The sequence below is a fragment of the Lampetra planeri genome, chromosome 32 (genome assembly GCF_965212315.1).
Source record: "Lampetra planeri chromosome 32, kcLamPlan1.2.h2, whole genome shotgun sequence".
Classification (NCBI taxonomy): domain Eukaryota; kingdom Metazoa; phylum Chordata; class Hyperoartia; order Petromyzontiformes; family Petromyzontidae; genus Lampetra; species Lampetra planeri.
This window is the reverse complement of record NC_136138.1, coordinates 6315899-6567787: the sequence shown is the minus strand read 5'-3', so window position 1 is coordinate 6567787 and position 251889 is coordinate 6315899. Positions and strand designations below refer to the sequence as shown.

The 251889-nt window shown below is 50.7% G+C and overlaps 1 protein-coding gene across 1 annotated transcript; it reads left to right on the top strand.

Moving 5' to 3' along the window:
* Nucleotides 1-75954: 75954 nt before the first annotated feature.
* LOC144729503 (plexin-A1-like) lies at nt 75955-232074 on the top strand. The gene is made up of 10 exons (XM_078609839.1): nt 75955-76097; nt 79065-79461; nt 79720-80104; nt 83154-83434; nt 86313-86498; nt 172462-172596; nt 219400-219500; nt 227174-227255; nt 231802-231955; nt 232043-232074. Exons 1-10 carry the CDS (start codon nt 75955-75957, stop codon nt 232072-232074), a joined length of 1896 nt encoding a protein of 631 aa, XP_078465965.1.
* Nucleotides 232075-251889: the final 19815 nt, after the last annotated feature.

Genomic DNA, 251889 nt, shown 5'->3' with positions numbered 1-251889 from the left:
CCTTCCCCACCCTCCCCTCCCCACCCAGCCCCTCCCTCCCCACCCAGCTCCTTCCTGCACGACGGACACAATAATTCCCTGTGGGCTGGTGTAACCAGGAGGTTCCTACCAGTAAAACATCTCCATAGCACAGCCCTAAATCATCCATCCTCTCCTCATCCTCCTGACATCTCCTCTACTCCCCATTCATCTCTTCAGGAATGTGGCTAAATCGTGGCGGGAGGGGTGAGGCGGGGGTGGTGGTGATAAGGGAGGTGTAGAGAGCGGTGGCGCAGCGGTTAGCACGCTGCGCTACGAACTCGGTGACCCATGTTCGATTTCCACTTACGGCCAACACCGGTGACGATTATCTGAACCGGTCCTGGGTCTCGCTTCGGTCGACTCAAATGAGTACCTGGTGCGGTGTGTAAACATCGCCACTGGGGAGACAAAGACGGTCTGGCGGGCGTGGTGCTGGCCACCCACCCCCTCGCGTGCCGTGCCGGCCTTCATTAGTGCTCGCTAACAGCACTTGCCCCAAAAGTCTGGTAAGGCTATACGGGGGATCTTTGTTTTTATCTTTGTAGGGAGGGGGCAACGTTCAAGCGAACCTGATTCATGCGGCCCATCGCAGACAGCAACGCGAGGGAAGTTTAGGTTTTGAAAATCCCGTGTCGGGTATTGCCTGGCGCTGGAGCCCACCGCGTTCAGGATCTGGGATATTTCACCTTGTCTCGAGAATGCCCTCCTGCCGAAGAGAGCCATCGGGCTGTGCGTTGACATTCTTGAGGATGTCCCGTGTGTCCGTCCCGTGTGTTCACCCGTGTGTCCATACGTGTGTCCATCTGTGTGCCCATCGGCGTGTCCATTCGTGTGTCCATCCGTGTGTCCGTCCAGTGTGTCCATCCGTCCATCGGTCCGATGATTCATCCGACAACACTTCGCATGTTTTCATGAACATATTCCGAAGCCCTGCGCTACGGAATTCTCCAACTCGGCTTTGCCAACGCCATGCCCCCAGCTGCCTGTGTCGTCATGGAACAAGATTGGCAATGGAAACTGACAAACGAGCGTTTTAATTTACAACGAAAGTATGCCGATGCGTAGCTCTCCGATGCGTTTCAGGTCCGTGTCCGACGTTCCGATCTGCGTGCGTGGAGCTTTTTTATTTATTTTAGTTTCGCTCCACGTGATGGCAGCCTCTTTATCGAATTCGACTGAGAGGATATTTGGTCAACTCTTTCACGCTGGCAAGACGCCTTGGAAAAGGTGGGGGAGTATCCACACTTGACCCCACCAAACGTGACCTGCGATCGGCTAACGGTGGTGCACCCGTCGATACCATTAGGTAGACAGGGGCGGCAGTGGGAGATTTAAGAAACGTGTACCGATGTATCACCTACCGTGACAGGAGATCGCACCGTTGCCCTACGTGTTACGAGTCCACTGTGCTAACCATTCCACCGCCGTAACATCCAATGTGATGTTTTCTAGTGAAAAGAATTACTTAAGAGTCAAAGGCCGCCAAGGGAAAAGGAAAACAAAGGAAAAGTCTCGAGCCTGGGTCTTCAACCGGGGGGCAGCGTGTCGACAGCACGGATGGCTGGGGTGAAGGGAGTTCCAGACTGACGTACACAGAGATACGCAGAGACCCAGAGAGATACATTAGAGACAAGCCTCAGCAGTGCGACTGTCGTCATGCAACGCAAACTATGGGCCCATATCGTAAACCCACTACAGTCTGAGGTCCATCAACGGAGGAGGGAGGAGGATCAGTAAAACGGCACGAACTCTCTCTCTCTGCTGAAGCCCTCTCGTCGTGGCCGGCAGACCTCGACGTTGGGCATCGAGCTCCTTGAACAACTCCATTCGTAAGCGTGGGATTCACGTTCAAAATGAGTTTCGTCGGTTGTGCTATACTTCTAGATTTGAAGTTTTCGTGAGTGCAAGGATCCATACTCTTTGGTTCGTTTGGTAAAGTCACGTAGGTGAAAGATACAATAAAAATGAAAACAACTGAATTTAGTTGAGTATGTGCTATACTTCTCGATATTTGTGATGTCACGTGGTCATCCCTTGTCGCCCCCTCTAAACTGGTTGCCACCTGTTACCACCCTTATGGGCACGTTGTCTCCATACAGGAATACAGCGGCCACTTGCTGTGATTGCACGTGTATCATCCGCTGTCAGCCATCGCACGTAGAATCATTTAATTTTGACGAAGGGCCATCGCCCGAAACGTCACCTGTTTATATATATTTTTTTCTTTTAAGACCACACTTTGCCCTTTGATTTGTTTTTGCTCTGCTCACGCACCACGGATGTCCCGTGTAAAAAAAGTAGCCGGGCAACTGACTAAAAGGGGATCATCCGTGTAACAATTAAAATAAACTTTAACGCCTGTTGACGGAAGTGTTGAAATCTGTTGCTGTTTATTTTTTTTAAATAAAATATATATTTTCATTCCACATCCTCACTCACGTCATACATTGCAACATCCTGACGCTCGAGACGGCATTCTCCAAGGGGCATCGACGATACAAGGCAAATCGGGATTGATCAGAGCAGGCTTTAAGATCTGTTGCTCTTCATCGTGCTTCTTTGCCACTGCAAACGCAGCTGCAACAATAGCAGTTCTCCTGCCGCGTTTGTCTCACCTGATGACGGTTGCTTGTGTTGCGATCGAAACGTCGTGATCTATTATTATTTTTACCTACGTGACTTTACCGAAAGGACCAAAGAGTTTGGATTCCTGCGCTCACGAAAGCTTCAAATCAAGATTAAGATGTAAATTGTTTCAATAAAGTCCTTCTGACTGCGTGTTGCACATTCTCGGTACGGTCCGATTCCAATTTGTAGCAATCGTATTGGGAATCCCTGACAACGTCGGACCTTGCAAAAATGCCCTCCCCCCACGCCCTGTCCTTATCTCTCCGATAAGTTTCGAATGCCCGACATTCTTCTGATAAAAGAAGACGGCCTGAGAGCTTGGCGGCGTGCGATACGGCCACAAGCCCCAAGATTCCACGGTTGCAACTTGATCCGTGCATATATCTTGGGCCTCGTTTTGGCCCGTCTCATTTGAAATTCGCTCTTGTTATAAATAAAGATTCTGACCGCGATGGTGCATCAACGAGCGCTCCCCACACTGTTCCGAGTTTCAGGGGTTATGGGCCGGTTGGTTTATGGTTTGAGGGTTTCGAGGTGAGGACTTGAGGTATGAGGGGACTGCTGTCTGTGGGCTTGTTGGAGACGGCGCGTTACGTTACACCGCCTCGGTTGGCGACGTACGGTGCGAAAGAAGTTCAACATACGTGACTTCAGAGGCAGCAGCAGCAGAAGCCTCGGGCCTTAATTAAATCTGAGGCTCGCACCATCTTTCAATAGTTGGCCCGCTCAGACACGGGTCTACTCCCTCGTATAAACACGTGCACCTACCCACCAGCCTTCTGACACCTCCCTCGGCAAAAATGTTATTTTCCTTAACGCATCCCCTCCTCCCTCACCCCGCCACTGCCATCCCCCCCACCATTCCTCCCCATCACCCCCCCCCCCATCACTCTCGTCCTTCCCCTACCTCAACTCGAGGGAGGCTCATAACCCTCGCTCACAGTTCGTGACCCTTCCTGTCAAGTGGCCCAAGACAGAGACGAACTGGGTCCCTTTAAAAATGGTCTCCGTGCGTGAGAGCCTTGTCAGTGGAGAGTGGACAACTGAACCTGTCCATGGGTATCACCGTGGGTCGACTCAGCCTTAAACGAGTACCTGTGGCGCGGTTGTGTTTAAACGTCAGCGATGGAGAGGGGACAGAGGTGCGGTTGTAGGCAGACACCCACTCCCGCATGAGCACGTGGCAGCCTTAATAGGTGCTCGCTAACAGGGCTCGCCCCAACAGTCTTGCGCGAACTTCTACATCAGTGAACGAGTGGCGGTTTGACCACCTGTGTAGGCTCTACCCCTCGGTTTAACACGACATCAGCTTTCGCCACCAATGTTATTCATGACAAAAGGTTGCTGGGTTTGGTCGCGTACGTATGCATGTGTCGTAATCCTCCACCACCCGACACAGCCGGTAATGTTCGTCACGTTAACGTGCCAATTCGTTGCCCCCCCCCCCGGTCGACTCATCTTGTGAGTGAGTACCTGGTGCGGTGTGTAAACATCATCAGCGGCTTTCTTTTTTTTTTGGCTGCCCATCGAACAAAGGCGGTGGTCACCGCGTCGCTCGCTTTCAGATGCGCTTCTGCGGCCTGTCCGGAACGCTCTTCCTGCCGATGTTAGGAAGCCGCTGGAGCTATGCACCGTTTAAATCTCGGTTGGAAATACATTTCTTTAGAATAACGTTTTTGTGTTCAGTTTGCTGTTTCCAACCCCTCCCCCCACCCCCTCACCTTCGATTAGCACACGGTTGGCTACGTACGGGGCGAAATAAGTTCAACACACGTACATACGTCCGAATTTGAAAGACAAATGCGGCCGTTTTGTGTTCTAGACAAACAGAGATACAATTTCTCAAAATGTATGCATTGATGAGGCACGGGAGGATGTGGAGCTGAGTGGACCTTTCTGACGACTCAAGTACCAGCGGCGTGCGCGTGCGGGCGAGACTGGCGATGGAATGGCATCCGAAGCGAAGACGACCGTCGTCCGTGGAGGTTGAGTGACGAGAGATCGATGCACGTGCAGGTTGGAGACGGATTGGGGCATTGCGGGACTGACTGCGAGAGATGGCGACAAGCACGTGGCGATGATCATCACCCAGTGGACAGACGGTGGTTAACGATGAGGATGACGACGACGATGATGATGACGAAACGCAGTTCATCACAATGTCTACACATTGTTCGAAATATTGAACAAAAGCTTCGCTGAGTGTAGAATCTTTTTTTTTATTGAAGCTCCTTCATTGGGATATTTGGGGACAATTTAATCCTGTTGGGAATGAATTTTTTTGAGAATCGAATGCAAAATAAATAAATATAAATGGCCATCTACCCCCTCGTGTGCCGTGCCGGCCTTCATAGGTGCTCGCGAACAGCACTTGCCTCAACAGTCCATTAAGGCTATACGGGGGATGTTTACTTTTGGTGTCCCGCGGAATCCGCTGATCTCGGGTGTGTTAACACGACGACGCTTAACGCTAAGTGATTGTACAATCCGAAATTGTATTTAAACATCTTCCCCTCCCAAAAAAAATATGATCTAAATGTATTTAAATCCGAGAGCCATGGCCGAGTGGAGACAGAATGGCGTTCTAATGTTGTTTAATCATTTCGTGGTCGCATAAGCGAGTTATTTTATTGCTTCCTGTCCTAGTAGAAGGTCGTTCTCCAAACACGATGCTCTATTATTCTCCCTTCCTGATCTTTATGTTTTCCCCCCACCATCGGCAAACAATAAAGAATAAAACTCGGCTCCGAGGCTACAGAGGCTCGAGACGTAGAGAGAGAGAGCATCGCGGGGCCATACGCGAATAGCAAGGGCGATGGCTGGGTTCATGCAGAGGCAACAGAAATAATTACGGGGTGGGTGAGCGTATGAGTGAGTAACTTTATGAGTTGTTGGATGAGTGGGTGGGTGATTGTGTGGCTTTTATTGGTTTACAAGGTGAGTGAGTGGATGTGTGGGTGAGTGGAAGGGAGAGGAGGTGAGTATGTGACTGAGTGAGTGGGTAGGTGAGTGGATTTTGTCGGTGAGTAAGTTCATGTGTGGGTGAATGTGTGTGAGTTTTTTGGGTTCATATGTGAGTGTGTGGGTGAGTCGGTAAGTTAGTAGGTGATTGGGTGGGTGAGGGGGTGAGTGGATGTGTGGGTGAGTGAGTGGATGTGTGCGTGAGTTGGGGGTTGTGTGGGCGAGTGGGTGGATGAGGAGGTGAATATGTGACTGAGTGAGTGGGTTGGTGAGTGGATATGTGGGTGAGTAAGTTAATGTGTGGGTGAATGTGCGTGACTTTTTTCGGTTAATAGGTGAGTGTGTGGGTGAGTCCGTAAGCCAGTGGGTGATTGGGTGGGTGATTTGGTGGGTGAGTGGATGTGTGGGTGGGTGAGTGAGTGGTGAGGTGAGTGGGTGAGTGGATGAGTGGATGTACATGTGAGTGAGTATGTTGGTGAGTATGTGAGTGACTTATGGGTTGTTGGGTGAGTGGGATGAGAGAGTGAGTCGGTAAATGAGTGGGTGGCTGAGAGGGTGATTGGGTGAGTGAGTGTATGCATGAGTAGGTGAGTGAGTGGATGTGTTGGTAGGTGAGTGAGTAGGTAGTGAGTGTGAGTGAGTGAGTGGACAAATGGGTAACAGTGAGTTCATGAGTGTGTTGTTGGGTGGCTGAGTGGGTGGGTGAGTGCGTGAGTGAGTGGGTGGATGTGGGATGTGTTGGTAGGCGAGTGAGTAGGTAGTGAGTACTCTTAATCTAGAATTAGGTAGTGAGTGTGTGAGTGAGTGGACAAATGGGTGACAGTGAGTTCATGAGTGTGTTGTTGGGTGGCTGAGTGGGTGGGTGTCTGAGTGGGTGGGTGGGTGAGTCGGTGAGTGAGTCGGTGAGTGATACAGCGTCCCAAGACTTCAATGGCTTGTAAAGGGTGGTAGTTCGGTTTATGAGTAGCTGATTGAGGGTGTGTGACTGATGCCAGTTCTAATCATGCTCCGGATGGGCTAGAGAAAGGAAAGTTGTTTTTCTTCATATGACCGCATTTGGAGCGGCTAATAAAAAATACATACAACTTGAGGATTGGCTTCGTGTTTCAGGGAGCTCATAATGGCCATGTCAGTGACACTGAGCTGGTACCGCTGATAACCTGGGTTCGTATCCAGGTTTCAGCCACCCCTAATAAAGCCAGATTTTCCGGTGTATGACCTGAACAAAGACCCGTAGACTCACACACGTATCGACTGACTTACACAGAGAGTCATCGACTCACATAGAGATTTACTGATTTACATTACACAGAAACTCACAGACTCCCACTGAGATGCGCAGACTCGCATAGCGATGCATTGACTCACACAGGCGAAGTGATGATTGAAGTGTACCGAGGAGGTGGTCTCAGCCCGTTCACCAGTGAATTATTTCGGTACATCCTGGTTATGAAAAAAATTAAATATTTTTTTAATGTGCATATGTAAGGCGTGGCCCTCATGTGGACAAGGGGTCGATTGAAGTGGCGGTCAGAATTAGTTACGAATGGAAATGTCTTTGTCTCTTGACACGCCACTGACAACACAATTGGAATAAAATTGTGGGGGGGTGGGGGAGTTAAAATAAGAATATAAGAATAATTAAATAATCAGAAGCAAACAATTATTAAATAGCTGAGCAAAAAATAGTAAGCAAATAATTAAATAAACGTTATATGCGCGCAATTAATTAAAGAACAAATATTTACACAATTTAATAATTAACTATTGAGATATAAGAATAATTGAACAACACACGCTCTCATAATCATACATCAGCACACACGGGTTAAAGACAAAGATCCCCCGAGTACCCTAACGAGCCTGTTGGGGCAAGTGCTGTTAGCGAGCGCCTATGAAGGCTGGCACGGCACACGAGGGCGGAGAAGCCATTACCACGTCCGGCCGCCTTTGTCTCCCTTGTGGCGATGTTTACACATCGCACCAGGTACTCATTTGAGTCGACCTAGGGGAGGCCCAGGACCGGTTCAGATAATCGTCACCGGTGTTGGCCGTGAGCGGGAACCGAACTCGGATCGCCGGGTTCGTAGCGCGGCGCGCTAACGTCCGTTGAACTTCTTTCGCACCATACGTAGCCAACCGTGCACTACCGCCCAGACACACACACCCACACACGTACACCTTCACGCACACACACCCTCGACCATGCACACAAACCCAGGCACACCCACCCAAACTCTCGCTCACAAACACCCCCCCCACGCATACGCTCAATGACATACTCACTCACCCACACACTCACACCCACGCACACACCCACGCACATACACCGTCGCACACGATCATCACAAAGACAAAGACAACAATCCCCCGTATAGCCTTTACATACTCTTTGGGGCAAGTGCTGTTAGCGAGCACCTATGAAGGCCAGAACGGCACACGAGGGTGTGGGTGGTCTGCACCACGCCCGGCCGCCTTTGTCTCCCTATTGGCGATGTTTTTACGCGCCGTAACAGGTACTCATTTGAGGCTGAGTCGACCTTGGGGAGGCCCAGGGCCGGTTCAGATAATCGTCACCGGTGTTGGCCGTGAGCGGGAATCAAACCCGGCATGGCCCAGATTCGTGGGCGCAGCGTAGCGCTAACCGCGACGCTACCGCGCACACGCGCACACAGGCACACCCACCCACAAACCGCTCGCTCACACACACACGCACATGCACCCTCGCTCACACACACGCACATGCACTCACGCTCACACACACGCACATGCACTCTCGCTCATACACACGCACATGCACTCACGCACACACACATGCACATGCACTCACGCACACACACACGCACATGCACGCACGCACACACACACATGCACTCACGCACACACACACACGCACATGCACTCACGCACACACACACACGCACATGCACTCACACACGCACACGCACTCACGCGCACACACACACGCACTCACGCACACACACACACGCACACACACACACACGCACTCACGCACACACACACACGCACGCACACACACACGCACTCACGCTCACACACACGCACATACACTCACGCACACACACACACGCACATACACTCACGCACACACACATGCACATGCACTCACGCACACACACACGCACTCACGCTCACACACACGCACATACACCTTCGCTCACACACACTCACGCACACACATGCACACACACACGCACATGCACTCACGCACACACACACGCACATGCACCCTCGCTCACACACACGCACATGCACTCACGCACACACACACACGCACATGCACTCACACACGCACACGCACTCACGCGCACACACACACGCACTCACGCACACACACACACACGCACTCACGCACACACACACACGCACGCACACACACACGCACTCACGCTCACACACACGCACATACACTCACGCACACACACATGCACATGCACTCACGCACACACACACGCACATGCACTCACGCACACACACACGCACTCACGCTCACACACACGCACATACACCTTCGCTCACACACACTCACGCACACACATGCACACACACACGCACATGCACTCACGCACACACACACGCACATGCACTCACGCTCACACACACGCACACACGCTTCCTCTCGCGCGCCGAGAGTCTGGCCGCTGTCCCAGTGTGTCCCCTGCAGCTTCGCGATTCCAAAGCCGGACACACCTGGGCCCCCCTCCCGCCCAGCTCCGCACAATCACCGCTCCCCCAGCGCCACCAACATACCCCAACCCCACCCCACCCTCCCCCCACCCCTCCCCCCGACTGGTAGCAAAGTAATATGAATCTCACGCAGGATACAGCTTAATCGTGGCATTCATGCGTTGATATTTATAATAATAAGAATGTTTATTATATTATTTTGTGAACTCCCCTCCCCACCCCCCCCACTGCATTAAATGTTCCATTTACGTTTCTAGCAGTCCAATAAGAGATGTTTCTACTTTCTTCCCCAACTTTTTTGCGTGTTTTTCTTCTTCCCAATCGGAATGATGGCAATTGTTATTTTTAAGTACGTAATTACAATTGTGCTACCGGAGTCAGCATGGTCGCATGACGAGACGTATGCACTTTGCACGCGGGATGACTCGACGTTTAAAAGCATTTACATTTACTATTGCGGAGGCAATTTTTAATGCGTCGTTTTCTTGCAGATTTTCTCAACATTCACTTTGTGCAACGTACGAGCCCAATGATGTAGCTGCTCAAACCGAGCTATGAATGATTTTGATACGAGCATTGGATTCGCGTTTCTCGCCTTCTGGCGCTGTTCTCGGGTTTAGCACCGGCGCAGAGTCATGGCCATTCAGGAGGCTGTAGCTCTGCTGGAGTCCAATCTGTTACAAAGACAATGCACACTTAATTATTATCGTCAGAGCATGTTTGTTGGCATGTGTGGTTAATACAGACTTGATGCCTTGCAATAAGTGGGTATATTTGGTGTTTAAACATCTTAACGAGTCCTGTATTATTGCCGAAAATTATTTATCCTTTATTTTTTCATGACCCTGTGTTGTTTTTATCATCATCATCATGATTATTGTCGTACTTATTTTATGCCGCGTTCCTAGGATAATATAGCAGGGTTCGTGCAATTCCAGATGTCACATTGATTGAAACAGCTCTCTGTAGCAACAACAAAAAGTATAACTCTCATGAGTGAGACACGGGGAGACACGGAGACAGCAGAGAGACACGGAGATACACGGAGAGACACGGGGAGACAGCAGAGAGACACGGAGAGACACGGGGAGACAGCAGATAGACACGGAGAGACACGGGGAGACACGGAGAGACACGGGGACGCACGGGGAGACACGGGGAGACACGGAGAGACACGGGGACGCACGGGGAGACACGGGGAGACAGCAGAAAGACACGGAGTGACACGGGGAGACAGCAGAGAGACACGGAGAGACACGGGGACGCACGGGGAGACACGGGGAGACAGCAGAGTGACACGGAGAGACAGCAGAGACACACGGAGTGACACGGAGAGACAGCAGAGACACATGGAGTGACACGGGGAGACAGCAGAGAGACACGGAGTGACACGGGGAGACAGCAGAGAGACACGGAGAGACACGCGGAGACAGCAGATAGACACGGAGAGACACGGGGAGACACGGAGAGACACGGAGTGACACGGGGAGACAGCAGAGAGACACGGAGAGACACGGGGAGACAGCAGATAGACACGGAGAGACACGGGGAGACACGGAGAGACACGGGGACGCACGGGGAGACACGGGGAGACACGGAGAGACACGGGGACGCACGGGGAGACACGGGGAGACAGCAGAAAGACACGGAGTGACACGGGGAGACAGCAGAGAGACACGGAGAGACACGGGGACGCACGGGGAGACACGGGGAGACAGCAGAGTGACACGGAGAGACAGCAGAGACACACGGAGTGACACGGAGAGACAGCAGAGACACATGGAGTGACACGGGGAGACAGCAGAGAGACACGGAGTGACACGGGGAGACAGCAGAGAGACACGGAGAGACACGCGGAGACAGCAGAGAGACACGGAGAGACACGCGGAGACAGCAGAGAGACACGGGGACGCACGGGGAGACAGCAGAGAGACACGGAGAGACACGCGGAGACAGCAGAGAGACACGGAGAGACACGGAGAGACAGCAGAGAGACACGGGGACGCACGTGGAGACAACAGAGAGACACGGAGAGACACGCGGAGACAGCAGAGAGACACGGGGAGACACGGGGACGCACGACGAGACAAAAAAGATAGGGGAGACACGGGGCAAACAAGAGAGAGAGACACGGGGAAACTAGAGAGAGACACAGAGACACGCGGGGAGACACGGGGAGACAGCAGAGAGACGGGGAGACACGGAGAGACACGGGGACGCACGGCGAGACACGGCCAGACAAAACTTGAGGGACAGAGGTGAGGGGTCAAGTCGAGAGATAAGGGGTAAGGAAGGGTAAGTGGTGGGGTGAGAGATAAGGTGACGGCGAGTATGCAGCTTAATGCTAAGGAGCACACTCCTGCAAATGGCTTGCATGTAGTGATGCATGTGTGTTGAACTTCTTTCGTACCGTACGTCGACAACCGTGCTAATCGGAGGTGCGGGGAAAGAACAACAAACCAGACACAAAAGGGCAGTTTCAAATAGATTAATTATCAATATAGAATGTCTGCCTGTACGTACCTCTAATTGATATTCTCCCCAACGAGTTTCGCATCGCTACATCCAAGCTGCGCGTCGCTCTACAATTTTACGTCGAATTAGAACGCCCGGTATCGTAAAGGTTGGGGGGGGGAGAGAGCCTGCAAGATCGGGCAGTTCGTCAGCGTTGATTCGAGCACAGCGCTGACACTGCTGCTGCTGATGAGACACGGCGCGTCGAAACCGATGCGGAGTTTTCTGCTGTTGTTGTTGTTTGCTCGTCACGAATCAACGAAAGAAGTCGATATTACGCACTTCCCAGAAGGCCGAGCGCCTGATGCGTTGTGGAAGAAAAGAATGTTTCGTGTTTAAGGTCTCCGGAGAGACGGGAATGCACGAAGGAGGCGGATGGTGCCCGGTTATATCCATTGTGCTCTTAATACTCTCGACACGACGACGCCGAAATGTTCACCTCGAGATTTCACTCCGCTGCCGACTGCTGGCAGGAACCGAGCACCCGAATCATGCGCAGTTCCACAGTCAGTTGTCAACTATTGCCGCTGTTTAATTGTTTTAATGTAAAATTTTATACATAGCGTCGTTATTTCACGCAAATTGCATCTCACTATCACAGACAAGCGAGAACGCAACAGCCGGGCGGTGAGCAGGCACTACCAACAATTGTCCAAGCTCTTAAAGCTTTCGTGACTGCAGGGATTCATCTTCTTGGTTCTTTCGGTAAAGTCACGTAGAAGGGAAATAATGAAATAATGAAAATAAAACATTTAATATTTCGATTTAAAGCTTTCGTGACTGCAGGGATTCATCTTCTTGGTTCTTTCGGTAAAGTCACGTAGAAGGGAAATAATAAAATAATAAAAATAAAACATAATAAAATTATTTTAAAGCTTTCGTGACTGCAGGGATTAATCTTCTTGGTTCTTTCGGTAAAGTCACGTAGAAGGGAAATAATAAAATAAATATATTTTTTATTATATTATTATTTTACATAATAATAATATTTTATTATGTTTTATTTTTATTATTTTATTATTTCCCTTCTACGTGACTTTACCGAAAGAACCAAGAAGAGTGGAGCTCGTTTAGGTTTTCTTTTTTTTCTTTCATCGATTCCACGTGAACGATGTGCCAGCTCATAATGAATCTGCTGCCCACTCACGGCCATCGGCACGCCGGAGTGCCCATCGACGTGGGTTGGCAGCCGCCGTCAAACGGGGCTCCGTAGAGGCGACTCCAGTGGTGCTCAACATTCTATCGTTGCTCTTTGCCAATCGCGACGGCGTCTGCGCCCGTTTCGTTCACCACCGTCGTCGAATCGCCCCGTCAGCGACAGTTCGTGGCAATGACAGTCGCTCCGCGCTTTTTCGACGCGACGAGTTCCTGGAAACGCCGTCGTAAACCGAAGCTTTTTTTTTTCCCCCATAGACAATCGAAACAGTAGACACATAATTTACCGATGTGTGTGTGTGTGGTTTTTAAAATTATTTTTATGGGCGGTATTTAGCGGGGTTAAAAAGGTAAAAAAATCCCCGGAAAAGAAATAATAACGTGAAAATCACGGTCGCTCCACGTCAAGTCACGTCGCAAACCGGACCGACTCTGTTCAAATGTGTTCCGAGTCGTGTCGGAATATCGCGTCGTAAATCGATCCGCGGTGGCACACTCCAATTAGCAGGGTTGGCTACGTACGGTGCGAAGGAAGTTCAACAGACATACGTATATGCAAATGTGGGGCGTCGTAAACCAGACCCCCGTAAACCGGAGACCACCTGTATTCCTTCAAAGAACCCGCCACCACCCGACACAGCCAACTAGTAGGAGTTGTCACGTCAACAGAACGTGGCCAATTCGTCACTAGTACAGCACACCGGTTGTGTGCTGGAGAGCCAAGCCACAACATTTACAATCTGAATACTTGGCTTGGCTCTCCAACACACCGGTGTTGCTGTACTAGTGACGAATTGGCCACGTTCTGTTTACGTGACAACCCTTACTAGTTGGCAGTGTCGGGTGGTGGCGGGTTCTAACGACACATTTATATATTTATGGATGATATTGGTCGCGAAAGCCTCCTACTACGTGTTAAACCGTTGTACATGTAGTCCCCGAGTTACGACTTACGATATTTCGATGTTAAGATAGCGATACGACAAAATTGCCATCAACAACCTAACATCGTTCAAGTATGCAGACGACGGACAGCATCTTGGTGAGTAGAGTACAATATGAGACGTCACGATACGTTCAATGCATGTATGATACGTAGCTTTAGCGATTTCATTTTCAGGCTACCACGATACGATACGTTCAATGCATGTTAACACATTTTTTTTTTATAGCAGATGGGATTGTTTCCTGAAAAAAACTTTCTATTAAATTGCAGTTCATATAGGTAGGCTAAGAATTTACCCTGTTATTTTTTACTTTACATTTTACCGTGCAATACAGTATTGTAATGAATACATACGTACAGTATATAGTTTATACAGTACGGTACTGTAAATTGCTCTGTTTTGCTAAATTATCACCATTCTTTAAGACTCCTGGGTGGGCTAGGCCATCTTCGACTTACGATATTTTCGACTTACGATAGGGACGTCGTAACGCATCTCCATCGTAAGTAGAGGACTACCTGTAATTGTTATTTTTTTTTCTTCTTGGTTCTTTCGGTAAAGTCACGTAGAAGGGAAATAATAAAATAATAAAAATAGAACATAATCAAATATTAAATTTCGATTTAAAGTTTTCGTGACTGCAGGGATTCATCTTCTTGGTTCTTTCGGTAAAGTCACGTAGAAGGGAAATAATAAAATAATAAAAATAGAACATAATAAAATAATTCTCACGACGTGTCGGCCACAACGCAAGCAGCCGTCATCAGGTGAAGAACAGGTTTGTCGGAAAGACAGCAGCAACACCATCATTCAAACGCTGTCTTTCCGACAGACCTGTTCTTCATCTGAGGACGGCTGCTTGCGTTGTGGCCGAAATGTCGTGAGAATTGTATTATTATGTTTTATTTGTATTATTTTATTATTTCCCTTCTACGTGACTTTACCGAAAGAACCAAGAAGTTGAATCCTTGCAGTCACGAAAGTTTTAAATCGAAATGTTTTTTTGTTGTTGCGCCCGCCGTGCTCACGCAGCACCACGGATCTCCCGTGCGAATGTAGGACTCATAGGCGATTTCACCCCGAATAAGTAATATATATAAAAAAACTTTTTCAAAAACACGCTTTAATAAAATGTACCCTACTCGTAATGGCAGAACTCCACGACTCCAGGAGTGGCCCCGAAGCTTGCCATAACGTAAGTGGCCATGGGCAATTACAGCCAACGTGAGTTGAGCGTCGACAATTAGACCCAAGCCGAAACATAACATCTAAAAATGAATGTTTAAATAAACTTAAAAAAATGTTTGATATAATATAGTATTGTCATCAGTATGACATAAGTATACCAAGTTTGCAGTCGATACCACATTGGGGAGTGGGTTAAAATTGAGTTACAATATTTGAAGATACGACAACAACAACAGAGTGAGTAAAATAAAAGCGTGTAATAATAATAAAAAAATACAACCTCCTTTGGTCGCGACACCTCCCTACTAACCACGTGTTCAATTCTTCCTTCAACGTATCCTCTGAGTTATTCTGCCCGATCGCTAGATGGCGATACGCCTCCACGATTGGTTGTGGACTTTTCGGCGTTCCATGACGATTCATTCACCCGCGCGGTTTTAACGACTTAAATTGCCTGCTTATTTATTCATGTTGTCACTTGTATTATTCACACGTTTGTGCTTATATTAGAATGTTTTGCATTCACGTTCGCATCGACCCAGCGACCGCATGTTAAACAGAGCGCGAGAGTCATTGCCAATGCGACAACAACTGGCAGGTCACCAAGCATTGATTCCTCAAGCAGGCCGGACTGCCGATGAGACACTGCACGTCGAAACCGGTCCGGAGTTTGTTCTTGGATTTGAATCAACGCTGCGTTACCGGAATTATCCAATCGCCCAAGGCCACGAGGGAACGATGTGGCGTGTAAGAATACTTTTTTTTTTGCATGGTGTAGAGAGACGTGCGTGTGTACATGTGTGTGCGTGTGTGCATGTGTGTGCGTGTGTTCATGCGTGTGCATGTGTGTGCGTGTGTGTATGTGTATTGAACTTATTTATGTTTAAATCGTAGTTTCGTGGTAATGTGGAGGAGGCTCGCGAAGGACGCTACTGGGCAGTTAGAGGCAGTCGCCCTCCAGCAACAACGGAGGGCGGAGGAGCGACGCTCACAACAACGAGCGGAGCGCCGGGTGGCTAAAGCACAGCAAGTTGGCACAGTAGGGGGCACAGGTGGTGCATCAGCCAGTCATCTCGGTCATCTCAGTCAGTCGACCCGTGGCACCTGGGTCTGCACCGTGACCTCCTGCCAGCGGGCGTTCGACACTTCACGTGGCCTCAAGGTGCACATGGCCTGGCACAAGCGTCGTGGTGACGTCAACGCCACTTAGTGGCGAATGGCGGTTGTTGTTGTTGAACTTATTTCGCACCGTACGTAGCCAACCGTGCACTTCGGCCCAGGCACACCCACCCACCCACCCTCGCGGCAGACGGATATATGATGGAGCCTTGCCTGTTCGTCTCCATCATGTTCATTGAATGAGTTAAAGATAACGAATTGATGAGCGCTGTCTCGCGTTTGTTCTGCTTTGTCTGTATTGTCTTATTTGTTGCACCGCCCCGTTCGTGAATATTGCCCCCAAAACGCGAGCGTGCCATTTAACGTGTTATCTACCGTGCCACCTACCGTGCCACCTACCGTGTTATCTACCGTGCCATCTACCGTGCCATCTACCGTGCCATCTACCGTGCCATCTACCGTGCCACCTACCGTGTTATCTACCGTGCCACCTACCGTGCCATCTACCGTGCCATCTACCGTGTTATCTACCGTGCCACCTACCGTGCCATCTACCGTGTTATCTACCGTGCCACCTACCGTGCCATCTACCGTGCCATCTACCGTGCCATCTACCGTGCCACCTACCGTGCCATCTACCGTGCCATCTACCGTGCCATCTACCGTGCCATCTACCGTGTTATCTACCGTGCCACCTACCGTGCCATCTACCGTGCCATCTACCGTGCCATCTACCGTGCCACCTACCGTGTTATCTACCGTGCCACCTACCGTGCCATCTACCGTGTTATCTACCGTGCCACCTACCGTGCCATCTACCGTGTTATCTACCGTGCCATCTACCGTGCCATCTACCGTGTTATCTACCGTGCCACCTACCGTGTTATCTACCGTGCCACCTACCGTGCCATCTACCGTGTTATCTACCGTGCCACCTACCGTGCCACCTACCGTGCCATCTACCGTGCCACCTACCGTGCCACCTACCGTGCCATCTACCGTGCCATCTACCGTGTTATCTACCGTGCCACCTACCGTGCCATCTACCGTGCCATCTACCGTGCCACCTACCGTGCCATCTACCGTGTTATCTACCGTGCCATCTACCGTGCCACCTACCGTGCCATCTACCGTGTTATCTACCGTGCCACCTACCGTGCCATCTACCGTGCCATCTACCGTGCCACCTACCGTGCCACCTACCGTGTTATCTACCGTGCCATCTACCGTGTTATCTACCGTGCCATCTACCGTGCCATCTACCGTGCCATCTACCGTGCCACCTACCGTGCCACCTACCGTGTTATCTACCGTGCCATCTACCGTGTTATCTACCGTGCCATCTACCGTGCCACCTACCGTGCCATCTACCGTGTTATCTACCGTGCCACCTACCGTGCCATCTACCGTGTTATCTACCGTGCCACCTACCGTGCCATCTACCGTGCCATCTACCGTGCCATCTACCGTGCCATCTACCGTGCCATCTACCGTGCCATCTACCGTGCCATCTACCGTGTTATCTACCGTGCCACCTACCGTGCCATCTACCGTGTTATCTACCGTGCCACCTACCGTGCCATCTACCGTGCCATCTACCGTGCCACCTACCGTGCCATCTACCGTGTTATCTACCGTGCCACCTACCGTGCCATCTACCGTGTTATCTACCGTGCCACCTACCGTGTTATCTACCGTGCCATCTACCGTGTTATCTACCATGCCATCTACCGTGCCATCTACCGTGTTATCTACCGTGCCACCTACCGTGTTATCTACCGTGCCACCTACCGTGCCATCTACCGTGCCATCTACCGTGTTATCTACCGTGCCACCTACCGTGCCATCTACCGTGTTATCTACCATGCCATCTACCGTGCCATCTACCGTGCCATCTACCGTGCCATCTACCGTGCCATCTACCGTGCCATCTACCGTGCCACCTACCGTGCCATCTACCGTGTTATCTACCGTGCCACCTACCGTGCCATCTACCGTGTTATCTACCGTGCCACCTACCGTGTTATCTACCGTGCCATCTACCGTGTTATCTACCATGCCATCTACCGTGCCATCTACCGTGTTATCTACCGTGCCACCTACCGTGTTATCTACCGTGCCATCTACCGTGTTATCTACCATGCCATCTACCGTGCCATCTACCGTGTTATCTACCGTGCCATCTACCGTGTTATCTACCATGCCATCTACCGTGCCATCTACCGTGTTATCTACCGTGCCATCTACCGTGTTATCTACCATGCCATCTACCGTGCCATCTACCGTGTTATCTACCGTGCCATCTACCGTGTTATCTACCGTGCCACCTACCGTGTTATCTACAGTGCCACCTACCGTGCCATCTACCGTGTTATCTACCGTGCCATCTACCGTGTTATCTACCGTGCCACCTACCGTGCCATCTACCGTGTTATCTACAGTGCCACCTACCGTGCCATCTACCGTGTTATCTACCGTGCCATCTACCGTGTTATCTACCGTGCCACCTACCGTGCCATCTACCGTGTTATCTACAGTGCCACCTACCGTGCCATCTACCGTGTTATCTACCGTGCCATCTACCGTGTTATCTACCGTGCCACCTACCGTGCCACCTACCGTGTTATCTACCGTGCCATCTACCGTGCCATCTACCGTGTTATCTACCGTGCCACCTACCGTGCCACCTACCGTGTTATCTACCGTGCCATCTACCGTGTTATCTACCGTGCCACCTACCGTGCCACCTACCGTGCCATCTACCGTGCCATCTACCGTGCCATCTACCGTGTTATCTACCGTGCCACCTACCGTGCCATCTACCGTGCCATCTACCGTGTTATCTACCGTGTTATCTACCGTGTTATCTACCGTGTTATCTACCGTGTTATCTACCGTGTTATCTACCGTGTTATTTACCGTGCCATCTACCGTGTTATCTACCGTGCCATCTACCGTGCCATCTACCGTGTTATCTACCGTGTTATCTACCGTGCCATCTACCGTGCCATCTACCGTGTTATCTACCGTGTTATCTACCGTGTTATCTACCGTGTTATCTACCGTGTTATCTACCGTGTTATCTACCGTGTTATTTACCGTGCCATCTACCGTGTTATCTACCGTGCCATCTACCGTGCCATCTACCGTGTTATCTACCGTGTTATCTACCGTGCCATCTACCGTGCCATCTACCGTGTTATCTACCGTGTTATTTACCGTGCCATCTACCGTGTTATCTACCGTGCCACCTACCGTGCCATCTACCGTGCCATATACCGTGATATCTACCGTGCCACCTACCGTGTTATCTACCGTGCCATCTACCGTGCCATCTACCGTGTTATCTACCGTGCCATCTACCGTGCCATCTACCGTGCCACCTACCGTGTTATCTACCGTGTTATCTACCGTGCCATCTACCGTGCCATCTACCGTGATATCTACAGTGCCACCTACCGTGCCATCTACCGTGTTATCTACCGTGTCATCTACCGTGTTATCTACCGTGCCATCTACCGTGTTATCTACCGTGTTTTCAGTCTGCCCGTCTGGGCTCGAATGCCCGCAGCCACGGCTCACATCAGTGGCGAGTGGCATTTGAGCCAAGTCCCGATACTCCTAAACCTCGCGACCCATTTTTCCCCGGTGGCAAGATGTTAACTACCTCGCCTGGTATACAGGAGGTCGTGGGTTCGAACCCGAACCTGACGCTTGCTGCTGTATATTTGGAGTTTGCGTGTTCTCACCGTGGTCGCGTGGATTTTCCCCGGGTCCTCCGGTTTTTTTCCTCCACATTTAGAGAACATGCGAGTATTTGGCTGCTATACATTTCCACGTGATAAGCCACTTCGCTGAGCTATCGTTTGTGGCCAGGTCGCTTCTGAAAGCGACCTGGCCACTATATAGCTCAGTGGGCCTTATCTGATAAACATGTATTTATAGTTTACAATTCGTTTTTATAACCCGCACTGACCAAACGTGATGAAGTATGGTCAAACAATCCCATGACAGCCACTGTGGCGTGGGGAGGAGGTATTCATCCAGTATTGGATACCTACAATTTTGCACGTAAATTACAGCCACTAATCCTGATACAACTCTTGCTCAGTAATTCCCGTGGTTTTATATATATAGATAGACATTTTTTTCTCTACCCGATGTCTGACTTTCGCCGGAGACGCTTGTATTATTATTTTATATATCTTTAAATTTATCGCCGTAATTCGTGAATAAGAATTTACGGGCACCCTACTACCACCTCTCCCCGCAGGCAGTGCCCGTGCCGCCACGCGGAATATTAAAGCCCTTAAATCTCCAGCCGGCGAGCACAGCAGCAGCGGTTAGCGCACTGCGAGACAAATCCCATCCCTGCGTTCGCTTCTCGACCACGGCGAACAATGCCTGCCCCGAACCCTCACCCCCCCCCGACCATGTCCCCATCACCACCACCACCACCCCACCATCATCACCACCCGACCATCTCCCCACCATCACCCCACCATCATCACCACCCGGCCACTGCCCCCCACCACCACCACCCCACCACCACTTCCCCACCACCCCATCACCACCCTACCATGACCACCCTCCCCACCACCTGCCCACATCCACCACCTCCCCACCACTACCCCATCCACCCCCCCCCCCCCGCCGACCATCTCCCCGCCACCACGCCACCACCAATCCACCGTCATCACCCCACCACTACCTGCCACCACCACTCTACCACGACCTCCCCACCAACTGCCCACCCCCAACACCTCCTCACCACTACCGCATCCACCACCACCACCCCTACTACCCCCCCACCACCACCTCCACACCACCAGCCCCCACCATCATCTCCCCACTAGCCTCAAATGAGTGCCTGGTGCAGTGTGTAAACGTCGCCCCTTAGGAGACAAAGTCGGCCGGGCGTGGTGCTGGCCACCCACGCCATCGCTGTGCCGTGCCGGCCTTCATGAACGCTTGCTAACAGCGCTTGCCCCAACAGTCTATTCAGGCTATACGGGAGATATGTGGTTTTGTGTGTGCGCGTGCGTGCGCGTGCGTGTGTGTGTGTCATACAGGGGGAGGGAGAACCAAAAATCGATAACATAACTTCACACGGGATATTGATCACACCCTGTCAAGAACATGTCCCGTGGTTATAACGTTATCAAACGCTTCCGACCACGTGCATTCGGGATGGGGGGTCGGGGACTGTCGAGTTCGGAATACCCGATTCTTCAAAGTTCCATCCCAGGTGGCAATGTTCCAGATTTGTATTTCGTTTTGTTTTACACGTAGCTATAATCCAAACATCATCAGCCATGACCTATCTATCTATTTTGTACCAGATGAAAGGGTAAAAACCTATTACTATTTTTTGCCACTGGTAAAGGAGGTCTCATAGTGTAAATGCTTGCCCCGAGCTCTCAATACTCTGATAGTGCACTGTTTTTGAGTTGTACGCCTTTTGGCGTCATCTGGTCCAACACCAATGGAGACTAGGCTCTAAGAAAAGCTGTCTCGGGTGTGGACCAATCAACTTCAAGGACAGTGCATATCATTATCATCATCAGAGTGGTTTCTTTTTGTTTGCATTTTGACTGCTTGTGTTGTGGTTATTGCAAACACGATGCCTTGTATAAAGGTGTAGTGTTGTACAGACGGACTCTTCAACGTCTTTTGTAGCACACACTTTTATTTGTCTTATGAACACAGTCCCTATGCACTGAGGGGTATACGGTCCCCTCACCCGTTACACTCAGAACGTACAAGCCTCCGCACCCTACAGGCTACTTAATATCCCGCTCTTTCAATGTCCTCTGACTGGACCTAGGGAGATGTCTCCCCGACCACTGGTTACTCTGAACCCTAGCCCTTATAAGGGCTGGAGGGCTTGGTCCAGGGTCCTAGGCTTCTTCCGCCGTCTTGGGTCTTCGTGTAGTCGAACTCCCCGAGAGCTCTGAGCGCTCTGGCTTTATACTTGTTCGTGGCCGGGTTGTCCAATCCCCGGCCACCTTGTGGAACCCTGTGATTGGTCGTTCCCAATCTGCTTTTCGATCCCAATTCACCCTATCTGACCCTGACCGTTTGGTCGCGCGGGAAAACCTTGTTTACGGTCAGCTCTCACAGCTTGTGAGACCCTGACCGTTAGTTTGAGCGGGAAAACCTTGTTAACGATTTGCTCTCCCAGTTTGTGAACATCGAGTAGTTAACTCTACTACAAAGGTGTCAGTTTTTGTACCAGTTGAAAGGGTAAAACCCTATTACTATATCATCAGCCATGATCTATCTTATGCTGAATAAAGCCCCCCCCACCCCAGCCCACGCCGTCACCATCTCTCACGATCTCACGAAGTCACAAACCTCTCTCCGTGCCATCTTCCTGCCCACGGGGCCCACGTGCTTGGCAGCCATCACGGCGGTCGCGTAACGATCAGCGCACTCACCTCGCCGTCAGAGCCGTCCCTCGGGGTATGGCGAATCGGGGCGATCGCCCCGGGCCCCCCGCTTGGTGGGGGGGGTGGGCAGCGCTTTGACGTCACAGTGTTAGATGTAATAAATTTCGATTTAAAGCTTTCGTGACTGCAGGGATTCATCTTCTTGGTTCTTTCGGTAAAGTCACGTCGGTAAAGTCACGTAGAAGGGAAGTAATACAATAATAAAAATAAAACATAATAAAATTAATTTTATTATGTTTTTATTTTATTATGTTTTATTTTTATTATTTTATTACTTCCCTTCTACGTGATAATAAAATTAATTTTATTATGTTTTATTTTTGTTATTTTATTACTTTCCTTCTACGTGACTTTACCGAAAGAACCAAGAAGATTAGATGTAATACTTCCGGTTTAGTTTGAAGGCGTAGTCCCCCCACACACCCCCAAGCCCTATGGACGGCACTGCTTGCAATGTTTAGAGGTCGTCGGTTCAATTCGACGATTCGATCTCGGGGCAGATTTCTCAAACACCTCCACCACATCCTCTGTCCACCCAGCTAGCCTACCGGCTGGTCATGTACGTTGGGGGTAAAGTGTGGGTAGGGCTTAGCTCTTCCCGACACGTTTGGTCAACGTGGAAGAGCAGGCCAAGTACCCTTGAGAGTTACAATGGCAGCGGAGGTCCCTTCCTCCCAGCAGTGGCGTGAGCAAGACGTTGCAGGGCTGCGCCTTTTACGGCGGGGTTGCTGAGAGCCGCCTGCAAGGGCTCCGTTGTACCCGTCAGACATCCTCCGTTGTTGCACTCTGCGTCTGTGCTTCCACGTCTTGACCAATCCGCCAGACTGATCATCGTGGTGAAGTATGGTGAAAATAAAAGATTACGACCGAGCGCGCAGTGAGGCGCGAGGCGAGGGTCTCGCTGACCACACCTGACCACGCCACTTACGACAACCCTGGCAAAGAGGGGCAACTGAGATGCCCTCATCCAGCAGTGGATTGGACCACAGAGGGTGCTGCACGTGACAACAGCGCGTACGGTGGCGAGATTTTAACTACCTCGCACAGTATGCAAGGAGGTCGCGGGTTCGATCTCGACCTTCACGCCTGCTGTATATTTGGAGTTTGCGTGTCTCTCTTCCCGTGATCGCGTGGATTTTTCTCCGGGCCCTCCAGTGTTTCTCCCCTCCAAAGTTCAGAATCGACATCACGCGTTTCGAATATTTGGCCGCCAGTTTTCCACGTGATAAGCCACTTCGTTGAGCTTTAATTTGTGGGCAGGTGGCGTCTGAACAAGAGCTGCATAGCTCAGCTAACCTGGTAAAATAAATCAATAAATAACCGTTTCGTTTAAATAGTTTTCGTCCGCATAACAGTCACGTCGGCACGAGACTGCATCCGTGTTGCCCGTTCTACGCTTGCGAGGAAGTCACGGGCGGTAATTCTGCAACAACATTTTTTTTTTCCCCCGCGCAACTGTAATTACCAACAGCCAATTACCCCCTGGCAAGCGAGGATTACGGTGCCTCGATACGTGCTCGCCAATATTAATGAAGGAATGGTCACGGAAGACATTGATGAATAGACGCGCGTGTTCTCTCCCCTCCCTCTCCCCTCTCTCGCTCTCTCTCTCTCACTCCATCTCTCGTAGTGATATTTTTCGCTGCGCAATTATTTCCTTCACCACTTACAGCTGGAAAAAAACACTTAACACATTCGTCAATTGCACTCCGTTGGCTTTTTGTGTGTGGCCATGCAACCCAAAACTATGCGCCCGCGTATTCATCCACTGCAGTCTGCACTCCTTTAACGCAAAAGCGAAATTACACCAACTCCTAAAGCCCTTTTGTCGTGGCTAGCAGACCTCGACATTGGCATCTAGCTTCTGAGCAACATATTGCTTCCATCATACGCAAGAGTAGAATAGAACTGTGGCCTTAGATAAAAAAAATCATATTTAATAGGCGACGTTTCGGGTCACGGCTCTTCTCGAGAGCACATAATACATAGAATGTCCGGAGAGATTGGTTGGATAATAATAGATAGAGAATGCACTTAACATCACCATCGGGGCTGCTGAGAATTGAAATGTAAAAATGCGTTCTGATGACCATCTTTTGTTAACCATATCGCTCACCATGCAGTAAACTAACAGACACGACCATTGCCGACCGCGCAAAGGGAAATCGCCCGGGCTTCGATCTGACCGGGAAAACACTGGGACCAAAAACACGAACAGCACACGAGGACATCCCACGGGTCCTGTGTCATCGACATCCCACGCACACGTGGGGTACGCAAACGAGAGGCCGCAGCGCCACGCCGCTAAACCTCAGGATCAGACTCGACGAAGAAGCTCTTTTTTACACAGGTGTCCAAAGCTCTGAACCACGTTGCCCCACTCAGTCTGACTCCCAGAGACGTGCACCACCCGTACGACCGCCCTCACGAGGTATCTTACATCTGTGGATGTAAATCTTCCCTGCGAGCCCAGGCCATTGGGACTTTGCTCGATGGGCAATTCAACTTTTTGACCGTGCCCCCCCCCCCCCCGCTCCCTCCACACTCTGGAACTCTCTCTTCCAGGAAATCTCAGGATCTCACTGGGTCTGTGCACATTTTTCAAACACGTTCTAAAACGTATTTATACTCTTCCGTATTTATTTATTTCAACTATTAGCATGTATTTATTATTTTTATTCTTTGTTTTAATGAGTTATTTTAACGCGGAGTGTTTGCATGCTGTGTCTTGTACATTGCTTTGAGATCCTCGATGAAAGCCCAACAAAGATCGCTCAACGGAGGATCAGAGGAGACACGCCCCGCCTCCACAACCCCATCAGTTGGCTCCATGAATTTTGTCACTCAATGTCTCAATCGCTGTTTAGGTTTCTTGATAGGTTCGGCCACGCGCCAGTAATGGTAAGACGTTAACTTCTTCATTTTTCACCAACCTGCAGATTCTGTTAAAACAACCCCCGTCTCTTCTCCCCGAGCCCAGCATCGTCAAGCTACTGCGACTCCCTGCCCCCCGCCCCCAGCTATGACCAGGACTACCCCAACCCCTATCACTACCCCAACCCCTATCACTACCCCAACCCCTATCACTACCCCTAACACTACCCCTATCACTACCCCAACCCCTATCACTACCCCAACCCCTATCACTACCCCAACCCCTATCACTACCCCAACCCCTATCACTACCCCAACTCCTATCACTACCCCTAACACTACCCCTATCACTACCCAACCCCTATCACTACCCCAACCCCTATCACTACCCCTATCACTACCCCAACCCCTATCACTACCCCAACCCCTATCATTACCCCTAACACTACCCCTATCACTACCCCAACCCCTATCACTACCCCAAATCCTATCACTACCCGAACCCCTATCACTACCCCAACCCCTATCACTACCCCAACCCCTATCACTACCCCAACCCCTATCACTACCCCAACCCCTATCATTACCCCTATCACTACCCCTATCACTACCCCTATCACTACCCCAACCCCTATCATTACCCCTATCACTACCAATTTCACTACCCCAACCCCTATCACTACCCCAACTCCTATCACTACCCCGACCCCTATCATTACCCCAACCCCTATCACTACCCCAACCCCTATCACTACCCCAACCCCTATCACTACCCCAACCTCTATCACTACCCCAACCCCTATCACTACCCCAACCCCTATCACTACCCCAACCCCTATCACTACCCCAACCCCTATCACTACCCCGACCCCTATCACTACCCCGACCCCTATCACTACCCCAACCCCTATCACTACCCCAACCCCTATCACTACCCCAACCCCTATCACTACCCCAACCCCTATCACTACCCCAACCCCTGTTACTACCCCAACCCCTATCACTACCCGAACCCCTATCACTACCCCAACCCCTATCACTACCCCAACCCCGATCACTATTGCTAACCCTATCACTGCCCCTATCACTGCCCCAATGACTACGCCGACTAATACTCCCTGACCTGGACCCCAGCTACGACCAGGCATACACTAACCCCTATCATTACCCCTATCACTTTCATGCTGAGTCGACCTAGGGGAGGTCCAGGACTATTTCCGATAATCGTCACAGATTCGATTCCCGCTCACGACCAACACCTTTGTTGAATATTTGAAACGGTCCTGGACACCCCCTAGGTTGATTCAGCCATAAATGATTAATTGTCGTGGTGTGTAAACATCAACAATGGAGGTGCAAAGGCGGCGGGCCCGTGCGCGGTTCTCAGCCAAACCATTCCCTCGTGTGCCACGTTGGCCATCATCGACGCACGCTCGAAAGCCCTTGCCTCAGACCATTGAGGATATCCGGGGGATCTTTGTCTTTGCTCGTACATATGACGGACACTCACATCGACCAATCAACCCCAGAGACAGCCGGTACACACGCTGCAAGGTCGGCTAATTTAGCAACCATTTACAAGACACGCAACGACACCAATAACCACCGCTCATTTTCACGTAAAAATCAGCGTCGCCACAAAGAAAACAAAAAGCATAAATCGATACATCCTTCAATAGAGGTTGTGCGCGGGAATTTAATTACATTCGCCCATAGATCTTTCTGAGCGGGCCAAGTTTTTATTCATTCGCTGAGCATGCTCTGCATTTTGGCATGCACCGGCGCACGCCTGCTGCTGTTCGTGCTGATTGTGACAATCACCATCACGCGTTGGTTTGGCCGCTCTCGGTAAATATTAGGCAACAGAGAACCTCGTGTTAAATATTCGGGGGTGGGCTGTGTGTCAATCAGGATCATCATTTACATCATCATGGTTAATCCACTGCTGGATGAAGGCCTCCTCCGACTCACCACCCCCCCCCCGTCACCATCTCTCAGAATCTATGGACGTAATATCTCACCAAGCACCTGAACACTTAAAAAAGTTGAATCGCTCCATCTCCCTCGGCCGATTTCCATTCCTTTTGGCTGTCACTGCGCGGGCTATCTATTTATTTGTTCGCTTAATTATTTATCTCACCGTCTTCCATCATCCCGTCCGTCCATGACGCATCGGGCTCACGGCCCGCTAAACTTTATTCCAAAGATTTGGGACGATCTCGTTACTTTTACGCGCGTTCCACATTCGTGTGTGCGATGGGGGATTAATGCACTTGCTGTATCGGCACACCCTGCATACTGCCGGCTACACCAGGACGTGTGCAGCGATTTGTAGGAATTTCTAAGATTGCCCGATTCGGGGGCATGGGTCTCGGTCAAAATCTCAAATCACCACCATCTCTCAACTCACCCTTTCGCGGCCACGCGGAGTGGCTCAGCAGTAATTGGGATTTATAGCTCCGCAAGATTTGTCCCTTGAAAATGAAAAAAATGAAACTGACAGAGAGGGTGAAGTTGAGCATGGGGGGGGGGGGGGGGGTGGTTGAGCAGGGGGTGACGGAGGTGAGGGGAGAGTGCTATTTCTGAAGCAACGATGACTGATCACTCGGAACGAGCCCGACCTTGTCAGAGATGGGAAGCTAAGCAGATTCATTGGTTCTTTCGGTAAAGTATAAAATAATAATACAAATAAAGTTAATAAAAATACTCACATTTTAAAAAATATTGAAAAAAACAAAAACATTAATGTCGGCTGTGGCCTGGTTCTTAATCGGAGTGAGTGTACTGACAGTCTATAATGTAGACTGTAACTGGTTATTAAGTTTTGGTGAGTGTACTGGAAGTCTATAATGTAGACTGTAGCCTGGTTCTTAACCTTGGTGAGCGTACTGGCAGTCTATAATGTAGACTGTAGCCTGGTTTTTAAGCTGGTGAGCGTATTGCCAGTCGATTATGTAGACTGTAGCAACGGTTATTAAACTGAGTGAGCATACTGGCAGTCTATAATGTAGACTGTAGCCTGATTATTAACCTGAGTGAGCGTACTGGCAGTCTATAATGTAGACTTATTCTGGTTCGTATCGTAAATTAAAGACATCTCACTGTCCCAAGGTGATTTGCTCGTTAGTTTCGATGTATTTTCTTTGTTCACCAAAGTTCCTCTGCCCGATACCACTGCAATCATTGAAGATTTGGTCCAACAAGGATTGAATGCTGATGTACCGGCCCTGGTGAGACACTGCCTCACCAATACATACTTCACCTGGAATGGAACATTCTACAAACAAACTGAAGGCACCCCAATGGGTTCTCCCTTATCTCCGGTTGTAGACAATATTTTCACGGAAAATTTTGAGACGGACGCCATCCAGGTATCCACTCTATGCCCGTTCTTGTGGAAGAGGTAAATGGATGACACGCTTGTCATCTGGCCACATGGCCGACCGGCTCTGAACCAATTCCTCAACCACATCAATTACATACACCCAGCCATCAAATTCACCATGGAGGTAGAAAAGGATGGCATGCTACCTTTCTTGGATATCCTAATCAAAAAAGACCAGATGGCTCAATGAGCCATTCTGTGATACAGGAAATTAACCCATACTGACGCCTACCTAAAACCTGATTCCCACCACCGTCCATCCCAGAAGAATTCCCTCGTCAAAACGCTACACCATAGAGCTCAATGTATCTCCGACCATGAACCACCTAACCAGTGAACTCAAACACGTACACCAAGCTCTCAAGGCGAATGGATATTCTGACTACACAATCCGCAAAACCATCACCCTGCCATACATAGCAGGGCTAGCCAAAAATATTTTCCAAATCATGAACAAACACAAGATCCAGGTCCGATTTAGCACAGTACATACAATTCGTGCTCTGTATTCCTAACATGCAACTAAGCTGTATCTGCGGCAGCAGTTACATTGGGGAAACTAAACGACATGTCTCGGACCGTATTCGTGAGCATAAGGCAGATTTGAAACACGGTAGGACCAATACTTCTGCCGTGGCTGATCATTATTTTAATGCGGCTGGCTCACACGAAATAGATTTCTCTAAGACGCAGGTACTTTTCAAACCCACTGGCTATCAACAAAGATTAGTTCATGAAGCCATCCATATATACAGACACAGACACAATTTCAACTGTGAGGATGGTTATAAACTCAGCAATCATTGGAAAGATGTCATCAACCACTTTGGGTCATGACTTGATTTTATTTTTTAAAACGTCCATCGTCAGCAGTTTGGGTATGTGGAGCGAGGTGCAATGATTGCCTGGCGGCCCTTTGATTGGTGTAGACTCGCTGTGTTGGCGTTGCTTCCTCCTACATTAAAATTAGCTGCCCCGCCTATGCTGCTGACACACTTGGGCTACGCCCATCTCGAAACCTTTATACACATTTTGCCTTTCGAGGCTTACCCCCCTTTTCCTGATGACGACAATTGTGTTGCGATTGAAACGTCGTGGTTTTTATTTTTTATTTTATTTTAATCACTGAAATAACCAAAATAAGTCTACATTATACACTGCCAGCACGCTCACTCAGATTAATAACCAGGCTACAGTCTTCATTATAGACTGCCAATACACTCACTCCAATAAAGAACCAGGCTACAGTCTACATTAGTGTTTTTTTATTATTATTTTTATTTTATTTTTATTCACTTTATTTTTTTCAAATTTTTCCATCTACGTGACTTTACCTAAAGAAGCAAAGAATATTAATTCCTGCAGTCACGAAAGTTTTAAGTCAAAATTTAAGCTAAGCAGAGTTGGGCCTGCACTGTGTAATTTCAGCAGTTGGTCCAGCTATTAATATCAAACTAAACTACAAGAACAAACTAGTTTTATTTTAACCAAGTAAAGCCCACGAAGCCATATCGCTGTTGTTCAGAAGCGACCTGGCCACAAATGATGGATCAAGTAGCTTATCATCACGTGGAAATTTATAGCAGCCAAATAATCCAAACGCATGTTTCGAAATGTGGAGGGAAAAACCGTAGGAGCCGGAGAAAATCTACGCGACCCTCGGGAAAAACACGCAAACTTCAAATATACAGCAGCAGGCGTCAGGGTCGGGATCGAACCCACGACCTCCTGCATACCAGGCAAGGGAAATAACATCTCGCCATCGCGTCAATATACAGGATACATGAGGTTATTATATTTATTTTAATAACATACCACAAGGTTATTTTGATACATTTTCATAAATGTAAAATCTGACTTCCATTAACATTCACGCATGCATGCATGCATTTCATTTTGAAATAAATTTGGTACTTTGTTTTTACATTCATCAAATATGTTTCGTCACAATTCATTCACAGGGTTCTTCGTCGAGATTTGTAAACAACGGAAATTGAGTTGACCCCACAGGAAGAGTATAAGTAGATGTTAATAATGATAATAAATAAAAGATTCACCTAAAGAATTAGCAATGAAAATATTTCAATGGCAGTGTTACGAATAAATCTAATACAGTAACCCTTATGCGTCCCGCCTTTTGAGCCACCCCGCATGTACACAGCACGAGGAGCGGTGGCGCAGTGGTTGACGCACTAAGCTAGGAACCAGGCGACTACCAGAATTCGATTCCCGTCTAAGGATAACATTAAACATAACTCTAAAGACAAAGATCCTTCGTATAGCGTGCATATACTACTACAAGACCACTCCACCCCCAGCATAAAGACAAAGATCCCCCGTAGAGCCATAACCAGACTGTAGGGGCAAGTGCTGTTAGCGAGCACCTATGAAGGCCGGCACGGCACACGAGGGAGTGGGTGACCAGCACCACGCCCGACCGCCTTTGTCTCCCCAGTGGTGTTGTTTTTACACACCGCATCAGATACTTTTTTGAGGCTGAGTCGAGCTAGGGGAGGTGCAGGACGGGTTCAGACAATCGTCACTGGTGTTGGGAACTGTGAACGGGAATCGAACACGGGTCGCCGGGTTCGTAGCGCAGCGCGCTAACCGCTACACACAAACAATGACCCCACACACAGACGGACAGAATTGCCCTGTAAACATTGTGGATGCATGCAAACACACAGAGACGGAAACAAATCAATGATTTAAACCATAGCCCCCATATGATATCATCAATTAAGCGTCAAGGGGAAGCACTCTGCGATAAATTGAAAGCACTGCACACTAAGTGTAGAATAAAGTTAATCGGAAAAAAACAATTATATAGTCTAAACATTCACATACGTTGCGTGTGCACGCCCGCATTAATGTATTGTCATGGTGTGTGCGTGTGTGCGTGTGTGTATGTGTGTATCTGAACCGGTCCTGGGCCTCCCCTAGGTCGACTCATCCTCAAATGAGTACCTGGTGCGGTGTAGTAAACATCGCCACTGGGTGAGACAAAGGCGGCCGGGCGTGGTGCTGGCCACCCACTCCCCTAGTGTGCCGTGCTGGCCGTCATAGGCGCTCGCTAACAGCTCTTTCCCCAACAGTCTATTCAGGCTATAGGGGGATCTTTGTCTTTGTTTTGTATGGGGGAGCGGTGGTGTAGCAGTTAGTGCGTTGCGCTACGAATCCGCGACCCGGGTTCGATTCCCGCTCACGGCCAACACCGGTGACGATTATCTGAACCGTTCCTGGGCCTCCCCTAGGTCGACTCAGCCTCAAATGAGTACCTGGTGCGGTGTGTAAACGTTGCCACTGGGAAGACAAAGGCGGCCGGGCGTGGTCCTGGCCACACCGCCCTTGCGCCCTCATCTGCCTTCTTGCCCCAACGGTCTGGAATGGCTTTGGCTATAATGGGATCTTTCTGTTTATATGGCATGCGTATATATGGTGTCTTTACGCTGCATATGATGAACAATTATTATAGCTTCTATAGCGCCTTTCATAAAACATTAAGACGCTTCGTACGTGCCTGTGTGTGTTTTATGTATGTGTATGGGCATGCTGTGTGTGTACAGATGCAAACAAAGCGAAGCGCCACACCGGGCCACATTTCTCTTCTTTGATAGTGGAAGGTGTGCGGGGTGTGATGGTGCGAACAGAGCTTTGTTGGAGGCATGGAGAGAGGGATGGAGAGAGGGTGGGTAGGAGTAGGAGTGGTAATGGTGCAGGTGATGCGGAAGGAGATATTGAGTGATGATGGGAGAGCAAGTGTTGATGGGGAAAGACTAAAGGTGGAGGAGGTTATCATATTGCGACACAGTGACAGGCACGTGTACGTATACGTGTTGGACTTCTTTCACACCGTACGTAGCCAACCGTGCTAATCGGAGGTGCGGTGGAAGGGGCTGTGAGGGTGGGCACAGATGGAGGCAGTGGGACGTGGCGGGGGGAGATAATGGAGATTATGCAGATGTGCCGACGGGAGCTGAGCTAGGGAGTGGTGGGTTGTGGTGGTGGGTTGTGGTGGTGGGTTGTGGTGGTGGGTTGTGTGGTGGGTTGTGGTGGTGGGTTGTGGTGGTGGGTTGTGGTGGTGGGTTGTGGTGGTGGGTTGTGTGGTGGGTTGTGGTGGTGGGTTGTGGTGGTGGGTTGTGGTGGTGGGTTGTGGTGGTGGGTTGTGGGTTGTGGTGGTGGGTTGTGGTGGTGGGTTGTGGTGGTGGGTTGTGGTGGTGGGTTGTGGTGTTGGGTTGTGGTGGTGGGTTGTGTGGTGGGTTGTGGTGGTGGGTTGTGGTGGTGGGTTGTGGTGGTGGGTTGTGGTGGTGGGTTGTGGGTTGTGGTGGTGGGTTGTGGTGGTGGGTTGTGGTGGTGGGTTGTGGTGGTGGGTTGTGGTGGTGGGTTGTGGTGGTGGGTTGTGGTGGTGGGTTGTGGTGGTGGGTTGTGTGGTAGGTTGTGGTGGTGGATGCAGAGGGATTCGTATGGAGTTGATCGAGGTGATGGTGGGAGCAGGAAGAGGGGGAGGGAGTGGTAGTGGTGGTGGTGATGTGTACAGCAGGAGGCGTAAGGAGTGGTGGTAACGGTAGCGGCAGCATTGGGAGCGAGTGGACGGTATGGCGAGCAGAGAGGGTGGTGGTGTTGGGGAAGCAGAGGGGGAGGGAGGTGCGCTCGGGCAGGAGAAGGGCGCGCAAACAGAAGGCGAGAAATGAAAGACACACACACATCACACACACACATCACACACACATCACACATCACACGCGCGCGTCCCGTGGCCGTGTCCTTGTGTCAACCCGGAGGAGAGGCCGCGCGTGGTGCGGCGTTGGGATCTCTGCTCCCAAACCACGCGAACAAAGAGGGGGGGGGGGTGTGAGGAAGGGATAGGGGGGAGGTGTTGACTGAGACGGGGATTTAATCGAGGGGATGGGGACGGATGGGTGAAAGTAGGGAGGGGAGGGGGGGGCGGATGAGCCGCAACTGAGTTGTGCCGAATTATCTTTGCATATCTCGGAATCAAGAGCTGTGCGCGCGCGTGTGCGTGTGTTCGTAGGTCGATTTCACCAATAAATAAATAGGTAGACTCAGCCTCAAATGAGTACCTGGTGCGGTGTGTGAACGTCGCCACTAGGGAGACAAAGGCGGCCCGGCGTGTTGCTGGCTACCCGCCCCCTCGTGTGCCGTAGCAGACTTCTTGGGTGTTATTCGCAAACAGCACTTGCTCTTACGGTCTGTTAAGGCTATATGGGAGATCTTTGTCTTTGTAGACGCGTGTGTGTTTGTGTGGAAGGCAAGAAGCGGCGACGTAGGGACGAGCGCGCTACGCGACTAACCCACGTGGCTGTGTGCGCGCGTGTGGCTGTAGGTCGATTTCACCCGTAAATAAATACCTGGTGCGGTGTGTAAACATCGTTATTGGGAAGACAAAGACGACCGGGCGTGGTGCTGGCCACCCACCCCCTCGTGTGCCGTGTCGGTCTTCATAGGTGCTCGCTAACAGTACTTGCTCCACAAGTCTGCGTAGGCTATACGGGGGATCTTTGTCTTTAGTGGTAACAGAAACGATGGCAATCGGAATATTTGTTTAAACTGCAGGAGGAATCCGATGAGCTATGAAGCTTTTTTCTCCCCCAAAGATGTCCAGTAGGGGCGAGTCAGCAACAAGCAAGGCTATAAAAGATGCAAGAGCGAGATTGATGCACGTTGAGCAAGTCACTAAAACCAAATTATTTAATACCGCGTGAATAAACCAAGTGAGTGCAAATTGGACTCGTACATAAATTCCGAGTGCAAGCCTGGGAAAGGCAGCAAAACAACAACAAAAACAACAACAAAAATCCCATGCCACACCAAGACGACAACACAGTGTTCCCTCCGATTAGGATGTGGGGGGGGGCTGATGCAGCTGCTGACGAAGGCCGAGATGAGGGAGCTGCGGTGCAGGAAGATCCAGGGGTTCGGAGCGCTACGTTCTCTGTACCCAATGTGACTAGCACTTGGGGCCAACGTTTGTTTTCACTGCGCGCCACTGGGTATCCACCTTAACATTTCCAGACTCTGCAGGCGGCCAGGGGTTAGGGTAAGCGGCGGCACGGGGGGGGGGGGGGTATTATAGGGGAGCCAAAGGGGGGTTAGTGGGGGGTGGGGCGGGAGACACAAGGGAGGGCAGACGGACTCCATAACCAATTTGCAAAGCTGCGGAGATGTATAATTCACTGCTTAAATGTCAATGGAAGCGCTAGCGCTCTGAGACGGATGCCCCCGTGATTTCGGGTCCGTGAGGTGAGGAGGAGGGAGAGGGTGGGGGAAGGTGGAGCGGGGCGGGGGGCTTCCGATTGAGCAGGGTTAGCTACGTACGGTGCGAAGGAAGTTCAACGTACATAGAACATAGATTCCACGAACACCACAAGCCGCTGTGGATATCGCTCGCCGCGGACGTGAGCCACGGCCGGGCGTATTCGAACTCAGATCGCCGGGTTCATTCACAGAGAAGCGCGCTAACCATTGCACCACCGCTACACCCCGCCCAACCACCCCGAACCCACCAATACTATGATTGTAATGCTGCATCGATGATGTGATGTTTGGAGAGTATGCGTGAGCACATGTACAGAGATTAGCTGCAATTTCCAGCGTGTACGTGGCGGTGGCGTGGGGGGAGGGGTGCATCGAAGTAGAGTACAACAGTTGATTTAATTTCACTTCTCTCCGCTGCCCACCGCCACACGCAGTCTCCTGTGCAACCTATAGCACCCCGGTACGCATTCTGGTCACCCATTTTGGCAATAGGCAGGCTCAAAATCTGCTCAGCTTCCGACAATCTGACCGATTCTACTGGGCGTGTGTGAGGAAAGAGCTTCATAGCTCATCGGATTCCTCCAGGATAAATCGAGATTCTGACTTCGCGGTGACGAGGTGGACGGGCAGCTTGTAGCCCGTGCCCGCCTCTCTCAAGACATCCGCGGTGATACCGGGCGCCTCCTCTTGAGTCCGTGAGACTCAATCGAGGCTCTTGAAACGACGTTTCTCTCCCCCGAGGTGATTTGCAAATCGCGAAAGAGTTTGCCTTTCAACCGTCACTAGGGGAGGGGAGAGTGCGCGCGCGAGAGAAAAAAATATATAGAGGGAAGGGGTAAGAAGGAGGAGAGCAGAGCGTTAAATCCTTTGTGAAATCTTTCATTTAAAAAAGGGGGGGAGGCACATAAGGCAAAGCATTGGGAAAAAAACAAAGAAAAACGAAGCAAAGTGCCGACTACACCGAGCATTTTCTTGTTTCCTCTGATCGTAAAAAAAGAGCGAGAAAAAAGAGAGAGATGGGGAGAGAGGCAGGGAGAGACTTTTAAACAACTTTTATTGCCGCCAGCAGCAACAGCACTGGAGGCGATTCCGATATGAAATACACAAAGTCACCAGCAAACAAATGGAAATAAACGCTACAAATCCACGCGCTGTGGCGCTAAAAGCACCGCGCACAACACGAAAGAAAAGTCACGTGGTGGTGGTGTCATCGCGCACGCCACGGTGACGAGCGAGCGCTTCAGAAGGTGAACACGAGGGTGCCGTCCACGCTGGTACAGAGAGGGGCTTGTCCGGCTCCCCAGCGTTCGAAGAAGACGTGCACATCACCGGCATGTGTGTGGTACGCGTGCTCCAGCCGGAGCCGCGCCTTGAGCAGGCCTCTGAACACTGGAAGCACAGAGCAGCCGTCAGTGTCACCCTCCAGCATCTTTTTCCTCGTTCTGTACACCGAGGGAGGGGAGAGAGAAGGGGAGAGAAAGGCAGGGAGAGAGGGAGGGGGAGAGAGAGATGCATAGTGGGAGGCAGAAAGAGAAGGGAGAGGGGGGGGAAGATAGGGGGGGGATAGAGAAAGATAGGGAGAGAGAGAGGGATAGAGAGAGAGAGACAGGGAGAGGGGGGAGGGGCAAGGTGGGGGAGAGAAAGTGCCGACGCGTAATAAATTAAAATAAATAAAACCGCACGTCTCTCGCTAAGGGTCACCGGGCCCAGAGTGACATTTGCAGTGACTATCTCTGCGTGACCCCCTGCCTGGTACGATGAGGTGGGGGCGGGGGCGGGGGATGGTGCGTGTGTGCGTGACTGTGTTGCTGTATATGTGGATGTACGGATTGGGGTGTGTATGCGTGTGTGTATGTGCGCTGGTGTGTATCAGGGGAGCGGTGGGGTGGCGGTTAGCGCGCTGCGTTACGAAAACGGCGACCCGAGTTCGACTCTCGCTCACGGTTAACACCAGTAACGATTATCTGAACCGTTCCTGGGCCTCCCGTAGGTCGACTCAGCCTCAAATAAGTATCTGGTGTGTAAACATCGCCACTGGGGAAACAAAGGCGGTCGGGCGTGGCGCTGGCCACCCACCCCCTCGCGTACCGTTCCGGCCTTCATAGGTGCTCGCTAGCAATACTTGCCCCTCCAGTCTGTTAAGGCTATACGGGTGATCTTTGTCTTTGTATGTACGAGGGCAGCGGTGGTGCAGCGGTTAGCGCGTCGCGCTGCGAACCTGGCGACACCATCGAGTTCAATTTGAAACCGGCGCTGGGCCTCACCTAGGACGACTCAGCCTTAAATCAGTTTCACGGGGCGATGCGGCGACCGGGCAGAGGAAGGTGCCGGTCGCCCACTCCCCGTCACGTGCCTTGCCGCCCTTCGTTCACAGCAGTCGCGACAAAAAGCCTAGACGGGGGACCTTTGCCTTTGTACAGGGGGAGCGGTGGTGGGATCAGCGTCACACCCCTGATCCCCTAATCCTCGAGCCGCGCTTCTTACTGGCAGCCTGGGGGAGCCGTGCGGGGGGGGGGGTGAATGAGGGGGGGGGGCAGAGGGGGGGCAGAGGGGGGGGGGCAGAGGGAAGGGCAGAGGGGGGGGGCAGAGGAGGGCAGAGGGGGGGGGGCAGAGGGGGGGGGCAGAGGGGGGAGGGTGGCTCCGTGCCATTAACTCGGGTCGATACACTGTGGGGTGGGAGACGCGGAGGGGTGGGAAATGTAGAGGAGGTGGAGTGGTGGGAGATGCAGGGGGGGGCGAGAGGTGGGAGACGCGGAAGGGGTGAGGGGCAGCAGACGCAGTTATGAGCTACACGTCGGAGGCCGTCGGACTGCGAGAAGGGCTGCGGGGCAGAACAAGAGTGACCGAGAGAGTGAGCGAGAGGTGTGGGTTTACATAAAGCAAAGTTATTATTTTAAAAAAAAATAATTACGAATTGATGATCGAAGCAAAGTGCCGACTACACCGAGCATCTTCTTGTTTCCACTGATGGTAAAAAAAAGACGCAGAGAGGGTGAGCGGTGAAAGATGTCGAGGAGGTGAGGAGCGGTGGGACACGGCGAGGAGCGGCCATCAAAGCCCACCAGTGTGCGGCGCCATTACTCCATCACCATCACGGCGCCTCTCAGCGCCTCCAGTGTATGGGGTGCGAGTGGATTGTGTGAGTGTGTGAGTGTGTGTGAGTGTGTGTGTCAGTGTGTGTGTCACTGTGTGTCAGTGTGGAGTGTGAGTGTGTCAGTGTGTGTCAGTGTGTGTGTGTGGAGTGTGAGTGTCAGTGTGTGGAGTGTGAGTGTGTGTGTCAGTGTGTGTGTGGAGTGTGAGTGTGTGTGTCAGTGTGTGTGAGTGTGTGTGTCAGTGTGTGTGTCAGTGTGTGTCAGTGTGGAGTGTGAGTGTGTCAGTGTGTGTCAGTGTGTGTGTGTGTGTGAGTGTGTGTCAGTGTGTGTCAGTGTGGAGTGTGAGTGTGTGTGTGTCAGTGTGTGTCAGTGTGTGTGTGTGTGGAGTGTGAGTGTGTGTGTCAGTGTGTGTGTGTGTGGAGTGTGAGTGGATTGTGAGTGTGTGTCAGTGTGTGTGTGCCAGTGTGGGTGTGAGTGGATTGTGAGTGTGTGTGTCAGTGTTGGGTGTGAATGGATTGTGAGTGTGTGTGTGTCAGTGTGGGGTGTGCGTGGATTGTGTGCGGAACGTGACACCGTGACGATGATCTCAACCGATACTGGGCCTCTTCTAGGTCAACTCAGCCTCAAACGAATACCTGGTGCGATGTGTAAACATCGCCACGCAGGAGACAAAGGCGGCTGGGTGTGGTACTGGCCACCCACCCACTCGTGTGCCGCGCCGGCCTTCAAAAGTGCTGCTCGCTAACAGCACTTGCCCCAACGGTCTGCCAAGGCTATATGGGGGATATTTGCAATGTGTACGTGTGACTGAGTGGGGTGTGTGCGTGTGCTTGTCGGTGTGAGGAGTGTCGCCTGTTGTTTGACCATACTTCACCACCCTGGAGCATAGACTGAGATAACCCACCACGCATACGAGGCGGGGGGTAACACGCAAAGCTCCGCACAGATGGATTCAAGAATCCGGTACTGTAGTACCATATCCTGGCCACTTCGCAGCCCATCATCATTTCCATCTCATCATCTTATCCATCATATCATCATCATCATCTCCATCCTTTTTATTATAATCATCATATCATATCATCATATACTCATCATTATCATCTCTATCATGATCATATCATCATCTCCATCATATAATCATAATTTCCATCATATAATCATCATATTTGTCTCGTCATATCCTTGATATAATCTGCATACTATATCATTATCTTAATCCTATCTTCATATCATCGTTGATTTTCATCATCATCACATCATTATTATCATCGCCACCATATCATCATCATCTCCATCACTTCTACATAAAGCACGACCATCCATCCATCTTTAGCACGCATTGCAGTGTGCGGGTGTGTGGCCCGGAGTGGTGGCACATTGAAATGACAAGTCGAGTGACTTAGCTACAGAAACTCTACTCAACGCACCGCGTGGTGCATAATAATAATAATGATGCTAAATAATATAACGCATCGCCGGGTGAGTGAGCGAGGCATGCCGGCGTGAGTCTGCCAATGAGCCAGGCTTGCGTGTGTGGCCACCGGCGGTGGGCAGCTCGCTGAGCTGTGCTCTGGCGTCTCGAGTTCAGGTGCCTGGTGCCCTTCTGGGGACAGGGCCAAAGCCCTCGGAGTGAGCTCATTCGGCCTCGGGGCAACGCCACCGTCACAAAAACAACATCACAAAACACTCACAACAACACCCTCACAACACCTCACAACACCCTCACAACAACACCCTCACAACAATACCCTCACAACATCCTTACAACAACACCCTCAAAGCAACACCCTCACAACACCCTCACAACACCCTCACAACAACACGCTCACAACACCACCCTCACAACAACACCCTCACAACACCCTCACAACAACACCCTCACAACAACACCCTCGCAACACCCTCGCAACATCCTTACAACAGCACACTCACAACAACATCCTTACAACAACACCCTCACAACAACACACTCACAACAACATCCTTACAACAACACCCTCACAACAACACCCTCACAACAACACCCTCACAACACACTCACAACACCCTCACAACATCCTCGCAACACCCTCACAACAACACCCTCACAACAACACCCTCACACCACCCTCACAACAACACCCTCACAACAACACCCTCACAACACCCTGACAACACCCTCACACCACCCTCTCAACAACACCCTCTCAACAACACCCTCACAACACCCTCACATCACCCTCACAACAACACCCTCACAACACCCTCACAACACCACCCTCACAACAACACCCTCACAACACCACCCTCACAACAACACCCTCACAACAACACCCTCACAACAACATCCTCACAACAACACGCTCACAACACCCTCACAACACCCTCACAACACCCTCACAACAACACCCTCACAACAACACCCTCACAACACCCTCACAACAACACCCTCACAACAACACCCTCACAACACCCTCACAACAACACCCTCACAACACCCTCACAACAACACCCTCACAACAACACCCTCACGACACCCTCACAACAACACCCTCACAACACACTCACAACAACAACACCCTCACAACACCCTCACAGCACCCTCACAACACCCTCACAACAACACCCTCACAACAACACCCTCACAACACCCTCACAACACCACCCACACAACACTCTCACAACACCCTCACAACACCACCCGCACAACACTCTCACAACACCCTCACAACACCCTCACAACAACATCCTCACAACACCACCCACACAACACCCTCACAACACCCTCACAACACCCTCACAACACCCTCACAACGCCACCGTCGGGGATGTCTGTTGATTCTGCTCATTGTTATCTTCATCACGAGTCATCATTGTGTACGAATAGCATCAACATCCTGAATCATCACGGCCCTCGATGATCCTGAATGATCATCATTACGATCGTCAATCATAATGATACTCAATAATAATCAATAATAATCATGATTATCATCCTGACCATGAATCAACATACTGATTGTCAACCAGAATTATCGTCATCAATAGTCGTTATCATAATAGATGATCAATGATGATAATACTAATTTATCATCATAATAGTAGGTTTTTACCCTTTTAACTGGTACAAAACTGACACCTTTATTCAAGGCATCATGTTTGCAATGACCACAACACAAGTAGTCAAAAAAGCAAACGAAAAGAAGCAACTCTGATAAGGATGATAATATGCACTGTCCTTGAAGTTGATTGGCCCACACCCGAGACGGCTTTCTTTAGAGCCTAGTCCCCATTGGTGTAGGGCCAGATGACACCAGAAGGCGTACAACTCGAACACAGTGCAATATCAGAGTATTGAGAGCTCGGGGTAAGCATTTACACTATGAGATCTCTTTTACCAGTGGCAAAATATAATAGTAGGTTTTTACCCTTTTAACTGGTACAAAACTGACACCTTTATTCAAGGCATCATGTTTGCAATGACCACAACACAAGTAGTCAAAAAAGCAAACGAAAAGAAGCAACTCTGATAAGGATGATAATATGCACTGTCCTTGAAGTTGATTGGCCCACACCCGAGACGGCTTTCTTTAGAGCCTAGTCCCCATTGGTGTAGGGCCAGATGACACCAGAAGGCGTACAACTCTAACACAGTGCAATATCAGAGTATTGAGAGCTCGGGGTAAGCATTTACACTATGAGATCTCTTTTACCAGTGGCAAAATATAATAGTAGGTTTTTACCCTTTTAACTGGTACAAAACTGACACCTTTATTCAAGGCATCATGTTTGCAATGACCACAACACAAGTAGTCAAAAAAGCAAACGAAAAGAAGCAACTCTGATAAGGATGACAATATGCACTGTCCTTGAAGTTGATTGGCCCACACCCGAGACGGCTTTCTTTAGAGCCTAGTCCCCATTGGTGTAGGGCCAGATGACACCAGAAGGCGTACAACTCTAACACAGTGCAATATCAGAGTATTGAGAGCTCGGGGTAAGCATTTACACTATGAGATCTCTTTTACCAGTGGCAAAATATAATAGTAGGTTTTTACCCTTTTAACTGGTACAAAACTGACACCTTTATTCAAGGCATCATGTTTGCAATGACCACAACACAAGTAGTCAAAAAAGCAAACGAAAAGAAGCAACTCTGATAAGGATGATAATATGCACTGTCCTTGAAGTTGATTGGCCCACACCCGAGACGGCTTTCTTTAGAGCCTAGTCCCCATTGGTGTAGGGCCAGATGACACCAGAAGGCGTACAACTCTAACACAGTGCAATATCAGAGTATTGAGAGCTCGGGGTAAGCATTTACACTATGAGATCTCTTTTACCAGTGGCAAAATATAATAGTAGGTTTTTACCCTTTTAACTGGGACATAACTGACACCTTTATTCAAGGCATCATGTTTGCAATGACCACAACACACGTAGTCAAAAAAGCAAACGAAAAGAAGCAACTCTGATAAGGATGATAATATGCACTGTCCTTGAAGTTGATTGGCCCACACCCGAGACGGCTTTCTTTAGAGCCTAGTCCCCATTGGTGTAGGGCCAGATGACACCAGAAGGCGTACAACTCTAACACAGTGCAATATCAGAGTATTGAGAGCTCGGGGTAAGCATTTACACTATGAGATCTCTTTTACCAGTGGCAAAATATAATAGTAGGTTTTTACCCTTTTAAGAGATCTCATAGTGTAAATGCTTACCCCGAGCTCTCAATACTCTGATATTGCACTGTGTTAGAGTTGTACGCCTTCTGGTGTCATCTGGCCCTACACCAATGGGGACTAGGCTCTAAAGAAAGCCGTCTCGGGTGTGGGCCAATCAACTTCAAGGACAGTGCATATTATCATCCTTATCAGAGTTGCTTCTTTTCGTTTGCTTTTTTGACTACTTGTGTTGTGGTCATTGCAAACATGATGCCTTGAATAAAGGTGTCAGTTTTGTACCAGTTAAAAGGGTAAAAACCTACTATTATATTTTGCCACTGGTAAAAGAGATCTCATAGTGTAAATAATTTATCATCCTCAACTATATTCACATATTTTGAATCATGATGATCATCATCATCAATAGTCATATCTTCATGATATTTGTCCATTATCATAATTTATTATTATTATTTTTATCGTAATCGCCATCTTCATGACGATTGTCAATCTTGATGATGACCATTATGATGAATCATCATTAGTAATCATCAGAATAATCACAGTCATCGTTATTATCGTCACAACCGATCTGAAATCGATCGAATTACTTCTCCGGAGCAAATTGAACATCGTTCAAAAAGGACAAAAAAATATAGCAAAAATTATAATAACACCAATTGGATTCATATAGTCATGCAATTCATTTAAAACGCTCAACAACACATCCCGCATTAACATCGACAATGCTCGCAAAAACACACCACAGATACACGACGCGACCACGATCCCGGGTGCGGAGATGAACACAACACACGAGCCAGAGAGAAGCAACGCAGACACACCCCGCCAGCCAGGCAGGGCGACAGTAAACACTTAAAACTCCTGACATCGGAGAGAGTCCGGTGAATAATGATAACACCAACAACAAGAGTGCGAACAAAGTTGTGCTGTGTTGTTCTTCTTTGGACGTTCACACTCTGGCCAGGTCATTGTTATGATCTGTGTGTGCTGTGTGTTGTGTGTGCTGTGTGTTTATCGCCGCATGAATGCACGCGTCCGTCCATCGTCCCTCGACCGGTGCGTGACATTTTATCCCTCGTTCGCTTTTCACTTTTGTGATCACAGAGCCTCACTTAATGAGTTCTCCAGGGATCGTCAGTGTCACTCCTTGTAACTGCCCCGCGATCTCTCACCTCATCATCGTCGTCGTTACCAGCCGTGGTCAATCCACTGCTGGATGAAGGCCCTCTCCCAAGCCACCGTCGCCGCTACCCTCTAACGCTCCTTCGATGCATCTCATTCTCTCGCGTTATCTACGACATTGGACGCTTCGAAACTCTCTCGGGGCCAAACTGCCGCAAGACAAGGCTTGCCACGTCCGGGGAATTGTTGCTTGTTGATTGACTTGTTAATAACACTGTGCCCTTAAAAGAAAAAAAATCTATATATATAATATGCGACGTTTCGGGCAACGGACCTTTTTCTTGTCCAAATATTTCCCGTTATAAGGAAACAGTGTTAACGACGAATGTGTTGTTTTTGTTGTTGTCGTTAGTTGTGCTTTGTGCGCCACCGCCAACGCAGCAGCAGCGCCACCACTTAATTTGTTCAAATTGTCGATGTGAGATTGTTGAGTAAGTGGGGGGGGGGGGGGGGAGTGGTGGCGCAGTGGTTAGTGCGCTGCACTGGCGACCAGAGTTCAATTGACCGGACACTGATAAACGTCGGTCGCAAGTGATACCAGAACAAGTCCCGTCCTTATCAACTCGCACGGATCACCGCGGTGGAGCCTGGTTAAACAATTCCCCGACACGGCGTGTGGGAGAGAGGGCTTTTGTCCATTGGTGGGATTGAGAACAGAAGCAATTCATTTTTCATTCATTTGTACGTAAGTATACCTAATTGCACTCTGTTTCCAAAAATACACTAAAATAACAACCCAAAATCTTGTTCAACATTGACCGACCCTTTCACGTCGCATCGTCCCACGTGACGAAACTATTTTAAATAAACGGTAACATTTTGCGAAAATTGCATCAGGGAACGAAAAGCGCTAGACGAAATCTAACTGCTAATTAAAAGAACACGACGAACCCACTCTAAATCACGCTGCGTCTGTAAAAAATGCACTCCTTGTGTTTACGTACCCCATTGAAAATTTTAATTACGTAAAAACAACAACAACAACAACAACAACAACCGTTTTCTACAATCGTCAGCGTATTTTATCACTCCAATCAATGCCTTGCCGGTCATGGAGGCAGACGGCGGTTGCGAGAGAAGGGGGTGTTTTGACCATACTTCACCACACTTCTCACTGCCAGTTGGTGGTGGTGGTGGTGGAGGAGGAGGGACGTTACCCAACAAGGCTTCAAATATCACTCCTCGCCACTGATGTTTTCATACGTACCATGTTTTTATATCATTATTATTCATATGATATTTATAGTCGGTCGTGAGCGTGACTGATGGATGCAAATTCTAATATTATTCGAGAGCTAGAGAGATGAAATGTGGTGTGTATATATATATTGAGTATGTATCATACAGGCTATGCGGACAACGTGAGTTAATCCAAAAACCTAACATCATCTGAATTTGGGCCGCACCAAAAATTATAAGATCAATTTTTTTTCATCCAACCAAATTATGCGAAATGTGGCATCTGGAGATTATTATAATATAATGTTTAATATGGTGCTGAATCCAAAATCAATATGAATAGCGGGGCGAGTGGGTGGGGGGGGAGTTAATATGTTCAACTTTTTGTTGTTGGAACCTAGCCCTGTGACATTTTTTTTAAATAGATCTGGTTGATTTGAAAGGAGCTCAATTGAAATACTCTGCCATCTCCTGCGAAGATTTCCTGGCTTGCGACTGTGGTCTGCGATGTGTAGACACCTCATGGACTCATTTGCTTTGTTGTGATCACTGTGCTGTTGTTGCTTGCGTTCTTTCATTTTGGGGCAATTTGTTTATTCATTTATGATTTTACTCGGCAGTAGGGTTTTCATTATGAGACCTCCTTTGCCAGTAGCAAGATATAGTAATAGGTTTTTACCCTTTTATCTGGCACCAAAAACTGACACCTTTATACAAGGGATCATGTTTGCAATAACCACAACACAAGCAGTCAAAATGCAAACAAAAAGAGACAACTCTGATAATGATATGCACTGTCCTTGAAATTGATTGGTCCACACCCGAGACGGCTTTTCTTAGAGCCCAGTCTCGACTGGTGTTGGACTAGATGACGCCAAAAGGCGTACAATTCAAAAACAGCGCACTGTCAGAGTATTGAGAGCTCATGGTAAGCATTTACATTATGAGACCTCCTTTGCCAGTAGCAAGATATAGTAATAGGTTTTTACCCTTTTATCTGGCACCAAAAACTCACACTTGGTATGTGTGTGTGTGTGTTGGGCTTCTTTCGAGCCGTGCGTAGCCAACCGTGTATATGGGGATTTGGTCCTCATATACATCATGGTGGGATGCTGTTGGCATGAATGACGCTGTATAAAATGAAATTTTTCTCACAATTGGGTATTCGATACTTTGTACTTTATTTTAGTAGATGTGACCCAAAACGAGTGTTTACAATCAGCGTGTTCTACCCCTGCCATGACGCACACAACAACAACAACAACACTCGCCATTCGCCACTAAGTGGCGGCAACGTCACCGCAACGCTTGGTGCCAGGCTACGTGCACTTCGATTCCACGTGAAGTGTCGAGGGCTCGCTGGCAGGAGGTCGCGGCACAGACTCCACGAGAATGGAAGCAGCAACTGAGAGGTGAGCAAGGGCTGGTGCGGAGAGACGCGTGCTTTCGCTTGGCCATTACAATTATTGCAAATCGCCTGATGAAGCTGGTTTTAATCACCAGCGAAACGCTCCACTTCAACCGTAAACGTTATGGGTTTACTCTCCAACACACCGGTGTGCTGAAGTTGTAATGAATTTCCACGTTTTGTTTAACGTGACAAACCTTACTAATTGGCTGTGTCGGGTGGCGTCGGGTAAACGACACATTTATATTTACGCGATCTAACCCAACAAAAAAACCTTTTTTACGGACACTATTGCTCGCGACAGCCTGCGTGTCAAATCGGCATGACTGGTCATTGATAGACACCCCGAGAAACGCATGCATTAGTGAACTTAGCGTGACTCAAAGACATAATTTGGACTCCGAAAAAGATTAAGTTGGCTAGGTACGGGCAGGATGAGTCGCTAAGAAGGCGCGATGGCCGGATGGTGAAGATTAACACTCGCAGTGGCGACCAAGGAAAGGAACTCACCGCAATCCCATGGGACGCCTCCCCCCCCACTACCGAGCGGGAGATGGAGCGAAAAATCCAGTTAATAAATGTGTCGTTAAAACCCGCCACCACCCGACACAGCTAACTAGCAAGGGTCGTCACGTAAACAGAAACATGCCAATTCGTCACTGGTACAGCACGCCAGTGTGTTGGAGAGCCAAGCCACAACATTTACAATCTGAGTACTTGGCTTGGCTCTCCAACACACCGGTGTGTTGGAGAGCCAAGCCACAACATTTACAATCTGAGTACTTGGCTTGGCTCCCCAACACACCGGTGTGTTGGAGAGCCAAGCAACAACATTTACAATCTGAGAACAAACCCAGCCCGCGTTGTAGCGGCTGCTCGGCGGAGGCATTCGTCGCGGGATTGTGCGAGATATGCGGCTTCAGCTTGGGGAGGCGTTGACCCAGCAGTAGTTTGAGCATGGCAGCAGCCGCTGCTCCTGGTGATGACGACGATGGTGATGATCGTCTTGGTTCTTTCGGTAAAGTCACGTGGAAAGGAAATAATAAAATAATAAAAATAAAACATAATAAAATAATTCTCACGACGTTTCGGCCACAACGCAAGCAGCCGTCATTAGGTGAAGAGCAGGTCTGTCGGGGAGACAGCGTCTGAATGAAACACCACCACGCTTGAAGCGTCTATTTAAGCTGCGTTGGAAGGGGGGAAGGGCGCCTTGACAAATTAATTTGCATATCAAGAGGAATTTAGCATATTTATGGGAAATGCAGGTATGTGATTAGTACTACTTGTGAAATGCGTAGGAGATGGGAAGGGGGTTTCAAAGTCATATTATGCCCGTGCATTATGCAGGATTAGCAGCATCAAAGGGAGGGGATAGGGGTAGTATTAATAAAGGGAAGGAATGTTAATAGTATGTAGCTACAGTAACTAAACAACCACGTAAAAAAACGAAAGAATAAACTACATAGTATCATCAGTATGCTAAATATACTCTCCAATAAGCTGAGATGGTGATGATGTCCCAACGGCTAACCAGCGAGTAGGTAGGCCGACCAGGAATGACTGAGATGCCCAATGTGTGACGTGGGATTATTTACATCGCTCCAGATTGCTTTATGGTGTAAAGGGCAGGTTCAAGTGCCGATGTGGACAAGACGCTGTCTTTATTATCTTAAGCGCACGCCATGTCCTTTCAACCCAGACGCAATTCATAAACAACACAGACGCACGTAAAAAATGCCCCTCACTCTCTTTCGCTCTCTCTCTCACACAAACATTACACACGACAGATATATACCCCCATGTGGCCGGTATAGGCCGGTGGTGGTCCATGTCTGTGTTAGCGAGCACCTATTTAGGTATTTGTCTCCCTTGTGCTGATGGTTTTCGCCACCGAACCGTGTAATAATTTGAGACCGAGTCGACCTAGTGGCGGTACAAGACCGGTTCAGATAATTTCCGGTCATGTTAACGGCAGCCTGGACACCGGATTCGTAGCGCAGTGCGCTAACAGCTGCGCCACAGCTCCCCCGATACAAAGACAATGATCCCCCGTATAACCTTCACATGATTTTGGGGCAAGTGTTGTTGGCGAGTACCTATGAAGGCCGGCACGGCACACGAGGGGGTGGGTGGCCAGCTCCACGCTCGGCCACCTTTGTATTCCACAGTGCCGATGTTTTATACACAACGCACCATGAAACTGATTTAAGGCTGAGTCGACCCAGGGGAGGCACAACACGGGTTCAGATAATCGTCACTGGTGTTGGCCGTGAGCGGGAAGATAACTCGGCCTCTCACAGACACGCACACACGCATAATTAAATCACACACGGGAGCGTTAGTGCGCACACACACACACACCACTCATTTGTTTCAGAGGCGTCTGTGATTTAATATTTCTGTCGCGTGCTAAGAGACACGCGTCCTATGCACGATCCCATTATAAGACGTCTCAGCCGCTTACAAGGTCGACATTATTTCATCTCGAAATTCGTGCGTATACATACACAATTAGGTTTCATGTTCTGTATGCATGCACACAAAACGAACATCGCCCGTATAGGCTACGCACCCTGTTTGGGACATGTACTCTTAGCGAACACCTATGAAGGCCAGAACAACGCCTTACACCACACACACCAGACCACCAGAGGCACGGACCACGCATAGACTACACACCACACACACCACCACAACCACACACCACACCACCACACCACTACACTACCACACACTACCACACCACACACCACCACACCACACACCACCACACACCAGCACACCACCACATCACACACCACCACACCACCACACCACACCACACACCACACACCACCACACCACAAACCACCACACACCAGCACACCACCACATCACACACCACCACACCACCACACCACCACTCCACACCACCACACCACACATCACACACCACAAACCAGCACACCACCACATCACACATCACACACCACCACACCACACACCACCACACCACACACACCAAACATCACCACACCACACACAACCACACCACACACACCACACACCACCACACCACACACCACCACACACCACCACACACCACCACACCACACACCACCACACCACACACACCACACCACACACACCACACACCACCACACCCCACCACACCACACACACCACACACCACCACACCACACACCACCACACCACACACCACCACACCACACCACACACACCACACACACCACACACACCACACCACACTACACACCACCACACCACACACCACCACACACCACCACACCACACACCACCACACCACACACACCACACACCACCACGCCACACACCACCACACCACACACCACCACACACCACCACACGACCACACCACACACAGCACACACCACCACACCACACACCACACACACCACCACACCACCACACCACCACACCACACACACCACACACCACCACACCACCACACCACACACACCACACACCACACCACCACACACCATCACACCACACACCACCACACCACACACCAACACTCCACACACACCCCACCACACACCACACACCACCACACCACACACCACCACACCACACACCACCACACACCACCACACCACACACACCACACACCACCACACCACACACCACCACACGACCACACCACACACACCACACACCACCACACCACACACACCACACACCCACACCATCACACCACACCACACACACCACCACACCACCACACCACACACACCACACACCACCACACCACCACACCACACACACCACACACCACACACCACCACACCATCACATCGCACACCACCACACCACACACACCACACACCACCACACCACACACACCACCACACGACCACACCACACACACCACACACCACCACACCACACACCACCACACCACACACACCACACACCACACCACCACACACCCACACCATCACACCACACCACACACACCACCACACCACCACACCACACACACCACACACCACCACACCACCACACTACACACACCACACACCACACACCACCACACCATCACATCGCACACCACCACACCACACACACCACACACCACCACACCACACACCACCACACCACACACACCACACACCACACCACCACACACCCACACCATCACACCACACACACCACCACACCACCACACCACCACACCACACACCCACACCATCACATCGCACACCACCACACCACACACCAACACTGCACACACACCCCACCACACACCACACACCAACACACCACACACCACCACACCACACACACCACACCACACACCACAGCACACACACCACACCACACACCAATACACCACACACCACCACACACCACCACACACCACCACACACACCACCACACACACCACCACACCACACACCACCACACCACACCACCACACCACCTCCACACCACCACCACACCATCACACACCAGCACACCACACACCACACTACACACTACACACCACACACCACCACACCACCACACCACACACACCACACACCACACCACACACCAATACACCACACACCACCACACACCACCACACAAACCACACACCACCACACACCACCACCACACACCACCACACACACAACACACCACCACACCACCACCACACACCACCACACAAACCACACACCATCACCCACAAAGAGACAAAGACGCCTCCCCCGCCGTCTGAGCAGCTGCTGTTAGCGGGAAACTATGAAGTGATCGCTTTTGTCTCCACATTGCTGACACCGGTCCCCAGGTACTTATTTTCTGAACACCAAAGACAAAGATACCCCCGTTGAAGCCTTTAACAGACTGTTGGGGCAAGTGCTGTGAGCGAGCAGCACCTATGAAGGCCGGAACGGCACACGAGGGGGTGGGTGGCCAACACCACTCCTGGCCGCCTTTGTCACCTCGGTGGCGATGCTTACACACCGCATCAGTTTGCTCATTTGAGGCTGAGTCGACCTAGGGGAGGCTCACGAGCGGGGATCGAACCCGGGTCGCTGCTACTCCACCGCCCCTCCCCTCCCCTCTCTCTCTCGAACTATTCCTTCACGATCGTGCGCAGCACGCTACGAACCCGGCGACCACACACGTACACACACACATACACACACACACATACACACACACGTACACACACACACACACACGTACACACACACACGTACACACACACACACGTACACACACACACACGTACACACGTACACACACACACACGTACACACACACACGTACACACACACACACGTACACACACACACGTACACACACACACACGTACACACACACACGTACACACACACACGTACACACGTACACACACACACACGTACACACACACACACGTACACACGTACACACACACACACACACGTACACACACACACACACGTACACACACACACACACGTACACACGTACACACACACACATACACACGTACACACACGTACACACACGTACACACACACACGTACACACACACACACACGTACACACACGTACACACGTACACACACACACGTACACACACACACACACGTACACACGTACACACACACATACACACACACACACGTACACACGTACACACGTACACACGTACACACACACACACGTACACACACACACACGTACACACACACGTACACACGTACACACACACACACGTACACACACGTACACACACACACACACGTACACACACACACGTACACACACGTACACACACACACACACACGTACACACACACACACGTACACACACACACACACGTACACACACACACACACACGTACACACACACACACGTACACACACACACACACACGTACACACACACACACACGCACACGTACACACACACACACGTACACACACACACACGTACACACATACACACACACGTACACACACACACACGTACACACACACACACGTACACACGTACACACGTACACACACACATACACACACACACGTACACACGTACATACACACACACACGTACACACGTACACACGTACACACACACACACGTACACACACGTACACACACACACACACACGTACACACACACACGTACACACGTACACACACACATACACACACACACACGTACACACGTACACACGTACACACGTACACACACACACACGTACACACACACACACGTACACACACACGTACACACGTACACACACACACACGTACACACACGTACACACACACACACACACGTACACACACACACGTACACACACGTACACACACACACACACACGTACACACACACACACGTACACACACACACACACGTACACACACACACACACACACGTACACACACACACACGTACACACACACACACACACGTACACACACACACACACGCACACGTACACACACACACACGTACACACACACACACGTACACACATACACACACACGTACACACACACACACGTACACACACACACACGTACACACGTACACACGTACACACACACATACACACACACACGTACACACGTACATACACACACACACGTACACACGTACACACGTACACACACACACACGTACACACACGTACACACACACACACACACGTACACACACACGTACACACACACACACGTACACACACACACACACACACGTACACACACACACACACACATACACACACACGTACACACACACACACGTACACACACACACACACACATACACACACACGTACACACACACACACACACATACACACACACGTACACACACACACACACGTACACACGTACACACACGTACACACGTACACACACGTACACACACACGTACACACGTACACACACACACACACGTACACACACGTACACACACACGTACACACACACACACACGTACACACACACGTACACACACGTACACACACACATACACACACACACACGTACACACACACGTACACACACACACACACGTACACACACACGTACACACACGTACACACACACATACACACACACACACGTACACACACACGTACACACACGTACACACACACACACACGTACACACACACATACACACACACACACACACATACACACACACGTACACACACACACACACACGTACACACACACGCACACACGTACACACGCACACACACGCACACACACACACACACACACGTACACACACACGCACACACGTACACACACACACACGTACACACACACACACGTACACACGTACACACACACACACGTACACACGTACACACACACGTACACACACACGCACACACGTACACACGCACACACACGCACACACACACACACACGTACACACACACGCACACACGTACACACACACACACGTACACACGTACACACACACACACGTACACACACACACACGTACACACACACACGTACACACACACACACGTACACACACACACACACACGTACACACACACACGTACACACACACACGTACACACACACGTACACACACACACACGTACACACGTACACACACACACGTACACACATACACACGTACACACGTACACACACACACACGTACACACACACACACACGTACACACACACACACGTACACACGTACACACACACACACGTACACACACACACACACGTACACACATACACACGTACACACGTACACACACACACACGTACACACACACACACACACGTACACACACACACACGTACACACACGTACACACACACACACGTACACACACACACACGTACACACACACGTACACACGTACACACACACATACACACACACACACACACGTACACACACACACACACACGTACACACGTACACACACACGCACACACGTACACACGCACACACACGCACACACACACGTACACACGTACACACACACACGTACACACGTACACACGTACACACACACGTACACACGTACACACACACACGTACACACGTACACACACGTACACACACACACACACACGTACACACGTACACACACACGCACACACGTACACACACACACGTACACACGTACACACACGTACACACACACACACACACGTACACACGCACACACACGCACACACACACGTACACACGTACACACACACACGTACACACGTACACACGTACACACACACGTACACACGTACACACACACACGTACACACGTACACACACACACGTACACACGTACACACACGTACACACGTACACACATACACACGTACACACACGCACACACACACGTACACACACACACACGTACACACGTACACACGTACACACACGCACACACACACGTACACACGTACACACACACACACACGTACACACGTACACACACGCACACACGTACACACGTACACACACACACGTACACACGTACACACATACACACACACGTACACACACACACACACGTACACACGTACACACACGCACACACACACACGTACACACACACACACGAGACGCACACACCTGAACCCTCCACCCATAGGCGCACAGGGGGGCGTCGTTTGCCAACTCTGAACACAAGCGCGGCAGTTGTGGTGACCTCAGCTGTTCCTGGACAGTTGAACAATCGCGCGCAGCCCGTGTGTGTGTCCCCTGTGTGTGTCCCGTGTGTGTCCCCTGTGTGTGTCTCCCGTGTGTGTCCCGTGTGTGTGTCCCGTGTGTGTGTCTCGTGTGTGTGTCCCGTGTGTGTGTCCCGTGTGTGTCTCCCGTGTGTGTCCCGTGTGTGTCTCCTGTGTGTGTGTCCCGTGTGTGTCCCCTGTGTGTGTCTCCCGTGTGTGTCCCGTGTGTGTCTCCTGTGTGTGTGTCTCCTGTGTGTGTCTCCTGTGTGTGTCCCGTGTGTGTGTCTCGTGTGTGTGTCCCGTGTGTGTGTCTCCTGTGTGTGTCCCGTGTGTGTGTCCCGTGTGTGTGTCTCGTGTGTGTGTCCCGTGTGTGTGTCCCGTGTGTGTCTCCTGTGTGTGTGTCTCCTGTGTGTGTCTCGTGTGTGTGTCCCGTGTGTGTGTCTCCTGTGTGTCTCCTGTGTGTGTCTCCTGTGTGTGTCTCGTGTGTGTGTGTCCCCTGTGTGTGTCTCCTGTGTGTGTCCCGTGTGTGTGTCCCGTGTGTGTCTCCTGTGTGTGTGTCTCCTGTGTGTGTCTCCTGTGTGTGTGTCCCGTGTGTGTGTCTCCTGTGTGTCTCCTGTGTGTGTCTCCTGTGTGTGTCTCGTGTGTGTGTGTCCCCTGTGTGTGTCTCCTGTGTGTGTCCCCTGTCCCATGTGTGTCCAGTGTGTGTACGTTGAGTGGAGCGTGTTGGCACATTGGTTTGCACTCGCCGCACGCGGCAGCGCTGAGGCTATAAACACCGCCATGGGTTATCTGAACCGGCCCGGGACGGTGCAGATAACCGTCACCGGGTGTTGGTGACCGTCAGCCGGGAATCGAATTCGTGTCGTCGGCCGGTTTTCGTCGCGCTAACCGCTGCGCCACCGCTCCCCACAGACACACCAGACAACAACACAACCATCGCTCGCATAGGCTTGCCAATACTTTGGGGGCAAGTGCTGTTAGCGAGCACCTATGAAGGCCGGCACGGCACACGAGGGGGTGGGTGGCCAGCACCAAGCCCGTCCGATTTTGTCTCCCTCGTGACAATGTTCACACACCGTACGAGGCAATCATTTGAGGCTGAGTCCACAAAGACAATACCGTCACAAGCGTGTGTTCTGTTTGTGCACTTACATACGACAGTCCCGACACTGTCTCACCGCAGCGCGGCAACTAACGCCACCACCGCTATGATCAAGAGTGGAGCGGTGGCGCAGTGGTTAGCGCACCGCAATGCCAATTCCGTCTTCCTGAGCGCGATTCCCGGCCGCGGCTGTAAGTTCAGCGACGAGTGATGTCACACCCAGTTCTGCCACTCCACCTTCCCCGTCGCCATCCTTCATCAACCCGTATTATTATTATTATCATTAACCAGCGTGGTGAAATATAGTCAAGAAACCACCCCCCCTCTCTCTCCACCCTGATCACTGAAATACCTTAATCCATCCAGCAGTTGATTCACATAGACGGTTGTACACAGACGCAGCTATTATTACACCACCACATCACATTTACTATTATCAGCAACAGCAGCGGACTCACTACGTTGCAGAATACGGTCTTGACACATTTTGATCGCATTTTTGCTTTCGTCTGACTAAGCACGTGCAACGAATACCACCTCCTCCCTCTACCACCACCACCACCCTCCCTCCCTCCACAGCCTCCCTCCTCCCTCCACAACCACCACTGCCCTCCTCCCTCCACTCTCCTCCCTCCCTCCTCTACCACCACCACCCTGCTCCACCACCACCTCCCTCCTCCATCACCACCACCTCCCTCTATCACCACCACCACCTCCCTCCATGACCACCACCACCACCTCCCTCCATGACCACCACCACCTCCCTCCATCACCACCACCACCACCCAAACCGCCTCTCCGGCCAATGGCGAGGCGTCGGATAAGAAAGCTCCACCCAGCTGCCTGGCCGCGCGTCGCTTTCGTTGTCCGTGCATTGGGGCTGTCGGCGTCAAACGGCAAAGGCGACAAGGAGGAGGAGGAGGAGGCAGAAGGCTGCCGGTGCGTGCCAGGCACGTGTGTGTGTGCGTGTGCATAGTAGCGGTAGCTCGACACACGCGTGGTGGCATACACACAAAGCACTGATAACGCGCGCGCACGAAGACGCACACGTGGTGCCTTCATTCATTCTCTCTTGCGGCACACGTGTGTGCGTGTCTGGGCGGGACGGCGCTGTGGATATCGTAGGAGGTGGGTACACAGGGTATGTATGTGCGCACGTACATACGGACATATACACACGCTGTACGCACACACACACACACACGTGGTGGATATCCATTCATTCATTTGTACTGCGTGTGATTTTAGAGGGGGCAGTATGATGTTGGCACACGTGCATATGGACGCACACACACTGACACACACTGACACGCACGCGCGGGTATTCGTTTGTTTAGCCAAGTAAGAACGCAAGGGATCAGGATGAGTCTCATTTGCACGGGTGACACGGGGCATTAGTCTGCCGGTAAGGGGCGATGATTGGCGCGTTATAATCTCAATTGAGTCATTTTCATTCACACATACACACACCTACGTCCGTATAGGTGCGTGATTGAGTAGGGGCTATAGCTGACAGCGAGAGGGGAAAGTATAGCAGCTTGACACGCATAACATACACACATACCCACACGCAGTTATATACATACACGTACAGCAGCACAAAGACAAAGATCCCCCGTATAACCTTAACAGACTGTCGAGGCAAGTGCTATTAGCGAGCACCTATGAAAGCCGGAACGGTACACGAGGGGGTGGGTGGCCAGCACCACGCCCGACCGCCTTTGTCTCCCCAGTGGCGATGTTTACAGATCGCACCAGGCACCTGGCCCAGGACCGGTTCTGATAATCGTCACTGATGTTGACCGTGAGCGGGAATAGAACCCGGGTCACCGGGTTCATAGCGCAGCGCGCTAACCGCTACACTACCGCTCCCCACTAAAACAGCACACGCACACACACACGTGTGTATTATGAGTGTGTGTGCGTTACAATATATATGTAGAGAGAGAGAGTAAGCGAGACAGGGAGACAGACACCAAGAGAGAAATTGCACCGGGCAATTTGTAGGTTGTCGTTTTCACACATTATCTGATCCCGGGGGCGATGAATGGCTCCCGTTGAGTGAATTCTGGAGTCAAATTCTAAGCGGCTGAACGAAAGTGATAACGCGGGCCAGACACGGGCATTGTGCGCTTCGCTCCCTAAGTGCGAGCTCACAACGAGCTTGCTGCTGCCGCCGCCGCTGATATTCACTGCCAAGGTTTCTCGGTCATCTCCATCTCATCCTCCTCCTCCTCCTCCCCCCGTCGCGTCTCTCTCGCAAGTACGTGTCGCTAGTAGCGGCCGCTGTCTTGGGTCACTGGGTGCTTCCACACACGCGTACGCATACCCAGACGGACTTGTGTGTGCGTATTCGTACATGTGCTATTAGTACCGACACATGCTGGTTGGTATAACCACACTAGCAGACACGCCAGCATACGTTAGTGCACACACATACTGTTGTATACGCCAGTACATACACTCGCACATGCACGTAGTAGTACCATACACAGATAGCCCGTGCATACGCTAGCACATGCACATACTCATATACACGTACGAGTGCACACACTGACACATATATTTGGCACATACACAAAGTAGCATACACATACGTTAGCACACACACACACACGAGTACACGTGAGTGCACACACGCTAGAACAGGCAGGCTCGTGCACAAACATCGTCCTCCGTGTGGAGGAGGATCTTTGTGCACTGTTGGGGCGGTACTGTTACCAGACTGTTGGGGGCAAGCGTTGTTAGCGATCACCTCTGAAAGCCAGCACGGCACACGAGGAGTTGGGTGGCTAACACCACGCCCGGCCGCCTTTGTCTCCCCCCCCCCCAAGTGGCGATGCTTTACGTGAGCGGGAATCGAACTCTAGACGCCGGGTTCGAAGCGTAACGCGCTAACCAGCGCGCCACCGCTCCCCCATGCACGCACCGCTGCCGCCGATCACAGACCACGCAGCGCGTACGCGGATACCTGGGGGAGCGGTAGCGCAGTGGTGAGAGCGCTCAGCTACGAAAACCCCAAGTTCGATTCCCGCTCACGGTCAACCAACGCCAGTGCCGATTGCGTGAACCGGTTCTGAGCCTCGCCTAGGTCGACCCAGCCTCAAATTAGTTTCTTCGGTTTGATGTGTAAAGCATCGCCACTGGGGAGACAAAGGCGGTCGGGCGTAGTGCTGGTTATCCACCCCCCCCCCTCTTGTGCCGTGCCGGCCTTCACAGGTGCTCGCTCAAGGCATTTCCCCCAACAGTTTGTTTGGCTATACGTGGGGGATCTTTGTATTTTTACGAAGCTATCAATCGCCGTGTGAACATCAGTACACACTAGTACACACACGAATACACTTAGAACAGTCCACAGACACACATCGGTATGATACATACAGCTAATCTGTTACACACCAGTAACACAGACTAAGACAAAGACACGCGATCCTGTTCTTTATCTCATGAACAGACTGTTCTTAAGCGACCACCTACACACCACACAACACATTCGACTGTGATACGGGCGTGTTTGTGTGTCCATGGAAGCGTATGTTTGGAGCAGTAGTGTAGTGGTTAGCGCGCTGCGTTACGAACCCGGCGACCCGAGTTCGATTACTGGCCTCGGTCGGTGGGGGGGGGGGAGAGACAAAGACGGCCGGGCTTGGTGCTGCTTGACTACACCATCGCCTTCGTGCGCTGTGCCGGCTTTTAATAGGTGCTCGCCAACACCGCTTTGCCCAGAGAGCGCGTTTAAAAAAAAAAACCGCATCTACACGGGGAATATTTGCCTTCGTTGCGTGCGCGTGTGCTCTTCGTGATGAGCGTGAATAGCAATGATGCGTGCTATGAATTGATGAGAGACAACGCCGAGCGGATATTGCGACGACGACTCGCGGGAGATCAATCGCCGTTAACTGCGCCTTCATAGCGAGCGGGCAGTGTGTAATTCTTCACGGCTGGATGATAACGACGAAGCGTTCTACAAAAGCTGCCCCCCGCTGCGCCCGCCTCTGACGCTTCACCCAGGACAGGCACGCGAACTCGTTCCATCGCTCCATCTCCTCGGCGGACGTATCACCCCTTCCATTTGGCTGCCACTCTGTTATGCGCCTCGACCGTCGGCTCTCGTTCCCGACTCCTCTTAGCCGTGACGAGTTCTTTTGCCCATGCACCCCGCCACTGACTCTTCTTAACAATTTTAATGATGATGGTGATGATGTAATTCTTAACTCGCAATTCCACGTGTTCCTCTTTATGCATCTCTCTCGATGACAATGGCAAGCGTGCGTACATCATTGCAATATTTGTTCACGTTTATCACCCCGAGTGAACGATGCTTTTAAAAAGTAATTTCTATTTGATTGTCCATAACTACCCCTTATGAGCAGCGTACCAACACTACTCCTGTACCACACGCTTGCTGTCCTTCCCCGGTACCCCCGATAAGCGCGGTTTGCCTACGTAGGGTGCGAAAAAAGTTCAACACGCGTGCGTACGTGGGTAGGCTGTGGGCGGCCAAGTGTTGTGAGTCGAGCACCTATTGAGGCCAGAACAGCATGACAGGAAGGCGGGCGTTGGATGATTTTCCTGACCATCGCTTAGCATTGCGAGCGAGCTCATGGATCGCATTGGCACACTTGCGAGAGACTTGCGGGGCATACGTCTGTTGGAGACAGATCGTGAAGTATAACGTGGGTGGGGAGGGGAGGGTGTTACATCAGTAGAAAGTCAACGGGGTTTAGTTTTCTGCCAAGTCAGCTTTCCCACGTGGGTATGTGTGAGAGATTAGTGTACGGGAGAGAGAGAGAGATCAGTGTGTGTGTGTGGTATGAGATTAGTGCGTGTGTGCGTTGTGAGGAGCGGTAGTGCAGCGGTTAGCGCGCTGCGCTGCGAACCCGGCGATCTGAGTTCGATACCGGCTCACGGCCAAAACCGGTCCTGGGCCTCCCCTAGGTCGACTCAACCTCAAATGTGTATGTGGTGCTGATGGTGGTGTGTAAACATCGTCACTGGGGAGACAAAGGCTGCCGGCGCTTGGAGCTTGCCACCCATCCCCTCGTTTGCCGCTCCGGCCTTCATAGGTGCTCGCTAAGGGAACTTGACCCGACAGTCTGTTCAAGGCTACACGGGGGAAATTTGTCTTTGGTTTGGTGCACGTGTGATACGTTGTCGTACACCTATAGCGGGGAGCGATGGTGTAGTGGTGAGCGCGCTGGGGGTGCGACCGCGGCGACCCCGAGTGACTAATATTTGAACCGGTCCCGGGGCCTGAACCTCGGTCGACTCAGCCTCAAACGCATACCCAGTGCGTGCAGTAAACATCCAGCGCTGGGGAGACAAAGGCGGTCGGTCGGGCGTGATGTTGACCACGCCACTCTCTATCATGTGCAGTGCAGGCCTTCGTAGGAGCTCGCGAACAGCACTTGCCCCATCAGTCCGTGAGAGGCTATTCGGGGGATCTTTGTCTTTTGTTGTGTGTGTGGTCGCTCTTCTCCAATCTCAGTCGCCTTATTCATTTGTGTAAAAGGCGTGAAAGAGTTATTTGTTCCTCCCTTGTCTTCAGATAGTCTCTTCTCTCTCTCTGTTCTCTGTCTCTCTCTCTCTTCACCCCCACCCCCGCCTCTCTCTTCTCTCTCAGTCGTAACGCATTTAATTAAAAGCGCAGCAGTCATAAAGCATGTTTAAGACACGAGCACATTCACTCAAGGCCCGCCGGCACAGCTCACCACAGAGACGATCTCGACATTCACTGCGTCGATGTCTCTTGCGAGCGCTGCCCAACATGTTCGATCTCCTGGCGCGGCAGTTGAAGCTGTATACGTTTTATATTTTACCAGGTAAGGCGCACTGAGCTGTGTAGCTCTTTTTCAGGAGCGACCTGGCCACAAATGATAGCTCAACGAAGCGGCTGATCATCATCATCATCGCGTGGAAATTTGCAGCAGCCACATGCTCTCATCGCTTGATGTCGATTCGAAATGTGGAGGGGAAAATCCCGGAGGACCCCGGAGAAAAATCCACGCGACCACGGGGAGACACACGCAGACTCCAACTACACGGGCGTCGGGGTCGGGATCGAACCCACGACCTCCTGTACACCAGGCGAGGTAGTTAACATATCCTAGCCACCGTGATGATGATGAGAGAGAGACACGCAAACTCCAAATATACAGCAGCAGGCGTTCGGGGTCTGGATCGAACCCACGACCTCCTGTACACCAGGCGAGGTAGTTAACATCTCCTAGCCACCGTGATGATGATGAGAGAGAGACACGCAAACTCCAAATATACAGCAGCAGGCGTTCGGGGTCTGGATCGAACCCACGACCTCCTGTACACCAGGCGAGGTAGTTAACATCTCGCCACTGCGGCGCCCCTAAGGGGTCGCGTGCCGGGGGTGGGGGGGGCTTCAAATACCCCCCCCCCCCCGCCTCTGTCCACCCAACACAAGTGGCGGTCCACCGTGGGTGGAGAAGATCGGCAGGCGGCGCGTGGCTCTCACCTCCTCCACAGCGTCTTGACGACCATACGGGCTGCGGTTGGCGACGGGAACGAGGGAAGACATAGACGGCGACGAAAGTTTCGATTTAAAGCTTTCGTGACTGCAGGGATTCATCTTCTTGGTTCTTTCGGTAAAGTCACGTAGAATGGAAGTAATAAAATAATACAAATAAAACATTTTTATGTTTCGATTTAAAGCTTTCGTGACTGCAGGGATTCATCTTCTTGGTTCTTTCGGTAAAGTCACGTAGAATGGAAATAATACAATAATAAAAATTAAACATTGTAAAATAATTCTCACGACGTTTCGGCCACAACGCAAGCAGCCGTCCTCCGGTGAAGAACAAGTCTGTCTTCTCGACAGACCTGTTCTCGACAGACCTGTTTTTCACCTGAGGACGGCTGCTTGCGTTGTGGCCGAAACGTCGTAAGAATTATTGTATTATGTTTTATTTTTATTATTTTATTATTTCCATTCTACGTGACTTTACCGAAAGAACCAAGAAGGCGATGAAAGTGTCGAGGTAGGGGCATAGTGACGACGGTTAACGCTGCTTTGCCCCTCCCCCACACTCTGCTACTCCTCCCACAACCTAAAACCTTCGCAGCTGCGCGTGTCAGCTCTTTGCTATGCACGGCACTCGCTCATGGTCCAGCACTCTCTCACGTGCAGGCTCAACGCTCGCTGAGCTTGCGAGGACCTGGTGCCATGGGACGCCTTTCCATGCAGTGTTGGGCATCGGCCCGCGCCCAACCCGACTACTGGAACGTCTGCGGAAAAAAAAAAGAGAAAGAGCTTTATAGCTCATCTGATTCCTCCGGTGCGGATCAATACTCTATGAGTCTGTAAATGACAGTCACGCATCGACACGATGAGACGCGTCCTCTTGCCTCGGGCAGCGAACTGGCTGGTCTTTGATAAACACTTAGGTAAATATATATAGCATCTGTTTAACACGTAGGCTTTCGCGACCAATATTATTCATAATCAACGTTTTTGGGCTAGATCGCGTTATTTATAAATGTGTCGTAACCCTCCACCACCCGACACGGCCAATCAGCAAAAAAAGTGTCACGTTGACAAAAGACAAATAGTTCACTGCTTTAGCCCACCGGTGTGTTGAAGCGTGAAACCACAACATTGAATTTTTTTTTGTAAATGTAAATGTTGTGATTTCACGCTTCAACACACCGGTGGGCTAAAGCAGAGAACTATTTGTCTTTTGTCAACGTGACACTTTTTTGCTGATTGGCCGTGTCGGGTGGTGGAGTGTTACGACACATTTATAAATAACGCGATCTAACCCAAAAACGTTGATTATGAATATATCGCATCCACCATTTATCTACTTGCTGGATGACAAAGCTCTCCGCATAAACCTTCACCCACAGCCCACGCTTGTGCGATGCACCTTTGAAATCTGGCCCATTCATACAGGAGTCGATTTCTATAGCTCCATCTCCGCGGTGTGACGTTCTGCAGGCCGTGTTCTCCCCCCTCCTTTGGCTGCCTGCCTGCCACTCCGTGCTTAGTCTCGACCATCGGCCATCATTGCGTCTAGCTATAACAACAACAATAACAGCAAGACTCAGCACATCCGCCAACAACAACATCATCATCATCTTATATAAAATAAAATAATAAAAATATTAAACAATATTTTTATTATTTTATTTTTTTCCCTTCTACGTGACTTTACCGAAAGAATCAAGAATATGAATCCCTGCAGTCACGAAAGCTTTAAATCGAAATCATCATCATCACGATCCATGAGCAAATAGCCCCCGTAAGTGTCCACTGCACATTTCGTCATTTGTGTTCCACTTTCCCTCTCTGCCTTGTGCCAATACGCTCAAGTCGTGTGCCACGTCTCTCTCTGGCACCACTCTCTGATGACGTCGCCAAGCCAAACTCTGTTTGGTCGTCCTCTCTTTCCCGGGGCTGTCCATGTTTCTACCAGCACACTTTTAACGTCCCTGTTGGTGTCCACCCTACATATGTGTCCAAACAGTGCCAGTTTCCTTCTCATCACAACACTGCGGCCTTCAATGGAACGATTGCACAATAGGCGACGTTTCGGGAAGTGAGCCATCTTCACGGAACCTTCTGGCTTCATGAATGTGTCTTCCCCAAGAACACGTGTGTGTGTGTGTGTGATTTAAGTCATCCGTAACGTTCCCTCATGTGCGTTTGTTCTCCCCTTGCGCGTGTTCCTGTCTCGTCACGTAATTCCCAGCTCTGTAACAGCTATATTTATATACGAGAGAGTATATTCGAAGACATTTTAAATGTCATTTACCTCGCCGATCTTGTCAAGGAGCGTAAACGGCCACGCGAACTGCGTTCATCTTCACAGCAGCGGCCGCTTTTGGCTGCTAGCCATCGAACAAAGGCAGCGGTGGTCACCGCATCGCGCAGCGCTTTCAGATGCGCTTCTGTGGCCGTGTGGAATGTTCTTCCTTCCGATGTTAGGCAGCCACTGGGAGCTATGGAACTTTTAAATCCAGATTGCAAACTGCCTCTTGTCTTTAGTTTATTGTCCTTCCCCAACGCACCGCCGATTATCCGTGGTTGGCTACGTACGGTGCGAAAGAAGTTCAACATACATATGAACGAACATCAACGGATTCGTCAATGACACTGAAAGTCACATGCCAGCTGGACGGTTCGAGCAATGGCTCTTTTTCGTAGCACATAGAGAGGCCAGAACAGGCGAGTGATCAGGGAGGTAGAATGACTGGAAATTGACTCAAGCGAGTTCTGCATCGAGATGTTTGGCACAGTTATCAATTAAGATAATGATGAGAGTGGTGCTGTTTAGTGTTGCGGGGGGGGGGGGGCGATCGCCCTAGCCTGAGAACACCCACCACGCACAGCAAATGGGATAGTGCTCAAAGGTCCACACAGATTAGTTCACGAACCCACTGGCTTGTACTGCCATCTCCTGACCACTGCCCTGTCACCCAGCCGAGTTTTGGATCGTTTCACAAATCTCCGCGTGATCCACCAACCCAGTCGCGTAATTAGCGCGGGGGTTGGGAGGGAAGTGGGGGGGCAGGGGGTGCCTTGCCCCCCCCCCTCTGCTCTGGTGGCCAAAGCGACGAGTTGCCCACCCCCCCCCCCCCCCTCTTAACAGTCACCACGATGAGATGTTTTCAACAGCGGCAGTGTAAAAAGAATAAAAGCTTCTTTAAAACGCGGTTAACATTTAATTTTGCGAAAGTGCTTTCACTTACGCCCCACGTCCCAGTTTTGATTTAATTAGAGCGGTAACTTCCGGCTTCCGCAAATCGCGCAAATCAAATATTGGGGGGGCCCGACCTGACCGATTGCCGAACCCCCCCCCCCCCCCACAATTAGGTGATAATTTCGTCACCAAACCACTGCACCAACCCATTGCTTCCAAAGCGTGCCCCCCAAGGATAGACTGGTCCCTGCCATGGTGATGTGGAATTACCGCTACCAGGTTTTGTGTGGCCAATCGAGTTAATAGTCGTTTCCCATCGTCTCCTGAGCAGTCTTTGAACCGATAGAATCATTGGCTTTGATTTTTTTTTTATTCGTTACACGTGCACAATCTTTAAAAACAAAAAAAATGTATCCGTTCGCAATCATCATCAATGATTGCGACAGTGCAATAAGCGTCACTTGCAATCCGAGCCACGTTTATAGTCAGCTCTTGCCTGTAGCATCGGTCATCATCATCGTCATCAGCCGTGGTCGATCGGCTGCTTGATAAATGCCTTCCCAAGCAATCTACGTACCTAGTTTAACCACGTGAGAATCAGAGAAAACTCTCCTGGACTGGATGGGTTGCTTTTTCAGGAGTGTGACCTGGGTGACCGAAACAATGAGAGCGCAGACGAAGAAATAATAAAGTCACAGCAAGGAGGCGAAGAGAAATCGGTACAAAAACAACCGCATCGCGCGGGAAAAAAGGAAATATTGCACAAAGCATGAATCAACGTTGAATCATTACATGTCCTGTAACGTAAGGTTGGCTCATGCGCTTGATACATCCACATTGAAGTTGCATCGCTCCAATATCGCTCCATCATCATTCAATCATTGCTCCATCACCACTCCACCATCACTCCACCATCACTCCGCCATCACTCCATCACCACTCCACCATCACTCCACCACCACTCCACCACCACTCCACCACCACTCCACTATCACTCCATCATCACTCCACCATCACTCCATCATCACTCCACCATCACACCACCATCACTCCACCATAACTCCATCACCACTCCACCACCACTTCACCATCACTCCACCATAACTCCATCACCACTCCACCACCACTCAACCATCACTCCACCATCACTCCACCACCACTCCACCACCACTCCACCATCACTCCACCATCACTCCATCATCACTCCACAATCACTCCACCATCACTCCACCACCACTCCACCATCACTCCACCATCACTCCATCATCACTCCATCATCACTCCACCCACGTGCCGTGTGAATTCACCTCCCCTTTGTCCCCATGGATTGAATGCGCGCGCGAAAATCATTTGGGCTGTTGGCAGACAAAGAGAAAGACCCCCCGTATAGCCTTAACAGACTGTTCGGGCAAGTGCTGTTAGCGAGCAGCACCTATGAAGACCGACACGGTAAATGAGCGGGTGGGTGGCCAGCACCACACCCGATCGCCTTTGTCTCCCCAGTGGCGATGTTTACACGGGTACTTATTTGAGGCTGAGTCAACCTAGGGGAGGCTCAGTACTGAATCAGATAATCGTCACTGGTGTTGGCCGTGAGCATGGGCTGTAGGCACACATACACACACACGCGCGCTTTCACGCTGACAGTCCCTCAGCGTTTTCCCCAACACTTACTGCTCATTAAAAAGTAATGCAATGCTTACACCACGAAATTGAACCCACAGATTTAAAGAAAACAAAAAAACGCAAAGCCACGCGAACAAACGAAGATGACCGTAGTAGGCAAATTATTTACACGCAATGCCGCTGCAATTGCTGCGTTGGCAGCGGTGCACAAGCACAACTAATAACAAGAACAGCACTCAACGCAGTGATCAAGCAGACTTTGGCCTGAATTGTTTTATTTCCATAATAATGGGCGACTCTTCGGGCAATATCACATATCTCTGCACTTGCTGTGAAGGGCGCGCGGAGATTCCCCGTCTAGCCTGTTGATGGTGTCACTGTTTGTGGGCAAGTGCTCTGTCACACCCGACCGCCTTTGTCTCCCCGGCGTCGATGCGATGTTTACACACTGCGCCAGGAAGTCACTTGAGGTTGCGTCAACCTCCTAGGGGGTTGTCTAGGAACAGGTTCGGATATCCACGACCGCTGTAATCCCTGAGTGGGAGTCAAACGCTGATGGGTCGAGCGCAGTTCTAACCACGACGCTACCGCCCGCCACGCGAACAAATAAAACAAAGATCCCCCTCATAGCCTTAGCAGACTTGTTGGGGCAAGTGCTGTTAGCGAGCACCTGTGAAGGCCGGCACGGCACGGCACACGAAGGGATGGATGGCCAACACCAGGCCCGGCCGCCTTTGTCTCCCTAGTGGCAACGTTTACACACCGCACCAGGTACTCATTTTGAGGCTGAGTCGACCTAGGACCGGTGCAGATAATCGTCACCGGTGTTGGCCGTGAGCGGGAATAGAAATCGGGTGGCCGGGTTTCGTAGCGCTAACCGCGACACTACACTACACACTACACTACACACACACAGACGCACGCACGCACACACCCACGCATGTTTTCCCCGTCCGCGTTTAATCAATTAGAAAGTAATTTCCCTCAAACCCGCCGCTATGAATGAGTCTTGACAAGTTGATAACTAGGTCAAAAAACTACGGAGGCCTCGACAACACTCTGTTAGCCCTTAATTGGATTAATCCTCGTCCGGGCGAGTCGGAGATTTGTCCAGCAAGGGACTTGCGGCCGCGCGAGACACCGCGACGGGCAACGAGCGCGGATCACACAGCCGAGAGCCCCGTGGCTCGCGCGCAGGCTGCGGCATGGACACCGTGCAGGTGGAGTTCCGAATGTGCCCCGGGAGAGGAGGGGGGAGCGGGATAGGGGGAGGGGTTCTGTTTGTACAAAGTCACTTTAAGATGTTTTCTTGTTCATGTTTTTTGTTTTTTGTTTGTTGCGGTTGCACCCGATTCAAGAGCCGAATGGCTCACAGGGCTATACATAATCAATGAACTTGAACTAAATGAATGAACTTGGGTGAAACGTCGGCGCGGCGTCGCGGCGAGAGAGGCACGGTGCGCAACGCGACGAACGAGTGTTGAGTGCTCGCAAAGGTGGGTGACCGGCGCGGTGAAGTATGGTCAAATAAACCTCGGACGACTCGCACGGCGTAGGAATGGCGTTCATCCAGCAGTGGATTGACAGGAGGGCTGCACACGTATGCATGTGTGTACGTATGTGTGCATGTGTGTGTGTATGTATGTGTGTGTGGGGAGCGGTAGTGTAGCAGTTAGCGCGCTGCGCTACGAACCTGGCGACCCGGGTTCGATTCCCGATCACGGCCAACACCGGTGACGATTATTTGAACCGGTCCTGGGCCTCCCCTAGGTCGACTCAGCCTCAAATAAGTACCTGATCCGGTGTGTAAAAACATCGCCACTGGGGAGAAAAAGGCGATCGGGCGTAGTGTTGGCCACCCACCCCCTCGTGTGCCGTGCCGGCCTTCATAGGTGCTCGCTAACAGCACTTGCCCCTACAGTCTGTTAAGGCTATACGGGGGATCTTTGTCTTTGTGTCTGTGTGGGGGGAGCGGTGGCGTAGCGTTTTAGCGCGCTGCGCTACGAACCGGGCGTCCCGAGTTCGATTCCCGCTCAGGGCCAACACCAGTCACGATTATCCGAATCGGTTGTTGGCCCACCCTTAGGTCGACTCAGCCTCAAATTAATATCTGGTGCGGTTTATAAACATCGCCAGTAGAGAGACAAAGGTGGTCGTGCGTGGGGCCTGTCACCCAGCCTCTCGCGTACTGTGCCGGCCTTCATAGGCGTTCGCTCACAGCACTTGCCCCAAAAGGCTGTTAAGGCTACACGGGGAATCTTTGTCTTCGCGTACGCGTGCAACATCGCACATCTCACCGTGAAAAGTTGGACGTCTTGAAGATGGGATTCAATGCTCCTCCCATCTTCTCACCGCCCCAAGCCGCCCCGCCGACTGTGAAAAGAACGGTGTGTGCTGCTGTTTGTCCTCATTCGCTCCCTCTCTTCGTCCTCCCCTCCATCTCTCTCGCCTCTTCTTTTTGCTCTCCCTGGCTCTCCCCGTTCTCTTTCTCTCTCTCGTCTGGTATTCTGTCCCACTCTCTCTATTAGCTCTCTCCGTCTCGCTGTCGCCTGTTCTTCTTGCCCTAGGTCTCTCTCTCTCTCTCGCTCGCCTGGTCTTCTCGCTCTTTGCCTCTCTCTCTCTGTGTGTGTCTCGCTGTGCGCTGTGTAACCGTCTCTGTGGGTTACTGCCCTCCGCTCGTTGGGAAGGGTGAGATGATGATGATGAATTAACTCGGCGCTGTTCCAAATGATCGTCCTCGGTATTGTAATCTGCAACCCCATCGGCGATGTCATTATCATCATCAGCAGCAGCAGCAGCATTGTTGTTACTGTCGGGATCATTATCCCATCAATATTATCATCATTAATTTGATCATCATCAATGAATTAATCACTAAACCCACCGTCGATGAAATAATTATCAATGCCATTTTCATTATAAGACTTCACGTACGTAAGCATTATTATCATCAATTCAATTATGATTAAATTCATCATCATCCTTATCATCTGAACCGAAATCAATGATGTCGCGATCATCAATATCATCATCACAACCATCTTTAACCATCATCATCACGAACTCCCGGTGTGAATGTCATTAGCACCTTCACACTCTATCCACAGGCTGCATGTGCATGATGTCGATGCTAACAGCGACAGCCTGTGTCTCCTCTAGGTCGACCCAGCCTCAAATGAACACCGTGTCCAGTGTAGCGACAGGACCAGAACGCTAAAATATAACACACCACACTCACCATAACACCCACACCACACTCATCATAACACACACACACACCACACTCACCATCATAGATACACCACACTCACCATAACACACACACCACACTCACCATCATAACACACACACCACACTCACCATAACACACTCACCACACTCACCATAACACACACACCACACTCACCATAACACACACACCCACACTCACCATAACACACACACACACACCACACTCACCATATGACACACACTCCAGCCTGCTGGCCTTAGCTTCAGAGAGCACTCGACGCTAATTGTTAGCCGTGGCCAGGAATTGAACTCAGATGACCGGTTTTGTAGCGCAGAATCACAGCCCTCCCTCCACACACAAAACAAAGATTACTCGTGTAGCCTTTAATAATCTGTAGGGGCAAGTGCTGTTAGCGAGCATCTGTGAAGGCCTGCAGGGCACACGAGGTGATGGGTGGCCAACACCACGCCCGACCGCCTTGCTCTCCCCAGTGGCGATGTTCACACATCGCACAAGCTATTCATTCGAGGCTGAGTCGACCCAGGGGAGACCCAGGACTGGTTCAGATAATCGCAACTGGTGTTGGTCGTGAGCGGGAATTGAACTCGGCTGGTGGTGTTCGTAGCGTAGTGCACTAACATCTGCACCACCGCTCCCCGTATACAAATGCACGTATACACACACACACCTCTGCCCAATGGTTCTCCATTGATCTCTATTCTCAACTGGATCATGATTTTACGGTTCCTTTTTAGGATTTGCAGGATTCATATTGGTCAGTGCCCGAGGCTCACCCAGCCAGAATAAGGCACTTTTAGGGTGAATACGATTCATACGTGTGTGGCAAGCGCGCGCGTGTGTGTGCACACATAGGGTAAGATGTGCATGTCCGTTTCTGCACACACACCGTGTATTGTAGTGGTTAGTTTGTTTGGCTACGTGCGGTGCGAAATAAGTTCAAACATGGACACATCGGTTAGCACCCTGCGCTACGAACCCGGTGACCCGAATTAGATTCACGGTCACTGCCACCGGTGACGATTATCTTAAACGGTCCTGGGCTTTCCACGAGTTCGACATGTTCTCACATGAGTCCCTGGTGCTGATGGTGGTGTGGAAACATCGCCACTAGGGAGACAAAGGCGGCCGTGCGTGGTGCTGGCCACGCAATGCCTCGTGTGCCGTGCCGGCCTTCATAGGTGCTCGCTAACAGCACTTGCCCCAGCAGTCTGTTAAGGCTACACGGCACGGGGGATGTTTGTCTTGTGTGTATACATACAGTACACATGCGTGCCTGTATTTGTGTGCACGCGTGTGTGTGTGTACACTTGTGTGCGTGTGCACGCGTGTGTGTGAGCTCACGTGTGTGTGTGTATACGTGTGTGTGTGTATACGTGTGTGTGTGTGGCAAAACAACCCCCTACCTCCTCGCGATGCCGGACGGGCAACACTGTCGTGGACAGTGCTGTGGGGGGGGCAATGCCTCATTGGCCTCTCCCCTCATGGCATCTGTGACCACCACAGTGGCTAAACGGGGGCTCTGGACGGGTGCGAGGGGCTGGTAACCCCTCCACCTTCAATTAATTACCACGAAACTACGAATTAAACATAAACCTGTAACAAATAAGCTTGTGCCATAGGCCCCGGGGGGACAGGCGTCTATGACGTCTCCTGGCCAAACCCCAATTGGCGGAGCCAGGAGATTGAATCTTCACCCTCGGGGCTCCTCCAGAAACAACGAAAAGCCATTACGGATGGCCACGTGGAATGTTCGAAAGCTCACTGCGGAGGAGAGGCTGCCACTCCTTTGTCGGGAGCTGGACCGGTACCGCCTGGATCTCTGTGGCATTCAGGAGGTCCGGTGGACCGGTTCTGGCTCCTGCCACCACGAGGGGTGGACAATCCTCTACTCGGGGCAGGAGACTGCCAAACAACAGGGTGTGGCTCTTCTTTTGAACAAAAGAATGAAGGGGGCGTGGGAGCGTGGCGGTGAGGTGTGGGAAGCTGTACGCCCCAGGATACTTTGGGCTCGCCTTCCCATCAACCGGAGGCGAGGAGTGGTGGTCGTGGTTACTTATGCCCCCACCGAAGACGAACATCCGTGGAGGGATGCAGGCAAAGCCGATGAGTCAGATGCCTTCTATGACCTCCTGTCACAGGTGCTGGCTAAAGTTGCCACTCGGGACAAAGTCATCTTGTTGGGTGACTTCAATGCCCGAGTTGGTCATGATGCTGGCACCTAGTCTGGAGTGATTGGAAGGCATGGGCCAGATCAGCTCAATAACAACAGTAGGAGGCTGCTAGATTTTTGTGCAGCCCATGGGCTTGTAATTACCAACACGCAACATCATGGACGCATGCCGGGTCCAAGCAAGAACATCTGCTGGACTACATAGTGACGGACCAGCGGATGCGAGCCCATGTTCTTGACACCAGGACCTACCGTGGAGCTGATCTGCCCTCTGACCATCGACTAGTCATCAGTAAGATGCGCCTGCCATTCTTCCACTCCAGTGGTGGGTGTACACCCAGGACCCCATTCCTACCTAAAGTGGCCTGGTCTCAGTTAGCTGATGAAAGTTGCAAGCGAGAATTTCATCATCGCTTGCAGCTGGGGTTGGCATCGTCCCCCACTCCTCCTGATGTCGAGGGTAAATGGGCGAGGTTTAGGACTGTGACTCATGCAGCGGCAATGGCTGCTTTGGGTACGCGGTCCAGACCTCCCCAGAAACCCTGGCTGACAGAGGAGGTGTTCAGGTTAGTTTAGAAAAAGCGACAGGCCCACTCTCATCGGCTACAGCATCTCACGTCAGAGAATGAGGAGGCTTACCGCAGCCTTCGCTCGGAGGTTCGGAGAGCCGTAAGGCGCTGCAAGAATGGGTGGTGGTCGCGGGTTGCTGATGAGATAGAGTCTGCCTCAGTGGCCCGCGATCACAAATCACTGTTTAATTCCATAAAAAAAGTAACCTGCAGCGCCACACCTATTACCATCATTAGGGTAAAAAACGGTGATCCAATCTCCGACCCCCAGGAATAGGTTTGCAGATTTGATGAGCATTTCTGTGAGGTCCTGGGGGAGGGGAAATCCCCCAGCCAGGAAAACATCATGACACAAAGTGGGGATAACCTTGCTGAGGCTGCGGTGCCTCAAATATTGGAAGAGGTCACCCCCTGTGAGTGGCTGGCTGAGGTGCCATCTGTTGAGGAAATACTGAAGGCGATCCGGAGTCTGAGACTAGGAAAGGCACCGGGCAGAGATTATCTCTCAACCGAAATGCTCAGGGAGGGTGGCGTTTGTGCACAGACTGCCCTACATGACATCATAACAACAGTCTGGACCACTGGACAGGTTCCGCAAGATTGGAAGGATGCCCTGGTGGTCCCCCTCTTTAAGAAGGGGGACCGCACAGACTGTAACAACTACAGGGGCATCTCACTCCTCAGTGTGCCGGGAAAGGTCCTGGCAAGGATTATTCAACATCGCCTTGCTAGGCACGCTGAGGACGGTCCTGCACAGATGCCATATTTTCTGTCCGTCTGCTACAGCAGAGATGTAGGGAATTCCAACAAGACCTACATCTCTGCTTTATTGACCTGGTCAAGACCTATGATACCATCAGTAAGCCTGGGCTCTGGGTTGTTCTTCGTGCTTTTGGAGTCCCTGACCCTCTGCTCACGATCATTAAGGACCTTCATGATGGTGAGCGGGCCCGGGTAAAACTACGTGGCCGGGAGTCGGAGCCTTTACCTGTACACCTTGGGGTGCGGCAGAGATGTCCTCCACCTCCCACATTATTTAACATCTATTTTTACCGCGTAGTTCGTGAAGCCTTCAATTGCTGTACCGGGGGAATTTCCATTTGGTACAGATATAATGGGAGGCTGATCGATGCCCGGGTGCGATCAAGGGATGGCTCCCTATTGGTCAACCACGTTATGTATGCTGATGATTTGGTAATAGCTGCTCATTCAGAGGAGGAGTTGGAGACGCTGCTGCTGAGACTGGAGCGTGCCACTAAGAGGTGGGGCCTTACCATCAGCCCCACCAAAACTAAGCACCTGCCTGGGTATTTTGTCCCATCGGACACTCCACCCCCACAACTCCCAATCGGTGATGGGGCAGTAGTGGAGAGAGGCAGTGTGCTTATGACCGGCTCCAGTTTAACAGCAGAGGTCTCACTCCGAATCAGTCGAGCGGCAATATCTTTTCATCGGTTGCGTAACGCTGTGTGGAAGCTACCTGGTCTGTCGCTCCGCACGACGCTTCAGGTCTTCTCGGCCACAGTCATTCCATCCCTTCTCTACGCTTGCGAAACGTGGACCCCCCTAATGGAGCATCTTCGCAGGTTGGAAACATTTAGGCTGGCCTGCCTACGATCCATCCTGGGTTTAACTAGGCTGGATTGTGTGAGGAGCTCACAAATCCTTGAAAGATCTGGGCAAAGTCCCATCGGTGAGCTCCTCCGGCAGGCAAGGCTGCGTTGGCTGGGTCATGTAGCCCGCATGCCCAGCGTGTGTGTATTCACGTGTGTGTGTTCACGTGTGTGTGTCTACACGTGTGTGCGTGTGTCTACACGTGTGTGCGTGTGTGTGTTCACGTGTGTGTGTTCACGTGTGCGTGTGTCTAAACGTGTGTGCGTGTGTGTGTTCACGTGTGTGTGTGTCTAAACGTGTGTGCGTGTGTGCGTGTGTCACTGATGGATTGTTCGGCGCTCTCTTCCCCGCCGCTCCGTGCTTCCTTGAATCCTAATCAGCTGAGCTCGGGTTTTTTTTTTTTTTGCATCCTCGACACCACGTTTTCTCGTTCGCAGCAGCTTTATTCGATTCCTTGTATTTATTTATAATACAACTACTATTCTTATATTCTTATAATAAAAGGATGCGGTGGAGAACGCGACAGCAGCAGCAGCAGCGTCACCGATGGACAACGAAGGCGGCAGTGAGCGGAGGTCGCCTGACCGGAGCGGCCCTCGCCGTGCTCGCTTGTCTCGTGAGCGTACACGCCGAGCGACACATCCACAGGTGAGAGATCCCCACCCAGCCACCCAGCCACCCACCCAGCCACCCAGCCAGCCACCCAGCCACCCAGCCAACCACTCACCCATCCAACCAGCTACCCAGTCACCCACCCACCCAACCAGCCACCCACCCAGCCTCCCACCCACCTAACTAGCCACCCACTCACCCACCCAACCAACCACCAACCCAGCCACCCAGTCACCCACCCACCCACCCAACTAGCCACCCACCTACCTAATCAGCCACCCAGCCTCCCACCCACCCACCCAACGAAATTGCAACGCCGCATTGCGTGGACGCCCGTGCACGGTGCGTTCGTGCCACCACCATCAAAGATCCCCCCCCCCTCCGTGTAGCCTTCACAGGCTGTTGGGGCAAGTGCGGTTAGCGTGCGCCTATGAGGGCGGCACAGCACACGTGGGGGTGGGTGGCCAGCACTACGCCCGGCCGCCTTTGTCTCCCCAGTGGCGTTGTTTACACACTGCACCAGGCACTCATTTCAGTCTGAGTTGACCTAGGGGAGGCCCAGGACCTGTTCAAATAATCGCTTCTCGTGTTGACCATGAGCGGGAAATCGAACTCGGGTGGCCGAGTTCGCAGTGCAGTGCACTAAGCGCTACACTACCACTCCCACCACCACCACCACAATCATCATCATCATCAATCATCGGCTTTTTTTGTTATCGCGTGTTTCAAAGCGAATCTCTCAAATCGCCCACACACATCACAGCTCCACCGGTGCAGAAATAACTGCACGTGTGTCAACTCGAAGAGGGAAAAAAAAGAACCGCGTCATTACGGACGAACGCTAAACCGAGAATGGAATTTTTGTCACGGCCTCTCCGTGCGGCGAGATTGGCGAGAGACACTGCGACGCTTCGAGAAGGGAGCGAGGGGAGAGCGACGAGAGCGACGGACCCTTGACGTCGGAGCAACCGCTGTTAAAACTACGCAACTTCATCTTCTTGGTTCTTTCGGTAAAGTCACGTAGAAGGGAAGTAATAAAATTATAAAAATAAAACGTAATAAAATAATTCTCACGACGTTTCGGCCACAACGCAAGCAGCCGTCCTCAGGTGAGGCAGATAATAAAACATAATAAAATAAGTCTCACGACGCTGAGGACGGCTGCTTGCGTTGTGGCCGAAACGTCGTGCGAATTATTTTATTATGTTTTATTTTTATTATTTTATTACTTCCCTTCTACGTGACTTTACCGAAAGAACCAAGAAGATGAATCCCTGCAGTCACGAAAGCTTTAAATCGAAACTCCACAACTTCCCAAAAGCTTTTTTTTTTTTACAAATCTGCCAATCTCGCTCGCTCGCTCGCGTTGCGGAGACCGTCAGCTTTGCTCGCTGTTAAGTGCGCGCGGAAGCTCGCGGGTAACGCCGGGCTTTGAAACGTCGCCGACACAGCCGACACCGCGCAGACGTGCGTCGCGAACACAGCGGCGTCGCGTTCGATCAGTGACGAGTCGTCTACGTACCCCCCCCCCCCCACCCCTGGAATGTGTAAAGGTTCGAGCGCGTGATTGTGTGCCGGAGACGCGGGGCGATCTTGCCACTCCTCTCGGTCGGCCGATTCAACGATGTGATCGTGACCCGCGGTTTTGCGGTGTCGAATCAACGAACGAAATTTGTTTTGTTTGTTTTCAAGCGTCGCTGTGGCACGCGGTCATGATGGGGGGGGGGGGGGGTGGGAGGAGGAGGCCTCGGTCCGGCAGTAGATGGACCATGGCTGCTGACATGGATGACGATTCAAACAATGACGGAGAAATGTACAACCGTCGGTTTCATCCGCTGAAATGGACGAAGGCCCCCATCCAACCGCGCAGCGTTGGTCACGGGGCTTTGTCTGGCCATACTTCGCCACGTGGGTCCAGCGCGCGTCGGTGGAGTCAGGGCTTGCGCTGCGTCGTTCACGGGCGGCTCATTGACAACACTTTGTCGCCGTGGGCGGCGACAAGACTCGGTCACCGGGTTCAAAGCGCAGCGCGCTAACCGCTGCGCCACCGCTCCAACCCCCACCGCGGCATTTTAACCCAGATCGAATTAAGGGGGGGGGGGTAATTTTGGAAAAAAGTGATCGTGCGACAATCTACTCCGTGATCCTGAGTAACGTTCACCGTTCTATACGATGACCACTTCGTCTTGGCTATCGTGTCGTTGCACCCGTTCGTGCCCCATCTCGTTCTGTCTCGCGTGGTACGTTAACCGGTAGGTGACATTTGCATAACTTCTGCATGCGATTAACATGCATTGCAAACAATTCTCGCTCGCGCGCGCCTCCAAGCGCGTAATGTGAGTGGAGAGTGGCCGCGGGCCTCAGAGGTCACAGCGGAGCAGAGATCCAGGATCCGAGTTCCTGGTTGTTGCGTCCACCCAAAGACAAAGATTCCCCGTGGAGCCTACACAGGCTGTTGGGGGCAAGTTCTGTTTAGCGAGCAGCTATGAACGGCGACAAGGTGGCTGAGTGGGGTGGTGTGGCCAACACCACGCCCGAACGCCTTTGTCACCCCAGTGGCGATGATGTTTACACTCTGCAGTGGAGATACTCATTTTAGCAGCAGCCCCCAGCGGCAACAGTTCAGTCGCGCTGAGCGCGCTGTGACCCGATTTCGACCCCCACTCACAGCCACCAACACCAGTGACGATTATCTGAACTCGTCCTGGGGCTCCCCAAGATCAAATCACGCAAACCAAAGACAAAGATCCCCCGTATAGCCTCAACAGACCGTTGGGGCAAGTGCTGTTTGCGAGAACCTATGAAGGCCGGCACGGCACAACGAGGGGGTGGGTGGCAAACACTGACGCCCGGCCGCCTTTCTCTCCCCCAGTGGCGATGTTTACACACACATACATACACCGCACCAGCCATTCATTTGAAGCTGAGTCGACCTCGGGGAGGTAGGGCCCATGAGCGATCCGCACACTCGCCACGCTGACTCTCTCGCCTCGCGCCCGACAGATTCCCGTCGGAAAACCCCGCGTGGCCTCTCAACCACCTCGCGGTGCACGAGCGCACGGGCGCCGTGTACGTGGGCGGCGTGAACCGCGTGTACCGCCTGGCGGGCGACCTACGGCTGGGCCGCGCGCACGAGACGGGCCCCGCGCGCGACAACCGCGACTGCTACCCGCCGCCGATGGTGGAGGCGTGCAGACGCGAGCCGGCGCCCACCGACAACGTCAACAAGCTACTGCTCCTCGACTACGCGGGCGACCGGCTGCTGGCGTGCGGCAGCGTCTACCAGGGCGTGTGCCAGCTGCTCAAGCCCGACGACCTCTTCAAGCTCGGCGAGCCCATGCACCGCTCCGAGCACTACCTCTCGAGCGTCAACGACAGCGCCACGATGTTCGGCTTCGTCGTGCCGCGGCGCGGCGGTGGCGGCGGCGGTGCTGGAGGAGGAGGCGGAGGAGGGGTGCGGACGGTGGGCGAGGATGGTGGTGGTGCGGTGCCGGATGATCGCGCGGCGGCTGCGGCAGCGGCGGCGGCATCGGAGGACGATTCGACGCGCGCGACGCCGCGGCCGCCGTTTCCGTCGGACGAGTCAAACGTCGGATCGACGACGGTCGCCCAGCAGCAGCAGCAGCAGGAGGAGGGGTCGGAGCGGCGGCCACGGCAGGACGAGTCGAGCGGCGAGAGCGTGCTGTTCGTGGGCACCCCCGTGGGCGGCAAGGTGGACTACTTCCCGACGCTGTCGAGCCGCACGCTGAAGAGGGACGCGGAGGACGCGGACATGTTCGGCTACGTCTACCACGACGAGTTCGTGTCGTCGCAGCTCAAGATCCCGTCGGACACGCTGTCGTCGTTCCCGGGCTTCGATATCTACTACGTCTACGGCTTCCAGAGCGGCGGCTTCGTCTACTTCCTCACGGTGCAGCCCGACACGAGGAAGCTGTCGAGCGACGCCGAGCGGAGGTCGCACTTCGCCTCCAAGATCGTGCGTCTGTGCGAGGGCGACACTCACTTCTACTCCTACGTGGAGCTGCCCATCGCCTGCGTCAAGGGTAACGTTCCCTCGTTCGTTCATTCATTCATTTCGTCCGCCACGCGAGAGTCCGCGGAACAAACGTGTAACGTCTCGACGACAGCGTTCGCGTAAACTGATCTTGCTGCCATGCTGCAGTGTCGATCGTTTGAGGGTCGCGGTCTGCTTCGAACGTCGAACGCCGACTGAAGTGCCCGGGTTTTTTGCTGGAGTTTGCGCATCAAAGACGGGGGGGGGGGCGACGCGTCCAAAAGAGTGACACCGCCGTCTCCGTCGAGCTGGGCTCCCGCTCGCTGGGAGACCACTCGCAGACGAAGTCGAGCCGTCGGACGCCAAAGAAGGCGTCTTTGGGATCGCATGTGGATGGGTAACTCTGCGTAAAAAAACGTTGTTTTATGTTACCAGGTAAGGCCCACTGACCTATATAGGTCTTTTTCAGAAGCGACCTGCCCTCAAATGATAGCTCAGCAAAGTGCCTTATCACGTGGAAATGTATAGCAGCCAAATACTTCAAACGCTGTGATGTTGATTATAAATGTGGAGGGGAAAACCGGAGGACCCGGAGAAAAATCCACGCGATCTTGGGAAGAAAGACACGCAAACTTCACATATACAGGCGTCAGGGTCGGGGTCGAGCCCACGACCTCCCGCTGCGTTCACAATTCCCATCCCCTGCCCGTTGCGAACGAAGGCAGTGATACATGGCGAGAAGGAGCGCCGCGGTGGCGAGATGGTTTTCTCCCTCGGCCTGGTATGCAGGAGGTCGTGAGTTAGATCCTGACCCTGACGCCTGCTGTGTATTTGGAGTTTGCGTGTCTCTCTCTCATCATCATCACGGTGGCTATGAGATGTTAACCACCTCGCCTGGTATACAGGAAGTCGTGCGTTCGATGCCGACCCTGACGCCTGTTAAATATTTGTAGTTTCCGTGTTCTCTCCCCGTGGTCGCGTGGATATGTCTTCAACGTGCGTTTTTTAAAAATCTTTGGCTGCTATAAATTTCCACGTGATAAGCCACTTCGCTGAGTTATAATTTGTTGGCCGGGTCACTTCTGAAAATAACTATATATATAGCTGGTAAAATAAAACAAAATAGTTTAGTTCGAGTTAAGTCTACTTGCCGGGAGGTGAATGCCGATGTCGAGGCCCATGCTGCCACTGCTGCTATTGGCCACGACGATAGGGCTTCAGCAGAGAGAGTTCACGTCTTCTTGCTATTCCTCCTTCTCCTCCTCCGTCGAAGGAGCGCAGACCACAGTGGTCTACGATATGCGCCATCGTTTGAAGCGCGATTTACACTGCATGCGTGCATATTTCGCGAATCGGACGCAATGTTCGATTGACGACTCGGACGCACGGAGCCAAATTTTGAAGTCCCCCTCCCCAGCCTGGAGAGATGAGGGCCTGAACGGGCGAGAGCCTTGGCGGGTGACAGCATGGAGCTACTACTTGAAGATGAATTTTCTCGGTGGCAGCTGTTATTGCTACTGCTGCTGCTACTGCTGCTGCTATTGCTACTGCTGCTGCTACTGCTACCGCTGCTGCTGCTATTGCTACTGCTGCTGCTGCTGCTACCGCTGCTGCTGCTATTGCTACTGCTGCTACCGCTGTTGCTACTGCTGCTGCTGCCGCTGCTGCCGCTACTGCTGCTACTGCTGCGTGTGCGTGCACTGGGCTAGAGGGTTCCAGACGCGCTGCTGCCGGTGCAGCTGCAGAGAAAAACGCCTGCTCGGCCTGGACGGTGTCGCTTCGTGGGGCGGTGGGCAGGTTGTTAGACGAAGCTCCTTAGGACGCGGTGGCGGTGTGCCGTGGTCGGTGGAGCGAGAAGGGAAGGGGAGCTTTGGGCGCGGGACCTTGGAAGAGAGATGGAACTCGATGGCACAAGATAACGATTTTGCACTGTTGCCTGAGTTTGATGGGAATTCGTTTTTTTTCTTATTCTTGCTTTTGGTTCTCAAGCTGACTGGCAGCTCTACCCGATAACATGCTCCCATGTCAGATATATAATTTAGTATCGGCATACCAATGCGCAGTTAAAGAAATGGCTCCACTTTCTTGAATCCACCCCTCCACCCACCCGAGGCCTCTGCCCACTCCAACCTCTGCCCACCCCGACCTCTGTAGTGGAAGCACATTGACGAGAGCGAGCAATTGCAGGGCTGCGCCTTTATCTGTTGTTCAAAAATACTAAATGCAGGAGTCTCGCTCGGAATGTGCCGATCTCATCAGTTCTCCGAGGCTTTCACTGTGCCTTGCAATTAAGATTTCACGATTTAACGGAACGGCAAATCCTGTAGTAACAAGGCCATGCAATCTCTTGTCGGAGACAGACATTCGTTTTTTTTTTAAAGCAACGGCCACTTGTTATTTAAATTAGAAGCAGACGCGGACTGGACTTCCTGACATCTCGGGACCCCCTGGGATGTTTTTTTTCTTCCTGAGCTGAGCATCTGTGCGATGTGTGATACGATGGCTGCTGCTACTACTGGTGCTACTACTGCAGATACTCCTGCTGTCACTGCTGCTGTCACTGCTGCTGCTGCTCTTACGACTACTGCTGCTACTATTGCTGCTGCTATCACTTGCTGCTACGTGTTAAGCTACTGTTGCCACGGCTCCTGCTACTGCTGCTACTATTGCTGCTGTCATTACTGCTCCTACTACTGGTGCTACTGCTTCTGCCACGACTTCTTCCTGCCACTATTGCTGCTCCTGCTACCATTGCTGCTGCTGCTACTACTGCTGTTACTCTTGCTGCCTAGAATTCTTGCTGCTACTACTGTTACTGTTCCTACAACTGCTACTACTGACCCTGCTACTACTGCTACTACTCCTGCTGCCACGACTTCTTGCTGCCACTGCTGCTACTGCTCCTAATACTGCAACTACTGACCCTGCTACTGATCGTGCTACTACTGCTGCAACTACTCATGCCACGACTTCTCGCTGCCACTACCGCTGCTGCTGCTGCTTCCTACTTACCGCCGCTGCCACCTTCACTCAACCACGTGCTGCCCTTCCACGATTCCCCTCTCCTGCATACCACCCCGCCCCCCCCCCCTGCACAGACGGTGTGGAGTACACCTTGCTGGAGGCGGCCTTCACTGCGCCGCAGGGGGCCGGCCTTGCGGCGTCGCTGGGCCTCGACGTGACCGAGGACGTGACGCTCGCCGTGTTCTCGCGTGACCGGCGAGACCGTTCGAGTCCGCCGGGCGACACGGCGCTCTGCGCCTTCCCGCTACGCGACGTCAACCGCAGGATCCGCGAGCGCATCCGGGACTGCTACCTGGGGCAGGGTCGCCTCGAGCTGGGCTGGCACATCAAGAAGGACATACCTTGCTGGTACGCGGTAAGTCTTGCCGCGTGGCACGCGCTGGTGGTGGTGGTGGTGGTTGCCGTGGTGGTGTTTTGTTGGCCAAGGTGGCGAGATATTAACTGCCTCGACTGGTATGCAGGAGGTCGTGGGTTCGATCCGGACCCTGACGCCTGCTGCTGTATATTTGGAGTGTTTTTCTCCCCGTGGTCGCGTAGATTTTTCTCCGGGTCCTGCGGTTTTTCCCTCCACATTTAGAAACACACGTTTAGAGTATTTGGCTGCAATACATTTCCACGTGATAAGCCACTTCATTCGACCATCATTTATGACCAGGTCGCTTCTGAAATAGAACTATACAACTCAGTGGGCATTATCTGGTAAAATAAAAAGTCTATATTTTAAATAGATTATAGTTTGAGCGGTGTTACCGCTGTACGTATATATGTTGAACTTCTTTCGCACCATACGTGGCCAACCACGCTAATCGGAGGTGTGGGGGAAGGGCAACAAACTAAACACACAAATCAGTTTTAAAGAAATACGTTTTCAATCTGGATGATAATTTAAAAGTGCCTAGCTCCAGTGGCTTCCTAATATTGGAAGGAAGAGCGTTCCAGACGGCCGCAGAAGCGCATCTGAAAGCACGATGCAGTGTCCGATGGGTAGCCAAACAGCCGCTGCGAGGATGAGCAGAGATCGCGTGATGTTTTACTGCTTCTACTTCTCTCGTTTACTCTCCTGGATGTTAAAGCACCCGGTGGCGTTATTAGGCAAAGTGTAAAGGACACGGTCCCAATTTGCCTATTCATGAAAATGACTCGCAAATTACTTAATTATGTCGGGGAAACACATGCTCGAGTATCATCTTACCCATACTAGCAGTCTAATGCCCATCTGGCTAGATTTAACAACGCGAAAATATGCGAATTGCATATGCAAAACATTTAAATGTATTTGTTTTCCATCCTGTACGAATGTTTACGAATATTTCTGTTGCGAGCCCTCGACATTTACAGACTTGAATTATTATTGCCCATTTGGTTTCAAGATCAACTCGGGCAAACGGCGAAGCTTCCTGGGTAGTGGGCGGGGCTACCTGGGTAATTAGGGGGCTAGTACCTGAATGGTGGGCGGGGCTACCTAGGTAGTGGGCGGGGCTAGTACCTGAATGGTGGGCGGGGCTACCTGGGTAGTGGGCGGGGCTTCCTGGGTAGTGGGCGGGGCTAGTACCTGAATAGTGGGCGGGGCTAGTACCTGAATAGTGGGCGGGGCTACCTGGGTAGTGGGCGGGGCTATTACATGAATGGTGGGCGGGGCTAGTACCTGAATGGTGGGCGGGGTTACCCGGGCAGTGGGCGGGGCTATCATAGCAGTGGACGGGGTTACCTGAGCAGTAGGGGTGGCTACCTTTCCATCTCTGACAGACTTGCTCAATTCAAGAAACACATTAAACTCGTATCAAGAGTTCTGATTGTTGCTGGCCGCTTTGCGTTTTGGGCCAATGGGCCAACTGTGCCGAGCAAACGTGATTTAGAAGTTAAACGAGGCCACGAGCTGCTGCCATCAATATTTCCCCTGACTTGAGCATTGGTCGTAAGAGGTTGGCAGGTGGAGGCATCAATCAATCGATCGATCTTTGTTTTAGGTTCCAATATCGCCCTCAATAAAGTAGTGCATCGGTGCACATTCCAGCGTAAGAAAAGGTAAGTAGTAAATACAAATACAAATTAAAAAGTAAAGAGACGGTTTTTGTTAATTTTAATTTCAGTCAATCAATTGATGACACGGGGAGGGGTGGAGGGAGGGATGAGTCCGAGGGAATGGTGCAGCTGATCCGGGCAAGGTCTCCGTGTGTTGCACAATCGAGCTGAGAGGTCCACTCAGGCACGCGCTCCGGTGGTGCTGGTGGTGGTGGCGGTGGGGAGTTGGTGGGTCACGAGCAGATGTGTGAACCATCACAGGGCCGCGAGGTTTTGGCTTAACAGCAAGTGGGATTGTCGAGTGGCGTGTGTATCTCCCTGTGTGTGTGTGGTGGATTTTCTCCAGGCGAGCATCCCAATGTAGCGGGACCCTTATGACAAAAAGTAATCCTGAAACTCAGTGAGGCTTCCCTGTGTAAATGAATAAACTGTGTACGCTGCCAGGAGAATGTTTACCATTTCCGAGGCAATGAAATGAAGAATTGTTCAAAGCTGGAGGAATAAATTAACGGATGTTAATTAAAAATGTGTGGACATTAATCGCCATCTAGCATGCTGCACTCATTTATCTTTACGTGTAATTTAACAAAATAAAAAATACAAATTTTTTGAATTAATTACTTCGCTGCTATTACGAGCCAAAAGGCAGCTTGGCTGGTGATTAATGTTGACCACTCACAGTGTAGATTATCACGTGCTGAAACATTTCTGTAAGTTTTATCCTCCGTGTCCCTTGTCCAATCTGCTCCCTTGTTCCTTGTCCGCTCAACCACAACCACCACGACCAACATCACCACTGCCAACAACAATACCACCACCACTACCTACCACTGCTACCACTGCCACAAATACCACCACTAACACTAACATCTCCACCGTGATCATCACAACCACCACTGCGACCACTACCACCACCACCATTACCACCAACATGGCCAACATCATTTCCACCACCACCATCACAACCACCACCACCACAAAATTTCCCATCACCTCCACCACCCATTTCACCATCAACATCGTAACCTCTAACACCACCAACATCTCCACAACCTGTACACCCACAACCACCACCACCACTACTTGCACCATCTTCACCCCAAAAACCACCACCACCATTTGTACCATAACCACCACTATCTCTGACACCACCTCCACCACCACCACCACCAACAACCACCACCACCACCACCAACCACGCTCATCCACAGCCGGTGAAGATCGAGGAGGACTTCTGTGGCCTGGACACGAACCAGCCCCTGGGGGGTCTCTCGCGCATCGAGGGGGTCCCACTCCTCGCGGCCGAGCCCGGCGACGGCATGACGTCGGTCATCTCCTACGTGCACGGCAACCACACAGTGGTGTTCGCCGGTACGGCCGGGGGCAGCCTCAAGAAGGTGAGCGACTCGTGGCCGCGTTGACCCGAACACACCGCGTCATTGTGTCGCCATCTTGGCAACGTGGCCTCGTTGGCAACGTCGCCACCGGAACCGTGGCACGGTGTCACCACGTCTCGATATCTCGGTCACCACTTTGACGCGTCGCCGCGTGACCACGTTAGCACGTTACCATGGCGCCACGGCACCATGTCATCACGTTACCATGGCACCGCGTCACCGTGCCACTGTGTCACCACATTACCACGTCACTGGATCACCACGTCACTGGATCACCACGTAACCATGGCACCACGTCACCGCTTCACCACGTCACCGTGCCACTGTTTCACCACGCCACCACATCGCCACGTCACCACGTTACCATGTCGCCATAGGCCGTGAGAAACAATCAAAGGACGGCAAATCAATCACAGCCGTTCCGTCAAAAAAGCACAAAACCAAAACACCACCACCAGCTGCGAGCCAGCGAGCGAGCGAGCGAGCGACAGATGGTTGACCACAAATGCTCCTCCTCCCGTATTCAACGCGAAATCACCGAGCGCCGCGTGCCCCGCAAAAGCGAGCGCAACTTCTTCATCGCGAATCTTCAACTTCATCGCGCAACTTCTTCATCGCGAATCTTCAACTTCATCGCGCAAGTTCTTCATCGCGAATCGCCGCCACTCGCGGGCGGGTGGCCGGCCTCTCCTCCCCCCTGTCGCTGGTGCTGCGGAGAGACCGGGCGGAATTAGCAGCTCGGAGCGATGGGCGACGTTCCGCCAAGACAGGGGCAAGAGAGAGAGAGAGAGAGAAAATAAAAAAGAAATAAAATAAGCAATAAAACCGCAAAACAAAAAGAAACGAGCGCACGCACACTAGCTCTCACACCATCGTACCAGCTTTGAGGCTTGCGGGTGACCTATTTGCGCCGACTTGCCCTTAAAACCTGCCAATTTGTGTCGGAGTGAGGCTGCAGACAGCAAATTCAAATCCCAAGCATGCGTGAAAGGGATTTTTTTTTTGCTGTTGTTTTGTTCGAACCACGTGGCCGAGGCCACAGCCTTCATTTCTTACACGGCCTCGCGCCGCTGGTTAACTCTTTGCCTTGCGCCTTCAAAAAAGAACCTCAAGGATGAAAGGCGACAACTGAGAACTTTTTTTTTACATCCTTTAAAATCACTATTATTATTACTACGCGTCGTTATGGACTTTGCAAGATCCGACCATGTCCGACCAGTGCTTGCTGAGCTGCATTGGCTTCCAGTTGCTGAACGAATACGGTATGAGGTCACACTCACGACACACAAAGTGCTTGCCACAAATGAACCACAATACCTCGCTGATCTCGTCACGGAGCATGAACCATCCTCGCAGGCCGCAACAGCAGCTTTTGTCAAATCCATCGAACAAAGACGGGCGCAGCGTCGCACGGTGCTTTCAGATGCGCTTCTGCGGCCGTCTGGAATGCTCTCTTCCTTCCGATATTAGGAAGCCACTGGAGCTGTGCACTTTTAAATCATCTCGATTGAAAACGAATTTCTTTAGGGCGGCTTTTTTGTGTTTAGTTATCTGTCCTATCTCCTGCACCTCCGATTAGCGCGGTTGGTTACGTACGGTGTGAAAGAAGTTCAACATACACACATTCTTATTGCAGACGTGGCTGTAAAAGTGATGACTAGGAGATGGCGGACCGGCTTGAAATCTGTCCTACGCCAGAAGTGAATTATTTATTTATCCAGGAGAGCGGCACTGAGTCACGGGACTCTTTCCAGGAGGGTCCTGCCACTGCACTGGGGCGATACGGTGGCGAGATGTTAACTATCTCGCGCGGTATACAGGAGGTCGTGGGTTCGATCCCGACCTTGACGCCTCGATATTTGGAGTTTGCGTGTCTCTCTGACGTGGTCATGTGGATTTTTCTCCGGGTCCTCCAGTTTTTCCCACCACATTTAGAATCAGCATGTGTTTGGATGCGATCTGTTCCCACATAAGCCACTTCTTCGCGCTATTATTTGTGACCAGGTCGCGTCTGAAAAAAATAGCTATACTAGCTCTTTGGGCCTTAATTAGTAAAATAAAAAATAGTATAATAGGTACGAAGTGGCGAATCGCTATGAGCAGGCTTTGATCTGCCGCGCTAGCTGCAATTATTTACGAAAAATGTAAAAGCAAAATGGAAATCGATAGGAAATCTTTGTAGCCACCGTCTTCCACTCGAGCACGGGTAAGAGGTGCGTGGGAAACACGACGACTCGTGGTGACCGCTGACGCTCTCAACGAGCATATAACGAAAACAACCCTCCCAACCCCCCCGCAGTATGAGATATTTAACCTTTATCTTTTCTAAGCTGGCGACATACAAATTCGGAACTTCCGCGTCGCAGTTCCGTATGCACGCGTTGGCTATCATCATCATCGTCGTCATCGTTATCATCATAATCATCGTCATCATTGTCAACATCATTATCTTTTGGTAAAGTCATGTAGGCATAAAATAAAATGAATCACGACGTTTCGGGCGCAACACAAGCGTCCGTCATCAGGTGGGAAAGCATGGTGACCACCTGGTGTTGCGCCCGAAACGTCGTGATTTATTTTATTTTCTACCTACGTGACTTTACCGAAAGAACCAAAGAGTATGGAATCCTGCAGTCACGAAAGCTTCAAATCAAAATTGAACATCATTATCGTCGTCGTCATCACCATTGTCATTATCATCAACATCATCATCGTCGTCGTCGTTATCGTCATCGTCGTCATCATCATTGTCATCGTCGTCGTCATCGTCGTCATCATCAGCTGTATTCTTTTGGTTAAGCGCTTTTTGCTCGATCCATGCCACTGTTTCCCCGTCATCATAATTCGTAAAATGTGAACGGCACGCGGCATTTGCTGGGCTTGGCGTTCGGATGAGCTCGCAAGACACGTGCCACCTCTAATGGGAAATTACACGCTCCGGGTTCATCGCCGATTCGCTCGTTACACCGCGCGGTTTGTCCTCCCTCCTCGAGCCGCGACGGACAGCGGGGCTTGGATTCGCGAAGGCGTCCACATTTCCGCCGCGTCTCCAACACGCAACGGCTGCTTGACCGTGGAGTGGTAGCGCGGTGGTTAGCGCTGCGCTGCTGCCTACGAACACAGGCAGATCGCAGTTCGTCTCCCTGCCACGGCTAACGCCAGTGGCAGTTTATGTTCGGGTGCCCCTGGCCGCCAAAGCCCCATTGACTAGCGCGGTGAAGTATGGTCAATAAAGCCCCCAACGATTGACGTGGAGCGGCAGAGGCACTCACAGCGGCGGCGGATTGATTAAGGGCTGTGAATTGTTATCCGCGATGGGTGCTGTCGAAGGGACGTGGATGTGAGAAGCGATCTAAAATCATCTGCTTGTTCATTGCGATTTCGCTGCGGTCTAATGGTGAGCAGCACACACCGCGAGCTTGCAATCCAGAGGGTTACCGGTTCGACGCCCTCTCCCGGCTCCGGCGGGTCGCGTGCGGTGGGGTACAGAGTGGGTAACTTCCACGTCTTCCAAGACGTCCGTCCGCGCGTGGAAGAGTAGGCCAAATACCCCACTTGCGCCGGCAGTGTCGCGAGTAAACGATTGCAGGGCTGCCCCCTTTACATTTCCCGTTCACTCATTCGTCCATCACCATCGTCGTTGTCGCCGTTATTTTGATGGTGCTATCCCCCGCACCCAACCCGCATCGGAGCTCACGACGTAAACGAAAACTCCCCGAGGCAATCAGCCGCGGGGAGCTTTGAAATCACCACGAGGCTGGCACGGCGCTGGCCTTTCCGCTGTGTCAGTTTATTTCTTGATTTACACGTTGTTCCCTGTCGCTCGCGAGGAGCGAACAAGTCGATAGTACCCTTCCAGCCGGACCGCTGGAGCGTCTTGTCTCAGCTCCTCCGCGCTAAATTGCTGTGGCATTGAGTGCGCCGCTTTTAGCCACGGGCTACTGGGCTCGAACAAGGCGGTTCCGACCGCGGAGGAGGGCAGACGGGTGGATGGGTGTGTGGATGGGCAGGCGGGTGGATGGGTGTGTGGATGGGCAGGCGGGTGGATGAGTGTGTGGGTGGGCAGGCGGGTGGATGGGTGTGTGGATGGGCAGGCGGGTAGATGGGTGTGTGAGTGGGCAGGCGGGTGGAGGAGTGTGTGGGTGGGCAGGCGGGTGGATGGATGTGTGGGTGGGCAGGCGGGTGGATGGGTGTGTGGGTGGGCAGGCGGGTAGATGGGTGTGTAGATGGGCAGGCGGGTGGATGAGTGTGGGGTGGGCAGGCGGGTGGATGGGTGTGTGGGTGGGCAGGCGGGTGGATGGATGTGTGGATGGATGGGCAGGCGGGTGGATGGGTGTGTGGGTGGGCAGGCGGGTGGATGGGTGTGTGGGTGGGCAGACGGGTGGATTGGTGTGGGTGGGCAGGCGGGTGGATGGATGTGTGGGTGGGCAGGCGGGTGGATGGGTGTGTGGGTGGGCAGGCGGGTAGATGGGTGTGTGGATGGGCAGGCGGGTGGATGAGTGTGTGGGTGGGCAGGCGGGTGGATGGGTGTGTGGGTGGGCAGGCGGGTGGATGGGTGTGTGGATGGATGGGCAGGCGGGTGGATGGGTGTGTGGGTGGGCAGGAAGGTGGATGGGTGTGTGGGTGGGCAGGCGGGTGGATGGGTGTGTGGGTGGGCAGGCGGGTGGATGGGTGTGTGGGTGGGCAGGTGGGTGGATGGGTGTGTGGGTGGGCAGGCGGGTAGATGGGTGTGTGAGTGGGCAGGCGGGTGGATGAGTGTGTGGGTGGGCAGGCGGGTGGATGGGTGTGTGGATGGGCAGGCGGGTGGATGGGTGTGTGGATGGGCAGGCGGGTGGATGGGTGTGTGGGTAAGGAAAGGCGTGTGGATGGATGTGTGGGTGGGCAGGCGGGTGGATGGGTGTGTGGATGGGCAGGCGGGTGGATGGGTGTGTGGGTAAGGAAAGGCGTGTGGATGGATGTGTGGGTGGGCAGGCGGGTGGATGGGTGTGTGGGTGGGCAGGCGGGTAGATGGGTGTGTGGATGGGCAGGCGGGTGGATGAGTGTGTGGGTGGGCAGGCGGGTGGATGGGTGTGTGGGTGGGCAGGCGGGTGGATGGGTGTGTGGATGGATGGGCAGGCGGGTGGATGGGTGTGTGGGTGGGCAGGCGGGTAGATGGGTGTGTGGATGGGCAGGCGGGTGGATGAGTGTGTGGGTGGGCAGGCCGGTGGATGGGTGTGTGGGTGGGCAGGCGGGTGGATGGGTGTGTGGATGGAAGGGCAGGCAGGTGGATGGGTGTGTGGGTGGGCAGGCGGGTGGATGGGTGTGTGGGTGGGCAGACGGGTGGATGGGTGTGGGTGGGCAGGCGGGTCGATGGGTGTGTGGGTGGGCAGGCGGGTTGATGGGTGTGTGGGTGGGCAGGCGGGTGGATGGGTGTGTGGGTGGGCAGGTGGGTGGATGGGTGTGTGGGTGGGCAGGCGGGTGGATGGGTGTGTGGGTGGGCAGGCGGGTGGATGGGTGTGTGGGTGGGCAGGCGGGTGGATGGGTGTGTGGATGGGCAGGCGGGTGGATGGGTGTGTGGGTGGGCAGGCGGGTGGATGGGTGTGTGGATGGGCAGGCGGGTGGATGGGTGTGTGGGCAGGCGGGTGGATGGGTGTGTGGATGGGCAGGCGGATGGATGGGTGGATGGGTGGGTGGATGTGCGTGTGGATGGGTGGGTGGGCAGGCGAGTGGGTGGATGGGAGGGTGTGTGGTCAGACGGGCAGCCCCCGGAGCGTCTGGATGTTGCTGGAATGCACGGAACCTCGCTTACTTCTCGTGGCTCTGTAAACCCCCCCCCCGTGCCCGTCCCTCCTTTTATACATTCTAATATAAGCGATTTTTTGCTCAATATATTCTCAAACTTTGTTGCAGTTTAGACAGTTGTTATGCGCTTTGTCTTTGTTGTTGTTGGTAAAATAAAAGCTGCACGCATCTCAACATTTCAAGTGTCGGGTGGACGGTCATGCGTGGCGCGAGTGGTGTGTGACCCAGAGATTCCAACACCGGCACACATCGTGTGAAAACAAACAAAAAACCCAGAGAATGATATCCTGCTCCCAGATGGGTGTTGGAGCATTTGGTGGTCATCTCCTGTTTGCAGGCCTGAGCCAGTGCGGGGAATTACGCGTTCCCGTGGCAGGGATGAGTCTCCTACCCCCCCGCCCCCCCCGCCCCCCCCAATAGTACAGCCGCTGTTGGTTTTCTCACACAACGGTGCTTATTCTTTTGTTGTCGACCCCTGGAGGAAGGGATGATGGGCTGAGTCAACGACTCACCAATCGGGATGCGAACTCGCAACCTTCGGATTTGCGAGCCGCTCGCTCTACCCCGCGCGGTCACCTGGCCGGTTGGCTTCTCAAAGTCGAGTCTGAACAAGTGTCGGTCCAGTGTTCGGTGACGACGTTGCTCCAAACGTTCATAGCCGGCCCGAGATGAATGCGCGACAGACGACGGCGGATTGGCGTTGTTACATTGACTCCATTGTCATCCTCCACCCCCTCACCACCAGAGTTGATGTGTGGCCCCTCCCTCTCCCTCCCCCTTTAAACAAGGCCACGGCGTCGGGTTAGAGACGGGGGGATCTTTGTTGTGTGCGGTGTGGAAATATCGCCACCGGGGAGACAAAGGCGGCCTGGGCGTGGTGTTGGCCACCCTTCATGCTCACAGCACTTGCCCCAAAAGTCTGTTCAGGCTTTACGGGGGGGGTTTGCTTTTGGTGGCGGTGTGGGGAGCGGTGGCGCAGTGGTTAGTGCACCGCCCTACCAACTCATTGTTGACCCGAGTTCGATTCGCTTTCACGGCCAGTATACAGTGGTGAATTTATGAACCGGTTCTGGGCCTACTCTAAGTCGACTCAGCCTTTAACGAGTACTTTATGCGCTGTGTAAACAGCAGCATTGGGGGAGACAAAGGTGTCCGTGTCGTCCTTCCCCACGCACCTCCGATGTGCACGGTTGGCTACGTACGGTGTGAAAGACGTTCAATACACATACTTACATGGAATCGTGTGACGATCCGCCACCACACGTCTGGGAGTTGTGGCTGGTGTGCGTCAGATGGACTCGTCACCTGCTCGGAACCGGGGTTGCCACCTCTCCTGGTTTTCCCGGGAGCTTGTCCGCCTTTTTTTGAGGAGGCAGCTGCTTGCTTTGGGAATAATCTTTCGCTCTTCCCGGGGAGATGTTCACTACCTTTGCCTGGTATACAGGATTTTGTCGGGTTTGATCCCGACCCTGACACCTGTATATTTGGAGTTCGCGTGTTCTTTCCGTGGTCGCGTGGATTTTCATAATAGGACCCTACGGGTTTCCCTCCACATTTAGAATCAACGTGCGTTTAGAGTATTTGGCCGCTACATATTTACACATGATAAGCCACTACCGTTGGGCTATCAATTGTGATAGCCAGGTCGTTTCTGAAAAAGAGCTATGTAGTTCAGTTTATACGGTAGTTAAAAAGAAATATATATCTCACCTGATGAAGATTGCTTTTGTTGCGATCGAAACGTCGTGATATTGTGATGATTTCTCTATCTACGTGGCTTTACCGAAAGACCCAAAGAATAAACATATTTATAGAAAAATACCGCTGAGATATCCATCCGTTGCTTCTTCTGCCCGAGAACAGAAGTGGCAATCCTACACTCCTAATCGCCCACACCCATCACCCACACCCATCACCCACCCACCCTGGACTTGCAACGATGGTGAGAGACGCAACGGTTTTAACAGAGCACAGAAGCACGGAGGCAACAGCATCATCAACCGCATCATCAACAACGACCGCAGCAACAACAACAACAACAGCAGCAGCAGCAGCAGCCGCGCGGCCGAGTTGTGAATAGATTGACAAACGAGGCCGCGGGTCGTCATCAGGGTGCCTGAATCAGTCTCAATCACCCGCGCCACCCCCGTCACATTGGGAAGATCGCCGCTCCATCAATAGGCGCCGAATAGAATTCGCCCGCAGTCATTCGCCGTCATGAATTGGCCGTGCGGCAAAATTCTTCATTGCCTCGGCCACCCCGGCTGACAGATAAAGGCTGGTTCAGGGGTGGGGGCGGGGGTGAGGAGCGGGGGGGGGCCTGGGGCGTTGGGGGGTGGCAGAAATGTTATATCTAATTCGGGTGCACTCGTGTGTGTGTGCGTGTGTCTGCATCGGTGTTCATGTGTTGGTGTGTGTGTGTATAGGTCTTCATAGGTGCTCGCTAACGGCACTTAAAACAGCCTTGGAAGGGCTACGGCGGGGGAATGTTGTCTCTGTCTTTGCATATTGGTGAGCGTGTGGTTAGCAGACTGCTTGTACTATGAAGCCAGGCCATGACCGGCCAATATCGGTGGCAAACATCTGAGCCGGTTTCGAGCCTACCCTCGATCGGCTCAGCCTCAAATTAGTACAAGGTGCGGTGTGCATCGACATCACCACTGGTTAGACAAAGGCGGCCGGGCGTGGTGCTTGACTACCCGCCGCGTCCGTCGTGTGCTGTTCCGGCCTTAATAGGTGCTCGCTAACAGCACTGGGGCGCCACGGTGGCGAGATGTTATCTACCTCGCCTGGTATACAGGAGATCGTGGGTTCGACCCTAACCCTGGTCGCGTGGATTTTTCTCCGGCTCCTCCGGTTTTTCATTCCGCATTTAGAATCATGTGTTGAGAGTATTTGGCTGCTATACATTTCCACGTGATAAAAAAGCCACTCGGTTGAGCGATCAGTTGTGGCCAGGTCGCTTCTGAAAAATAGATACATAGCTCAGTGGGACTAACCTGCTAAAATAAAAAAAATAGTTAATAGTTAACTAGTTAGCACGTGCCCCAACTGCCTGTTAAAGGCTACATGGGGATCTTTGCGAGAGTACATTGGGCTGTCTTCTTGTGGCCGTGGTGTTCGTAGCAGCAGCTGTCACCGCTGTGTCTCATTTAGCTCATAAATTGGTGGGCAATTTGAAGCGCCGTCATTTCCCTCTGTCAAGTTTGGAGGCATTATTGTTTGTTTTTTTTCTCTGGAAATGCCACGGTCGATATTCATTTGGCGTTCTTGTTTGCAGACCCGTGTTGACGCTTCGCTCGAGAATTAATAATCATAATTTTAAAAAGTAATATTCCTAACGAATATTTAGATTGCTGCGATCGGATCTCGCACCGCTCTGCGAGACATCAGAACGGATTCTTTATCTCGTGACGCGACGCTGATGCCAACAATCGGGAGAGAAATTTGTTGAGAATTTTTATTTTGACAAAATTTTGCTTTCACGTTAAAGCCAACGGCCCACACGTCCTTCGGGTGTAACCGTCCGTCCCACCCTGCCACCGGACGTGACGTTCTGCCAGCCAGCCAGCAAAACTTTTTTCTCACGCAGTATAATTTTCACGGCTATTACACAAGTGACGAGCGTGTTTAGAACAGCCGTCATTCTCTTTGACCAGAAAAGCAAAATAAACATTCCTGTAAATGGAAAATTAAATAGAGATACGCGTTTATTTACGGAACTAAATTGTGACATCGCAGAGGAGGGATGATGACCCCGTGGTTTTAGACCAAACGCTGGACCGGCAGGCGATTGAGTAAAATGCGCCCGAGGCTACGTCCGTCGCGGATGTGGAGCGGGGAAATCGGCTCGCGCGTAGGCCCCGGGTGGAATGTTACATTGCGGCAGCACGAGAGGTCGCGTGGGGAGGCCTCCATCCAGAGGTGGACAGATCGCGGCCGACGCCGACCACACGGTAACAATTTTGAATTTACGTGCTGGCCGATGCCAAAGTGGATAACAAATACGAACATCGGCTCTAAACTAAAATACCCCGAAAAAATATATCAGAGATTGTAATTTTGAACATAGTACGGTGTTGTTCTTTGTTCACGATTCAGCGTACTTTACAATGCAGAAGGCTAAAAACATTTCGAATGATGATGGGACAAATATTTTCCATTTTTCAAAATAATTTAATCCATCTCTGACTGCGTGAAGGCGAGCTGTCATCTCAAGTCTGCAGGGAATGGTATTGGGGTCTATAAGAAATCCCACTGGCCCCCAAAAAAACCCATTAAAAATACAGCATTTTTTTTAGCTAGCCATAGACCATTGACATGGTTGACAGGACATTTATTGCAAAATGTGGCTGCGAAAATAAATAAATATACGTATTAAACCCGCGATAACAATTTCCACACTGGGGCTTGTGTCGTATTTTCAAGAACACAGCGCTGCCTAATTGCACGTGCCGCCAATTCGCGTTAAACTGCAAAAGCAAAATGCGGCCACGACCGCTAAGTAGAAACGAAAATAATTTTTCGCCTCCCTGACGCTGGTTTCTAGCCGTCTGAAGGTGCAAGATTCTCACCACCGCTGCCTTAATGACTCACAATCTTTCCCCCCTAACCCCCAACCCCGCCCTATAAAAGATGTGACTTCAATGCAGTTAGAGCGTGGAAATACAATGATGATCTTTTTTGAGCTAAAAATTCTAAAACCATTATCGCTTTTCGGTTGCTTGGCAGGTTGGTAAGTTGTAATTTAAAAAAAAAAATTGCTTCGGTCTTTGGGCCTCATTCATCTTAATTGAGCTCGCCATTCATCTGCAAAGTAAGTCCTCGTTTAACGCGGTAGATGTCCCCATAAATAATGTCACGATAAAGCCTGGCAAGATACGATGTACTACACACACCGCGCAGTGAGATGGCGGGACAGATTTTATTTGGGTACTCCGGCGCGTTGCTGTATCACTCCGCGTTCTGTATCAATGCACTGCTCAGCCGCGCAGCTCAAGAAAGTAGTTCGTCGCCGACCGTTCAGAAAGCGCGTTGTAACAGGCACGTTCCACGCTATAGCGGGGTGCGCGTTCTGCGTTGCGCGAACAATCTTTCCGAATGGAAGAAGCCAAGTCGTAGCGAAAACGCGCGTTCCAGTGTGAACAGTGCGCATTAAGCGAGGACTTTTTTTTCGGAGTTTCCTTTTGGTACGGTGGTCAAAAGAAGCATCCTGGAGTGGTAGCTGAGTGTGGAGTCCACTTCTTCCGCCAGACGACGCGTGTTGCATTGCGGATGGAATGCATCTCACTGGAAAATTTTGTTACACCCAAAAAAAACCGCGCCGGCATTATTTTAAAATAATATATAGAAATGAGTTTATTTTGGAGTAACACATGTTTGTGATTCTTGAAAGGGTTGTCAGCTACTCACTGGCTATAAAACAAAGTGTTCATCAGCAGACGTTAAGAAAAAAGTAATATCTTTAATACTCGTCAGGCCCCCATGCTGCAAACAAGTGCAATGCATCTTCTTGGTTCTTTCGGTAAAGTCACGTAGAAGGAAAATAATAAAATAATAATACAAACATAAAAAATATATATTATTATATTATTCTTTTTATATTATTTTATTATGTTTTATTTTTATTATTTTATTATTTCCCTTCTACGTGACTTTACCGAAAGAACCAAGAAGATGAATCCCTGCAGTCACGAAAGCTTTAAATCGAAAAGTGCAATGCAACTGTTATCACCCACTCTGTCTCTCTGGCATCTCTATGTAAGTGCTCTGAAGAAGGGCCGTTGCCTAAAACGTTGCAAATTATATATTTTCCCTCTCACGGCCACAGTGTTATTGACGAATGCGTTGAGGATGTTTTGTTGTTGTGGTGGTTGCAAGGACTTATTATTATATATATAAAAATATATACAAAATTTTACATCGGAATTAAGTGGCGGTTGATATCTGAACCGGTCCCGGTGCTTCTCACCCTTTCCCCATCCTGCACTGACAAGAATGGTGAAGTATGGTCATATAACCCCCCAACTTCCCGCATGCTGTCAGAACACCATCATCCAGCAGTGGATTGATAAAGGGCTGTAAATTATTATGAAATGGCATTGCGTTTTAATTTATTGTTTACTATTCACCTTTGTTTTAAACGTGAACAAAATTTGCTTGGTGGTGGTGGTGATGATGGTGATGATGCGCAAATGGAAAATTAAAAACTCTCTCCGGCAGTGTGCGGTGACTGTGATCAACACCCAGAAGTGACCCACGGGCGCGTAACGCAGACTCGGTGCCCCGATTCACAAATACGAAGGGAGGAGGCATCACCACCACCACCACGTCACCACTGTCACAGCGATGCTGCACCACTCCGCTAGTCCTGTATGTATGGATGTTGAACCTCTTTCGCACCGTACGTAGCCAGCCGTGATAATCGGACTTGTGCGGGAGGAAGGACAGCAAACTAACGCGCAAAAAGCAGTTCTCAAGAAATGACTTTTTAATCGAGATGATGTCAAAGTGCGTAGCTTCCAGTGGCTTCCTAACATCGGAAGGAAAAGTGTTCGTGGTTTATGTCGTGGAGGGCAGGTGCTTTCGGAGCCCATGACCCTCTGCTCATGATCATGAAGGACCTTCATGATGGTGACCTCAAGGTGGACATAGCCTGGCACAAGCGTCGTGGTGACGTCACCGCCACTTAGTGGCGAATGGCGGTTGTTGTTGTTGTTGTTGGAGGGCAGGTGATGTGGTCAGTGTCTTTGTTCAACCTTTAGTCACCTTGATCGGCCGTGTCTCTGGCTCGGCTGATAAAAAAAAAACAACCCACAACCATTGATTTGTCCGTTACTTAAAACCACGACGGGGAGCCCATCACGATGCCCGATCTCGAGTGACTGACGTCCTCTGTGTGACTCCGTTAGATTGCCGTGTCGTGATTCGATTTAAATGAATCGATTCCATCGGTAAAACGTTTGAGTTTGTTTTCTCTCACAACACTGCGTGGGATATAGCGGCCGCTCGTGGCTGGAAGACAGGCCACGCGGAAGCCATTCGAGGACATCCACGACAAAAAAAAAAAAAACGAATTCGTACATTCTCTTTTTCACATCATCCATTCTTACGCACGCGTGCATTTGATGCGTGCACTGTATTACGTTTGAGAGACGGAGAGATGAACACGTGGATTAGAGGACAGACGCGGGTTAAATACCTCAAATTAACTATCTTTTTTATTTTACCAGGTAAGGCCCGCTAAGCTATATAGTTATTTTCAGAAGCGACCCGGCCACAAATGATAGCCCAACAAAGTGGCGTTTGCTGTGGAAATCTATAGCAGCCAAATACTTTAAACGCATGATGTTGATTTTAAATGTGGAGGGAAAACCCGGAGGACCCGGAGAAAAAATCCATGCGACCAGGGGGAGATAAAACACCGCAAACTACAAATATACAGCAGCAGGCGTCAAGGTCAGTATCGCCCCCACGACCTCCTGCGTACCAGGCGAGGGAAATAACATTTGTCCACCGTGGCGCCCTCTGATGATGATATTGTCCCGTGGTTGAGACTAAGGGCGGAGTGGCAGCCAGCGGAGTAATATGCATTCAAGAGAACGCCCGCCGCGTAGGTGAGGCATTGCAATCACCTCGTGGGCTAACAGCGCTCACCCCCACCATTCTGCTCAGGCTCGCGACGTGGGAGCTTTGCCGTTGCCCGTGCGTGTGCGCGCACATCGTGCAAGTCACGGCCGGGAGGTTCTGGGGCGCACCACCTCGCTGCGTCGTAGTTATCCGTGGGATTTAGGTGGGGGGCACAATCCGTAATCCCCCTTGCACCCAAATCCCAGACCCCCCCCCCCCGCTCCCTCTATGCCCACCAAACCCAACGCACCCTAATCTTCAGCACCCGATGGATCAGTCAATTGTATCTCCCCCACCTCCTGCCCCCTCTCAATCGCCCCCGGCCATCAGCCCCCGCCTTCAATGAGACCAACGATCCAATTCTCCCGCCGCTCGCTGCACTTTGCATGCAAATCGCGATCGTGCGACGGCGGGACGCATCGATTGTCGCGTGGTTTAACGCGGGAACTGCGGGGGAGGTGGAGAGGTGGGGTAAGCAGGGGGGGCGAGGGGAGGCTAGGGATACAGTAGTGTAGGAGACAGAGATTGGGGAGCGCAAGCCAGAGACCGGCGTAGTGAAGGTGCACGTGGAGAGAGAGGAACGCGCGCGCAGAGAGAGAGAGATAATTATTAATGAAGAGGCACGCGGCGGAGGGAGACACGCGGAGACACCCAAAGGGGGAGATACACGGGTAGAGAACCAGACGCAGGAGAGACTGCGTTGGAAAGCCGCTTGAGATGCAGGGGCATCAACTGCGAGCGCACGCGTTTCACTTTGGCGAGGGGAACATCCTGCGCACACTCCCCGCTCTTCCCCACCCACACGGACCAAGCTCCCCCTTGTAGACTCAACAGACTGTTGGGGCAAGTGCTGTCAGCGAGCACCTATGAAGGTCGGTGCGGCACACGAGGGAGTGTGTGGCGAGCAACACGCACGGCCGCCTTTGTCTCCCCTAGTGGCGACTTTTTCACACCGCACCAAGTACACATTTAACGCTGAGTCGACCTAGGGTAGGCCCAGAACCGGATCAGACAATCGTCACCGGTTTCGAACCCGGTCCGCTGAGTTCGTAGGACAGCACGCTAACCGCTACACCACCGCTCCCCTCCCCAGATCATCTATCCAGGGGTCCCCAATCCCCGGGTCGCGGACCGGTACAGGTCCGTGGCCTGTTGGAACTGGGCCGCACAGCAGCAGGAGGTGAGAGCGGTGAGACCGAGCGTGGCCAGCCCGTTATTTTATTTACCACTTCCGTCCGCGCCTCTTCCCCGCACTGCGCACTTGTCTCAGTCACATTGTTGGTGAGCCCACAAGCTGCTAACCCCTAGTAGCCACAATGAGTCAAAAAACAAACGCCGCTGGAGAGCGTCTGTGAAAAGGGGGAAAGACCCAATGATGAAACCCCCCCCCCCCCCAGTCCATGAAAAAATAGTCTTCCACGAAACCGATCCCTGGTGCCAAAAACGTTGGAGACCGCTGATTCTATCCCACCTAAACGATCGCCCCGCGCCCCACCGCCGCTCCCCTCTGTACAACCCACGCTGTCGACCACCCTCGCTCGCTTCAACAAAGCGCCGGCGTTTTGAAGTCTCGCCCTAAACTTTTGGAGACAGCTCGGATAGGTCAGCTTCTCTTCCTCCCCCCCCTCGCCTTGTCTCGAAGCCAGGTCCCGATTGATTTCCGTTGAGATGGTGTCCCACGTCTGTCCGTCAGTCCGTCCGTCCGCGTGTCTCTCTCCGCGCGCATACGGGCAGCGGTGGCGTGAGATTTCCCAAACATCGGAGACGAGTGATTCTGAACCGGGTTTGTGGGTCGACTCAGCCTCAATTGGGGGTGCCTGGTGCGGGTTGATAGTAAAACGTCGCCACTCAGGGGAGACAAAGGCGGCCGGGCGTGAGGCTGGCCTCGTCTCGTGTGATAGGTTGCTACTCGCGAACAGCACTCGCCCCAAAAGTCTGTTAAAGGCTGTACGGGGGATTGCTGTTGTTGTTGTTGTTGTCTGTGTGTATACGTGCATGCGTGCACACTGGGTGTCGATGTGCCGACTGGGTAGAGGCTTTTGGATTTCAGGCCCAGGGCCGGATTAAGGCACGGGGGCTTTTGGGGCTGCAGCTCACGAGCCTCCGCCAGCTGGAGGACTTCCAGAGATTTAAGTGAAAAGTTATTTCACTTGTGAATGGTGAATTTTATTTGTCGCTAGCCTTGCAAAAACTACATTTAATTTTTCTTCAACTTTGTTTTCCTTTTGAGAAGATTACCGGGGGTGCCTCGCAGTACCTGTGACCCAGGGGACCTACGAAATCTTAATCCGCCCCTGTTTAGGCCCAGCGTGTTTAACGCGCTCCACCTCAGGGCCAACAGCGGTGCATGTAACGATGCCCAGACGAGCGAAACTTTGTCGTGCCAAGTTGCGTCGCTGCGAGCGAACACCGTGAACATTGATGGGGAATTCTAGATTTGAAGCTTTCGTGACTGCAAAGGATACATATACTCTTAGTTCTTTCGGTAAAGTCACGTAGGACGGAGACTTGTGTTGCCTCCGAAACGTCGTGATTTTATTGTTTTATTGTTTATAATTTTCATTTCATTTTTTACCTACGTGACTTTACCGAAAGAACTAAGAGTATTGATGGGGAAGATTTCGCACAGCGTTAAGATGTCGCTCTGAACTGCGAGGAGAGTGCTGGCAATGCGATTGTGATATTTTTATGAAGATTCGAGAACAGTGCTTCTTAACCTTCACGGCAACCTTGCACCCCTTTGATTCTCATTCGTTAAAATTTTTAACAATGTTGATAAATGCATTGTGTGTGATTTTAACAAAGTAATCGTACTCACGTGCCAGTGCTTAATTTGTGTTTCCTTCTAAAAAAAAGATCTGGCCACGTCTGGCACCTCCAGAAGGGGCATCTCGTGATGATGATGATAACACGCTCAACGATGAGCGTTAATAGTTATACATTCAGTCGATTAACGACGGCTCACAGTAACGAAAGGAGTACAGTTGATCAGCGCGATGATACGTAATCATAACTACAACGATCAGCGGTCAACAGCAGTTATGGTGATATCTTAATCCTTATCAGGCATTGGCCAATCAACTGATGGATGAAGGCCTCCAATAAGCGCACCCGATGTTCGTGGTGGCTGTTAGACCGGGATTCGAACTCAGGTAGCCGGGTTCAAAGCTGCAGTACACTAAGCAAAAAAGCCACCGTGACAATGACGAAGATAATATCAACATCATCATCATCATCATCACCCGAAGCATTGGCATCGTGGTGAATCTGAGGCAGCATCTTAAATCAGACTTGAGTCCTCAACTCCTCTTACTCCGGGCCCGGTAGACTTGACTCGCAGTCAAAGCCAGCTGCGAGTGGACAGATTCACAAGACATCTGCAGAATGTGGGACAACGTGCTCAGCCTCGTCTTTCACCACCAGCACCACCCATCACCACACGAACTGTTCTCCTCTCCCTCCTCACTACACCACCACCACCACACTCATTGTTCTCCTCTCTCTCTATTCTCACTGCATCCCCACCCAACTTTGGTTGCCGGCTTCTTAGCGCCGCGCGCTTACCATTACACTGCCGCTCCAACTGACAAAGAGAGATCCACACACTGACACGCACATCCACACGCTGACACACACGTGCACACAATGACACACACATCCATATACTGACACGCACTGACACACACATCCACACGCTGACACACATCCACACACTGACACACACATCCATACACTGACACGCACTGACACACACATCCACACGCTAACACACATCCACACACTGACACACACATCTACACACTGACACACACATCCACACACTAACACACACATCCACACGCTGACACGCACATTCACACACTGACACACACATCCACACACTGACACGCACATCCACACACTGACACACACATCCACACACTGACACACACATCCACACACTGACACACACATCCACACGCTGACACACACATCCACACACTGACACACACGTGCACACGCTGACACACACATCCACACACTGACACACACATCCACACACTGACACACACTGACACACACATCCACACACTGACACACACATCCACACGCTGACACACACATCCACACACTGACACACACGTGCACACGCTGACACACACATCCACACACTGACACACACATCCACACACTGACACACACTGACACACACATCCACACACTGACACGCACATCCACACACTGACACACACTGACACACACATCCACACATTGACACGCACTGACACACACATCCACACACTGACACACACGTGCACACACTGACACACACATCCACACACTGACACGCGCTGACACACACATCCACACACTGACACACGTGCACACACTGACACACACATCCACACACACACACACATCCACACACTGACACACACATCTACACACAAGCACACATCCACACGCTGACACACACATCCACACGCTGACACACACGTGCACACGCTGACACACACGTGCATACAATGACACACACATCCACAAAGACACACACACACATCCACACGCTGACACACACGTGCACGCAAAGACACACACATCCACACGCTGACACACACGTGCACACAATGACACACACACACATATACACAATGACACACACACATCCACACGCTGACACACACGTGCACACAATGACACACACACATCCACACGCTGACACACACACGGGGGACAACAATCCCCCAGCTGTCTCCGCGTGGCTCGTGCCTCGCGGCTGTGAACCTCGGGCTCGGCACGTGGCGCCTCATGGCGAGATCCGCTATGCAAAGACAAATCCCCCTGTAAAGCCTTAACAGGCTGTTGGGGCAAGTGCTGTTAGCGAGCACCTATACGCCACGAACACACACACAGAGACACGCACGTGGGCATGAACCACCCACTCGCTGGCACGGCACATGAGGGCGTGGGTGACTAGCACCAGCCAGGCCACCTTTGTTTCCCTAGTGGCGACGTTCACGCACCGCACCAGGTGCTCATTTGAGGCTGGGTCGACCGAGGGTAGTCCCGGGACCGGTTCAGAGAATCGTCACCGGGTGTTGGTGACCGTGAGCAAAAATCGAACTCGGGTTTGCCGGCCGGGTTCGCTGTGTGCTAACCGCAGCGCCACCGCTCCGCACAGACACACAAGACAAGACGAAGATTTATGAACAGACTTTGGGGGCAAGTGCTGTTAGCGAGCACCTATGAAGACTGGCACGGCACACGAGGGGGTGGGTGGCCAGCACCACGCTAGGCCACCTTTGTCTCCCTAGTGTCGATGTTAACACATCGCAAGAGGTGCTCATTTGAGGCTGAGTCGACCTAGGGGAGGCACACGACCAGTTCACATAATCGTCACCGGTGTTGACCATGAATTGAGAATGGAACTCGGGTCACCGGGTTTTCGCAGCGCAGCGCGCTAACTGCTGCACCGCCGCTCACCGCGTTCGCCTGCTTGTGGCTGAAGACTTTTCACGACCGAACTCCACAATGGACCTGCGATCCACGAGGCCGCCGGTTCGCCGGTTCGATTCGATCTCACGGCGCGGCGGCCGACAACAGCGGGGCACGTTTCTGAAACGTCGATCGGCAGGGTCGCCCGTGCGGTGGGGATCGCAACGTTCGTACTTTCGTACGTACGTATGTCGAAACTTCTTCTTTGCACCGTACGTATCCGACCGTGCGAATCGGAGGTGCGGTGGTTGGGGGGGGAGAACAATAACTTTAAACCTCCTCCAAGAAATCTGGCCAGCGATGGAAGAGTAGGCCAAAAAGGTGGGGCTCTCTAGAGCTCCCTCCAGCGGAGGCCCTTTTGGCCAGCAGTTGTGTGAGCGAGCACTTGCGGGGGCTGCGCGTTTAGCTGTACAGCATCAACATAATTAAGTAAAATATATATATATTACGCGCATCCACTGCTGGATGAAGGCCTGCCCACCCTGGGTCGGTTATGGGCAGTTGTTTGACCATACTTCACCACCGCTGGATCACTGAGGGTTGGTGAAGTGGCAACGGAGGGTGGTGGGACGGCGGGGCAGTACCGGTTCAGATACCACTCGACACTGATGTCAGCCGTGATCGTGAATCAAACCCGGACCCGCCGAGGTGGATCATCGCGCAGTGCACTAACCGCTGCGCCACCGCTCCCGCTCCGCCCCGCCCCGCACCCCTCCCACAGGATTTTGTTTCAAAAGCGATGAGTTCCTTCATAGAGACATTTTTTTAATACATACAATGATTATACAAACAAAGGTAAAGTAATGAAATTAGACGAATATCAACTCGACGGCAAACGCGCGGGCGTTTCTCAAAGTAATTTTTTTTCCAAACGCTCGCACGCACGTGTGTGTACGTGTGTGTGTGGGTGTGTGTGTGCGTATGTGGTGCGGTGTATAAACATCGCCACTAGGGAGACAAAGGCGGTCGGGCGTGGTGCTGGCCACCCACCCCCTCGTGTACCGTTCCGGCCTTCATAGGTGCTCGCTAACAGCACTTGCCCCCTACAGTCTGTTAAGGCTATATGGGGGATCTTTGTCTTTGTATGTGTGAGCGTGTGTGGGTCCGTCAGGTACGCGCCTGAGTCCTGGAGAAGCAGTGGGGATGTTCCTGGGTAAATGAAGTAAAATAAACAATATCTGCAGGCAAAATCGACTTAACTGCTAAGCCGATTAATTATACACGCACCCCAAAGCAAGCCACGGCGCAACTGCAGCGCTTAATCCTCGCGCGACGTCCTCCCACGGCTGACGGATTCACATTGGAACAAATAAAAAACATGCAAAGTGCGCCAAGAGCCGCACGCTCGGAATTACGCAACAACAACAACAAACGGAAAGGAATTCGGGAGCTAACGCGGGTTAGGTACGTCGCATTGGAGGCGATCTACGAGACGAGCGCGTTTGGGCAGGACACTTTCGGGCCTCGTAGGGATGATCGTGATGATGATGATGGCCGAGACTAACGGCGGATTGGCAGCCAAACGACGGGCACACGGCTGAGAGAGGGCGTCTGGCCGAGGGGAGATGGAACGATGAAATCACGGGAACGCTGCGTTGTGCCACCGTGCCGGATGTCGACGGCATGGGGGAGGCCTTCGCCCAGCAGTGGACAGATCATGACTGGTGATGATGACTTTCTTTCTCTGGCCCGAGCCACGAGTCAACACATTCTTGCCATCGTCTCTCGCAGCACTGGTGCGGATAAGAGGAAGTGAAGGCGAATCAATAATTTATAATTTTTGCGGAATTATGAATTGTGTGTTAGCGGGCACCTCTCGGAAGGTGGTGGGTGGCCAACGTACCACGCCTTGCTGTAGCCTTAACAGACTGTAGGGGCAAGTGCTGTTAGCGAGCACCTAAGAAGGCCGGCACAGCATACTATAGGAAAGGTGGCCAACGCCACGCCCGGCCGCCTTTGTCTCCCCAGTGGCGATGTTTACACACCGCACTGGGTACTCATTTGAGGATGAGTGAAATCCGCGGATGGACGCGGAGAATAGGATGCCCCTCAGAGAGACCCTTTACATCATATCGGATTTTATAGGATTTCCGTTGTGTACGAGTATAGTATCACGCAGTTATATTACCAAAGCACCAGTAATGCGTCCGATATCGTCGAATCTCGGAAGCTCAGCAGGTACGCGCATGGACGTCTGCTTATAGGCAGCTACAGGCTTTGTGTTGTCAGCAGAGTGCAATGCAGCGAGATCAAGAGTTGTACTGGTCTTTCGATGCACCCCACTTCTACCTTCACCATTCCGGTTGTGTTGGTGGCGGTGGCGGTGCACGTGGCTTCTAGTCCAGCACGATGGAGGTGACGGTTGGTGGATCACCGCACAGATGTCGTGAAACTTCCTTCCCGTGGGCGCCGTGGTGGTGCCATGCACTGGCTCACCAGGGGAAGGCAGTACAGCAAGTGGACTAATCGCCATCTGTTTCCATACGTACGGGATCGCGTGTTGCGCCCTCGCGCGCGTCGGTCTCTTCTCGGGTGCTCTGGTTTCCTCCCCACTTGTATGAACAACTCATCGATTGCCTGAAAACATCTTAAAATGAAACTCCAATGTACCATGACCCTCCAGAATAAATGGGTACATTTACCATCCCGCAGTTAGCGGCGTGACATTATCAGTAGCATCGTCGTGGAGAATACGAATTACACGATCAATGAGAAGACAATACACCTCCCGACGCGAAATTGTGACTCCACGTAAACGAAAAAAAAAATGTAATATATTCTTGGTTATTTCGGTAAAGTCACGTGGAAGGGAAGTAATAAAATAATAAAAATAAAACATAATAAAATTATTCTCACGACGTTTCGGCCACAACGCAAGCAGCCGTCCTCAGGTGAAAACCAGGTCCGTCGAGGCGACTCTGTCGAAACGTCGTGAGAATAATTTTATTATGTTTTATTTTTATTATTTTATTACTTCCCTTCTACGTGAATTTACCGAAAGAACCAAGAAGATGAATCCCTGCAGTCACGAAAGCTTTAAATCAAAAAATGTAATAATACAGAGTCATTTTGGCACAGATCTCAAGAGTCACACGAGCTTCGGGGAGCACAGTGGTTTTCAGCAGTTCATAATAAAAGGTTGCATGGGTTAGATCGCATAAACATAAATGCGTCGTTAACCCACCACCACCAGACACGGCCAATTAGTAAGGTTAAGTCATTGGTGGCAACACAACTGTATATTTGTCACGTCAACAAAACGTGCCGATTCGTTACTACTTTAGCACACCGGTGTGTTGGAGAGCACACAATTGTAATTTACATTTGTGAATGTCGTGGGTATTCCCGCTAACACACACCAGTGTGCTGAATTCGTAACTAATTGGATGGTGGTTGGTTCACGACACGCATATATATGTTTAAAACCACAATTATGAATAATATTCGTCGCGACAGCCTACGTGTTAAACCAGTGTTGGTTCAACACAAGCGGATGAAAACTCCGGACCGTTTTATTTTTCCTTCTTCCATTCAGCGTCTCGTCGGCAGAGGTAGAGCCACGATCACACCACAGCCCCCCTTGAACCGTGCACGTGTGGAGCGAGCCCTCACCGGGCCAGCAAGTGGCTTGAGATGATGGATCGTTCGCGTTGCTCTTTACAAAGCGATGACCCCCTTCATTGGATCGGGCGGCGCTTCGTGTGGCTTTAGCGAGCTGAAGTATAGCTGAGCGCGGGTGAGTTGTCGAGGATTGCTCGGGTTTTTTGCGTGCGTGGGAGGGGAGTGGGGGGGACATACAACAGCGTATTCATGGGGGCATGACACCATCTATGTTCAACAAACGTTGATGCCACTGATGCTGTCAGCAATGCTATTCGCCACAGCCAGGAATGTAACTCGGGTTCCCACTCACGTTATGTTTGACTCTGCCGTTACCACCACGAACACCACCACCACGACGAACACCACCACCACGAACACCACCACCACGAACACCACCACCACGAACACCACCACCATCACCATGAACACCACCACCGCCACCACCACCACTCAGAGTCGCACACAAACAGAGATAGATAAAGATCCCGTGCTAATGATGAACAAACTTGAACGTCTTGCCGCAGTGGCGAGACGTTCACTACCTCGCTTTGTATGCAGGAGGTCGTGGGTTCGATCCCGCTCGTGTCGCCCGTGTATTTGGATTTTGCTTGTCTTTCTCCCAGTGTGTCGAGTGGATTTATTTCTCCAGGTCCTCCGGTTTTCCCCTCCACATTTAGAAACATGACGTGTTTAGGGCGTGTGTCTGCTGTACATTTCCCCACGATAAGCCACTCGATTCAGCTACCATTTGTGGCCAGGTGGCTTCTGAACAAAAATAGCTATAGAGCTCAGTGGGCTTTACCTGGTAATATCTAAAAAATATTTTGTTTAGTTTAAGTTTAAACGTTAAGCGAAGAGCAAAGTGGAGCACCGGTGCTATTTGCCGGTGTCTATCGTGCATCGTGTTCGCGGCTGCGTTGTGCCTGGAGCACCCCCCCCCGCCCCCTCCCGGAGCTATGGGGCTGTGGGTGACGATAGGTGTCAGAGGGAACACGTAGGCACTTGGAGGGGTGTGGGTCCCTCATCTCACCACAGCGTGTGGTGGTGTCGTTGGGGTGGCTCTTCTAGGGTGGATTTGACATGGAGGTGGTGGTGGTGTTGTGTGGTCGAGTAGCGGTGTGGGTTTGAGGAGTGGCGAGTCAAGTGGTGAGCTTACGAGGTGGTGAGGCAGTGAGGTGATGGGGTGGTGGGTTATTGAATTGTTGAGGTGGTGGGGTGGTGGGATGTTAAGGTATTGAGGTAGTCAGGTGGTAAGGTGCTAGGGTCGTGATGTGGGTTTGATCAAGATTGTGAACTCATTTTTTCGTGTTTAGTTTGTTGTCTTTCCTCCGGGGTGGTCATGTGGTGAGGTAGTCAGGTGGTAGGTCGGTGATGTGGGTTTGAGAAGTGGTGAGGTGGTGGGGTGGTGAGGTGGTACACGAATACGAAACAAAAACACATCACGTAAATGTATTCGCGACTTATGAATCACAACAGTTCATTGAAATTCCCGCGGACTGCGGGAGAGTGAAACGATTGATGCTGAGGACGAGTTCCCAGCGGCCGCAGTGAGATCCCAGCACGGCGCTCGGCCGTCTTGGGCTCGTGGGGACGATGGGCGGTGGGTCGAGACGTCGTGAGAGAGTCCACAGCCCGCGGAGAGGCGGACATCCGGCACAAGAGACGGAGCCACGAGGTGAGCGCACGTGCTGCGGATCACTGACCGTGGTCGGGATTGCGAACAAACTCCAAACCCGCGTTTTTTTTTAGTTATGACCATCACCGGCGTCGGCCGTGCCTCCAAACGCCAACGCAGGCCCCTTACACCACCACCACCACGAGCACCGCACGGTGACTCACAACCCGGAGGGAAAGGTCAATTACATTGGCCGTGGGCGACACGAACGAAGAAATAAATAGATTCTCTTTTCGTGCGTGCTTGAGCGCACAAGCGCTCGTGTGTGTGTATGCGCGTGCGTGTGCATATATGCAGCGGGGAGCGGTGGCGCAGCGGTTAGCGCACTGCGCTGTGAACCCGGCGTACCCGAGTTTAACTCGGCCTGAAGTGAGTACCTGCTACGGTGTTTAAACATCGCCACAGGGGAGACAAAGGCGGTCGGGCGTGGTGGTGGTGGCCGCCCACGTCTTCGTGTGCCGTGCCTGGCCTTCATAGGTGCTCGCTAACAGCACTTTGCCTTAACAATCTGTAAAGACTAGACCGGGATGGAGATCTTTGTTTGCGTGTTGCGCGCGCGTGCGGGTACACGGGCATGTATGTGTGTGTGTGCGTGTGTCTGCACGTGCTCTCCGAACACCAACAAACAATTACGCTGCGACTTTCGCACCCGTAACCGAGCTAATGTGCAGAGTAGCCCCAATGCCACGCGGCGACATATTGCAACACACGCACACACACACGCACGCACACACGCACACACACACACGCACACACACACGCACACGCACGCACGCACACACACACGCACACACGCGCACGCGCGTTTCTCTAATGCGCGTGTCACGCGCTCTAACCCTCGCCGCCGCGTTATTCCGGCTGCATATTTACGATTGTTTATTTATTTGCTCTTATTATTGTCACGCTTGCGCCACGCTGTTAAACACGCGTAGAATCAGCGGCAAACCGGATGAACGATACCAAAAACATGCATCCAAAGGATTTCGGATTTGGCAGGCAATGCCCTGGCATGCGCGTGACACGAGATTGCCTTGTAGAGGCATAAGCGGGGCTGTGGTTGTTGTTATTATTGGGGTATTATTGAGCTTTGCAGGCGCCACGTGATCATATCACTCAGAGTGGTGTTGGCTAAGCGCGTGGCCTGTAATCCAGCACTGTGGATGCTGCGAGGGGTTGGTGGACCACCGCACAGATTGGCTGTGAAACTCCCTTCTCCGTAGGCGTCGAGGAGAAGCCATTCTCTGGCTCGCCAGGAGAAGGTGGCACAACGAAAATGTTGTCTTCCATCTGCATGGGATCGAGTGTTTCCCCCTCGCATGCGTAAGGTTTCCTCCGGGAGCTCCCGTTTTTATCCCACGCGTAAACACCCAGGAAATCTGCTGATAACACCTTCATATATAGAGGACAACAGAGCTTGGGAAATTGTTGGTGCCGTTCCATCGCGTGGCTGCTGCCTTCCTGCTTATCTGTGGTTGCTTCTCGAGCCTCTGAGGCGTTCTCTGTCCACGAGAGTGAGCGAATACTGTGCACGCTGCCTTACAAGTTGGAGTTATTACAATATAATGTGCCAAATAGCGTCGGATCCCAGAAGCTAAGCAGGTTTGAGCCTGGATAGTGCGTGGATGGGGGGGGGGCAACGTGGTAAGGGATCCACGGCTACTTGGTGGGCAGTGCATCAAAATCAATTGTTGTGCTGTGCTTCTATGCTTCCGGCGGCGGTTGTAGTTGTTGTAACAGTCAAGGTTGCTGCAGTGGTGAAGATGATATCCAGGTCCGGCACACACTCGATATTTCACCCAACACGATGCATCATTCATTTTTATAAGAAGCATCCGGACCATTCATTTATAACAAAGAAAAAGACAGCCCTTGTCAGCAGAAACCTTGACATTCGCTTTCTCACAGCTTAAGCGGTATTATTATTATTTACACACACACACACATATAATATGCGCCCATCGCTCACTCAATATCCTTCACATTTAAATAATAATGGAATTACGGCGGGGTTAAGGCCGCTATTTTCCAAAGCAAACAGCCCCCCTACTGCAGAAGAAGAAGCAGCAGCAGCCTCCGCACGACGCGCGAGACAACAATGGTCAATTGAGCGCCTAATCCTGCCGAGCGCACACGGGTCGAGGCACCGGGCGCGCTCGCCAAAAACAACGCCGTGGGGCCCCACGGCTTCTCAACGCGACATCTGCTCAAGTCCGGGCTGCCAGCCCCCATGGCATCCCCAAGTGGCGCTCCCGGTGTCAGCCTCGGAGTTCCCCGCCCGCCCGCCCGCCCGTCTTGCCGGCTCATTAATTTATCCCCTGCAATTATCGCGTTATTCCTCGGGTCGCACTGCCTTTGGCTTTGTGGTGCCGGGGAGCGGTAGCGACGAACCCCGCCGACCCCAGTTCGATTTCCGCTCACCACCGATAACAGTGGCGGATATTTCAACCGGCCCTGGGCCTCCCCTAGGTCGACTCAGCCTCAAATGTGTACTTGGTGCGATGTGTAAAAAGATCGCAAATGGGGAGAGAAAGGCGAACGGGCGTGGTGTTGGCCACCCAACCCCTTGTGTGCCGCGCCAGCCTTCATAGGTGCTCGAGAACAGCACTTACCCCAACAGCCTCTCAAGGCTATACGGGGGATCTTTGTCTTAGACTGTGTGTCTGTGGGGAGCGGTGGCTCAGCAGTTAGCACACTGCGCTACGAACCCGGCCGGCGACTCGAGTTCGATTCCCGCTCACAGTCACCAACACCAGGGACGATTATCCAAACCGGTCCCGGGCCTCCCCTAGGTCTACTCGGCCTCAAATGGGTACTTGGTGCGGTGCGTAAACGTCGCCACTAGGTAGACAAAGGCGGCGTGGTGCCGGCTACCCAGCACCATCGTGTGCCGTGCCAGTGTTCATAGGCGCTCGCCAAGAGCACTTGCCCCAACAAGCTGATAAGGCTACGCGGGGGAGCTTTGTCTTTGTATTTCCCTCTCTGTTAGTCACTCGATGGTTCTTGGACGCTGGGCAGCCGGGCGCGCTGGCACGCCGCGTCTCCTCCAGGATGTGTGTGCCTCGTCCCCTTGAAGTGTCGCGCAGTTTGCATTTTATTTTAATGCTTTCCAAAAAAAACAACTAAAGGTCGAGCTTGTTTTTGGGGGAGCTCCACGCAGTTTGGCCTTCCGTGTGTCTCTCTTATCTGCCCGTCTGTATATATGTCTGTCTGTCTGTCTAAAATGAGCAGAACTTCAGTGCAAAGTTACGTTGCTGTTAGGGACGTAACCGAACATTTTCATGACAGTGTTGCCCGAATACTCTTCAAGGCAAATCAAGCTCTCCCCACTTTGGTGTCACAACCTTGCCGGCCGAGGCGCACCCTCCTGGGCAGAGGCCGCTATCCGAGAGCCGTGGTCTCATCGCGGCCTACGGACGTACTGTCTCCTGCTCATTATTAAACATATCCGAGGACAAACGTGCCTTTGAAAGTGTTACAGAATTCATGCGCACGCGTGGGTTTTCTCCATTTGTTGTTATTTAATCTTTGATTTTAAAAGACATTTGCTGCTGGGTGACTCGGCTGTTTGAGCTGGGACCTCAAGAGAAACATGGGTTCAACTCCAGGTTTTAGACGCCCGTGATAAAAAAAAACCTCGGGTTCTTAAAATGGTTATGAGTTGAGACAATCAGAATTGTCCCACAGACATAGTCGCTTTCCACGGGGCATCTCCCCCCTGGCTCTGGGTAGCGGTGCCACTACTCACTTTGACGTTTCCACGTGGACGTTTCTTAAGGTTTGAGTCCCAATGGGGAGCTGTGACACTGGGCGTATGAAATCAAGTTTTTCTCCGGGTCTTCCGATAGTTCCCTGCACATTTTAGAAACTTGCTTTGAGATTATTCGGATTATTAAGCTGCTGTAAATGTCCACATGATAAGCCACTTTGTTGAGCTGTCATTTGTGGCCCGGTCGCTTCTGATAAATACGTTAATACCTCAATGGGCTTTAGTTTATTTATATTTTTATATATATTTTAAGTTAATTGTTTAACTTTTATACACTTTGCACTCCTATCGGCGTTTCGTACTGTTTGTTGTCGTAACGTTCTTAGCCGCCCCTACTGAACATCTGTGAAGAAGAGCTTCATAGCTCGGCGGATGCCTCCAGTATTCATAAATATTGTGATTACAATTCTGAACTGTGCGTATGTTCTCGTTTTAACCATACGCCCCCACATACGTTTCACCTCCTCTCTCTGCCCTTTCAGAAAATGGGAAACGGGCTTCTGACTGCAAGGGGCAACGTTTGCCCCCCTAATGTTCAAAGTCCTCAGCTCCCCTCGCCTCTAATATGTGTATATACCCGAGCCATTACGCGCTACATTGGACACTCAATATCGTCGCATATATACGCGCAGGCACTTACGCACACTTAATATACCGCGCAATCTATATATGGGGCGTATGAAAATGCATAGGCGCATGTGGTAGCATACAAATTCGCCTGTTTGGGATTCTGGCCGCGTGCCGCTTTCGCCAGCGGCGGTTGTCCTTCAAGGGGAGGGTTGAATGCCCCTCGACGGGAAGATGCTCCATGTCATAGGCATGTGGAATTTCCATCACTAGGAGCCGTTCGCCCCCCCCCAACCCCCCTCCCACCGTCGCTCGGTCGAGCGGGCAGACGCTGTGGATGCTTTTTGTTGCTGCCTTTTGTCATGCCGCATCGGAGGCCACATGACCAATTAATTGATTGCGTTATTCAATTAACATCTGTTAATTAGATGGCTTTGGAGCCGTGCGCTTGATACTAATTGCTTTCTCGACCAAAGCACGTGTATTGCATCTTCACGAGGTTGGGAACGGGCGCGGCGGCGCAGCGGTGGTCGCTCGCCGCGATTAATGAAAGCGGTGACCTGGCACACCAAAGTTCGACTCCCGGCCACGGCTAAACAGCGGGTGACAAGTTTAAATCGGAACTTGGTCTAGGACCCACCCCCGCCTTCTCCCCCCCCCCAACTTAAACTTCACCAAACTCATCCTGACCAAGCGTGGTGCAGTATGGTCACATCCTCTTTCGTATGGCTGCTGATGTAGATGCAGACCAACGACTACAATTTCACAATCACGTGGTCAAGCCCGGTCTACAGCGTCAGGAGCAGCTGAGTGGTATCGCTGTGACGTCTCAGAATTTGTGGATAGGGCATTGCGTCGTCACGCGTTGTGCGGCGTCTGTTCTGCATGGCCACAGTCGCACGCTGGAGGGGTTGAAATGTTCCATGTGTGCGTCAGGTATCCGCATCTGCCATGGTTTTCTACGGATGCGATTTAGGGTGGATCATGAGCTTCGTGGAAGATCAAAACCGGAGATTTGCTACGTTGGGTCGTTCATCCAAATAACCCCCCGTGACTGACGTTACCTGGGGAGAGGCCTTCATCCAGCAGTGGATTTACAGGGAACTATACATTCGTTTTTTTTATCTGCACGCCAGTTGTGTGCTTTCTGCTCCTGCTGATGGCAGTTAGATCATAAATGGATAAAGTGTGCCGCGCAATGACTTGCCCAGTTCGTGGCAGTACATCTAATGGGGTGGTGACCTATCTGTATGGATGTTTGAGTGTTATCACCCCGTGCATGGGGGGTTTCTTGGTTCTCCAGCTTGCACACAAATGCTTGCATGAGATCCATTTTTTGGGGAAGATAAAAATAAGAATTGCCTGCACCTCCCAAGACGGACGCTCCTGAGAGATGCCTTCTGTACCTACACATGTACAGACAACGCTTTTGTCAATCCACTGCTGGATGAGTGCCCTCTCCCCACATCCACCACTAACCAGGAAGCCCCCTCAACACCTGTTGTGCAGTGTGGTCACCACATCTATTGCGCATCCAGGCTCAAATTCTGAGATTTGTATGTGTGTCGAACTTCTTTCGCGCCGTACGTAGTCCAACCGTGCTCATCGGAGGTGTGGGGGAAGGACAACAAACTGAACACAAAAAAGCAGTCATAGATAAATGATGAGATCGGGTGCACGCGGGGAGATTTGGTCACGGAACTTTTGACCACAGGGCATATAATATATCACAAATATCGTATTAATATTTTGGGTCGATGATGGCCACCCAAATTGAAACTGTTAAGAAAAATAAGTGGGCTGGACGAGAGAAGAGATGACGGCCGATGGGTCAGGAATATTGACGGAGCGGTGGCCGAGGGACGGAAAAGCAATCGGAGAGAGTACATCCTCCGGGGAGAGATGGAGCGATGGAATAGAGTCGAGCGCGGCCCGTACCGGGTGGATTGTCGCGTCGTGAGATGGCGTTGTGCCTTAGGGGAGGCCTTAAATCCAGCAGTAGATCGATTGCGGTTGCTGGTGGCGGCGACGTTGCTGATGATTACTATTGCATAAAACCCAATGCTGTTGGCTGAGTGGGCCGGCGATAAGGAATCTGCGGTGGATGTATTGTGAAGGCTAATCTTCGCATCATCTCCCAATGTGGCCAAGGCTGCACAATTGCGGAGCCACCGCGTTTTAACAAAGACTCTGCCGCACTTAGGCTTCTGATCACGTCCACACATCTAATACAATCTGCCGGAGCGGCGGAGCGGCGCTGGGAGGTGAAGAGAGGGGTCCTCTGCGAGCGTGCACACACGCGTGTGTGTGTGTGTGTGCGTGTGTGTGTGCGTGTGCGTGTGTGCGTGTGTGTGTGTGCGAGCACCGGTGGCGCAGTGGTTAGGGCGCTGCGCTGTGAACCCGCGCGACCCGGGTTCGATTGCCGATCACGGTGATGCACATCTGCATCGGTCCGAACATCAGCATTTGGGAGACGGAGGCGGCCTGGCGTGGTGCTGGCCACACAACCCCATCATGCGCCGTGCCGGCTTTGACATATGTTCGCTAACAGTCCTTAGCCCACCAGTCTATGTAGCCTCTATCGGGGCTCTTTGTCTTCGGCGAGCGGGGGTGCAATGGTTAGTGCACAGCGCTATTAATCCGAGGAACCTGAGTACTGGCCCTAGCCACGGCTAATATCAGTGGCGAGCGATATTCGAACCGGTCCTGGGCTTTGCCTAGATCAACTCTGTCTTGGTGTGTGGTGTGAAGAAAAAATCAGAGGTGAGGAGACAAATGCGGACAGGGCGTGCTACTGGCAACACGACCGCGTCGTGCATAGTGGTGGCCTAAATAGGTGCTCACTAACCGCATTTTCCCCGACAGTCTGTATCGGCTGCACCGGGGTGGGGGGGGGGGTTAATGTGGGGGATCTTTGTCTTTACGCGTGAGTTCCGGAGCAACCCCAGAGGCCAGAATTTGAATTCCGTTTTCCAAGGCAACAATCCATGAAAATAAAAACACTACGGAAGCAATTTGGTATTCAAGCCCTTCCCAAGCCAGAGCGGTCAATAAGCGAGCAGTAGAATCAATGCGTCCCCACCTGGTATTACACGCTTTTAATGGCTTTCAGAGGCCCAATTGTTCAAGTTGATCACAACAACAACGACAAAAAGTATATTGAATATTGATAATTATTCATAATTGTGAGCCCTTTGCAAGTCCACCGCTGGAATGACTCGCGTGTAATTACTGAGATGGGATTATGAGCGGGCCCCCGTCGCTCCCACCCCCCCCCGCCTCACCCATCCACCCCCCACCTACTGCGAGCACCTGGGCCACCACCCTCCTGAAAAGGAGCCATGAGACTCGGGCTTTGCTCGGTAAACGACGGATATTTATAACATTAATAGCGCATTGCATTAAGGCCTCTCCATGCCGTGTTGGTCCTCGCGGATTTCTGGCCATACTTCGCCAAGCTGGTCAGTGTGGGTCAATGAATGGAGGGAGGGGGGGGACCCGTTCAGATATAATCACTGGACATGTGTGTTAAAAGAGCTTTATAGCTCATAGGATTCCACCGGTGTAAATAAAGATTTTTAATTCTGACTTCCCACTGATGTTAGCCGTGGTCGGGAATTGGCCGGTTCATAATTCCGTGCGATAACCACTGCACCACCGCTCCTCCCAAATAATGTAATTACAATTATGACAATAAATAATGCTAATATTTAACATACGGATGATAAGACGATGATCAAGTTTAAAAACGGAGTGGCAGCCCAAGCGACGGAACGCATCCGTCGGGGATCAAGTCCACGGAGGAGATGGAGCGTCAACATCGGGGTGCAGGTGCCGGGTGGATTGTTACATCGCAGGATCATGAGGAGGGGTGGCAGCGTGGAGAGGGGAAGGGCGGTGGAGGCGGCTTGGTGACGCCTTGATCCAGCAGTAAATTGACAATGACTGTTGACGATGACGCGTATTCGTTCGTGTCCGACCGTCCACTGGACCTGCGATCTCAGTGGGCGGGCGTTCCCAATCAACGGGCCGCATCAGGGCAACGAACTGCGAATGTAATGCAGGGCCCTCTTCGTAGTTGACACTATCCCTAAATGAGTATCGTTGGTGAGCGCCCGCACAGGGTGCACAAAGACAGCCAGTCGCTAAGCGAAGACGGGAGATCTCAATGGTGCTCTTCGCCCGGTTACGTGAAAAGGACTTTCGATTTATCGATCAGGTTATTGCCCCGGGGTATATGCGACCATCTATCGCGAGGAAAATGTAAAAATGCGACCCGAGCACGGTCAAGAGTGGCCTCTGTCATCTCTGTCAAAGCAACGGTTAATCATCTGAAGAAAAAAAAATAGATTACAGATTACGATGACACCGTGCCGTTTCAGAGGTCAGAAACGCTGAGCTGCCAACCCATTCCAGGCCTTCAGCCGCCTGTGATTTAATCAGGTTTCCTAATAAGTGTAGCGGCGAGTTGATGGTCTTGGTTCAGTCACCAATGACTGCACACAAAGACAACAACAAAATAACCCATCATGCAAAATGTGGTCATTTGCTTCATTTGGTTAAATTCCGGTTCTTGAGTTGAACATCGCTTTGACGGTCACGCGACCAATATTGCTCTCGTGTGCAAACAGCGGGTGGGAAAGTGTTGCCATCTGCTTTGTGTGCACCAGAGATTGTTTGAAGGGATTCAGACGTAACTCTGCTATGTCTGCTTCTGCGGGCCATTTTCTCAACACAAATGGTTTCGAGACGACGCGTTTTCCCATAGCACAGTCGGCATAAAAAATGGGAAAAACCCCCAATAAAAATGAAACGTATAATTTGTTTACGTAAAAAAAATATCTAAGATTATATATTAATATTTCGAAGGTGTCCAAGAGGACATCCACATTGGAGATGGAGCGACGAAATCAGTGCAAGTTCAGGTGCGGTGTGGATATGTTCCATCGCGAGATCGTGAGTGACGGTGACGGCTTGTGGAGGCCTTCACCCAGCAGTGGATTTCTCATTGCTCTCGATGACGATGGCAATAAAAAAAGAGGCCGTGACACACACACAAGCGCGCGCCCGAGCAATTTAAAATCGCGCGGCGAACAGCGTCCGCCTTGACACGCGTCACTCATCGGCAGCGTGCTGTCAGTACCTCCCCGTCGATCGCTCCCCGCGACGTTCGCGCGACGTTAGCGCGACGGCGGCGTCCTATTGGCGTCTCGAATTTGAATCCGAGCGCATTAACGAGGCTGTCCCCACCCCCCGCCCTCCCGGCTTGTCAGCGCGTTCGGAGCGATTTCCACCGAAACAGCCATCGTCGGCGCGCCGCTAAGCGGACGCTATTGTGTGGCCTTCCTCGTCTGCCAGCCATCTCCACCGTCTCGTCCTCCGCGTGCGTTGTTGCTCGCCGTCCGTGTGGCTGGCGCTCCCATCTCACAATGCCTCTCTCGTTCTCTCGTTCTCTCTCTCTCGCGCGCGCTCTCTCTCTCTCTTTGCATTGTGAGACCGAGTGACTTTAATCCACGTGTTGTGTGGGTTGTGAAAGGGGTTCTTTGAGGAATTGAGATGTCGAGGCCGGTCTTTGTGACGATGACTCGATGATGACAATGTGATCTTTTGTTTTATTTTATATTTCCCCGCGTATTTTTTTTTTTTGGGTGGGGGGGGGGGGGTTAGCGCACTGCGCTACGAACCCCGGCAGCGACCTGGGTTCAATTCCCACGCGCAGCTCACAGATCGTGTTATGTCCAAACCAGCCCTGGGCACCCAATTCACTAACCCGCACGAACCCTGCATGGTGAAGTATGGTAAAACACCCCCCCCCCCCCACTGCGCTAGGAACCCATGACCGACATGGCATGGGCCAGCCCTTATCCAGAAGTCAACTATCAATCAATTTTTCTAATGAGTATTCGTTATTATGTTAGCTGTGATTAATGTTAACATGGGCACATTAAGGTGACCGGGCGTGGTGTTGGCCACCCGCTCCCCCCCCCCCCCCGGGCTGTACGGGGTATATTTATCTTCGCGATTTTTGAGAGGTGGCCGTCTGGTTCAGGGGTCAGAGACACTGTGTCGGCACCGCTGAGATGTTGGGCTTGAATTCGGGTTTCAGCCGCCCTCGAATAAACCGAATTCTCAAGCGTAGCGCGTTGATGTTCCAAGCCCTGTCACCAATGACATAATTACGGTTACATACCGAATAACACAGAGACTCAAATAATTACATCGACCCATCGGTTTGCGTAGAGTGCGTGACGTCGGGGGCGTGGGCCCTCCGTTGCGAACGACTTCAAGTGGCGTCGCGCGCGGCTATTTTTCTGCGTGAATAATGCGTGGCGGGGGTGTTTTTCCCTTAACGAGATTAGGGCTCTGGGTGGAGGCGCCCTGGCCAAACAAAGCACAACGTGTGGCGGAGCGGCGGGCACTGCACTATTAACCGCCGAGCGCACGCTGAGCCCGGCGGTGGAGAGAGATGGAGAGGCAGAGAGAGGGAGAGGGGGGGTGGGGAGAGAGGCCGGGAAACGCGCGTGGAATTTTTCCACTCGCTCACTCTCGCCGCCGCCGCCGCTGCTGCTATCGCGTTTCTCTCCCCGCAGGCAAGAGGACGATATTGAATGAAAAGCCATCATTTGTGAAGTTTGAATGTTCAAAGTGGCGGTTTTTAAACGTCGACAATTAGCATCGCGCCGCGTGTCAAAATCCTCGCGCCGGCGACCCGAGCTGAGCGCATCGCGTAATTTAATTCCAAGGATACAAAAACAAAACCCACCACCACCGCACCGCCGCAGCGAAAATGTAATAACATCGCTTTCGTTTGCCCACATATTGCAACAATGCTGTTTCGAAATCAATAAAACCCACAAATTGGCTGAATCAATCAAAGCGTAGCTGCCGAGAGCTTGCCAGCGGAGCCTCCCCGGAGGTTCTGCCTCTCGCCGGGTTTCTGAGACGCACGCCACGGGAAAAGTTGCCTGACTGAAGGATAAAGCTGCTGCCGTTGCCAGAGGCGCGGCTTTTTCTTTTTTTTCAAGGTGCACACCCCCACACCCCCCACAGTTCCCCACTACCCCCCACCACCCCCTCCAAAACAACAGAAACCGTGGGCATGGGGGAGAAGCGGAAGGCCGAGGTCCCGCCTACAGCCAGGTCATCTAGCGCAGGACTGGGTGCACGGCCGAGATACTTTTTTGCTTGTTTCCCCAAGGGCTTCTGCCCAGGTGTTTGGCGGTTAGGGGGCGACGATTCGCTACGCGCAATCCAAATTGAGTCTTATTTTTAGTGGAACATTTTTTTTTTACAAAATTTGTCAAAATTGAGACCATGAAGACGGCATCCTCGTGCACATTTCGTAAACCGCTCGCACACATATTTTGCACGTGATGAGCGACACAAAGGCAAAGCTCCCCTGTATAGCCTCAAACAGACTTGTCGAGGCAAGTGCTGTTAGCGAGGACACACCGAAGGGCGGGGTGGGTGGCCAACACCACACCGGGCCGCGTTTGTCTCCCCAGTGCCGATGTGTCTACATACCGCAGCAGCTTACTCACTTGAAGCTGAATTTACCTCGGGGGAGGCCTGGGACAGGTTAAGATATTCGCCGATTGTTAATTGGTCGTGAGCGGGAATCGATCTCGGGTCGTCGGGATTCGAAGCGCAGTGGCCCCGACCAATGCATCGCCGCTCCCCCACAAAGTGATGTGGTCTGCTGTGTGTGTGTTGTGTGTGTGTTGTGTGTGTGCTGTGTGTGGGGGTTGTGTGCGTGTTGTGTGCGTGAGCGTTGTGTTGTGTGTGTGTTGCGTGTGTTGTGTGTGTGTTGCGTGTGTTGTGTTGTGTGTGTGTTGTGTGTGTTGTGTGTGTTGTGTTTGTGTTGTGTGTGTGTTGTGTATGTTGTGTGTGTGTGTGTTGTGTGTGTTGTGTTTGTGTTGTGTGTGTGTTGTGTATGTTGTGTGTGTGTGTGTTGTGTATGTTGTGTGTGTGACAACTGCGGTAGTGTATCGGTTAGTGCGCTGCGCTATGAACCTGGCGACCAGGGTTCGATTCCTGCTCACGGCCAACACCGGAGACGATTATCTGAACTGGTCCTGGTCCTCTCCTGGGTCGACTCAGCCTCAAATGAGTACCTGGAGCGATGCGTAAACATTGCCACTAGGGAGACAAAGGCGGCCGGGCGTGGTGTTGGCCACCCACCTCGTGTGCCGTTCCGGCCTTTATAGGTGCTCGCTAACAGCACTTGCCACTACGGTCTGTTAAGGATATACGGGGGATCTTTGCCGTTGTGTTTGTGACAATTGCAAAGACAAAGATCCCCCCAATAGCCTTAACATACTTTTGGGGCGAGTGCTGTTAGCGAGCCACCTATGAAGGCCGGCACGGCACAGGACGGGGTGGGTGGCCAGCACCATACCGAGCTGATGTTGTCTCCCGAGTGGCGATGATTCACACACACACACGCACACACACGCGCGCTACTAATTGTGTAACGCGTAATTCACACGCACGGTGTCACAACGCTCCCCCACTTGCTGTGTCCGCGCGCGCGTGCGTGCGCGCGTGTGTTTATATATTTCAAACGTGTTGTGACATTTCCGCGAAATAAAAACGCGTCTGATTTAATATTCGCCAATGAATCGCGGCGGTGACGGGGATCACGGAGCGGCCTCCGTCGTGTTCTCAATTGGCCGGTCGCGTCCGCGACGAGGTGACGCGCCGTGGCAGCGCGAGACGCCTCCTCGGCCTCCTCCTCTCAAGGACGTTCGAGTGTGGCTCATGCCCAGGACGAGTCTCGTCTCGGCTCTCACGAATCGGCGCTTCTTCGTCGTCATCACCTCAGCCATCTTCTTCTTCTTCTTCGTCATCATCTTCGTCATCTTCGTCGTCATCATCTTCGTCAGCTTCGTCGTCATCATCTTCGTCATCTTCGTCGTCATCATCTTCGTCATATTCTTCGTCATCATCTTCGTCAGCTTCGTCGTCATCATCTTCGTCATCATCGTCGTCATCATCTTCATCATCATCGTCGTCATCATCTTCGTCATCTTCGTCGTCATCATCTTCGTCATCTTCGTCGTCATCATCTTCGTCAGCTTCGTCGTCATCATCTTCGTCAGCTTCGTCGTCATCATCTTCGTCAGCTTCGTCGTCATCATCTTCGTCAGCTTCGTCGTCATCATCTTCGTCAGCTTCGTCGTCATCATCTTCGTCAGCTTCGTCGCTCCATCGTTCGTTTTTCACCATCCGTCATCGTCCCTCCCCAAGCCCACTTCACTTCTCTCAACTACGATTCCACTCACCTGCATTTATTTTCAGATCCACGCGTGCTCCTCTCTCTGTCTCGCAGTGTAAATCGACATCGCACGATTATTGAAAAATAATAACCCGTAACTCGAATTTCCTGGCTGGCTGCTGACTGGGCTCCTCTCCGCCCCATCAGGGATTCTGTTGTTCGTGGCTTTGGGCCATTGCCACCGAAACTAGCTGGGTAACTGGCTACGCGGGATTTTTCACGCAGCTAATAAACATTGAATTCAAACGGTGGAAGAATAATTTAGGAAAAGTTTAATGATAATAATTATTATAGATTGCGACACCGCAGAAGTGGAAGTAAGGAATACAGAAAACTGACCACGGTCTATTTAAAACTGCTCGAACTTTTCAGTGTGTACTCCTCTTAGATTAATTATTTCCGCAGAATATATGTAAATCCTGGAAAATATATAAAAACAAAACCTCACAGGACATTTTATCTTGGCATTTTATTATGACATAAAAAAAGCAGATTACTTTTCGTGCTCCGAGTTACAGGAGAATTGTGAGAAAAGTATGCAAATTACCGCCGTCTCTTATATATTCCGCTGCCGAGCAAAATGTTGTTAACTGGTAAAAAAAAAAAAACCCAAAACAAAGAAACTGTAAATAACATTTACACCCATCGGCCTATGAGCCTGCAGATCCAATATTTTCCCAGCAGCATTTCGTTTAAGCAGCTTAACCCTGGACGCCTCTGCTCGCCACGTTTTCGACGGGGCCATCTCAAACATCCATCAATCACTGCCCTCCTCTGCGCGCGAAGGGAGTTCGTGGGCCGGCATTAATGAGCATTACGCCCGGTGAGAGGTTGGGTACGATGGGGACAATGCAGCGTGGTCGGTGTGCGTGTGTATGTTGAACTTCTTTCGCACCGCACGTAGCCAACCGTGCTGATCGGAGGTTCTTGGGGAAAGCACAGTAAATTAAACACGAACATCAATACTAAAGAAACGAGTTTTCAATCTCGACTTAAAAGTGCATAGCTCCAGTGGCTTCCTGATAACGGAAGGAAGAGCGTTCCAGACGGCCGCAGAAGCGTGTTGCGACGTAGGAACAACGTAGGAACGCTCCTGCGTTGCCTGTCTCCGCACAGTTGACGAGAGACCCCAGCCGTCAGCGCGTGCGTGTTCAGCGTCTTTGTCTCACGGCGGGGGAGTTGATGGGCGACGCGTTCTTTGCTCGTGCCGAGGTGTGCGGGCGAACCAGTGGGAGGCAGGATTAGAACGTATATTCATATTGGAGGCATCCGATGGGCTATAAAGCAATTTTTCACAGATGTCCAGTAGGGGTAGGTCAGACAGTTATAACAACAAACGACACAGAAACACGACAGGATTGCAAAATATTGGAATGGTGAACCAATCACTTAAAAAAATAGAAATTTAACGAAGCTATTTCTATTTTACCAGGCAAGGCCCACTGAGCTATTAGCTTCTGTTTCAGAAGCGACCTGGCCACAAATCATAGCTGAATGAAGTTGCTTACCAGGAATCATGGTAAAATACATCTTAAACGCTGCTGGCGAATGCTTGAAGCGAGCTGTGGTGATCCTATGTGGCCCATGGTTCGAGATACATACGCATACACAAACTTACGCGGGATGCCAAAATATCCACACACAGACCCATAGATAGACTTTGATTGACGCAGACTTGCATAGAGACGCATGGGAGTCACGCGGAGAGTTTCGTAGACGTATGGCTTCAGGACCCATCTCTCTGACTGCTGCGGGCGAATGGTGGAAGAGGGTGGTGGCGTTTCCGCGTGAGACTGGGGAGCTTAAGTCGCACCACTGTGGACCCTTCTTAATCGTCCGTCGTTGTCGGAGGAGGAAGAGGAGGAGGAAGAGGAGGAGGAGGAAGAGGCAGCCGCGTCTCCTGTGCGACGTTCTGATGCCGCGGTTCAACGTGGACCCCGTTCAAACTAGATTCGAAGCTTTCGTGACCGCAGGAAAATTTCTCTTTGGTTATTTCGGTAAAGTCACGCAGAAAGAAATTAAATAATAATATAATACGACGTTTCGATTGCAACACAAGCAACCATCATCAGGTACAAATGAAGGTGAAAACAAACAGCACCTGATGATGGTTGCTTGTGTTCCAATCGAAACGTCGTATTCTATTATTATTTAATTTATTCACACGTGACTTTACCGAAATAATCAGAGTATGGACCCCGTTCTTCGGCGGGGTGAATTGGAACCAAGGAGATTCTGTTGGGAGGGGGCCGGCTTATTGAAGGGTCCGTTCGGGGACAACGATTAGCTCGACAAAGGACGCTGTGGCGGCCGGCACACACCGGACGAGGCCGCAGGTTCGGTTCAACCTCCCGGCGCGGCAGCTGGAACAATGGTGCACGTTTCTCAAACAAAGACAAAGACCACCCGTGTATCCTGAACATACCGTAGGGGCAAGTGCTGTTAGCGAGCACCTATGAAGGGCAGCACGTCACACGAGGGGGGGTGGGTGGCCAGCACCACGCCAGGCCGTCTTTGCCCCCTTTAGTGGCCATGTCTACACACCGCACCAGGTGCTGATTTAAGGCTGAGTCGACCTAGGAATCGGCCCAGGACCGGTTCAGATAATCGTCACTGGTGTTGGTCGTGAGCGGGGAATTGAACACGGGTTGGCGGGTTCGTAGCGCAGCGCCCTACCCTCTGCACTAACCCCCTTCCGCACCTCTCACACACCCTGTCCACCCAGCGCCATGAATGTGTTCAGCACCACAGGGTGGAGGGAAACGTGGGGATGCTCCTACCGCTCCCAAGGCATTGGCCGGCGTGGAAGGAGTATGCCCAAAAAGAAACCTCTAGAAAGCTGTCTGTTTCCCTATGGGAGGCCCTTTCTGCCCATGAGCGTGTGTGTGTGTGCCGTGAGCCAGGCAATTGCTGGGGCTGCACCTCTATCCCCGAGGCTGAAACACGGCCGCACACGCTGACGAAGCGGGGAGCTGAGCTGGATGCGCGCAACGGCTGAGAATTTTATTTCGGCCGAAATTACGCGCTCAGTATATTCCGACCTCTGACCCCCCCCCCCCCCCCACGTAACCCAGAGGCAATTGAATTTGCGCCGCGTGTTTTGTGCCGTCGCCTTGACCGGTCAACAATTGGGTCGGCTCTGGGCGGGGTGGCTTGCCGGGGGGGGGGGGGGTGGCGTGGGGGGGGTGTTGGAGAGTGGAGTAGAGACCAGCGCTGGATGAACGTGGGGGCTTTAGGGGGCTGCAGTCCAGGGCCTCGGCTTTTGAGTGGCCTCCCGTTAAAATGATATATAGTAGATATACTGTTTATATATAGTATATGCACTGTTTATATATATAGTATATATATAACTGCTTTTTTACAGCTAGCAATTGGAAGGTTGTGAGTTAAATTCCCGTTTGGTGAGGTAGTGTGTGTGTGGGGGGGGGGGTTGAGCTCATCCATCCCTGTGCAGTCGATAAAATGTTTACTCCTTCGTGAGGTTGTCCTATGGAGTAACTCGCCCCTGCCATACGAAATAGGTGTTTTTCCCACCACTGGCTCGAAGTTCTTGCAATGAGAAGATGAGACGATGATGATGATGATGATGGACGAAAAATGATTTTATATCTTTCTGATGCGATATTAACAAGAGCAAACCGTTCCGGCAGCGGTGTAAACAAACCCACGATTGGGGCCGTTTCGGATCGATTTAAGAGGGCGCCAGAATTGGTTGGGACTCTCAATTAACTTGGGGAAATTGTTTAAAATGTTGGTCGTATCAGAACTCCCACTCGGCATGGCAGGGTGGCGTTCATAAGTAATCACATATTGAATTGGCGGGACACCTATGGGGATTGGCAGCTTTTTAGGCCAAATTTAATTTCCGTGACGGCGGCGATGCCATATTCTCCACACGGCAAGACTTTCTGGAGAGTCAGACGCACGCCGCCAATAACGCGACGCAAATCCTGTCTCAAAAAGACAAAAATGCAAAGATCACCACGTAAAGCCTTTAACGGACTGTTTGGGTCAAGTGCTGTTTTGAAGCACCTTCAAAGGGCAACGCGGAACACGAGGGGGTGCGGCGCCAGTTCCACACCTGTCTCCCAGGTATTCTTTTGTGTCTGAGTCGACCTAGGGGAGGCCCAGGACGGATTCAAATGATTGTCCCTTGTGTCGGTGGCCGTGAGCGGGAATCGAACTCGGGTAGTCGCGTTTGTAGCGCAGCGTTAATCACTAAACTACCGCTTTGGAAGGAAGGCATGTCATGTGACCACCGCATTGCGTGTGCAATGCCCTCAGCCTTGTCTCGACCACCAACTCAAGAGCTTTAACAGCACTCGAAGGTGCGCGGCTCAGAGACAGCAGGAAGGCACGAATTTCCACCCGACATGCCTCGCGTTCATGTCATTACTCCCAACCTTGTCGAGAGCACCAACTCAAGAGAACTGACAGTGTGGCTATCCCACGTTTTCTTGTGAGCATAATGGAAAGGGAAGCACGTCGCATTCCGTGTTTGTTTTTGTCAACGAAAGAAAGGAAATACTTCCAATTACGAAGCACTGAGTAGAAATATGTGCTAATTGCGTCGCCGCGCAAGATCTATATGAATATTATTTAATTCAAAGAGGGGGACTGTGTAATACTCTAATTAGTTACTCATTACACGGGGGGGAGGGGGGGGGGGCTGCGGGAAGCATTCCCCATCAGAAAGGAAGAAGAGAAAGACAAAAAAAACGTGTGCACGTGTACGTCACGCTTTCAAATCTCTCTAATAGCGAGTGGCACTGCGCGTGGCACTTCGCGTCGCGTGGCACTCCGCGTGGCACGGAGGCTGCATGTAAAACATTTTGCGTCTGAAGGGCGCGCCAGCCGGACGGTCCTGTGGGTGATTGGGGATTCTGCGGCCGTGCAGCTCCCAAACTTTGGAACAACTCTTTGTCGTCGTTGCTAATGAGGCAATCAAAGTTAGATTTGTTTAAGTTTTGTCTTGCAAACTGATCGTTATAAACTGGTCTTTATCCCGCCGCCTCTGTTCTGCCCATTTACACGAGAGGTTCTCTCATTTCCTGCTCTCCATACACGGCGCGCATTTGGCTCTACGGATATAAACGCGCCTTACAAATGTCAATGATTGGTATCCCCAACCCGACAGGAGCGCCTCCCATCATCGAGCAAGCTCCCTCCGACAGCTCTCGACACCCCAATCCCGCGCTCTCTCCCTCCCCGCGGAGAAAAACTGGCGAGAGCGAAATTAAATTTGCAAAAAATAAAACCACAGGCACGCACACGCACGCGCACCGCACATCATCCACCACGCCTTCCAGCCGTTTGGAATAAAAGCTTTTTTTTGTTTTGGTTTAAACCACCAGCGCACGTAGCATATTATACGGGACGCCCTCTAAATTTAATTGCCCGCTGCTCCTCCTCCTCCCCCTCCCTCCTCCCTCCTCCGCACCAAAATAAACGCACGTAAACGATACCGGGTGCCCCACAGGGCTGGAGCTCGCAATTAGACAGGTGCCTGCGAGTGCCCGCCGAGCTCTGGGCGGGATTCTCTTTATTTGTTTTTTGTTTATTAAGAGGTGGGGGGAGGGGGGCTTAGATGTTTATTAATGATTCTCGGCGCCAGCCCCCCCCCCCCTACCCCCCCTCCCCCCCCGAGGGAGAGTCGACCCTGGCCTAGCGGGCGGATCGAGAGCCGTCGTCGTCGTCGTCATCGCCACTTCTGTCGCGAGACGTTCGCGGTTCGAATCTAGCGGCTATCCCACCCCCCCCCCCCCGGATAATATCTCGCCACGGTGGCTAGTAGATGTTAACTACCTCGCTTGGTATGCAGGAGTTCGTGCGTTCATTCCCGACCCTGACGCCTACTGCTGTATATTTGGAGTTTGCGTGCGTATTTTTCTCACCGTGGTTGAGTAGTTTTTGCCTGTGGGTCCTCGGGTTTCCGCCCCCCCCCCCACATACATTTAGAATCGACACGTGTTTCAGAGTATTTGGCTGCGATAAATTGCCACGTGATAAGCCACTTCGTTGAGCTAGCATTTGTGATAGCCTGGTTGCGTCTGAAAAATAGATAAAAAGACCCTTTTTTATTTTAGCAGGTAAGGCCCACTGACCTCTGTAGCTCTTTTACAGAAGTGACCTGGCCACAAATGATAGCTCAACGGAGTGGCTTACCACGTGGACATTTATAGTAGCAGCCAAATGCTTTGAACGGACATCGATTCTAAATGTGGAGGGAAAAACCGGAGGACCCGGAAAAAAAAATCCACGCGATTACGGAGAGAGAGATATGATAACACACGAACTCCAAGCATAAAGCAGTCGTCAGGGTCGATGTCGAACTCACTACCTCCTGCATACAGGGCGAAGTAGTTAACATCTCGCGCACTCTATGATTAGTATCCCCAACCCAGCGGCAATTATTGCCCTCCGGCTGGCAGGCCGATGCCCCCAGGTCACACTTGCAAATGAGGCTCTATCCTGGCCCTCTCGAGCGTTCGCTTGGCTCAACACCAAATAATACATGAAACTCGAACGTCTGGCACCACGGTGTTTCACGGACACTTCTCCACCGTCAAATAATTTCCCTATGGATCGCGGAGTGTTTTGGAGTTCACTAGCATCCAATGCCCAAGGGAAGAGCCAACGCCGGATTATTCACGAATTTTTAAAGGTTGGTGACATTTTCGGACCGCTCCAAGGAGGCAGATGTAAAATACACGTAATGAAAGGCTTTCATTTTTCTGGCAATCAAACAGGTATCAAGATGTTCAAGCACCAAATATACACCTATTGCAATGCATCAAGTCTGCATTAATCGTACGTAGTGGCAAAGATATACATACAAACAAACATACCTGTGATGCTTGTGAAAAGGTTTCAGATATAAAATACACGTGTCCACCAGCCTGTGTACCTGCTAGAACAACAACCATCAAAATAACGTCAAATTTTCTTTATTTGCCAAAGAAAGCCTCACTGGGCCTCGAGACTCTTTTGCACGAGGGTCACGCTACATTGGGATGTTTGGCCAAATCCATTACCTGGAGTTGCGCTTCGTGTGGGAGGAAAGTGGAGGACGTCGAGAAAACCCACGCTCAAAACTCCGCACAGACAAATCCAATGATCCACTCGTGTACCGCCATCAACCGGCCTCTGCAATTATCGAGGCACAAGAGGTGGAACTAAAGAGGCGAGCGACAGCAGGGGCGGAGTGCTCTCGGAAGGGTCAATTGGCGATGGGAGAAACGCAGCGAGCAATGCGCTCCGGAGAGGGATGCGTTGAGGCAGCGAGTATCGCCTGCCCGTGACACGTGGATCAGAGGCGCAGGCGTTGACAGGAAACAGAACGAAAGCTGAAAAAGCGGTCGATGAAGTGTGGAGACGAGCACGCTCGGAATGACCCTGACAGACAGGAAGAGGAACATGTGGATGAGAGAACGCGGCGGCTGTTAGGACATCACCAGTGACCGTAAAGAGAAGCAAGTGGGCGTAGGAAGGACGCGCCACCAAATCTAAACTAAACTATAAAATCCTAATTTTGGAGCTTTCGTGACTGCAGGAATTATTCTTTGGTTCTTTCGGTTAAGTCACGTCTAAAGATAAAATAATAAATTAAATAATAGCATATTACGACGTTTCGAATGCAACACAAGCAATCATCATTAGGCATAAAAGAAATGGCAACAAAAATCTAACTAGAAAACTATAGACAGACATACAAGCAGACAGACATCTCTCTCTGTGTGTCCTTGTGATGTCTGTCTGCTTGTATGTCTGTCTATAGTTTTCTAGTTAGATTTTTGTTGCTATTTATTTTATGCCTGATGATGATTGCTTGTGTTGCAATCGAAACGTCGTAATATGCTATTATTTAATTTATTATTTTATCTTTAGACGTGACTTAACCGAAAGAACCAAAGAATAAACTATAAAATATTTTACTTTTATTTTAACCAGGTAAGGCCCACTGAGCTATGCAGCTCTTTTTCAGAAGCGACCTGGCCACAAATGATTGCTCAACGAAGTGGCTTATCACGTAGAAAATGTAAGCAGCCAAATACTCTGAGCACGTGTTGATTGTAAATGTGGAGCACTCGGAGAAAAATACACGGTGCCACGGGGAAAGAGACGTGCACACTCCAAATATGTATACAGGCATCAGAGTCGGGATCGAACCCACGACCTCCTGTATACCAGACGAGGTAATTAACATTTCGCCACTGTGGCGCCTTACAGGGGGTGTAGGACGCTCCCAAGAGGGGCCATCCACCACGGAGATGGAGCGACGAAATCGGCTAGTGCGCAAGTAAGAGCTTGATGGATTGTCGCATCGGCAGGATCATGCGAGACAGCGGCGGTGGTGGCTTCGGGAGGCACTCATCCAGCAGTGGATGAATCATGGGTGAAGGTAGTGGTGGTAGTGCAGCATTCGTGGCTTCTCGGTTTACGACCAGCGCTGCCTCTCAATCCGTCGCGTTCAATTCGATTGTTGCACTTAGATTGGCTAAATTCCAGCGCTGAGAATTTGTAAATATCGGGTTGGCCGCCGTGCCACGATCCTCGCCCTCGTGTGGCAGAGCGGGTGGGAAAGTGCCGCCCTTGATTGTGTGTGTGTGGACACGAGGTCAATAAAAGAAGTGATCTCAGTGGTAGCTCTGTGATATCCGCTTCCGTGGGCCGTTGTTCGCCCCTCCTCAACACGCAGGGTCGGGAGTTCCAAACGGTAGCGTCGCATCGCGATTTCTACTCCCATAGTGCAGTCGGGGAAAGACAACAAAAATTGGGAGCGAGACATTTACCCCCAGAAAATAAAATAAGAAAAATTCTGGCGCGGCCCGTTGATCAGAACGCTTTCCCACCACCACCACCACCACCACCACCCCATCCCGTGGTCCCTAGCTCGCTTAAAACTCGCGGCGCCAGGGCTCACCACGAATCCGTGGGACTCCCAACGCCACCGATGACCTTGGCAGGGCTCAGACAAAAGCACACGTCAGCTGCGAGACATATTAGATTAAGCAGTTTGCAGGTCACCGAATGACTATAGACAAGGGGTCACAATTTTTAATTACTTAGCAGTTGAGCGAACAAATTGGATTTTTTTTCAAGTTATTTTTTTTTTCTTCCGATAGCGAGAGAGGGTGGCTTTCGCGTCGCTCGGCATGGCTTCGGCGGTGGATTTGCCGCGACGCTTACAATTCAATTAAGATACCAGAAGTGCTTATAATGCCATCTCTGGCTTGACAGTCAACCATCCAGCTCTCGTGTGTACGGGGCCGCTGGGATATTCACGGCGACGGCGGATGCCACTGCGTTCTGTCCGTCGCTCGGCCGGCCCTTTTTAAACGCGGCGTAGAAAAATATCCAACCATTATCCCCCCCCCCCCCACCCTGTGCGATATAGTGATTTTAAAAAATATATTAACAATTTTAAAACAATATTCTTTGGATCGTTCGGTAAAGTCACGTAGATAGAACAATAAAAGAGTACAAATGAAAATAAGGCGAATTAAAGAAATATCACGGTCATGGTTCTTTTTTCTATTTTAATAACTTTCTTTTTATTTGTATTCTTTTTTTGTCGACGTGGCTTTTCCGAAAGACCCAAAGAATATGAATTCCTGCAGTCACGAAAGCTTTAAGTCAAATTTTTAAATCCCCCCCCCCCCCCCATCTTATATTCCCTCCAGGACAGCAAATGCTTTCAAGCAAAACAGCGGTAATTTGGTTTGCCTCGCTTATGGTTATTAGGTTAACGGCGGTGATAAGGGTGCTCGCTCTTCCCAAGGGTTGTGCAAGAACGAGTGGCCCAACTCAATTGCGCCTGCGGCACATGCACACCGTTTGTAAGAGCCCCCATACCCTCCCCTCACTTTGCCCCAACTCCCTAACTCCCTACGCAACCCCAAATCTCCCTTCTCCCAGCCTTGCAGGCAATTGTGGAGTCAGGTTCTCTTAGCTCGGAGCAGGAGCTTGAGATGCTTGTGAGGTTGCGGGACCGAGGCATGAATGCCCGCGGGAGTTTTCAAACGAGCCCTCACTTCGACTGCACCTGAGATATATATATATGCCTCTATATTTCTCGTTATTTATTTTTTATGTCTTTTTCTTCCTGCACAAGTTCGTTCCGGTTGCGCTATCGGCATCGTGTCAGGGGACGAAGGGCCAATCTGGAGCTCTCACAGAGGGGTGCGCGCCTCCCCACCCCTCACCACATGTAAGGGAACGGTCCGTAGAAATGGACTGCATAGAACTGCTTCGGAGCTCCCTGCGAGTGGCCTCACCCACGGAGCCGTGCTGTCTAGGATTGTTCGCCGCGTGGAAGTCACACCGCTGTTTTCAATTCTCAGAGTTGGAATTTTAAATCAATGAGACCGTCAACTCACTGTAGTCGAAAACCCGGGCCTTACCTGGTAAAATGAAACCAAAATTGCTTAAATTTTGACTTAAACTTTCGTGACTGCAGGACTTCATATGCTATGGCTCTTTCGGTTACAGTCACGTAGATAGAAAAAAGAATAATAAAATAATAAAAATATAGTGGATGAAAATATCACGACGTTTCGATCGCTTGTGTTGCGATCGAAATTGCTTAGTTTCGGTTAAATTACGGGCAGTGGCTGAAACCTGAAATCAAACCCAGCATCTCAGCGGCGCTGGCTCAGAGTTTTTGACTCCTGAGCCATTAAGCTGTCACCCGTTCTTGCATCGGCAAGTCGCCCCGTGTCATAACGGAATCCCCAAAGCGAGCACGAATAAAAACTACGCGCAATAATCCCTGCGACGAGTGAGTGGCTTCATGAAACAGAGTTTAAAAAAATAAAATTTCACCGAGACGCTTTAATAATGAGAGCGAAAGTAATTTCATTAACCGGGAGCCTTTGCGCATGTATTAATTCCATCTCACCCGGGGCTCTGAGATTCATTTTGGTGAAAACGTGTGTTCTCCTTGGGCAATATTTTGTCTTTAAGTCTTAAAACTGCCGGCACTCTTTCGCACAAAAGGAGCTCGCGGCGCTACGGAAGAGTGAACGTGAGCACAGCTGCGTAAGGGTGTTGTATCACCAGCGTGGTGTAATATGCAACCCCTGCTGCTACAACTCGAGAGAGAGAGAGCGAGGGAGAGGGAGAGAAAAGTGGGTTTTTGGAATAGGAGCGATTGTGCACACTGCAACAACAACAACAACGACAGACGCAGTTCGCCACTAAGTGACGGCGACGTCAGAATCAGAGTATGTATTTATACTGGAGGAATCCGATGAGATATATAGTTTTTCACAGATGGTCAGAAAAAAAAACACGCTCGGAGTGTAAAGTATTGGAAAGGTAAACAAATCGCTTCAATTTTTTTTTATAAATAAAACAATTATTTTTGTATCCTTACCAGATACTGTAAAGCCCACCGAGCGTGCCAGACTAGGTGCGCTTTCAAGGCGGTCACGTGAAATGTGGAAGGCTTGCTCCGCTCGTAGGTGGGTCACGTGACAGACCCAGGTGTTACGGGCTCATTGACTCAGACGGCTGTCAGGTGCGCCACCTTTGCCCCCCACTGCGCTCCAGCTCGCCGCGATTGCAGCCGCCGGGGCTTGCTCAGGTGCCGGCGGAGTCGCCCGTGTTAGCGGTCTGGGGGTTTAAACCCAGCCACCTCGGCTCGATTTCCAGGCCACGGCTGACATCGGCGGCGAGCGATGTCTGAACCGGGTCCAAGCCACCCCCCGCCCTCACCCACACCACCTCTCCCCGCCCAAAACCTCCAGCCACCCAATTCGACCGACGCGGGCAGTCCCGGAATTGGCGTGTCCGTGTTCTGGCGGTGGGAATGTGTTCATCTACCGGGACGCGGCGGTTATTTTGTTTGAATTTATTGCAGGATGCCACGCAGGTTTAATAGACCAAGTGCGGGCTGGGAAGCGTGTCCTGGGTTTGGTTCACGGTGGAAAAAGTTGGCGACCCCTATGCTCCGGATGTTGCATGGTGTTTGATCAAACCACTCCCTTGGTGTGCCCTGCCCACCTTAATATGTGCTCACTCACAGCACTAATGAGCAAGGTGGATTGCCAATATATATAACAGTTGCTGTGTATGTGCGTGTGTGTGCGGGGGCAGGGGGGGGCGCAGTGGTTAGCGCGCTACGCTGCAAGCCTGGCGGACTGAGTTAAATTCCCGCTCGCGGCCAACATATCTGAACCGGTCCTGTGCCTCCCCTAGGTCGACTCAGCCTCAAATTAGTACCTGGTGCGATGTGTAAACGCCGCCACTGGGGACACACAGGCGGCCGGGCGTGGTGCTGGCCACCCATCCCCCTCGTGTGCCGTGCCGGCCTTCATAGGTGCTACTCGCTAACAGCACTTGCCACAAAAACAGTTTTGTGTGCGCGTGTGCGCAGGGAAGCCTTTGACAGGCACCGAGATGCATTCGAACCTCTGTCATGCCTTTGGGTGCGTTGTCCATGTTTGCTTCTGGGCAGTCACTGAGACAGATGTACGATTGTGAAACTACAAATGTCTATACCCTGTTAAATATACACAGTGCTGCCTCTGCCGAATGTTTCATCATCATCATCATCAGCAGCAGCCATTGTCTATCCACTGCTGGACGAAGGCTTCCCACAATCCGTCGCCATCTCTGGCGGTTGTTTTTGCGATTCCGCAATCCGTCTCGGCACGTGCACGCGAGCCGTCGTCGCTTGCTCCGTCTCCTGCGATGGCCGTCCTTCTCGACGAACTTCGCTGCCTTTAGCTGCCGTTCCGTTGTCAGTTTCGTGCCCCAGATCTAAGTACGTAGTACGCACGCATGCTGAACTTCTTTCGCACCGTACGTAGCCAGCCGCGCTAACGGGGCCCACTCTCCCTCCCCCTCTCTCTCTCACGTTGCGTGTGCTATAACCATTCGTTTTGTGCCTCTATCCATAATGTATACAGACGTGTTAATATTTTATGGATACATGTAGTCACGATTTGTTAGACATTGACACACCTGCACTCATGTCATGTTTAGATTGATCTGTTGGAAATGTTTATAAAGGACAAAGTTAAGAGTAATTAGTAGAGTCATACTTTTTCTTCAACACTTTTGTCGGAAACTTTGATTCACGTGGTGGGGGGGGGGGGCAGGCGTTGTGGGGGCAAGGGTGGCGTAGTGGTTTAGCGCACCGTAGTTGTGGACATTTCATCGACCCAGGTTCAAATCTCCGACAACGGGCGAGATTAACATCAGCGTCGAGTGACATCAGAACCGTTCACCGAGCTTCTGCTCGTCCCCAACCCTGCACTGAAGCAGCGTGTTCTTGGTTCTTTCGGTAAAGCCACGTAAAATGGAAATAATAAAATAATAAAAATAAAACATAATAAACATTCTTTTAGAATGTTTTATTTTTATTATTTTATTATTTTTATTATTTTATTATTTTCATTTTACGTGACTTTACCGAAAGAACCAAGAAGATGAATCCTGCAGTCACGAAAGCTTTAAATCGAAAAATTGAAGCAGCGTGAAGTATGCTCGAATCACAACCACGCCCCCACCCTCACAACGGCGTGGGGAGGCCTTCAGCCAGCAGTGGATCGATGACACGCTCTCAGTTATCATCGTGTAAGGAAGTGTAGCACACGCGGGCCAAGTCTTCACCACGTCGTTTGCAGCATTCTCTATTTGGTGTTTTAACATCTTTCAAGTTTCAAGTTTCATTTATTAGGTATAGTTCCGTGAGCCATGCGGCTCTTGAGTCGGGTGCAACCGCCACAATATGAACGGAGAACATCTTAAAGCGACGACGTGCAACAGAAACATCCTGGGATAAACCAGGAAATCTTCCAGAAAAAAAACCCCCACCGTATTACAACGCTGTGTGCAAAAATCCCAATGTGATGCAAGTCAAACAATAACAACCATAAGACAATTGGTTGTTATTGTTTGACTCTTGTTTGACTATTAACACGTCCTGGTTTTGTTTTGCCTGAAAGGGTAAACCTCTTCTTATTTTTTTATATTTTGACACGAGCGAAAAAGAACCCATGAAATAGCCACTCACCCCGAGCTATAAATGCTCTGCTACGTTGTACGGTTCTCACCTTTTGGCGTTCTCTGGTCTGACATTGGTGAGACTAGGACATAAACAAGGCTGGTGGAGGGCCAATCAGTTTCAAAGATGATGCAAGTTTATTATCAGAGCCATGTGTTGTTTGCATGTTCACCACAAGTACGTGTATTGCCAGAAAGGGTATGAAACCGATTATGATTGGCAGCGTAGGTAAAAAATAAAAAAAAATCACGACGTTTCGGAGGCAACACAAGCTTCCGTCTTCAGGTGGAACCGTCACAGCACGATTGCTGCAAAAGCTTGTGTTGCCTCCGAAACGTCGTGATTTTTTTTTATTTTATTTTACTTTTATAAATTTTAATTTTATTTTTACCTACGTGACTTTACCGAATAAACCTAAGAATATGAATCATTGCAGTCACGAAAGCTTAAAATCTAGAATGATTTGCAGCGTTCCCTCGTTACTCACGATGGAACGCGTTCCCGGAGATGCTCATGAGAAGCACATTTCCCAGATAAGGATATTTGCCTACGAATAACCAATGTTTTTGTTTAAATGCGTTATCTTAAACAAATACGCAAACGAGCTGTTGATGAATACGTGAAAATTATCATGACAACACGCAAACAAATTAAAATTGGTGATGATGAACATCAAAGGCGATTGGTTGATTCAACTCTCGGTCATTAAATGGTTCATGTGAACGCACAATTGCACCCAACCCCAACAGCATTTCGATTAACTCAGTAAACAAAAAAACATATTTTATTAAATATAATTTACATATACAATACAGGTTGGCCCAAAAGTCAGGACACAGGGTTATTATATTTATTTAAAAAAATCCTCATTGCGTTATTTCATTTATTTAAACAAACGTTAGAACTGATTTCCATTAACATTATTGTGCGTACATGAATTCGCCTTTGAAATTAATTTACAGCTCTTTGTAAAAGATTGCAGCTACCTTTTTTCGCGAACATGAAAGCTATTTTGAACTCTTTCAAATGTTTTTTTAACGTCATTTGAAAAGGCAGAATGAAAAATAGACGTATGATAATAGATAAAATATTAATTTAAAATAATGAACAATTAAACTTTTCAATACCAGTGTTAAAATAAATGAAATAACCCCTTTATGTCCTGAATTTTGAGCCACCCTTAATAATAAACCCCCTTTGTGTGCTGACTTTTAGGAGACACAGTATAGCAACCCCGTTATGCATCCTAACTTTTAGGCCAACCTATATACAGTGAAGGAAAAAAGTATTTGATCCCCTGCTGATTTTGTACGTTTGCCAACTGACGAAGAAATGATCAGTCTATAATTTGAATGGTAGGTTTATTTTAACAGTGAGAGACAGAATAACAACAAAAAAATTCAGAAAAACGCATATCAAAAATGTTATAAATTGATTTGCATTTTAATGAGGGAAATAGTATTTGACCCCCTCTCAATCAGAAAGATTTATGGCTCCCAGGTGTCTTTTATACAGGTAACAAGCTGAGATTAGGAGCACACTCTTAATGGGAGTGCTCCTAATCTCAGCTTGTTACCTGTATAAAAGACACCTGTTCACAGAAGCAATCAATCAATCAGATTCCAAACTCTCCACCATGGCCAAGACTAAAGAGCTCTCCAAGGATGTCAGGGACAAGATTGTAGACCTACACAAGGCTGGAATGGGCTACAAGACCATCGCCAAACAGCTTGGTGAGAAGGTGACAACAGTTGGTGCGATTATTCGCAAATAGATGAAACACAAAAGAACTGTCAATCTCTTTCGGCCTGGGGCTCCATGCAAGATCTCACCTCGTGGAGTTGCAATGATCATGAGAACGGTGAGGAATTAGCCCAGAACTACACGGGAGGATCTTGTCAATGATCTCAAGGCAGCTGGGACCATAGTCACCAAGAAAACAGTTGGTAACACACTACGCCGTGAAGGACTGAAATCCTGCAGCGCCCGCAAGGTCCCCCTGCTCAAGAAAGCACATATACATGCCCGTTTGAAGTTTGCCAATGATTCAGAGGACAACTGGATGAAAGTGTTGTGGTCAGATGAGACCAAAATGGAGCTCTTTGGCATCAACTCAACTCACCATGTTTGGAGGAGGAATGCTGCCTATGACCCCAAGAACACCATCTCCACCGTCAAACATGGAGGTGGAAACATTATGCTTTGAGGGTGTTTTTCTGCTAAGGGGACAGGACAAATTCACCGCATCAAAGGGACGATGAACGGGGCCATGTACCGTCAAATCTTGGGTGAGAACCTCCTTCCCTCAGCCAGGGCATTGATAATGGGTCGTGGATGGCTGTTATAGCATGACAATGACCCAAAACACACGGCCAAGGCAACAAAGGAGTGGCTCAAGAAGAAGCACATGAAGGTCCAGGAGTGGCCTAGCCAGTCTCCAGACCTTAATCCCATAGAAAATATGTGGAGGGAGCTGAAGGTTCGAGTTGCAAAACGTCAGCCTCGAAACCTTCATGACTTGGAGAAGATTTGCAAAAAAGAGTGGGACAAAATCCCTCCTGAGATGTGTGCAACCTGGTGGCCAACTACAAGAAACGTCTGACCTCTGTGATTGCCAACAAGGGTTTTGCCACCAAGTACCAAGTCATGTTTTGCAGAGGGGTCAAATACTTATTTCCCTCATTGAAATGCAAATCTATTTATAACATTTTTGGCATGCGTTTTTATGGATTTTGTTGTTGTTTTTCTGTCTCTCACTGTTCAAATAAACCTACCATCAAAATTATAGACTGATCATTTCTTTGTCAGTGGGCAAACGTACAAAATCAGCAGGGGATCAAATACTTTTTTCCCTCAATGTAGTTTCCCCCTATGTGTCCTGACTTTTTGGGCTACCCTATATAGTAACCCTTCTTACTTATATAGTAACCCCCTGAATAACCTGACTTTTGACCCACCCTGTATAATAACACCCTATATGTCCTGGCTTTTGGGCCACCCCGTATGCTGACATTTAAGCCACCCTATACAGTAATCCCATATGTGTTCTGGCTTTCAGGCCATCCTGTAAAATAGCCCCACAACATGTCCTGACTTTTAGGCCACCCTGTACAGTCAATTACCGTGTTTTGACGCTCCTCAATACGCTGTTGTCTTATCTCTGTCTCTAATAAACCTTATGAAATCATCTTAGTCCGAGTCGTTTTCATCCAGACTCGCTAATTTCTTCTCGTCATAGCCAGGCACTCTTTTCTCTCGGGTGGGGAGTTGTCGTATTCATCACCGTGCCTGATACGTTTTATCCGCTCAGTATTCTCGTTGTATGATAAAAAAATATATACATATTTTTTTCATTTTACTGAAGAATATTTTCGCCAGTGATTTCGCTCGCAAGATTCACACTGAATCCTGTATCTTACCCCAGGCTGTCTCACTCATTGTTTTGCGGCTGGGGTGGGGGGGGGCGAGGTGGCGGTTTCAGCCATTGCGAGATGTATACTTGTTGTGGTGTGCCGGGTGCAGAAACACGTTCACGGTCGCCAATAGCCACAGCCAGACATGGTTATAGGGCTGTGACTACTCCTATAGTTTTTTTGTTGTCACTCATTTTATTAATACCGGCCAGGTGTCTCTGCGATTGCAATCAGAAGGCCGAAACTTAAAATACTGGTTGGTGGGTTTACTCAGCCTATCATGCCTCCAGGGCCGATACAACGAGTACCACTTTCGGTGAATGTCAACAGTGGTTGGCCGACGGATCGACTCACCCACACCATAGGAATGTGGAATTTCCACGACTAGCTCAGGGCTTTAAAGAGTGGATGAGCACCATTTGAAAACTAATTTCTATAGAACGTCTTGTGGTGTTTAGTTTGTTGTCCTTACCCCGCCACTCTGAATTAGCACGGTTGGCTACGTACGGTGCTAAAGAAGTTTAACCTACATACAATGTCGCAATGCTCATTTGAAGCAGCAGGGAATCGCTTTCAAAGTTCGCCCGCTGTGACTCGTGGATTTTCCTGCAGGATGTCTCACCTGGGGTTGTTTCTCTCTCTCTCACGGAGACGGCTTCCAGACTTTTCTCTTGGGATTATGTTGCACCTCCAGACACGTCGGTAATGACACGTCATTACCGAGGTGGCAAGGAAATAAAATATGTATTGAAAAATATATATTTTTTTAAACATATGAAACAGTCCACTGCCCACCAAAACAAAATTCGCTGTCTGTTATTTAAGGCCGGGCGGAGTGGTTCGGTGCGATAGTTTCGCGCAACTCGGCTATGAACCCCGAGTGACCTTGTTTGATTCCAGGTCACTGTTCGCGTCAGTGGCAAGTGATATCCCAACAGGCCCCTTCCCACTTCACCAACCCGCACTGACCCTCACGGTGATGTACGGTCAAATAACAAACCTTTTGACTGACCAGACATGAGTAGGCCTTCATCCAGCAGTCGACTGACAGAGAGCTGTTCATTATTGTCATTGTGTCACTATGGCTAAGAAACCAAACGGATGAAAAGCCTTTTGTGCAAGGGATGCATTCCGGCTCCTGCTGATTTCGAACCTTGCACCAATATGACGGCTCTCCTCAAGAAAGCCGATTTGGAACGACCCATCCAGTCTCGGCTTCAACACAAATCTCACTTGGACACAAGAATGGGAGTCACTGAACCTAGCAAACAAGTACCTCGTTAATTCTAGATTTGAAGCTTTCGTGACTGCAAGGATTCATACTCTTTGGTTGTTTCGGTAAAGTCACGTAGGTAAAACGAAAACAAATACAATAAATCACGACGTTTCGGAGGCAACACAAGCTTCCGTCTTCAGGTGGAACCGTCACAGCAAAATTGCTGTTTTCTTTTAACCTACGTGACTTTACCGAAACAATCAAAGAGTATATGTACCTCGTTACCACACCCACACAACAGCAGCCCCCCCTGGTTTCAACCTCCCCAGGGAGGAGTGGGTCTACCCTCAATAGGTTCAGAACTTTTAGATTTGAAGTTTTCGTGACTGCAAGTATTAAAATTCTTAGATTTTTTCGGTAAAGTCACGTAGGTAAAAAAAAAATCAAAATTACAGCAAGCGTACTGTGACGGTTCCACCTGAAGACGGAAGCTTGTGTTGCCTCCGAAACGTCGTGATTTTTTTTTTTACCTACGCTGCAAATCATAATCGGTTTCATACCCTTTCTGGCAATACACGTACTTGTGGTGAACATGCAAACAACACATGGCTCTGATAATAAACTTGCATCGTCTTTGAAACTGATTAATTTGGATTTTTTTTACCTACGTGACTTTACCGAAAAAACCTAAGAATAGGTTCAGAACTGCTCACGGCCCATGCCTTGCCAACCTCCGCCGATGGGACATAAGAGCGAGCCTCCTATGTGCCTGTGTGGTGGAGCAAACCATGCAACCACATCCATGAAGTCTGCCCAAATCACAAACTCAGCGGAGACCGTCTCAATCCTCGGCGCAGCCTGACTGGAAGCCACCGCTTGGCTTCGGGACTTTGCAGTCGCTTAATAAATAAACCAAGGGCAGGGACGCATGGAGAGAGTCGTCGAGTCTCGAAAAGCATAAAACCACGGCGACCGACGGCTACGAATTCCAGCGACAGCGCAACGAGCCCAATTAGCGTCAAATGCTGCCACTGCTCTTGCCCTGACTTGTGCTCATTAGCAGCTACTGCGTTATTAATAGACGTTAAGAGACGACAACGCCACTTATCCAGAGCAGCGGTGGCGTAAGTTTTTTTTTTCTTCTCTTCTCTAACCAGCGGTGGAAGCGAACGCGACGAACGCGCGCGGGCGCGTTGTGTGTGGCCGGCTGCGTGACGGAGTGCTTTCGGAAAGGCGCGAGGGGCCGTGCACGAAAAATACGGAGCGGAAACTGAAAAGCTGATTGCAAAGAAGCACGTTTGGGGGTGTCGGGCGGGGGGGGGGGGTGGGGGGGGCGTGCACGCTGTGAATTACATTGAGAGGGGAGTTGGGGATGGTTGTCGGATGGTAGCAGAAGCAGTTGCTCAACATAGTCCCCCCCCCCCCCCAAAAAAAAATAGGCCAACACGACAAATGGCCAACAACAAACAGCCTTGGTTAGACACCCACCGAACAAAGAGTCCTGACACTCGATGAGGCTTATCCTCACGGATTAACAAGCGTCATAATGATGATAAGAATATCAACACAACAGTTGTGGCATGGAGGGAGCGTGGCGGAGGACGTGGTTGCCACGGCAGTGTAATTGGAGGCAAGGGGCGCGCGTACGCGAGTGCGTGAGTTGTGTATCGCACGTGGCGCTCGTTGCTGGGATTCGGAGGTGGCCCGCGTCTCCCTTCGGGTGTAATGGGCCCATTAGCGTGGCGCCGTTTAACCGTGAACCCGCCAGCGCCGCCGCCGCCGCCGCCGCCACCGCAGTGCCATGAATCACTGAGACACCGAACGATGCAACCTCGTCTGTCGCGAGTCGAAGACGACGCTCGTTAGCGCCGGGATGATGGACGAAAGCACTGGTGCTATAAACGGGCCTCGCGCGATGGCCGCGCGAGTCTAGCGGACTTCTGTAAAACAAACAAACAAAAAGAAAAATAATAAAATAATAAAAATAAAACAAAATAAAATAATTCTCACGACGTTTCGGCCACAACGCAAGCAGCCGTCCTCAGGTGAAGAACAGGTCTGTCGGAAAGACAGTGTCTGAATGAACACCACCAGGATTGGCAGCGGATTGGGTTGGAGGGGGAAGAGCGCCTTGACAAAGTAATTTGCATATCAAGAGGAATTTAGCAACCCAGCTTAAATATACGCTGCCAAGCCTGGTGGTGTTCATTCAGACGCTGTCTTTCCAACAGACCTGTTCTTCACCTGAGGACGGCTGCTTGCGTTGTGGCCGAAACGTTGTGAGAATTATTTTATTATGTTTTATTTTTATTATTTTATTATTTCCCTTCTACGTGACTTTACCGAAAGAACCAAGAAGATGAATCCCTGCAGTCACGAAAGCTTTAAATCGAAATTTTAACAGAAAGAAGCTTCATAGCTCAACGGATTTCTCCAGGATAAATAAAGATTCTGAGCCTGCGCGTCGCTCGACCACAAATTGCGACGGTGGGTTCCAGCCGCGCGCGCGTTGCGATCGCGCAGCCCCTTCGGCGCCGTCGCGTCAAGGACACCCGCGTGGGCAGAGAACGGCCCGTGGAAGGAGATGTCACGGAGCTACTGCTGAGAGGTTCACGAACGTAAATAAATAAATAATGGTATGTATTTTATTGTTCCCCCACGAGAAGCTTAGTTTTCACAAGCGTCCAGCCCAAGCCCATTCAGCATTGGCGCGACATTGTTTAACTCCGCACTGAACCAGCATGGTGAAGTATGGTCAGATGTTCCCCCATTGCCCACACGCAGTGGATTGACAAAAGGGCAGAAAATTCAAATGAATGTTGTATCCACACACTGACCATCTGCTGCTCAACCCGAGAGCACCTGCTCATCTCAGGTGGTTACCCATCAACCCGAGCACTCTCCAGGCTCCAAACTGCTTCGCTTTTTGAGATCTCGTGAGACCGGGCGCATTTCGGGTAAATTAGCCGTGGGGGTAGTGGCAACACTTTTGCCTCACCGCAAGAAGCACATGGGTTCGACTGCCCGCTCGTGTAACCTTTCTGCGTGGAGTTTGTATGTTCACCTCCCATTCTGCATTGGTTTCCTCCGGGTTATCCAGCATTCCTCCCGTAGCTCAAACAAACAAACAAAAACCTCGTATCAGTCAAATATCCCGATGCTGGACAAAAAAAAATCCCCGCAGGTTGTACTCAATCGGGATCACACACAGCAGCAGCAGCATTGTCCACCCGGCCCTACTGAGAAAACCTTGAGACGGGTCGTGGGCATTTGGCCGGTGTTCTCCATTGCAAAGTCGGCGGGCCACTGGTGGCTTTTGTTGACCTTTAGTGCGGCCCCTGACGTGCAGACCCCGATAAATGCACAATTTGTGAAAACAAACCCCACCGTGCTGTCAGACCCCGCAATTGTTTCAAATGTGTGGCGGCCCTCACAGTGATGTCTTATCGGCATGAGTTCTCCCCACCCCCCCCACCCCCCACCCCCGTTCCCCTCTGAAAACGAGTGGGGAAAACGGCATTAAGCCATTCGTTTATCATGTGGTTTATAAGGAAGGGGAATATATTTATCAGTCTACCTACAAGAAACGCCGCTGGGGAAGTTATACGCTGAGAAGGATTCGGCGTAACAATGCGATGGATGAAATGTTGCCCTCTGTGATTTAAATGAACCTCGCCTCGCCACTTATTTATTTTTATCGCGGCAACGGGACGCGCAATGCAGTCGATTATCTGCGTTCTTAATGGGAAACAAACTCTCAACACTGTGCGTCGCGCACTTAAGCGAGTTACCATCTGCTCGCTTTACGTATTTATCCCAAGGCAAACATTAAAAAACAACGTGTGTGTGTGTGTATATACACGAAACGAAGACAAAGATCCCCCGTATAGCCTCAACATACGTTTAGGGCAAGTGCTGTGAGTGAGCAACGTGTGAAGGCCGGCACGGCACGCGAGGGGATGGGTGGGCAGCACCATGCTCGGCCGCCTTTATCTCCCTCGTGGCGATGTTTACACACCACACTGGGAGCTCATTTGAGGGGAGGCCCCTGACCGGTTTAAATATTTGTCACTGCTGTTGGTGGCCCTGAGTGGAAATCGAACTCGAGTCGGCCGCGTTCGTAGGCGCAGCGCGCTAACTGCTGCACTACCGCTCCCCACGCACAAATTCACAAACGCCGACTATACAGAACATCACAAACGTGTCCACAGCTCTGTTTACATTTTCGTAAAAAAACAACAACAGCAACAGAAGCAGCCCAGTAGTGCTGGACCTTATCGATTTCAAAGCAGCCGTTTGATTTCTGTAAAAATCAAGCGGCCGGGACTCTTTGTCCTGTGCACCAGTCCCAAACAGAAGCGGTTCAATTATTCAGAGCAGCACACACCTGAGCCGGTGTCCGGCCTCAAAGGCGAGAGGTTTGAAGTGGGCACTGGGGTCGGCGTCTTTCATCCCCTCCATCCACCTCTCCCTCTCGCGCGCTCACGCGCGTGCGAGTGTGTCCGTGTGTCCGTGGAGCTGAGTGGACTTGCCAATGTCCGTTTCAAGATTGGCCTCTGTGGAGGAGGAGGGTCGGAAGGACGCTGATGGGGAGTTGGAGGCAGTCGCACTCCATCAACAACGGAGGGCAGAGGAGCGCTCTCAACAACGAGCGGAGAGCCTGGCGGATACAATGCAGCAAGTTGGCACAGTAGGGGCTACAGCTGGTGCATCTGTTAGTCATCTAAGTCCGTCACCCCATGGCACCTGGGTCTGTCGCTTGACCTGCCAGCGGGAGTTCGACACTTCACGTGGCCTTAAAGTGCACACACGAGCGCCGTGGTTGACGTCACCGCTACTTCGTGGCGAATAGCGGTGGTTGTTGTTGTGTATTCGCGTGTGCGTGCGTGTGCGTGTGTGCCCGCGGCTCTGAGGTTCTATACCCAGTATAGGAAGACGCATCTTCATCAGGAAGCCACTGGACATTAGAAACTACTCGGGCCATGTCCCGTGCCTCCGATTAACACGGTTGACTACGTACGGTGCGAAAGAAGTTCAACAAACGTACGAACGTCTACCGGCGTCTCCAAGACACGGACGTTGCACGACCGTTTGCATGGTCCCAACTCTCGCACCGGGACCCAGCGCAAAGTCCAGTTCAAAGTCGCAGTACTCGCACCTATGGCAAAGACAACCGGTCAACCAACCTACCCCAGACCGATGCCATCCACCCATAGGTACCGACACGACACCTACGTGTCGGCACCTATGGATGACGATCGCTTGTGTTGTGATCGAAACGTCGTAGTTTTTATTTTATTTACTTTTATTATTATTTTTTCTTCTACCTACGTGACTTTACCTGAAAGAACCAAGGGATACGATGCCTACGGCCGTCTGGTAGGGGAGCTGTCGCTGTGTGTGTGTGAGATCCACTCGGCTCGGGAGAGCAGAGCGGAGTCGTTCATCCTCGCACCTCCGATGAGCACCGTTGGCTACGTACGGTGCGACAGAAGTTCAACACACAAACACACGAACAGATGCAGCCCACCCCGTGGTCTAGAACAGTCTATGCCGACTGAAGCCCGCTCAGAAGTGACAATCAGGTGCTTTTAAGACCGGACTAAAATAATGTTTGTTTTTCTCTTCCACCGAGTTCAACGTAGTTGCGTGTTTCTTCTCTATACCGTCCGCCCCTCCGTCGCAGTTTTCTCTGCTGATTCTTGCAGCGCGTTACGAATCTCGTATTGATCGATCGATGGGATTTTTTGTTTTGTTTTCGCGGCGAAACATTTTTTCTGCTCACTTAATTATCGCGCTCCACGGCGCTGACCTACCAGGCCAGTCGAGAAAAATGCCACCAAAAAATGCATGTATTAAAACGCCCACTAAACGACACGTGACGCTGCAGTGGTGATGGATGACACAGCGGTGCGGTGGGTACAGCCCAACTTCCCCTTGTAAAAGAATGGGCGGCTCGCCTCGGTGAGCCAGATCCGTGACGGGTGCGGCTAAACCAGTGGTTCTCAACGTTCACAGCAGCGTGAGTCCCCTCGTGTGCATGGCGGGTTGTCTCCGGGTTCTCCGCTTTTCTCCCTCTCATCAATGGAAATGGCCAAACATCCCCAAAATGTAGCAGGGCCCAAACATGAGTCTCGAAATTCAGTGAGGTTTCCCAGCATAAACCGTTCAGCTATGTTCCAACCACCCGCTATCCGCGTCGTCTCAAGAGATGAGACGATACTATCCGGCATCTGCTGGACATCTGTAAAAAAAAAAATGAAAAAAGCTTTACACAGCTCATTGGATTCCTCTAGTGTAAATAAATCTGTGATGAAGACATCCGCGCTGTGGAACTCTTGCAGCTGAGAGTGCATCACGCGGCTGAGTCAGGAAACAAGCCAGGAAGGTGACGTCACACAACCAATCGTTAATTCACTTCAGCACAACACAATTAGAGCTCCCACCAGCTCTCCACTCTTTTTAAGACTGTGGGGGAGGTGAGGGGTGGGGGTCACGTGGAGTTTCTTCGAATGCCAATCTCGCATAGCTGGAATCTGCCGAATTAACGGGCCGTCCATAAATGACGTCACGCACCTAGGGGGGTGGGGGGGGGTCAGACATTTGTGACGATGTGTGACGAGGGGGGGGGGGGGTTGAGAAATGTGACGTCACATCAAAATGCGCAACTTTAAATAAATGTAGACAACACGTTCTACTTAATTAAATAGACTTTTAAATAAATGTTTTCTCCTACAACAGCAAATAGATGACTGTTGCAAGGTATCAAGTCTGCATTAACCACACGTCCTTGTGGAACAAAAACATGCAAACAGACAGACTCTGATGTATGCATTGTCTTTGAAACTGATTGGCCAACACCAGAGACAGCTTGTTTTATGGCCTTGACTCACTACCAGTGTCAGAGCTGAGAACGCCAAAAGGCGAACAGTCCAAGACCCAGGCTATAATGAAGGTTGTCTCTAGTGGAGGCCAGTCTCTCCATAATCAACGATTTTTGGGTTTAGATCGCGTTATTTATAAATGTGTCGTAACCCTCCACCACCCGACACGGCCAATCAGTAAAAAAAAGTGTCACGTTGACAAAAGACAAATAGTTCACTGCTTTAGCCCACCGGTGTGTTGAAGCGTGAAACCACAACATTTACAATTTGAGTACGACGTTTCGCTGGTAATTGCATCCAGCATCATCCAGCATCATCGGGCAATTCGCCAGAATGGTGAGGCTCTGCTGTGTCGCGACCAATATTGATTATGAACAATATTGGTCGCGAAAGCCTACGTGTTAAACAGTCTCTCCATGTTTATTTTCGACTGTTTCTGTATTGTGAGTTTGCATGTTCTCCCCGTGGTCGCGTGTATTTATCTCCGCGTTTTCCATCCACGTTTCGAGTCAACATTCATTTCGAGTATTTGGCTGCTACTATCAATAAAGTCACGTGGGTATAAAATAAAATAAATTAAATCACGACGTTTCGATTGCAACACAAGCAATGATCATCAGGTGGGAAACCACAGTAAGACATTTTTTTGCTGAAGTAATTTTCTTGCCGTGGTTTTCCCACTTGATGATGATTGCTTGCATTACAATCGAAACGTCGTGATTTAATTTATTTTATTTTATACCCACGTGACTTCACCGAAAGAATCAAAGAATATGGATCCCTGCAGTCACGAAAACTTCAAATCTAGATTGCTACGATCAACTTCCACGTGATAAGCCACTTGGTTGAGCTATCATTTGTGGCCAGGAAACTTCTGAAAAAGAGCTACACAACTCAGTGGGCTTTACCTGGTAAAATAAAAAATAAAGTTTAGTTCTCAAAAAAATAGTTTTAGGCCACCAATCCATTTTTACCACTCCAGCAACCCAGATGATCGGACGCTCAAAAAAAAATCTACACGGACGGGTTCACGATCTCGCTCGCCACCCCATTGCGTTCTCCCCGGCTCTCAGACAGAAACATCTTGATGTCGAGACAAAGAAAACATCCGGAGCGTTTCACTCCGTACCCACGGAGAACATCTATCACGCAAACCGGGAGAGCGGTGCGGATTCATATATGAGACAGTGAGAGTGAGAAAAAGGAGGAGAGAGGGGAGCGCAAAAAAAAGAAAGTACACGTTTATAATTAAAAACCACAAATTTGCTGGGCTCGGGGAGTAACACCTTTTAATATCGCTCCTGCGGACCATGTAATGTGCTTGCGTCGCCCAGAGGCTTGCTTGGTGGAGGGAGGAAGGATTATGGCCATCGCTAAACTAATTATCGGGTCGGCTGGCGGTGTTGACACGGCCGTGACTTCGTTAGGATTCCGCGCGGGAGAGAAAGTTGGAGTCAGCGGGATTCATTTTTTTTGGGAGGGGGAGGGAGGGGGGGGTCAAGCACCCTCCGGTCACCCCTGGTGTAGGACGATGCTCGGGCCCAGCGGCGTAAAGCGAAAGAGTAGCCCGCTAACGGGGCCTCGGATTCAAGAAAGGTGATTGAATAAAGATTTGTGCACCAAATATCAGCGTGAATTCATCATGATAATAATTACGGGCATTGTTATAATGATGTTGATCAGCCAGCCAGCCTTGGTCAATCCACTGCTAGATGAAGGCCTCCCTTCCCAGAAAGCCTCTAGCACGTCTCACGATCCTGCGATGCAACAAAGACAAAGATCCCCCGTATAGCCTTAACAGACTGTAGGGGCAAGTTCTGTTAGCGAGCACCTATGAAGGCTGCAACGGCACACGAGGGGGTGGGTGGCCAGCACCACGCCCGACCGCCTTTGTCTCCCCAGTGGCGATGTTTACACACCACACCAGGTACTCATTTCAGGCTGAGTCGACCTAGGGGAGGCCGAGGATCGGTTCAGATAATCGTCACTGGTGTTGGCCGTGAGCGGGAATCGAACCCGGGTCGCTAGGTTCATAGCGCAGCGCGCTAACCGCTACACTACTGCTCCCTACTAGCACCTGCATACCAACTGATATCATCGTCCCATTTCCTCGGCGGACACTCTCTCTCTCAGACGCATCCCATTCCTTGGCTGCCACTCCATGATGACTGTTGCCCACCGACATTCGTCTCTTCTGGCCCTGACGCATCGTAGTGCCCGAGACCACTTTACTCTTTCTTAACAGTTTCATTTGATGCCATTAACCTGCACGGGGTCTCAGATTCACGTCTTCCTCTTCATGTCCCTCAATCGAATTCCAAGCGCGTATCTATCCATGTTTCTTTCTTGTCACACCTTTAAGTCTTCTGTATTTTGCGTTGGTTACCCACGGTTTTTTTGTTGCATACGGCACTGATTGAAAACGTCCATCTTCAGCCCACATTGGTACGTCGCTTTTCATAATCACGTTCCAGTCTAACAACACGACAAAGTTTTCTAAGAATTGTAATTGGTCTACTAGCGTCCAGCATATAGAGTTTTTGTAGTCACGCGATTTCCCGGCAGGACCGGGAATGAGACACTGCGAAGAACAGAGCTTGAGATAATTTTGAGGAAATCGAGTCAATGCGATGTTATTGTTTGTTTATGTGGGTGGTGACGCGGCCAATCTGCCAGTGCATCTGCCACTTGTTTCAGAGGTTCGCTGTTCAATCCCCACGACTGCCCAACAAATTACTGCGGGCGCATTAATTAACCCTTTTCCATTCCGATGACATACGCGCACGTACGTCATCGGAACGGAATTGGAAGAAAAGCTAAAAAAAAATAACTCTATTGGTACCGATGCTCCCACAAGGCCATGCGGGAGGGCGTGTGGCACAGTTTGGCGCCAGCTATCATAGAGTGTGGTCGTGTCGCTATAGTTCTCTGTGGTGTCTTTAAAAAAAACAAGTGCGCTATGACTCTCTAAATAAAGTTAAGGCTGGACCGCTCACGCGTTCCGAGATTCAGCAGTGAACTGGACCCACTCTGCAACTTGAGAGACGTCTCGGCACGGGAAGGGATTAATGGCATAAATACGCCGCCATCTGCTTTACAGTGGACGAGTGAAGATCCCGGCTCTGTAATTAGAAACGTGCCGTCACGGCTTACAAATTTGGTAGATAAAAAAAAATGCTTGCAAATTACAAAATTGGGAAACAGGTAGCATTATAACTCCCCCAACCCGCCAATAGAAGCAGACTAATGTCCACTTGCAGGCCGGTGCAGTGCTACCAAACTCAATAAAATACTATTTTTTATTTTACCAGCTAAGGCCCACTGAGCTGTATAGCTCTTTTTCAGAAGCGACCTGGCCACAAATGATAGCTCAACGAAGTGGCTTATCACGTGGAAATGTATAGTAGCCAGATACTGCAAACGCGTGTTGATTCTAAATGTGGAGGGTAAAACCCAGGGGACCCAAAGAAAATTCCACGCGACCAAAGGGAGAAGAACATGCAATCTCCAAACATACAGACGTCGGGTTCGAACCCACGCCTTCCTGTGTACCAGGCGAGGGAGTCAAAATCTTGCCACAGTAGCTTGTGCTGCACAGCGGCAACTGTCAGCAGAGGGTCCCCTAGGATGAACATTTTACATAAACACATCAGCTGGGGATTGGATTGCTTGAGCACGAGATGTTGCGTACAAATAACGACGATTTGTTTTTGAGATCGCGGGCCCTCCTACACGCTCCTCAGAGCGATTTGCATCAACCCATCTCATCTCAAGAAATCTGAAAGGGCACCACCTCCCCCCCCACCTCCCCCCGGCACAAGTTGACTCAGCACTTGGCCTGTGAATGGGCATTAGTCCGCCAGTAGGCGGTGACGATCGCTGCTGCGTGTAATCCAAAATTCAATCGATTTTCGGTGTTAACGTTTAAAATCCGGCAAATTTGGACATTGACGCCGGTAACAAAATGGCCTACCTCACCTGGGAATGACGTCACGGTGGTCTTCGACGTACACGAAGAAACAGAGGGCACGTGTTTTTTATTTAATGTTTTTTGTGTTATTTTTTTATCACCATGGTCAATACTTTACACGCAGAGCTGCGATAACCAGGGCTGCCCTACCGGATTCGAACCGCGCAAACCTCTCGCACAACAAGCAACACACGCGCGCTTACTTACCGCTAGAACCACGTCACCACCGCCATGAGAACGCCCGAGCGGGAGTGGGGGGGGGGCATTTAAGCAAGCGCCACGATAAATGCAACTCCTTATCGTTATTTTAGTTAACAATCGAGGTGGGGGGGGAGGGGTGTTTGTTTTGCTTGCTGGCCCAGAGTTCAAACGCGCCGCCGCGACGTACCAAGTTCCCTCTTGAAAGGGGGTTCTCGCCTGGGAACTGTTGTTGTTGTTGTGGTGGTGGTGGTGGTGCGCGCGGAGTTTTTTTTTCTCTTTCGCTTTTTGTCCGTTTGTATAGAATTGAGACAAAAGCATCGCGGTAATTTAATTTGAAGTGTGCGCCCAGGAGACAGAGATAGAGAGAGAGGCTCGCACACAGAGAGAGAAAGAGAGAAGGAGAGGGATCTTCAAGATTCCCTTTCGCTTCGCGAGGTTGCTCCCTATGGAACCCAGTGCCACAGCCGCTCCGGGCTTTTGTTTGTGGCTCTCATGCAGGAGCGCATATGGGAAAGGAAAGTTTTAAAATGATGGTGGTGTTGGGGGGGGGTGACGTCACCGCCGCGTTCGTGCCAGGCTAGGTGCGCTTTAAGCCCACGTGAAGTGTCGAAGGCTCGCTTGCTGGAAGGAAGGTCACGGGAGAGAAGGCGGCCCAGCGAATTGGATCCCCACTTGGTCCCATCTGTATGGGATAGAGTGTTGCTCCCTCGCACGAGCGGGATTTCTCCAGTTGCTCCGGTTTCCTCCCAATTCTACAAACACGCATTTCATCCCACTTCTACAAACACTCACCTTTATATATAGATGACCGCAGAGCTTGATGAATGGGGGGGGGGGGTGGCGGTGGAAATCTAGCACCGGCCACCGACTGCCTGGGCCACGTTTCCTACTCGTCTGTGGTTCCTCCTCGCACCTCTGAGTCGTTCTCGCTCTCTAATTATACCAAAATGTTTTTATTGTTAACATCGTGTGGGTAACTCCCACCCCGTCCCCCGTGAGACCTTTTACCGCCACCGCACCCACGGCGAACGCACGCCCGGCAACGCCGCAAAGGCGTGTGAACCTGGCAAGCCATTAAAACTAAAACCGAGAGTTGTACGGGAATTACAAAAAAAGATATTTTCTTTGCTTCGCCGTTGTTGTCATTTCTAGTGGCAACGCGCGTGCTCGTACAGAACACATTTCAGAGCAAAGGCCGTTTTGTTGCGACCGTTCTTAACCTGCGGTGGGAAAACACATGGATCGCTCTCGTACGCACGGCTTGCTACCCCACCCCCACCTGCCCCCCCCCTCCGCTCCTCCCTCCCACCCGCCGCCGCTCCACCGCACTTGCAAACGCTGCCAAATGCAAGGGCACAACTTTAATTCCATCTCGGAGGGGCGATAAAAAAAGGCCTGCTCGAGTGCCAATCGCGCGCGACGCGGCCGTTCGCGCAGCCCCCTTCGTTCAACGGGTGGGTCGGCTTCTGCGGAGCGGTAATTAATCAGAGGGCGCGCTAATGCAGGCGATCCTAATGAAAGACGAGTCTTAGAGCGGTACGAGTCCGTCGCCGGGAGTCTTGCGCGCGCGAGTCACACGAACAAGGCACACAAAGGGGGCCGAGATCCACCGATGTTTGCCTTTGACAGATTGTTTGGGACAAGTGCTGTGCGCGAGCATCTATAAAGGGTGGCCAACACCACGCCCGGCCGCCTTCGTTTCCCCAGTGGCGATGTTTACACACCGCACCAGGTACTCAATTGAGGCTGAGTCGGCGTAGGGGAGGCCCAGGACCGGTTCATATTCCGGGGTCCGTGAGCGAGAATCGACGTTTCTTCGCCGGGTTCGAAGCGCAGCGCGCTCACCGCTATCAATACCACTGCTAAAGACAAAGATCCCCGTATAGCCTTTACACACGTTAGGGGCAAGTGCTGTTAGCGAGCACTTACGCAAGGCCAGTGCGGCACACGAGGGGGTGGGTGGTCAACATCACGCGCAGCCACCTTTGTCTCCCTAGTGCTGATGTGTTAACGCACCGCACCATATTTAAGGCTGAGTCGACCTACGGCTCTTCAAGCACACAACACACACACACCGACACACGCTGGTACGCACGCACTGGCAGAGAGCCGCTAGGATTCCGCTAAAAATTCTCAACACAGTCCACCTGTCCGCCTTATCTTGATGCACAAGCTCGCTGGCTTGCTGCACTATGACACTATAAAAAACATTATTTATTACAGACTGTATACAGCAGGGTTTTATTTATTTTTGTACTTTTGGGAGGCGGGGGAAACACGCAGTGCTCATCGTTTCAACGCAGATGGGGGGGGGGGGCGGACACAAGTAGCCGCCGAACTTAGGAGGAGTTGATGCGGAGATGAAAACGTTGCCGCGAAGTTGAAGCAACGCCACGTGGCGCGCGCGACATCAAACGCGGTCGAGTGGCCCACAAGGGCAGCAGCAGCACCCAGGCACCGTCTCTCGATCTCTGCAGGGACCGCTGTTGTCGTAGTAGTGCGAGGAATTATGGACGCGTTGTTGTTGTTACATAAGGCCTAAAAGTTTTTTACAATTAAGATTTTTTTATTTTTACAAATATATGTTTTTTTTTATTTTTGTTATATTAACAAAAATAAAGTTACTCGGGAAGTGGTAACATTTTTGCCTAACAAGCGCCAACATCCTCTCTCCCTCCTCCTCCTCCTCTCTCCGTAATCTATAACTCGCTTCCGTCAATTGTGTCCTGCGGGGACTACGTCAAAAGTTATACCCGGGCGCTGTGTTTCGCTCTGGCTTTCTCTGCTGTGCGCCGTGTCGTGGAAACGTCAATGTTTTCGCGAATTTCTCCTGCAGTCGGGGTTCAGGGTATAAGACCTTGACTCCATCATCGCCGCCACCGCCGTCACCGCCGCACCTACATCAACACACGTTGCATATTTGGTACGGGCGATTTCAGCAAAGTGACACTTTTGGGCGGAAGTCAGCCGCGGCTTGTTAACACAACCACGCTACGAACCTGGCAGACCTGAGTTTGATTCTATTCACGGACATGGCTATCATCGGTGGTGGTGAATGAGAGCTTAGCCCGTCTAATATCCCCCCCACCTCTCCTCCCTCCGAGCCTTCACTAACCCACATTGACCAGCTGACTAGAGTGACGATGTATGGCCAAACAGCCCCATAATGTCGTGGCCGGCCTGAGATTCGTCAACTCGCTCCAATTGAAAAACGCCGCGTTTCGATCACTCGGATTTCAGCCCAAGATGCTCAACTGTGTCGGCTCAGCGTTCTGACCTCTGAGCTACCCAGCAGCCAGCAGCAGCAGCAACGACAACAAAAACCTCGTGCAACCAACCCATCCTCTGGCGGATTTGCCACCGCGGTCACGTGGCGAGCTGCGAACACGCGGTGCGTTTGGGCTCGAGGAACGACACTGGCTACCGACAGGCAGGGCCGGCTACGGTGGAAAACAAACGGAAGCTCGACACGCATACAAACATACAGCCCGGCCCTCTTTATCTCCGCCGTTATCGCCTCCCCTCATCGTCCTCCTCTTCCTTGGCGCTCATCTGGCCCCGTCGGAATATAGAAGAAGAGAGAAAAAAAAATGACTCACGGCGCACATGATTAGACTGTTAGTTGTAACAATCAATAATTCCATCGCGGCCGCTCTAAGCCCGGAATAAATTTCCTCCGCGACTCGGATAACATATGGATGTGTGCTTAGCGTCATAAAGTATTTATACATTCATGCATACGAATGTGCGGCACCGACGGTAATCTGTCTGCGCGGAATCGCGCGAGCGAGGCTCGTTTTGAAGGCGTGAAGAGGTCCGGGGGCGAGATGATGCGCGGGCGAAAAGACACGCGTGTGTGTGTGCACGTGGTTGTGTGTCTGTGTCTGACTGTGTGTGTCTGTGTGTCTGTGTGTGGTGGGGGGGGGGGGGGGAGCTGTAGTGTAGCGGTTTGCGCGCTGCGCTATGAACCCGGCGATCCGGGGTCGATTCCCGCTCAGGGCCAGCACCAGTGACGATTTTCTGAACCGGTCGTGTGCCTCCTCTAGGTCAACTCAGCCTCAAATGAGTACCTGGTGCGGTGTGCAAACATTGCCACTTGGGAAACAAAGGCGATCGGGCGTGGTGCTGGCCACCCACCCCCTCGTGTGCCACTTTCCCAGAGGTCCATTAAATGCTAAAGGGTGGAACTTTGTCTTTGCGCGCGTTCGTGTTCGTGTGCACCTGTTCAGTGTGTGTGTGTTCACCTGTTCAGTGTGTGTGTGTGTGTGTACCTGTTCAGTGTGTGTGTGTTCACCTGTTCAGTGTGTGTGTGTGTGTGTACCTGTTCAGTGTGTGTGTGCACCTGTTCAGTGTGTGTGTGTGTGTGTACCTGTTCAGTGTGTGTGTGCACCTGTTCAGTGTGTGTGTGTGTGTGTACCTGTTCAGTGTGTGTGTGCACCTGTTCAGTGTGTGTGTGTGTGTGTACCTGTTCAGTGTGTGTGTGCACCTGTTCAGTGTGTGTGTGTGTGTACCTGTTCAGTGTGTGTGTGCACCTGTTCAGTGTGTGTGTGTACCTGTTCAGTGTGTGTGTGCACCTGTTCAGTGTGTGTGTGTGTGTGTACCTGTTCAGTGTGTGTGTGCACCTGTTCAGTGTGTGTGTGTGTGTGTACCTGTTCAGTGTGTGTGTGCACCTGTTCAGTGTGTGTGTGTGTGTGTGTGTACCTGTTCAGTGTGTGTGTGCACCTGTTCAGTGTGTGTGTGTGTGTGTACCTGTTCAGTGTGTGTGTGCACCTGTTCAGTGTGTGTGTGCACCTGTTCAGTGTGTGTGTGTGTGTGTACCTGTTCAGTGTGTGTGTGCACCTGTTCAGTGTGTGTGTGTGTGTGTACCTGTTCAGTGTGTGTGTGCACCTGTTCAGTGTGTGTGTGTGTGTGTACCTGTTCAGTGTGTGTGTGCACCTGTTCAGTGTGTGTGTGTACCTGTTCAGTGTGTGTGTGTGTGTGTACCTGTTCAGTGTGTGTGTGCACCTGTTCAGTGTGTGTGTGTACCTGTTCAGTGTGTGTGTGTGTTCACCTGTTCAGTGTGTGTGTGTGTTCACCTGTTCAGTGTGTGTGTGTGTGTGTGTTCACCTGTTCAGTGTGTGTGTGTTCACCTGTTCAGTGTGTGTGTGCACCTGTTCAGTGTGTGTGTGTACCTGTTCAGTGTGTGTGTGTGTTCACCTGTTCAGTGTGTGTGTGTACCTGTTCAGTGTGTGTGTGTACCTGTTCAGTGTGTTCACCTGTTCAGTGTGTGTGTGTGTTCACCTGTTCAGTGTGTGTGTGTTCACCTGTTCAGTGTGTGTGTGCACCTGTTCAGTGTGTGTGTGTACCTGTTCAGTGTGTGTGTGCACCTGTTCAGTGTGTGTGTGTTCACCTGTTCAGTGTGTGTGTGTGTTCACCTGTTCAGTGTGTGTGTGTGTTCACCTGTTCAGTGTGTGTGTGTGCACCTGTTCAGTGTTGGTGTGTACCTGTTCAGTGTGTGTGTGCACCTGTTCAGTGTGTGTGTGTTCACCTGTTCAGTGTGTGTGTGTGTTCACCTGTTCAGTGTGTGTGTGTTCACCTGTTCAGTGTATGTGTGCACCTGTTCAGTGTGTGTGTGTGTGTACCTGTTCAGTGTGTGTGTGTGCACCTGTTCAGTGTGTGTGTGTTCACCTGTTCAGTGTGTGTGTGTGTTCACCTGTTCAGTGTGTGTGTGTGCACCTGTTCAGTGTGTGTGTGTGCACCTGTTCAGTGTGTGTGTGTTCACCTGGTCAGTGTGTGTGTGTTCACCTGTTCAGTGTGTGTGTGTGCACCTGTTCAGTGTGTGTGTGAACATGTTCAGTGTGTGTGTGTGTGTTCGCCTGTTCAGTGTGTGTGTGTGTTCACCTGTTCAGTGTGTGTGTGTTCCCCTGTTCAGTGTGTGCGTGTTCACCTGTTCAGTGTGTGTGTGTTCACCTGTTCAGTGTGTGTGTGTGTGCACCTGTTCAATGTGTTTGTGTTCACCTGTTCAGTGTGTGTGTGTGTCCCTGTTCAGTGTGTGTGTGTACCTGTTCAGTGTGTGTGTTCACCTGTTCAGTGTGTGTGTGTACCTGTTCAGGGTGTGTGTGTACCTGTTCAGTGTGTGTGTGCACCTGTTCAGTGTGTGTGTGTACCTGTTCAGTGTGTGTGTGTACCTGTTCAGTGTGTGTGTGTTCACCTGTTGTGTGTGTGTACCTGTTCAGTGTGTGTGTGTACTTGTTCAGTGTGTGTGTGTACCTGTTCAGTGTGTGTGTGTACCTGTTCAGTGTGTGTGTGTACCTGTTCAGGGTGTGTGTGTACCTGTTCAGTGTGTGTGTGTACCTGTTCAGTGTGTGTGTTCACCTGTTCAGTGTGTGTGTTCACCTGTTCAGTGTGTGTGTATTCACCTGTTCAGTGTGTGTGTTCACCTGTTCAGTGTGTGTGTGTACCTGTTCAGGGTATGTGTGTACCTGTTCAGTGTGTGTGTGTACCTGTTCAGTGTGTGTGTGTTCACCTGTTCAGTGTGTGTGTGTTCACCTGTTCAGTGTGTGTGTGTGTACCTGTTCAGTGTGTGTGTGTACCTGTTCAGTGTGTGTGTGTACCTGTTCAGGGTGTGTGTGTACCTGTTCAGTGTGTGTGTTCACCTGTTCAGTGTGTGTGTTCACCTGTTCAGTGTGTGTGTGTACCTGTTCAGGGTGTGTGTGTACCTGTTCAGTGTGTGTGTGTACTTGTTCAGTGTGTGTGTGTACCTGTTCAGTGTGTGTGTGTACCTGTTCAGGGTGTGTGTGTACCTGTTCAGTGTGTGTGTGTACCTGTTCAGTGTGTGTGTGTGTTCACCTGTTCAGTGTGTGTGTGTGTACCTGTTCAGTGTGTGTGTGTTCACCTGTTCAGTATGTGTGTGTTCACCTGTTCAGTGGGTGTGTGTTCACCTGTTCAGTGTGTGTGTGTTCACCTGTTCAGTGTGTGTGTGTTCACCTGTTCAGTGTGCGTGTGTGTGTACCTGTTCAGTGTGTGTGTGTGTACCTGTTCAGTGTGTGTGTTCACCTGTTCAGTATGTGTGTGTTCACCTGTTCAGTGGGTGTGTGTTCACCTGTTCAGTGTGTGTGTGTTCACCTGTTCAGTGTGTGTGTGTTCACCTGTTCAGTGTGCGTGTGTGTGTACCTGTTCAGTGTGTGTGTGTGTGTGAACCTGTTCAGTGCGTGTGTGCGCACGCACGCATCCTGAATGCAGAGCGGAAGACCATCTGGCAAGATCAATAGCCAAGGAGATTTGGCGGGTCTCGCGTTGACAATGATGGTGTCGGGATCATTGGTTCTCAGCTAAGGATCCCCTTCGGTCCTGCGACTGATTTTTTGTTTACATTGTTCACCACCCCCTGCCTCCTCCATCCCACAAGTAATGCAGCCTCTTTGCGATCGCATCATTTGCTCTTTAAACACCCGGCGGTCAGCGGTGTTTGCGGCTGTTTTGTTGCGCTGGCTTTGAACGAGATGCCCGGTTGCAGTGGAGAGACGCGAGTGAGTTGTTAACTACCTCGCCTGGTATACAAGAGGTCGTGGGTTCGATTCCCGACGCCTGCTGTATATTTGGAGTTTGCCCGTTCTCGCCGTGGTTGCGTGGATTTTCTCCGGGTCCGCCGGTATTTCCCTCCACATTTAAAATCAACATCACGCGTTCAGGGTGTTGGGCTGCTATAAATGTCTATCATTTGTGTGGCCAGGTCGCTTCTGAAAAATATCTACGTAGCTCAGTGGACCTTACCTGGCCTATAAATAGCGCCGTGGAAGCCCCGCAAAGTTCACGTGAACTCCGTATGAGTCCAGCGTGCGAATACCGCGGTCGCAAGCTTGGTTCCTTGTGGTCTCGCCGACTCGTTCGAGAACTGATACGGATTAATTTAAATCATGATACGCGATGCCGTTATGCGATGATGCACGAACTTGCACGACGTGGGATGCCGATGAACAATTCACGGAGGAATAGCAGCAAAACTTCACCAATAATTACCTCTCTCTCTCTCCTGAAGCCCTATCGTCTTCGCGGCATACCTCAACAAAGGCATCGAGCTCCTGGCCATCATTGCTGCTGCCATCATCGCAATGAAATATTAGAAGCTGCATTGAGTGCTTGGATGAGCGACCACTTTGCATATCGGGTGTTACAGGCTGTCGAGGTCTGTGCCGTGGGCAGCACGATCGGCAATGTCGCAAAATGCACCGTTGTACTTCACTTCTATTGCGCCCATGCCAGTGCTCCATTCCTTGACCACCACCAAACGCACCGGTGGACAGCGTGAGTGGTGACGTATGGTCAAATGACCCCCGCCATGTGCGTGGCGTCGGGTTACCCTCGTCCAGCACACTGCGGCGCTTGAACGCGGCGTGGCGGTTGCAGACGACACGGTCAGTGTCTGGTTGACCGAATCTCGGACACGGGTGGAGGAGCCAACAGGTGACGTTCACGGGGGAACAGTAACCATGGTCGTCGTAGTCGTAGCCGTAGTAGCGCTAGCAGAGTGACAAGGGGGCGACTGACCGCCGGTGAGCGAGCGAGCGGAACGAGCTCGCGAGCGCTCTCAGTACGCACGCACCGCCATCTGCGACGCGGTCGCGAGTCCGGGCGACTTCGTCGTCGTCGTCGTCGTCGTCCTCCCGCGGAGGGAGAAGGTCGCTGCTCACCCCCAGGGCCCCAGGGGCGCCTCATCAATTGAGGCCGAGTGGCCTTCGCGGGCAGCGACCGCCCGCAGGGAAGCACAGCGCTGAGCGCTCTCATCCCATCTGCTACCCCCCCCCCAAACCCCCCACCTCACCACCCCCCATTGCCCCCCCCCCCCCCACCACCACCCCCCACCACGTAATCCACTAATTAGTAGGCTAACCCGCGCCAACGGCACGAGCCAACCGAACCGCTCGCCACCAATTAACGAGCGCAATGCCGACGTCTTAAAGAGTATACAGATATGGAAATTAACGGCACTGTTGTTGTTCCCGACGGGTATCTCGTTGCACCTGTGTCGGCAGACCGTGACTCCACGTACATCATCATCGTCGTCGTCGTCATCATCATCATCATCAGCAGCAGCAGCAGCAGCAGCAGCAGCCACGAGCAGTCCACTCTTAGATGGATGACCTCCCGCAAATGTACGAACAAAATGTACCCAGATCACCAAATGAGGTGGCAAGTGCCGATTCATCATCGTAACGGGTGGCGTGAATAGCACGCGCTAGGCAAAAGGTGCAGAGATGAGACGATGATCGGTGGGTTTGGCACGAGAGGTGGGCGAGGAGAGGGGCGAACGTCTGCCAGAGTTGGCAGCCAACAACGGCGCTCTAATATACCGAGTCGCTCAGCTCAACAAAAAGAGCCCGGGACAATGGCCGTGGGTGGGCGCGCACGGTGTCATTGAGGGACAGAGAGGAGGAACCCCGTGGATTATAGGACGTACGCAGGGTTAATGACATCGTTCGGAATGTGAACAAACGTAAACATATCATGTTGGTGATGCTGCTGCTGTTGTTGCCTTGGCAGTGGTGCACAAGCACACACAACATCTCAACACATTAAAACAATGTATATTATAGACAACGTTTCGGGCAATGGCCATTTGGAAGAAGAGCCATTGCCTCACATGTCACCGACGATGCAATGGTTGTTACCTTAAGGCCGCGCGGTATTATGGACGACTGTCTTCAGAAGAGCACGTGGCCATGGCGGATGGTTCAAGACGCATAACGGAGTAGTAAGCCAAGGAATGGAACGCGTCCGTGAGAGGGATCCGTGAGTTCGGGGGGAGGGGGCATTGGCGAGCGGACAGCGCATGGATGGCGTAGACGCTCTAGTGCAGGGTGGGGAACCTTTTTATCTGCCAAGGGCCATTTGGATATTTATAACATCATTCGCGGGCCATACAAAATGATCAACTTAAAAATGAGCCCGTTATATTTGGTCAAACATTAAATTAACTCACCCCTAACGCGATGGCTGGAACTGCTTCTCTTTGGTGAGGCGTGTGATGTTAGCCGGTATTGATGATGTTGCTACTCGCAACTGCTTTTCCAGGTTTGCTCCTAGAGATTTATTGAATTTCGAGTCCCGCCTGCGGTTGCCTTGGCAGGGCCACACCAAATGATTTCGCGGGGCCGGACGTTCCCCACCCCAGCTCTAGAGCCATCGTGGAGGAGGCGCATTAGACGCACGCCGGCAGTCCAGCCTTAGCAACACGCAACCCGCAGGCAGTTCACGCGAGGTCAGGACACGTCCCGTGTAACGCAGAGACAAAAGACCCACCCGTGTAGCCTTTCACAGACTGCTGGGGCGGCTGCCGTTAGCGAGTGGCACCCGTGAAGAGCGAGGGGGGGGGGGGGGGAGCACAGCCACACACGACCGCTGTTTAGTCTCCCCAATTGGCCAGACGTTTGCTCACACAGCACCGGGTGGTCATTTGAGGCCGAGTCGATCTAGGGGAGGCCCAGAGGACCGGCTCAGATAATCGTCGCTGGTGTTGGTGGCCGTGAGCGGGTATAAAAAGATAATAACCTCCCGCAAAAATGCAATATCATCTCGAGTCCCGGGCAGTTTAGGCATCTAGTCATAACATTTATTGTGCACGCTTGCAAACAAATAGTTATAAAAACTACCCGCACATTATTATATTTTATTTTGCACGTTCGCTCGACCCTCACAAATCTATTTATATACATACAGTAAAACCTAGATTTACGTCTCCCACTTTTACGTCGTTATGAACAACACAACAACAACCGCCATTCGCCACTAAGTGGCGGTGACGTCACCACGACGCTTGTGCCAGGCCATGTGCACCTTGAGGCCACGTGAAGTGTCGAACGCCCGCTGGCAGGTCACGGGGCAGACCCAGCAGGTGCCACGGGTCGACTGACTGAGATGACCGAGATGACTGGCTGATGCACCACCTGTGCCCCCGACTGTACCAACTTGCTGTGCTTTAGTCACCCGGCGCTCCGCTCGTTGTTGTGAGCGTCGCTCCTCCGCCCTCCGTTGTTGTTGGAGGGCGACTGCCTCCAACTGCCCAGTAGTAGCGTCCTTCACGAGCCTCATCCACAGAGGTCGATCTTGACACCGCTGATACCAGTCATCGGCAAGTCCACTGTATGAACACGACTACCTTGACGTGCGTCGTCCTAACCCACACTCGCGTCGCTGACAGCGTCACCGTCCGTCCTGTCTCTTTTCAGGAACGCATCCTCGACGTAAACCGAGGTATCACTCTACATAGTTGAATCAGAGTTACATGTCTTGCTGTGCCGTGAGGGTCAGCAGCGCGCTGGACTTGCAACTCAGAGGTCGCCGGTTCGATTCGATCGCTCCACGCGGCAGTCGAAGCGGAACCCACTCACCTCCTCGGTGCTCCTCGGTCGGTGGAAATCCGCACGCCGCAGTTTTCGTCTATTACACTGGTCAACACACTTTTTCTGGCATAAGCTTTTCCAATGGTTTTAAGGCAATTTTGGGGTGCTGATTCCAAATCTGGCATCAGTTTTTGTCGATCACATCAGGTTTTTGAGATATCAAATATTGCATTTTCAATAAAAACTGCAGAAGAAAAGTATTAAATAAATGTGGATATCTACATCAAATTATATTATAAACACACTATCCTAAAAATACAGCACCATATTTTAACACTAAAGCAGTCACTGACTCGCAACAACTTGCAATCATAAGTGACAGAGTTAATTTCGGGTAAAATCAATGAAAATGGGGTATGCCGATAGCATAAAAATGAGATGTGATAGAGCAAATCTGAGATCAGATTTGGAATCAGCACCCTGAAATTAGTCTAAAACAGCTGCAAAAGTCCATGCCAGAAAAACATGTTTTTGTTGTTGTTGACCAGTGTGGTCGCGGCAGCGATGATGGTGGGGTAAACCGTGGCTACTCCACATCTCCTGTGGGACGGTCTGGCCAGCGTTGAGAGATCAACCCACGCGGATGTCCTTACCACGAGCAGTCGTGTTGTGGGCGAGGAATTGCAGGGGGTGCACCTTTATCTCTCTCTCTATATATATATCTATAACGACTATCGTCCCAAATTGTCAGGAGTTTGGTGATAAAGCTGCGCGAATCATCGGCGCCGTGTCTGTTCTTTCGCGGGAGCAGCTTGTGTGTTTTTTTTCGTGTCCTATGCTCATGCCAAGTGGAGCACTTTCATTTATTTTCCTAAACATTCCCGTGGGCTCTGAGTGTATTATTACGCCGTTACGACCGCTTTTCAAATGCTCTCTGCGCGTCTTGCCTGTCCTAACGTCCTTGTCAAAAGGCGGTCCCCACCCCCGCCGCCGCCCTCGCATCCGCCCCCACGGGCTCTCACGCAATGTAACAACCACAACACAGAGGACGGAAACAACAACAACAACAACTGTTCTTCTTCTTGGTTCTTTCGGTAAAGTCACGTAGAAGGGAAATAATAAAATTATAAAAATAAAACATAATAAAATAATTCTCACGACATTTCGGCCACAACGCAAGCAGCCGTCCTCAGGTGAAGAACAGGTCTGTCTGTGTTCATTCAGATACTGTTAACATCACCTCGCTAACAGCACCTCAGGTGAAGAACAGGTCTGTCGGAAAGACAGTGTCTGAATGAACACAGACAGACCTGTTCTTCACCTGAGGACGGCTGCTTGCGTTGTGGCCGAAACGTCGTGAGAATTATTTTATTATGTTTTATTGTTATTATTTTATTATTTCCCTTCCACGTGACTTTACCGAAAGAAACAAGAAGATGAATCCCTGCAGTCACGACAGCTTTAAATCGAAATCTATTCTTTACTTTTAGCTTTAATTTTAAGGCCCACTGAGCTCTACAGCTCTCCTGTCAGAAGGACCTGGCCCTCTCAAATGATAGCTCGACGGAAGTGACTTCTCATCATCATCATCACGTGTAAATGCTCTAAACGCGTGATGTTGATTCTAAATGTGGAAGGGAAAAACCGGAGGGGCCGGAGAAAAATCCACCCGGGGGTGGGGGAGAGGCATACAAACTCCAGATATGCAGCACGGGACGCAAGTATCTGCTACGACTACCACTACTCTCTCTCTCTCTCTTTCCGTCGTTACTTCAAGCGCCAGACGAAGCGTCGATTCGTGTGCGAGTTGTGTCGGGTTGACCCCCCCCACCCCACCTAAGGTATACCAAGCAAAACAAAAACCCGCGACATTTATTCGTGAGATGTGTGAAATATCTCACAATTATCCTGGAGGAAGAGGGAATGATGCACACGTACATCAGGAGCGTAACGAGCCCTGGGGGCAGGAGGTGCCGAGAAATAAGAAAATAATAAAAATTAAAACATATATATTTTTTTATGTTTTATTGTTATTATTTTATTATTTCCCTTCTACGTGACTTTACCGAAATAACCAAGAAGATGAATCCCTGCAGTCACGAAAGCTTTAAATCGAAACAACTGTTCTGCTGCACGCCCACCCAGCACGAGTGCGCGTTCGTTGGTGCAACGCGTGGCGACGGCGCGAGTTCAATTCCCAGCCACAGGTGGCGAGCGACGTCACGAAAACTAAAATAATAACCGGCCTCGCACTAAGTTGACTGGGCCTCAAATGTTAGTATCTGCCGCGGTGCGTGGACGCACGGAAGCGGTGGCGCGGTTGATAGCTCACCGAGTTGTGAAACTGAGTTTGAATCCTGGCCACAGTAAAAAAGAAAAGAGACAAAACGCCAGCGGCGAGTGAGATCCAAACAGGGCACTGGGTAAGTCGACTCTGTCTTAAGTTAGTAGCTGGGTACAGTGTGTAAATATCAGCAGTGGGGAGGCAAAGGTGGCCAGGCGTGGCGAATACCTATTAGGTCAGGCCTTAATAGGTGCTCGCAAACAGCATTTGTCCCAACAATCTCGTGAAGGTTATATGGGTGGACCATTGCGTGTGTTTAGTCGGTGAGGGTTTGCAAACCTCCCTGGCGACCAGACTTAAAATCCCGGAACACGGCTAACGTCACCGGCAAGCGGTGTCACAACTTCTTCTTAGGTTTTTTCGGTAAAGTCACGTAGAAAGTAAAATAAAATAAAAACAAAAATCACGACGTTTCGGAGGCAACACAAGTCTCCGTCATCAGGTGGGACCGTCACAGCCAGATTAGCTGTATCAAGTGAGGCAATGATTCAAGATGTAATCCCTTAAAAGCGAGTTGAGGGGGGAGGGAGAGGGAGGGGGGAGCTCATCAGACTATGGTAGCCAATGAAAGGAACGTATCGGGAGGGAGGGGGGGCGAGGCCAAAAGGGTGGGCGATGGACGTGGAAGCGCTTGTGCGCAAGCGGCCAATTACTGCACACGCCAACACAATGGAGCGATTGTGCGCAAGCGGCCAGCTACTGCACCCGCCAACACAATGGGCAGAGAGGAGGAGGGGAGGTCTAATACACATGATAGACAAAAGAACGAAAATGATGATGGGTACAAACTTAGGGGGAGCTCATCAGACTATGGTAGCCAATGAATGGAACGTATCGGGAGGGAGGGGGGGGCGGGGGGGGGGGCGAGGCCAAAAGGGTGGGCGACGGACGTGGAAGCGCTTGTGCGCAAGCGGCCAATTACTGCACACGCCAACACAATGGAGAGAGAGGGGGAGGGGGGGTCTGATACACATGATAGGCAAAAGAACGAAAATGCCCATGTTTATACCAATGCTGTCACAACTTGCCGTTGGCCACCCCCTAGGTCGACTCAGCCTTAAATGGGTATCTTGGTGCAGTGCGAAAGCATCAGCAGCTGGTGGTATTTGGGAGACTAAGGGCATCGGGGGTTCGTTGCTGAGCACACCATCCATCTAGGTTCCGCCCTTAATAGGTGCTCGCTAACAGCACCTGCCCCAACAGGTGTATTTGATGTAGTATCGACTACGTGGCGGTGGGGCGGGTTGTGAAACAGTCATCGTTTGTCTTTTGTGCTCGTAGAAAAAAAAAAAATACGAAGACAAAGATTCCCCCTATAACCTGAACAGACTTTTGCTGTGAGCGAGCACCTATAAAGGCCGCCTTTGTCTCCCCAGTGGCGATGTTTTTACAAACCGCACCAGGCACTCATTTGAGGCCGAGTCGACCTAGGGGAGACCCAGGACCGGTTCATGTTACTCGGGTGGCCGGTTTCGTAGCAGCAGCGCGCTAACCGCTACGCCACCGCTCCCCACACACACGTGTAGAGGTGTAGTGGGTGACATCACGTCACGCTCGCGCTCGGAGAGAGTGGCGTCGCAGAACGTAACGTCAGGTGGGCCTTGGGGGACGGTGACGTCATGCCCCCAGGGGGGGGGGGTATTTAAAGGGGGACCCGGGATGTAACCGGGGTTCGTCGGGGGTAGGAGTGGGGACTCGGGTAGTTGATCCTCACACGAGGCTAGGGGAGGCTACTCCGCCCGACCGGCCGAGGTTGGGGTAGTCCTGGCCCGGGGCAGGGAGGAGAGCCGAGTTAGCCGGGGTGAAGAGATCCCAGTACCCTGTCCCCTGGGGAGTTATCGGCTAGGGGGGTTTTGGTTCGGCGTAAGCCCTTACTAAACCTGGCGTAAGTCCTTAACAGGGGCGGTTTCTTCATTAGGGCGATTGGGCGACGCACCACCAATGTCATTCAACCACAGAGTCACGCTAGCCGTCTCTGTCAGCCTCTGGATATAGTCCAATCAGCGTCATGCTACGTTCTGTGGAGTACCGCCTCTTTTTGGGCGATTTCCCTCCAGCTGAGAATCGCCCCGAGTGGTCCCATAGACTTACATTCAAAGATGTTTTTTTTCGAACGGGGGCGCTGCAATGCATTCTCTATGGCTTCCGGGAGGGCTCGCCCTAACGTGCTTACGTCATCATACGTGCTTACGTCATCATACGTAAGCACGTTTCATCCAACAATATAATTTGTCGCCACCTAGTGGAATCTTTAATAAAAGAAACTTGAGTGGTTTGTTTTAATAGTGAGTATAGAAACAAACAAGATGTATTGTAAGAGTCACTTTATTTTTCATTAGTATTAAAGAAGTGAAGTTGCCTTTACATGCTTAAGCTGTTAATTTATCCATTGCATGGGTGGACCTTATCCTTATCAATCATCCAGACATTTGCCCCCCCCCTGAGAGATTTTGCAGGAGCCGCCACTGGTCCTTAATAAACGTGGCGTGAACCCCTAACAGAAACCTGCCTCGGAGTCGTGAATTGCGCTCCAACACACGTACACACGCATTCACATTCACGCCACCTTCATTGTTGTTGATGTGATCGTCGTTCTTTTATCGCTCCTGGTGTTTGGTTATTAAAAAAAAAACATTGGGCGATTCGTGCAGATGGCACTGTTGTTGCTGCTGTTGCTGCTGCTGCGGAGCGCACGTGTTATTTATTTTGGCGAGCGCGAAGTTTTACGAACGCGCGGCGCTCACGCAAACGTTCGAACTTTTATTTAATCTCAGCCATCTGCAGACCGATGTCCCATAAGTGTGATTTAAAAAGAAGAAAAGAGGGGGACCGATTTTGCATTTCTTTTGAATCGCGTAATTAATTTTATGCACGGGCAAAAAATAAAATTATCATTTTAAAAATGCATTAGTTCATTCATTCATCCCACGTTTTATTCTTCGACCGTGAGATACACAGACGTCGAGGCGCCGAGGGATGTTACTCAAAGTTCAAAACGATGGAAAACGAATTTGAATAGCCAAATAGACAGACGCCCACATTTACATTTGTCTCGGCAAAAAAAAAATATTACAGGGAGCCGATAGCCATCTGCCAAGTGACTGGCGTCAGACACGATTCAGGACGCTGGTGGGGTGAAACCGCAGAGGAGTCAAGAGCAGCACTTGGCTCGCGATCAGAAGGTTGCGAGTTCAAATGCCGGTCAGAGAGAGAGGGAGAGCTCAACTCAGCCGATCATTTCTTCGGTGTCGATTAAAATAAGTGCAACTTCGTGGGGGGTGGGTAGGAGGGGAAGTCGGCAGCGGTTATCCAATGGATAAAGTCACCCCTGTCGTAGAAATGTGGAGAATTTACATAGCTGGTTCAGGGTTGTAAATAGGAGCCAATCGGTCCGTAAGTTTGTATTTGGGTAATGTCCATTGAATGTTCATGGTGGCCTTGCTCAGGAGGCGAGTACGTTACATGAGAAGGGAGCGTTTACAAGGGGCTGCATAGAACAAAAACAGTTTATAAACATGACTCCTAACCAACCAGAACTATATTCAGTGGAAAGTCCAGTAAGCCATCTAAAATCAAATTATGCATGACACAAGTGAGTGGCATTTAAAACTTATTTGACAAAAGCGACGATTTTAATTGCGTTTGCTATCTTGAAATGTAAGTCTTTACACACAATGCCATTCTGTAGTTCCGGTCACAAATGGCTTCGCTAACGGCATTATCACAAAGTGTGAATGCAGTGGTCATTACCAAGCAATGAGTTCATCTCAGATAGAGATGCCAGGATGATAATATTGAAATTCGTGACCATTGCAGCAAGCGAACACCACGCTAACATTGAGTGGGAAACTCTCGACGTCACATCATGTCTTCGTCGTTGGCGCCGCTATCCACTGCTGGATGAGTGCCGCCCCAAGCTGGTACAAATACTCTGCGTGAGTCGTGATTCTCAAAGTCTTCGGTTTGTTTCGTTCACTTTATTTCGATTTAAAGCTTTCCTGACTGCAGGGATTCATCTTCTTGGTTCTTTCGGTAAAGTCACGTAGAATGGAAATAATAAAATAATTCTGACGACGTTTTGGCCACAACGCAAGCAGCCGTCCTCAGGTGGGGAGCAGGTCTGTCGAGAAGACAGAGTCTGGGGTGTGTCATTCAGACTCTGTCTTCTCGACAGACCTGTTCTCCACCTGAGGACGGCTGCTTGCGTTGTGGCCGAAACGTCGTGAGAATTATTTTATTATTTCCATTCTACGTGACTTTACCGAAATCCAAGAAGATTCGTTCACTTTGTTGTGACTACAGCACCTCTCGTGGCCGCAAGAGTCACGTGATCCCAACACGTGGACAACACACAATTTAGAAGCCTTCGTCAATCCGTTGCTAGAGGAATGCCTCCACAAGCCGCGTCGCTCATGGCGGGGGGGGGGGGGGTGGTCGTGGGATCGTACTTCGTCAAAAAATTGTCAGTGAGGTTTGGTCAAGCGGAGAGTCGCAGGACCTGTTCAGGTATCACTCGGCACTGGTGTTGGCCGGAAATCGAACATAGGTTGCCGGCTTCATCTTAGCCTCGTTGCTGTCACGTCATTGAACCCTCCACACCCCTCCAAACAAAAACCTCTAAGTTTTGCTATCGATAAACTAGAGAGACTGTGGCCTCTACCGCCTTGGAGATGGAGCGACGAATTACGCCCGTGCGTCAGGCTGCTGGATGCAGTCGCGACGGATAGTGAAGGGCGCGCCGCGAGGCGTTCATCTAGCAGTAGATTGACCACGAATGGCTGCTGCTGCTGCTGACGATGATGATGATAATGATGATGTGCGCGTCCTCAGATCCGCGTGGACGGGGCGTGGGAGGGCGGAGCGGTGCTCTACGACGAGCTGCGCGCCTCGCCCGGTGAGCCGCTGCTCCGAGACATGGCGTTCGCGCCCGACCGCCGCCACCTCTACGTCCTCTCCGCGAAGCAGGTGAGAGCCCCCCTCCCCTGCAGCCCCCCCCTTACCCCTAGCACCTACCCCCACCCTTCCTCCACACCCCCCCTCCCCACCATGCCCGCCACCCCGAACACGTGTGGCGCTTTTAAATGTACACCCAAAAAACCTGACCCCCATCCCCAGCCGCAGTCACCACTAACACGCGTGGCGATTTTAAAAGTGTACCCAATAACCCCCCTCCCACCAGGACCACACATATCACGCGTGGCGCTTTTAAAAGTGCACCCAAGAAGCCTGACCGACCCCTCTCCCCGCCACAGCCACCCCTAACACGCGTGGCGCTTTTAAAAGTGTACCCAAGAAGCCCGAACCCCCCTCCCCCCATCCGTCAGGACCACACATAGCAGGCGTGGCGCTTGTAAACTAAACTATTAACTTGTTTTACTTTACCAGGGTAAGGCCCACTGAGCCTATATAGCAATTGTTTAGAAGCGACCTGGCCACAAATGATCGCTCAACGAAGTGGCTTATCACGTGGAAACGTATCGCAGCCAAATACTTCACACACGCCCGGAATCGCTCGCTGCATCTGCATCTGCATCACGTCCTCTCCAGTAAAAACCGCTAGATGTGTGGAGCGGTGGCGCAGCAGTTAGCACACCGCGCTGTGAATCCCGGCGACGCGAGTTTGATTTTCCGGGCGACGGCTAACATCGGCGGCGAGTAATATCTGAACCGGTCCTCGCTTCACCAACACGCGCTGACCAGCTCTGCTGAAGTACGGTCAAACATCTCCCATGACCGACACGGCATAATTGAGGCCTTCTTGCAGCAGCTCATTGACAAAGGGCTGTAAATTCTTCTCATTCATGTTTATGTTTCATGGGTGCACTCTGTAAATGTGCAAATGACGTGCCCTCCCCACTCACTCTCCACCTCCTGAATTTGCCTCTCCACCCTCATCTGAGTGATTAATTGCCCTTACTTTACCCTGTCCTTGCCTTCGCTCCTAGTTAAAGCCCCCGGGATTCCCAATTAATAAGGGTTTCAGTGAAGGGGATGTTTCAGTAACGCTTCTGAAAGCCACTTCCGATGCGGTTAGCCCAAATCCTTGTTGCCAATTAAATTTCCTCCGCTCCCTCCGCCACCTCCCGCTATCCATCCTCACTCCAAAACAGGAACAACGAGAGAGAGAGAGAAACATCTGCCACATGTGTCATCTACACGACCTTCATCGGCACCGTTAGCCTTGATCTATCCACTGCAGGATGAACGTATACTTAAGCGTTACACTGCAATCTACAAGCGACCCGTACTTTATTCAGTCACGTGTGATTCTGTGGGTTTTGTGTTAGACCGTGGGTCTTGTGTTCGTTTGTGGGTTTTTGCATTATTCTATAGACCCTGTGTTAGTCTATGGATCCATGATCGTCGATGGCTCCTGTGTTAGTCTAAGGGTCATGTGTTATAGTATATTGGTCCAATGTTAGTGTATAATCTTTGTGTTAAACAATAGGTTCTGAGTCAGTCTATGGGTTCTGTGTGAGTCTATGAAAACCGTGTAAGTCTACGGGTCGTTATGTGTAGAGTCTATAGGTGATACAGCTCGCATGGAAGTTTATAGATCATACACGGCGTTTTTATTCTATCATGTAAGGCCCACTGAGCTATATAGCTTCCTTCATAAGCAACAAGCCACATATGATAGCTCAACGAAGTGGCTTACCATGTGGAAATGTGTAGCAGCCAATACTCTAAACGCGTGTTTTCTAAATGTGTAAGGGGGAAAAAAACGGAAGACCCCGAGAAAAATCGAGGTGACCACGTGCAAGAGAAACACGCCAACTACAAATTAACAGGCGTCAGGGTCTGGATCGAAACCACGACCTCCTGCATACCAGGCGAGGTAGTTAACATCTCCTAGCCACGTGCAACCGCCTGGTCTCCCGGCTCTGGACAGCGGCGGCTAACCGTACACCGCGCGGCCCTCTCAATTAATGTTGCTGGAGAGAAAGGGGACCCTTGGTCCACTTCACGGCCATCGATCGATCGGGGGCGGGGGTCTGTTGGAGGTGGGGGCAAGTGGGACGCGTCACTGCAGTGCTTAACAACTCGGGCTGCAACTGCTGAGCTGGCCACAATTTACTGCATTGATTTTAGTTTTCTTTTTTTAAACTGTTGCAAATTTTGTCGAGTACCTCGACCCCCCCCCCCTCCTCCCCAACAATGTGTGTGGGTTGCTCGCAGAGAAGTGCGTGGCGTGTGCGGGGGAGACCTTCATCCAGCACTGGATTGAGCAATTGTACCTGATGACGCAGAGCCCTCGCGGGAAGAGCATCCGTCGAATTGTGACCCTTCCACGTCGAGTTGTACGACACAGTCGCCCTGCGTATTAACATTCGCGCGGCGTTAATGAAGAAACGAACGTCTCGTAAAAAAAAAAAACGAAATCCTTTCGAAAATATGTTTTGGTCGCTAACGAACACAAAAAAAAACAACGCCGGGCCGCTGTGATTAATGGGGAGGGCAGCGGAGTGAGGGTTGGGGGGTTATAGGCCACGTCCGGTGCAGCCAGCGACTCTGAGCGTCTGCACCGATGGGAGAGGCAAGGGGGCCACGCTGGGGGGATTGGATTTGCCGAGCGAGAGAGGCCGGATTGTTTGTCGCCTGCACCGCGGCGCGCCTCCGTGATTGAACGGAACAGGCCAATACGGGGCCCGGTTAAGTGAATTCTTCCCTCCCGCAGCTGACCCAGGAGCTGACATCGCAGTTAATGTTTTCCGCGGGATGTTAGGGCGGTGAATTCGGAATCAAGCGTGCGCGCTTGTGACAGCGTGCGCCGGTGTGTGCGTGTGTAGGTGCGTGCGGTGCTCGCTAACAGCACTTGGCCCCCATAGCCTGTTAAAGGCTATACGGGCGATCTTTGTCTTTGTGGTGTGTGTGTGTCGAGGGAGTGGTCGTGCGCTGCAAACCCGGCCGACCACCCGCATTTGATTCCTGCTCACGGTCACCAACGCTGGTGGCGATTATCTGAACCGGTCCTAGGCTTTACTTAGGTCGACTCAGTCTCAAACGAGTACCTGGTGCGGTGTGTAAACATCGCCACTAGGGAGACAAAGGCGGCTGGGCGTGGTGCTGGCCTCCCACCCCCCGTGTGCCGTGCCGGCCTTCATTGGTGCTCGCTAACAGCACTTGCCCCAACAGTTTGTTGAAGACTATAGGAGGTCTTTGTGCTGTGCGTGTGTGTGGGGAGTGGTAGTTTATCGGTTAGCGAACTGTCCTACGAACCCAACGACCCGCGTTCGATTCCCGCTCACGACTCAGCCTCACTATTTGGCGCGGCGTTTGGAACAATAGCACTGGCGAGACAAAGGTGGTGTTGACCACATTTGTTTCCCAACATAGTTTCATGGGAATGTGCTATTTCAGAGCGCTTAATGGTAGTAGGAATAATAAGGATGTTTGTTTACCCGGGGAAGCCTCACAACGTCAAAACATTGTTTCTGAAGAACGGCCCAGATTCTGGTTGTTTGGCCAATTCCATTCACAAGTGTCTGGCGTGCGGGAAGAACGGCGAATAACCTCGCGAGAAAACCACGCGCGTGCGACGGGGATATCACTGGAAGATGAACAAGGACATATTGAAGAATGCATCTCCTGTACCGCCAAAACACCATTGATCTCTTGGCCACCTCGCAAACGCAAGCGAGAGAGAGAGGGAGGGGCTTCGTGCGGACATTCGCGCGCGCGTGCCCGTGTACACGGGCGGCATTAATCAGACCCGCCCACAGCTAACAAGCACAGCAAAAAACAAACAACCGCATTTAGACAAAGGCCCAGGCGAAGAATGAATTTAACGACTTAATGCATTGGAAGCACTTGCGTTTTGTCCACCTATCAATCGATTCATTCACTTGAGCGCGTGTTTACTCCACTGATAACGAGGCCTGACTCATTACTGACGCACTTTGCGTTTTCTAAAACAATACCGGGCACCGCTCCCGCGTAATATAATAATATTTGTTACTTTTCGGAAGCTGCCCAGCGCACGAAGGAAATGTGCTAATGGAACGAGGCGGTGCGTAGCCGTTGCATGTGTGGGTGAGGCTCTCCCGACGAGTGGGGAGAATGTTTGTAGGAAGTGGGATTTAGTGGGGGGTGGCGGGGGGGGGGGGGCGCAGTGCGGGGGCGGGGGCAGGAGAAGGGGGGCGATATTTCACTTGGTAGATGAGAGCGTGACCCCCTGTTCTGCTGGTCATATTTAACCTGTGACCTCTGTCTTTTAAACAGCTTGACCTCCGACAAAGGACTTTGACTTCGCCGCCCCCCCCTCTCTCTCCCCCACGACCTCCAGCCGTTGAAAATTGCACCCGTTGAGTCATTTCCCCAACAGTGGAGCGAATATAAATATAGAAAATAAAAATATGGCTTTTCGGTGGGGGGGGTATCCAGTAAGCAATTTGTCAAACGGAACGGGTCAAGTGCCGCGTATTTTAGGAGTACGCGAGTCGTGAATCGTTTTACGTTTCATCGGAGCAAAACAAATTTGAATTGTTCATTCATAACGAGATTACTATGCTCGCGCGATTTTTTTTTGTAAAAAATATATATATTTAATCCGATGCAACATTTCGCCACATTTTTCAACATCGGCGACTATAAATACGCGTGAGTGATTTTTTTTTCTTTTTTCTCCCCGGGTATTGGGGGAGGGGGGCGGCGAGGCGAGGGGGGTGGTGGGGTGTAGACTTGTTGAAGTACTATTTTCGATTTTACGGCACCCATTAAATATCGAATGTACTCTCTGCGCCGCTTTAGGCGGCTATCTTAATCGAGCCGTGGAATGATAAGGGTGACTCGGGCCGGCTGAATTTATGGAATTTAATTTGTTGAAGTCATAGCGGTGGGGAGGGGGGGGGGCGAGGGGAGGGGTTCACTTATCTACGCGGAGCTCCATCGCAAATAAGTTGAGCCTGCCTGCGTGCCTTCGTGTTTTCGACCCCTTCACCATCGCCGCGCTTGGCGAGTTGCAGCGGCCCCCCAGACACCCCCCCCCCCCACCGCCTTTAACGCGAGCCACATTTTCTCCAAAAAGAGGGGAGTGTGTGTGGGGGGGTTGGCTGTTGCGGCGAAGAAAAGAAATCTACGGGAAGTCCTGACGGTGATGGTTCTTCTGGCTAGACGCGCGGGATGGAGTGGGGTTAAAGGAGGCGAGATGACCTCCCAGGCGCGACCCCTCTTTTCATCGCCGTCCTTCGGGAAATATATTCCTCTCGCGATTGCCAAGTCCCTTCTGGTTTTTTTGTTGTTGTTGAGCGAGAGAGAGAGATGCTCTGTGCCTTTCTTGGCACCGCGAGTTGCCTTGGGTTCAAAGGCTAAGAGTAAAGCTGGCTAAGTCGCAAAACTTTTTTTGTATTTTTTGTTCAAAGATATTTCTTCTCTCATCTTTGTAGCGTGAAACCGAGAGCGTTTTGCACTCGTGCCGAAAAATATATATTGAAAAAAACATACTACTAACAACAATACAAATTTAAACTGTCCGATTTTTATTCCTATTGGAAAAATATATTTATATGGGTCTGTTCTTTGCAGAACACCGAGTGTCACATTTGTGCAGAAATTACACCCGGTACTTTATTTATGATCGCCATCAATTTTTTGGACTCCACCTTGAGTTGTCATTTTTGTGATTGTTGCACTGCAGACTTCTCGCGATGCGCATATACAGCAATTTTGTTACGGCACAGCAGTGTAAAATGTTACAACAATAATTCCAAAGCAATTCACATCTCTGTTGTGCAATGTTTTGAATTTTTTTTGTATTTCTTCCATTGTTGTTGTTGCTGGTGTGTCTATATAGGTATAGCATAGTGAGGGGAAAACATATTTGATCCCCTGCTGATTTTGTACGTTTGCCCACTGACAAAGAAATGATCAGTCTATAATTTTAATGGTAGGTTTATTTGAACAGTGAGAGACAGAATAACAACAACAAAATCCAGAAAAACGCATGTCGAAAATGTTAGAAATTGATTTGCATTTTAATGAGGGAAATAAGTATTTGACCCCTCTGCAAAACATGAATTAGTACTTGGTGGCAAAAACCTTGTTGGCAATCACAGAGGTCAGACGTTTCTTGTAGTTGGCCACCAGGTTTGCACACATCTCAGGAGGAATTTTGTCCCACTCCTCTTTGCAGATCTTCTCCAAGTCATTAAGGTTTCGAGGCTGACGTTTGGCAACTCGAACCTTCAGCTCCCTCCACAGATTTTCTATGGGATTAAGGTCTGGAGACTGGCTGTATGTTGTATGGGGCGCCGCGGTGGCGAGATGTTAATTCAATCGCCTGGTATGCAGGAAGTCGTGGGTTCGATCCAGACCCTGCATGTTCTCTCCGTGGTCACGTGGATTTGTCTTTCCGGTCCTCCGGTTGTTCTCTCCACACTTAGGATCCACGTGCGTGTGACTGCTATAAATGTCCGCGCGATGAGCCAATTCGTTGAGCTATCATTCGATAGATCATCATTTGATAGCTCAACGAAGTGGGCCTTACCTGGCCAAACAAACATAGTTTAGTTTATGTTGCTGCCACTGTGGTGGAATGGCTACCACACTGGACGTGCAATGCAGAGGTCACCGGTTGGATTCCACCTCCAGTTCAAACACAAGTTTCTTAAGCCCCCTAAACCATACCACCGCCTCTGTCCACCCAACCGCAGTGTAAATAGGTAGACAGCAGTTATTCAGGGGATCGGCAGGCCACGTGTGGTGGGGTAAAATGTGGATTCATCCTGCTTCATTTCTTCAAACATGTCTAGCCAGCATGCAAGAGCAGGGCAAAAATTCCCTCTCGAGAGGAGCCCTCTTTGAGCAGCCTCTAGTGGAGGCCTTGCCGCCAGCAGTGGCGTAAGCAGGCACTTGCAGGGCTGTGCCTGCACCTTCACCTGTGGTGTATATGTTTTATAATCAGTTGTTCTCTCAGTTGCTATCGCTTGAACATTGTAATGGACTGCCAGAGCAAGAGGGCTCACGGGGACTGAAGAAACAATTCCTGTGCGTGCCGAATGTTGTGTGAAGTCTCACTTTTTAAATCCTTTATATTAAGTTCGCTTGCTTGCTTGCTTGCGTGCTTGCTTGCTTGCTTATGACCGTGCAAATCTTTCGGTCGTTTTTTAACCCACTTCCCGTGATCCAATCGAGCTGACATTTTCCACACAGACTCGTTGTGCGTGACAATGAATTTTCGTGAAAAATTTTTTCCAAAATTTTACACTGTTTAGGGAATTTTTTAAAAATATTTAATTACCAATTGCTTAATGCTGGCAGACAATCATCTGACCCATAGGTGGCAGCCATCTCAAGCCAGAGGACGAGAGGACTCTAGCCGCCCGTTTCAAAAACCAATGTGGGCTGGGTTGTGGCCCATTGAGCACGCATATAAAGGATTTATAGTGAAAAACTTTGTTTTTACGGGTTAATTTTTTTTTATCTTTGTGCTACCATCGTCAGGCCATACGTGGAAGTGTTCGTTTGGAACTCTCCTTGACGGGAATTTGGTACAAGAAAAAAAACTGCCCGTAGAAGAAGATATCTTAGAACTAGTCGTGAGATGTTTCCAACAGTCACCTCTCTTTCACACTGACGGATGCTCTCCAATTTTCCACCCGAGCTCCTCTACGGATGTTTTCGTCTGGTAAATCAGTTTTTTTTATTACCAGAACAGTGGTCTTGCCAAATGAAAGTTGGAACAACAACAACAACTACTTCAGATTTGTACGGGAAATGTCCTGCTATCGTGGGTGACTGAGCCGTGACCATCAACTCACTGCACTCACGAACCCACTTTGTTCTTCACGAGTGACGCAGCATCCGGCAATCGAACCTAGAACGTCGGCGGGACCAGCGGAGTGTCCTGATTCCGTGGGGGCTAAGAGAGGGGGTGGAGTGGGATAAAAAAAATCATCCGCCCCTCTGACACGCGCACGGCAGACGGCCCTCCCTGACTTATCGGTCACGGGATCTGGACGCTAAGTGACAAAGGCAACAAAATATGCGTCGACATCGGAGCAGCGCGCGGATAAATCAACGTCTTAGATTTCCGGAGTGGAGTGCTCGATTATCTTATTTCTCGCTATCACGTATATGTGCAATATATACATGGGGGGGGGGGGCAGATAATATACGGGAATTCATTTACTCGCTTAGAGGTGAACATTATATATTTGTTTAGAGCTGTGAAGGTAAAGGTGCAGCCCTGCAAATGCTTGCACATGTCGATGTTGTTGGTAGGAGGGCCATCCACTAGAGGGAGCGCTCGAGAGCTCCGCTGTAGAAGGTCATTGGCCTACTCTTCCACACACTGGCCGAGACATCGTGCAGGCGGTGCGTGGAGTACGCACATCGCACTTTAGTCCAGCACACGAGATGACCTGCCGATCAGCAAATCGCCGGGCAGGAACTGCTGAGTTGTTTGTGTACGCGTTTCGTGTGTGCGTGTGTGTTGTTTGTAACCGTCGTGCGTCCTAGCTGCTTCTTTGAGCTATCATTTGTGGCCAGGTCGCTCCTGATAAAGAAAGAGCTGTGTAGCTCAGTGGGCCTTTCCTGGTAAAATAAAATAAAATGTTTATGATGTTGAATGCCCAAAGGCGGGGGGTTTAAGGAAATGTGCCCATTTGTTATTTTCTGCTTTCTCCAGTAGCGATGACAATGCCAAGTGAGAAAGGTGACGGCTCAGCCCCGCAATAGCTCACTCACGCCACGACTGGCAGAAGGGCCTCCAGTCGAGGGAGCTCGAGAGAGACATCTTGAGAAGATATTAATTCTAGATTTGAAGCTTTCGTGACTGCAAGGATTCATATTCTTAGGTTATTTCGCTAAAGTCACGTAGGTAAAAAAATTTAAATTAATAAAAGTAAAATATTTATTTTATTTTTATTTTACTTTTATTAATTTAAATTGTTTTACCTACGTGACTTTACCGAAAAAACTTAAGAATATCTTGAGAAGAGTATTTTAGACCGCGACGCTTCCACGCTTGCTGGATGCCTTGTCTTGGAAGAGCTTGGAGTACTCACACTTTACCTTCCTCCACGCAACTTATCGATCGTTTACACCGCTGGGTGGACAAAAGCGGTGGAGGGGTTTGGGGGGCGGTGGGGGGGGAGCCGGGTGGGGAGGGGATTTAAGAAACTCGCCCCCGTTGCTTGAACTACCGCACCGTGGGAGATGGGATCGAACCGGCAAACGCTGTATTGCAAGTCCGGTGCGCTGCCAACTTTCACACCAGCACTTTGCCAGCGTCCCATGCAATGCCAGAAATAACAAAAACGTTTCTTATTTAGTGGATTGGCAATGGGCCCTAAATGATTGATTAGCAGTATTGTTAACATAATTTATAATTATTATGAGTTTTAATTGACCTGCCTAAGCTCGCTGAAGCGGGGAGAAATGTAATGAACACCGGCGTGGTGATGCCAATCGCCTTGAGCAGTTGCAGAGAAGCAGTTATTTTTTTCGTGTGTGTGGCGAGCCACGCGAGGCGATTTTCCGTCTTCCTTCATGTGTTTACATGCATAAACTCTAGATTTGAAGCTTTCGTGACTGCAAGTATTCATATTGTTAGGTTTTGTTCGGTAAAGTCACGTAGGTAAAAAAATCTAAATTAATAAAAGTAAAATAAAAATAAAATAAAAATCACGACGTTGCTGTGACGGTTCCACCTGAACACGGAAGCTTGTGTTGCCTCCGAAACGTCGTGATTTGTATTTTATTTGTTATTTTACTTTTATTAATTTAGATTTTTTTACCTACGTGACTTTACCGAAAAAACCTAAGAATATGCATAAACTCATTTATTGTGTTTGTCTTTAGTTGATTGTCCTTCCCCCTGGCACCTCCGATTATCGCGGTTGGCTTTCGTACGGTGCAAGAAGAGAGTTCAACATACATTTATTTAGTGCCGTCATTGACGGGGAGGAGATATGCGATGAACGCGTCGACAAAGAGATCGACAGATCGATATACCGACGTTACCGCTGTTGACACGGGATGGCACTGCAACCGACGGTGGCTTTGCCCGGTGATAGTGGTGGATTTTAATTTTTATTCACTTCAAATTCCCTTTGTCCGACGCATGCTACCCCCCCCGCCCCCCCGACGATAAACAACTGCGCTAGGCGTGAGAAGGTCGTTGCGTGTAGAGCCTGCCGCGTTGAAATACCACAGATTGGGCCGTTATTTACTTTTAATAAACAAGACGAGAGGTGGGGCAAACAAGGGAGGCTGAGGGGGATGAGTGGCTAACGTGTGGGGAGAGGATAGGGAAGGAGCTCTCATACAATCAACATGGAGGCGTGCGTCCTGTTGGCACTCGGCCTGAAGGCCCAGGAGGAGGGGGAGGAGGGGAGGAACAAAAGGTCATTTAAGAATGGATCCCACGTCCTTTTGAAAACGGTCTCCTTTCCTCGGCCCCGGTGGTGATTTTAAATCAGTGTTCACCAATTTCTCAGAGTGGCGAGGGAACTTTCGCCGTCGAAGACATCATCAATGCGAGGGGCCGCCACGCATTTGAAGCCATTTGCTGGTTTGACAGCATGATAGCGATGGAGGGGGGGGGGGTGTGTTTTAATCTATTTGTCTCTGTCGGGGGCCACACTAAAGGCCACCAGGGGCCGCCAGTGGCCTGAGGACCTTGCAACGAGGAACACCGGCCCATAGAGATACACCCCCTCCCCTTCACCACCACCACCACCACCCAAACCATCCTCTCGTTGCAGGTCAATAACTCCTGCGGATTAATTTCAAACGCTCATTAAAAACAGAAAAGCCGCGTTCTCGGAACGACGCGCAGCCGCGGCAGCGACGCAATTCAAGAATCCCGTCGCCGGCATCCGTAAGCGTTAGACAACGATTGAAGACGCGTCAGCGGTAGACAACAATTGAAGACGCGTCAGCGTTAGACAACGATTGAAGGCGCGTGTCCGCAACGACAAAACACGATGGGGCGGAGGGCACCCGCCCAGCCACTTAAGGAACAAACCGACGGGTGAACAAAGACAATGAATAAAATAAAAACCCATTCGGTCGCTCGTCGTGGAGATTCAATTCGCCCGTTCGTTCGCTTCCCCGCATTTAATCCGTGCGCGTGCGGCCGCTGCCGTATTCTCTGGAACAGCAGAAAGCCGCGGGACAAAGAAACACGACCCGGTGCCTCTTCAAACCCCGAGGATCCACGGGGTGAGAAGGCAGCCAGGCTCGGCGTTGGTGGCGTCTGCGCCTCTGGGGTGTGGCTCAGGTGGCGACGCGATGGCTGTGATTCGGGTTAGGAACCTCCGTGGGTTAGTGGCGGTGGGGACGGTGGGGGGGGTAGGGGGGGTTCGGGGGAGGGGGGCGGGGTGCCACTGCCAACCGGAGACGAATTGAGCCGCACGGCACGGGGCTAATTGGTTCTGATTCTCATTTCCATTTGCCCAGGCCCATTATCCGGCGAGATGGTGATAGCAGCGGGGACTCGCGGGAGATACCGATGCCTCCGGATATCCTAGATTCGTTTGTAAATGTTCGTGTGTGTGTGTGTGTGTATGCTCGTGTGCATGCGTGTTTTGGCGTGTTTATGTTGACTCAGCCTCAAATGAGTACCTGGTATGATGTGTAAACATCGCCACTAGGGAGACAAAGGCGGTCGGGCGTGGTGCTGGCCATCCACCCTCTCGTGTACCGTGCCCGCCTTCATAGGTGCTCGCTAACAGCACTTGCCCCAACAGTCTGTTAAGGCTATGAGGGGGATATTTGTCGTTGTAGATGTTAGCGGTAGCTGCATGATTGGTGGATCACTGAAAATATCGTGGGCTTCGAGGAGGTGCCACGCCCTGGGCTCGCCAGGAGAAGGCTGTGGGGCAAAACATCATCTCCATCTGTTCCATCTGGACGTAGAGTGTTGCTCCGTGGCTCGCTTGGCTCGTGCCCGGGTGCTCCGGGTTCCTCCCACACGTATACACACTGTATTCGTAGGCAGTAAACATCTTCACATATGGAGGACCGCAGAGCTCGGGAAATTGTTGGTAGCGCCGGCTCGTGGAGTGGCTGCTGCCTTTGCCACTCGTCTGTGGTTTCCCCTCGCGCCTCTGTGTCGTTCCGTCGCTTGTCGAGAGCGAGCACAGTACGACGGCGGTACATTACAAGTTGAACTTTTTGTTATTTTTACTCGCAGCACTAAACCCCAACAGCCGATAACAATCTATCCCGCACCACCGATGAGCACGGTTGGCTACGTACGGTGCGAAAGAAGTTCAACCATTACGTACATACATCCAGGGAATCTTTGCTTCGATTGTGGGTGTTGTCTTGATCTGGGATTGAATCCCAGCCACGGCGGCTAACGCCAGCAGCGAACAACAACAGCAGCAGCAGCACCAACATCTGAACCGGTTCTCGGCCTGATGCGTTCTGAGAAATCAGCGGCGTGGAAACAAAGGTGGCTCCTTCTGAAATGGTGGGACGTCCACTCGGACACGTTCAATTCTTCGTCTGCTACTCCGTTAATATTCTTAGCAGTCTGCCCTCATAGTCATCATCCCGCCAGCAGCTTTTTGACTGGCCATCGAACAAAGACGGTCACCGCATCGCGCGCTTTCAGATGCACTTCTGCGACCGTCTGGAACGCTCTCCCGATATTAGGAGGCCACTGGAGCTATTCACTTTTAAATCATCTAGATTGAAACCTCATTTATTTAAAACAGTTTTTTGTGTTTAGTTTGTTGTCCTTCCCCGCACCTCCGATTAGCAACGGTTGGCTACATACGGTGCGAAAGAAGTTCAGCATACAGTACATACATATGCACATACATCATCATAATAATCCTCTCTCGTAACCCGCACAATCCCATTGAGAGTGCATTAACAGTTAGAAATATGTAATATAGCAATGTAATGCTTGATTCTTTTATCTTATTTTTAGCAAGGATTTCGCTTATTGAAACGTGTGTGTGCGCGCGGGTGGGCGAGCGTGTGTTAGCGTTTGCCCCACTCACAGAGCAAATCCGATTACACGGCAGTATAGCAACATACACAGAAAAAAATGTTCAAATTATGCATTACATGTCAAGGTAGGGTTTTACAAGATCACTGGATATTTCGAGATAAAGCAGTCAGTCTGGCTATATTTAATACATATGAAACAGCGGTGTTTTGTTCGTATCTATGTGCATATTTTACCCCTGGAATGTAGAGTCAAGAGAATGTGAGTGGAAATTACTTTCTGCTCGATTGATCATGCGGCGATACTGCGCAGACGTGCTGTTACAGCCGTGATCAGCCGGTGGTGGAAATTCCACGTTCCTATGGCGACTGTTATTTTCCCCTAAAAATTGGTATATATTGTTATTCTTTGGGACTTTCGGTAAAGTCATGTAGAGAGATTTCGATTTAAAGCTTTCGTGACTGCAGGGATTCATATTCTTGGTTCTTTCGGTAAAGTCACGTAGAAGGGAAATAATAAAATAATAAAAACAAAACATTATAAAATTCTTACGCCGTCCTCAGGTGAAGAACAGAGCTGTCGGAAAGACAGCATCCTAATGAACTCTGCTAAGCTTGGCAGCGTATGGACTGGTCAAACCGCCCAATCCCTGCCGTAACCGGGATTTTAACTTGCGGTCTTACGTTTGCGAGCAGAGTTGTTCAGTCACTGTGTCACCCTGGTAGTACAGCAACGGATTTTGGAATCCATCTGTGCGGAGTGTTATCCGTATTAGGACCCTGCTGATGAAGATCGTTTCTAGACTCAGTGAGGCTTTGGCAAATAAAGGGGCATCGTTACTAGTATTATTAAGGGGAAGCTGCCATGGTCTAATAGTTCGTACACTCCACTTGCAATCCAGAGGTCGTTTCGATCGCCCGGCGCGGCAGTTTAAAACAATGGGGCACTTCCTTGAAACGGCCCGCCGACTCTCTCCACCAACCGTTAGTTTATGGTCTGAAGGGCGTGCTTGGTGGGGTAAAGCGTGGGTTCACCATACCTCATCCAAGACAAGACGTCTGGCCAGCGTCGAAAAGTGGGTCAAAAGACCCTCTAGAAGGGGGCCTCTTTGGAGCTCTCTCCAGTGGAGACCCTTCTACCAGCAGTGGCGTGAGCAAGACATTGCAGAGTCTGCGCCTTTATCCCTCCGACCATTACCGTCACAATGTATGTTATGTTGAACTTCTTTCGCACTGTGCGTAGCCAACCGTTCTAATCGGAGGTGCGGGGGGAAGGACAGCGACAAACTAAACACCTTTATTTCAAGAACCGCTGTAGGCGGAAAGCAGCAAGAGAAATACAATTAAGGTGAAAATAAAGTGAATTAATCGAAGCGTTTACACACCGCACTGGCAGGCCACGCAACTTGCTGACGGGTAAGTTGGCACGCGGGGGTGGGGGTGGGGGTGGGCAACGAATTCGGCGCAGAGCTGCGAAGCACCTCCACCACAGCTGGCACGGCAGCCTTGCACCAAAGCAATTATGACGATAACAGTCACCCTAATTGCTTTTAATAGCTTTGCTTTCCTTGTTGTTGAAGTAGATGTTTCCAGACGCCGGTGAGGCTTTGCAAAAGATGCCGAGTCAGCAATACAGGAGTGACAATTCGGCCTCCCACCCCCCTCCACTCTCCGATGTTCTTTCGCATTGCAGATATTTTATATATATTTTTAGGGATGTGGGTGGTGGCTCCCCGCTTCTTTCCACTCATAAACTCCTGGTAAATTGCCAGGAGGGATGTAGACAATTGACAGAGATGTCTTGAGATGACGGCAGATGCAGTAAGATGAGAGACGAGATACAGACTGAGGATGGGTGAAATGAGAGAGACATGGACAAGAGGCAGCGATGTAGTGCGATAACAGCAGAAGTGCAAAGACAACAACAAGCGAAATATATTCACTCTCTGCGTTGATAAACAAACATTTTTAGATCAGGGTTGATTTTTTGAGCTGATAATTTTGTGGACTCCGTACTTTCTTAGCACGTAGGCTTTTCGTGACCGATATTTAATTACGATTCGTAATCTATTTCGGGGGTCGGATCGTGTGTTGTTCGTCCTCCGCCACCCAACACAGACAATGTTTTATTAACTTAAAGCTTTCGTGACCGCAGGAATTCATATTCTTTGGGTCTTTCGGTAAAGTCACGTAGAGAGGTTCAAAGAAAATGACAAAAAATATAAAAAAAAACTACGACGTTTCTATCGCAACACAAGCGTTCGTCATCAGGAATCCCCCCCCCCCCTTCCTGTGTGGGCGATTCAACGTGTGGCTCAGACGTGCGGGAGCTGGAGCTCACACACAGAGAGAGAGAGAGCGCCCCGCGAGTTTAAACACAAGACGGGAGCTAAGCTCAGGATTTGTCAGAGAGATGATCACAGAGACAGGGCCCCTTGAACACTTTTCAATATGCTAGGGATATTTGGGTTGAAAAGGGTGGTGGTGGGGGGGGGAGTTTTTTTTATCGGGGATGGGGGAGGGTAATAATATACACCTTGCGTTGTTGTTGGGTCCGCAATGTATTATCACAGACTGAGTGATCTTCTTAATGAGAGCAGGTGGGCTAAAGTAGTCTGGCTTAATGAGATTGTCCAGTGAGTCTGCAACTTCACATGAATGCATCTTTGTTGTTGTTATGGAATTAATGCGCCCGTTTACATAAGAATTTCAAAAAAAATCTGCGCAAGACTGGCAGTGGCTACAGCCTTGGGAGAGATGCTGACTTCAGAGTCAATCAGGTTTCGCGTGGAGCTGCCAAGGAATTGAGTCCAACAATTCGGCGGGGATCGTTGGAGACCGCCACTCGGGAGGAGTTGTGTTTCCAAAAAAAACCATTATAAATATATGAGCGAATGTAGAGCATTAAGGAACACATTGTAAAGTTGTTGGGTTTTTTTTAAGTGTAAAATGTGTTAACCGCGGATAAGTCGGCGACTCATCGGTCGAATCGAATTCATTCGGCGCACACGATGCACTGCCCGCCGAATTGTCCACGTGACGCACCGATTGGAACTGTCCATGAATGTCTGGGGGAAAATGATGTAACGAGCGATACGCGCATGCTGCGTGTTTAAGACTGATGTGTTGAAACAAATCTGTGACAAACGAGCGCGGCAACGAGGAGGGAACAATACAAACGAGATGTCACAAAAAATGTAGTCGAAAACTAATTGGTTTTTATATGCTTGGGTCTTTCGGTAAAGTCACGTAGATAGGTTCAAAGAAAATAACAAAAAACTACAACGTTTCGATCGCAACACGCTAGGTAGACGAGTCCGTGCAAAACGTCGTAGTTTTTTGGGTTATTTTCTTTGATCCTATCTACGTGACTTTACCGAAAGAACCAAGAATATGAATTCCTGCAGTCACGAAAGCTTCAAGTCAACAAATCGGTTATTGAATCGCAACGTAAGTTCGAATCTGCCATCATCATCAGACATACGGGTAGTACCTTGCTAGATGAAGGCCTTCCCAACTCACGAAATATGGAAGGTTGGAGTCAACGTTGGGCCAATGGTTGTGCAACGATACCAACAACGTGCTGACGTTGTTGACCCAACGTTGGCATGTTTACCGGGAAGCCACTCGAATAGTTACCATCAATGTGTTTGGCGGACAGAGGGAGTGACTCTTTATAAGTGTAGAATATTTCTTAATCTTCTTGGTTCTTTCGGTAAAGTCACGTAGAAGGGAAATAATAAAATAATAAAAATAAAACATATAAAATTCTTCTCACGACGTTTCGGCCACAACGCAAGCAGCCGTCCTCAGGTGGACCTGTTCTCCACCTGAGGACGGCTGCTTGCGTTGTGGCCGAAACGTCGTGAGAATTATTTTATTATGTTTTATTTTTATTATTTTATTATTTCCCTTCTACGTGACTTTACCGAAAGAACCAAAAAGATGAATCCCTGCAGTCACGAAAGCTTTAAATCGAAATATTTCTTAACATCGCAAACCATCATCAACGAAGGGGTAAATAAAATAGGTACCGACTTACTGCGAAGTGAACAGTGGTTTCATCTGCAGGTAGACGAGTCCGTGCCATGGGAACGTGGACTTTCCTCACCCCCTGACTCTCACGGACAACCAACCACGCCTCATTGTGAGCCGACATCTCTCCACCGTTGACAAGCCATCGCCGTGTCAGAATCTGAACACGGATTTATACTCGTGGAATCCGATGAGCTACAAAGCTCTTTTTCACACATGTCCAAACCGGTGTCAATTGTCGCCTCGGACAAAAGTCAGCGGACACAAAGAGCCGGGCATTGAAACGTCGGGTGGGGCAAACATGAAACGAATATGATCCGCGAAGGTCAAAATTTTCATTCCCTAAAGATGAACTACCCCCCCACCACCCCTCAAAAAAAATAAACGAAATTTGGCAGAGGCGGGCTTTAGGCCTATTTACATATTGTGTGGGCCGGTCTGTTCTGTGTTTTTTTTTCTTTTTCGCCCCTCTCGGTCCGCGTGTCTGTTCGCCTATCTCGGTATCCCAGGCCAACACTGCAAGGTTCCGGTCTGCTGAGATTCTGACAGATTTGGCAGCAGTAAATGCAAAATAGTTGCCTCTCGCTCGCTCTCTCTCTCTCTTGGCGGTCGCTCTTTTGTGTGAAGAGAGTTGAGCTTTTTGACTTGGGCCGTCACGTTTCTTCACCGTAAATTGGAAGGGCCTGCGCGGGAGATGATATGTAAAGCAGGGGCGCGCGCGCGCGTGTGGTTAGTTGATGGTGGTGCTTGGTGGTGGTGGCGGTGGGCGCGTTCGCACCCCCACTCCCCGCCCGCACACCCCAGCTTATTTAATGTTCCCTTCATCGTTCATTCACGCGCTTGATTTACAACCTCCGGGCGAGAGCACATCGTGAGCCCCCCCCCCCCCACGAGATCTCTCGTAACGCGGAGAGGAAACCTGGTGGGGGGGGGGAGGTTGAACTGCGGTAGTTATTTAGGTGACGCTGCTGCCGCCTGCTGCTGCTCCTGGTGCTACGTTGGCAGTGAAGCACAAGCAACGAACTTAACAAATTCGTCCACCGTGGCCCTAAAATAAGCCTCACTGAGCGACAGCCGCTTAACAAATGATCCTTATGGCGGTACCCCGGGGTACCAAATAATACAAAATGGCCGAGGCAGAAAAATATTTTATTTCTGGGACACTATTTTTTCCAGGGTTTACGACTAAATCAATCCGAAATCAGTGCTACTCCGCGATGTCGAAACGCAGCGAGGACGATTGCGCTGAAACCATGAACGCTCGTACGCACCGTAGTGGTGCATCGTGTACAGCTCGTCGAGACGAGTCGATTGTCGCATCGCCGACCATCAACAGACTAAAAATGACTGCATCGCGGACATCATGCGAGAGTCGGGGTACTATGGGACCCCGGGGTACCGCCATAAGGTTCAAATAACCGTTTACCAAAGATTGCCGGTTCATAATCGGTGACCAGTTCAGAATCGGTTACCCGTTCAGAATAGGGTTGCTGGTTTAGAATATGTTAACCGGGTCCGAATAGGTTAACTGGTTTGGAATCGGTTACCGTGCCAGAATTGGTTGCATGTTCGCCATCGGTTACCGGTTCCGAATGGGTTACCCGGGTCAGGTGAGAAAATCATTGTTTTAACTGCTGCGCCGGGCGATGGAATTGAACTGGTGACGGGCTGGATTTCAGGTCAGAGTGGAAAGCGTCACTGTGCATCACTCACATTGGCAACTCCCTCGGTTTCTCAATTGTTGTGTTTTTATTTGTTATAAAGCCTAAACGTGTCGCGTTTATTGCTCCGGACATTTCTTTCCATACAGCACACCAGTGTGAAGTATTTTTGTTGTTGTTAAATAGTGGGTTTTGTTCATTCGGTTGCCGGTTACACAAAATTAACAAGACGATCTTAACAACCTAAAGTTTAAACCCTTACTCTCTGGCGAATCGATGATATTGAATTGTCCTGATTTATCAACGGCAATCTTAATTTATGCAGCATCTAGCTTCAATCGCCACATCTCGAGAGGCTAAGCCACAAGTATGAAGAGGGACTTGCATGCTTGCAAAGACGAACAATGCAGGACCCACCATAAACGCAATTCTTAATTCACACGAGTGAGGGACAACTATTAGGGCAGATATCGTGATGGGTGTTTCTTATCATAATAATATTTCGCTTGGGGGAATTCCCTTGAGGGGGGTCGGACAATCTCGTTTGCGTGTCCCCAGACGTGTTGATTGACACGCAACCCATAGCGTGCGCGCAAATGACACGCGTGTGTGCAAACATTTGAAATCGTATGCGTTCGCGCAGCCACGTCATTAATTGCACGTGTCAGAGGCCCCAATCCGAAACCTGAAAATGTATCCGACGATTGTATAATTCACACCTGTAAATGACACAGAAGTGTGCTAAAAAGGCGCACAGCCTATTTATACACGTGCAGGGAATGATATGCAAATGAGCAACGGCATTTCCTGAAGAGGTGCATTGTGGTCCTTTTGTCTTAGATCGTCATCGAAATGCATTTGAAAGAATGTGACCGACTGACTGTGCTGTTGTTTTCTAATTCGAATAAAACCGGTCCACAGTTGTCTATCACGGCGTAACTGCTGCTGGTGCTGTTGGTGTCACGTTGACTCAATTTAGAACCTAAGTTTCGAGAATGCTTTATTAAATTAAATACAAATATGAGGAAGTACAGTGGTGGGAGGGAGGCCTGAATTGACCTTGGCTGTAAATATTAAATATAAAAATAACAAGGAGAATGTACAGCTGGTTACCATTCCACTGCTGGATGAAGGCCTCCCCATCGCGTGTTGGCTCTCGGAGTTGTTTGACCATACTTCACCACGCGGGTTATCAGGGGTCGGTGAAGCAGGCATCCAAGTGACGTGGTTTCGACATCACTCGCCACTTGAAATTATTAGCCATGGCTGGGAATCGAACCCAGTTGGCCGGGTTCCTAGCGCAGTGCTTAAACCACTGCACCACTGAGAGCTCTTAAGCAATAGAAGAGACAGATCAACTAAAGTGATAACCCCATCCTACGAGTTGATATATAAAAGACAAACAGATAAGCAGCCAACTCACAACTTTCTCAAAAGTGTGGAACGAAAGGAATACGAATAGTGATAAATATATGAAACACTATTTGAAAAAAGAAGGAATCTCCCCCACCACCTCTCCAACAGATATGAGATAGTACAATCGTGCATACATAGCTTAAATATGTAATGGTTTCATTAAGATGTCTGTTCTTTAAATGGCCTTTTTTAAGAAGGTGCTTTATTAAATATGCCCTCCGCTCGATATGACGGCAAAGCAATAATGTTAAGCTCTCCGACAGATGGTCTGGGGCTTGCCATTACACATTTCCCCCCTTGACATTTTTACGAGCTTTATTAGTCGGGGTGGATGGGTTTGGCTGGGAAGAATAAGATAGCCACTGCATTATTACGTGGCTGGTGGGAAAGAGGTGGGGGGTTAGTGGAGGTGGTGGTGGTGGCGAGGGAGGGTGGGGGGGGGCGAGTGGTTCAGCTGTCACTCCTCGCTGATGGAAACGGTGAACGACGGAAGTCAAGCTCAGGGTCGCTGGGGTCCTAGCGAGGCGCAAGCACCTCGGAGCTGCCGACTGCTCAGCGCCCCGTGATACAGCGATCGAGGAAGCAACAAACACGACAGAACCAGGCGGGACACATGGCCTGACGGATGGGCAACAGACGGACAATGAGAGCTGGTGACTGTGGACGTGGTAGACAACAGAGCGAGACCAGAGGTAACGTTGTACGAACGAAAGCCAGTGATGATCAGGAGTGGCAGTGGTGATGGTTCAATCCAGTCAATCCACTGCTGGATGAATGCCTCCCCATGCAATGTTTGACATAGGGAATCTTTTGTTTTTACCATACTTCAATGATGCTGGTCAGTGTGGGCCGGGCCGGTGAAGAGTGGTGGAGGTGGAGTGGGGCTCACTGATCTTAGCCGTTGCTCAGAACCCAACGCAGATTGTCAGGTTTCATCGTGCAGTGCGCTAACCACTGCACCACCGCTCCTCCCTCCCCCACACGAACAACATATGTTTTGCAATTCATTTTAAGAGAACATCTAAAATATTTTTTTTTGCCATGTCAATTCATTGCTGCCAGAATAGCAACTGCGCAAGGGAGCGAGAGGGTGAAAGACGTGCAGTATTCACACCAAAAAAAAAACATGGCAGTGCGCTGAAGCAGTAATCAATCGGAATGTTTTTTTTTTACGCGACAAACCTTACTAATTGGCTGCGTCGGCTGGTGGCGGGGTTTAACGGCACAGTTATATTTACGGGATCTAACCCCCACCCCAACCCCCCCCCCCCCCCCCGAACGCAGAGGGGTAGCGGTAGGAACGCTGACGACTTGCGCACGTCGCAAAAAAAATATATAATCGCGCTCGCCGGCGCGGCACAAACTGTTTGCTTATCGGCGAGGACGTTTATGAAGCCAGTGGCAGCCTGGTCCATTGGGCCAGAGAGAGCGCGCGCGGGGGGGTGGGGGGGCTCGGTGCCAACTGTCCGTCGGAGCGTTGCGCAGCGAGCGTAGCACTCGAGAGGCGACTGAATTTCATCCGCGACGGCTCGCCGGTCGGCTGGAGTAGGCGGCGCGTGACTGATAGCCCCGCGGTTCATCGCGAGATCGTAGAACGGATGCGGTGTGTGACGGGTTGCGCAGGACCCCGAGGAGCAACACTGTCACCGTGTACAGACACGGGAACCCCCGTGGGTAGGTTAATACAGGACCCGTAGTCTAACGCAGGACCCATAGACTATCACAGCATCCATAGACTATCACAGACCCATAGACTATCACTGGACCCATAGACTAACACAGACCCATAGACTATCACAGGACCCATAGACTATCACTGGACCCATAGACTATCACACGACTCATAAACTAAACAGAGAGCCAGGGCTTAATTTTCCGTGTCGCTGGTAGACCCGAACAGGCACGTGACCAAAACAGCCAAAGCCACAGTGAGAGGCAATACTGGATGTGGTGTGCCGGGGGCGACAGATTTTGCGGGTCGCCAACCCCGGAGAGGGGTGGTGAGGGGGGCGCGCGGGGGGACAATCCTGCGATTTTTGTTAACCATCACCAAAAAAAGCGGTCAGAGTTGGGCGTAAAATCCGCCTTGATCCGCTGCCTGCTGACTCGCACCTCGTTATTCGACCTTGTGTGTGGGCGATTCCGTCCACTTCTAACGCCCACCCACCATTCACCCCCCATAGATACACACACACACAGACACACATAGATTCGTCTCTTCTTTACGGATCTTTTGTATATATATATATTTTTTTCATTTCACTAATTACGTTTTTGAGCCAGCGGGCCAGGATATTTGGGCAAAATCTCGGCCAACTTTTCACCCAAGCAACTGGCGAGAACAGACTAATTGTTACTAACATTAACATATTTAAGAATCACAATTAATGCACAAACAACACATGTACTATACAAAGAAGAATGAACATGAAACATTTCAATATTAAAATCGTATTTTGTTGTTGTTGACAATAACTTTCATCCCAATCCTGATAGTGTTGAGAACGCTGGGTGACTCACTTTCGCTCTCCGTTGGCTTTCCAATTACGGTACAACTCCTCATATTCGCAGTGACATGGGTGGAAGAAAATTGCGTGGTTCCCATTATCCGCGGGATAATCCGCAATTTTACTCCTCTCATCCGCGGGATTCAATATCGTGGCTAACGCAGCAGATAATGGGAAGAATGTCAAGCGAAAAAAATTTCGCCCGTAAATAGTGCAGCGATAAAGTTTGTCGAGATCCCCCATGTACTGCGACGCACACGCAGTGCGATGGCAGGTCGAATCACGGAGGGTACACCGCCACGTGACTGTATCATGCCTTGTACTGTATCACACCGCTCCTTCTGCACTATTTCCACTGAAATCCATCTTCTGCATTATTTGCACTGAAATTTTCCACCAAGTACTCCGTCTTTGTCCGACTGATCCTCAACCCATTCCCTTCAATCGTTTGCACCCAGATCTTCAAATCACCTTCCACTACCCCTTGGCTTTCACCGCATAGCCACAATGTCATCTGCAAAACAGCATACACCAGGAGGGCTCCCTCTGAATATCTCTTTTTAGTGTGTCCAGCACCAGGACGAGCAGTAAGGGGGCTCAGGGCGCAACCTCACTTCACTCACGCTTTGACTTGAAAGCTCTCCGATGCCCACAGCTGCTTCGCTTATGCATTTCCCCTCCTTCATACATATCCTTGACCAGCCGCACATATAGCTCAGGAACACCTCTTCTTCACAAACACCACCCTGTCGTACGCTTTCTGGAGATCAATAAACACCACGTGCAGGTCCCGTGGTGTTTATTGATCCATTGTTGACCTTCCCTGTCTGCATCCAACCTACTCTTGCCAATACCCACCAACTTGCTCAGTCTCCTTTCTATGATTCTTTCCCAGAGTTGCATGGTGTGACTCGTCAATGCTATTCCGCTGTAGTTCTCACATTCTTGCAGAGTTCCCTTTTCCTTTAAAGATAGGAACCAGTGGACTCTCTCTCCATGCATCCGGCATTTTCTTCTCCATCCAGATTTTCCCAAACAGCCCCCATCAATATTTCCTCACCCTTTTTGCCCATTAACATAAACACGTGAAATGGAATCTCATCTGGCCCCACTACCTTTTGATGTGTCATGCTCCCCAGAGCCTCCACTACCTCTTCTCTGGTTATAATCTCTGCAACTACTTCAATTCCTCGATGTTCCTAAACCATTTCGCGTCTTGGGTTTTCCACATTCAGCAACTTCTCAATGCACTGTTTCCATCTCTCTCTAACCTTTATCTCATCCAGGATTGTCCCTCCTCCACTGTTCTCTACGATATTCACATGGTCGATGCCCCTGGTCTCTCTCTCTCTGGCTCTTGCCAAACGGTATACCATCTTCACGCCTGCTTTGCTGTCAAGCTTATGGTAGAGTTGTGCACACGCTGATGTTTTCGCCATTGCTACCACTCGCTTTGCCTCTCTTCTCGCTGCCAAGTATTCATCCAGATGGTCCTTCTCTCTCGTGTTCTGCCGATTCTTTCTTCTTGTCATTTGCACTTCATCACTCCACCAGCATGTTTCCTTCTGTTGCATCTGTCTTCCTTTGCTCACTGCCACTGTACTACCTGCTGCTTTCAGTATGTCACTCGCCAGGTATTCCCATAATCAATAACGCCCCCACCCACCCTAGGCCTTACTCCGTTTAACTTCTCCACAGCTTGCCTGCAGAAATGTGTTTTTTTTTTGTTCTCATTGGTTAGTTGCCACCACTTCACCCTGCTACAGTTATTTCGTCTCACATTACTCTTCCTAACCGCTTTCACTATGCAATCTGCCACCAGTAGTCTATGTTGTCCAATCACACAAAACTGTCCAGGGATCACTTTGCAGTTCTCTACTCCTTTCAGGTGCTTCCTCCTCACCAATATAAAATCTATCCGGCTCTTCGCCTCTCCACTCTGATAGGTCATCGAATGTCCCTCACGCTTTTGGAAGAAGGTATTCACCACTGCAAGATCACTTAACTGGGCCATTCCAATAATATTCTTAGGTTTTTTCGGCAAAGTCACGTAGGTAAAACAAATGAAAATTAATAAAAGTAAAATAAAAAATAAAATAAAAATCACGACGTTTCGGAGGCAACACAACCCTCCGTCTTCAGGTGGAACCGTCACAGCACGATAGCTGTATCAAGTAAGAATCTAGAATTCATTCCAATAATGTCCTCTCCTCCCATTTCCTACTGCAATATCTGCATCCTCTATGTTTTCTTTCATCTCCGTCCTTGCTTCTTTCCACTCTTCCATTTAAGTCTGCGCCCATCACCGCTGCTTCATCTACCGGTAAAGCTCTGAAACTCCTGGTCTAAGCTCTCCCCAAATGCATCCTTTTCTTGCCCACTGCAGCCCATCTGCTGGGCATACGCACCCACCACATTTACATCCCCAGTGTTCAGTTCCAGTCTGACTATCATCAGTCTATCATTCACTCTTCTGACTTCCACCACCTTTGTCTTCATCTCCTCACTCAGCAGAACTCCAACCCTATTTCACCTTGCGATTGATCCATGGTATAACAATTTTAAACCACAGCCAATTTATTTCGCTCTGCTGCCTTTCCATTGTGTTTCCTGGATGCATGCGATATCGACTTTTCTCCTTCTCAAGCAGTCCTCTAATTCCTGACCTTTTCCTGTCATTGATCCAATATTCCATGTGGCCAACCTTATCTTCCTTCCGAACAACCTTCTGCTCTTTCCATTTTGTTTCCCCATCTTGATATGTGCAGACAACATACTACCACATCCCGGACCTGCACTCCCTGCATCGACAGAGTCATTGGGTCCCCAGATTCTTCGCACCCGTTAAGCCAGGACTTCAAGTTTCATTTCATTGATTAGGTATAGCCCTGTGAGCCATGCGGCTCTTGAGTCGGGTGCAACCGCAACAAACAAAAACATGAACAGAGAACATCTTAGAGCGACGACGCGCAACAGAAACATCCTGGATAAACCAGCAAATCTTCAAGAAAAATAAAAAAAAACACCGTATTACAACGCTGTGTGCAAAAATTCCAGTGTGATGCAAGTCAAACAACAACAACAACCATGAGACAACTTAGATTCAAGATATCAGGCCAACTCTGCACTTCCGCAAGAAACATGGCTTAGCCATATGACTTACGCATGTAAATGTGTTTTCCGCTAACAGATACCCACTGGATTCCATGCAGCAAGTTAAACACTTCCGAGGATGAACGCGTGCCGGAAAGCGATACTTAATTTTTTTGTGCGTGCATGATTTTTTCGCGAAATTGTTTACTTGGGTATAATGAATTTGACATATTATGTGCTGGTAATGGCTTCTAATCTTGCAGGGCATTGTAATGGAAATTGGACATCTGCTATAGAATAGACATTAAAACAAAATAAAAACAGAACATCGAGGTGCCTGGCTGACTCAGGGGTCAGAAGAACGTAGCCGACACGAAATCCACCGCAATGAAAGTGGATTTTCGCTAAATTTGGCAAAAACATTACACCTCTGAGAATGAAGCGGTTGCACTTGCCTCCCTTTGCAAGAAACATCTCTCGTTAGCGGGGCCACGTGGGGATGCGCCGTTCCCCCCTTGTGCAGACAAGGGGGGGGGGGGAAGGTCACTTGGAAGGGATCTCAGAATGAGTTCAGTCGCATCTCCTTCCAACCGTCTCGCCTCGCGACGCGAGACGCCCGGTGTGGTGAATATTACAACACAAATACAATATAAAGGAAACAAAATACACTAACCTCATTTGCTACGGGTCGCTCGCCTCCGAAATGCAAGGGGTGATGCACAGACACGCGAGAGAAATCTCAACACACGTACGTGCGTACATCAGAGAGACAGCAAGGGTTCCCTAATTTTGACAAACACAACCAAAGCACGAGCCCATTTCGTCACTCCGCCGCCGCCACCACCACCACCACATGTCGTTCGGGTGCCGGGTGGATCATCGTTCCATCGCAGGAGCGTGAGAGGTGGCGCCGGCTTGGGGATGTCCTTCACCCAGCAGTGGATAGATCCTAGCTGATGATGATCATTTGGGACACCAAATTCGGCTGCACGTCTGGGCCGCAGCCACCCCCCCACCCTTGCGCTTGCTACGTCACTGCTGCTGATGAGGATGAAACGACAGCAGCCACTGTTCGTTGTTAAGCTGTACGATATGCACAGCGGCTGTCAGCTGTTGTCGGGGGCGCAGGAGGGCGGCGGTGGTCATGACGGGGGGGGGGGGGGGGGGCAGCGTTCAATGTGTTGCTACGAGAGGTCGCAAACTCCCGAGCGCGTGTCCGGGTCACAGGTCAGAGAAACGGGATGGCTCCCGGCCAATGCGGGGATGAACGCCGGTGTGTAAATGGGAGTGTACGCGTGTGTGTATAAGGTGGGGAGCGGTGGTGCAGCGGTTAGCGCGCTGCGCTACGAACCCGGCGACACGGGTTCGATTTCCGCTCACGGCCAACACCAGTGACGATGAATTATCTGAACCGGTCCTGGGCCTCCCCTAGGTCGACTCAGCCTCAAATGAGTACCTGGTGCGATGTGTAAACATCGCCACTGGGGAGACAAAGGCGGTCGAGTGTGGTGCTGGCCACCCACCCCCTCGTGTACTGTTGCGGCCTTCATAGGTGCTCGCTAACAGCACTTGCCCCAACAGTCTGTTAAGGCTATGAGGGGGATCTTTGTCTTTGTATAAGGGTGTAAAAACGTGTGTGTGTATATATGGGTGCGTACATGGGTGGTATGGCGGAGCCTCAGGTGGTGGCTAAAGCACATAAATTTGGCACAGTAGGGGGCACAGGTTTGGCATGGGCCACTCATCTCAGTCAGTCGACCCGTGTCACCTGGATCTACCCCGTGACCTCCTGCCAGCGGGCGTTCGACACTTCACGTGGCCTCAACGTGCACATAGCCTGGCACAAGCGCCGTGGTGAAGTCACCGCCACTTAGTGGCGAATGGCGGTTGTTGTTGTGTATGGTGGTGTGTACGCGGGTGGAGCTTAGTGGTGAAGGCACTGGGCCACGAACCCGGCGACCCGAGTTTAATTCCCGCTCACCACCAACAAACAAACCAGTGTCGATTATTTGACCTAGGGTGGACAGAGCCTCCACTGAGTAACCTGGTCCCGTCTTGCGTGATCCTGGCCACATCACCACCCCTCGTGCGCCGTGCTGACCTTCATAGGTGCTCGCTAACAGCACTTGCGCTCACAGTCTATTAGAGACGAGAATGGGGGATATTTGTCTTTGTATGTCGGTGTGTATGCACGCAGCGTGCCAGCGGGAGCTCAGCTGTTCGTGCGTAAGGGGCTCTGAGTTGAACTGAGTGACCTGAAGATCATGGCATCGCTCGGTGACACGAAAAATAAAACTCTGAACACATTTGTCAATAACGCTGTTTAAAGTAATTCTAGATTTGAATTTTTCGTGACTGCAAGGATTAATATTCTTAGGTTTTTCGGTAAAGTCACGTCGGTAAAAAAATAAATGAATAAAATTAAAATAAAAATCACGACGTTTCGGAGGCAACACAAGCTTCCGTCTTCAGGTGGAACCGTCACAGCACGATAGCTGTATCAAGTGAGAGAAATTCCAAGAAAACAGTCCTTGTATATATACTGGTTGAGGGTGGGAGGAGCCAAGGTAGGCCCTGAATAAAGTACATGTGACGTTTAAGGCAATGGCACTTCTTCAGGGTATTTGAGTTTGCATTCATGGGGCTGACTCCACCGCCCGTCAAGCTCGTCCTCCCCCTCTTGTCTCAACATTCATCATCAGCCATGATCAATCCGCTGCTAGATGGATGTCTTCGCCCCACACCCCCCCCCCCCCCCCGAATCTCTAGAGGCGTCGCGACGCAACCATTCACCCGCAGCTACATTGCGAGACGATTTCCATCTCCGTCGCATTAGCGGCCGCAACTCCCTTTTTTCCTTCCACGCGGCAAGTTCACGACCGCCCGTCACGTGGTGGACGTCTTTCCCAGGCCACACGCTCCCCGCCCGTGAAATTGGTTAGAGCCGCTTTGTCATCAGCGCTGACGCTGCGACATTTGCCCGTGTCGCGTGGAGCGGTGCTGGAGGTGGGGGGGGGGCTGTCCCGATCCCGATCCCGAATCTGCCGGCGTGGCCGGCCGAGGCCCTAAATGCCGACTTCGTCCTTCGACTAATGGCTCGGAAATTTGATTAAATCCATCCGAACCCGCCGGAGTATAATAAAAAAAAATACAATCTCCATTACTTCCCCTTTAATTTCTAACGGCTGGCTGAGCGTCGTCGCAAAGGTGGTGGGTGGAGAGAGTAGCGAGGCACGAGGGATAAACGACAAAAGGTAGAACGGCAAAACACGTACAGAAAAACAAACAAACAGCGTAAATCCCGCGCGACCTTTTGAATGAATCTAAACGGTCGCCGCTACCGCTGCTATTATTTGGGGTAACTATGATGACGACGACGATGATGATGACGACGGAGGGGGCTGCCCTGCTTCGCGTGTTGGGCGCACGCGCGGCCGTTTCACGCAGTCACAAAGGCGGTAATTGTAAATCTTTAAAGGAGTGCCCGCAGGTCGCCGTGCTCGCTGACGTTTTTATTGCCAAACACGCGGAGCTTACCGCTCGCCACCACCACCCCCCCCACCAACCACTCCAACCTGAAGGAGCGAAAATTTGTGTCTGACCCGTCAAGGGAGCGGACCCTGCGCGCTTGGAGCCGACGAGGATACATTGTCATCGTAACCATCATCACAGCCGCGCCGTTGTTATTATTACTCATTACCTAACTGCCCAACGGGGATGTGGCAGCAGCGTTGGCTGTGCCCGTGGTGCGATAGCGTGGTTGGCTACTGGAACAGTGTCCCGAATATAGCACGCGGCCCATTGATGCGATGTGTCGTTTTTTTAGAAGTTATTTTTATGATTTTTAATAGTATACAGGGTGATTCAAAGATATGGACCCGATTTGAAATCACTATATCTCTGCAATCACGAACCGCCCATGAATGAAACTCTTACCACTTGAAATGGGCGGGGCATCGAGTTTCAAATGATGACCGCTCGATGCCTCTCCCAGCGCACAAACAGCCCCTAGCCTCAGTCATTCGCAAGACGGCGACCCCGCAACATACAAAGGGCGTTTTGCGTTCTGCAGTTAAGCAAGACTGAATCCGTAATTGCGGTGCAGCGTGCGTTTCAACTGCGTTTTGGCATCGATCCGCCAATGACAAAGAGCATTCGGCGTTGGTACCGACAATTTGAGGAAACAGGCTGTTTATGTGCCGGGAAGAGCACAGGGCGACTACGCAGCTCAGAGGAAAACGTGAGAAGAGAGGCGTTTGGGACGAATTCAACTATCGTCTTGATGTTGTCCGTACAGCAGGTGGAGGGCACACAGAGCATTAATAAAATGGTTAGTAAAACCTGATAACTCATTAAACCGTTTGTAACTTTTCGTGTAATTGTAACATGCTGTCGTCGTGAAATATACTGGTTTCAAATTGGGTCCATCTCTTTAAAACACCCTGTATATGTCCTTTGTCTCTAAACTCCAACCGGAAGGAGCGGCTACTTGCGTCTGACTCGCCGAGGGAGCGGGGCCGTGCGAAGTGTGGAGCGAACCAGGGCACATTGCAGAGGTCGCAACCGGGTACCCGATACCCGTACCCTACTCGATACCCGGCTACCCGTACCCGACTGGGTACGGGTACGGGTAGCCGTTTGCAACCCTGGTGCGTGGTTGGGTACTGCAACATTGTCCTAAATATAGATACGATTTTAAATGTGTTTAGGTTAACTCTTATTAATAGCGTTTCTGTTTTTTTCTCTCTCTAAACTCCAACCTGAAGGAGCGGAAATTTGCATTTGACTCGGCAAGGCAGGGGAACTTACGCGCTTGCGAAGATCATTTACTCTCCGCCGCAACTGGACGAACATTACCATCATCATCATCGCAGCCGGGCTGGTATCATTCAAAGATAGTTGGGTGACTGGTGGCAGCGGAGTTGGCGGTGCCCGCGGTACGATAGCGTGGTCGGGTACTGGGACAGTATCCCGGATCGAGTAATGAGGAGCATTGATGAGATTTTAATAATTAAACATTTCAATTCTTCAGTTTTAATAGCAAAGTGTATCAAACGAGTTGCCAGAAACTTGACGATTATTAAATGTTAATTGCCTCTGGTTCATGTAAGAACAAAAACGTTCATTCTTGAATTGAATTGTGACGACTCGGAATTGAGATAATCGCCGGGGAGGAGGGCGGAGGGGGAGGGGTCGGGAATGGGCGAATACGTCTAACCCTAATCACTATCATCATCATCATCATTACGCTCCCCGCGATCGTCAAAATGAACAGCGCCTCGTGATAGGTAAGCGGTGGCCGTCCTGCCATGAGAATGTAAAAGTTTCACCACTTCCCCGGTTCCACTAATACATTAAAGTACCATTTCGATTTGAAGCTTCTTTCGTGACTGCAGGGATTCATCTTCTTGGTTCTTTCGTTAAAGTCACGTAGAATGGAAATAATAAAATAATGAAAATAAAAGGTGGAGAACAGGTCCACCTGAGGACGGCTGCTTGCGTTGTGGCCGAAACGTCGTGAGAATTATTTTATTATGTTTTATTTTTATTATTTTATTAATTCCATTCTACGTGACTTTACCGAAAGAGCCAAGAAGATTAAACTACCAGGTAAAGGCCCATTGAGCTCAATAGCTATTTTTCAGAAGAGACCTGGCCAAAAGTGATAGCCCAACGAAGTGGCTTATCACGTGGGGAATTTATAGCAGCAGCAGCCGTTGATTCTAAATGTCGAGGGAAAAACCGGAGTCTCCGGAGAAAAAAATCCACGCGATCACGGGGAGAACACGCAAACTCCAAATATGCAGCCTTTAGGATCGAACCCACGACCTCGTGTGTATCAGGCGAGGTAGTTCACATCTCGCCACGGTGGCGCATGGGAGGAAACCGGAGCACCCGGAAGCACACGCACGCGTGCGAGTGGCTCAACAACTCTACACGGCAGAGGTTGGGGCCCACGTCTGTTCCTGTACTCACCGAACTCCTCCTCGACGCCCTCGCGGAGTGGGGGGGGAGAATAAGTGAGTTTCACAACATTAGCGCGGCCCATCCACCGCCAGCCCTCGCTGCTGCGCCTCCCACGACGTGGGGGACCTCACAGGCCTTGGTCCCATCGCTCAGTTGAGTGTCGTCATCCAATGTTGACATTGACCTCGCTGCCGAGGAGCCCTAGTCCAGGGGGGCCTCCGAGTAATCACAGGGACGCACCTGCGCTCGCAGCAGTCGGCGTCTCGGTACGTGGGGGGTGGGGGTGGGGGGTGGGGGGTTCTCACGCCAGCGAAGATGATTCGTGTCTGAACGACGCCAGCAAGTGACGAGCCACACCGCCGACCCCCAGCCCTCCCCCGGTGGGAGGAGGGAGTGGAGAGGGAACGAGGGGGCTGAGAGTCACCCGTGCCATGCGCGTCCGGTGTGCGACGCGGTGTCGTCGTCATCAACCTTGGTCTATCCACTGCTGGAAGAAGGTATCCTCTAAGCCGTCGCCATCTCTCATCGTCTCGCTTGAACTGAACCGAACTTCGTTCGTACCGTGCATAGCCAACCGTGCCTGCGGTGAACGCACTGCGATGCGAACCCGGCGGCTCGAGTGGGAATCCCGTTCAGAACCGATAACAGTGGTAGCTATCATTTATTTTCACCGCTTCTAGGTTCATTCGGCCTTCGATGAGTATGTGGTGCAGTGTGAGCGCTGGAGAGATAAAGGCGCCCGGGTGTGATCCTGGCTCCCCACCCCTTCGCGCGAAGAATCACGCTTCAGCCTGTTAACGGCAACATGGGGGGGGGGGATCTTTGTCTTCGTGCCGAGTTCAATTTTCAGCCACAGCTGACATCAATGGCTATTGACGCTTCAACCGGTACTTCGCCTCCCCTAGGTCACCTCGGCCTTCAATGAGCACCCGCTGTGGCGTGAGAACGTCTGCAAACGTTTTCCTCGGCGGTTTGTTTGTTGTTCAACGAGCAGCACGAGCTGGTGGTCTGGATAAAGCCGAGAGCCATTGCACGCGCGACATGAGTGGCCGTCTGTTCTTTTAATTATGTTTTATCTTGCAGCACTTTCCCCCCACCAGTCTCGCGAGCGACGCAACATCTCTGCCTTTGTTTTGTACGTGCGTGCGTGCGCGCGTGCGTGCCTGCGCGCGTGCGTGAGTGCGTGCGCGCGTGCGTGCGTGCGTGCGCGCGTGCGTGCCTGCGCGCGTGCGTGTGTGCGTGCGTGTGCTCACCACACCTGGGATCACACTCCGACGAGGGTTGGACGCACACGTTAATTCAGGCGCAAGTTCCGAGAGGTCCCATCTGCACGCGTTCATCACACAACCCCATTCACACCGCGCGCGCGGGTGGCGAGGTGGTCAGGGTGTGTGGAGGAGCATCATCACTGCAGCGCGGCGCCCTCGCGTTCGAATCAACGCCACGCGCGCATGATGGCCCATGGACGGCACGTGATGGCTGGGTCACTGCGTCCCGAGTAAGAACAAAGACTGGCGGTGGTTATACGGGTGAGACCTAAATCGTGGCAGGGATTGGGTTGCTGGTCTTCTTATTCCTCCTCCTCCTCGTCTTCCTCCTCCGTCTCGTCCTCCTCCTCCTCCCTCCTCCTCCCACCTCCTCCTCCTCTGTCGTACGGCTGACGATGTAGATGCAGGGTGAACGACTACAAGTTCACACTCAGGTGGTCGAGCCCAGATAACCGCGTCAGGAGCAGCGAAGTCGCATCGCCGCAATGTCTCCTTCGTGTTTGTGGACCGGGGCATTGCGTCGTTGCACGTTGCAACGGTCTGTGCTGGATGACCCACGGTCACGCACTCCTGGATAGTTTTATTATGCATTTTCCATTTGTGCACCAGGTATCCGCATCTGCCATGGTTTGTGCGGTCGATGCGATTTAGGGTGGACCATGAGCTTCGTGGAAGATCGAAACCCAGGGATATTCTGTGCTGGATCTTTCACGAGGTGTTTGTCAGTTTCTTTTTTTTTAACTCCATTCAGCTCTCCGAGCTTCATCGGGGTTGAATTCGCAAGGGGTTGATGGCGTATGACGGGGAGGGTTCTTCACGCTTTGTACGGACAACAGAGACGGCGGAATGATGCGAGCGCGTGCGATGTGGGGAGGTGTACGGATAAGACCGGCAGAGGGAGTGGGACGGTTCGAGTGATGCTGGGTGATTCTTTTTCCGATGTACAGATTCGACTGAAGTGCGGATTAGACCGACGCAAAGATTAGACGATGCACGGATTAGACGGAGGTACGGATTAGACCGATGCACGGATGAGACCGGCAGTGGAATACATCGAGCGTGCCCAGGATGGACTCGTGGGGTATTGGGAGAGCCGCCGTGACAGCGAGCCACCCGGCTCGCTTTGAGCGAACTCCGACACGGAGCGACGTTATTTAAGTAAAAAAAATTAACCCGTAAAAACAAAGTTTTTCACTATAAATCCTTTATATGCGTGGCGGCTAGAGTCCTCTCGTCCTCTGGATTGAGATGGATGCCACCTATGGGTCAGATGATTGTCTGCCACCATTATGCAATTGGTAATTAAATATTTATTTATTTTCCCCTAAACAGTGTAAAATTTTGGAAAAAAAATTTCACGTAAATTAATTGTACAACGGGTCTTTGTGCAAAATATCAGCTCGATTGGATCACACAAAGTGGGTTAAAAAACGACCGAAAGATTTGCACGGTCGTAAGCGCGCAAGCAAGCAAGCACGTGAACTTAATATAAAGGATTTAAAAAAGAAAGAAAACCTCCCCCGCCCGTTCGTCTACCGTCGGCGGAGAGGGACTTCTCTGCTCCGCGAATCGCGCTTTGTTGGAGCAGCAGCAGAGCGGCAAAAAAATAAATCGGTTCCACTCTGAAACCCGCTGCGGCGAAACGTGGGCGCGCCAACCAAAACGCTTTGTTGCTGCTTGTTGTCTTTGTCGGGGTTTGTTTTGCATTAATATTGCCAGCGCATACATCCTCGCTGTATAACTCGCACCCACCGACAGACTCAATTGAGGGTGTTTGTCACAATTGCAGACGGTTTACTTTACCGCGAGCGGCGTCTCCAATCGCTTGTTCGATGCGCGTGCTCGTACGCGTGCACGTGTTTGTATGCGCGCGCGTGGTTCGTGCGCGTGAGCATGTTCGAGCGCGTGCACGTGTTCGTGCGCGTGCACGTGCTCGTACGCGTGCACGTGTTTGTATGCGCGCGCGTGGTTCGTGCGCGTGAGCATGTTCGAGCGCGTGCACGTGTTCGTGCGCGTGCACGTGCTCGTACGCGTGCACGTGTTCGTATGCGCGCGCGTGTTTCGTGCGCGTGAGCATGTTCGAGCGCGTGCACGTGCGCGTACGCGTGTTCGTGCGCGTGTTCGTGTGGGTCCACGGAAGAATGAGCCAGGTGTTGTTTTTCTTCCGAGCGCGGCGGTGGGTGTGGAGGCTCATCTGCAGGCTTGCTTTCGCTGCTGTGAGCCCAGAAGCCACAGCTCTGCTGGGGAAGCGCTGTGCTTCTAAACCGAGACAATTGCGCCGACGCATTCGGTATTTCTTGTTTTCCTATCAAGGGCCCAGCGTTCCAAGCGGTCAGCAACAACCCGCACTAGTCAAGGAATCGATAGATGCGATTTCATTTTCAATGCAATGTGGGGTTGTGAACTATTTCACGCACTCGTGAAATGTCGGCCAGCAGCTTTACGATGCCAATTGTGCTGTTGGTTTTAATTAAAATGTGTGTTTGGTTCGGAGCAAAGTTTGTGAAGCGTTCTCAGTTGCAGTGCGCATCTAGCCGTAGTACGAGCTGTGGATATCTGTGTGGTGATCGGATAGTAATTAAATTACGATCCAATCACAGTGGGCGCCACGGTAGCGAGATGTTAACGACCTCGCCTGGTATACAGGAGGTCGTGGGTTTATACCCGACCCTGACGCATGTATATTTTGAGTTTGCATGTTCTCCCCGTGGTCGCGTGGATTTTTCTTCAGGTCTTCCAGAGTTTCCCTCCACATTTAGAAACATGTGTTTACAGAATTTGCTTTACTCTCAGTTTTCACCATCATCATGACCCATCCACTGCTGGATGAAGGGCTTCCCAAGCCACCATCACCCAACCCTTTACGATCCTGCGATGTGTCGATTCACGGCGTAGCAACTTGATGAAGAGCAACGTGCTGCCCAAGTCCGTGTTGTAGATTCGTGGGGCCAGGAACCGTCTTCAAGTTGATGCTCAGTGGATTTTTACTGCATCGCCTCCGTTGCAACTTTAACGCTTTTCACGGCGGCTTTTCGAAATCAATCTGGCGCAGACCGGCGCGGTGAAGTATGGTGAACAAACAAACAAAAAACACTGCCAAGGACTGACGCAGTGCGGTGGGGGAGGCCGACCCGTGGCAGTTGAGTGACAAAGCACGGATACAGGCACATGTGCAAATTGTGATTTGTAACTTCGATCCTTACCCGTGCATCGATAGTTCAATGTTAATGTGCCATTTTATTGAGGGACTCGCTGTGGTCTGGGACTGTTTTACTGTCCATTTTGCTGCCTTGCCCAAGCTTGATAAATCGGACCTATATAACTGCTTAGTTTTATTATTTATATTTAGTGATTGGCTTATTCTTTTCCCCCTATTTTGTACCACTATCGTTTTTTGTTGTTGTATCGTTTGCTGCTATAACTTGCTGACCGCCCAATACCGGGGCATCTGTGAAACAAAGGGCTTCATAGCTCAAATAAGGATTCAGATGAAATGAAGAGTCAGGATCTCGGGTTACGCGGAAGAGGAGCGATCGCGGGTTTACACACGTGGCACGTCGCGACGGACGGACGGACGTAAACCTGTTTGAATATTTGCTGTACACCGCTGCGGTGTTCAAGCCCCACTAAGGTCAGAGGGGGTCAGCCCAGTGGGGGGTTATTTGTTTGATAGGGCAGAGAGATTGGCGGGGGGTGAGTCACGTGAGTCGGCACAAGAAAACCGACGCGGTTTTGAAAACACATAAATAAATGAATTCTACAATAATAAAATATATATACACACAAACGGACCGAACCGGCGCCACGCAGAGGATGAAGCAAATGCGAGGCGTCTAGCGCAAGGTGTGAGCGAGCTCGGGGGTTATTCATGAAACGGTCTCTCTAAGCCACAGAAGTACGCGTGGGCGGCGGGGAGATGGGGGTGGGAGTGGACATGACGGGTGGGAGTGGACATGTGAAGGGTAATCATGACTTTTAGGGCTTTTAGAAGTCGGAAGTTCATGAGCATTGGTTGGGATTGGGGGGGTGGGTGGGGGGGATGCAGTCACTCTTGTCTGGTCCCAAATAGTCGCACGCCTCTCCCCGTTTGTCTGCGATGATTGATTTTTGTTTTAATACAGCACGTGTTTTTTTGTTGTTGTAATGTTTAGCAGCTCTCTCGCGTTTTCACCCGGAGAGTAAATGAACGGACGAACACCGCGCGCGCGAGGCAGGTTGCAGCGGTGTGTGCGGAGGGGGACGCGCCAGGAATGTTAAAGCCCCATTTCACTACCGCCGTATCTATTACTGTTTATTATTATTATACGCCGCGAAAAATTGGAATTGCAAAAATCTCTCGCTTTTTGACGGACGAGACCCGATTCAACCGAAGACCATTCCTTTTGGGCCACAATTGATCCGCAGCATTTTTAAAGTTCAGCGCTTGAAGGAGGCTTCGAGAAGTGAGTCGTCAGATTCCCTTTAGCCCAAGGGCAATCAGATCTGCTTTGCATTTAAGCCTCAAATATATTGAGGCTTAAACACAAAAGCGCGTTTTATGCACGGGCCCGCAGCTCTGCCTGCTGTGACCCCCCCCCCACAGCCCCCCACCCCTCCAACCAACACAGGCGCCCCCCCTCTACCGCCGCCACCACCGCTGGCACCCCACCAAACCATCATAGTCGCCCCCTCCTCCACCAAAGCCGCCCCACCCTCCACTGCCACTGTGACCACCACCACCCTCGTAGCCCCCCGCAAACCATCATAGCCGCCCCCTACATTTCTACTGTCACCACCACCCTCGTAGCCCCCCCCCCGAACCATCATAGCCACCCCGCCCCAACTGCCACCACATCCACCCCCGTAGCCCCCCCCCCCGGACCATCATAGCCACCCCGCCCCAACTGCCACCACATCCACCCCCGTAGCCCCCCCCCCCCGAACCATCATAGCCACCCCGCCCCAACTGCCACCACATCCACCCCCGTAGCCCCCCCCCCCCCCCGAACCATCATAGCCACCCCCCTCCATTGCCACCACCACCACCGCCGCCACCACCACCACCGCCATCGTCGTTATCGTCTTCGGCATCGCGATCCGTGGGCACATAGCCCGGTCGGTGTCCACTGCACAATTTCGTTTCCACTTTCCTCTCCGTCTTGCGCCGATCTGCTCGAGCAGGGCCGCATCTTTCTCACGCCGATCGCTCGTGACGTCGTCAAGCCATGGCCTGGGTAATCACTGCGCTCTTTGTTTCCCCCCTTTGCTTTATTCTCACACGTCCAAGACGCAATTGCGTCTTTTACCTGAAGATTCTGGGCCGGGAGGAGATGTTTGGTTGCTTTTTTTTATTGCACGGAAGATGTCTGTGAATTTAGAATCTGTCTGTCGGTCTGTCTCAATGTGTTATCCACTCACAGCTCAATGCCGATGCCTGTCATTGACGGGGGGGGCCTTTTGGGATCTTCAGCATCTCTTGCCGAGATTCCCGTCCAGTTCCATCCCCTTCCCATCTTCCCGTCTTCTCTTACATATTTTAAAAATATATATATATTAGGACGGTTGTCTATGTACGGTGCGAACAACGTTCAACACACACACATTGTTAGCAATTGCTTCACTTTGGCCCTCTTGCACATGCCGCCTTTATGTTTGGCTTTTGTTTTTGAAGCTTTATTCCGATTGGGCAATCGGCGTCATGTGACGCGAGAGGCAATCGACCTGCAGAACGAGATAACGCAGAGCTACTTCTGAGGGTGCCTTCAAGTGATCCCATTATCTATACACTAGTGGGGGTCGGAGGGGGGGGGGGGTTTGGGGGAAGGGTTGCATATTTCCACATGCCTTGCAATGGAGATAAACATTCGTCACATGACTCACTGTCAAGCACCGAAATATTTGTGGCATGTCAGTCAAATAATAATTATCTGAAATTCTGAGAACAACACAGACAGTTTAACACGTAGGCTTTCGCGACCATTATCAATAATATTTGTTTCCGTTTTCGGTTCGTTCGAGTAAATATGAATGTGTCGTTAAACCCGCAACCGCCCGACACGGTCAATGAGTAAGGTTTGTTACGCGAACAGAACGTGGCCAAATCGTCACTAGTACAGCACACCGGTGTGTTGGAGAGCAAATCCACAACATTTATAATCTGAGTACAGATTGTAAATGTTGTGGAGAGCAAATCCACAATCCACAAACAAAAGCAACTATATTATAGACGACACAGTTAGTCGCGTAAAACGAAAAAACAGATTGACGTGATGGGTTTTTATTTTCTAATTAGATTTTTAAACAGCCATTGCGTTGACCGGACTGACGCCAAGCCTCTCGCTATACTCGAGGACCTGGTTCGTTCACGGACCGATGAGCCCTAGACTAGAACCCTGGAATTCAGGTGCGGTTACCCAGTCTCTGCAACCCCACCTCTCCACACTCCCCCCCCCGGGAGCCACGTGGCCACCTCTTAGTATCTACAGCTTCGTAGCATTTGTGATCACTGCGACAAAAAAAAAAGCTTACAACAGCGCGCGAGCCCGTACGTGAAGGAAGGGAGGGACTGCCCCTCGCCGTGAGAACGTGGAATTTCCCCCACCACCCCCATCACCCCCACCACTTCCCCCGTCGCCACCGACCAGGAGAGAGAGAGCGTAGCGCCGCGCCCCATTGGTCGCTTGAGAAGGTGGAAACTTGAAGTTGTGACTTTGAGAGGCCTCGTAATTGGGGTGCTTGTGGTCACGGAAATGGACTTGAATAATGAGCTGTCAGTTCTCCTAATGAGCTGCCCCCCCCCCCCCCCGTGGTGTATTCAGGGACCGCGCTAATGCTATCGTCTCTCAGTGAAACACGCTGCTGGCTGCAATCGCAGCTGCCGTGTGGCCCAATGCTCCGAGGCACCCAACCCGTGTCTATGGATAGTTGCTCAGCAGCGTGTGGCGGTAATCGTTTAATGGGCTTCACTCAGCCACTGCGTATCGGGAGGGGTGGGGGGCTACAGGAGGCTGAGCCCCTCCGCCCCCCCCCCAACCTCTCCTGACGGCTCCCTCTTTTTGAATTATTATGGTCCAAGTCATTATGATGTGGAGGGTCATCACCCGTTTACAGCCCTGAGCCATTGACTGTGGCAATTCCACATTCCTCTGGCCGTGACGATCTGTACATATGAAAACTGGTGTTTAATTCCCCATACAGTCGACTAATTTTGCCGACCTTGGAGGGATAATGGGCTGAGCCAACCCCCCCTCTCCCCAACCCAACCAGGATTTGAACTCGCATCCTCTCGATTGCGAGCCACTCATTCTCCGGCTGAGCCAGTTAAGCGGCGGATTCCACATTTCAAATCCTTACGGTCGAGTCAGCAACACGTTGGTGCCCGACGGTTAATGTCACCCGCGAGATCAGTTTCATTTATTAGGTGTAACCCTGTGAGCCATGTGGCTCTTGACTCGGGTGCAACCGCAACGAAACAAAAACATGAACAAGAAACATCTGAGATGAACGCGACGAGCCTCGCGGCCTATGCCCTGTAGGCTATGGGCGGTGAGAAAGAAGTTCAACACACACACACACATTTGTATTCTTAGGTTTTTTTCGGTAAAGTCACGTAGGTAAAAAATTAAAATTAATAAAAGTAAAATTAAAATAAAAAATACACACATTTGTGTTTGTTTGAGAACGTGGTTGCGTTGAACCTGCGGTCGCAATGAACAAGTTAAACGCTGTTAAATGATCAGATTGTAGCCGTGAGCCGTGTGATGGTGGCTGCCTAGTCACGTGGCCTGTGATCGAGCAGAGTGGAGGCAGCAGCGGTGGTTGGTGGATCGCAGAAACGTCGCGAAAATCCCTTCCCGTGGCTCTCCGACGAGGTGCCATGCGCCCTGGTCCGACAGCTGATGGCGGTACAGCAAAGGAGCCGTCCATAAATGACGTCACTCACCTAGTGGGGGGGGGGGGGGTCAGATTTTTGTGACAATGTGTCACGAGGGGGGGGGGGTGAGAAATGTGACGTCACATCAAAATGCGCAACTTTAAATAAACATAGGATTGTTATAACAATACTCCTATAACATCAGAGTGCAGCGCCACATTTAATACGCACTAGAATGGCAATAGTTTAAAGCGATTTGAAGCATGTTTTATTATCAAAATGGAAATATGGTTTTGGGGGGGGGGGCAGAGATTTGTGACGTCATATTTGAGGGGGGGTCTGACTTTTTGTGACGCCGTGTGACGAGGGGGGTGGAGGTCAAATATCGTCCAAAATTGCATGACGTCATTTATGGACGGCCCCAAAGTGCAGACGAATAAAATCGGTTCCTTTTCTATGGGCTACGGTGGTGCCACCACGATGTGAATATCCGTCTGTGTGGAGCTCTGTAGCTAGCAGTGCACCACGCTGCGTCAAAGTACTGGCCAGAATGAGAACGCCACAGAACTACGCCTGAAGGTTTGGCGGAAGGTGGTGGCGGTGTTGTGGGCTGTCTGGACCGGTTCAGGTATCACTCGCCAATGACGTTAGCCGTGGCGCGGAATCGAATCCGTCTCGTTGAGAGTTTATGACGCAGACTGGTTTCAACATTCCGGGGTCTCATCAGCAAAGTCCGTTGCTGTAGAAAAAACAAACCCTACCGGGGGCTTCGCTGCCCTCTTCTTATCCGCGTCGAACTCTGCGATGAATGAACGGCGTCATGCAGCTTGTAACTCGCCGCGGGGCGCGCGCGGGGGGGGGGGGCGGTAATTTCTGTACTCACGCGCACAACGCAGGGCCCCAGTGAAGCCGAGACGTGTATTCGTCTAATGAAGCATCGGCGGAATGAATGAGCACTCAATGATGAACTGATTTGATGCCGGTCTAGGGAGTTTGGGCGAAGACCGCTCAGCGAGAGGTCGAGCGTGCTGTTACATGGACGAAGGCAACAGATCTCTCCCCCCCTCCACCACCACCACCGCCAGCCCACCGTATAGAGACAGCCTTGAACAGGCGGCTGGGGCAAGTGGCGCCGGCGAATGCCGGCACGGTGCACGACGGGGTGGGTGGCCAGCGTCCACGCCCGGCCGCCTTTGTCTCCCCAGTGCTGACGTTTACGCGCCGCAGCGGCTACTCCGCTTAAGGCTGAGTCGACCTAGGGCATGCCCAGGAGCGGTTCACAATATTCGCCGTCGCTGGGCGAGCATTCAACTCGGGTCGCCGGGTTCCCATGGGAGTGCAGCGCTCATCGCTACACGCAGACACGAAGCGAAGATCCCCCGTATAGCCTTTCACAGTCTGTCGGGGCAAGTGCCGTGAGCCAGCACCCATGAAGTCCGGCACGTCGCACGAGGGTTGGTGGCCAGCACCACGCCCGGCGTGCCGCCTTTGTCTCCCTCGTGGCGATGTTTACGACACACCACACCGGGTACTCGTTCGAGGCTGAGTCGACCTCGGCGTTAGCCGGGACTGGTTCTGATAATCGTCACTGGTATTGGTGGCCGCGAGCGGGAAATCGAACTCGGGTCGCTGGGTTCGTAGCTTAGCGCGCTAACCACTGCGCCACCGCTCCCCCACACATCCACTTATTTTCAAACACACGCAACGCGCAACACGCAGAGAATACGTGCGCGTGCGCGCAAGGGAGGGAGAAGGGACTCACGGAGAGAAAATGTAACCGAGGCGTGTCACCGACTTTGAGAAATTGGGGGGGGGGGGGGGGGGTGCTTGTGTTATATATCATTTCATTTCACGCTCGCCGGCTCATGTAAGTAAAGGACCCACTGGGATCGATTGGACGTAGGCGGGCAGGGGGGGGGGAGACACGCGCCACATCAGACGGAGCAGCCTTCGGTCAGCACCTCTCCCACATTCTAGATTTGAAGCTTTCGTGACTGCAAGGATTCATATTCTTAGGTTTTTTCGGTAAAGTCACGTAGGTAAAACATCAAAATTAATAAAAATAAAATAAAATAAAAATCACGACGTTTCGGAGGCAACACAAGTCTCCGTCCCCACCTCAACTTGCTTTTAAGGGATTACATCTTGAATCATTGCCTCACTTGATGCAGCTAATCTGGCTGTGACGGTCCCACCTGATGACGGAGACTTGTGTTGCCTCCGAAACGTCGTGAATTTTATTTTATTTTATTTTTATTAATTTTGATGTTTTACCTACGTGACTTTAACGGAAAAAAAACCTAAGAATATGAATACCTCTCCCACAGGCTCTCTGCTTCTCATAAAACCTGCAATTGATGCCTCCCTCCAACACAGATGTTGTGTTCGCGCGCGTGTGCTCGCAAACAGCACTTTCCGCCCCCCCCCCCCAGCAGTCCGTTGAAGGCTATACGGGGGACCTTTGTCTTTGCGTATTCGTAGCGAACGTTTTTGACGTACACGAACGTGACCGTAAGTGGATACGCAGCCTGTATACTTGTTGGGAGGCAAGTGCGGTTAGCGAGCACCTATTAAGGCATGGATATGTGCATATATACACGTTAATTTGCACATGCAAGGACAAGGATCCCGGTATAGCCTTTAACAGACTGTTAGGGCAAGTGCTGTTAGCGCCCATCTATTAAGGCCGGTCCAACGCCACGCCCAGTCGCCTTTGTCTCGCCAGCGACGATGTTTACACACCACACCAGGTACACATCTGAGAAGCGGATTCAACCTCGGCGAGACCGGTTCAGATAATCAGGTCCGATCCAGATAATTGTCACTGGTATTGGCCGTGAGCGGGAATCGAACTCGGGCCGCCGGGTTCGTAGCACACACACACACAAACACACTCTTCCCTCGCCTCTCCCCCCCACCCCCACCTATACCCGCCATCCGATGGCCCCATCACAAGCGAGCTGGCGAAATCGCGGGGATTCGTGCCTCGCCAAAAATAATCTTTTGGGACCGATAAATAGATGTCGCATGCAATCCATCACCTGTCTGGGCAGTGTGCTCGTTTGAATCTTAAAGAGCCGCATTGAAGCTCCCACGCCGTCACCGCTGCCTTTGCTTTTCTTGATTTTGTAACATTATTGTATTTGTTTTTTTTATTATTTTATTGTGCGGATTTCGCAACCAAAAACACTGGCCCAACCACGTGTTCTTGGGACACGCGTTCGACGAGGAGGACTGTGGAAAACTTCGCTGTGGCCATGCAACCAAACTATGGACCCGTATGGCAAACCCAATGGGGGAGGAGGAGGATGAAGCCCTCTTGTCGGTTTATTATTTGTATTTTTAATATTTTATTTTGTTATTTTTATTTTCTATCTACGTGACTTTACCGAAAGAACCAAGAATATGGACCCTCTTCTTGGTTCTTTCGGAAAAGTCACGTAGAAGGGAAATAATAAAATAATAAAAATAAAACATGATAAAATAATATATATTTTTTATTATGTTTTTTTTATTATTTTATTTAAAAATATATATTATTTTATTATGTTTTTTTTTATTATTTAATGATTTCCCTTCTACGTGACTTTACCGAAAGAACCAAGAAGATGAATCCCTGCAGTCACGAAAGCTTTAAATCGAAATATGAACCCTCTTGCCGTGGCCAGTCGACCTCGACATTATCATTTAGCTACCGCATTTATTGCTGCGATCATACGCAAGAATAGAATTAAAAATAAACGTAATTGCTAAAGAATATACATCATGTGCGACGTTTCAGGCAACGGCCCTTCCTCATCGCACATCATAAATAGAGAATGTCAGAGACATTGGTTGGATAATAAGAGATGTAAACTGCACCCAACAACTTAAAGTTTTCGTGACTGCAGGAATAAAAATAAAATAAAAACCAAAAACTCACGACGTTTCGATCACAACAAAAGCTGCTGAATGCAGTCTGAGTTCAGCAGCTGTTCCCGCTCTTTCCTCCTGACGACGATCGCTTGTGTGGTAATCGAAACGTCGTGAGTTTTTTGGTTTTTATTTTATTTTTATTTTATTTTCTATCTACGTGACTTTACCGAAAGAACCAAAGAATATGGAAAATAAATGTTTGAATGTTTTCTGATGACCATATTTTTTTTGGTCTGTGTTCACCAGTTATTTATTGATGTAACTCCCGAATGAAGCCCTCTCGTCTTGGCCAGCAAATCTCCGTCGACAGTGGCCATCTCGCTCTTGAAGAATAGTGCTGCACATTATTGCACAATAAGTGAAAGAACAGAATTGCAAGGATGTGCGTGGGGATGGATGGTTGGCTTGGATTATTTTTTACTCTGAAAATTATTTAAAAAAAACCGATAGAAAAATAGCACGGAGAAGCGATGGACAAGCAGAAAAAAAATCCATAAGAGTTTCTTTTTGGGTGAGATCGCGTAAAAATAAATGTGTCTTTAAACCCGCCACTCCCCGACACGGCCTGTTAGTAAACTTTGTCACGAAAACAAAACATGCCAATTCGTTACTAATTGGCATGCTTTGTTTAAGTGACAATCTTTACTAATTGGCCGTGTCGGATGGTGGGTGGTTTAACGATACAATAATATTTTACTCCATCTAACAAAAAAAAAACTCCATTATGGATAATATTGGTCGCGTTAAAACAGAAAGAAAAAATATACAAAATCGAGAGGCTTGGCGAAGATGCGTTCCAGGAACTCCGACTCGACCGTGATACGTCGCAGGATATGAATATCCGCTGTTAAAAAAAACTCCGGTAAACAATAGGTAAAGGTGCAGCCCTGCAATGACTTGCTCACACCCCTTGCTGGTGGAAGGGCCTCCACTACAGCGAACCCTAGCATGTGTTTGTTTGGTATACTCCTCCAACACGTTGACCAGACGCGTTGGGAGATGTGGGTGTACCGCGCACCCACACTTTACCCCACCACTCGCGACCTGCCGATCAACTAAAAGTGGTCTACTCATTTATATCGCCGCTCCTGCTGCTGCTGCTGCTGCTGCTGCAGGGTGGAGAGAGAGAGAGAGAGAGGGGTAGAGCGCATTTAGGAAACTTGACCCGTTGTTGCCGCTGCCGCTCCGGGAGATAGAATTGAATCGGCGACCTCTGGATTGCAATTCCAGTGCGTTGACCACTGCACTATTGCAGCAGTGGCAGATACTAATGTATCCGTAGGACAGCCCCTCGTGACTTTATGTTAATCGGTACACACGTGGTTTATTAACCCCCTCCAGTAATATGAAGGCGATGATGATGATAATGACGACACTCTCTTGAGATGATGACGATGATGACGATGATGATGACATATTCTTGAAATGACAGTGATGCATTCTTGAGATGATGATTAACTCTTGAGATGATGATGACGACACTCTCTTGAGATGATGACGACGACACTCTCTTGAGATGATGACGATGATGATGACATATTCTTGAAATGACAGTGATGCATTCTTGAGATGATGATTAACTCTTGAGATGATGATGACGACACTCTCTTGAGATGATGACGATGATGATGACATATTCTTGAAATGACAGTGATGCATTCTTGAGATGATGATTAACTCTTGAAATGATGATGACGACACTCTCTTGAGATGATGACGATGATGATGACATATTCTTGAAATGACAGTGATGCATTCTTGAGATGATGATGACGACGCAATTTTGAGATGATGATTCACTCTAGAGATGATGATGGTCTACCATTGCGATGGAGCTGATGATGATGATCACAGTGATTTGATGACTTGACCCACGACCAGGATTCGAACTCGCAACCTTCGCATTCTCGGTCAAAACGAACGCTCAACCGCATGTCGCTGCTCCATCTCGCCTGGTTAAACAAACTGAAAACATTATCAATGCTAAGCGAAACAAATACATATTCATTGAAACGAAGTAAACCGTGGTGCTAATTCATAAATAAAGAAGGTGCTGTGAGTTGCCATCGCGATACGCTGGGATTAAACTTTCATGGCTTACGCGACCGTGCGTGCGTGTGCGCGTGCGTGCGTGTGCGTGTGCGCAGGTGATCCGCGTGCCCGTGGAGACTTGCCACCGCTACGTGGACTGCGGACAATGCCTGGGGTCCGGAGACCCTCACTGCGGGTGGTGCTCGCTGCACAACATGTGAGAGCCCCCCCCCATCCCCCTATCCCCCTATCCTCCTATCTCCCTACCCCCCATCCCCCTACCCCCCTACCCCCCTACCCCCCTACCCCCCATCCCCCTACCCCCCTATCCCCCTATTTCCCACCCCCTCATTCCCCTATGCTCTTACCCCCCTATCCCCCTACCCCCCTATCCCCCTACCCCCCTATCCCCCTACATTCACGCTCCCCTACTGCCCCCCTTCCCCCAATGCATGCACTCACGGTTTTCATTAAGCACACACGTGTGTACGTGTGCACAACCCATACAAGTGTGCACACGTGTGTATGGGTTAACTCTGCCTGGAGCGGTGTATAAACAACGCCACTAGGGAGACAAAGGCGGCCCGGCGTAGTGCTGGTCACCCACCCCGCATCGTGTACTGTGTCGACCGTAATAGTTTGCTACTCGCTTCGCGATGATGGACTTTGCTGCTGCTGCTGCTGCTGCTGTTGTTGTTGCTGTTGTTGTTGTTGCTGTTGTTGTTGTCGATGCTGCTATATTCACGGAACGCGGCTTCGTCGCTTCCCGCGAGAAGGAGGATGAAAGAGGTGGTTGGGGTGGCAGGAGGAGAAAGAAGAGGGACGACGATGAGGGAGGATGATGAGGCTTAATGGCAGTCACGTGCGCGAAGCGACGGTGTTCATTGTCAAATTCGCAAGCAACCAAAAAAGGAAGCCATGAAAGCGGGTTGTTCTGCCTGGAATGAATGGGCGGGGGGAAGGGCTCTGGGGGGGTCATCTTCATTAATCTCTATTCACGGAATAATGCGATGTCTCCTGTCTAGTGCTTCGCCACCAAACGTTTCAGGACGTGGGTCTGTCCCAAAAAAAAAACATTGACAATAAAAGCTACGATTTACAGGCAAACACTGAAATCAAATAAATGTATTTTTTTTTATATTTTAATAGCTTTTTTCTCTTCTTCAAGAGAATAGTTTAATCTTGTTTTACCGTTCGCATTCAGAACCCTTGTACCGAAAAAAAGAATAATTTGACGTGCGTGACAATTCAAATGTTTCGACGGCCGCGCATGTAAACGTTGTCACTTTTAATAATCCTTTACTGGGGCGAGCTCAAGGGGAGGATGAAGTTGGGGGGGGGGCAGACGGGTATGGGAGGGGGAGTGGATTTAAAGTTGTAGTAATACAAATCTGGCGTTTGTTTAACGTTGGATGCTGCCACATCGGTCTGACAATGAGTGCACGGTAAGCAATCCCCAGGGGTCTCCGCTTTCTAAATGATTTCCCGACGTGGTAGTGGGGTATAATAGAGCGAATTTCGGAATGCAGTGACTGGTCGTCTCCCTCGCTCTACGCGGGTTTCGGTTTGTGCGATTCCGTGCAGTATACACGGCCAACACGACTTCTACCCCAACCCAAATTCTACTCCAACCCAAATTCTACCAAATCCCGACTTTTACCCAAATCCAACTTCTTCCCCAACCCGACTTTTACCCAAATCCAACTTCTACCCCAATCCGACATTTACCCAAATCCAACTTCTACTCCAACCCAACTTCTACCAAATCCCGACTTCTACTCCAAACCCCATGCGGTTTAAGTTCACTCATATCGCGGCTATGCAGTCAGACGTGTGGCAACATTGTGTACTATGTGTACTGTGTGCCTGTACTGTATGTTTGTACTGTGTGCACTGTGTGTACTGTCCGTGTACCACGTGTAGTATATGTGTACTGTATATACTGTATGTGTACTGTGTGCAGTGTATGTGTACTGTGTGTAGTGTGTGTGTACTGTGTGTAGTGTGTGTGTACTGTTTGTGTTTTTTGTGTACATAGGGTGTGTGTGTACTGTGTGTGTACACTGTGTGTGTTCTGTGTGTGTGTACTCTGTGTGTGTACTGTGTGTGTACTGTGTGTGTACTGTGTGTGTGTACTGTGTGTGTACTGTGTGTGTGTACTGTGTGTGTACTGTGTGTGTGTAATGTGTGTACTGTGTGTGTACTGTGTGTGTACTCTGTGTGTGTACTGTGTGTGTACTGTGTGTGTATGTACTGTGCGTGTACTGTGCGTGTACTGCGTGTACTGTGTGCGTGTACTGTGTGTGTACTGTGTGTATGTGTACTGTGTGTGTACTGTGTGTGTGTGTGTACTCTGTGTGTGTACGGTGTGTGTACTGTGTGTGTACTGTGTGTGTGTACTATGTGTGTACTGTGTGTGTACTGTGTGTGTACTGTGTGTATGTGTACTGTGTGTGTACTGTGTGTGTGTACTGTGTGTACTGTGTGTGTGTACTGTGTGTGTACTGTGTGTGTGTGCTGTGTGTACTGTGTGTGTACTGTGTGTGTGTGCTGTGTGTACTGTGTGTGTATTGTGTGTGTGTACTGTGTGTGTGCTGTGTGTGTACTGTGTGTATGTGTACTGTGTGTGTACTGTGTGTGTGCTGTGTGTACTGTGTGTGTGTATTGTGTGTGTGTACTGTGTGTGTGCTGTGTGTGTACTGTGTGTACTGTGTGCGCTACTCGGCAGGCAGCTGTCTCATCGTGCGGTTTCGCTTTGCGCGCCCTTTTCTTTGGCACGCATCTACTACTACTACGACTACCGCGTAAAGCGAGGGAAACCTGTACTGTATACCCATGGTCTCGGGCTCGTATACCATGCATACCCCTACCGCTTGCGTCCACTCAAGGGGAGAGTTAACGGTTTCACCACGGTTAGTTGATCGTCAGGTTGCATGTGGTGGGGTAAAGTGTGGGCGCTCTTAACACATTCCATGATATCTGGCCAGCGTGTAAGGGTAGACCTAATCGCGATCTCCTTTATCAGTGTATCTATCACAGACGCTCAGCGCAGGCCGAAAACGCTGAACAGCTCGTGGCAATCAGAGAATTGAGTTTGGGTTACTGTCAGGGCTTGGGAAGAGAGATGATGGGAAGAGAGACGATGGGAGGAGGGAATTCCAAATGCAAGCGGTGCCAGGGAAGACGCAGAAAGAGAAGCGCTGTGACATCGTGCAGCGTTGTTAGTGGGCGATCGAGTGGCGGATGAGTGGGTGAGTGTTTAGTTGGACGTACTTTCCCCCACACCTCCGATTAGGACGCGTGGCTACGTAGGGTGCGAACGAAGTTCAGCATACATACACGAGTGGAGTGAGCGAGCGAGTTGGTGGGTGGGTGAGTAAGTGAGTGCTTGAGTAAGTGAGTGATTGAGTGGGTAAGTGTGTGCGTCGGTCAGTGAGTGAATGAGTGAGTGGGTGATTGAGTGAGTGGGAGAGTGAGTGAATGAGTAGATGGGCGAGTGAATGAGTGAGTGAATTAATGAGTGGGGTGAGTGAGTTGTTGTGACATGCAGTGTTGGTGGTGGTGGAACTTAGTATGGATGCGAATAAACAGCGAGTGTCTGGTTGAGACCGAGTCCTCCGCATGGGAGGAGGAATCAACGAGCAAAGTTCGCAGGATCAGGAACCACGGTAGTAGCGATAGATGAGTGATAAGGAGAAGAATGTCTACCGCATGAGAGCGAGGAGTGACGGGGGCGAATCAGCGAGTCGGTGAGTGTGGCAGTGGCGTGAGCAACAATCGCCAGGGCTTCCACCTTTTCACCTCCGTGATAACGGCAAACGAACCAAGAGGCTCTAGGAAAATAAGGGAGAAGAAAATCCATGAAATAATTCAAAGAAATCGAGTGCAGGAGTCCGCCGCGTATCCCCGCGGAGGCAATTGCAGGCAGAAGTGCGACGGCATGTTTTTTTTTTAAGCAGATGTTCCGCGTGAATTATTGATCGCGTTGCAGAGACGGTGGCACGTCTGACAAACCCCGGGGTATGGGCTCCCTACACCCGTGTGTGTGTGCACGTGTTGTGCTCGCTCACAGCACTTGCCCCCAACAGTCTACTGAAGGCGATACGGGCGGGACCTTTAGTCTTTGTTCGTGTGTGCCAGTGAGGAACAGTGACGCACCGGTCAGCGCGATGCGCTACGAGCCCGGCGAACCGCGGTCGATTCCTGCTCACGGATGCACATCGGTAACGGTTGTCTGAACCGGTTTTGTGGACTCCCCGAGGTCCGCTCAGCCTTAAGTGAGTACCTTGGTGTGATGCGCCAATCATCGGCACTGGGCAAACAACGGGTGGCCAGGCGTGGTGCTGGCCACCCACCTCTTCGTATACTCTTCCCGTCCTAACAGCACTTGCCCCGACAGTCTGTTAAGGCTATGCAGGGAATCTTTGTCTGTGCGTGTGTGTCTGTGCGTTCGCGTGCGCCCACAATAACCGCGCGTTGTTGCGGTGCAGAGATGCGTACGCTGCAGCTCGATGCGGGGAGATGCAGCCGCGGCGTTAATAATACATGGCGACCTCATTTTACACGTGACTTATCCTCTCCGCAAAGTGACACCTCCAGAAGGTTTTTTTTTTAATAACCGCGGCGAATTCCTTAACCGGCAAACGTTGTCAAATGTCTAGCAATTGCCGTGGGGTGATCTGCGCAAAATCCAGACTAACATCTTGCGATTCGCCAATTCTTAATATTTTTCGTCTTTTTTTGTCCGTTTCTCCGAAAATTGTCATCTTGATTGAGCTATTGGCGGCACCCCCCCGAAATGAAACATCCTTTGGGAATGCTCTCGGGGGCTGTTCAACCCCCTCCCCCACTACCCCCCCCCCCCTCCCCATGTTATAGACCGGTCCACGGAAGTGGATATGACAGAACTTGCCTCTGAGATAACTTCAAGTGACCTTCATCATGACCTCTTCACCACACAAGATGGCAGCACTTCCCCATCTGTCCTACTAGAGGGTAGTGTTCGTTGTTTGGCGGCCAAGCTGATCTTTTTAATTCTAACAGCTGGGATTAAGTAAAAAAAAAATACTTCAGAGTTAGGCCATTACACTGTAAATCACCAATTTGAGATTATACACAGCGTCAGTCGTTGTCCCCCCCCCCCGCCTCATCATCATCACTATTCACGAGCAGATAGCCCGAAAGTGTCCACTACACTCTTCGTCATTAGATTCCACTTTCCTCTTTGTCTTGTGCCAATATGCTCAAGTCGTGGCCACATCTTTCTGGGACCAATCTCTTACGTTGTCGTCATCAAGCCATTTTTTGTTAGGTCTTCCTCTCTTTCCGGTTCCTTTAAGTTTTACGAACAACAAGAACAACTACACACTTTTCATTTTCACAGTTGTCCATCCTCTATGTGTCGAAATATTGCCCGTTTCCTTCTTATCACATCATCACATCTTCTTCTATGTGAAACCTTTTTCTTACTTCTACGGTTGTCACTCCCCCCCCCCCTGCCCCCCTACCTACTGGAAGATTCATTGCTCAGGTCACTCTTGTGAAATGTGAGACTCAACCTGGTCTCTTGAGTTCTCACCTGGTTTCAAGACACGTTGGCTTGTAAACTTGAAACGCCAACTCGCTACACTTGAGAACCCAGTTTAATCACAGGCACTGGCTGAAACCTGGATTCGAACCGAGGTTCTCAGAGGTGCTGGCTCCGTGCGCCTCTGAGCTGTATGCAACAACACCAGCAACAGTATTTGGCAAGATGATGAAAAAAAATGTGCACGTCCTTTTGTGTCAGAACGCGTGACCGATTCCGTCCAATCTCAGATAGGACGTTACTGGAAAAACAACATATTCATCACAAGACAATGCTAAGTTACTTAGCCCATACTAAAGAAATACTCAAATAATTATTCTACTTGTTATCAGAAGTCCTGTGTCAACGTGCCAATGAGTCTGCGTTTTCTTCACGGGCCAGATATTTCCAGCAATAAACATGTCTCGTACTTCTTAAAGCGGGAAGTCCAAACTCCTAAATATACGCATAGCCTCGAAGATGCATTATTTATTTGTTTGGGTACAATTGACTTTTTAACTCAACGGCATACGCTGCTTGCTCGTCCAACACACGCGGGGCCATATTCTCAAATACATTGTGGGCAGTTCCATCGAGAATAGTGGCAATCTTCGGGCTGAAATTGAATCTTTGCCTGCCGCCAGATTTAATTGCCTGTGACCGCCAATCAGAACCGATGATTAACTCGACTGATTGCGTGTCCTGGAGAAAATTCGAGAACACTAATTGGCGAGTAATTGTCGCGACATTGAGTTGAGCGGTCTCAATTTTTGTGTGTGTGTGTGCGTGTGCGTGCATGCCACGCCGAGTCGGTTATGGGTTATGTTCTACAAGGTTGCGCGAGTTGTTTCAGATTTATTTATTTATTCCTCGGCTTCCTCCCACCTCTCTTTCACCTTGCTTCACATGCCACAACGCATTTCTTGCCGCGTTAGCTGCTCTATCTATTCCACCCCCCAACACCACCCTCCATTACTGCAAAGCGAGACTCCCACCTTGCCAACATCACACCTGGGCTTCGGCCGTGATAGCCATCGATTATTTTGAATTTTTTTTCCCCTCCAGGTTTCACATTTCACGTGTCATTTAACCGCTTCTTTTGAACGTCGTGTTATTTCGAAGCTCACTTGGTTATAGCTCAGCAGGTAGAGCAGCAGGGGGGAGCCTTCCAATCACCACACCTCGAGTTCAAATGAGGGCCACGATCGGGTCTGCTCCTTCACCACCACCGCTACCACCACCACCACCATAATCACTGCAAATCATCAACCAACATCGCTCCAGGGTCTCTAAAATGAGTACCGCCTGGTGATGTTATTGCAGTTGCGCTTCAGGATCAGAATCTTTATTTAGACTGGAGGTATCCGATGAGCTGTAAATATATTTTTCACAGATGTCCAGCTGCTGCGTAGCTCTGCGGTGTGTGTTTCGCGCTGGGGGTCGTGCCACGCGGTGTCCGGCACGGTGTCCGACGTTTCGTTCCACGCGCTGGGAGCTTTTGCAGGAATTTCAGAAGAAGCTCTCCCTCCCCCCCGTGCCCCCGGTAGCAGCACGTGGGAGCGAAACGTCGGACATCGCATCGTGCCGGATCTACGTGTTGGCCCACAACCCGAAAACAACCTGGAGAGATTGCTCGGCTCGGCAGCAAACCAACGCGATTCGTTGTGCCAAAGGACATCCTGGCCGCTGCCATAGAGACGTGGAATTTTCGAATTTTAGTGCCACCGACCCAACCACGTGGTCACGGCGAGACTTGGGCACGTTTTGGCCGCGCTGCTGATGACAATTACGACACGCCTGGCCCGCCAGTGCCAACACAGTCCATTGAGCTGCATCTATAAAATGATGTCCTCAGCCTATCGGACGTTTAGTCTGACACTGCGGTTTCCACGCAACACATTGAAGCCAAACGCCCATTTAATGGAACTGGCCAAACCATGCATGCATAACAAATATCCATGCTGCTGATTGGCATCTAAAAGAATCTTAAACTTTGTTTTGATTTTACCAGGTAAGGCCCGCTGAGCCATATAGCTCGTTTTCAGAAGCTTAACGGGTTGGCTGATCTCGAAATGTATAGCAGCCAAATACTCTAAACGTCACGTTTCTAAATGTCCTGTTGCTCCTCCTGCTGCTGTTGCTGCTGCTCCTCTTGCTGCCGCTTGTCGTTGTTGGTGCTGCTGCTCCTGCTGCTGCTGCTTCTGCTGCTCCTCATGCTGCTGCTTCTGCTGCTATTGCTGCTGCTGTTGCTGCTGCTGCTATTTGCTGCTGCTGGGTGCCAGGTGCTCGCGGAGGGAGCTGTGTCCACGCGCCGAGGAGCCCAGGAGGTTCGCGGAGTTCCCCGCGGAGTGCGTGCGCCTTCACGTGCGGCCCGTCAGCGTCTCCGTCAGCGCCTCCAGCGTGCCGGTACGAGCGAGCGACAGTGCCGAATTATCCCAGTGGCACAAGTAGCTACACATGTAGCTACACATGTAGCTACGGGCCCCGCACTTTCAAGGGCCCCGCACTTGCTCTATTGCTATAGTACTATACTGCCTTCAACTTTTACGAACGACTGGGTGTTTAAGGATAGCGCTTTGTCGTATTGTCTGGCTGTATAGCGAAGGATAAAATACAATTACTTTACTGTGAAAGTAAAAAATGTGTGTTTTAATATTTATGTGTTTTTATTTTTTTAATCTAGGGCCACTTTATAACACATATAGGCCCCGCACTAGCTTAATACGACACTGGCGAGCGATCGTTCATATGTGAGTGAGTGTGTGTTCCATGAAGAAGGGCCATTTGCCCGAAACGTCGCCTATTGAATATTGTTTTTCATTTCGGGGAGCAGTGTTATTTCATTCGTGTTACGTTTTTTTTTTTTTCCAGCTTGCGAATGTCTGTGATTGTTAATATCACCACTAGGGAGGCAAATGCGTCCGGGCGTGGTGCTGACCACCCCAACCCTATCGTGTGACGCGTCGGCCTTTATACCTGCTCGATTACAGCACTTCCCCAACAGTCTGTTAAGGCTATACGGGGGATCTTTCGTCTTTGTTGGGTGTGGTGCTGCCACCCAACCCCCATCGTGTGCTGTGCCGGCCTTCATAAGTGCTACTCGCTAGCAGCACTTGCACCCACAAGTCTGTGATGGCTTTGCGGGGTGTAAACACGCACTTTTTTTATCATAGACAATAACAAGATCGATAAACAATTGGAGATGTCTGTCGGTGACTCGCGACTGATACATTTCTGTGTCCACACATGGCCGCGCTTCGGTGTGAAGTGGGTCATCATTGCACAATGTACGAACAGACTTACACAGACGAGCACGCGTGCACAAACACATCTTTATAATTCTAGATTTGAAGCTTTCGTGACTACAAGGATTCATATTCTTAGGTTTTTTCGGTAAAGTGACGTAGGCAAAAAATTAAGTTTACACAACAAAGGCTCATTCCTAACAGCGTGCTTCAGCCGCACCGAACCTCACAAAAATAATATTCAGGGCCTACCTTGGCTCCTCCCACCCTCAACCAGTATATATAAAAATACGGGTTTCTTGGAATTTCTCTTACTTGATATGTGACTGTTCCACCTGAAGACGGAAGCTTGTGTTGCCTCCGAAACGTCGTGATTTTTATTTTACTTTTATTAATTTAAATTGTTTTACCTACGTGACTTTACCGAAAAAACCTAAGAATATACATCTCTCTAAATCAGCTCAAGTCCCCCGTAAATCGCGTGACTTTTGTGTGGCCACCTCCATTCTGAATCCCTTTTTACTCTCATCTATACACAGTTTCTCTCTATATCTATATATCTAAATCAGCTCAAGCCTCACGAAAATTACGTGGCCTCTGTGTGACCACCCCCACTCTGAAACCTTCCCCTCGCCATCCATAGGCATCTGGATCTATATCTAAATCAGCTCAAGCCTTCCATACACCACGTGGCTTCCGCGTGGCCACGCCCATTCTGAACCCCTCCGCTCTCCCCGCCGCCCACTGTGAAAGCAGACGCCGCTCCTCCTCCTCCTCCATGCAGCAGCAGCAGCGTCGAGGCCCTGATGCAGCCTCTCCCTCCTGCCTCTCCTCATCTCTCCTAACTCTCTGCTCCCCTTTCTCCGTTCCTTTCCCATCCTCCTTATTTCCCATTTATGATCTCTTCCCTTTTTCGTTCCTTTAACTTTTACCTGTGTATTACATCGTTGACTCGAATCCTCTTCCCCTAGCGTGCCCGGGATACAAGAAGCATTTATTTACACAATGACAATGATCCTCCTTGTATAGTAATTCACACTTTTGGACCAAGTGCTTTAGCGAGCAGCACCGATGAAGGCAGAACGGCACACTAAGGGGTGGGTGACCAGCACCACGCACGGCCGCCTTTGTCTCACCAGTGCTGATGTTTACACACCGCATCAGGTTCTCATTTGAGGCTGAGTCGGGCTAGGGGAGGCCCAGGGGACTCGTTTAATATTTTCACCATCGTTATTGGTCATACATATGGCAAAAAAGACAAAGTTCCCCCTTCTAGCCTTAACATACTGTAGGGGCAAGTGCTGTTAGCGAGCACCTATAAAGGCCGACACGGCACACGAGCGGGTGGGTGGCCAACACCACGCCCGGCCGCCTTTGTCTCCCTAGTAACGATGTTTACACATAACACCAGGTTCTAATTTGAGGCTGAGTCTACTTAGAGGAGCCCCAGGACCAGTTTAGATAATCATCACTGGTGTTGGCCGTGAGCGGCAATCGAACCCTGATCGCCAGGTACGGTACGCAGCGCGCTACCGCTCCCCATCCCGCATACACATGGCACGCACACAGACATGCACACAGAAGGGTCGCGCTGATTGGCATAGAGTTGCACGACGGACGATACGCACACTCCGGTGCCCGCGTAGCGATGGAATTCTCTCTTTCAGTGAATGATCGAACGAATGAGCCGAGCGAAGAATGAGCGGCCGACTGAATGCGCGCGTGATTGCGCGAGAGCGCGAGGCGTGGCCACTCCCCTGATGGCGCATTGTGATTGTGCCTGATTGCAAAAGTGGCTTCATTTGTGTCAAAGAGCAGCGTTTTTTTTGGGGGGGGTGGTGGGGGGTAGAGTTGGTGGGGGGGGGTAAGCATTTGTGTGATTGCTGAAGTACGAGAAGGTGGGTTCTGTGCACGTGCGTGTCTGTGTGTGAGTACGTGTATGTGCGCGCGCGTGAACAGCACTTGCCCCAACAGTCTGACAAAGCCTTACGGGGGATGTTTGTGCTTGTACGCGTGGGAGAAGCGGTAGTGTAACTGTTCAACGCGCCTCGAACCTGGCGACCCGAATTCGATTCCCGCTCACGGCCAACACCAGTGACGATTATTTGAACTGGTCCTGGGTCTCCCCTAAGTCGACTCAGCCTCAAATGAGTACCTGGCGCACTGCGTAAAAAAAATCTCCACTGGGGAGACAAAGGTGATCGTGCGCGGTGCTGGCCACCCAACCCCCATCGTGTGCCGTGTCGGCCTTCACGGGACGCTCGCAAACAGCACTCTGCCCCAGCAACCTATGTAGGCTGCCCGGGGTATCTTTGTCTGTGGTTCGTGTGCGAACGCATAGCGTGAACGTGTGAATGTGGTAGCGCTCAACGATTCAGCATCACTTGGGAGTCCAGGGTACAAAGGCTACGATGAGATGGACACCGTCCCGTGCGTGATTTCAGCACCGCACGCAGTCAGCGCTTAATCGCACTTGACCCTGCAGTGTTGTTAGTGACCACTTCAAACATTATGGGAGGACGCACGCGCGCACGCTCCCGTCGATGCGTGAGTGCGTGTGCGCGCGCGCGTGTGTGTGTGCGTGTGCGTGTGTGTGCGCGTGTGTGCGCGTGCGTGTGCGCATGTGTGTGTGCGCGTGTGTGTGTGTGCGTGTGTGTGCGCGTGTGTGCGCGTGCGTGTGTGTGTGCGCATGTGTGTGTGCGCGTGTGTGTGTGCGCGTGTGTGTATGCGTGTGTGTGTGAGCGGGTGTGTGTGTGCGTGTGTGTGTGCGCGTGCGTGTGTGTGCGTGTGTGTGCGCGTGTGTGCGCGTGCGTGTGTGTGTACGCATGTGTGTGTGCGCGTGTGTGTGTGCGCGTGTGTGTATGCGTGTGTGTGTGCGCGTGTGTGTGTGAGCGGGTGTGTGTGTGCGTGTGTGTGCGCGCGTGTGTGTGAGCGCGCGTGTGTGTGTGCGTGTGTGTGTGCGCGTGCGTGCGTGTGTGTGAGCGCGTGTGTGTGTGCGTGTGTGTGTGAGCGCGTGTGTGTGTGTGCGTGTGTGTGCGCGTGCGTGTGTGTGTGTGAGCGCGTGTGTGTGTGTGTGCGTGTGTGTGCGCGTGTGTGTATGCGTGTGTGTGTGCGCGTGTGTGTGTGAGCGGGTGTGTGTGTGCGTGTGTGTGCGCGCGTGTGTGTGAGCGCGTGTGTGTGTGTGCGTGTGTGTGTGCGCGTGCGTGTGTGTGTGTGAGCGTGTGTGTGTGTGAGCGCGTATTCTTATGGTTGAGTCACCACTCTCAAGTTTTCTGCCCAAGGCCAAGCTCATTGCTCAAGCTCCATCATCCATCCCAGATGACCTCACTCATACCCCCTTCAGGTCGTAACACCGGCACTCTGCACGAGGGCTCTTGATCCGTGAGTAGAGGTGGAGCGTCGGGGTGGCGTCCCCTCTCCTTCATCAGCGGTGTCTTTTTTTAGTTGACACCATCAGATTACGCAGTTGACAATCGGGCGCACGATTATTGGTAGTCCATCAAATACATTTTTACGTCGCATTTGTTCATCTGTTTGTCGGCATCTCGTGATGGGTCCGTCGGCCGATCACTCAATCGATTTGTCTGTCCGTCGCTGTGTCGGTGTGTCAGTTCAGTGTGTCGGTGTGTCTGGGTGTCCGTGTGTTGATCTGTCCGCGTGTCCGCGTGTGTCGATCTTGTATCCGTGTGTCCGCGTGTGTCACGCAGCTCGTGATCACGGCGGAGAACGCCCCCGAGCTGTCGGGCGGAGTGAACTGCACGTTTGGCGGTCATGCCGAGGTGGAGGGGCAGCTCGGCGAGGGCAGCATCACGTGTTTCTCGCCGTCACACAAGCAGATCCAGGGCATCGCCGTCCAGCCCGGTACGACCGGGCCCACTTGCCATCCCACTGACCGACTGGCTCACCAACTGACTGGGCAACTGACCGACCAACCGACTGACCGATCAGCTGACCGTCGGACCCTCCGACTGACCAACTGAACGACCAATTGGCCGATTGACTGCTCAGCCAACTGTCCATCCAACTGACCAATGAACAACTGACTGACTAATTAACCGACGGATTGGCTGACCGACTGCCCAACCAACTGACCAATGAACAACTTACTGACTTATTAACCGACCGATTGGCTGACCGACTGCCCAACCAACTGACCAATGAACAACTGACTGACTTATTGACCGACCGATTGGCTGACCGACTGCACAACCAACTGACCAATGAACTACTGACTGACTAATTAACCAACCGATTGGCTGACCGACTGCCCAACCAACTGACCAATGAACAATTGACTGACTGATTAACCGACTGATTGGCTGACAGACTGCGCAACCAACTGACCAATGAACAACTGACTTGACCGACCGACTAAATGATCCTCTGATCAACCGGTGACCCGTTGATCCACTGACCGACTAATGGTGTCTAACGGCCCCTTCGCTGCGTCTAACCGGTGCACCTTGCCGAGGACTGCGAGAGAGGGATAGCGGTGGTAGGCGTCAGCGCGATGACCTCTTGACCTTGACGTGTGTCCGCGTTGTCAGAGGGCACGAGGGTGGTGCGCCTGCAGCTCCGCTCCCGCGAGACGGGGCTCGAGTTCGTGGGGACCGACCTCACCTTCTTCAACTGCAGCGAGCACGAGTCGTGAGTCGCCCACTGCTCGCGGCTCGCCGGCACTCGCAAAACACGCCTCCTCGCGCGGTGTGCACGTGGCATCCGTGCGTGTGTGTAGTATATGCGCATTTGTGTGTGTAGGTCAATATTCTTCGGTGGGTAAGCTGTAGCGTAGCGATTAGCGCGCTGCACTTCAAACCCGTCGACCCGGGTTCCATTTTTACTCACGGCCAACATCAGTGATGGATATCTTAACCGGTCCTGGGCCTCCCCTCTGTCAACTCACCCTTAAATTAGTCACCTGGTGCAGTGTGTAAACGTCAGCACTTGGGAGACAAAGACGGCCGGGCGTGGTCCTGGCCATCACCCCAAGGGTCTATTCAAGGGGGAGGATGGTTTTGCATTACTTAATATATTCATGCGTCCACCTCATTACACCCCACCCAAACCATCACAGAGACAATGAGTCCCCCTGACTTGGTAGCACGGCCCATTGATTGTGATGATGATAATGACGACGATGACGTCGATGATGACGATGACGGCGACCATGATGATGTGCAACGACGCAGCCTCTAACGCGACGTTCGTTGTCTGACGTGACCGCCGCCGTCCCGCAGGTGCCTGTCTTGCGTGGGGAGCCCCTACCCCTGCCACTGGTGCAAGTACCGTCACGTGTGCACCGACAACCCCCACAGCTGCACCTTCCAGGAGGGCCGCGTCAACGTGTCCGAGGTCGGTCACTCGCTCGGTCGCACACTCGCTCGCTCAGTCACTCGGTCGCTCACTCGCTCGGTCTGTCTGTCGGTCGGTCGCTCGGTCGTACACTCGCTCGGTCGGTTGGTCTGTCGGACGCTCGCTCAGTCGCTCACTCGCTCGCTCGGTCGGTTGGTCTGTCTGTCTGTCGCTCACTCGCTCGCTCAGTCACTCGGTCGCTCACTCGCTCGGTCGGTCTGTGTGTTGGTCGCTCGCTCGGTCGCTCACTCGCTCGCTCAGTCACTCGGTCGCTCACTCGCTCGCTCAGTCACTCGGTCGCTCACTCGCTCGGTCGGTTGGTCTGTCGGATGCTCGCTCAGTCGCTCGCTCGGTCGGTCTGTCTGTCGGTCGGTCGCTCGCTCAGTCACTCGGTCGCTCACTCGCTCGGTCGGTCTGTCTGTCGGTCGCTCGCTCACTCGGTCGCTCAGTCACTCAGTCGCTCACTCGCTCGCTCGGTCGGTCTGTCTGTCGGTCACTCGCTCGGTCGCTCACTCGGTCGCTCAGTCACTCGGTCGCTCACTCGCTCGGTCGGTCGGTCTGTCTGTCGGTCGGTCGCTCGCTCGGTCGCTCACTCGGTCGCTCAGTCACTCGGTCGCTCACTCGCTCGGTCGGTCGGTCTGTCGGTCGCTCGCTCGCTCGCTCGCTCGGTCGGTCTGTCTGTCGGTCGCTCGCTCAGTCGTTCACTCGCTCGCTCGGTCGGTCTGTCTGTCGGTCGCTCGCTCGCTCAGTCGCTCGCTCGCTCGCTCGGTCGGTCTGTCTCTCGGTTACTCACATGAGAGCTGATTGTCGCTACGGAACGGACACACGCTTCGATTGTGAACGTCAGACGTAGAAACGGTCCAGCTCAGAGTGTTTCACGTGGGCGCAAGGCCTCACCCTCACAGAGAGTGCCTCCCGGTTGTTTAGTGCTGGCATGGGTGGAGGGGGAAGAGTGGCGAGGGAGTCCCCCCCAGCCCCCCACGGAAATCACGGCCCTCTGCTGTCACGATTAACCGCCTCTTGCGCCGTGTTGTTTATTCACGACGAACCACCAGCGCCTTCGATTCCAATCCGATGAATGGCGCTGCGGTTGTGGCTGTCGCGAAAAATTGAGATCCGCTCGAGAGGAGCAGCGGCAGGCTGAGGAGGAGGAGGAAGGGTGGGGACTTATCGCTTGCTTTCTTCCGCTTGCCGATGGGCTGAATTGGACACCCGCTCCTGCAAGGATCGACCTCCTCCTCCTTCTCGACTCTACTGAGGCTGAGCGTCGCTCGAGGAAGCCTCCGGGAGTGTTCCTGCAACAGCCGGAACCGGTCGCCGCCTGTTGCGGAGGTTCACGGTTCGAATCTGACGTCCGCCCTGGTTATTATTGCGGGGTTAACGATCGTGTCGTCTTCTTCACCCACGGTGGACGTCAAAGATCCCTTGGGGTCATACGCAAGAGTCAGAGCCGACGTGTGCTGGCCACACGGCCTCAAGTTATTCCACGTTTGCACAATCACCCCGTGGGGATCTACACAGCGATCACCCCCCCCCCCCTCCCTCCTGGAAATAAACTTGGCATGACCCTCCGGAATACAAAATCACGAGACTCGGTGAGGTTTTCCTGAGGGGCGAGCGAGTGTTGTTTAAAAGAATAAACAAATGCACGCTGCTGTGTGGGGAGCCACAGCACACAGCTTGCATCTCGCAGCGGCATTAAACGTCGTCGCATCTCTCGAGGGCCCTCACCCACTGGCTCACCCCACACGCATTCAGTGCAACAGAGCACCTCACACTTGCCATTCCCTACAAGTGTCGGGACACATTAAAGCTGTGGCAGACTCCGAGCGGAGCGCTCGGCCCCGGGCGGCCAGGGATTTGCCACGCCGGTAGCACGTGGGCACAGGAAGCACACGGGCACACAGAGTGTCGTGTGCGTATCGAGCGGGCACTTAGGGGCCGTCCGTAAATGACGTCACGCACCTGGGGGGTGGGGTCAGACATTTGTGACGATGTGTGACGAGGGGGGAGGGGGGTTTGAGAAATGTGACGTCACTTCATAATGCGCAACTTTAAGTAAATATAGACAACACGTTCTACTTAATTGAATATACTTTTTAATAAATGTTTTCTCCGACAACATCAGAGTGCAGCGCCACATTAAATACGCACTACAATGATAATAGTTTAAAGCGATTTTAAGAATGTTCTAGTTTTTGGGGGGGGGGGTGGGGGGCAGAGCATTGTGACGTCATATTTGAGGGGGTGGGTCTCACTTTTTGTGACGCCGTGTGACGAGGGGTGGGGGGGGGGGTTAAAAAATCGTCCAAAATCGCGTGACGTCATTTATGGACTGCCCCTTAAACACGGGCAGCCACGCACACAACGCACTTATTACCCTCACCCCCCCACCCCGCCCTTCGTGATCGTCCAAAGAGCGGGGGTGAAGGCGCAGCGCTGCAATCGCCTGCTCACGCCACTGCTGTGAGAATGGCGATTTGGGGCGACGTTAGCACGCCGGCCATGCTCATTCGAAGGTCGGGGGGTCGGGGTGCCCACACGGTGCCCCGTCACACGTGACCCCTCGGTGGACTCGACCGTCGTCAGCCCGTTGGTACTGCCGCTGCCAGGTCCAATTGCGCAAAGCATCCGGGGGTCTTTCGAGGATCGCTGAGCCATGGCCTATCCACAGCTGGATGGACGCGGTTCTCGCGACGCAACGGTCCGTCTCTGGCTCATGCGACACGAGCGACAATTGGCTCATATCTCCTACGCGTGTACGGTGTAAGGTTTAGTTCTGCTCTGCATGTTGAACTTCCTTCGCACTGTACGTGGCCAACCGCGCTGATAGGAGGTGCCCCACAGTTGATGCCATTGGCAGAGTAACATGAACCACCTCTAAGGATCTCATTGGACAAGACTCACAGAGCCAGACTCAGGCACCTTTAAGATTCCAATTTAAATGTCGATGGCCGTGCACCACAGAGTCAGACGAATGCACCTTGAAGCACGATAGAGGTAACGCATGAGGCTCATTCAGCCAGACTAAGTCACATTAGATAATCGTTAGCGTCACAGCGTGTATGACTGAGGCTCACAGAGCCAGGCTAAGGCACAGTCGTGAATTCTCCTGAGCGTGAGAGTGGAAACGCTTGAGGCTCGCCGAGCCAGACTAAGGCAACATTCTTAACATTGCGGCGTTAATGACGGAACCTCACCGAGTCGGATCGAAGACGCTTCTAGGAATCCTCCTCGGGCTGCGTTGCCTACGCCGGGTATTCAGACAGCCAATATCAAGACCCTGCATAGCCCCGGGAGCCCACAATCCCCCCTCCCCATTCCCCGCACCGCACCCCCCAGTTTAAACATAACTCCCATTCATATGCTCAGTCGCGTGAATTGCAATATTGTCTTGGTGGCGGCCAGTGAAGCCCCTGTTGTTTAGCCGTAGCCCAAGGGCATCTGCGGTCAGCGGCTATGGGGGGTGAGTTACACAGAGGAGGGCTTCCAATTTGTGCCAAGGCCGCGAGCATTAGCGTCCACGTCGAGACAAGTCCTTGATGATCCCATTATCCCACATTACAAAAACGCCGGGCTTTTGTGTGCCAGGGTAATTGGTCAAATTACTCCCCACCCTTAACCCCCCCCCCCACACACCCCACGGCCAATCGTAATATAAAGCGTTATATTGTCCTGGAAATGCATGAACGAGCGTAATGGCCGACTAAGCAAATTGCTCAAACAGTGAACTCGGCAATTTAAAAAGAAAAAAAACGGATTATAAATATGCAAAAAAAAAATTCACGCACGGAAATAATGGAAGTAATCAATAAGGCAAGCAATGCGTCAATATTTAATCAGCCTGTTAATTCGTTCGATTACTCTCGAGTGGCTTTGGTTTGCGCCGCGGATTGCTTTGAGCCATCACAATACAGGTTTGTGGGGTTAGATCGCGTAAATAGCAATGCGTCGTTAAATGGTCATCGTGGTCAGTCCACTGCTGGATGAATGGCCTCCGCAAGCCACCACCTCTCGCGATCTTGCGGTGCAACAAATCCGCCGAGTTGCTCGTTCCATCTCCTCCGTTGGAAGTCCCCTCGGTACGCGTTCCATTCCCTTGGCTGCCGCTCTGATCTCAGTCTCGACCATTTGCACGGTTGGCTACGTAGGGTGCAAAAGAAGTTCAACATACATACAACTCCGTGTGTGTTTTTGTGCCTGCATCAGGCTCTGCGTGGTTTTCTCTCCACCCACGCCTGCCTTTTGTGTATCTCCCCCTAAGCCTCTGCCTCTCTGAGTCCATCTCCACGTCTGCCTCTGGGACGTTTGTGAACAAGAGCTTTATAGCTCATCGGATTCCTCCAATGTAAATAAATATTCTGTTTCTCTCAATTCTTGTCTCTCATCCTCTGCGTCTCTCCACACCCTTGTCTCTGTGTCTGTCCATATTGCTCGCTTTGAGTCTCCAAATCTCACTTCAGGACTCACGACCTCTCCCCAATTTTTTGCAAACAGTGGAAAAACCCTTGAGCATTATAACTGCTCAAACGGAACTGTAAGGGTTCTGATACTTGCATTGTCTTTGTATTATTGGCCTTTTGGCGTTGTTTGGTCTCGCACTGGTGAGACGACGCCACAGAAAAGGCCGCCTCTGGTGTAGCCCAATCGATTTCAAAGGCAATGCATATATCATCAGAGCATGTTCGTTTGCATGTACGTGTGGTTAATGCAGACGTGATTCCTTGCAAAAAGTGTCTGTTTGCTGCCTGAACATCTTAACACCTCCTGTTTTTATTGCCAGTAAGGATAATATCTCGACGTAATTTTTATTCGTAATTTTCATACTGCCAAAAAAAACCTCCCATAGATGTCCGCGCAGTCTCTAACTCTTGCACAAATCTCCACCAGTTGCAGTCCCACCTACCTCTCTCTCTCCAACTCTGGCAGGGGTTTTCAATGTCATCGCCGCCGGTATTATTTCGGTGTTCGGCAGTTGTTTGGCAGCGCAACGGCGCATGGCAGGGGAAGAGAGAAGCGAACAGAGAGAGAGAGAGACGAAGGAGAGAGCGAGAGAGAGCAACCAAAGCCGGAGCCAGGCGAGAAATGTAATCGCGGAACATCCTGCCCAAATCAATCAATCCGTCTCTCTGATGTCGATGTTGGGGGGAACGTGGTGCCTCGATAGGGGCCCACAAGCTCCTCCTTACCTCGAGTGCCCAACCCCCGACCCAGCCGCGCATTACTTCAAGCAAGGGGCAACGTCAATGAATTCACGACGTCAAATCTCCCCCATCGCAGCGCTTCGCCCCGCTCACCGGCCACCCGCTTCGCCACCCCCACCGTCATCGGAGAACGAAATTGAGTTTTTATTGACTGGGTCCTGCCTCTCCCCCCTCTCATCATTAATGAGTATGCGCGGGATCATTGGCGGTGTCAGAGATTAATCCGATCTCCCGTTCGCTGCGGGCGTTATTAGTGGTGGCGATGGTCGGGCTTGGTGGCGTTGTCACCAACCATCAACAATCAGCGTCGCCGCCCGTGTGTGCGTGTGTGTGTATGGTGTGTGTACGTGTGTGTGTACGTGTGTACGTGTGTATGTGTGGGGGAGGAGCGGTGGCGCGGCGGTTAGCGCGCAGCACTACGAACCCGGCGACCCGAGCTCGATTCGCGCTCACGGCCAACACCAGTGACGATTATCTGAACCGGTCCTGGGCCTCCTCTAGGTCGACTCAGCCTCAAATGAGCACCTGGTGCGGTGTGTAAACATCGCCACTCGGGAGACAGGGCCGGTGGGTCGTGATGCTGGCCACCCACCCCCTCGTGTGCCGTCTCTGTGGCCTTCATAGGTGCTCGCTAACAGCACTTGCCCCAGCAAGTCTATTCAGGCTATGCGGGGGGGGGGGGATATTTGTCTTTGTACGGCCGGCATCCATCGTCTTGTGCCTCCGTCCATGGGAGCAAATTAGCCAATTTGTGCAGAGGGTAAATTCGCCTTTGTTGTGTTCGCCGCAATTCTTCTGTGTTTTGTCCTTTAATTTATGTCTGGCGTAAGCGCGCACGCGTGTGCTGCCGCTGTGTATATGTATGCGTGTGCGTGTGTGAGTGATTATGTGCCTGAGACAGAGAGAGCGTGTGTGCGTGTGCGTGTGTGAGTGATTATGTGCGTGAGACAGAGTGATCGTGTGTGCGTGGACAGCGGTATCGTAGCGGTTAGCGCGCTATTCTACGAACCCGGCGATTATCTGAACCGGTCCTGGGCCTTCCCCTAGGTCGACTCAGCCTCAAATGATTACCTGGTGCGGTGTGTACACATCGTCACTCGGGAGACAAAGGCGACCGAGCGTGGTGCTGGCCACCCACCCCTTCGTGTCCCGTTCCAGCCTTCATAGGTGCTCGCGAACAGCACTTCCCCCAACGGTCTGTTGAGGCTTTACGGGGTATCTTTGTCTGTGCATCTGTTAACGTGTGGGTTGCGATGGTGCAGAAACGACTTGTTCCACCTCCTCGCTGGACGTGCTCCTAGGTATCTTCCATCATTTGGCTGCCACTCCGTCTTTAGTCTCGACCACCATCATCCCTAACAGCCACCACCTTCATCATCATCATCCCTTCCTGGCCACAACATGTCCTGCCCACGCTCCCTCAACGTGATGGTCTCTCACACGCGACGCGTGTTCTTGAATCCTACCGCGTTCCGTCCGCCTCGTCTCTCGTTGCATTCCCAAGCGCGCGCTCGTGCACTCGCCCTGCCCGCTTCTTTGCGCACTTTGTTCTATCGTCCACGCCGCGGAGCCGCATGCCCCCCCCCCTCCCGCCGTACGCTGCGCAACCGTCGCCGGTGCACGCGCGTTACAAGGCCAAGGTCAAAGGCGCGGCCCCTGCACTTGCTCGCTCGCACCACCGCCAGTGGAAGGGCCTCCGCCTATTTTTAGCCGGAAGCTCTAAGAAGGGGTTTCCTGCCCACCTTGAGGTTATTTCCGGCACCGTTCTCGAATCCACGCTGGCCACAACTCCTTCGAACACCTCGGTGTTGACCCACACTTTACCCCACCACGCACGAGACCTCACCGGTCGACTCACCTTTGCGCTGCAAACCCGCACACATCACCCGATGGATAGAAGGCTGTGCGGGGCCGCTGACCTGCCAGGCAACCGCTGTAGCAGCTGCTGCCACTGCTGCACCGTGACAGGTAATTCCGCTCGGTAAATACGTCTCGTCGAGGACTAGGCCCTTAAACGGGCGTCCGATTGATGAGACGGGAACCTTGACTCAGACGAGACAACTACTTTCTTTCGGAAGCTGTTTCACCCTCATTCATTCGCCAGGGAGAGTGGATGAATGCAGTGCTGTCCGTTAAGAGGCGAAGGGGGATTGTCTGCTCGGGAGAGTGATGGCATTTATCGTTGCGTCGAGAGCCCTTTGTAGGCGATGGCAGTGTCTTCGGCAAGAGGTTGTTGTTGTTGTTGTGGCTGCTGCTGATGCTCGAGGTAATTGTCGGTGCTTAGTTAGACAGTAACATTTTTTTTCTTCTTCCTATTTCAGCCGAAGTCTCAGTCTGGTTAAACAACAACGAACAAAAACAACCCGTAGATTTGTTTTTTTATTAAGTCGTCGTCGTCTGTGGATTTCTTAGAGTCGAGCATGCTTTAGTCTCATCGACTCATCCTCATTGCTGAGATCCTCATCATTATCATCATCGACTGCTTTGGTCTATAACACTGTGTAACACGATTTTTGTCCCTGGGTAGTAAGTGTTATTTGTAATTGCTGATGCCTAAAAAGTATAGAAAATGGCTATTATTCCCTACAAACTTTGCTTTTGTAACCAGGACTTTACGTGAAGGAATGACACAAAAGCACACAGAGTTTTCTCTGAAAATATGTACATTCAAAATATCACTTTCCTGGTCACAAAAGAAAAGTTTGTGGGGAATAATAGCCATTTTTTCTACTTTTGAGGCATAAGCAATTAGGAAATAACACTTACTACCCAGGGACAAAAAAAATTTGACAGTGTAATAGAGTTTTTTTTTTGGGTTAGATCGCATAAATATATTAAAGTGTCGTTAAAACCCTCGACCACCCGACACAGCCAACTAGTAAGGGTTGTCACGTAAACAGAACGTGGCCAATTCGTCACGAGTACAGCACACCGGTGTGTTGGAGAGCCATGCCACAACATTTACAATCTGAGTACGACGTTTCGCCAGTAATTACAACTAGCTTCATCAGGCGACAGCCAGATTTGTGAAGAAGTACACCTGTTTCGTTCCTTATATAGAGGCGTAGATGTGGTGACCACGCTTCTGCGTTCTTGGACAAAGTGGGGGGGATTAATGAGTCAACGCACATTATGCATGTGCATTATGCGAGCACTTTGATCTTGTCCTTCCTGTCTATTGTGTGTATTAAAATAGCCCTACCAACGATAATCCCTATTGAAGTATGGTGCCCTTTATAGGCATTCATTTAAATAATGTATTATTTTATGATTTGCTTCAACGCAGCACTAAGGCGGGTAGCTATCCGAACGTTTACAATAATTTGTATTTCTTTCAATTTCGATAGATTATCTAATTAGTCTTGGCAAGTAGTAGCTAGTTTTGCACGTAACTTCAACATTATCCAAATCAATTGATTGTCCTTGTTGGCACGCGTGTTCTGCTACTGCTGACAGTTGTATTTGGGAGAATATAATATTTCTCTGATGTTCTTTTAGTCACGTCCTGTTTGCCCAAATAACATTTATCACACGTGCAGTTAATCCTGTACACACCTTCTGTTGATAGCTTCGGTAATACATCTTTTGTGCAAGATATTAATATCTGTATTTTTTTTCCAAACATCTGGCTAGTTTATCAGTTACTCCCGCAATGTACGGTATTTTGATCGTTTTAATTACTTAGGCAGTTTCAATGCTCGTGTTATTTGATTTAGCATGCAATGCCCTGTTGATTTGTGCATCATTGTAACCGTTCATTTGCAGCGCTTCATTAACATGTTGAATTTCACTTCTCAGACTGTCACCATCTGACACTTTCTTAACTCAATGAATGAGCGTCTTGATAAGAGCAGATTTCTGTGCGGGGTGATGGTGTGACTCTGCATTCACCACATCTACGCCTCTAAATAAGGAACGAAACAGTAAGACTTCTCCACAAATCTGGCTGTCGCCTGATGAAGCTAGTTATAATTACTGGCGAAACGTCGTACTCAGATTGTAAATGTTGTGGCTTGGCTCTCCAACACACCAGTTAGTGCTGTACTAGTGACGAATTGTCACGTTCTGTTTACGTGACAACCCTTACTAGTTGGCTGTGTAGGGTGGTGGCGGGTTTTAACGACACATTTATATATTTATGCGATCTAACCACAAAAAACCCTCTATTATGGATGATATTGGTCGCGAAAGCCTACTTCGTGTCGAACTGCTTTGGTCTAGTCCACTGCTTTAGTTTAATTGACTCATCTTCATCATTGCCGTCATCAGGTGCTGTTCAGTTAGCCAGCAGTTTCCACTTCGTCAGCTCAATGGTGATGCTAATGATGAGTGCTGTGATTGGTTGTTGATAAAGCACCCTCCTGTACGTCGATGAATCTCGGAGCGCTTTACATCATCATCTTCATCACGTGGCATCTCAAGCGTTTCAGGATCAAAATATGTGCTTATACTGGAGAAAATCGAGGGGATATGAAGCTTTTTTCACAGATGACCAGTAAGAGGCAGGTCAGAATGTTGTAACAACAAACAGTACAAATACAAGTTAGGAGTGCAAAGTATAGTGAAGTTAAAGAGATCACTTTAAAACATATTTACAAGTAAAACTAAACTAGATATATATATATTATCTTACCAGATAAAGCCCATTGAGCTCTTTGCTGCTTTTTCAGAAGTGACCTTGCCCACATATCATAGCTCAACGAAGTGGCTTATCACGTGGTAATGAGAACCTCCAGTGGCAGCCGTCTCTGTTGGCGCAAGTTCACTCAGCAGCTGGTCTGTTAGCTGACACTAATTTGGCAGTAGGGGGCGACGGTCTTTAATTTGGCATAGGGGACCCCCCCCCCAGTGGCAGCTGTCCCTGTGCTGCAGGCTCTGCTACACCTTGCCTATAAGCGGGCATTAGTCTGCCAGTACGGGGCGATATTTACACGCGGAATCCCAATGTATAACCAGGAAAAAGAAACAAAACACACGCATACGCACCGGTTCTGTCTGTAACACTTTCCAACACATGCGTGTCCTTTTAAATATTTCATTCGGGAAAGTAACGACGGCACGTTTAAGTGCATGCATTCTTATTTATTAAGCGTTGGTTGCACACATTTCTCAAATTTACTGAGTTCAGCACTCAGCAGTGAACTCAGTAAATCCGTCCACATGCACGAGGAGCAAATTACGATTTTTGGTCTTCATCGGCGATCGGGCCGTCGCGACAACGTCACATGATCTCCTCGTTGAGACGAGTAAAAATAACACTGGTCAACACACTTTTTCTGGCATAAGGTATTCCATCGGTTTTAAGGTGATGTTGGGGTGCTGATTCCAAATCTGGCATCAGTTTTTGCCTATCACATCAGGTTTTTGAGATATCAAATATTGCATTTTCAATAAAAACTGCAGAAGAAAAATATTAAATAAATGTGGATACCTACATAAAATTATATTATAAACACACTATGCAAAAAATACAGCACCATATTTTAACACTAAAGCAGTCACTGACTCGCAACAACTTGCAATCATAAGTGGCAGAGTTAATTTCTGGTAAAATCAATGAAAATGGGGTATGCCAATAACATAAAAATGAGATGTGATAGAGCAAATCTGAGATCAGATTTGGCATCAGCACCCTGAAATTAGTCTAAAACAGCTGCAAAAGTCCAGGCCAGAAAAAAATGTTTTTTTTGTTTGACTAGTAAGCCGTTAACTTTGACCAGTCGTAGTCATGCCTCGCTCAGTGGCCCTTGCTGGTGGGCAGCAGTCATAGTCACGATTGGTGATTTTAATTCACTCTTAGCCGTCGTTGTTTACGATAGAATCACAAAATTAACACTTTCGTCGACTGCTATTTTCATCCTTAACAGAATGAACACTGCCAGTGATTTTCAGAAGAAAGTTAAGCTTTTAAAACGAGCTGGGAGAAAAAACCACACCGCAGCGAAAAAAATCAAGCGTGTTCGTTTCACTTTTTTACTTTCAGTTTTATTTTTGTAAAGTTTTATCGCGAGTGAAAAAAAACCACGATGGAAGTGCATCGAATCATAACGACTGGCATTTCTCCCCCCCCCCCCCACCAAAAAAAAGTCAACAGTACGATTTTTAATTTTCATTTAAAGTTCGCTCTGCCGGGCAACTTTTTGCGAACAATTTTTCTTTAATGTAAAATGCCCCGAGAGCGCTCCGTGGAAATGCGCTCAGCACGCGTCCCGCTGTAACTGCAGCTCAGAGGAGCTAATTAAGCTGTCAAAGCGGGTGCTGCCGCTACTGCAGCGGCTGTAAAAATTGGACCGGGGGACGGTGGGAGGGGGTGGTGGGTGGCGTAGAGATTGAGGACGGCACGGGAGAGGCGACGATGGCGCTGTCACCGCATTATTTTTGTTGCTCCTCGCCTTTCCCCGCCACTGAAAAGCGCCGATCGATCCTCGCTCTCGAATTCCAGCTCGCCATAGATCTCGCTCATCGCGCGTCGCTCGGCACTTCGGCCTGCTGCCCGCTACTGCGCCCGTGCCGTGTGCTGTGCCGGACGTAGCTGGCATGTGTCTGCAACAGACAGACAGGCTGCGTGTACCTGCCACAGCTGTCTTGTGTCTGTCACAGGCAGTCTGTAGCTGCCACAGCTGCCTTGTATCTGACATAGTCTGTAGCTGTCATAGCTGTGTTGTGTCTGCTGTAGACACTCTCTACCCACAATAGCTGTCCTTTCGCTGGTGTTTGTAAGCCATAGGTATCATAAACCCGGTATAGTTTCCTTGAGGCTGTTTAACACGTAGCAGGCTTTTGCGACCAATAATATTCATGATAAACGTTTTTGGGTTAGATCGCGTTATTTATAAAATGTGTCGTTTACAAAATTGTAAATGTTGTGGATTCACTCTTCAACACACCGGTGGGCTAAAGTAGTGAACTATTTTGTCTTTTGTGAACGTGACACTTTTTTTTACTGATTGGCCGTGTCGGGTGGTGGAGGGTTATGACACATTAATAAATAACGCGATCTCACACAAAAACGTTTATTATGAATGCCTTGAGTCTCTCAGTCACAGCTGTTTCGCTCAGTTTTTTTTACAGGATATATATTAATTATGCATTAACAGAAACTTGGCCAAACATCTGTCATTTACGCACATGTTCTCGTATGTACATCATCATCCAGGGTCAATTCACTGCTGCATGAAGGCCTCCCAAAGTCGCGGCCATCTCTCACGACCCTAGCAATGTAACAACAGCAAGAACAACCGCCATTTGCCACTAAGTGGCGGTGACTGCACCGCGGGGCTTGTGCCAGGCTTGGTGCACTTGAAAGCCACGGTGAAGTGTCGAACACTCGCTGTTGGCAGGAGGTCACGGGACAGACCCAGGTACTGTGTGGGTAGACTGACTGAGATGGAACGATGAGAATAGGCTTCACCCGTTCTGGCATCAAGTCTGCATTTACGGCAGGTGCGTGTGACACGCAAAACATGCACATACACATTCTCTGATAATGAATCCATTGTCTTTGAAACGGATTGGTCCACACAAGGTGACACCGTTCTTTATGGCGTTGCCTTAACAGTGTTAGACCAGAGAACGCAAAAAGGCGAACAATGCAAAGACAATGCAAGCATCAGGGCAATTACAGCTCGGCTTAAGCGGTTATATCTAGGGGACCTTTTTTGTCATCATTGAAAAAATGACCAAGCGATAACAATAATAGATGTTACCCTTTCTGGCAATAAATTGAACGATCATTGGAAGGATGTTATCAACCAGGTAATGCCTTAGCTTGTTGTTGTTTCCATCATTACCTGCCGGTTTACTGCTAGCCCCGCCCACTCCCCCCCCCCCCCAGCCTCACGTCTTCTTCCCCTAGCGCTCACGCGGCCCCCTCCCCCACACCCCTCCCCTCTCCCCCCTTGCCTCCTCCCCCCTCTCTGACCTATATAACCTCGTGCCACGGCAGCTCTCCCGCCGACTTCAGCATTTTCTTGCCGTGGTTGTCACACCCGATGAAGATCGCTTGTGTTACGATCGAAACGTCGTGATCTGTTTTATTTTATTTCTACCAACGTGACTTTACCGAAAGAACCAAAGAGTTTCGGTGTCAAGATGTTCAGACAGCAACTAGAGATGCCTCCTTGCAAGGCATCAAGTCTGCATTAACTCAACGTGCTCGTGATCAAGCGCGCAAACATTTCACCACCGCGGCGATGTCGAGGCGCCTTCGTGCTAAATTTTGACTTGAAACTTTCGTGACTGCAGGAATTCACATTCTTTGGTTCTTTCGGTAATGTCACGTAGATAGAAAAACAACATTTTAATGACGACCGCTTGTGTTGCGGTCGAAACGTCGTGGTTTTTATTTTTATTTATTTTTTTATTTTAAAACACTTTCTTCTTTATAACTATTTTTCTATCAACGTGACTTTACCGAAAGAACCAAAGAACACGCCTTCATTCTCTTTCGGGATTTGTCAGTAGGCCACGGCGCTCGCTGCCACGTGGAGGAGGTGTCGGCAAGTCGGGGGGTGGAGGGGGGGACATTTTAATCAGCCGCGGCTGCACTTGGAAAGGAAGGGACGCTCGCGAGATCAGAGGAGGCCACGGAAGGAAATGACACGCGCTTGGATAACGCGCTAAACACCGACAAAGATCCCCCCGTATAGCCTGAACAGACGGTGGAGGGGTGGGTGGGAGTGCTGTTAGCTAGTAGCACCTATGAAGGCCGGCACTGTGGCACACAAGTGGGTGAGTGGCCAGCACCACGCCCGGTCGCCTTTGTCTCCCCAGTGGCGATGTTTTTACCCACCGCACCAGGCACTCATTTGAGGCTGATTCGACCTCGGGTAGGCCCAGGAACGGTTCAGAAAATCGTCATTGGTGTTGGCCCGTGAGCTGGAATCGAACTCGGTTCGCCGGGTTCGTAGCGCAGTGCGCTAACCGCTTACTCTACCGCTCCCCGGACACTCACTCACACGATGTGCACACGATTAGAACACGCCGTAATGTACACACGCACCAACCAGACAGGCACACGCACACACACGCAGACACCTTCATACACCTAAGTGCACGGCACAAAATTGATTCACGCAAATTTGCATCAATTAGGCTTTTGTCAATAAAGCTGCGCTCAATACCGAGCTCGCGATGCCTCGTGTCTCGAGCAGACGGCAGATTTATGTACACTTAACCTGCCAGGGCCGGCCCCCACATCTTGATTCGTACAGGAGCACGCTCGATGACCTGGTCTCCCACTCCCATGTTAATGCGGCAAAAGGATTGCTTACGGCTGTGATATGCACTTTAAAATAAATAATAACATCAATAACAATTTTGCTTATAGCGTGTTTACCTTGGGTAACCTCGACGAATCTCAATACTTTTTTTGTATTCTCTCAGGAGCGTGCTGGTTACATTGGGATGTTAGACCATTTCGCATAATCAGAGGCTTCGCTTCTTTTCGGAGGGAAACCAGAGTTAAAACACCACAGCGCAGAGGTGGAGACGACACTCAAAGCTCCGCACAGACCGACTCAAGAATCCATCGCTCTGATTTCATCTCCTGGCCAAGCTTCGCAGCGCCAACCGTACAGCAGCTGCTAACCCACGCAGTCGTAAATATGTCACACTCGAAGCCTCCTGTGTGGTTCATACTTTCATTATAATAGGGGCCTCCTTCCTTCACCAGTCCCGCGCTGACCGGCGTGGTGAAGTATGGTCAAACAACCCACAGCAAAGCCAGCATGCCATTGGGAATGTCCTCTTATCCATTCGTGGCTTCACAAGTCACTAACCATAAGGCATTATTTTACAACTCTTTAACAGACCGACTATTGACTGACGCATTGCGGAGATGAACGGGGGCGGGGTGGGGAGGTAAAGGTCCTTCATCTAGCAGTAGATTGACCAATATCTGTGAATCATTTTTCCCATAAATATGCTAAATTCCTCTTGATATGCAAATTATTTTATCAAGGCACCCTTCCCCCCTTCCAACCCAGCTTAAATATACGCTCCAAGCGTGGTGGTGTTTCATTCAGACGCTGTCTCCCCGACAGACCTGGTCTTCACCTGAGGACGGCTGCTTGCGTTGTGGCCAAAACGTCGTGAGAATTATTTTATTATGTTTTATTTTTATTATTTTATTATTTCCCTTCTACGTGACTTTACCGAAAGAACCAAGAAGATCTGTGAATCATCATTAATAATTATTTATATACATATATTTAAAGTTAACATTTTGGTGGCGGGATGTTAACTACCTCGCCTGATATACAGGAGGTCGTGGGTTCGACTCTCACCCTGACGCCTGTATATTTGCATCTCTCTCTCTCTGTGGTCGCGTGGATTTTTCTCCGGTTTTCTCTCCACATTTATAATGAACATCATGCGTTTCCAGTATTTGGCTGCTATACATTTTCACTTGATAAGCACCTTGTTGAGCTACCATTTGTGGCCAGGTCGCTTCCGAACAAAGAGCGAAATTACAGCTCAGTGAGCCTTACCTGGTGAAATAAAATAAATGAACTGCAGAACTGAACTGCATTTTTTTGCAAAAGGTACGTGAATTGGGTGCAGTTGTATAACTGCCTATCACCCTTCAGTCATTTCTTAAGGTGATGCTGCATTACGAAATTATTCCATCAGATTAATTCCATTGTAGATCATCCGTGCCATGCTGCTGTGTGCGAGGCGAAGTGGGAGACTGCGTGCACGCCCGCCCCAATCACAGCCGAGAAGGAAAAATCACACATGCTCTCACATCCATGGGACTTTTTTTTGCCAGTATCAAAGTATGAAAAATAAGAATAGGGTTTTAACCTTTTTGGCAATAAAACAGGTGCTAAGACGTTAAAATACCAAATAGATACATTTAATAGATACAAACAAATAGATAGTTCCTGTGTTAAAAAAAAACATTCAAACAAACATGCTCTGATAATATAGGCATCGTCCTTGACACTGAGTGTTCATTGTTTTTCTTTTGTCTATGCCAGGAAAGCCTCGCTGAGTCACATGACTGTGTTTTCAGGAGGATCCTGCCAAGTTGTCGTAGTTGGGGGGCGATGATTGCTGCTGGATATATATGTGCGATCCCAATCGAATAATTTACCGTGCAACATTTCAAATGTGGCAAACGTTTGGAAGGTTACGCCGGCACACGACGGCCCTACAATTGCGAATGACGTCACTGAATATTAACCAGGGCGGACGCCCGATTTCAAACCGCGAACCTTTGCAACAGGCGGTGACCGCGTCACGGCTGGGCCGCCTCGTTATGGGTGCGGCTGTTGCAGAATCACTGCCAGAGGCTTTCCGGAGCGACGCTCAGTCTTCGCAGAGTCGCGGAGGATGAGGGAGGAGGGAGGCGGGAGGAGATCGAACTGTGCCAGAGCAACTCAGTGCGTCGGCAAGCGTCAAGAGGCGACAGAATGACCCCACCGCCTCATCCTCCTCCTCCTCCTGCCGCTACTGCTGCTGCTCCTCCCCAAAGCAGATCTCAATTTTTCGCGACAGCCACAACCGCAGCGCCATTCATCCGGCCGCGTCAGAAATCCACTGTAGGGGATTGCAATCGAAGGCGCTGTGCATTCGTAAACGGATAAACACGGCACAAGAGGCGGTTAATCGCGGCAGCGGAGTTGCCGTGATTTCCAATGCTCATCAGCAGGGAGGAACTCATGGAGGCTTGGGGTTGCGCCGCGATGAGATGCGTTTGAGCTCCGTCTCAAAGAATTGCCTCGAGGAAGAATAAATATAAATCTATAAGCACGTCTAAACGCCGTGTTTAAACACTCGCATTACCAATGAGCTTTGAGGGTTAAAATATTCATCCACTTTTAGAAAATTATTCTCTTTCCCTCCCCATCTTTTACCCCCCCCCCCCATGTTTAATTAAAGCCCTCTAGCAAACGTATCGGGCCTGTGAGGTGCACGAGAAAACTGTGAATAAATAAACACGCGAATTAATAAATAACCATCGCAGCCCTCATAAAGAATGGAGCGACCTCAGTGATCACAGGCTCGCGCGCGCGCGCTCCCGTGCGCGTGCGTTATCAGCCTAATGACAAAGCTACGATAAACATCCTTGGCAGCCACCTGGCATCCCACAAGGGCACTGCCTCGCGTCTCTCTTTCTCTCTCCGGGGACTTTCGGCTGGAAGAGTATTTCAAATACATAATGGTCGCGTCAAAGTTTGTTTTCACCAGCTTCCTACCCCCCCCCCTCCCGCTCCCCACTCGTCTTCCCCTCTTTCTCTCTCTCTCTCGATCGTCAACCCTCCTTTCCTCTCTCATATTTTAATGTTTTATCTTCGGCCTGTCAGGTGATGATGAGGGTGGGATGACCCTGAACACCCCCGCCACCTGCCAGTGTCTCCTCCTCCCAAGCCGCCGCCACCGCCCTCCCCTTGTCGCGGCGAGGCATCAGCGTGATGGGTTTGGCCGTGGAAACAAATTAAGCCCAAGGCACACAGGAATAGTTATGGTGTAGAGGTGTACAACGAGGATGTGTATACTATCGGTAAAGACAGTCGCTGACGGCCACTGCATCGCGAACTTTCAGATGCGCTTCTGGGGCCGTCTGGAACGCTCTTCCTTCCGATATGAGGAAGCCACCGGAGCTGTGCACTTTGAAAGCTCATTGCTTTAGAACTGCTTTTTGTATTGAGTTTATTTTCTGTCCTTTCTCCGCACTTCCTATAAGCGGGGGAGGGGGGGTTGTGTGATCGGTTGAAAATTAATTGCACAATGCGCCACCTGCCAGCAGCCCCGAATAACCAGCCCACTTCAGCCTGGCAAACTCTCAGGACATGCATAATAATAACAACAATACAGGATCTTGACTTAAAGCTTTCGTGACTGCAGGAATTCATATTCAAATTAATAATAAAATGATGACGATTGCTTGCGTTGTGATTGAAACGTCGTAGTTTTTTGTTTATTTTATTGTTAATAAATTGAACCTATCTACGTGACTTTACCAAAAGACCCAAATAATAACAATACAGGAGTTCACTTTCATATGCAGCATCGTTCATGCAAACAGCACCGCCGAAACGCCGAAATGCTCAGGGCCCAAGGCTTCAAACCACGCAAACAAATTAAACCCACAAACTAAAAATGTAAATTCCCCGACGATATTCAAATTGCATCGTAAATTTAAAACCACGAAGCTGAAACTAAACTTCAGAGAAGCACTCCGAAGGAAAACATCTCAGTGGGGAGGCGGAAAATTATTTAGAAACTAATTTA

Coding starts and splice junctions, on each gene's coding strand:
- LOC144729503 (XM_078609839.1), top strand. CDS start 75,955: ATGCGGTGGAGAACGCGACAGCAGCAGCAGCAGCGTCACCGATGGACA. Junction 79,462..79,719: donor CCACGATGTTCGGCTTCGTC/GTGCCGCGGCGC, acceptor CGGCCACGGCAG/GACGAGTCGAGCGGCGAGAG. Junction 231,956..232,042: donor GGGCATCGCCGTCCAGCCCG/GTACGACCGGGC, acceptor CTGACCGATCAG/CTGACCGTCGGACCCTCCGA.